This window comes from Elephas maximus, chromosome 3 (genome assembly GCF_024166365.1).
Source record: "Elephas maximus indicus isolate mEleMax1 chromosome 3, mEleMax1 primary haplotype, whole genome shotgun sequence".
NCBI classification, from domain to species: Eukaryota; Metazoa; Chordata; class Mammalia; order Proboscidea; family Elephantidae; genus Elephas; species Elephas maximus.
The window spans coordinates 61537490-61755096 of record NC_064821.1 but is presented as its reverse complement, the minus strand read 5'-3'; the positions used below and the strand labels follow the sequence as shown (position 1 = coordinate 61755096).

At 46.6% G+C, this 217607-nt stretch overlaps 1 protein-coding gene across 4 annotated transcripts; it reads left to right on the top strand.

The window, feature by feature from the left end:
- Positions 1 to 79435: 79435 nt before the first annotated feature.
- ECE1 (endothelin converting enzyme 1) lies at positions 79436 to 217177 on the top strand. Of its 4 annotated transcripts, none has more exons than XM_049878177.1 (19): positions 79436 to 79589; positions 152221 to 152307; positions 160770 to 160917; positions 167932 to 168144; positions 180849 to 180970; positions 182121 to 182267; positions 183526 to 183591; positions 184661 to 184852; positions 192942 to 193084; positions 194568 to 194682; positions 200984 to 201094; positions 205394 to 205492; positions 206012 to 206089; positions 208101 to 208204; positions 211545 to 211655; positions 212353 to 212420; positions 213234 to 213424; positions 215663 to 215758; positions 216438 to 217177. In XM_049878177.1, the coding sequence occupies exons 1-19, from the start codon at positions 79587 to 79589 to the stop codon at positions 216612 to 216614; spliced, it is 2271 nt and encodes a 756-aa protein (XP_049734134.1). In that variant the 5' UTR covers positions 79436 to 79586; the 3' UTR covers positions 216615 to 217177. The 4 variants fall into 4 exon arrangements, with proteins under 4 accessions (XP_049734134.1, XP_049734132.1, XP_049734135.1 ...); XM_049878175.1 differs by lacking the exon at positions 79436 to 79589 and adding an exon at positions 151796 to 152010; XM_049878178.1 differs by lacking the exons at positions 79436 to 79589; positions 152221 to 152307 and adding an exon at positions 160153 to 160418.
- The last annotated feature ends 430 nt before the right edge of the window (positions 217178 to 217607 follow it).

The following is a 217607-nucleotide window of genomic DNA, read 5'->3' as shown; positions in this document are numbered from 1 at the left end:
GGTTGGACTGGACGATCTCTAAATCCAGCCTGGCTTCCAGGACCATTCGGCTGCTAGAAAGTGGTTCATTACATTAGTTTATCTCCATTGACACATAAGTTGTCTCTGGGTTCCATTTCCTTGTTGAAAAAGTAAGCAAATTGGTCTGCTTGACCTCTGGGCTCCCTTTGCTCCGAGAGCTAATGATCTCATTTGAGCCTCACAAAAGTTTTGTAAGGTGGGCAGGGCAGGTATGTACAATCCTCATCAGAAATGAGGAAACTGAGAGCCAGAAAGATTGGCTACCTAAAAGTCAGAGTCAGAGCTGAGGTTGGAAGCCAGGACTTCCAGCCCAGTGCAGGGCTTTTCCTACTCAATCAGTTATTCCATATTTATTAAGCTCACTCGTGAACCCCTGCCTGGAACAAGACCTAAAGTTCATCAAGCATTACTAGCTGTTAGAGGTGAGGAGGCCAGGAGCCCAAGAGTTATTGGTTTTGTTGTTGAGAATAAACACTGCAGAACATATACCAATTCAACCATTTCTACATATACACTGATTGATTACATTGATTACATTCTTTGAGTTATGCAATCATTCTCACCCTCCTTTTCCAAGTTGTTCCTCCCTCATTAACACAACTCACTGCCCCCTTGGTTTCCTAGCCAACTTTTGAGTTGCTGCTGTCAACTTGATTCCATATAAATAGTTCTTTAAAAGAGCACGATGCTCAAGGCAGCCATTCTTCACTAGTTAAGCTAAACTGTTGTTTTGTTTCAAGAGTTCAGGGGATATTTTTGATTTGCAGTTTAACGATTATCTCCGGGCAATAGTTTCAGGGGTTTACCCAGCCTCCATAGCTCCAGAAAGTCTAGAGTCCAGGAGCATTTGAAGTTCTGTTCTTCATTTTTTCCCTTTTGATCAGGATTCTTCTATAGAGTCTTTGATCAAAATGTTCAGTAATGGCAGACCAGTTCTTCCAGACTCGTGGCAAAGGAGACAGTTGTTCATGGAGGCAATTAACCACACATTCCATTTCCCCCTCCTATTCCTGACTCTCCTTCTTCCTCTGTTGCTTCAGGCGAATAGAGTCCAATTATTGAACCTTGGATGACCACTTGTAAGCTTTTAAGACCTGAGGCACTATGCAAGGAACAAGAAGGCAGGAACCCAAGAGTTTTAATTCTCACTTCCAATGGGCCCTGGGGAGCCTCCTGCAAGAAGACACTGGAGCAGAGAGCATGGATTGGATGGGGATGGCAGGACCTCAGTAGTCAAGGATGGAGGAGAAAGGACGTAGCGAGAGGAGACAAAACTCTGAGGTCTCTTCATGGGGGGCAGTGAGGAGTCAGCTCTGGCCTGGAGCTGGGGAAAAAGACTGCCTGAAATCTAGGCAGATATTTAAAGGGGAGGGGTCTAGAAACCATTTGTCTATTTCTATCTTTGAACCTGAGGGATCATTTTATTTCAAGCTCAGACCTAGCCAAAGATTCAGCCATTTGGCCCTAGTACCACCTCCAGCCCTACCTTCAAGTCAATAAAAAACTAAATCCAAAAGGGCTCAGCCAAGGAGGCAATATTATTAAACTGATGATACGGCGGCCAACATTATTAAACAAGGACTATCCTAAGTTTTTTATCCTAAGAGCTTTGTCTGTCTTAACCCATATACTCCTCACAACAACCCTACAGAGTAGAGACTTTTATTCCCACTGGACAGATGAGGAAACTGAGGCACATATGAGCTGTCATTTGCTGGGCACTTTCTCTGTGCCTGAGAGCCTGGTGAAAAGCTCTTTACAGGTGAGATCTCATTTGCTCAGGCAGCATCATTATGGTCCTCCCTTTTCAGACAAGGAACCTCTCAGCTCAGAGTGGTTCAGTACCTTTAGCCATTTATTCAACAAACATTTACTGGGTTCCCGACGCAGGACCAGGCAACGTTTCGTTCTGTTATACATAAGGTCACTATGAATCCGAACCAACTTGACAGCAACTCACAACAAGAACTGTGCACTAGGTACTGTTCTAGAAACTAGGGACGCAAGTGAACAGAACAAACATTTCTGTCCTCATGGAGTTTTATTCTAGCGGGGGAAGACAAATAGTAAACAAAAAACATTTTGAATAAGTAAATTATATCTTCGGTTAGAAGATGATAAAGGTAGTAGACAAAGAGCAGATAAGAGGGAACAGGAGCACCTGGGGAGGGCAGATTATGGTATTAAGTAGAGTGTTCAGGGAGAACCCCACTGAGAAGGTGAGATTGGAGTGAGGACCAGAGGTGAAGGAGCCTGCTCAGGACCACCCAGAGTCAGGAAAGAGCCAGGGCTTGAACCTAGGCTGCCTGTGCCCACTGCCTAGGCTCCTGAACAGTGTGAAACACACCCTCCTGAGACCAGCCCTAACCCCCAATCCTAACCCCAGCCCTGGCCTCAGCCTCAGTTTTAGGCTTAACCCCCTAATCCCAACTGGAGCCTAGTACTTGTCCAGCCTGATCCTCTCTGTCTGAGTCCTCTCTCACAGATAGAATTTGCCCAAGGTATACCCTTAAACCTACAGGTCCACCCCCTAGCTCCCAGACCCTCCCAGCAGTCAGCCACATTCTCAGTACCCCAAGACCCAGGAAATGACTGGCCCAGAGGCTGTCCTCCAGCCCCAGCTTCCCTTAAAGGAAACCTCCTTTACAAAGACCCAGGGAGCCCGCCCTGTGAGAAAACCCCATTGTCCAGGGAACAATGTCCCTATTTTGTCCTTTCTGTCTAAAGGGAGTTATGAGTAGGCTCTAAGCTCTGAGAGGGAGCGTGTTGCTTCCTATTCCCAGCCCTGAGGAAGGCTGCAGGCCAAGAGAAAGGGTCAGGGCTGCCTCTTGGTGGATGGATTCCAGAGGCCAGGGCAGATTCAGGCAGGCCCAGCCACCCATCCCTTAGCAGCCACATGGCATTTTCCAGAATAAAGGCAGGCAAGAATCCATTCCTAATAAATAGAAAGGCCTGGCTGTGCTGTACCCAGCATGGCAGGGTCAAACCCAACAGGGCATTCATCATCTCTGATAAAATCTTCCAGAAGATTTATCCATCTTCCTGCATGGCCACTGGCTTGTCTCTCTACCTCTGCTTCTCCCATGGACACATCTGAAGTGGGCCCTGGAGAATGACTCCCCTCCCCCGGGGGCTGCACCATGTTAGCGGCCTACTTGCTGTTGGTTGCAAGTTCAAGGGCCTGAGGAAGCTTTAGGGCTTGGGCAGTGGTAGGCTAACAATGGCCAGTTTGGGGATTTCCTCAGCAATATTCTTATAGACTTAGTAGGTGTTTGTTTATTCGCTTCCAGTCAATTGCATGGACTGGTAACCCAAGCCAGAGACCCTACCAAGTCTTCATGTCAAGAACATAACCTGGAAATATCTCTCTCCTGACAACTGGCCTTGGAATCCGTGCACCCTCATAGCCCTTGGTTAAATGCATGGACTCTCCATTGGCAGGTCAAAGTCATTGGTGGGGTGAAGAGGTACCACTAACTGGCCTTTTGCCCACAGTCTGCATCCAGGTAGGAATTTGAGAACAGGAGTTGGATCTCCTTGTCAGACAACAAAATGCTTAATAGGATGTGCTTGGAAGGGACCTGAGGGGGTTCAGTATTCCTCCTGCTAAGTCTCCCACCTGCTGGCCTCTGCTCACGCTAAATATTGCTTGGGGTACAGAAGCCAGTTTTTTTGGCTGGAATCCTGGACTCACAATAGATTTGGATTGCAAGCCTCAAATATAAAGGGCCTCTCTTAGCAAAGCCACAATTCTGGCGTTTCTCCTTTCAAAAAGGCCCATTTCAAAATAAGCATGTCTCTTTCTTGTAGGAATTTAACGTAAGTCACTTTAGTCACTTCTTTAATGACTGCAAGAAGTGGCCAACCATTCCAACATCCTGAAGGTTGGCTACAAGTCTCCTAAAAGGACAACCTTTCAATGTGTGTTGAATCCCCAGATCCCACAGGCTGCAGATTACCTACCCATTTTGCTACCAGCTATTTTATTTTAGAAGTGTCAGCTTCCCAGGCAGGAGACCTGAGTCCCCCTGCCCCCCACCTGCCTCCTCAGACCAACAAGATCCACATCACAGTGTCTATTACTTGTAACATTCCACTTCTGGCCAGTGTCTTTACCAGTTAGGAGTTGTAAGTAACAGAAAATGCAACTTTGCAAACTGCTTTTGAAAAGAGAAGGGCCTTAACTGGCTCACTAAGTGGAAAGGTCTAAATTCAAGAGAGGCTTTTCCCAGTGGCTCGGTAATGTAATCTGGGACTCGTTTTTCTCTCTCTCCGTTTCTCAGCTCCTCTTCCTCCCTCTTGGTCTCATTCTCTCTCAGGTGGAAGCTCCCAGGTGACATGTCAAAAGAGTGAAAATCTATTTCCTCAGATAAACAAAAGTCTTGGAATTGAGTCTCACGGACCTAACTTCTATCATGGGATCCCTAATCCAGTCACCATGATGATTGACTTAAGCAATCAAGGCCCTCCCAAGATGGGATGGTCCCAACCCACCCAGTCTACCCTGAAGAGAGAAGAGGGTAGTGGGTGTAGGCGAGGCAATTCACAAATGTCCCCTACGCAACGGCTTTAGGACTCAGGGAAGCCTTCACACACACATATCGCCACCACCCCTTGCATTTGTGGAGGGCTCTACACTTGCCAAAGCACGCTGAAGTAAAGGATAATAAAAATGTTTGATATGTTTAAAGTCTGCTCTGTTTTCAGTACCTAAATCATCTATGTTCATCGTGGAAAGTTTAAATGCAAAAGGAGAAAGTAAATTAAAATACGCTGTAATCTTATCACACAGAGATATCCCATTTAACATCTTGGTATTTATGTTTATTTAAAAAAAAAAAATCTTAAAGGAATGGGATCCTAGGATACATATTGAGGGTCTTTTGCTTTTCACATCTTCCCAATCCCATCCAGGTTTTTAAGCCCTTTGGATACACTCTCATTCATCTCTCCTGGTAAGGTTTGTTGTGATTCCCATTCTACAGATGATGAAATGGAGGCTTGGAGAGTGAGTCAAGATCAGATACCAACCAAGTGGTCTGCAGCCCAGGCCCCCACTCATGGTGTCCCAGGGTCTCTGGAAGAGGAAGGGAAGGAAGAACTGCTACTCCAGGAAGTGCCCATGAGTGTTACTGGAGGGTGGCAATGATTGTGTTCCACACCCCCAGGGCAGTCTAGTCCCCTTGTCAGCCTTCTCCTACGTGGTCCCAGAGATCTCTGAGCACTCAGAGCAAGGCCAATGAGTTTAACGTTTACCACCCCAAAGTGCAGTGTCATGGAAAGCCAGGGACTCTGGACTCTCCCTCTACCTCCAGGGGCTGGGGGCGGACAGGGCAGAGGTGGGCAGAGGGCAAATGCTTCACCAGTTCCTCCAGCTCGAGTTTTCCATGTGGGTACAGGACTGGGCCCTTTCCCCTCTTCTCACCTTCCCAGCTGTCTCAACTGAAAAGGGTGTAATGGACAATGGCCGAGGCTCTGGAGCCAGACTGCCTGGTTTTAAATCTGGTTCTACCACTGTTGTAGGGAAAAAAGTATCACAAAGTTCAGTAAAGCAAGAAGAAAGTTTTATTCAGCATATATTCAAAAAGGCAGAAGTGGGAAGCGGACAAGCATGCTGCCAGAGCTAATGTCTGCCTGAATCTGAGGGACATTACAGAATCATCAGTATATATTAACAGCACAGATAGTAAAATCATCGAAAGCTTTGCCTTTTCACCAATTGGCTAAAAACCGCTAGATCAACGTGATTCTACATTTTGGATCATCCTTCTTACTAATCAGTGGTACAGGTTTCAGTAACCACAGTCAGGAGGGTCTTCATTGGTCCAACACATTTTCTATTCACTAAACATCAATAGAAAAAGATAAGAGTGGAAAGTCTTTTGTGTTCTGTTTGATTGGTTTATGTGAAAGTTTCTCTAAAAGATATTTTCCAAGATGTCCTAGCTATTGTCTTCATATCTCAGGGCCCAGTTGATGTGTCCTTGTGAGTCCTTGCGAGTCCAGCTCCAGCTGGGTCACACTCTCTATGCTCAAGGACAGGGAATAATGACTCCAATATTATTTCCTAAATTACCACTTGCTAGCTGTGTGACCTTGAGTATGTGAGCCTTTCTGTGCCTCAGTTTCTTCATTTGTGAAATGGAAATAATAATACTTAATGCATAGAGCTATTGAAAGGTTTAAATAAGATAATCCTTATAAATCCTCTGAAAGAGTGTATGGCACGTATTATGCATTCGGTAAATATCAGGTATTGTTGTTATCATTTGAATGGACAACTGTATTAATCTGGATTCTGGTAGCAGATAATAGAAAACCACTCCTGCTGGATTAATAAAAAGAGGAACTTATTAAAAGGGAGTTTGTCCATGGCAGCCCAGGACAGAGAGGCAGATAGGCCTCCAGAAGAGACTTGTAGCAGATATTTGATCAGTCAGCAGTCCAGATTTGAGTTTCTTCTCCCTATGTTTGCCTCATTCTCCTCTCTGTCTCTGCAGACCCACTTTCTCCTCTTCCCAGTCCTTTCTCCAGGACATGGCCTCCTTAGGGTTCCCCAGGGAGACAGGTTGGATTGGTTGCATGTCCACACCTGGGTCAATCAACTATGGACGGGGGTCGGAATCATGAGGTGCCAACATGGCAGCTCCCAAAGGAAATGAGACTGGTAGATGAATGGGATGAGACACCCCAGATGATGAAATATGGTCATCCCATTTCATTCTGTCACAAACCACTTTTCCTCCTTGGCTCTCCAACTGAAGGGATACACTTTCATCTCCACTCTACCAATCTTGCTATATACTTGGCCTGCGTACAGCTTCCCTTATCCTGGGCGAAGCCCTACCCACAGCCCCTGTTGCTCTAAGTAGCCTTTGCATGACACTCCCAACTCTCTCTGTCTGTCTCTGTCTCTGTCTCTCTCTCGCTCACTCGCTCGTTCACACACACACACGCACACACACTCCTCTGGCCATAGCTGATTGGACCAGAAGGAAGGCCAATCAGATTCACCCTTGAGAATCTAAACTAAGAAAGCCTGAGGGGAGGGCAGTTGTTGGCCATGGGAAATGGAGGGTCAAATTCTCCACATTGAGCCATGTGGAATCTGAGGACACAGAGTAGGCCAGTTTAGAGAGAGAAGAGAGCAGCTGTCCATAGAGAAACTGAGGTAAGAGACCTGCAGCCAAGATATTGAGGGCATACCTTCAGCCTCTGACTTTCCAGTTCCCACTTCAAGGACCTGAGGAGCCTGGATGGGTTTAACTCTCTTGGGCCCATGCAATTCCCAGAAATTGCCAATTACAGCTTCACAATGCCCCCCACCTACCCAAATTTTTATGTTTTGTATCACCAGAAATGTCCTGTCCAGAAAAATCCACTTCCTCACTTCTCCCTTAAATGAGCTTCAAATAATTTAACTTCCTCATTTCTCCAGAGACAGGGAACACAATCAGCCAGCATCCTTATTTCTTCTGCTTAACGTCCCACAAGCACGCACGTGGGCATGGCTTGTGTGTGCCTAGAGCGTGCACCAGAACCACATCCATTTAAGGACACCTCGGATGCCACACACCACAATACCCTCCTTGTCCCAACATCACCAGGGAGTGGACAGGAAGCAACTTGGCTGAAATGACCAGAACGAGGACACTTAGTCCCCCAAGGGCAGCAGGGGAGGGTCCCCAGAATGCAGAGGGGGGAGACCTTCTCCAGGCCTCAGAACTGGGCTGGTCATGGCATGTCCAAGCAGAGCAGCTAGGGCTTTCTGGAAAATATTAACTCCAAAGCACCAACCTTGGTGCTTCTGCACCCAGTTAGGCACAGGGTGTCTTAGTTTGCTGGAGCTGTTATAACAGAAATGCCATAAGTGGGTGGCTTTAATGAACAGAAACTTATTTTCGCATAGTTTAGGAGGCTGGAAGGCTGAATTCAGAGCACCAGATCTGTTGGCTCTGGAGGAAGGGCCTTGTCTCTTTCCAGCTTCTGTTCCTTGGTTCCTTGGAGATCTTCATGTGGTGAGGCATCTGTCCTTCCTCCATTCATGCTTGCTTTTTTCTGTGCTTAATCTGCTCTTTTTGTATCTCAGAAGTGATTGGTTTAAAACACAACCCAACTCCCATATGACATCATTAACATAACAAAGAAAGCTCAATTCAAATGGGATTACGCCACCAACTCTCCATCAAACCTGTAGCTCAACTAAGATCTGGCTTCAGCCTCATCTCTCATCTGGCAAATTATCCTGAATGTTTGTTTTCTATTTGTAAAATGGCAAGGTTGGACAAGGTGTGGTCTGGGCCTTGCCCTACTCTGACTGTCTAAGAATGAGGTGTCTCATTGCTATTGTGTGCCATGACAATGGATGATAGGTTGTTGTATTCCCTATTTTCAGGCTGTTTTCCAGATGCTGTTTTCCTAATCTCCCCACTGCCAGAGTGCAGGGCTCTGTGTGGAGTAAACTCTCATCATTGTTGGCCTGAGATCCCAGGTGCTGTAGGGAAGACTGGACAAGTTCCTGACCTCCCCCATGATGTCCCCAACTGGCTAAAGGGATATAGGATACTGACGGAATTGACCCTGGCAGGTGACAGGTCAGCATTCTGAGCCCCCAGCTGACCAGCTGATAGCTGGACTGAGCGCCAGCGTCCGGGCTGGACCATGTTACCAGCCCTCCCCTCTGTCCTTCCTTAGTAACCAGGGCACCAGGAAAGTAGGAGAACCCTCTGAAATACAGACAAAACCAAGAACAAAGTTTCACTTCAACAATCTTATCAAGAATTTTATAATAACCAAAAAAAAAAACCACTGCCGTCAAGTCAATTCCGTCTCATAGCGACCCTATAGGACAGAGTAGAACTGCTTCATAGAGTTTCCAAGGAGCGCCTGGTGGATTTGAATTGCTGACCTCTCGGTTAGCAGCCGTAGCACTTAACCACTACGCCACCAGGGTTTCCCTTTTATAATTAGTAAATTTAAAATTCTGAAACATAAACTTGTTTTAATTTTGACATATATATTAGGTATGTGTTTGTGGTTTAAGGTTATTTATATTTTGAATTACATGCTGAAGTCAAATGAGTTCCTTTATGTGACCTCTTGCCTTGGTTCTTTGGAAAAACACCTTGACCGATTTTCCCCCTAGCCCCTGAAGAGTGACCTTAACCCTAGTTTTCTAATGCAGAGGTTTTGTTACTTGTGTTGAGGTTGATTGATATTTCCTGGGTAAACTGTAAACAAGGATGGTTTGATACTTTTTGCCAGGCCCTGGGCTTCAGACTGCCCTGTGATTGGTACGTACGTTGCAGGGATTGGTCAGTAGACTATGCAAATAAGGTGAGTTGTAGCCTGCTATGCAAATGAAGTGTCTGTGGCCTACTAAGAGGGCATTGTTAGTTTGTGGCCCTGGTGTTGAGTGCCCTGCCTTGAAATTGACAAGGAGTTTGTATATTTAAATAGTCAGCCCCACAGAGGTTTTTGAGACAGAAAGAGGCGGGAAGAGAAGAAGGAAGAAGCAGAGAGAAAGAGGAAGCAAGGAACCTTCCAAAAGAGCTGTAACAAGGGCCAAAGGCTATAAGACCGAAGACAGTGACAGGCCCGGAAAGGAACATAGTGGCAGAGTTGATGGTGACAGATGACAAGCCCAAGAGGAGCCTGTCCTGAGGGGGACCAGAGGAGGCCTGCATGGCCAAGAGGAGCTGAGAGAGCTGTCCTGTACTTTGTCTACATCCTTCCTGATCCTGATCCTGAATTGTAGCATGTTGACCTGATCCTAAGTTGTACCTTGTTCCTTAATAAACCACTTAACTGTAAGTATGGTCTCTGAGTTTTGTGCGGCCATCGCAGCAAAAATTACTGAACCTAGCAGAGAAGTAGAAAGTACCGTGGGAAAGATGGCTGCTGTCAGAATTGGTAAAAAGGTTTGAGACTGAAAGTATGTTTGACCTGCACCTCATGGAAATCAGCTTTGTGCTGATGGTGATTCTCGTTACCCCCCATGAAGTTAGACAGGTTCTGAGGCTTCTCCTACTGCTGCCATTTCACACATGTCCAGCTGTCATTGTGTTGATTCCAACTCATGGCAACCCCACATGTGTCAGAGTAGAACTACATCCCATAGGGTTTTCAATGGTTGATTTTTTGAACATAGATCACCAGCCCTTTCTTCTGAGGTGCCTCTGGGTGGACTTGAATGCCAACCTTTCAGTTAGAGGCACCACAGTACTCAGGACATCTAAAGGTCTAAATTAGGCCCTGGCACTTGGAGTCAGGTGACCCCACATTACTGCTCCTCTGTCCCTTGGCAGAAGACTGAGGGACGCAGAGCCCTGTCTGTTTTCTTATCACTGTTCCCTAAGCTATCTTAAGATCTTAGTTGCAAAACAACATCCAGTTCACCCAGTGTTAACCCAGTCTGAGTGTTTTTGTTTGTATTAATTTTTTTCCCAGGGGGTGCAGTGGGAGGAAGGGAGACAGTCCCCATGGAAAACAATAGTAAGGCTGTCAATTGCTGCTTTCATTCCAAGTAAAACATTTGCCAGTTGATCCTGGGCCAAAAGGAAAGTCCTCTACTCTCTGGAGTATTTTGAAAATAGGTGGGACAGGGATTCCACAGGATAGTTGGAAATCCATGGCGCCAGGTGGCGGGCAGTGAGCTGCTTAAAGAGAGTTCTCTCAAACTCTAGATAGTTGTTTATCTCTATCTCAGTTGCTGACATGTCCGCATACCACCACCTGTACTATTTCTTGGTTGGCATGCTTTTTCAAGTGACTGCACCTTTTCTTTTTTAACTTCAATATATTTATTTTGGAAACTCTGGTGGCGTAGTAGTTAAGAGTTTGGCTGCTAACCAAAAGGTTGGCAGTTCAAATCCACCAGGCACTCCTTGGAAACCCTATGTGGTAGTTCTTCTCTGTCCTATAGGGTCACAATGAGTTGGAATTGACTCGACAGCAACAGGTTTTTGGTTTTGGAGGTTTATTTTAGAAGAAACTTTAAGTCACTGTCATAAATGGAAAACCAGTCTTGCCATAAATAGAAGGTAACCATGACGGTGGATCCCATGAAAACGAAATGTGTCACTAAATGCAAGCTTGAATCTGTTGCCTGCCAAAGGCTTTTAGCAAGTGGTAGGGAAGTGTTGAGGCTATATTGGCCCAGATAGATTGAAATAAAATTGAAAAAGGAAGAACCTTCTCAATACGTGATTCAGTGTTATTTAAGACCACGTCTGGGTACCACCCACATCATTTCCTACCCTGGGCAGGGAGGCTGTGAGTTCCCTGGGGGAGAGAGATGAGCAGATGCCCTTTGTTTCCCCCAAAGCATCTAGCAGTATGTCTTACACATATTAAGTGCTTGGTAAATATTTCCTGCATGTTGGGTGTTCCGTGACAATGGCAACCTGCCAGGCCTGTGACAGACCAAGCTGGGGACAAGCAGCCTCCCTCAGATTTCTAATAGGGAAAGGGCGTGGGGAGGGGGGAGCCTGTGGATAAGAGTGTTGGGGTGGGGAGTGGAATCTCACGGCCTAGAACTGCTGCTGGGTCCTGAGGTCTTGTAAGCAGGGGTGGAACTAGAGTGAAGTGCCTCAACCTAGGCTGACACAGAGGCCTCTGAACAGGAGGATGAGACAGACTTTTTCTCCGGGAAAATAACCCCCAATACAAGGAGTTGGCCTGTTGATACTTGCAGCTATAAAAGGACAATAATTTGTTGCCACTTCTCCCATGGCCCCAGCCAGCATTTGCTTTCTCCCTGCTTTCAGCATTCAGTGATAATTGTTCTCTGGGGCAGGTTGCCGAGTGTCTGAATGGGCTGTGATTATGTCCCCTAGCTTGGGAATTTTATCATCTCCCACCCCCAGGGAGAGGAGGAAGAGGTGCTCTGGAAATTAAAATTCCACTTTGCCAAGTATATCAGCATCAGTTTCACTTTTTAAGATTCCGGAACCATGGAATGCTTCAGAAGCAACCTTGCTCTCTTCCCCCTTATACCCAGTTTCTCCCTTGCCTATAGCAGAAAGGACTAGACCGGCCGGAACTGGAACCTCAGCTGTCCCACTTGGAAGCTGTGTGTCCTTGGGCAAAATACTTCCCTCTTTTGAAGTGATACTCAGTCTCCTTGTCTATTAATATGGAAAGTCCTTTACTTTTCAAAGCAATCTAGTCATTAAATCCTCACAATATGTGTAAAGGTATAACACAGTCCTTGCCACATGAGTCCCTGGATGGTGCAAATGGTTAGGCACTTGACTACTAACCAAAAGATTGGCGGTCTGAAGCCACCCAGAGGTGCCTTGGAAGAAAGGCCTGGCAACCTACTTCCTTAAAGATTACAGCCATGAAAACCCTAGGGAGCACAGTTCTGCTCTGACACACATGGGGTCATCATGAGTTGGACTAGATCACAACTGGTTTTTGTTTTGTTTTGTTTTACCACATAGTAGGTGCTCAAAAAATTTCCCCTTCCCTTTCCTTTTTGTCCCGGTACCTGAGCTTTCTGGGGTGGAGAAAGTGGTTATTATTCCTAATTTGACCTTAAGGCTGAGGTAGCCAAGAGGTAGGTGAGAGTGAGTGAGTGAAGCAGTCACCTCCAGGCCCCCAGGCTTCAGGTCCTGGGAGTGCCAGCCTCAACAGAGGCCTAGTGGTTACTGAGCACCTGCTGTGTGCCAGGCTTCCAGAGCTGCTTCCCAGGATATTTTTGTGCTCTCAGGAAACATTTTTCTGGCTTCGTTCTTGCTGGTGCTATCATCCATCTGGGGTGTGAAGTTGTTTCCAGAATGCCCAGGCAGGATACTCCCAGGCCTAAAGCATTGGAAGGTTTCTAACCCTCCCCCACCCACACACACCCACACACCAGTTGGCAGTTGCCTGGGGAGCAGCAGGTGTTCAGAACAGCATCACAGTCCCTCCATCTAGATGTCTGCCCTTAACCAGTCCTTTTACCTCACAGAACTTTGGCTTCTTCAACTCAGAATGAGGGTTGTTGTTGTTAGCTTCCATCAAGTCAGCCCCCAGCTCACGGTGACTCTGTGCACAATGGGATGAAAAGCTGCCTGGTACTGTGCCATCCCCGTGATTAACAGCAGATTGGAGCACTGTGATCCATAGGGTTGTCTTTGGCTGATCTTCAGATGTAGATTGCCAGGCCTTTCTTCCTAGTCTGTCTTGGTCTGGAAGCTCTGCTGAAACCTGCTCATCATCATAGAAACAACCAAGCCTCCACTGACAGATGGGTGGTGGCTGCACATAAGGTGGATTGGTTGGAAATCGAACCCATGTCTCCTGCATGGAAGGCGAGAATTCTACCAAGGAAACACTACTGCCTCATAAATGAGGATAATAGTACTCAGCCCCACCCTAACCCCTTAGTCCTGAGTCCTGGTCCCTGCTCAAAGTCCCTGTATCACTGGCATCACTGTCTATCCATGGTTCATACCAGAAACTTGAGGATTGCCTTCACCCCTCCCTTCCCATATCCAGACCATCTCCAAGTCCTGTTTTCTTTACCTGATAAATCCCTGAATACTTCCAAATTCAGATTGTTCCCTCCATCTCTACCACCACCATCCTGGTCCGAGCAGCAATCATTCCTCAACAGGATGACTGCAAAGACCATCTGATGGTCTCAACCCATCACATTACTCTCCCTCCAAAAAGAAAATCTGATCATGCCATGCCCTACCCCCTGCTGAAAAGCCACTGATGGCTCGCTCCTCCTTGTTCTTGTGCTAAAGGCTTGACTGGGCCCTGCAAGGTCTCGCCCCTGCCTCCCTCAGCCACAGGTTGCCCCTTACTCTATACTTGGGCCTTCCTTTAGTTCCCTGAATACACCATTTTGAGAAGACTCAAGTTACAAAAATCATGAATGACAGTAGGGACATTACTATAGACCTCAGAGAATTATAACAGAATACTATGAACAATTAGATGCCAACAAATTAGATAACCAAGATGAAATGGACAAATTCCTAGAAAGACACAAGCTACCAAAACTGAGTAGAGAAAAAACAGAAAATCCAAACAGACCTATAACAGGTAAAGAGATTGAATCAGTAATAACAAACAAAACAAGAATAACAACAGCAAAATTCAGCGAAGAACAGCCCAGGACCAGACAACTTCACTAATGAATTCTATCAAAATTTAAAGAATTTACACCAATCCTTTTCAAACTCTTCCAAAAAGTAGAAGAGGAAGGAACATTTCCCAGCTCATTCTATGAGGCCGGTACTATTACCCTGACGAGCCAGATAAGACATCACAAGAAAACTGTAGACCAATATCCTTCCTGCATATAGATACAAAAATCCTCAAGAAAATACAAGCAAACCTAAATAGCAGCATATTAAATGGATTTTATACCATGATCAAGGGAAATTTATCCCAGGAATGCAATGGTGGTTCAACATACAAAAATAGCCAAAGTAATACACCGAATTAATAGAATGAAGGGGAAAAACCACATGATCATCTCAACTGATGCAGGAAAAGCATTCAACAAAATCCAACACCCTGTCAACAAACTAGGAACAGAAGGGAACTTCCTCAACTGATAAAGGGTATCTACAAAAAAACCATAATTAACATCATACTTAATGGTAAAAGACTGGATGCTTTCCTCCTGAGATAAGGAACAAGATAAGGATGTCTGATCTTATTACTTCTATTTGACATTGTACTGGATGTTCTAGCCAGGGAAACTGGGCAAGAAAAAAAAAAAAAAGAAATAAACAAAAGACATCCAGAATGAAACTATCTCTATTCATAGGTAACATGATCTTTATATAGAAAATCCTAACAGATCCCACACATGCAAAAAAAACCTATTACAACAAATAAGTTCAACGAACATGCAGGATTCAAGGTCAATATACAAAAATTAATTGTAATTTCTGCACACTAGCAGTGAACAACCTGAAAGTGAGTTTAAGAAAGCAATTCCATTTAGAATAGCATCCAAAAGAATAAAATAAAAATAAATAAATAAATACTTAGGAATAATTTTAGTCAAGGAAGCGCAAGATTTTATACTGATAACTATAAAACATTGTTGAAAGTAACTAAAGAAGACCTGGATAAATGCAAAGACATCCTGTGTTCATGGCTTGGGGGATTTAGCATTGTTGTTGTTGTTAGGTGCCATCGAGTCGATTCTGACTCATAGCGACCCTATGCACAACAGAACACTGCCCGGTCCTGCTCCATCCTCACGATCACTCTTATGCTTGAGCTCATTGTTGCAGCCACTGTGTCAGCCCACCTTGTTGAGGGTCTTCCTCTTTTACGCTGATCCTGTACTCTGCCAAGCATGATGTCCTTCTCCAGGGACTCATCCCTCCTGACAACATGTCCAAAGTATGTAAGACGCAGTCTCGCCATCCTTGCCTCTAAGGAGCATTCTGGCCGCACTTCTTCTAAGACAGATTTGTTCGTTCTTTTGGCAGTCCATGGTATACTCAATATTCTTCCCCAACACCACAATTCAAAGGCGTCAGCTCTTCTTGGGTCTTCCTTATTCGTTGTCCAGCTTTCACATGCATATGATGTGATTGAAAATACCATGGCTTGGGTCAGGAGCACCTTAGTCTTCAGGGTGACACCCTTGCTCTTCAACACTTTGAAGAGGTCCTTTGCAGCAGATTTGCCCAATGCAATGCGTCTTTTGATTTCTTGACTGCTGCTTCCATGGCTGTTGATTGTGGATCCAAGTAAAATGAAATCCTTGACAACTTCAATCTTTTCTCCGTTTATCATGATGTTGCTCATTGGTCCAGTTGTGAGGATTTTTGTTTTCTTTATGTTGAGGTGTAATCCATACTGAAGGCCATGGTCTTTGATCTTCATTAGTAAGTGCTTCAAGTCCTCTTCACTTTCAGCAAGCAAGGTCATGTCATCTGCATAGCACAGGTTGTTAATGAGTCTTCCTCCAATCCTGATGCTCCGTTCTTCTTCATATAGTCCAGCTTCTCGTATTATTTGTTCAGCATACAGATTAAATAGGTATGGTGAAATGATACAACCCTGACGCGCACCTTTCCTGACTTTAAACCAAGCAGTATCCCCTTCTTCTGTCCGAACAACTGCCTCTTGGTCTATGTAAAGGTTCCTCATGAGCACAATTAAGTGTTCTGGAATTCCCATCCTTTGAAGTGTTATCCATGGCAATATTCCCCAAACTGATCTTTAGATTCAATATCTATCAAAATCCCAGTTACCTTTTTTTTTTTTCTTTTAGCACAAATTGACCAGCTGGCCCTAAAATCCATACGGAATTGTAAGGGACACAGAATAGTCAAAACAATCTCAAAAAATAAGAACAAAGATGGAGAACTCACATTTCCCAATTTCAATACTTACTACAGGGCAGTGTGATACTGGCAAAAGGATAGACATATAGATCAATGGAATAGAATTGAGAGCCCAGAAATAAACCCATAGTCTATGACTTTTACACGGGTTGTCTGGGGGGCCCACCTGGTGACTGATCAAAGCCCTGGAACACAGAGGCTCAGAGGGAGCTTCCTGATGGACAGAGCCAGGAGAGGAGGATGTCCTTGGGATACCAGGGCCCTCTGCTGTGATCCTCCCAGACCAAGTAAACCTGCTATGGTAATGAAGGCAGTGACTATGAGGGTACTAGAAGAAGCAGCGAAAATGAGCAGACCCAGGCAGTGGCAGCAAAGTAAAGACCAGACCCTGGCAGAGAGCTGAAGCTGAGAGCTGAGAGGAGCAACTGATGTCTGAGCCCGCTAAGTGACATCGTTGAGTTTCCTGTTTGAAAGTTTCCTGATGGGTGAGGATGAATATTGGTATTTGGAAAGAGTATATGGATCCTCTCTGAGATATAAATGGGTCTCCTTTCAGACTCTAAGGCCTTGTCCTGGGACCCCTCCCAAACCTTGTTCTTTGCATATCTTCATTTCTGTTTATATCCTTCTTGTTACTAAAGTTGTCATTGCAGTTGTATTGTTTCCATGTATTCTCTGTGATTGTTCCAATGAATTATCAAACTGAACAGAGAAACAGCTGTGGGGAGAACAGCTGGTATCAGAAATGGTGAAGTTGAAGAACAGGGGTATATTTGACCTTCTGCCTCATAGGAACCAGATTGATGCTGATTCTTATGGTCAGAGTTTTCCTTTCAGTTGCTGTCCAAGAGAGTTATCCTATGTATAAGTGCCAAGCCATTCAATGGGGAAAGAATAGTCTTTTCAACAAATGGTGCTGAGACATCTGATTCTCAGCATGTCAAAGAATGAAGTTGAACTCTTACCTTACACTATATAAAAAAAATAAGCCAATGGATAAAAAACAAAACCAAACCCACTGCTGTCGAATTGATTCCGACTCATAGCGACCCTATAGGACAGAGTACAACTGCCCCATAGAGTTTCCAAGGAGCGCCTGGTAGATTCAAACTGCTGTCCTCTTGGTTAGCAGCTGTAGCACTTAACCACTACGCCATCAGGGTTTCCAGTCAGTGGATAAAAGGCCTAAATTTAAGAGCTAAAACTATAAAACTCTTAGAAGAAAACATAGGGATGAGCCTTCCTGACCTGGTGTTAAGCAATGGAAAGTTGACAAATGACAACAAAAGCACAAATGACAAAAATGGATAAATTGGAAGTCATCAAAATTAAGCATTAAAGGACACTTTCAAGAAAGTGAAAAGACAATCGTAGAATGGGAGTATTTGCAATTATTTATCTGACCAGAGTTTAGTGTTCAGAATATATAAAGAACTCTTACAACTAACAACAAAAAGACAAACAACCAAACTAAAAAATGGGCAAAGGGCTTGAATAGACATCTCTCCAAAGATACACAAATGGCCAATAAGCACATAAGCCAATTTCTCGACATCTTTAGTCATTTTTGTTGCTCTTGTTATGTGCCATCGGGTTGGTTCCAAGTCACAGGGACTCCATGTACAACAGAATGAAACACTGCTCAGCCCTGTGCCATCCTCACCATTGTTGCTATGTTTGAGCTCATTGTTCAGTCACTGTGTCTTTAGTCATCAGGGAAATGCAAATCAAAACCACAATGAGATATCACTTCATACTCACTAAGGTGGCTAGAATCAAAAAGTTGGAAAATAAGTGTTGGCAAGGGTGTGGAGAGATTGGAATGCTCATACACTGTTGGTGGGGATATAAAATGGTGCAGCCACTGGGGAAAACATTTTGATGGTTCCTCAAAATGTTAAACTTATAATTATCATATGGCCCAATAATTCCACTCCTAGACATACACCCAAGAGAACTGAAAACAGGTGTTCAAACAAAAATGTTCTTAGCAGCACTATTCATAATAGCTAAGAATTGGAGACAGCCTAAATGCTCATCAGTTGATGAATGGGTAAACAAAATACTGTATACCCACACAATAGAATGTTACTCAGCCATAAAGAGGAGTGATGGACTTGATGGATAACATTGAAAACATTGTGCTAACTGAAAGAAGCCAGACACAAAAAGTAACATATTGTACGTTTCCATTTATATGAAATGCCCAGAATAGGCAAATCTGTAGAGACAGAAAGTAGATTGGTGGCTGTCAGAGTGGAGGGAGTGAAGGGCTTGGGGAATGTAGGGAGTAACTGCTAATGGGTATGGGGTTTCTTTTTAGGGTGGTGAAAACATTCTGAAATGGATTGCGATGATGGTTGTACAACCCTGTGAATATACTTAAAAACATTGACTTGTACACTTTAAATGGCTGAACTGTATGTTATGTGAATTATGTATCAAAAATTTTGTTATCAAAAAATTTCTTGGGTGTGATAATGATACTCTGATTATGCAGGAAATGTCCTTGCTCTGCAGAGATACTTAGATATTTAGAGGTGAAGTATCATGATGTTTGCAACTTATTTTCAAGTGATTCAGCAAAAGAAAAGAATGTATTTACGCATACCAATGCTGTCCAGTATGATAGCCACTACCCATAGGTAGCTATCTACATTGAAATTAATTAAAAATAAATAAAATTAAAAATTCATTTTGTCAGTCACGCTAACCACATTTTAACAGCTCAATAGCCACATGTGGTGGTTAGTGGCTACAGTATTGGACAGTGCAGGCATAGAATATTTCCATCATCATCAGTTTCTAAGCGGTCCTTGGTGGCTCAAATGGTTACGTGCTTGACTACTAGCCAAAATGTAAGCGATTCAAACCCACCCAGAGGTGAAAGACCCTATGGAACAGTTCTGCTCTGACACACATGGGGTCGCCATGAGTTGGAATTGACTTGAAAGCAACTAACAACAATGATAAAGCAAATGTGACAGATTGTTAGCAAATGGTAAATCTGAAGCATATACAGCCGTTGACAATATTACTTCCCCCATTTTTCTGTAGGCTTGAAATTTTTCAAAATAAAAAGCTGGGGGGAAATTAATGAACGTTGGACCCTCCCTATGTGCCAAGTGCTGTGTCAAGTGTTTTGTCTACTTTGTCTCATTCTACATTTCCTCATTTTACAAAAGAGGAAACCGAGGCTCAGAGAAGTGAAGCCACTTACCCAAGGTCACAAAGAAGAAGACGTAAGAACCTGCATATATCCCAGGTCTTTCTGATTCCAAAGCCAGTGTTCCTTATGGTACAGCTTCTGGGGTCACCTTCCCCACCCCCACCCCGCCCCTGCCTTTCATCATCACCAACAGGAAGGCGGTCATCGGCATCAACCTCACCTCCATTGCCTTCTCTGAATTCGTTAGCCTCAGCACATCAGAACTGAACTTTCCATGCAAATCTGAGGGACAGTAATAGAATGGCAAAGAATTCCAAATGTGCATTTCTTGGGCCTGGGCACCTTGTGAATCCAACTTCTTTGGAAACATCAGATCCTTGTCCCAACACTCTGTTCTGTTTGTTCATCACATTGATTCCGGGATCCTCTCCCTGTAGTGATGTATGTACATATGACATGAAGCTCTTTGTCCCTCTGCCTCTTCTACCTTTCTTGGAGAGGCATTGCAGGGTAGTGGTTTTGGAGCTAGCCAAACTTGAGTTTAAATACCTGGCCTGGCACTTAATTAGCTGGGTGACCTTGGTCATGTTACTTATCTCTCTGAGCCACAGGTAAAATGAGGCTGAGAATAGTGCTTGCCTTTCAGGGTTACGAAAGGCACTCAGCTCTGGTCCTAGCGCAAAGCAGGTGTTTATAACAGGAGCTAGGATTGTTCTTCATTGTACTCATGCAGAACCTGTACATGGATCAACAGGCAGTCATTTGAACAGAACAAGAGGATACTACGTGATTCAGAATTAGAAAAGGTGTGCAGCAGAGTTGTTTCCTTTCACTGTATTCAATCTTTATGCTAAACAAATAATCCAAGAAGCTGGACTATATGAAGAACACGGCATCAGGATTGGAGAAAGGCTCATCAACAACCTCGGATATGCAGATGATACAACCTTGCTCCTGAAAATGAAGACGACTTGAAACAGTGAAGAAGGTTAAAGACTACGTAGCCTCTAGTATGGATTACACCTGAACGTGGAAAAAACAAAAGGCCTTACAACTGGACCAAAAAACAACATGATGACAAATGGTGAAGAAATTAAAGTTAAGGATTTCATGCTATTTGGATCAACAATACTCATGTAAGTAGCTGTCAAGAAATCAAATGACTCTAAGATACATCTCATCTATCCATCCTATCCCATCCAGAGCAAAGGAGAATGAAGAAAACCAAAAATACAAGAAAATACTAGCCCAAAGGACTAAAAGACCACGTGAAGCACAGTCTCCACCAGCCCGAACCCAGAAGAGCTAGATGGTGTCCAGCTACCACTACCAACGGTTCTAACAGGGATCATAATAAAGTCCTGGACAGAGCTGGAGAAAAACATAGAATGAAATTCAAATTCACACACACACAAAAAAAGACCAGACTTACTGGTCTGAGAGAGACTGGAGGAACTCCCGGGACTATGGCCCCCAGATACCCTGCTAACTCAGAACTGAAGCCACTCTCAAAGCCCACTTTTCAGCCAAAGATTAGACAGTCCTATAAAACAAAATAGGGTCTCTATGAGTCAGAATCAACTCAGACGGCAACAGGCTTGTTTGTTTTTGTTGTACTTTAGATGAAGGTTTACAGATCAGACTAGCTTCTCATTAAACAGTTAGTACAGATATTGTTTTATGACATTAGTTAACAACGTCACAACACTTCTACACTCTCCCTTCTCGACCTTAAGTTACCTATTACCAGCTTTCCTGTCCCCTCCTGCCTTCTAGTCCTTGCCCCTGCGCTCATTGCTCCTTTAGTCTTTTTTCTTTTATGGGCCTGTCTAATCTTTGCATGAAGGGTGAATGAACCTTAGAAGTGACTTCATTACTGAGCTAAAAGGGTGTCTGGGGGCCATACTTTTGTGGTTTCTCCAGTCTCTGTCAGGACAGTAGGTTTATTCTTTTTTGTGTGTGAGTTAGAATTTTGTTCTACATTTTTCTGCAGCTCTGTCGGGAACCTTCTATTGTGATCCCTGTCACAGCAGTCATGGGGGTAGCTGGGCACCATCTAGTTGTACCGGACTCAGTCTGGTGGAGGCTGTGGTAGTTGGGGTCCATTACTCCTTTGGACTAATCTTTCCTTGTGTCTTCAATTTTCTTCATTCTCCCTTGCTCCTGAAGGGGTGAGACCAGTGGAGTATTTTAGATAGCTGCTCACGGGATTTTAAGACCCCAGATGCCACTCACCAAAGTAGAATGTAAAACATTTTCTTTATAAACTATGTTATGCCAGTTGAGCTAGGTGTTCCCTGAGACCATGGTCCCCACAGCCCTCAGCCCAGCAATTTGGTCCCTCAGGGAGTTTGGATATGTCTATGGAGCTACCATGACCTTACCTTGTACAAGTTGTGCTGGCTTCCCCAGAACTGTGTACTGTCTTAACCTTCACCAAAGTTACCACTTATCTATTGTCTATTTAGTGTTTTTCCATTCCCACCCCTCCTCTCCCTCATAACTGTCAAAGATTGTTTGTGTGTGTAAACCCGTTCATGAGTTTTTATAGTAGTGGTCTCATACAATATTTGTCCTTTTTTGATTCACTTATTTCACCTCAGCATAATGCCCTCCAGATTCATCCATGTTGTGAGATGCTTCACCGGTTCATTATTGTTGTGTGTATGTACCATAGTTTGTTTATCCATTCATCTGTTGATGGGCATCTAATTTGTTTCCATCTTTCTGCTATTGTGAACAATGCTGCAATGAACATGGGTGTGCATATGTCTATTCCTGTGACAGCTCTTGTTTCTCTAGGATATATCCTAGGAGTGGGATTGCTGGGTCTTATGGTATTTCTATTTCTAGCTTTCTAAGGAAGCGCCATATCGTTCTCCAAAATGGTTGTACCATTTTCCTTCCCTCCAGCAGTGCCCAATAGTTCCAGTCTCCTTGCAGCCTCACCATCATTTGTTATTTTCTCTTTTTTTTGATTCATGCCCGTATTGCCAGGGTGAGATGGTACATATCTGTGGTTTTGATTTGCATTTCTCTAATGGCTAGTGATCATGAGCATTTCCTCATGCGTCTGTTGGCTGCTTGAATGTCTTCTTTGGTAAATGTGTCTTCATTTCCTTTGCCCACTTTTTAATTGGATTATTTGTCTTTTTGTTGTAGAGGTGTTGGATTTTTCTGTAGATTTTAGAGATTAGGCCTCTGTCAGATTCGAAATAGCCAAACATTTTTTTCCAGTCTGTAGGTTCTCTTACCCTTTCGGTGAAGTCTTTTGATGAGCATTAAGTGTTTCATTTTTAGGTGATCTGGTTATCTAGCTTATCTCCTGAAGTTTATGTGTTGTTAGTTACGGTTTGTATCCTGTTAATGCCGTTATTAGGGCCTCTAGAGTTGATCCTATTTTTTCTTCTATGATCTTTACAATTTTTTATTTTATATTTAGGTCTTTGATCCATTTTGAATTAGTTTTTGTGCATGGTGTGAGGTATAGGCTCTGTTTCATTTTTTTATAGATAGACATCCAGTTTTGCCAGCATCATTTGTTAAAAAAGACTGTCTTTTCCCCATGTGATGGACTTTGGGTGGATGGATTTACATCTGGGTTCTCAATTCTGTTCCATTGGTCAATGTATCTGTCGTTGTACCTGTACCAGGCTGTTTTGACTACACAGCTGCACAGTAGGTTCTGAGGTCAGGTAGTGTGAGTCCTCCTACTTTAATCTTCTTCTTCAATAGTGCTTTACTTATCCAGGGCCTCTGCCCTTTCCATATAAAGTTAATGATTAGTTTTTCCAACTCTTTAAAGAAAGTTGTTGGTATTTGGATCAGGATTGCATTGTGTTTGTAAATCTCTTTGGGTAGAATTGTCATTTTCACAATGTTGAGCCTACCTATCCATGAGGTTGGTATGTTTTTCCATTTACATAGACCTCTTTTGGTTTCTTGGAGTAGTGTTTTGTAGTTTTCTTTGTATAGGTCATTTACATCCCTGGTTAGATTTATTCCTAAGTTTTTTTTTAGTAGCTATTATAAACGGTATTGTTTTCCTGATTTCTTTTTCATCATTCTCTTTATTGGTGTATAGGAATCCAAATGATTTTTGTATGTTTATCTTGTATCCTCCTACTCTGCTGAATCTTTCTGATAGTTCCAATAGTTTTCTTGTGGAATCTTTTGGGTTTTCTACCTATAGTATCATATCATCCACAAATAGGGACAGTTTTACTTCTTCATTACCAATTTGGTTGCCCTTATTTCTTTTTCTTGCCTTATTGCTCTAGCTAGGACTTCCAGCACAATGTTATAAAGGGCATCCTTGTCTTATTCCCATTCTCAAGGGGAATGTTTTCAGCCTCTCTCCATTAAGAATGATGTTGGCCATCGGTTTTGTATAAAAAAAATGCCCTTTATTCGTTGAGGAAGTTCCCTTCTATACCTAATTTTATTGAGAGTTTTTATCAGGAATGGGTGTTGGACTTCGTCAAATGTCTTTTCAATTGAGATGATCATGTGATTATTTTATTTATTTATTTAAAATAATTTTTATTGTGCTTTAAGTGAAAGTTTACAAATCAAGTCAGTCTGTCACATATAAACTTATATACACCTTACTACATACTCTCATTTACTCTCCCCCTAATGAGTTAGCCCACTCCCTCCTTCCAGTCTCTCGTGACCATTTTGCCAGTTTCTAACCCCCTCTACCCTCCCATCTCCCCTCCAGACAGGAGATGCCAACACAGTCTCAAGTGTCCACCTGATACAAGTAGCTCACTTTTCATCAGCATCTCTCTTATTTTATTTATTTTATATATATAGTGTATTACATTGATTGATTTTCTAATGTTGAACCATCCTTAAGTACCTGGTATGAATCCTACTTGGTCGTGGTGTATTTTTTTTTTTTTTTATTCCTACTGGCTAGAAATTTGTTGAGAATTTTTGCATCTCTATTCATGAGAGACAATGGTCTGCAATTTGCTTTTTTTGTGGTGTCTTTGCCTGGTTTTGGTATCAGGGTTATGTTGGCTTCATAGAATGAATTCGGAAGTATCCCTTCCTTTTCTACATTCTGAAATAGTTTGAGTAGTACTGGTGTAAGATCTTCTCTGAATGTTTGGTATAATTTTCCAGTGAAGCCATCTGGGCCAGGGTTTTTTGTTGTTGTTGTTGGGAAGTTTTTTTAATTACCTTTTCAGTCTCTTCTCTTGTTATGGGTCTGTTCAGATTTTCAACGTCATTTTGTGTTAATTTGGGTAGGTAGTGTGTTTCTAGAAATTTTTCCATTTCCTCCAGGTTTTCGAATTTGTTGAAGTGTAGTTTTTCATAATATTCTGTTATGATCCTTTTGATTTCAATTGGGTCTATTGTAATATCCCCCATTTCATTTCTTTTTTGGGTCACTTGCGTCCTCTTGTGTTTTTCTTTTGTCATTTTGGCCAGTGGTTTGTTGATCCTTTCAAAGAACAAACTTTTGGTTTTGTTGATTCTTCCTATTGTTTTCTAGTCTCTGTTTCATTTATTCCTGCTCTGATCTTTATTATTTCCATTCTTCCGGTGGCTGCGGACTTCTTTTGCTGTTCTCTTTCTATTTGTTTGAGTTGTGTAGCTTATGTTTTGATTTTGTGCCTTTCTTCTTTTTTGATGTGTGCAACTATTGCTATAAATTGACCTCTGAGGACTGCCTTTGCTGTGTCCCAAAGGTTTTGGTATGATGTGTTTTCATTCTCATTTGCTTCTAGGAATTTTTTTATTCCATCTTTGATTTCTTCTATTATCCAGTGGTTTTTAAGCAGGGTGCTATCCAGTTTCCATGTAATTAATTTTTTTTTCTTTACTCTTCCTGTTGTTAATTTCTACTTTGATGGCTCTGTGGTCAGAGAAGATATTTTGTATTATCTTAATGTTTTGGATTTTGTTGAGGGTTGCTTTGTGACCTCAGATATGGTCTATTCTGGAGAACATTATATGTGTGTTGGAAAAGAATGTGTACTTTGCAGCTGTTGGGTGGAGTGTTCTATATATGTCTATGAGTTTAAGTTGGCTGATTGTGTCCTTTAGATCTTCTGTATCTTCACTGAGTTTCTTTCTAGATGTTCTGTCCTTTATCGAGAGTGGTGTGTTGAAGACTCCTACTATTATTGTGGAACTGTCAATTTCTCTTTTCAGTGCAGTTAGAGTTTCTTTTATATATTTTGGAGCCCTGTCTTTGGGCACATAGATATTTATTATGGCTATGTCTTCAGGAAGGATCATCCCTTTAATCATTATATAGTGCCAGTCTTTGTCTTTTATGGTGGATTTTTTTTTTTTTTAAGTATATTTTATCTGAGATTAGTATTGCCACTCCTGCTCTTTTTTGGTAGCTGTTTGCTTGATACATTTTTCTATCCTTTAGGTTTTAATATAATTATGTCTTTGTTTCTAAGGTGTGTCTCTTGTGGACAGCATATTGATGGATCCTGTTTTTTTTTTTATCCATTCTGTCACTCTCTGTCTCTTTATGTGTGCATTTAGGCCACTTAAGTACAGTATAATTATTAATAGGTGTGAGTTTATTGGTGTCTTTTTGTAGTGCCTTTTTTTGTGTGTGTGTGGTGCTGACGTTTTCTTTGTTCCTCTTACTCTCCTGTGCTGAATTCCTTTTGTTTGTGGATTTCTTTCTTATTTATTTTGCTTTTGTAGATTTTGTTTCTACCTGAAATTTTGTTTTTCTTCTTTATTTTGATGAGAAGACTTGTTAACTTTGTGGTTACCTTGAAACCTACACTTATCTTCCTAGGTTTGAACCAGTCTATTATTACTTAGAACCACTTTGCTTTCCTCTCCTGTCCACCAATCTCCAACAGGAGTCCAAGATGGTGAATACATGCTGCGTTAGGTGATAGGGGACCTCCACTCGTATCTCTCCTCACAGTTCTCTTTCAGTTTCTTATTCCATTCGATGCTTGGTTGAGCCCTTTATCTCTTCATTTGATGCTTAGAGTTACAGGATTGAGATTTGTCTCTGTTTTACTTAGTTTTTCAGGTCTTTGCTGTGCAGAGACGGTGTGGTGCTTCTGTCTATAGTGTCCATGATGGCTCCGCCTCCTCTTTTTTTAATAATAAAACAAATGGTAACACATATGAGGTACATACTTCTTAGTCCAGTCAAGTGTACAAGACCAAATGGGCAATTCCTGCCCAAAGGAAAGACGAGAAGGCAGGAAGGGGCAGGAAAACTGGATAAATGGACACAGGGAATCCAGGGGGGCAAGGGGGAGAGTGCCAACACATTTCAGGGATTGCAACCAATGTCACAAAACAATCTGAGTATGAATTTTTGAATGAGAAACTAATTTGCGCTGTAAACTTTCACCTAAAGTGCAATTAAAAAAAAAAAGAAATCAAATGATGTGTTGCATTGGGCAAATCTGCTGCAAAAGACTTCTTTAAAGTTTTAAAAAGGGAAAACATCACTTTGATGACTAAGGTGTGCCTGACCCAAGCCACAATCTTTTCACTTGCCTCATATGCATATGAAAGCTGCACAATGAAAAGGAAGATTAAAGAATAATAGAATTGATGCAATTGAATTATGGTGTTGGTGAAGAATATTGAATATACTGTGGAATGCCAGAATAATGATAAATCACCATAGAAGAAAAACAACCAGAATGTGCCTTAGAAGTGAGGATGGCAAGACTTCATCTTGCTTACTTTGGACATGTCATCAGGAAAGACCAATTGCTAGAAAAGGACATCATTTCTGGTAAAGCAGAGGGTCAGCAAAAACAAGGGAAACCCTCCATGAGATGTATTGAGAAAACAGCCACAACAATGCGCTCAGACATACCAATGATTATGAGGATAGTGCAGGACTGGACAACATGTTATTCTGTTATACATAACGTCACCACGAGTCGGAGCCAACCCAATGGCAACTAATAGCAACACCAGGGTTGTTCTAGAATTGGGAAGAGATGGAGTAAAATGAGAACCTTGAATTGGCTGAGACTGCAGGTTAAACTGGCTGAGCTTCTGACTCCAAGGAGTTTCCAGTCTAAAATGAAGGTCAGTTACATCCTGGGGGACAAGAATAGTCATGCTGGCAATTGAGGGTTAATTTTCTCAGCAACAGAAAGAAAAATAAGAACAGTAGCATGACTCTTTAACAAAGCTATCGATGGCAGTGGGTTTAAGAGTGCACATGGGGTCGCCATGAGTTGGAATCCACTCAAGGGTAACTAACAACAACACAGCAAGTGTAATCAATGGAAAGGCTGGCCCTCCCCTGCATGCTGGTGTTAAAATACTCTTAATTTCAAAAGATAGAGATAGGTAGCTGGAAGTTGTGGTTTTTTAATGTCACAACTCTATGTCAGTCCCTGTGTCTTTTCTTTTGAAACTGCATGTTTGTGAAGCTGGAAGGCTGGGAACCACTGCACTCAGGCGACCCTGTATAAGAGGACAAAGCCAAATCCAGGAGTCAATAAATTCAGCTCACCCAGGCATTTGCATTTGCATGTGTATAAACAGCCAGTACAGGCAGTAGACTAAGCCTGTGGGAGTTCTGAGAAGAAATTTGCATCATCTTTTGCCCATTTGCCAGAGCAATTGTTTCTCTGCAGGTGGCATTTTCTTCCTGTGATTTACCTGCTCTTTGTAATCCAGGCTTGGGGCAGAGAATGGCAGGGGTGAGATGAGCCTCTGGATTGCAGGAGGGAGGCAGGATGAGGTGAGGGGGGTTGGGCTGGACCCCGGGGACACTGGGCTGCCCTCTTTCAAAGGAAGGCTTGGCTTGGGTCCTATCATGATACTTTATTTCTTTTTTATTGTGTGTTAAGTTAAAGTTTATGATTCAAGTCAGTCTCTCATACAAAAACTTAAACACACATTGTTTTGTGACCCTAGTTGTTCTCCCTATAATACGACAGCACACCCCTCTTCTCCACCCTGTATCCCCCGTGTCCACTCAACCAGCTCCTGTCCCCCTCTGCCTTCTCATCTCATCTCCGGACAGGAGCTGCCCACTTAGTCTCATGTGTCTACTTGAGCTAAGAAGCACACTCCTCACCAGTATCATTTTATGCAGTATAGTCCAGTCTAATCTTTGTCTGAAGAGTTGGCTTTGGGAATGGTTTTAGTTTTGGGCTAACAGAGAATCCAGAGGCCATGTCTTCTGGGGTCCCTCAGATCTCAGTCAGACCATTAAGTCTGGTCTTTTTACTAGAATTTGAGTTATGTACCCCACTTTTCTCCTACTCCATCAGGAACTCTCTGTTGTATCCCCTGTCAGGGCGGTCATTGGTGGTAGCTGGGCACTGTCTAGCTCTTCTAGTCTCAGGCTGATGAAGTCTCTGGTTTATGTGGTCCTTTTGTCTCTTGGACTAATATTTTCCTTGTGCCTTTGGTGTTCTTTATTCCCCTCTGGTCCAGGTGGGTTGGGACCAATTGATGCATCTTAGATGGCTGTTTGCTAGCTTTTAAGACCCCAGATGCCACTCAACAAAGTCAGATGCAGAACATTTTCTTAATAAACTTTGTTATGCCAATTGACCTAGATGTCCCCAGAAACTATGGTCTCCAGACCCTGTACCTGTTACTCTGTCCCTCAAAGTGTTTGGTTATATTCAGGAAACTTCTTGGTTTTTGGCTTAGTCCAGTCATGCTGACTTCCCTTGTATTGTGTGTTGTCCTTCCCTTTACCAAAAATAATTCTTGCCTACTATCTAGTTAGTGAATACCCTTCTCTCTCCCTCCCCACCCTCATAACCATCAAACAATGTTTTCATCTGTGTTTAAACCTTTTCTTGAGTTCTTATAATAGTGGTCTCATTTAATATTTGTCCTTTTACAACTCACTAATTTCACTCAGCATAATGCCTTCCAGATTCATCCGTGTTATGAGATGTTTCACGTAGTCATCATTGTTCTTCATTGTTGCGTAGTATTCCATTGTGTGACTATACCATAATTTGTTTACCCATGCATCCTTTGATGGGCACCTAGATTGTTTCCATCTTTTTGCTATTGTGAACAGTGCTGCAATGAACGTGGGTGTGAATACATGTATTCGTGTGAGGGATCTTATTTCTCTAGGATATATTTCAACCGGTGGGATTGCTGGATAGTATGGTAGTTCTATTTTTAGCTTTTTAAGGAAGAACCAAATAGATTTCCAAAGTGGTTGTACCATTTTACATTCCCACAAGCAGCGTATAAGTGTTCTCCTGACACTTTCTTGCTGTGTGACCCAGGGCAAGTTGTTTTATCTTCTAGTACATTAAATTAACAATTACTTCCGGGAGTCCAATAGTTTCTCTTCATCCACTCAAGTTTAAAGCTCAGTTTCCTCAACTGTAAAATGGGCATAAAAATCATATTTATGGCGTGGATATGAGGATTAGCACTTAGGACAATTCCTGGCACATAGTAAATGCTCAATAAATGGTAGCTAATATTGGCCGTGAGTTTTTATTAAAGGTCTACAATTCTTTTCTGCAATCTGAGAACTAAAAAGCTCTGAAAATTGAAAGCATTTTTGCTTTGGTGGCAAAACCTGACCTGAACTGACATCAGGCTATTTATCGTCTTAATGCGTCCACTGCTTATGAATATGTTACTGTAGTTGATTTCTGAGTGTGGTTTCAGAGTATGGACCAAATCACCTCTCTATGTATACCCATTGCCGTCAAGTCAATCCTGACTCATAAACAACCCTATAGGACAGAGTAGAACTGCCCCACAAGGTTTCCAAGGAGCAGCAGGTGGACTTGAACTGCCAACCTTTTGGTTAGCAGCTGAGCTCTTAACCACTGCACTACCAGGGCTCCAATCACCTCTCTAGAACTGGACAATTCTGAATCCTGAGTCATCTCAGAATTCAGTTTTTTGAATAGGAATAGTGGGCCTGTGTACCAGTTGCCATGGGGTCAACTCCAACTCATGGTGGCCCCATGACTGTCAGAGTAGAACTGTGCTCCCTACATAGGGTTATGAATCTATAGTAGGGGAGATATGATAGAGTCAAAGTGACATTATTGTGGTCAAAGCCAGGGCTAGCAGGGTGCCAGAGGGGTGGGGTGGGGCAGAGAGACCCTTGGTGCTGCAGGAGCTATAGAGGTAAGAGAGAAAGGAGAACTCACCAGAGTGGAGTCTTGGTTACAACAGCAACTGACTCTGGCTGATTTTAAAAATTGGGAATTTGTTGGAAATGTATTGGATTAGTTCCAAAATCCTTAGGAGGGCGGGAAACACAGGCTCAGAGGCCTCAGGGCTAAGAATTGCCAGCATGTCCCACAGAGCTGGTCAACGGAGGAATAGCTCTGCCCCAAAGCCACAGCTGCACTGCCAATCCTGACCCACAAATTGCATCAGACATGACAGGTCACTCTTCCCAGCCACTGCTACTTCCTCCAGGGCACCTTCTCTCTGTCCCTGCTTCAAATTCAGAGTTTGGAGTGGGAACATCTGATTGGCAGAACCAAGGTCTGATGACCAAGCCCTGGCCACAAAGGGAACCCAGGAAAGCAAATATCCAGAAAATTTTGCTCCTAAAGTGGGAAGTAGGAATTCCCCTAAAATACGAACAGGCTTCAGATACTGAACAGCCAAAACAAACAGCAACAGGCAAAAGTTCAGTGCCAAGGGCTTCCCAGAAGAGGAGGTGATTCCACCTGGGCCTGAAAGGATGATCAGACTTAGGCTGGAAGGGGTTATGAGAGGTGGAGGAATTCAGACCAGGGCAAGGGCCTATGCGCCTGCCTAGAAGGCACTTACTAGATGCCAGTCACTAAGCTAAGCACTTTATTCTCATTTAATCCTTACAATAACTGTAGGTGGCACCGTTGCTATTATTAGCATTTTTTGGACAAGGAACCTGAGGATCATACAGGTTAGGTAAATTTGTCCAAGGTCATATAAGTTGAAGGTGACGGAGCTAGGATCTAAACACAGGTAGTCTGACGTCTGGCCCATAATCCCTGTGCTATCCAGGAAATAGGCTCCATATTGAATACCTACTGATATCAGTTGATAGTGGCTGCATGAAGCCTGTGCTGAGAAGGATTCTGAGGTTGTCTCTGGGATGAAATATAAGAAGGGCTGTGACATGTTCCTAACAAACTTGACCTGAGAACTCACATTTTTTTGAACTGATCATGAAACGTTTATCAAAATCAACCATATGCTGTACAGAGTAGGAGAAAAATGTAGAACAAAATTCAAACTCACACACAAAAAAAAAAAACAGACTTACTGACAGAGACTAGAGAAACCCCGAGAGTATGGCCCCCGGCTACCCTTTTAAGACAGTACTGAAGCCACTCTTGGAGTTCATCCTTCAGTCAAAGATTAGACAGGCCTATAACAAACAATAACACATGCAGCTCTACCATGTGTACAAGACTAAATGGGCACACTAGGCCAAAACGCAAAAATGAGAAGGCAGGAAGGGACAGCAAAACTGGAAAAATGGAAATGGGGAACCCGAGGCTGAGAAGCAGAGAGCGACACATTGCAGGATTGGCAACCAATGTCACAAAACAATTTGTGTATTAATAGATAAGAGGAAACTTTGGCGGAAGGGTAAGACAGTACACCATACTGGGGAAGCCAGCACAACTTGTACAAGGCAAGCCCATGGTAGCTCCATAGACACATCCAAACTCCCTGAGGGACTGAATTGCTGGGCTGAGGGGACCATGGTCTTGGAGAAAATCTAACTCAACTGGCATAACATAGTTTATAAAGAATATGTTCTACGTTCTACTTTGGTGAGTAGAGCCTGGGATCTTGAAGGCCTGCGAGCAGCCATCTAGGATACTCCACTGGTCTCACCCCTTCGTGAGCAAGGAAGAATGAAGAAAACTAAAGATACAAAGGAAAGATTAGTCCAAAGGACTAATGGGCCACATCTACCACAGCCTCCACCAGACTGAGTCCAGTGCAACTAGATGGTGCCTGGCCACCACCACTGACCGCTCTGACAGGGATCACAATAGAGGGTCCTGGACAGAGCTGGAGAAAAATGTAGGACAAAATTCTAACTCAAAAAGAAAGACCAGGCTTGCTGGCCTGACAGAGACTGGAGAAACCCTGAGAGTATGGCCCCCGGACACCTTCTCAGCTCAGTAATGAGTTCGCTCCTGAGGTTCACCGTTCAGCCAAAGATTGAACAGGCCCATGGAACAAAACAAGACTAAAGGAGCACACCAGTCCTAGGGCAGGAACTGGGAGGCAAGAGGGAACAGGAAAGCTCTTAATAGGGAACCCACGGTAGAGAAAGGAGTGTTGACATGTAGTGGGGCTGTTAACCACTGTCATAGAACACTGTGTGTAGTGTCTGATGAGAAACTAGTGTGTTCTGTAAACATTCATCTAAAGTACAATAAAAAAACAATTTGTGTATTAATTGTTTAATGAGAAACTAATCTGCTCTGTAAACTTTTACGTAAGCGCACACACACACAAAATCAAACATGTGCTGGACCATTATAAAAAGGCTAAACACATTTCGAAAGATTTATGTTCTTTGACCACAAAGGAACTAAAGTAGAAATCAATAACAAAAAGATAAATGGAAAATCCCCAACTGCCTGGAAATTCAAAGTTATACTGCTAAATAGCCCAACGAAGAAATAAAAGTGGAAATTAGAACACATTTTGAGCTTAATGAAATGAAGATTAAAAAAAAACAGTTGCCATGGAGTCAATTCCAACTCATAGTCACCCCATAGGACAGAGTAGAACTGCCCCATAGGGTTTCAAGGAGCGGCTGGTGGATTCAAACTGCTGACCTTTTGGTTAGCAGCCTGAGTTCTTAACCACTGCACCACCAGGGCTCCAGCAAAATGAACATATGACATATCAAAACTTGTAATATGTACCTAATACAGTACTTAGAGTGAAATTTATGGCCTATATATATATATTAGAAGAGAAGAAAGCTTGAAAATCATGCAGTGGGAGTGTGGAGTGGGATATGAAGAAACTACGAAAAGAGCAGCAAATGAAACCCAACGAAGAAAATATCAAAGGTAAGAACAGAAATGAAGATCAACAATGTTAAAAGTTGGTTCTTTGAAAATATTGATAAAATTGCATAAGTGATATCTGCCATAGGCAAGAAATTGGGGAAATAAAAGCACATATGCCAGACGGTCCTTATTGTTGGAACCCACCACCATATGGTATTCACTCACAAAAGTATGAGTTAAATCGAGTTTAAGCAAAAGCAGAGAGACACTGCGTGTTTAATGATTGGTGGGTAATACAGTGAGGTTGGAGGAGACAATTACAGTAAGGGAGATGAATTAGTCAGGATGCTGTTGTAAGTGACGGAAGTCCAACTCAAACTGGCTTAAGCAAAAAGGGACTTTATTAGTTTGTATAACTGAAAAGTCCAGAATTCTGGCTTTAGGTGCAGTTGGCTCTAGCTATTCAAATGGTATTCCTCAAAATAATTTTCTATATTTTCTATCCTTTCTGCATTCACTTAATTCTCCAGCAGACTCTCCCCAAGTGGAGACCAAGATTCCATCAGCAGCCATGGGGGTAAAGAGCCCTTTTCCCAATAGCTCCCGGATTTGCTCTGACTGTCAGGCCTGAGTCACATCCCTGCCCTCAGCGTGCTAGAATTACACAGACTCGAAATGACGAAAAAGAAAAATTAGGATGCTGCTGCCAAAGAAGAGCCAATGGAGTCTGGACAGGCGGAAACTCCAGGTGGCCACTGCAGCTGGAGTGTGAGAGAGCGTGGCGCGTCACAGGAGGGGTCTGTATGTCAGGCTGGAGGCATGCTGTTCTCATCGCACGCTTCCTCCACGCCTCCCACTCCAACTCATTCTCCCCCACAGCCAGAAATGGCAGCTAGATGCCAACCTTAGTCCAAACGCGTGGAGAGTTGGCTCTGGGCCAGCACTGGAGATTCCACAGAATCTTGGGCTGGGTTCAGTCACCAACTTCCAAGCTACCGCCCTTCTCTGGGGCTCATTTTTCTCTTTAGCAAAATAAAAAGCTTAGGCAAAATCAGCCCTTCCTAGCCCTACAGCTAAATAACCAACCGACCAACCAGTTTTCGTGGAGTCAACCCTGACCCACAGCAACCCTGTCTTAGTCATCTAGTGCTCCTATAACAGAAATACCACAAGTGGATGGCTTCGACAGACATAAATCAAGTAAGCTAGAAGTCCAAATTCAGGGCACTGGCTCCAGAGGAAGGCTTTCTTTCTCTATCGGCTCTGGAGGGAGGTCCTTGTTATCAATCTTCCCCTGCACTAGGAGTGTCTCAGCTCAGGGACCCAGGATCCGAAGGACGCACTATTCTCCCAGCTCTTGTTTCTTTGTGTTATGATGTCCCCATATCTCTCTGTTCAATTGTCTCTCTCATATGTCAAGAGATTGGCTTAAAACACAACTTAATCTTGTAGATTGGGTCCCGCCCCATTAACATAACTGCCTCTAATCCTGCCTTATTAACATTATAGAGGTAGGATTTACAACACATAGGAAAATCATATCAAATGACAAAATGGTGGACAATCACACAATACTTGGAACCATGGCCTAGCAAGTTGACACACATTTTGGCGGGGGTGGGGGGGGCACAATTCAATCTGTAACAGACTGCACGTGTGTCAGAGTAGAACTGTGCCCCACAGGGTTTTCAATGGCTGATTTTGGGGAATAGATTATCAGGTGTTTCTTCTGAGGCACTTCTGTTTGGACCTGAAGCTCAACCTTTCGATTAGCAGCTCAGCCCTTAATTGTTGACACTACCCAGGAACTCCTACTGCTGAATAACACTCGCTTTTTCTGGTTCCCAGGGTGAGAGAGAAAGAGAAAGAAATTCAGGAAGGAATATACTCATTTGTTCAAATTTGTCTTATCCTTTTCATGTATGTATGCCTCTGTAAAAGACAATGTCCAACTGAGCACAAAATCACTGACAGTTTGAAGTTTATGAACTCAATATTCCATGATGTTTTGCTCTCAGCAAACCCTGAGTTCTGTCCTCAGATGAGTTGGAGAAGCAGCCGCGTGTTTGATATGTATCTTTGAATTGGGGCATAATCTTCCTAAAATCTGCATTACTGTTGAGTGAAACTAATTTCAATTTACATAAGTGGTATTGTGTTAGAGACCTTGTCTTGTTTTTTACTTGGTTCATTGAGCCCTATGTTTTTAATATCTATCCATGTTATCGTGTTACGTACATGTAATGTGTTGTTTCTTACTGCCATGTAGTCTTTATTCTATGTTATTTATCCATTCCTTCCAATGATTGACACCTAAATTGTTTCCAACTCTCCCACGACCACAAACAACATTGTGTTGCACCTCTTTATACCTATTTCCTCATGGACATGTGTTAGAATTTCTCTGGGATATTGTATCAGTCAGCTATCGTCACAATAAACCCAAACAAACCTGTTGTCATCAAGTCGATTCTGACGCATAGCAATCCTATAGAACAGAGTAAAACTATTTCATAGGGCTTCCAAGGAGCGGCTGGTGGATTTGAACTACTGACCTTTTGGTTAGCAGCTGTAGCTCTTAATCACTGTTAACCACTGCACCACCAGGGCTCCATTGCCACGATGGTTCATAACAAATCATCTCAAAACTTAGTGGTATACACATTACTGAATGTTTTAATCAAAGATTCTGTAGAAGAATCCTGATCAAAAGAGGGAAAATGCAGAACCAAATTCTCACAGAATCCAGACTTTCTGGAGCCATGGAGGGTGAATGAACCCCCAAAACTATCGCCCTGAGATAATATTTAAACCTTAATCCAAAAATATCCCCTGATGTCTTCCTTAAACCAAACAGAAGTTTAGCTTAACTTTTAAGAGTATCTATATGGGACCAAACTGACAACAGCAGCTCAAAAGATTAGATAGGAACCTTAGGGGGTGGTGAGTTTATGCTAACGGGGGAAGAAAAATTCAGAAAAGGAGGGTGAGAACGGCTGTGCAACTTGAAGAATATAATCAATGTCACTGAATTGTACATGTAGAAATTGTGGAACTGGCATATGTCCTGCTGTGTATATTCTCAACAACGAAAAATAAATAAATAATTTTTAAAAACAACTTAATGGCATACAGCAGTGAGCATCTGTTGCTCGCTCAGGTGTCTGTGGGTCTGCTGGGTCGGCTCCACATGTTTCAGTTTGGAACCTTGGCTGGAAGGGCAGTGGACAACTTGGGGTGTGTTCTCACGTTGATGGCAGAAGTACAAGAGAGCAAGCCCAACTGCATACGCATATTTGAGGCTTCTGCGTGTATCTCATTTGCTAACACACTATCGGCCAAAGCAAGCTACAAGCCCAAGCATAAAGTCAAGGGGCAGGGAAATCCTCTTTGCCTACCATGAGACCATGACAAGGATATAGAGTGAAAAATTGGCACCATTATTCAATTTACACAGATACTAATGCCATATTGGGCTTTCTGGCTCATGGGGTACACGCATGCTTAATTTTACTTGCTGTTGTTAGTTGCTGTTGAGTTGGCTGACTCCGGATGGCCCCATGTACAACAGAATGAAACTTGGCTTGGTCGTGCATCTTCTTCGTGATCATTGGTATGCTGAAATCCATTGTTGTAGCCACTGTGTATTTTGACCACCTTCCAACCTAGGGAAACCCTGGTAGCGTAGTTGTTAAGTGCTATGGCTGCTAACCAAAAAGTTGGCAGTTTGAATCCACCAGGCACTCCTTGGAAACTCTATGGGGCAGTTCTACTCCATCCTATAGGGTCCCTATGAGTCAGAGTTGACTCAATGGCAGTGGGTTTTTGGGTTAAACCTAGGGGGCTCATCTTCCAGCACTATATTGAACATCATTCTGTTGTGACTAATAGGGTTTTCATTGGCTGATTTTTGGAAGTAGATCTCCAGGCCTTTCTTCCTAGTCTGTCTTAGTCTGAAAGATCTGTTGAAACCTGCCACCACAGGTGAGCCTGCTGGTATTTCAAATATCAGTGGCATAGCTTCCAGCATCATAGCAACATATTAGTCATCACAGTAAGACAAACTGACAGATGGCTAGTGGTATTTTCACTACGTACTGCCAGGTTTTTCTCCTGAATGGCTGTACCCGTGTACTCTCCCACCAGCAGTTCACAAAGGTAAGCGTTTCCCTAAATCCCCACCAATGCTCAACATCGTCCAACTCTCTTACTGCTGTCAGACTGATGGATGTAAAATGGTGTCTGTCTCACACGAAAATAGAGAGTAGAGGGAAGGAGTGTGCTGTCTTATTAGAGGGAGAGCAACTAGGAGTATACAGCAAGGTGTATATAAGTTTTTGTATGAGAGAATGACTTGGTTTGTAAACTTTCACTTGGAGCACAATAAAAAACATTTTTTTTAAAAGAAAGACAATTAAAAAAAAAGGTGTCTCACTGTTGTTTTACCTGGTGTCTCTGATTACATACGCATCTGGGCATCTCCTCACATCTTGTTAGTCATTTGGATTTGCCTTCTGTGAATTGCCTGTTCATATCCGTTGCTCATTTTCCCCTCGTGTTTTCTGTTCCTTTGTCATTGATTTGCAGGAGTTCCATGTATGTTCTAGATATTAATCCTTTGCCAGCTTTAGACATTGCTAACATCTCTTATAAATCAGTTTTCCATCTATTAATTTTGTCTGCGAGTCCTTCACCCAACAAAAATTTTTGATACAGTGAAAACTTTTGAAAGCTGGAATCTGTGTAAGGCAGAAACCTGTCAGAAAAGTCAAAGATTTTCCACTAAGATAGAGCGACACATTACTATCATCTAATCTTCAGGCTCCATTCAACTTTAGTCAATTGTTCCAGTAATATTCTTTATGGAAAAAGGAATCATGTGTTCAGATCATGTACTGGATTTAGTGTTCATGTCTCTAATCTCCTTTGTGCTGGAACAGTTTCTCAGCCTTTCTTTGACTGAGATGACCTTGACACTTTTGAAGATTACAGGCTGGTTATTTTATAGAATGTCGCTCCATTTAGGTTTATCTGATGTTTCTTCCTGATTAGATTCGGGTTATGCATCTTTGGCAGGAAAACCACAGAAGTATGCTGTGTCCTTCTCATTGCATCCTGTCAAATAGCACATAACTTCAATTTGTCCCATTGCTGATGGTACTCACTCTGACCACTTGATTAAGGTGGTTTCGGGTGCCAGGTTTTGTCACCGTAGAGATACTCTTCTTTCCTTTGTAATTGACAGTGCTTTGCAGGGAGGTGCATTAAAATCATGTCAACTTTCCATTCTCAACAAACTTTCAATTTATTCATGCATTTATTTATAGCAGTATGACTCATGGCTTTCTATTTTATTTGATGGGTTATAATCTGTTACTATTATTTATTTTGCTGCCAAAATTGTCCCACATTTGTCCAGTGGGAGCATGTGTTTTAGACATGTCTCCATCATCCTTTGAGTACTTCCTTGCTTTCTGGTACAACAAGATGTTCCAGGTTCATCTTCTACTTTCCCTGCCCCAACCCTGGAATCAGCTATTTATCCAAGGAGACCTAGTTCTTTTTAGTGGAGGATAGTATTTGGAAGTCAAGATCTGAGTACTAAGGGTACTCATTGCTGTTGGAGTATCACTGCCCCCAAGCCCTCTTAGTGGACAGAGCTAGGGAATATATATCACCCTCCCACCCTACTCAAGCTCTAACACCCCACACAGACTGCCCCTCTGCTCAGATGCCCACCTTGTTGGGCCAAACTAACGGCTTGAGGACTGAATTTTTCAGGAAGGGAAGGGAAAAGAAAAAAGAGGAACGGAAGAGGAATAAGAAGCTAATTCTTAGATGGTTTAGTATTTGTTTTCCTTTGTATTTTCCAACTGGTAATTGCTGCTATGGAAAAATGCTATTAATTTTTTTATTGTGGTAAATATATACATAATATAACATTGCCATCTCAATATTCTTCATACGGAAAATTCAATGACATCAATTGTGTTCACATTGTACAACCACCACCACCATCCACCCCCAAATTCGTCCATCACCCCTAACAGAAGCCCAGGGCCCCCCAAGCAATGAGTCCCTCTTTCTTGCTCTTTCCAGTCACACCTGGTAACCACCCATCAACCTTGGTCTGGATTTATTTGCCCATTACGGCTATTTCACATGCAATTAATTTTTATAAGTAGGCCTTTTATCTGGTAATGACTCCATTGGTTTTTCTATGCAGGCAGCTGTATGTCTGCCAGTAATGACAGTTTTACCTCTTATCTTCTGATCCATACACTTCTTTTCCTTTCGTTGTTTTATAACGTCACCTAGAACCTCGGGGCTAAGCTAAATGGGAGCTGTGATAACGGGCATCCTTGAATTGTTTCTGATCTTAAAGGTACCTAAAGTTTGTCCATTAAGAGTATATTTGCTCTAAATTTCTGGCATACAATTTTAATCAAATTTTACAAGTTCCTATCTATTCCTAGTTTGCTAAGATATTTTTAAATTCATGAAAGATTGCTTAATTCTATCAAAAGCCTCTGTGTGTGTGTATGTGTGCACCCACATTGAAGTAATCATGTGATTTTTCTCTTTTAATCCTTTAACTTGGCAAATGTCATGGGTGAATTGCTGGTGGCTAATTATCCTTTCATATTGGGAATAAATACCACTTGGTCATGATTTTTAAAAACTAGGGTTCAGTTAGCCAATTTTTTTTTAGTATTTTCACCTCGAGGTCCATAGGTGAAATGAACCTGTAATTTTCTTTTCTTTTTTTCTAATTTTAAAAGTAAGGTGGCACCACCTCATAAAATGAATTGGACAACATTCCCTCTTTTTCCCTGCTTTTGAGTTGATCTCTCTCTCCTCCCAGAGAGAGGAATGAAATTAATAAAGACCACACAGAGACAAGTTAGCTACATTTTTTTCTATTTTGTTTTTATTGCAGTGAAAATATATACAACAAAACATAAACCAATTCAACAATTTCTACATGTTTAATTCAATGACATTGATTACATCCTTCAGGTGGTACAACCATTCTCACTATCCTTTTCCAGGTTATTCCACCACCATTAACATAAACTCAATGCCCTCTAAGCAAACACTCTCCTTTAGTGAGTCATTTTGCATCCTGAAAAGGACCCCTCTAGGAGACGTCACCCCCTGGGCTGGTTGGTCAGGCAGAAGTCCCCCAGCCACCCGGTAGTTCCGTCTGTGCCTAACTCTGCTGACCAGAGAAAAGAGCACTTGGGTCTTGGGCTCTGGCCCTTGCTTTGCCACAGGAATTTGCCTCTATGACTTCGTGCTTTGGTTTCCTCCTCCATAAAATAGGGGCATGGGATCAGACAGTCCTGAGAAGCACTTGAATCCTGGCAATTGAGACCTCCATGATTCCCAGACACCTTCCTGGGGGTGTTAGGCCAAGCTCAAGGGGCACAAACAGAACCAAGTGAAGAAGGGAAATACTTGGTGGAAGCATTGTCCACATAGGCCACCATGTACACAGGAGCTGTGATCCCAGGCTCAGCTGTGCTTGCAGCCTGGTATGGATCCCAATACCTGAGAGAACTGTTGCTCAGGCAACCAGCAGGGGAGTGAAGGGGCCTGGGAGAAGGAGGAGGAGGGAGAGAAGGCTGCCTTGACACCTACTGGCAGGGGAGTCAAGCCTGGTAGAGACTGGTCCCACTGCAGGGCCTCCCTGACCCTTTGCAGATCTCTTACTGGATAGAGGAGGGCTAGAGGCCAGCCCAACTTGGCTCCAGTCGCTGAGCCTGGAACTTTGCCAGAAGCCTACTCTGAAGCCCTGACCATCCCGGAGGCTTTGACTTGTCCTCCCTCTTTCTCCTTCCTCAGGCTCCCACCCTGCTCCCCAGTCCCAGCTCCCTGCTGCCAACTCTGGTCTCTTCTCCCAGCCCACAAAGCCCTACGCAGTCCACTTCACTCCCCCCATTCCCAGCCCCACAACCTAGCTTGAACTCTGTGTTTTCAATCCCAGCACACTTACCTCTCCCCTTATCTAACTAAAACCAAACAATTTGCCACGGAGTAGACTTCCACTCATGGCGACCCCATGTGGGTCAGAGAACGGAGCCCCATAGGGTTTTCAATGGCTGATTTTACGGAAGTAGATTACCAGGCCTTCCTTCTGAGGCGTCTCTGGGTGGACTCAAACTGCCAACATTTTGGTTTGCAAACAAGCATGTTAACTGTTTGCACCCCGCTCCACTTCCACGGTTACTTCTTTGGGTGCCACAGCCAGAAAGCTTCCTCCAAGTTCTTCCCTGAATGGACATCTGCTGCCCCCTGCTGGTCAATTTGTTATTAAATCTGAACAGTTTTCCAGGCCCAGGGATGCCGCTAAGCTACCATGTACTGTATTCCTCGGAGTTGTAAGCACTTACCACACTTTATCTAAACACATCTTTACAGCAACTTTTTGAGATAGGTTCTGTTATTATCCCCATATTACAGATTGGAAATTAAGACACTGAGTTGGGAAGTAAGGGGTAGAGTCAGTTTTCAACCCAATAAAATTAGTAATAAAAATGAAAGCAGCCAACATTAACCAAACTGTTTAAATGCATCATCTCCTTAAATCTTCTTTCCTTGGTTGAATTGTGTCTCCCACAAAGATACGTTGAAGTCCTAAACCCTAGTACCTGTGAATGTAACTTCATGTAGAGATAGGGTATTTGCAGATATAACGTCGTTAAAATTAGGTCTTTAGTGTGGGCCCTGGTCCAATATGATTGGTGTCCTTGTAAGAAGGGGTGAAGAGACACAGACACAAATGGAGAACACCGTGTGACAATAGAGGCAGAGATTGGGGTTATGCGCCTACAAGTCAAGGAACGCCAAAGATTGCCGGCAACGCCAGAAGCTAAGAGAAAGGAAGGGAACAGATTTTCCACTGAAGCCTTCTTCAGAGAGCATGCCCCTGCTGACACCTGATTTCGGACTTCTGGCCTCCAGAACTGTGGGAGGATACATTTCTGCTGTTTTCAACCCTCCGGTTTGTGGCACAGCAGCCCTAGAAAATGAATATACTTCCTCCCCCTTTTGCACAACCTGGAATCAAACATTCCCCATTCTTCCCATACCTCCAACACCCCTTCTACAGGCACAGCCTGCATAGCCTGCCTCCTCTCAGCTGGGGATCCTCAAGAAAAAAAGAGAGAGAGAGAGAGAGAAGCTAAGTGCCTTCTAGTTGATTCTGACTCATGGTGACACCATGTGTTGCAGAGTAGAGCTGTACTCCATAGGTTTTCAAAGGCTGTGACCTGTCAGAGGTAGATCACCGGACCTTTCTTCCAAGGTACCTCTGGGTGGATTCAAACCTCCAACCTTTCAGTGAGTAGCCAAGTGCTTAACCATTTGTGCCACTAAGGAATTCCTCAAACTGCCCAGAAAATATGCAAAACCCCTGCATCTACATCCTCAGCTTCCCTCCTACTACAGGCCAGTCTGTCCCCCAGTCCTCTGGATTCATTCCTTCCTGCCTTCAAACAAGTAGCCCTCTCCTGCACGTTCCACCCCATCCTCTCAGCCAGATCTTTCCCAGAGACACTTGAAATGCTTACGTCTTTCTCTTCTTAGAAAACAAGCACACGAAAGTCTGCCCACCCATCCACCCCTACATCTAGCTACTCATTTCCCCTGACAGCAAAGTTCTGTAACAGCTGCCTACACTCACTGTCTTCATTTCCTTGCTTCTTCCCCATTTCTCAGTCCAATCCATTTTGGCTTTTGGCTCAGTACTCCAACAAATCACCCTAAGGTCACCAATCACCCTGTGTTACCAAACCCAATGGACATTATTCAGGCTTCAGGGCACTTGATTTCTGTTGACCAGACTCTCCTTCTGGAAACACTACCTCCACTTTGTTCTCCACATACCTTTGGGTTTGTCCTCCTCAGCCTCCTTTGATGGCCCATTGTAACTTCTCTGCCCATTAAATGTTTTTGCTCCAAAATACTTGCTCCTAGATCCCCTTCTTTCATCCTATTCACTCTCCCTGGGGAATCTCATCCACACCCACAGAGATGCTGATGACTCCCAATGGTATACTTCTAGCCCAGGGTATCCTCAGCTGGGGGCAGTTTTGCCTTCCAGGGGACATTTGGCCTTGTCTGAAAATGCTTTTGGTTGTCACACCAGGAGAGGGGTGTAACTGGCATCTAGTGGGTAGAGGTCAGGGATGTTGCTAAACATCCTACAATGCACAGTACAGCCTCCACAAAAAAGGATTATTCAGCCCCAAGTGTCAACAGTGCTGTTCTTTCCTAACCTCTCAGCTGAACTATCCAACTGCTTGTACCACACCTCCACTTGGGTGACTCAAACACACCTCAGACTCAATGCATGCAAGTCGAACCCATGCTGTCCCCAATCTGATCCTCTAACAGTCTTCTCCCATCAGTTGCACGCATAGAATGAGCGATAAACCTGGGAGTCACCCTGGAAACCTCCCTGTCCCTCACCCCACATCCAGCCCATACCAAGTCCTGCTCCTTTGACCTCCTCAGCATTTCCCCCACGCCCCACTCCATCATCTCTGGCCCAGGCATTTATAATAGCCTTTTGTCTGAGAATGTAGAGATGGCAAAAGATTTGTTACATATACATTTACCACAATAAAAATAAATAATTTTTTTAAAAAGTGTCTGTCTGAACTCCTGGCATTGTCTCAGGGGACCCCCTCCAATCAGTCTACCATCCAGCAGCTAGAGTGGTCCAAGTCAAAATCCAGAACTGATGACTTCTCTCTTTGGATCAAGACCCAAATTCTTAAAGCAGCCTGTAAGGCCCACATATTCTGGCCCCTGGCAATTCTTCAGCCTTGCTTGGGGTCCTTGCCCATCCCCTCTGCATTCCAGCCTCCATGGCCCTCCTTTTCAGTTCTTCTAATCCACCAGGTTCCTGCCCACTGAAGAATATTTGCATATGCTCCTCCCACTGCCTGGACAGCTCTCCTCCCCTCCCTCACCCCATTGGCTAGTTACTCCTATTCATCTTTTAGATCTCACCTCAGAGGTCACCTCTTCAGGGAGGCCTTCCATGACTCCGGAATCTCAGTCAAATTTTACGATAAGCCTCTCGAAGAGCTATTTCTTTCCTGCAGTGCGTTTAGTTCAACTTGTAATTCCCTGATTTTTAATTCCCCGACTTGTAATTCTCTGGAGTCCCTGGGTAGTGCAAACAATTAATGCATTCGGCTGCTAATCAAAAGGTTGGAGGTTTGAGTCCCCCCAGAGTCATCTCAGAAGAAAAGTCTGGTAATCTACTTCCTAAAAATCAGTCATTGAAACCCCTGTGGAGCGCAGTTCTATTCTGACACACATGGGGTCACCATGAGTCAGAGTCAACTCTACAAAATTGGTTTTTATAACTCCCCATACAACCATGATGACTTGATTAATGTGTCTCCCCCACTTAACTCTGCCCCCAACGGGGCAAAACCACATCTGTGCTCACTCACCAGCTCCAGGGCAGACAGGGCACAGAGGGGCTCGGTACAATCAGTGAAGATTGGAGTGAGATGCAAATCAAACCAAGAAGATACATCTGAGTAATAGCCTTTATTCCCACTCCTGAAGAGCATTTCTTCCTTTCCTTCCTTGTTACAAAAGCAATCTAGGCTGGTTGTAGAGAAATCAGAAAACAGACAAGCAAAAAGGGAAAAATATAATCCTGTAGTTTTTACTATTTTGGAAACTGCTTTTTACCCCAAACAATGTAACATAGACAATAGGTGTAGATGCGTGTCAGTAACAACATTTCTGCAACATTGTTTTTCATGCATAATAACCTCACGGTATATAAAGAACATAGGTTCTCTCTTTAACCCAGGGGTTCTCAGTGGACCTGCTGCATCAGAACCAGCTGTATTTAATAAAGCATAAAATAAAGATTTTCAAGTCCTACCACCAGGAGATTCTGATTCAACGCAAGACTTGGGTGGCTCTCAGGAACTGCTTCTTCTTTAACTGTCCCTGGAGATTCTGATGGGCATGCCAGGGTTGAAAATCATAGATTTAACCAGTCCTCTACTTTTGCCCCATAGCTTGTCTGTCAGTTTGTCATACTGTGGACGCATGAGGACTGCTATAATGTTGGAAGCTACATCACTAGTATTTCAAATGACAGCAGGGTCACCCATGTTGGACGTGTTTCAGTGGAGCGACCAGACTAAGACAGACTAGGAAGAAAGGCCTGGCAATCTACTTCTGAAAATCAGCCGGTGAAAACCCTATGGATCACAACAGAACATTATCCAATAGAGTGCTGGAAGATAAGCCCCCTCGGTAGGAAAAAAAAAAAAACCCCAAAAACCCAATGGTCAAAACAATGGACTCGAGCAGACTAATCTTAGTGAAGATGACACAGGACCGCACAACGCTTCTTTCTGTTGTACATGGGATTGCCAAGAGTTGGAGCAGATTCAATGGCAGCTAACAACAAAACAACTATTTCAGCCACAAAGACGGCATCCAACATTTTGCTTTTTTCACACCGTGTAGCCTTGAGAATCGTGCCCTAGCAAACAGCCTTAATTATTTCAGAAAGAGAATCCCCAAGGATGGGCTTGTGTTTTGTCAAGGCTGACTAAGCTCTGCCTCCAAATTACTCTGAGGTTTCAATTCTCTTCCCGTCGTCGTCTCTCTTTTCCTGAGTAAATCAGTATGGACTCGACCTGGGAGAGGTGGGCAGTGGGTGGGAGAAGAATGATTCCCATATTTTTTCTTTGCACCTTTTGGATTGATTTTGTAATGACTGGCAGGCATTACTTTTACAATTAAAAAAGAAAAACGAATAGGTTTTTTTTTTTCTTTTTTAATATCCAGTGAGCTTCTGGTCCAGGACTCTTTTTCTGAGCTGCAGACCCTGTTATCCAGCTGCTTACCTGTCATTGCCACCCAGTTTTTGAACCCAACACCAAATCCACTGTCATCGAGTTGATTCTGACTCATAGCGACTCATAGCTATCTATCATAGTGACCCTATAGGACAGAGTAGAACTGCCCCATAGAGTTTCCAAGGAGCACCTGGTGGATTTGAACTGACGACCTTTTGGTTAGCAGCCGTAGCACTTAACCACTACGCCACCAGGGTTTCCAGTTTTTGAACAGACATCTCTAAACAGACATCACTAAATTAACACATATGTGAAAATTAACACAGCCAGACTCTCAATCTCCCCTGTCAAACCTGCTTCTCCTCACCTGCCCAGCTCAGTAAAAGGTGCCTCTGTTCACTCATCTGCTCAGGACCCTCTCCTCACCACTCACATCCATACCTCCCAAGCCTCCATCTGGGACCAATCCACTTCCCTCCATCCTCACCATCATTACCCTGTTCTAAGCCGCCTTCATCTCTCACCTGGACTTACCTGCACTTCCACCTTTGCCCCCAAACAAGCTGTTCTCCTTGCAGCAGCCAGGGGAGTCTTCAAAACCTAAGTTAGATTAATGCTTAACTAGCTCAGGTCACTCCAATGACTCTCTGGTATACTTAGGATGAAATCCATATCTTAAAGGTGGCCCACGAGGCCCCATGTGATCTGAGCCCTGCTCACCACTACCTCTTAGTTTGAGCCATATACTCTCTGCACTCACAGTTCTGGCCTCCATGGGATTCCCCATGAGCTGAGCTCCTTCCCACCTGAGTGCATTTACACGTCTCTGGAACATTCTTCCTATTAAGCCTAACCCTCCCTTGACTCTCAACTTGAATACCCTTCTCCCGAGAGGGATTCCTTCATCTTCTCTCAAGGTGCCTAAGCGTTCTCATAGGCCCCAGCCCCCATTTTTGATTGTATGTTTAGGTGTGTGATTGCTTGTTGTGTTTGGCCTTCTTCACAGGAATGTTAACCCCTGAAGAGTAGGGACATGATTGCTGTTTGTCACTGTGAACCCAGTACCAGAGCAGTGCCTGGCACAGGGTGGGCTCTCGACACGTTTTCACTAAATGAGTGAAGGTATTATTCTCCCCATTTTAGAGGTGAGACAACAGAGGCCTGGGAAGTAAAGGGACTTGGCAGACATCACCCAAAGAGTCAGTGGAGCTGCTGGGACCTGCCCCGGGCCTGCAGACCCAGATGTTGCACTCCTCCAGCCCCATCCCACCCTGCCCCCAAGGCCTGGGAGTTCCTAGTATGTGTGTCGTGCTCTACATGTACTAGATCATTTAACTCACCATAACTCTGAGAGGAAAGGGATATTCTCCCCACATCACACATAAATGTGGAATATGAGGCTCACTGAGGTCACGTGACTTGCCAGAGTCACAGAATTAACAGAGAGTGGAGACTAGATTCAGCTCAGGCTTCTCTCCCCTTTCTTTCTATTCTAACAAAGTACAAGTAACACGATTTTATTGAGCATCTACTAAGTGCTTGGCTGGGAACTGGGCACATGGAGTGAGCCAGTGGACTGCAACATAAGCAAAGACAAGCACAGTAATAACTATGAATTCTGATATCTTAGCCTCAGAAACTTAGCAAAGGAGAACGGGGCTCTGTCCCAGGCATCTGGAAGTTTCTTCCGGACCTCGGCAGGGACTCCCCAGCTCGTTGTTGGCCTCCCATCCCCACAGGCCCGCCCCATAGACCACATTCCCAAGTGCTCACCTCAGTTTGCCGCTAGGGGTCAGGCGTGCTCAGTGTCAAGGGCTTCCCCCCACCTGCCCGGTTTGGGCCTGAGCTTGTGTCAGAATCTGACCCTGGGAGAGGAAGAGGAAGGGGAAAGGAGTAAATAAAGGGGAGAGGAGGAGAGTAAAAGAAGACTTTGGCTTCCCAGCCTGGGTATCCTGAGGAATCAGCTCTGTCTAGACTCAGGGAAGAGTGTCTCAAAGATTCTTCCTCCCCAGTCTTCCTTCTCTTTATCTTCCCTTCTTCATTCATTTGCTCATTCATTCCTTCACTTGATAAACTTTTTAACAACTTTATTGAGATGTCCACCACTTGTCTGTCAATCTGTCATACTGTGGTGGCTTGTATGTTGCTGTGATGCTGGAAGCTATGTCACTAGTATTTCAAACACCAGCAGGGTCACCCATGGTGGACACGATTCAGCAGAGCTTCCTGACTAAAACTAGGAAGAAGGACCTGGTGACCTACTTCTAAAAAAAATGGACAGTGAGAACCTCATGGATAGCAACAGAGCACAGTCTGATATAATGCCGAAGATAAGCCCCTCAGATTGGAAGGAACTCAAAATACGACTGGGGAGCAGCTGCCTCCTCAAAATAGACTCAATCTTAATGACGTGGATAGAATGAAGCTGTCAGGACCTTCATTTGCTGATGTGGCACAACTCAAAATGAGAAGAAACAGCTGCAAACATCCACTAAAAATCAGAAAGTGGAATGTGTGAAGTATGAATCTAGGAAAATTGGAAGTCATCAAAAATGAAATTGAACACTTGAAGATATATATCCTATGCATGAGTGAGCTGAAATGGACTAATAACTGGCCATTTTGAATTGGACAATCTTTTATATGGTCTACTATGCTGGGAATGACAAACTGAAGAGGAGCAGCACAGCATTCACTGTCAAAAAGGACATTTCAAGATTTATCCTGAAGTACAACGCTGTCAGTGATAGAATAATATCCATACACCTACAATGAAGACCAGTTAATACGACTATTATTCAAATTTACGCACCAAACACTAGGGCCAAAGATGAAGAAATAGATTTTTATCAGCTGCTGCAGTCTGAAATTGATCGAACATGCAATCCAGATGCATTGATAATTATCGGCAATTGGAATGAAAAAGTTGGAAACAAAGAAGAAGGATCAGTAGTTGGAAAATATGGCCTAGGTGATAGAAACAATGCTGGAGATCAAATGATAGAATTTTGCAAGACCAACGACTTCTTCATTGCAAATACCTTCTTTCACCAACATAAACGGCGACTATACACATGGGCCTTGCCAGATGGAACACACAGAAATCAAATTGACTACATCTGTGGAAAGAGACGATGGACAAGCTCAATATCATCAGTCAGAACAAGGCCAGGGGCCAACTGTGGAACGGACCATCAACTGATAATATGCAAGTTCAAGCTGAAACTGAAGAAAATCAGAGTAAGTCCACGAGAGCCAAAATATGACCTTGAGTATATCCCACCTGAATTTAGAGACCATCTGAAGAATAGGTTTAACGCATTGAACACTAGCGACCAAAGACCAGACAAGTTGTAGAATGACATCAAGGACATCATACATGAAGAAAGCAAGAGGTCATTGAAAGCCAGGAAAGAGAGAAAAGACCAAGATGGATGTCAGAGGAGACTCTGAAACTTGCTCTCAAACGTCGAGCAGCTAAAGCAAAAGGAAGAATTGATGAAGTAAAGAAACTGAACAGAAGATTTCAAAGGGTGTCTCGGGAAGACGAAGTAAAGTATTATAAAGACATGTGGAAAGTGCTGGAGATGGAAAACCAAAAGGGAAGAACAGCTCAACATTTCTCAAGCTGAAAGAATTGAAGAAAAAATTCAACTCTGGGGTTGCAATAGTGAAGGATTCTATGGGGAAAATATTAAACCGCGCAGGAAGCATCAAAAGAAGATGGAAGGAATAAAAAGAGTCATTATACCAAAAAGAATTAGTCGATGTTCAACCATTTCAAGAGGTGGCATATGATCAGGAACCAATGGTACTGAAGGAAGAAGTCCAAGTTGCTCTGAAGGAATTGGCGAAAAACAAGGCTCCAGGAATTGATGGAATATCAATTGAGATGTTTCAACAAACAGATGCAGGCTGGAGGTGCTCACCCATCTATTCCAAGAAGTGTGGAAGACAGCTTCATGGCCAACTGACTGGAAGAGATCCATATTTATGCCTATTTCCAAGAAAGGCGGTCCAACCGAATGTGGAAATTATAGAGCGATATCGTTAATATCAAACGCAAGCAAAATTTTGCTGAAGATCATTCCAAAACGGCTGCAGCAGTATATCAACAGGGAACTGCCAGAAATTCAGGCCGGTTTCAGAAGAGGGCGTGGAACCAGGGATATCATTGCTGATGTCAGATGGATCCTGGCTGAAAGCAGAGAATACCAGAAAGATGTTTACCTGTGTTTTATTGACTATGCTAAGGAAAGGCATTCAACTGTGTGGGTCATAACAAATTATGGATAACATTGTAAAGAATGGGAATTCCAGAACACTTAATTGTGCTCATGAGGAACCTTTACATAGATCAAGAGGCAGTTGTTTGGACAGAATAAGGGGGTACTGATTGGTTTAAAGTCAGGAAAGGTGTGAGTCAGGGTTGTATCATTTCACCATACCTATTCAATCTGTATGCTGAGCAAATAATCTGAGAAGCTGGACCATATGAAGAAGAATGGGACATCAGGATTGGAGGAAGACTCATTAACAACCTGCATTATGCAGATGACACAACCGTGCTTGCTGAAAGTGAAGAGGGCTTGAAGCACTTACTAGTGAAGACCAAAGACCACAGCTTTCAGTATGGATTGCACCTCGACATAAAGAAAACAAAGATCCTCACAACTGGACCAATGAGAACATCATGATAAACGGAGAAAAGATTGAAGTTGTCAAGGATTTCATTTTACTTGGATCCACAATCAACAGCCATGGAAGCAGCAGTCAAGAAATCAAAAGACTCATTGCACTGGGTAAATCTGCTGCAAAAGGACCTCTTTAAAGTGTTGAATAGCAAAGATGTCACCTTGAAGACTAAGGTGTGCCTGACCCAACCCATGGTATTTTCAATTGCTTCATATGCATGTGAAAGCTGGACAATGAATAAGGAAGACCAATGAAGAATTGACACCTTCGAATTGTGGTGTTGATGAAGAATATTGAATATACCATGGACTGCCAAAAGAACGAACAAATCTGTCTTGGAAGAAGTACAACCAGAATGCTCCTCAGAAGCAAGGATGGCGAGACTGCACCTTATGTACTTTGGACATCTTGTCAGGAGGGATCAGTCCCTGGAGAAGGACATCATGCTTGGCAGAGTACAGGGTCAGCGTAAATGAGGAAGACCCTCAACAAGGTGGGTTGACACAGTGGCTGCAACAATGAGCTCAAGCATAACAACGATTGTAAGGGTGGCTCAGGACTGGGCTGTGTTTTGTTCTGTTGTGCATAGGGTCGCTGTGAGTCAGAACCAACTGGAGGCACCTAACAACAACAACAACATAAACATGGGCTTCTCCAGATAGAATACACAGGAATCGAATTGACTACATCTGTGGAAAAAGATGATGGAGAAGCTCAGTATCATCAGTCAGTACAAGGCCAGGGGCCAACTTGCTTATATGCAAGTTTAAGTTGAAGCTGAAGAAAGTTAAAACAAGTCCACGAGAGCCCAAGGTATGACCTTAAATATATCCCAGCTGAATTTAGAGACCATCTCAAGAATAGATTTGATACATTAAACGCTGATGATCAAAGACCAGATGAGTTCTGGGATGACATCAAGGACATCATACATGAAGAGGGCAAAAGGTAATTTAAAAGACAGAAAAAAAAAAGGCCAAAATGGATGTCAGAAGAGACTCTGAAACTTGTTCTTGAGTGTAGAGTAGCTCAAGTGAATGGAAGAAATGGAAGTAAAATAGCTGAACAGAAGCTTTCAAAGGACAGCTACGAAAGACAAGGTAAAGTATTATAATGAAATGTGCAAAGACGTGGAGTTAGAAAACCAAAAGGGAAGAACACGCTTGGCATTTCTCAAGCTGAAAAAACTGAAGAAAAAATTCAGGCCTCGTGTTGCAATATTAAAGGATTCCATGGGCAAAAATTTGAACAATGCAAGAAGTATCAAAAGAAGATGGAAGGAATCACAGAATCACTGTACCAAAAGAACTGGTTAATGTTCAAACATTTCAGGAGGTAATATATGATCAAGAAGTGATAGTACTGAAGGGAGAAGTCCAAGCTGCACTGAAGGCAAAAATGAGGCTCCAGCAGTTGACGGAATACCAGTTGAGATGTTTCAACAAACAGATGCAAGGCCGGAAGCGCTCACTTACCTATGCCAAGAAATTTGGAAGACAGCTACTTGGCCAACCGACTGGAAGAGACCCATATTTGTGCCCATTCCAAAGAAAGGCGATCCAACAGAATGTAGAAATTACCAAAGAATATCATTAATATTATACACAAGTACAATTTTGCTGAAGATAATTCAAAAACGGTTGCAACAGTACATCGACAGGGAACTGCCAGAAATTCAAGCCAAATTCAGAAGAGGATGTGGAACAAAGGATATTATTACTAATGGCAGGTGGATATTGGCTAAAAGCAGGGAATACCAGAAAGATGTTTACCTATGCTTTATTGACTATGCAAAGGCATTTGACTGTGTGGATCATAACAAATTACGGATAACATTGTGAAGAATGAGAATTTCAGAACATTTAGTCATGCTCATGTGGAACCTATACATAGACCAAGATGCAGTTGTTTGAACAAAACAGTACAAGGGGATACTGTGTGGTTCAAAATCAAGAAAGGTGTGCATCAGGGTTGTAGCCTTTCACCAATATGTATGCTGAGCAAATAATCCAAGAAAGTGGACTATATGAAGAAGAACGCGGCATCAGGATCGGAGGAAGACTCATTAACAACCTGTGATATGCAGATGATACAACCGTGCTTGCTGAAAGTGAAGAGGACTTGAAGCACTTACTGATGAAGAACAAAGTCTACAGCCTTCAGTACAGATTACACCTTAACATAAAAAAAACAATAATCCTCACAACTGGGCCAATAAGCAACATCATGATAACCAGAGAAAAGACCGAAGTTGTCAAGGATTTCATTTTATTTGGATCCACAAGCCTTGCCCATAAAAGCAGTAGTCAGGAAATCAAAATGCATTGCATTGGGCAAATCTGCTGCAAAAGGCCTCTTTTAAGTGCTAAAAAGCAAAGATATCATCTGGAGGAGTAAAGCGCACCTTACCCAAGCCATGATGTTTTCAATTGCTTCATATGTACACAAAAGCTGGACAATGAATAAGGCAACTGAAGAAAAATTAATGCATTTGCATTATGGCGTTAGCAAAGAATATTGAATTGCCCGAAGAACAAACAAATCTGTCTTGGAAGAAATACAGACAGAATGCTCCTTAGAAGCTAAGATGGCAGAACTTTGACTCACATATTTTGGAGATGTGATCAGGAGGCACCAGTCCCTGGAGAAGGATGTCATGCTCAGTAAAAGCACAGGGTTAGCAAAAAAGAGGAAGACCCTCAACAAGATAGACCGACACAGTGGCTGCAACAATGGGCTCAGACACAGCAACGATTGTGAGGGTGGCACAGGACTGGGCAGTGTTTATTTGTGTTGCACATAGGGTCCCTGAGTCAAAACTGACTGAGCGGCACCTAACAATAACAATTGAGATATAATTTACGTACCATAAAAGTTCACTCATTTGAAGTGTCCAATTCAATGGTTTCTGGTCTATTTACAGAGTTGTGCAACCATTACAATAAATTCAATTTAAGAAATTTTCGTCCTCAAAAGAAACTTGTACCCATTAGTTGTCATTTCCCAGCCCACTCCCAGCCCCCTCCCTACCACGCCCCAACCTTGGGCAACCACTAATCTGCTTTCTGTCTCTATAGATTTGCCTATTCTAGACGTGTCATATAAATGGAATCATACAGTATCCGGTCTTTTGTGACTAGCTTCTTTCACTTAATATAATCTTTTGAGATTCATTCTATTTTATTGTCAAGTGATATCCCTTTGTATGGACATACCACATTTTTTTATCCATTTATCCGTTGATGAACATTGCGTTGTTTCAACTCCTTGGTTATCGTGAATAGTGCTGCTATGATCATTCATGAACATTTTTGTGTGGATGTTTCTATTTTGATGCTATTGTAAATGGAACTTTTTTTTAATTTTACTTTTAGATTTGTTATTGCTCATAAAACTAGAGTGGAATTGCTGGGTCAAATAGAAACTCTATGTTTAATTTTTTGAGGAACTGCCAGACAATTTTCCACAGCAGCTGCACAGTTTTGTATTCCCATTAGCAGTGTATGAGGGTTCCAATTTTTCTATGTCCTCACTAATATTGTTTATGCCATTCTAGTGAGTGTTAAGTAGTATCTCATTGTGGTTTTGATTTGCATTTTCATGATGGCTAATGATGTTGAGCATCTTTTCACGTGCTTAGTGGCCATTTGTGTACCTTCTTTGGAGAACTGTCAAAGTCCTTTGTCCATATTCTAATTGAGCTGACTTTTTGTTGTTGAGTTGTAAGAGCTCTTTATATATTCTGGATACAAGTACCTTTTCAAATATATGATTTTCAAATACTTTCTCCCAATCTGTGGGTCATCTTTTCATTTTATTGATGGTGTTCTGTGAAACACAAACGTTTTTAATTTTGATGAAGTTCAATTTATCTACTTTTTTCTTTCCTCCCTTGTGCTTTTGGTGTCATATCTAAAATACTCTTATTTAAAACAAGGTCACACAGATTTACCCCTATACTTTTTTCTAAAGTTTTATTGTTTTAGCTCTTACATTTAGGTCTGTTGCAGTTCAAGTTAGTTTTTTTTTTTTATTGAGAGGTAAGCGTCCAACTTCATTCTTTTGCATGTGAATATCCACTTGTCCCAGCACAATTTGTTGAGAAGGCTTGTTTTCTCATTGAATTGGCTTGGCACCCTTGTCAAAAACCAGTTATTCATACATGTAAGGGTTTATTTCTGTACTCTCAATTCTATTTCATCAGTCTGTATATCTAGCCTCATGCCAGTACCATACTGTCTTGAATACTGTAGCTTTGGGGTAAGTTTTGAAACCAGAAAGGGTGAGTCCTCTGACTTTTTCAAGGTTGTCTTGATCTCTTACATTTCCATGTGAATTTTAGAATCAGCTTGTCAATTTCTTAGGGAAAATGGCAGCTGGGAGTTAGACAAAAAATCAAACCAAACCTACTGCTGTCTAGTCGATTCTGACTCATAACGACCGTATAGGACAGAGTAGAACTGCCTGATAAGAGTTTCCAAGGAGCACCTGTCAGATTCGAACTGCCAGCCTCTTGGTTAGCAGCTGTAGCACTTAACCACTACACCACCATGGTTTCCAGAGTTAGATAGGTATTGTATTAATCTGTAGATCAATTTGGGTGAGTACTGACAACCTAAAAATACTGTTTTCCAATCAAGAACATAGGATGTATTTTAATTTATTTGGGTCTTCTTTCTTTCACTGATGTTTTATAGTTTTCAGTGTACAAGGCTTGTACTTCTTTTGTTAAATTTATTCGTATTTTATTCTTTTCGATGCTATAGTAAACAGAATTGTTTTCTTAATTTCATTTTTATACTGTTCATCGCTAATGTGTAGAAATACAACTAATTTTTATATACTGACCTTTTATCCTGCAATGTTGCTGAACTTGTTTATTAGTTCTAGTAAAACTTTTTGTGGATTTCCTATGTACAAGATCATGCCATCTGCAAAGAGAGATAGTTTCCCTTCTTCCTTTCCAGTCTGGATCCCTTTGTTTCTTTTTTCTTGCCTGATTTCCCTGGCTAGAAGCTCCAGTACAACGTTGAATAGAAGTAGTAAAAGCAGACATCCTATCTTGTTTCTGATCGTAGGGCGAAAACATTCAGTCTTTAGCCTTGAAGCATGATGTCAGCTGTGGGTTTTTCATAGCTGCTGTTTATTCATGGTTTACTGAGTGGTATGATCATGAAACAGTGTTGGATTTTTGTCAAATGCTTCCGTGTCTATTGAGATCATCATGTGTTTTTTGTCTTTTGCTCTGCTGATACCTTTTATTCCATTGATTGATTTTCATAAGTTGAGCCAACTTTGCATTTTTGGGATAAATCCCACTTGGTCATGATGTTTAATCCTTTTTATATGTTACTAGACTCAGTTTGCTAGGCTTTTTTTTTTTTTTAAGTTTACTTATAATTTTTAATTTTTCCCTTTAAGATAGATTTTATTTTTAGAATAGTTTCAGATTTCTAGGAAAATGCAAAGATAGTACTAAGAGTTCTCATGTATGCTCTTTAGTCAGTTTCCCCTATTACTAACATCATAAAGAGTATTGACACATTATTATTAATGAAAGTCCATACTTTATTCACATTTCTTCAGTGTTTACCTAATGTCTTTTTTCTGTTCCAGGAGTTCAACCCAGATACTACATTACATTGTCATGTCTCCTTAGACACCTCTTGCTTGGGACAGTTTCTCAGACTTCCCTTGTTTTTGATGACCTTGACAGTTTTGAGGAGTACTGGCCAGGTAATTTGTAGAAAGTCCTCCTACTGGAATTTGTCTGATGTTTTTCTCATGAGTAGACTGAGGTTATGCATTTTCGGGGAGGAAAACCACAGAAGTAAAGTGCCATTTTCATCACGTCATATCAACGTGATTTATGATTGTTGATGTTGACCTCGACCAGCTGGCTGAGGTAGTTAGTTTATAGTATTGTTTAAGTCTTCTATTTCCTTCTTGATCTTCTGTCTAGTTGCTCTGTTAATTACTGAAAGTGGGGTATTGAAGAGTATACAAATTCTTGTGTGGACTTATGTTTTCATTTCTCTTGGGTAGATACTTAGGGATAGAATTGCTGGGTCATACTATAACGCTGTGTTTAACTTTTTGGGGAACTGACAAACTATTTTCCAAAATGGCTGCACCATATTACACTCTCATCATCAATGTGTAAAGGTTCTAATTTCTCTACATCCTTGCCAACCGAAACCCGTAAAACCAAGCCCATTGTCCCTGAGTCGATTCCAACTCATAGCAACCCTATAGAACAGAGTAGAACTGTCCCATAGGGTTTCCAAGGAGCAACTGGTTGATTTGAACTGCCGACCTTTTATTTAGCAGCTGAGCTCTTCACCATTGCACCACCAGGGCTTCACTTGTTGATGAATACCTGTCTTTTTTTATTGTAGACATTCTAATGGGTGTGAGGTGGTATCTCATTGTTTATTCAGTAAAATTTTACTAAGCACCTACTAGGGTCCCTAGGTAGCGCAAACGCTTTGTGCTGGACTACTAACCTAAAAATTGGTGGTTGGAACTCACCCACCAGTGCTGTGGAAGAAAGACCTGGCTGTTTCCATAAAGATTACAGCCAAGAAAACCCTATGGAGCAGTTCTACTCTGTAACACGTGGGGTTTCCATGAGTCAGAATCGACTCAATGGCAACAGGTTTGGTTTTGGTTTAAGTGCCTTCTACGTTCCAAACCGTTTTCTAAGTGCTGGAAATTCAGCAGCAACCAGGACAGATACGGGCCCTACTTTCATGGGCCTCTTTAGTCGGAATCGACTCGACAGCACTGAGTAGAGTTTTCATGGGTCTCAAGGCCTACAATAGATTTACATATTAAACAAGTAAAAAATGCATTGCCAAAACAAGTTTAAGACGTGTTAAATTCCTGAAGACTTGAAGCAGAGTAATGGATTGGGGGCCAGTGGTGGAGCTGCCTTATCCAAGGGGTTAGAATGAGTTCCTCTGGGAAGGTGACATTTGTAATGACACTTGCCTGGCAAGAAGGAGCCGCCACCATGCTCAGGCCTGGAGGAAGAGCATCCCAGGCAGAGGGAACAGCAAGGACAAAGGCCTCCTTGAAAGCTGATGAGCTTGGCGTTTTCCAGGAACACCAAGGAGAACCATGTGGCTGGAGCTCAGTGAGCAAGGTGGAGAGGGAGGAGAGGAGATGGCAGGGGTCAATCACACAGGCCTTTGAAGGAGTTTGAATTTTATTCTGAGCTTGGTGAGAAGTCATTAAAGTTTTGAGAGCATAGGGTGTTTACATTTTAAAAACCTCCCTCTTGGTATGTGTGGAGAAGCTATCGGGAGGCAAAGGTAGCCATTGACACAGCCCAGGTGAGAGATGGTGGAGGCTAGGAGTGAAGGCGCTGGGTCCAGATATACTCTGGAGGTAGAGCAAAACAATTTACTGATGGATTGGATGTAAGGGATGAAAGAAAAAGAGGAATTTCCTTTCTCCTGGCCTGTTTCATACACTAAGGCTTCAGTGTGCTGAGTTGTCCCAGTGGATCCACTGGGGATCAGAATAGACACATCTCCCTTCAGCCTGGAGACCTGGGACTCTCACCTCACAGGAAATCCCAGGGTGGTGGCTAGTCCTTGTGAAGTTCCAGCAGCAGCCTTGGTCCTACCCTTGGGTGCTAAACCAAAAACCAAACCCATTGCCATCAAGTCGATTCCCACTCATAGCGACCCTATAGGACAGAGTAGAGCTGCTCCATAGGGTTTTCAAGGCTGTAATCTTTACAGAAGCAGACTGCCACGTCTTTCTCTCGCAGAGCAGCTGGTGAGTTCAAACTTCTGACCTTTTTGGTTAGTAGCTGAGTGCTTAACCACCGCACCACCAGGGCTCTGTACCCTTGGCACTATTGGGGCCCAAAAATAAGACCTCCAACTCTGCCCTCAGGGAGTTCAAGCCTTATGCCAATCTTGCTCTGACTACTGCTGGCCATCCAGAACAATTCTTCTCCCTCAACCCATGCTCCCATCTGGCCACGCGCCACTCACAGCCCTCCAGTGGCATGTTTCCCAAACTTCAGTAACAGACACACAGGCCTTCTGAAAGGAGGAAGATTCTGCTGGGCAGGCAGTGTTGATTTATACTATTTTTAATATACAGTTCCTTAAAACATAAAGCTAGGTACAAACTCTCAGGGCCCCTAAACAGCCATAAAACCAAGTTACAAATTAAACCCAAGCACACCTATGAACTCAATAACATTCAGATTAACAACATTTAACATGCCGGATGATGTTGTTTTGCCGAATCAAAATCACTCCTTTGAACTATGAATATTTTACTGGCTGTGCCAGTGTGGTGTTGTCTGTTTTTAACTGTAGAGCTCCTACGCTGCTGATGTAATTTGCTCACCTCTTTTCTCCTTTGGTCCCTGGGTGGCGCAAACACTTAATGTGCTTGGCTGCTAACTGAGAGGTTTGTAGTTTGAGTCTCACTCTCAGGCGTACCTCAGAAGAAAGGCCTGGCAGTCTGCTTCTGAAAGGTAACAGCCCAGGAATGCAGTTCTACTCTGCAACATATGGGGTCGCCCTGAGTTGGAATAGACTTGACAGCAACTGCAACTGGTTAACTCTTTAAATTCCAGGCTTTTTCCCCCATGCATTCATTTATATTAACAAAATGTAACGAATGTCGTTTCATTCAGTCAGCCATTAAAAATTCTATGAAGCACAGTTCTACTCTGACGCACATGGGGTCGCGGTGAGTCATGATCGACTTGACAGTAACTATTTTTGTTGTTGGTGGTGTTTCTCCTTTAGGTAAGGGGAAACCTTTCATGTTGTGAGCACACAGCCTGATCACCGGCCCTCCCTCGCTGTGGGCACGTTCATCCCTCAGTGTTTTAAGCCCAGAGCAATTTTAAGGAGCTTCATAGGCTCCCAGCATTCTTACCTTTGGAGGCTCCACCTTATCCCTTGTCAAACATGTTAAAATGTACCCACATTCCACATCAAAATTTAACTTTTGGCTATAAAAAGGAATTACTTTTATAATTTTGCTATTGAAATTATCATTCAATTAACAGGGTTTCTTTTTTCCCCCTTTGCTTTTTGTTGTGTTATTTTGGTAGCTGCCGTTTTTGTTCCTTTAGCGTCATTAAAATTGTTTTTCCAGGTCTGAAACATCATCTAGGCCGTTGGAATCCTCCCAGGCCCAAAGGCTGAGCCACTGGTGCCTGAAGAATAAATTGGTCCAAGCTGAGACCTGCTTCTTTCTTTCCTCATCAGCCCAAGACAATTAAAGTGGGGCAGCGGGCGCCAACCTGACCCCGAGCACAGACCAATGTGGGCACTGAAATACAGTTGGCAGCTGTAGGCTATGAGGTCTGGGTCATTCAGAGCAATCAGAGTATATTTATGCTCATTGTTTGTTGGTTATCACTAAAATGAAAGCCCCAAATTATGAAAATCCTGGTGGAGCCAGATTCCTGGGAATACGTGAGTTTCCCCAGAGGCCATGGGCCTCATTTTAAGGCCCCATGAATCTGTAAGGTCAAGTCCCAGGTCCTTGGCCCTGTACTCAAAGCCTGCACATTGTCCTGCTAATGCCCACTTTCCAATAGTTTTTCTTCCCCTCACACCCCTGACTGGTACCCAAAGATGCTAGGAGCTTCTCCACAGCCAAGCTCTCCCTCTCTCTCCCTCTTTCTTTAGTTTTAAAACATTGCACAGGTAACATGAAGGAAAACCAAAAAATACAGATAGGCAAAAGTAGGAAAATAAAAATAAACAGTAAATAATAAAAATCATCACATAGAAATAATCATGGTTACCTTATTATTTGCTATATACTCTTTAAATTGGAGGTCGCTGGGTGGTACAAATGGCTAAGCGCTAGGCTACTAACTGAAGGGATGGTGGTTCAAATCCACCTACAGGCACCTCAAAAGAAAAGGCTGGGGATCTACTTACAGAAAGTGTTGTTGTTGGGTGCCATGGAGTTGGTTCCAACTCACAGCGACCGCATGCACAACAGAACAAAACACTGCCTGGTCCTGCACCATCCTCACAATCATTGCTATGTTTGAGCCCATCATTGTAGCCACTGTGTCAGTCCATCTCCTTGAGGGTCTTCCTCTTTTTCACTGACCCTCTAGTTTACCAAGCGTGATGTCCTTCTCCAGGAACTGTCCCCCCGATAACATGTCCAAGGTGTGTGAGAGAAGTCTCGCCATTCTTGCTTCTAAGGAACATTCTTCACCAAAACAGCCATGGGGAAAAAAAAAAAAAAAACTCATGAGTGCAGTTCTACTTTGCATCATATGGGGTCGCCATGAGTTGGAATAAACTTGAAGGCAACTGGTTTTTAACTCTTTAAATTACAATTTTTCCCCCATGTGTACATTTATATTCACAAAATGAAATGAAAGCTGTTTCTCAAATGAAGTATTACGAGTAATCAAAAACATATGCAGAATACTATAGCATACACCCATACCCCAAAACCTACTTTTGACAAATCTTAACATTTTTGCTTCATCTCCTTTTTTTAAAAAGATTTTTTTGAAATAAAAACTAGCAGATATAGTTGGAATCCTCTGGATGCCTCTTCTCATTCCCTCTCCTGCACCCCCTCAGCATCACTCTCTCTTGTAGTTTGGGGCTTGTCATTTCCATTCATCCTTTCCATGCTGTTGAACTCCAAATGAGTGGCATCATTCTGCACACATCCTTCTGCGACTTGCTTTTTAGGTTTGACGTCCTGTTCCAGACATGTGCTCGTGTTGATTTGTGTAGTTTTAATTTGTTTCTTTGTCTTGCCATACATGAGTCTGTGGAATGAATAGACCACAGTTTCTTTACCCATTCTACTGATGATGGGCACTTAGGTGGTTCTCAGTTTTTTTGCTTTTGCAAACAGTGTTACAGAACATTCTGGTACACGCCTTTTTATGTACAAGAACATGAATTTCTCCAGGATAAATTCCCAAGGTAGAATTGCTGAGTCATGGAGTACATGAAATATCATAACCTTCCTTTTACTTAATTCAACCCTACATCATGAACATTTTCCATTTCAATAAATCTACTATATCAGTATCTTTTTAAATAGCTGTCGTGATTCTGCCAAAAATTTCTCAACAAATTCCCTGGGATAGGCATAATTAATTTGTTTCTATTAAAATCTTCTCTGTGGGGGAACATCTTTGTAACTGTATTTTTGTGCAAGTCCCTAATTATTTCTGCAGGAGAATTTGCTAAAGGTGGAACTTCTGGATCAAAAGGGATTTTTTTTTTGAAACTCAGTACCCATTAAGCAATAACTCCCCATTCTTCCCCTCCCTCCAGCCCCCGGTAACCACTAATCTACTTTGTCTGTATGCATTTGCCTATTCTAGATATTTCATATAAGTGGGATCATACAATATTTGTCCTTTTGCATTTGACTTATTTTACTTAGCATACTGTTTTCAAGATTCATCCACGTCGTAGAATGTATTTGAACTTCATTTCTCTTTATGGCTGAATAATGTTCCATTGTATGTATATACTAGTGGAGCCCTGGTGATGCAGTGGCTGAATACTCAGCTACTAACCTAAACGTCAGTGGTTCAAACCCACCAGGCGCCGCGCAGGAGAAAGATGGGCAGTCTGCTTCCGTAAAGATGACAGCCTTGGAAACCCTATGGGGCAGTTCTACTCTGTTCTGCAGGGTTGCTACGAGTCAGAATCGACTCAACAGCAACGTGTTTTGTCTTTGGTATGTATAGACCACATATTGTTTATCCATTCATCTATTAATGGCCATTTGGATTGTTTCCACCCTTTGGCTATTGTGGGTAATCCTGCAATGAATATTGGTATATAAGTGTCTGTTTGAGTCCTGCTTTCAGGTATTTTGGAATTTAGAAGTGGAATTGCTGGGTCGTATGGTTATTCTACGTTTAACTTTCTGAGGAGATGTTTTCCCATAGCGCCTGTATCATTTTACATTCCCACTAGCAATGGATGAGGCTTCCAATTTCTCCACATCCTCTCCAACATTTGTTATTTTCCATTTTTTAAATAATAGCCATCCTGGTTGGTGCAAAGTGCTATCTCATGGTAGTTTTGACTTGCATTTTCCTAATGACTAGTGATGTTGAACATTTTTTCATGTGCTTGTTGACCATTTGTTATACCTTCTTTGGAACAATGTCTATGCAATTTCTTTGTTTTTTAATGTTTTTTTTTGTCTTTTTGTTGTTGAGGTGTAGGAATTCTTTAGATAGTCTGGATATTAAACCCTTATCGGATTTATGATTTCCAAATATTTTCTCCCATTCTGTAGGTTGTCTCTTCACTTTCTTGATCAGGCTCTTTGATGCACAAAAGCTATTATATATCAGTTTTTATCTCTTTGTTATTGTTACTGTTGCTTGTGCTTTTGGTTTCATTTGTTTTTTTTTTAGTTGTGCTTTAGTGAAAGTTTACAGCTCAGGTTAATTTCTCATTCAGAAATGTACACATGGACTTCTACAGTCCTTAGTAACTCGTTTATGGCATTCATCACCTTCCAATTTCCTCTATAGCCATTTTCCTGTGTGGTTTGTCTCTTCTTCCAAATGTAAACGTTTTGATGTCAGGAACTCCATTTTCTTCATTGTTATTCTCTCAGAGTTTATACATCACCAAGTAACATTTCAGCATCCACAGTAAACGATCAGTTTTAACTGTTGCCAACGAGTAGACTTAGACTCATGGCAACCCCATGTATGTCACAGTAGAGCAGTGCTTTGCAGGGTTTTCAATGACTGGTTTTTCAGAGGCAAATTGCCAGGCCTTTCTTCTGAGGTGCCTCTGGGTGGACTCAAACCTCCAAACTTTCGGTTAGCAGCTGAGCAGATTAACTCAGGGGCTCCAATTAAATACACATTTGTTGTTAGGTTGTTGTCGTTAGGTGCCATCGAGTCACTTCTGAGTCATAGGGACCCTATGTACAACAGAACGAAACACTGCCCAGTCTAGCACCACGCCCACAATCATTGTTATACTTGAGCCCTTTGTTGCAACCACTGTGTCAGTCCATCTCGTTGAGGGTCTTCCTCTTTTCACATCTAGACTGTAAAAATATACAAAGCACTGGAAATATTTTATAATAATATTCTGAGTCAATGAAGTTACTGCAATTCCATTCCATTCCATCCATGTGACATTTGACAAAAACTCTCTGAAACAGGAGCTGTGCTGGGCCCTGGGGACCAGAGTTCAGAAGGTACAGGTCTCTGCCCTCCAGGAGTTTGCAGTCAACAGAATTCTGCTCTGAGCATCCTCTCAGCCAAGGCAAAAAGGGAAACATGGTGTATTGTCTCAGACTTATGATTAAAGAATGAAGCACCCTTTCCCTGGCACTAAAGTGCAAGAAGGATTTGTTACACAGATGCTGCTACGTAGACCTATGTTCTGGACAATCTCTTTATAGCCTTTTACAGACAATTCAGAGATGCTGAATTTACAGACATTTCAGGATTAATTTCTCCATCACCTTCTTGGAGGGCCAAGGGCGTAATATTAAGATATCATTCAGTAACGATTCATCCCACCAACATAGCCTGGGTATAAAGTGTTCTGCTGGCTTAATGTCAACCTCAGAGGAAGCAGCCACTGAGCGACTCACATGGAGTCTCCCAGGTGTGAATTGTCTTGACTGAGACAGTGTGATTAGCACTGTGTCTGGCTCACAGTAGGGACTTAAGCACGTACCAGTTCAGCCAGCACTGTTTACTCATTCAACTTACTGAGTGCTTATTATGTGCCAGATGCTGGGGCTAAATTCTGAGGATATTTTGGGGAAAAAAAGACATGATGCCACCTTCGTACGTTGCTGATGAGAATGTATAATAATATAGCCACTTTGGATAACAGTCTAGTAGTTTTTTAAAAAGTGAAACATGTTGTTGTTCTTAGCTGTCCCTGACTCATGGCAACTCCATGCACGACAGAACAAAACACTGTCCTGTCCTGTGGATTGGATCACTGTGATCCATAGGGTTGTCATTGGCTGATTTTCAGAAGCAGATTGCCAGACCTTACTTCCTAGTCCTGCTTAGTCTGGAAGCTCCCCTGAAACCTGTTCAGCATCATAGCAACAGGTGAGCCTCCACTGACAGACGGTGGTAGCTGCTCCTGAGGTACCAAAACCAAATGAGTTGCTGTCAAGTTGATTCTAACTCTTGGTGATCCCATGTACTGCAGAATAGAACTGACACTCCATAGGGCTTTCAAGGCTGTGACCTTTCAGAAGCAGATCACCAGCCTTTCTTCTGAGACATTCACCATAGTACCCAGCAATTCCACTCCTGGGTATCTAGGTATCCACTCTAGAGAAATGAAAATATATGTTCACTGTAATGGACTGAATAGTGTCCCCTAAAAACATGTGTCAACTTGGTTAGGCCATGATTCCCAGTACTGTGTGGTTGTCCTCCATGTTGTGATTTTCCTATGTGTTATAAATAATAATCTCTGCCTGTGGTTAAAGGGGATTAGGGTGGGACATCAACACCCTCGCCAGGTTACATCCCTGATCCAATGTAAAGGGAGTTTCTCTGCTGGGGTGTGGCCTGCAGCACCTTTTATCTTACAAGAGATAAAAGGAAAGGGAAGCAAACAGAGAGCTGGGGGACCTCATACCACCAAGTGCTGGGAGCAGAGCACGTCCTTTGGAGCTGGAGTCCCTGAGCAAAGAAGCTCCTAGTCTGGGGGAAGATTGATGAGAAGGCCAATGGAGAACGAAAGCCTTCCGCTGGAACTGATGCCCTGAATTTGGACTTTAGCCTACTTTATTGTGAAGAAATAAATTTCTCTTTGTTAAAGCCATCCACTTGTGGCATTTCTGTCATAGCAGCACTAGATGACTAAGACACCTACACAAAGGCTTGTATGCAAATATTCATAGCAATATTGCTATATAGACAAAAACTGAAAACAATGCAAATCAAAAGGTAAATGGCTAAACAAACTGATATAATACATATGATGGAATACTACTCAGCAATAAAAAGAAATGAACTATTGATACGTGCAACAACATGAATGAAACTCGAAAGGCTTTATTGATAAGTGAAAGAACCTGGACTACATATTCTATGATTCCCTTTATATAAATTTCTAGAAAAGGCAAAATTAGAGGGACAGAAAGCAGAGCATTGGTCACCTGGGGATGAGGTCAGAGTGGGAATTGACTGCAAACAAGAATGAGGGGATCTTTTTGGGGTGGTGGACATGTTCTAAAATTGGATTGCGACAATGGCTGCACAATGGTATATGTTTACTAAAAATTCATCAAACTGTCCACTTACACTGGCTGAATTTATAATATTTAAATTATACCTCAATAAAGAGACGTGGCAAAACAAAAATGACAGAGTCCCTCCCTCTGTGAACTTTATAATCTAATTGGGGATATGGAAAATAGATAAGTAATCAATCAAATTAACATAGAATTATAAATTCTGGTAAATATAATGAAGGAAATACCGTGAGTGCAGTGATAGAGAATAAAAAGGGAACCTCCTTAGAGAGGGCATCCCTGGGTGGGGAAAAGGATTAGCATGCTCTGCTTCTAACCAAAAGGCGGTGGTTTGAGTATACCTTGGAAGGCCACTTCTGGCACCTTGGAAGGAAGGCCTGTCAATCTACTTTGAAATAATCAGCCACTGAAAACCATATGGAGCTCAGTTCTGCGCTGACGCACATGGGGTTGCCATAAGTCAGGGTCAACTCATTGGCAACTGGTTTTTGTTTTGTTGATGTTTCCTCAGAGAGAGAGGCTAGAAAAGACATTTCTGAAAAGGTGACATTTGGGCAGATACTTAAAGGAAGAGAGGTGAGGAAGGGCACGCCAGGGGAGGGAATGGTGAGGTGAAAGGCCTGTGGGGAGGGAACAGCGTGGTGCTCTTGGAGCTGACATGAAGCCCTTGAGCCATACTTCTGCACACATTACACCGAGTTTCTGAGAGGTGCAGTGCCCTGCCCAAGTCCATACAGCACGTGAGCGAGGGGGCTAGTGTTTGAAACAAGGTCTGCTGTGCCTGGAATTGGCATCAGCCTCCCTGCCACTCTGTTCTTGCAGCTGTACAGACACCCCACTCACAAACAGGCTTGTCTGCGTGTCCACACTGGCCTGCCATTGCCCAGCCTTGGGCCACAGTGCGTAGTGTAGGTGCCTGGGCTCGTGCTCAGTGAAATGGAGGCTGAGGTGTGGGTGATCTCATGCTGCACCAACACCTGCTCCCCAAACAGTATGAGTCATGGGGCAGGGATGGCTGGGGATCCCTGCGATGGGCCCCATCCAGGCCTTAGGGTGCCAGAAGAGCCACAGGCTCTGAGCAGACCAGCCAGCTCTCACCTCCTCTCCCTGTTGAGGCCCCTCTCCCAATGACCTGCAGTTCCTGAGGACAGACCTGGATTCAAACCTTATGCCACTTTCTAGCTGTGTAACCTGGGACTTCTCTGAGATTCGTTGCTGGATGAGGGTGTTGATGTATAGGAAAGTGCAGAGCTGCCATTTGAACCCATATCCACTTGACTCTGAAGCCCTCGTTTTTCCACTGTGCCTGGTTAAGTGGCTTCTTGCAACAGGCCCCCACCGAGGCGCTGGTCCAGTGTTCCTAGCCCTCCCTGTGCATCCAAATCACCTGGGGGCTTTGGGGCCCATCCTCAAAGATGTGGACTTAATTGATCTGAGATGGGCCCAGGCATCAGAACCTTTAAAAAGCTACTAGATGGGTTGCAACTAATGTCACAAAACAATACGTATATAAATTTTTGTATGAGAAATTAACTGGAACTGTGTAAACTTTCACCTAAAACACAATTTAAAAAAAAGATCCAAGTCCTTAAAAAAAAATAGCTCCCAGATGATTCAAATGGGCTGCCAGAGTTGAGAATCACAAGGAAGCTGACACCCAGAGATTCTAAGTGACTGTCCCCATCCTCAAGGCCCCTGGTCATTTGCAGCTGCAGCTGAAGTCTCTGAATTCTCCCCTCCATGGGAGAAAACTGTAGCAAGGAGGTATAAGCCACAGTTGAGAGAAGGAACTTCGAAATCAGACATATCCAGTGCCCAGTAGGCGGTTTCAAATCCTAGGTTGCTACTTCCTGGCTGTGTGGCTTGGGGCATGTCACTTTACCTCTCTGACCCTCAGACTCTTCGTCTATTAAAATAGGAGACATGTGACAACTAAATAAGATAGCGTATGCAGAGAATAAGTGGTCATTAAACTAAAAGATAGTCCTTGGGTTATACAAACAGCTAACACACTCTACTGCTAACCAAAATGTTGGAGGCTTGAGGTCACCCAAAGATGCCATGCAAGTAAGACCTGGCAATCTACTGCTGAAAAATCAGCCATTGAAGGCCCTATGGAACACACTTCTACTCTGACACACATGGGGGTGCCATGAGCCAGAACCAACTCAATGGCAACTTGTTGCTGGTTAACCCCTAATAGAGACCACCAGTACAGTCGTATAGAGATTTCTTGAGCATCATCTATGTGTAAGTCTCTGTTTCTGGGGCTGGAACTACACAGCTGGGATCAGGCAGGGGATATTAACAGAGTAAACAGACCGGCCAAGACAGTGGGAGGTTCTACATTAGCAGGAACACAGGGGACTGTGGGAACACAGGTGGGATAAATCAGGCCTGGGCGATCAGGAAAGAGTTCTTAGAAGAAGTAATGGTCTGGGCTGAGTCTTAAAGAAGGAGTTAGGATTTAGGTAGGTGAAGAGGTAAGTGAAGGGCATCCAAGGTGGAGAGGCCAGCTTAGGCAAAGGCTCTGAGGCTTAAGACAGAGGCTTGAAGATCACCTGGTCAGTCTTCCCTTCTGAAGCTTGACCGGCAGACTTGAGATGTGGCAGGGGTGTGGGGTACAGGGTTGGCTGCATCAAGGGTCTCTTTCCTAGTACCTTGGATTTGGAGAATCAGCATTTATTGAATAACTACTCTGTGCTAAATCTTTTGCATTTAACTAATCTAATTTTTGAAACAACCCTTCAGGGTGAGAAGGTTAGAGAAGTAAAGAGACTGGCCCAGGCTCACCCAGCCAAGGAGAGCAGAGCTCAGAGTCCAGGCGAAAAGCTCATCCCGAGATCCTGCTACTTCATGCACTGTGCCCAGACCTAATCAGATGGGGGTTTTTGGTGGGTCCTGGCCACCCACTGGCCTGGGGGAAGCCCAGAGCTTTCATCCTTAGCTCTGACTGGCCAGTCAGCCCCCAAGGAGGATGCTGCCATCTTCCCATACCCAAGCTGAACAGTCTCGTTCTGGGTCACAGGCACCTGGGTCGATGCTGCTCTCCTGCCATTGCCCTGGACCCCGCACCCCCTTCCCCAGCCCAAAGGTTGTAGCTGCATCCATTTAAGACACCCAGGAGTAGGAAGCATCACCCACCTTGGGACTGCCAGTCCTAGCCTTGTCCCTGAGGCCAGCTCCCCAGGGAACATGCGTATTCGGGTTTCAGGATAAAAGTCAGGCTCTTACCTAAGGGGAAAGGCTTGGGCTGGTCTACCACCCTCCAGCCCCAGCTCACCCACTGTCCTCACTGTTCTAGACATGCCAGCCACCAGGGCCTGCTTCCTGTCCTTCCCCATGTTCCCTTCCCATGTCTGGGCCTTTGTATAAGCCATTCCTTCTGCCTGCAGCACTCTTCCTGGCCCTCTTAACCTGCTTAACTCCTTCATCCTTTACAGTCACCTGCTCTCTCTTCAGGCCCCCAATCTCCCCACCACATAGGTTATCTCCTGCCAAACGCCTCTTCCCCATGTGACCTATCACCATTGCTAAGTTGGTGTTTTTTTGTTTTTTTTTTTTTAATATTTTATTGTGTTTTTGGTGAAAGTTTGCACAGCAAATTAGGTTCCTTTTTGACAATTGCTACACAAATTGTTCAGCAACGTTAGTTACATTTTTCACAATGTGTCAACATTCTCTTTAATTTTGTTCTGGTTGTCCCGTTTCTGGTACTCTAGTTTCCCTGCCCCCTTATCTTCTCATCTTTGGTTTTGAGTAATTGTTGACTTTTTTTGGCCTCATACTGATGGTTTTCTAATGGAGCACTGCACTCACAGGTAATATCCTTTGTACGCCAATCTGTTATTTTGCTAAAACGTGACCTCAGGGGATGGTTTTGATTCAACGTTTAAAGAGTATCTCAGGGTGATAGTCTCAGGGAACCCGCTAGTCTCAACTGGTCCAGTAAGTCTGGACTTTTTAAGAATTTGAGTTCTGTTCCACATTTTTCTTCCATTGTATCAGAGTCCATCTGTTGTGGCCTGATCAGAAGGGTTGATAATGGTAGCTGGGCACCATCTAGCTCTTCTGGTCTCAGGGTAGGTGAGGTTGTAGTTTGTGTAGGTTATTAGCTCTGTAGACTAGTTTCTTCTCTGAGACCTTTGTTTCTTTCTGCTAAGTTGGTCTTGACATACTCTCCTTTCTACCTGCCCCACCTTCCCCCACCTTGATCCCTGTTTTAGTCATCTAGTGCTGCTATAACAGAAATAACACGAATGGATGGCTTTAAAAAAGAGAAATTTATTTTCTCACTGTCTAGTAGGCTAGAAGTCCAAATTCAGAGCATCATTTCCAGGGGAAGGTTTTCTCTTTCTGTCAGCTCTGGAGAAAGGTCCTTGTCATCAATCTTCCCTTTGACTAGGAGCTTGTCCTCATAGGAACCCCAGGTCCAAAGCATGCGCTCTTCTCCCAGTGCTGCTTTCTTGGTGGTATGAGGTCCCCAACTCTCTGCTTGCTTCTCTTTCCTTTTATCTCTTGTAAAATAAAAGGTGGTGCAGGCCACACCCTCAGGGAAATTCCCTTTACATTGCGTCAGGGATGTGGCCTGAGCAAGGGTGTTACATCCCACCCTAATCCTCTTTAACCACAGGCAAGGATTATGATTTATAACACATAGGAAAATCACAATATGGAGGACAACCACTCAATACTGGGAATCATGGCCTAACCAAGTTAACACATATTTTGGGGGACATAATTCAGTCCATTACAGTCCCTTACCCCATTCCCCAGGATCAGGCTCTCCTCAGCTGTCAACCAACAAATTCACATTACGAGTGTTTGTTTATAATCAACATCTCCTCTACTTACAAAAGTGTTATGGGGCAGCTGCTATGTCTTTCGCAAACATTATAGAACATTATCTAAAATAGAGATTGGAAGTCATTAGAAAGAGATAGGGAGAAATCTACCAGCTACCTGGGTTGAAGTAGTTATTGAGATTGAATATGCAACATACTTAAGAGTTTCCTGGTAGCCATGGCAAAAAGGGAAATATACTGAGTATAGTAGTCTGGCTGTAGGGTGACTTGATTCCTTGAAAAAACACATCCTCACTCCCTCAGTAGGCAGGGGCTCTGTATAAAGGAGCTGCTACTGGGAACACAGGCATTTCAGGAAATGATTTTTCACTCTGTACTCCTGTCCCCTCTGGCATCCTCCTTGCACTCACCCCTGCTAATTCTCTGGCACTTTTTCGGCTTCACTGCTTCAGCCTGTCTTACTTTCTCAGCTGTGTTTCCCTGGCCTGGGCTTTGCAAAGGTAGCAGGTACCCCATCAGCAGAGGTGTTCAAACATGGACCAGGTGACCCTGAGGGGGAAACTGGAGAGGAGATTCATACACTGAAAGAGGGACTGGAATACAGAAATTTTCACATTTTGTCCAATCCAGCCTTCAGGGTCTGTGAATTTGTGCCTGGATAACTGAAATATAACCCAGCCCCCGCCCCCAACCCAGACTCCTATATGGTTCTGTAGAAAACCCCTACCAGTAACCCGTTGCATGGAGTTGAGTCCAACTTACAGTGACCCCATGTATGTCAAAGTAGAACTGTGCTCCACAGGGTTTTTAATGGATGATTTTTTCAAAGTAGATCACAAGGCCTTTCTTCCATGGAGCCTTTGGGTGGACTTGAACCTTCAGCCTTTTGGTAAGCAGCCGAGTGCTTTTACACCACCCAGCAACTCCAGAAGACACACAGTTGGGTTCAAATCTATAACAAGTTAAAAGGTGCCTTAGCCTGAATTAGTGACCATGCCCCACTCAGCTTCAAGTTCTTAGTGTAGAAAATGGTGCTAATACTTATGCAAAGAATTGTGAGATGGGCTCAATGATAGTTCAGTAACATTTATTTGTGAATATCCCTACGTGATCACAAGTAGAAAAGGATTTACAGCAGCTTACAAAAACAAACAAATTTAGCAGAGATTAAAATAATAGACAAGTTGTCTCATCCCAATTCCTCCATTTTGTAGCTGTGTGACCTTGGGCAAGTTGCTCCACCTCTCTGGGCCTCAGTTTTCCTATCTATAAAAAGGGTATAATAATAGTACCTACTCCCATTGGGGTATTGTAGAATTAAATAAATTAGGAAGAATACTTAGTATAGTGCCTGGCATATAGTAAGTAGGCAATATATTTTAGCAGTTATATTATTATTATTATATAATCTCATTTTTTGTTTACGAAAAAGTAATCTAGATAAAGCTGAGCCAATTTGAGGGCAGTCTCGGCCCCCTATTGAATTCAAAAGAAATACCAATTCCTCCTCCCAAAAAGCATTGAAAAACAATTTAAATATATATCCAATTCTTTTTGAAAATATTAAAGCATATTTCTGTCATGATTCCAATTGTTGTTGTTAGCTGCCATCGAGTCAACCCCCCACTCATGGCAACCCCATGTGTTACAGAGTAGAACTGCTCCATAGGGTTTTCTTGGCTGTAGTTCTTACGTGAAGCAGCTGGGTGGGTTCAAACAACCAATCCCTAGGTTAGCAGCCCATAGCAAACTGCTTAAACTCCCTGAAATTCCCTTTCCCTCCCTCCTTTCCTCTCTTTCTCATCCTTCTCTCTTTCCTCCTCCTCTTGTTCTTATTTCCTTTCTCAGATAGATGGATGGATGGATGGATAGATAATTACAGCATAGCAGTTGCCCCCAAGTGTTTTCTGGTTCCCTCAAACTCTCCCTCAAAGCTTAGCCTGTGCTGTCTCTAACCTCCTTTGTTTCTGCTCCAGCTTCCCTTCATCTTTACCTGCCCCAGCAACCTCTGCCGTTTCTCTGGTATCTTGTTTTTGCCTTCTCCCCTGACCCATTACCCTGATTCACACAATAAAGACCCAAGCTGAAGTAGCCTGAACTACAAAGCTTCCTTCCTCAAAGAAGCCAGGGAGGAAAGGATGCAATGAATAGCTTAATAATGTTTTCCTCTCAAAAAGATGGACACATATATGTTGATACAGCTAAATATCAAGGAGTTAGCAGTGGCTATATCTGGGAAGTAAAATTATGAGGGACTTTTTTTTTTCTTTCTATTATATTCATTCCTTTATTTAAATTTATTTTTCAGTGAACATGTATTTCATTTGAAATCATGAAAAATACAGATTTAACTTATTTTTTTTAATTAAATAAGGAAATCAGAGCAAAGGGAAAAAAAATTTTGTTTTTTTTAAAAAGAAAGGTAAGCAAACGTAAGGATAAGGTGAATATTCAAAAATATATTCCACTTGTCCTGCATTTAAATCACAAAATCACCCATTGTGATACCAGCATATAGTGTTGTTGTTATTGTTAGGTACCATTGAGGCAATTCCGACTCATAGCGACCCCACGTACAAAAGAACGAAAACACTGCCCGGTCCTGCGCCATCCTCACAATACTTGTTATGCTTGAGCCCATTGTTGCAGCCACTGTGTCAGTCCATCTCATCTACTTTACCAAGCATGATGTCCTTCTCAAGAGACTGATCGTTCCTGGTAAGATGTCCAAAGTATGTGAGATGCAGTCTCGCCATCCTTGCTTCTAAGGAGCATTCTAGTTGTACTTCTTCCAAGACAGTTTGTTCATTCTTTTGGCAGTCCATGGCATATTCAATATTCTTCTCCAACACCACGATTCAAAGGCGTCAATTCTTCTTCAGCCTTCCTTATTCATCGTCCAGCTTTCACATGCATATGAGGCAATTGAAAACACTATGGCTTGGGTCAGGCGCACTTCAGTCCTCAAGGTGAAATCTTTGCTTTTTAACACTTTAGAGAGATCTCTTGCAGCTGATTTGCCCAATGCAATGTGTCTTGTGATTCCTTGACTGCTACTTCCATTGGAAAACCTGGTGGCGTAGTGGCTAAGTGCGACAGCTGCTAACCATAGGGTCAGCAGTTCAAATCTGCCAGGCGCTCCTTGGAAAGTCTATAGGGCAGTTCTACTCTGTCCTATAGGGTCGCTATGAGTTGGAATCGACTCGACAGCACTGGGTTTGGACTTCCATGGGTATTGATTGTGGATCATAGTAAAATGAAATCCTTGACAACTTTCCGTTTATCATGATGTGGCTTATTGGTCCTGTTGTGAGGATTTTTGTTTTCTGTATGTTGAGGTGTAATCCATAGTGAAGGCCGTGGTCTTCGAGCTTCATCAGTAAGTGCTTCAAGTCCTTTCACTTTCAGCAAGCAAGGTTGTGTCATTTGCATAATGCAGTTTGTTAGTGAGTCTTCCTCCAATCCGGATGCCCGTTCTTCTTCATATAGTTCAGCTTCTTGGATTATTTGCTCAGCATACAGGTTGAAAAGGTATGGTGGAAGGGTACAACCCTGATGCACACCTTTCCTGACTTTAAACTACGCAGTATCCCCTTGTTCTGTCCGAACGATTGCCTCTTGGTCTATGTACAGGTTCCTCATGAGCACAATTAAGTTTTCTGGAATTTCTAGTCTTCACAATGTTATCCATAATTTGTTAAGATCCACACAGTCAAACACCTTTGCATAGTCAATAAAACACAGGTAAACATCTTTCTGGTATTCTTTGCTTTCAGCCAGGATTCAGCTGACATCAGCAATGATATCCCTCATTCCACATTCTCTTCTAAATCTGGCCTGAACTTCTGGCAGTTCCCTGTTAATACACTACTGCAGCTCCTTTTGAATGATCTTCAGCAAAATTGTGCTTGCATGTGATATTAATGATATCGTTCAATAATTTCCACATGCAGTTGGATCACCTTTCTTGGGAATTGGCATAAACATGGATCTCTTCCAGGCAGCTGGCCAGGGAGCTGTCTTCCAACTTTCTTGGCATAGATGAGTGAGCACTTCCAGTGCTGCATCCATTTGTTGAAACATCTCGATTGGTGTTCGGTCAGTTCCCCGGAGGCTTGTTTTTTGCCTTGTTTTCAGTGCAGCTTGGACTTCTTCCCTCAGTACCATTGGTTCCTGATCATATGTTACCTCCTGAAATGGTTGAACATTGCCCAGTTGTTTTCAGTATAGTGACTCTATGTATTCCTTCCATCTTCTTTTGATGCTTCCTGCGTCATTTAACATTTTCTCCATAGTATCCTTCAGTACTGCAACTCAAGGCCTGAATTTTCTCTTCATTCCTTTCAGCTTGAGAAATGCTGAGTGTTTCTTCCCTCTTGGTTATCTATCTCTAGGTCTTTGCACGTGTCGTTATAGTACTTTCCCTGTCTTCTCAAGTCACCCTTTGAAATAATCTGTTCAGCTTTTTTACTTCATCACTTTTTTTGCTTTAGCTACTCGACATTCAAGAGCAAGTTTCAGAGTCTCGTCTGGTCTTTTTCTTTTTTTTTTGAACATGCAATCAGGATGCATTGATAATTACTGGTGATTGGAATGGGAAAGTTGGAAGCAAAGAAGAAGGATTGGTAGTTGGAAAATATCGCGTTGGTGATAGAAACAATCGTGGAGATTACATGATAGAATTTTGCAAGACCAATGACTTCTTCATTGCAAATACCTTTTTTCATCAACATAAACGGCGACTAAACATGTAGACCTAGCCAGATGGAATACACAGGAATCAAACCGACTACATCTGTGGAAAGAGATGATGGAAAAGCTAAATATCATCGGTCAGAACAAGGCCAGGGGCCAACTGTGGAACAGACCGTCAATTGCTCATATGCAAGTTCAAGTTGAAACTGAATAAAATTAGAATAAGTCCACGAGAGCCAAGGTATGACCTTGAGTATATCCCATGTGAATTTAGAGACCATCTCAAGGATAGATTTGACACATCAATCACTAATGACCAAAGACCAGAAGAGTTGTGGAATGACATCATACATGAAGAAAGACAGTACATAGTAGGTGCTTTTAAATAGCAGCTATTTTTGGTCAAAGGTCACTGGGTGGTACAAGAATTTTGCAATCGGCTGTTTACCTGAAGGTTGATGGTTCAAACCCACCCAATGGTGCCATGGAAGAAAGGTCTGGCAATCTGCTTCCCTAAAGAGTTCAACCAAGAAAACCCTATAGAGTAGTTCTGCTCTGTAACACATGGGGTTGCTATGAGCCAGAGTTGACTGAACAGCAACGGTAGGTAGGTATTGTTGGTCAGGATTTAATGCACCTGTATTCCTCATGGAGGGGCCCTGGTGGGGCAGTGGTTAAGCATTTGGCTGCTAACCAAAAGGTCAGCAGTTCAAACCTACCAGCTGCTCCTTGGAAACCCTATGGGGCAGTTCTACTCTGTCCTGTCAGAATTTACTCCAAGGCAACGAGTTGTTGTTGTTGTTTTTCCTCATGAGTGGAGCCCTGGTGGCATAGTAGTTAAAGTGCTCAGCTGCTAACCAAAAGGTCTGCAATTCAAACCCACCAGTCCGTCCATTGGAGAAAGATGTGGCAGTCTGTGTTTGTAAAGATTTACAGCCTTATAACAAAGTTTATTAAGAAAATGTTCTGTATCCCACTTTGGTGAGTGGCGTCTGGGGTCTTAAAAGCTATCAAGAGGCCATCTAAGGTACATGAATTGGTCCCAACCCACCTGGAGCAAAGGAGAATGAAGAACATCAAATACACAAGGTAAATATGAGCCCAAGAGACAGAAAGGGCCACATAAACCGGAGACTTCATCAGCCAGAGACCAGAAGAACTAGATGGTGCCCAACTACCACCAATGACCACCCTGCCAGGTAACACAACAGAGAGTCCCTGGGGGAGCAGGAGAAAAGTGGGATACAGAACTCAAATTCTAGTAAAAGAACAGACTTAATGGTCTGACTGAGACTAGAGGAACCCAGGAAGACATGGCTCCAGGACTCTCTGTTAACCCAGAACTAAAACCATTCCTGAAGCCAAATCTTCAAAGATTAGACTGGACTGTAAGATGTAAAATGATACTCCTGAAGGGTGTGCTTCTTAGTTCAAGTAGATACATGAGACTAAATGGGCAACTCCTGTCTGGAGGTGAGATGAGAAGGCAGAAAGAGAGAGGGGCTGGTTGAATGAACATGGGGAATCCGGGGTAGAAAGGAGGAGTGTGCTGTGATGTTATAAAGAGAGCAACTAGGGTCAAGTAACAATTTATGTATAAATTTTTGTATGAGAAACTAACTTGAGCTGTAAACTTTCACTTAAAGCACAATTAAAAAAAAAAAAAGATTTACAGCCTTGGAAACCCTATGGGACGGTTCTACTCTGTCCCATAGGTTCACTATGAGTCAAAATCGACTCGGTGGCAGTGAGTTTGGTTTTTTGTTTTTATATCTCACAGAAACACTAACTGTCAAATTGAATCAGAGTAGCTGGTGGCTCAAGGAGAAGCTAGAGGGAGTTGAGCTAGGATGTCCTGTTCTCCAGCCCCACATCAGGAGCCCAGAGAAGGGTGGAGGGAAGATCCTGGCAACCTCTCTCTAGGGTCGAAGGAGGCAAGAAATAGCCTAATTGGGTCTGACAAGTTCTGCCTGCCACTCTGCTCTACAGAGCTCTGCAGGGTCTGAGCTTGGAGCTCCCCCTCTCTCCTTCCCCATCCTCCTAGTGGGTTCCTTCTGATGTCTTCTCAACTAGATCCTCTTGGACAGGCAGGTGGCATCCTCCCAAGGAGCTTTCAACTGCAGTTTCAGTTCAGTTATGGAAGATAAGACAAAATGAAAAAACTCTTATCATGAGATCCACTCTATATGCATGCCAGTGGGCTGCCAATCTGTCTAACCTCTATCAGGCCCGGCATGTGGCACCAGTATTGTCATCCAAAACAATACCAGTAAAAACCAGTTGCAGTCACACCGATTCCAACTCATGGCGACCCCTCATGTTTCAAAGTGGAAATGTACTTCAGGGTTTTCAGCGGCTGTGGTCTTTCAGAAGTAGGTTGCCAAGACTTTCTTCCGAGGCACCTCTGTATGGACTCAAACCATCAACCTTTCAGTTAGCAACTGTGCATTTTAACTGTTTGTGCCATGGAGGGACATCCCTCCGGAAAAAAAAGTTAGCCAGTGAGGATTCTTTTGGCACCTACCCTCCCCATAGGGTTTCCAAGGCTGTAAATCTTTACCAAAGCAGACTGCCACATCTTTCTCCCATGGAGAGCCCGGTAGGTTTGAACCGCTGACCTTTCAGTTGGCAGCCAAGAACTTTATGCTTCATAAGATTAGTTTCTTTCTCAACCCAACACAAAAAAATGATGATCACAAACTCACACAGACAAAGCACATACACTTTTACCACACACACAGTGTTTCTCTTTGCCATTGTACCAAATCAAAGCCACGTTCTCTATCACTCATGTGCACACACACATACTCATATCACAGCACACAACCATTTGATCTCTACATATTTACAACAGGGCACAAAGTCTGTTTCTATCACACCAATATGCATATACAGCAGGACCCAAGTGTACAGACTGCACATCACACAGACCCACATTTTTCTGTTCCTTTCTCTTTCACTTACGCATTTACATTACACAACATACACATGGAGACAGTCTCTCTCCGGGACGTTCAAAAGCACAGGCAAGAGAGCCGTCGCTCCTTCTCTGGTTTCCCTCCCATCCCGTTCTCTCCCCCGTTTCTCAGTTTTTACACACACACACCGTGCCCGAGCACGCAGCAACAAACCCCAAATATAGTCAGTCTCTGTCTTTCCTTCACACACAAACGCATAGGCACGCCCCTCCCCGCCTCCCTCTCCCCTCTCTCTAACACACACACACACACACACACACACACACACACACACAAGCAACCACGCAGCTGCAGCGCCGAATCCATCCCCCCACGCCTCCCTCCAACACACACACGCACACACACGCACACACAGAGCACGCAGCTGCAGCGCCCTGGGTCACTCTCGGGGCAGGCTCCAGGCAGGAGACAAAGGTCGCCAAGGCTCCTGGCGCCCTGCACCGGGCACCGCAGAGCCACTCTCCGAGCTGTCCCCGCCCCCGAAACCGGTCCAGGCGAGGTCTAGACCCCGAATGCCAGGCTCCCTCCCACACCCGCCCTCTGCTCCCGGCGAAGCCCAGGCCTTAGCCCCAGCGCACCAAGGGTTAAGGAGCCGGCAGTGGGAAGTCGGCCTCCGGGCCTGACTGGCTGCGCATCCCGGCCCCGGCCCCCGCGCCCTGCCATTGGTCTCCGGGCGAGCCCGCCTCCCCGGACTCGGCGCCGAAGCCGTGCACTCGCCCGCGGGAAGCCGAGCGCGCGCCGGGTCCACCAGCCGCGCCGTCCGAGAAGCGCGGGCCGGAGCCGGGAGCCGGAGCCGGGCTGCTGGGAAGGGCGCGCGGCCGGAGCAGAGCAGGGCGGAGCGCGGGCGCTATGGTGAGTGCGGCGCCCAGCCCGCTGCCCCGGCCCTTCTAGCCGCGAAGGTCCCGGGCGGCAGCGCCGCGGGCCGGACCCGGGGCCGGCCGGGCTCGCGGGAGGCTGAACGCCGGCGGCAGCGGCGGCCGCAGCCCGACCCTAGGCTGGCGAGGAGTCGGTGGGCGGCCCGGGAGGCTCGGCTCGCGAGGCGGCGGAACGCTCGGCCCGGTCGGGGGCTGCAGCGTTGAGCTTGATTCTGGGCGGCTGGAGCGGGCCCGGTGTGGAGGGCTCGGGGTAGCCGGTTCGGCTCGAGAGCAGTTACGGTCTGACTTTGGGCGTCCAGAAATCCCTGGACCCCACCCAGACCTAGCTGGTTTTGGAGACTCGGCAGACGGGCTGGGCCCAGTTCGGGGGTGGGAGGCGATTCCGAAGCGGCCGGGACGCTGAAGGAGGTCTAGGTCCGAGGCACGGTTTGGAGCATCGTGGGTGGCCGTGGGTGCCTCCTGAGCGCATTCGGAGTGCAGGGTTGGGAGTATGGAAGTACTGTGGGACTGCTGATCCCGCAGTGGCCTAGGGGGATGAGGGGGTCTGGGCAGCCAGATCGCGGCTGTCAGAGTACAGGGGACACTTGGTGTCCCGTGCCCAGCGACCCCAATCTCCCCAGTATCTCCCGATAATGGCAGGGAATCTCAGAGGAGGGAGTCGCTGAGGTCCAGCGCTGTCTGGGATGGGCAGGGGCACCAGGGAAAGGGCACTGGGGAGGGAGATTTCATGGGGATCTCTGAACCAGTGCCCAGGAGGGAAATCTATCCGGTTAGGCTGGGCTTGCTGAGGGCTGTTGTGGGGAGGGGGGCTGTCTCTGAAGCCTGAGAGCCAGGGCCCTTCTATCACCTCTGGAGGTCCTGGTAATCACCTCTCTATCTAGGGGGCTGAGGCTACTTAGTTCTTTGCTTTCCTTCCCCATGGGCAAGTCCCTCTGATTCTCCTAGTCCTATCAATGTTGCCAGCCTGGGGGCCTAGGTGGGGCCAGGATGGGACCCCCCCCCGTAGACCTGAAGAGTCCCCCAGCTCTGCCCAAAGCTGGAATCGCCTTACAACACCCCTTAATCCTTCCCTCTAGGTTCCCTCCTTCTTCTCATTCCCCCTAGTATCTACCTTCCTTGTCCACCCACCACTTACTTGCCTCTCCTGAGTCAATAGTAATGGAATTATGGCATAATTTAATACCCAGAGATACTTAGAGACCATCTTGTATCAATCCTACCTCCTCGTCAGGAATCTTCCTTGGAATGCGCTGCTTGAATAGTTCAGTGGTGAGGAGCTCACTACCTGTGGACTGGCCCTTGATTTAAGGTCTCAGTATATGGACAGTAGAAGGGGGTAAGACTTTGAGGTCATATCATCCATTCCTCCACCTCCAAGGCTGCCCTGACCTAAGTCACCCAGAAAAAAGAATTACTTTCCTCCGTAAAAACCACCAACAAAAGAGAGGTCATCACCCCACCCCGGTGACACTTTTCAGAGCCTCACAACCTGAGAAGGCTTCCAGCCTAGCGGGGAAGACCTCAGGCTTTGGCATCTGACAGGTTTGGATTAGAATTCCACCTCTGCCACTTCCCTACAGGGACTTTGGTCAGGGTTCACCATCACCTCTAAAGGTCAGCTTCCTCAACCTGCAAAATGAGATGATAGGCCTTATCTCGCAGGGGTATTGTGGGGACATGATGATATAATCTAAGTGAGAATACTCACTCAAATGCAGTCTAGTTCCCTTTCTTTTATAACCTGAAACTCAAGTTGAGAAGTTCAACCTGACCTCTAACCTATTTCCTTGTCTGAAATAAGCATTAATGTTTATCATGTTGTCCAGAGAAAAGGAGCTCTGGTGGTGCAGTGGTTAAGTGTTTGGCTGCTAATTGAAAGGTCAGTGGTTTGAACCCACCAGCTGCTCCATAGGAGAAAGTGGCGGTCGGCTGTCATAAAGATTACAGCCTTGGAAACCCTATGAGGCAGTTCTACTCTGTCCTCTAGAGTTGCTAGGAGTTGGAATTGACCCTGCGACAGGGAGTTTTTGTTTTGCTTTTTTTTTTTTTTTAGAGAGAGGAAGGGGACAGTGATACTTAGAGAACCAACCATTCATTTGTTCGTCATTCAACAGAGATTTATTGAGCATTTAATATATGCGAAGCCCTGTGCTAGGGAGGAAGAAACTGACATAAACTCTGTGTTAAGGAATCTTCCACCAGCCTGCAAGTGTCTACGCTGATTCTCAGGCGAGGTGGCATGTCCTCAAGAGGGCTGGGGATATCATATGCCAAGTGAGGGCTCTTTTCTGGCTGGAGAGATGAGAGAAAGCGTCACTGAACAGGTGGCATCTGAATTGGAAGGAATATCCCAGGTAGGGAGCAGAAGACCAGAGGTGTTAGAGCACAGGAAAGGCCAGCATGAGGCTTGCTTGGCACCTGGGCATAGGGGAGCCGGGAAAGAGGAGACAGGTCAGCAAGGGAGTTGCTGGGGCCCAATAGTCAAAGGCTGAAGACAGTGAGAGTTGAAAATTCACTGTCGTTTATTGACCCACCACATGTGGGTCGGGTGGAGGCAGAGATCAGGCCTCCCTGGCCCCTGTCATTTTGGTTTCCCCTCAACGCTAGCCCCTGTGCTGTCATTCCTGAGGCGGGGGTGAGTCAGGCCTGCGCAAGTGTTTATTCCCTGGATCTCCTGCTCTGTGGGTTTTAAACAAATCCAACATTCCCTCCCCTCCAGCGAGGACTAACTGGGCTTCTTTGGAGAACTGTTTCCTGTTGTCCTAGCTGAATCTCCCTGATGGTCCCAACTCCCCACCCAGGTCTTTAACCCCTTGGCAGTGAGTCAGCACTGTTTTGTGTATGCGTGTTTTAGGTGAAAATTTGCCAGCAGATTAGGTACCCCTTTAATAATTTTTATACAATTGTTCCATGCCCTTGGTTACAATTTTTACAATGTGTCAGCATTCTCATTTCCATTCTGTTTGTTCTCTTTACATTGATCTAGCTTCCCTTCCCCCTCTTGACTTCTCATCTTTCCTTTTGGGTAACTGTTGGATATCTGGTCTTATATAGTTAATTGTTTAAGGGAGCAGATGATATTGTTTATTTTATAAGCCAGTCTATTATTTGGCTGAAATGTGACCTGCAGAAATGGCTTCAATTCCAAGTTCAAAGGGTATCTTAGGGCTATAGTCTTGGTGGTTCTTCTAGTCTCTATCGGTCCAGTAGGTCTGGCCTTTTTAAGGAATTCGAGTTTTGTTCTACATTTTTCTCCCATCTATCCAGGACCTTCTGCTGTGTCCCTGGTCAGAATGGTCAGAAGTGGTAGCTGGGCACCATCTAGTTCTTCTGGTTTCAGGTTAGAAGAGGTTGTGGTTCATGTGGGCTATTAGTCCCATGGACTAGTTTCTTCTTTGAGCCTTTGATTTCCTTCATTCTCTTTTGCATCATATGAGTAGAGACCAATAGTTGTATCTTAGATGACTGCTTGCAGACTTTTAAGACCCCAGATGCTACTCACCAAACTAGGATATAGAACATTTTCTTTGTAAACTATGTTATGCCAGTTGACTCAGTTGTTCCCCGAGACTGTGATCCCAAGCCTTTTGACCCAGTAAACCAGTCTTGCAAGTTGTTTGGTTATGAACACTGTTCATAAAGGCCTTATGTAGGCCCCTCAACATAAGCTGTAGGATGAGGGTTCTGAGCAGGCTTTTTATATCTCCTGTGCCTGGTTATCCTCAAACCACCCAGCAGTGAGCGCAGAGAGACAGAGACAGTTGCCCATGGTCACTCAGCAACATAGTGCCAGAGCAAGAACAACCTCCTGCATGTTTGGAGGGTTAACCAGGCAGGCAATTGGGGGGAAAGGAGGCCCAAGCCGACGTTCCTAGTCTGCTGTTGTGGTGCCTTGAGAATGTTCCTTCACATTCCAAGCTAGGGGCTGAGCTTAAAGCAATGGTCAGAGGTGGGAATCATCTTTACTATACAGGACAGACAGGGTCCAGGGCCTAGATTTGAATCCTGGATGTGATTTGCTTTGTGACCTTAGGCCAGCCATCGCCCCTCTCTGCCTTCTTTCCTACCAAATGAGGCCAATTTGTCCCACTTCTCAAGACACCGTGAGGATACCATGATGCAGAGACACTCGGCAAATTATTAAGAGTGCGAAGGCAGGTGTTATCGTTTAAAGACGTGAGGCCAGCCGGGTGCCCAGAACCAGCCCAAATGGGGTCTCCAGAGCACAACCAGTACCTTTCCCTGGGTGGCCCGTGCCAGTGCTGGTAACTGGGTTACTCCTGTTCCCTTGCATTGCTATGATTTTTGGCACACAGGGATGTTGTTAACTTTTATTAAAGAATAAGTACATTGTTTCCCAGACCGAATTGGAGAGGCCAGGCCTATCAGGGAGGGATGGGATTTGATTAGCTAGGGGGCTATCTGGTAGGCATTGCAGAAAGGCATTTTTTCTTTTTTTTTTTTTTGCATCTTACTGTTTTGAATATATATGTAGCTCAGCATTTGCCCATTTAGCGTTTTTCATATGTATGATTTAGTGGCATCAATTACATTAATAGTATTGTGCAACCATCACCAATAATCATCTTGGCAGAACGTTTTGGTCATTAGCCAAGACTTAAGCAGGGAGGGTAAAGTCCACACTTCAATGTCTACAGTGAGGGAGGAAACCATCAGCAAAGGTTTACAGTTTTTTGCGTCTCTGCCTAATTTTTTCTTTCCCAGGTGATTAGGTAAGCACCCTTGCAATGGTCAGTGCTTCAATCATTCATTCACTCATTCAGTGGTTCACTGAACAAGGCTGTCTGGCCTAATGTGAGGCTGTTGGGGCTACAGCCAGTGCAGAGGATATTCATAAGCCCCTCTTCCGCAATCTGACAGGCAGGCAGATGCTGAGCAGGAAATGACAAGTGCAATTAGTGTTTCCAAGGAGACACTCAGGGTGCTGTGAGGGGAGATAGGGGAGCCTGGCCTGGGCATCAGAAAAGGCTTCCTGAAGATATGACACTGAACTGTGGTCTAAGAATGAACGATACCGGTAAGAACATTCTGGGCATAGTGAGCAGTATATGTGAGGTAGTACCGAGCATGGTAATACTGAGCATGGTTCATTCAGGAAGTATAGTTCACTAGAGGTGCAGAGGTCCATGCTTGGGAGATGGACAGGGGTAGGCACACACAGGGAAGGTCATGTTAAGGAGTTGATCCTAAGGGCAGTTGGGAGCCACTCAGGAGTTTAGAGTGAGGGAGCGACATGGTTGGATTTGCATTTGGGATGGTCACATGGGATACTTGGTGGAGAATGGGTAGGAGGGTCAAGGCTGGAGGCTGAGAAACCAGTTAAGAGGCTGCTAGCATGGCCCTGGGAGAGCTGATGGTGGTCCGGCCCTCTCTACTCTCACATCACACCCCCATCACACCGCCTAGAGTGGGTAGTGTTGAGAGGAGAAGGCTTCCACTCCTGCCCCTGTGGGATGCAGACCTGAGGCATCACCCTTCCTTCCCTCATTCTTTCAGGTAAATAACCAGGGGGCTCCTGCCTTTAAGGAACTTTGATCTAATAGAAGAGAAAGACACATTCTCAAAAGGCTCTGGAACAAGATAGAAAGTGATAAGTACCAGCCTGGGGATGCAGCTCGAGAGTCATCCTGGCTGGGGATGTGCACCAGGGAAGCCTTCCTCACTAGAAGAGGTGGCATTTGAGCTTCCTGTGGCAGCACTTAGTGAAGGCTTCCTAGGTGTCAGGTTTGGAGAGAGAAAAAATGACAGGAGACTCTCCTGTCCTTGAACAGTTCATACTCCGGGGGTGGAGAGAGGCAAAGTTTAATGAACAACCAATGTTGCCTGAACCCCGCTGTCATAGTGCCGCGAGGTGTCGAAGGCCTGGGAGTTCTACCCCTTCCGGGGCCCTGAGGCCAGGGGTGGCTGGGAAATCCACAGGCCTGTCTTCGCTCACTGACAAACTTCAGAATGGCTCCCTCCAGCATACAGGGCTCTTGGAGGTCCTGAGGGGAGTTGTAAACAGAGAAGCAAGTTTCTAGAGAACATTCAGGAAATAGACTGAGGAAGGGTTTAACTTCAGGGCCTGAAGCCAGGGAGCTGGGCATGGCTGTTGGACCCTCTTAAGAGCATAGAGTGCTGTGTGCAAAGGGAATTAGTAACCATCTAATTCAGCTTTCCTGTGTTGTTGTTAGGTGTCGTCGAGTTGCTTCTGACTCATAGGGACCCTGTGTACAACAGAACAAAACACTGCCCGGTCCTACGCCATCCTCACAATTGTTGCTATGCTTGAGCCCATTGTTGCAGCCACTGTGTCAATCCATCTCATTAACGGTTTTCCTCTTCTCCGACCCTCTGCTTTGCCAAGCGTGATGTCCTTCTCCAGGAGCTAGTCCCTTCTGATAACATGTCCAGAGTACATGAGACAAAGTCTCGCCATCCTTGCTTCTAAGAAACACTGTGGCTGTACTTCTTCCAAGATAGATCTGTTCATTCTTCTGGCAGCCCATGCTATATTCAATATTCTCTGCCAACATAATAATGTGTTACAGCAGGGAAAACTGAGGGCAAAAGGAAGCTTCTGTTCTTGAGCATTACCTCATGCCAAGCACTTAAATGTAATCTCTTTGATTCTCACGCCAACCTTAGGAAATAGGTTGTCCCCATTTTAGAGTTGAGAAAGCTGAGGCTCAAAAGTCACGTAGGGAATTAGGGACTGTAGCTAGGCAGCAGCTTCCTGACCTCCGGCCTCAGGGTCCTGGCCTCTGTCCCAAGCTGCCACTTTGATTTAGCAGAAACTCTGCCTTCCTGGGAAAGCTCCCCCGAGACGGGGTTGGGACTGTTTGGCCATGGCCGGAGGCGTTGGGAATTGCCTGGGGCTGGACCTTGGCCAGGCTGAGGTGCTGATTATCTTTCACCTTTGCGTTGCACTTGATTGTACAGCCCTTTCCTTCCCATTTGCTGACTGTTCTTGGGTCCCACTACCAGTTGGTGGCAGAGCTGGAACTTAAACCCAGGCTTTGGTAACTTCCAGCCCAGACCCCCATCTCCCTGGCTTGGGTAGCACCCCCTTCCTGCCTGGCACTGTCTGGGGCCCCCTCCCAGATCTTCAATGGCTCCCTGACTAGAGATGCCCCAGGCTTCCTGATCACATGCCCCCATGGGCGTAAGGAGCTGCCCCAGGTCCAGCAGCCTCCTCTCCCTGCTCTCCTCCCCACTTGCTCCTTTGCCTCCTTGGCTGGGAAGTTGGGAGTCTGGTGTGGGCGGCAGCCAGGAGAGTAGGGTTACAATATAAACACTGCCGTGTCAATATTTACTCCTGCCTGCAACCAGAGCCTCCCACCTCTCTGCCTGCCTCCCTCCTCAGTGTCTGTCCAGGTGCCCGTGGCCAGCTCCGTGGGTCTGGTCTGATGATTGAGAGCAAGACCCTGTGTGGAGTGTGGCTTCCAGGCCAAGCTGTGCCACTAACCTTTCCTAGGAGCCTGAACAAGACGCTCTCCCTTCCTGGGCCTCAGTTTTCCCATCTGTAAAATGCCATGGTATCTTTATGTTAATGGGGGAGGAACGATTCAGAACAGGCGGGTGAGAATGGTTGCACATCTTGAAGACAGTAATCACCGTCACTGAATTGTACGTGTAAACATTGTTGAATTGGTGTATGTTCTGCTGTTTTTTCTCCAAAGCAACCACAAAAACAAACAAAGAAATTACATGGCATCTGTAGAACGACTGGCTCCAGGGTCTTTTTCAGCAATTACTTGTAGGATAACAAGCATAATGCTATGGTTCAGAACACAATGTCAAGAGCCAGGTCAAACCTGGGTTTGAATCCCAGCTCCACCACTTCCTGGATGGGAGAATTTGGGCAAGTCACTTAACCCTTTGAGCTTTGGTTTCTTCATGTGTAAAATGGGGACCATAACAGCATGAGTGGAGGCTTGGTGGTAAGTGTTAATGAGATACCGCTTGTAGCACTCTCAGCCTAGCTCTTGCACAGCATAAGGACTTAATAAATAGTGGTGATGGTCGTTATCCCAAGTAAACGTTTTATAATTCTCTGAATCCAGCCACTGGGTTGCATCACTTGGGAACTGGAGCCAAGGGTGGGGACTCTAATTTCAAGCCCTGCTAGGACTCTGGGGCCCAAGCTGGGCCGGGGCGAGGCTGGGGATTGAGAAAGCCCCTTGATCAACACTGCACACACCCCCAGCCACCCAGCCTTTGGAGTTCCCTCTTGCTGGGCGGAGGTCCAAGGCTACAATGACCTCAGAGATATGTGGCAGTGAGAGAGGGAGAGAGGGCTGGGACGGGAGGAAGGACGCATTTCCTAAGCAGCAATTTCGCAGAAGCTCCGGGTCCCGTAAGCGCATAAGCTGTTTACTCCAGCTCTGGAGAGGAGGGGATCTGGCTGGTGACGGGCAACGTGAAGTGCCAGGCCCAAACAGGCAGTGGAAAGTGGGGAGGGTAGAGAGATGGGGGCTGCTGGCGCAGTGGAAGCTGACCTTGGAGACCACAGGGCTCAGGTTCAACCCTGCTTGTCACTTTGAACAGTTAAATCAGCCCTCTGAGATTGATTTTCCTCCTCCAACTCGACGTCAGCTGACGACACCAACAACAATACCAATATGGAGCTCTCGGGGCCTGTTTGGTGCAGTAGTTGGAAGGATTCAATCAGATGGTGTTTTGAAAGAACGCAGCTCAGAGCTGGCACTTATGGGGGGGCTTAATCAATCTCAGCTGCTGTTATTGTCACAACTGTCATTACGATGACACTGGATGCCAATCTTGGCTCTGGGGCTTCCTGAGGGTAGAGATTGTGCATTTTTTAAAAAAATTGTGGTATAATTTACTTAAGATGCACACGTCTTGTACAGTGCAGTGTTTTCAAATGCATACACCTGGGTAACCACCTTCCAGCTCAAAATACAGAACATTTCCACCTTTCCAGAAATTTCCCACGTGCCCCTTCCAGCAATCCCCCTGCCGTAGGCCACCGCTGACGTGCTTTCTGGCAGCGTAGCTGTGCCTGGGTTGGAACTTCATGTGCACGGATTTGCACAGTATGGACTCTTTCGTGTCTGGCTTCCTTCAGTCAACAGTGAGTGTTTTTGAGGTTCATCCAAGTTGCTACCTGTATCAGTATCTGCACCTTGTGAAGCTGAATAGTGTCCCATTGGATGGATGTGTCACTGATTCCAGTTCTGGGTTATGGTGAACAAAGCTGCGGTGACATTCTTGCATGTCCCTTTGAGGACCTGAGAGCTCATTTCTCTTGAGCACGTACCTAGGAGTGGAACGGCTGGGTTCAGGGTCGAGTCTTGTTTAACTTTCATAGAAGCCGCTACTCAGTTCTCTCAGGTGGTTTCATTTTCAGAATGTATTGCTCACCCTTTGGCTGAGGGGCCCAAGACTTAGCTTAGAACTGGTTCTCAGTTATGGTTTTTTTTTTTTTTTTAAAGATGGAAGGAATTAGAGTCCTTTCTTTGTCTTATCACTTCAGATCCACTCTGCCGGCCCTGCCCCTACCCATGAGGCCTGGCCACTCTAGGGTGGCTCTCTGCCTGAACCCTGGGCATATGGCTTCACCAGGTATCCTCAGAGCAGGGAACAGGTACTAGAGACCACAGGCCATAAGGCTTTACCACTCTTTGGTTGTGTGACCTCAAGCAAGTCCCTTCCCCTCCCTGGTCCTCAGTTTCCTCTTCTGCAAAACAGTGGGTGGTTAAAGATTCCCCCAGCTCCCCAGCTTCTGGTGGTCCCCTCTCTTTGGGAGCCATTTGCTCCCATTTGCCTTGTGCTGTTCCACCTCCAGGGTTGCACCTGACCCACTGATGGGACCCTGCTGCCCCATGTCTCCATGAAATAACCCTTCTGGAAGCGGGTAGTCTCTTTGTTCTTGGTACCCTCCCTAAGGACCTCACTGTGACTCAGTCTCTGGGTGACAGCCCCCTGGAATGTGCCCTGGCTTCAGGAGCCCACTGTGGAGGCTTGGCAGAGATGACCTTGGGTCAGGCCAACCTGGTTCTGTAGCCCCGTGACTCCACCTCCCTGAGCTCTAACCAGCCTCCTTACCTGCAGGTTTGTGGGGACCAAACAAGGTCCCGCCTCATTGCAAGGGCAGAAATGGATGGGGCAGCTAAACCCCTGCCCTTCCTGAGCTATGTTCTTGGGGAAGGAGACAGACTAAACAGGCCAGCAAGCCAACCAGAAGGACCATTTAAGAGAGAAAAAAGAAAATATAATAGGGTCATATGGTGGAGAGTGCTTGGGAGGTGGGGGCGGGGGCTACTCTAGCTGGGAAGCCAGGGAAGGAGATGACATCTGAGCTGAGACCTGGGATGAGGAGGGGGCAGCTGGGCAAAGATGTGGGAGAAGAGCAGAAGGAACAGCAAGTGCAAAGGTCCTGAGAACAGGGATGAGGACTTTGGCAAGTTGAGGGTGGCAAGAAGGCCTGTGTTATAGGGACGGAGGGGGCCGGGGAGGGCTGTTGGAAGAGGCCAGAGAGGTGGGCACGGAGGGGCCAGGTCACATGGGAAGTCGCTGAAGGGCTTCAAGTAGGGGGATGACTTGATGTGGTTTATGTCTAGAAAGACCCTGGCTACTGTGTGAAGGAGGGACTGGAGTAGGCAGGAGGGAGGCAGGGAGGCCAGGGCTGGGTGAGAGTAACAAAAACCCAGTGCCGTTGAGTCGATTCCGACTCATAGCGACCCTATAGGACAGAGTAGAACTGCCCCATAGAGTTTCCAAGGAGCGCCTGGCGGATTTGAGCTGCTAACCCTTTGGTTAGCAGCCATAGCACTTAACCACTACGCCACCGGTGAGAGTAAAAAAAAAAATTTTTTTTTTTTTTTTTAGGTGTCAGTATATTCACCCTGTCCTGACGGCAAGGGGACTTATGTCTCTCTAGGGCCTGGGATTTTAGGAGCTACTTCAGAGGATAGGGAGCCCTGGTGGCACAGTGGTTAGGAGCTCAGGCTGCTAACCAAAAGGTCGGCAGTTCAAATCTACCAGCCGCTCCTTGAAAATCTTATGGGGGCAGTTCTACTCTGTCCTAAAGGGTCACTATGAGTCAGAAGTGATCAGAGGACAGGGGAGAGATAAAACAAACAAACTAGTTGCTGTCAAGTCGATTCAACTCATGACAATCCCACGTGTGTAGAGTAGGACTGCTCCATAGAGTTTTCAAGGTGGTGACATTTCAGAAGCAGATCGCTAGGCCTTTCTTCTGAGGCACCGCTGGGTAAGTTCGAATTAACCTCACAGTTAATTGAGCTCTTAACTGTTGCAGCACCCTGGGAGAGCTGTTCCTGGCAGCAGCAGTGCATGGTGGGTAAAAACTCTCTTCGGAGCCACCAGACAGACCTGCCTTGCAACCTCTGCTTGAACTCAGCCGTCCAGAGTGAACTAGGAATTCTCCCAAAATGACCAAGTTCCCACCACCTGAGACCCTGGGGACCTAGGGAAACGGGGCCAGAAGGGCACCAAGACAGAGGGAGCCTCCCCTGCTTCTGCACACCCTGCCGAGGAGTGAGGGCTGAGGAAGTTGTGACCACAAGGAGATGCCCGGCCCTCTGCCCTCAGCCTGGCTCTGGGCTGCTGCTCCCACGGCCAGGCTCCAGGGGATCCTGTAGCTTTGTGGTTCCTGGGTGTCCCGGGCTGGCCTGGGCAGGAGATGACTTTGGGGAGGTGGCACTTCCTCTTTCTCTGCCCTGAGTGGTGAGTGGGTGGTTAATCTGCATCCTGCTGGGCTTTAGGGGCCTGGGGGATGGGAGAGAGGGAGGGGAGCTCACAGGGCCACAGAAGGTCTGAGTGGAGGAGGGACTTAGACATCATCTAGACCAACCCCTTTATGGGGAGACAGAGGCTCAAAAAGGGAGAGACTTCTCACAGGCTGCACAGTGAATTAGAGGCAGGATTTAGACACCCACTTCCAGCTTCCTAATCTAGCGCTGCTTCTGGTTAAAATGTGGGTTTTGGCAAATAATTGTTTAGCTCAATTAGTAAAGAATGTCTGCTTGAGCACAGTGTTCTTTAAATTTTATTTATTTTGTTGTTATTGCTGAGAATATACATGGCAGAATATATACCAATTCAACAATTTCTACATGTACAATTTAGTGACATTGATTACATTCCTTGAGTTGTATAACCATTCTCACCCTCCTTTTCTGAGTTGTGCCTCCCCATTAACATAAACTAACTGTCCCCTAAGCTTCCTATCTAATCTTTTAAGTTGCTGTTGTCACTTTGATCCCATATAGATAGTTCTTAAAAGAGCGTAATGCTCAAGGCAGACTTTTTTTAAACTAGTTAAGCTAAACTGTTGCTTGGTTTTAAGGAGACTTCAGAGGATATTTTTGGCTTAAAGTTTAAAGATTACCTCAGGGCACCAGTTTCACGGATGCATCCAACCTCCATGGCTCTAGAAAGTTTAGAGTCCATGAGAATTTGAAATTCTGTTCTGCATTTCCCCCCTTTTGATCAGGATTCTTCTATAGAATCTTTGATCAAAACATTCAGTAATGGTAGCCTGGCCGTCCAATTATTTTGGTCTCATGGCAAAGGAGGCAGTTGTTCATAGAGGCAATTAGCCACACATTCCATATCCTCCCCCTATTCCCGACTCCTTCTTCCTCTGTTGTTCCAGGTGAGTAGACACCAATTTTTGTGCCTTGGATGGCTACTTGTAAGCTTTTAAGAGCCCAGGAACTACGCAGTGAATTAGGAGGTAGAACGGAAGCACTAAACACATTATTAGGCTAATTAACTGCGATGTCCCGTGAAACCATGACCTTAAACCTCCAAACCTAGGAACCAAATCCCATGAGGTATTTGGTTGTACATAAGCAGCTTCAGCAGCTGCTCTTTTTTTTTTTTTCCCAATCATTGTTATAAATATATCTATCACACAACTTTTGCCAATTTAACTTTTTACAGGTATACAACTTATTGACAGCAATTACAATAATCAGCTATGCAACCCTACCATTAATCCATGTGCTTTTTCCATCACCGTTAATCCCCCTTTTCCCCCTCCCTCCCACCTCTGGTGACCACTGATAAACTTTGATCTCTATACATTTGCCTTTTCACATAAGGGAGGTCATACAATATTTGTCCTTTTGTGATTGGCTTATCTTGCTCAGCATAATGTCTTCAAGCTCCATCTGTACTGTACAGTATGTATCAAAACTTAATTTCTCCTACTGGCTGAGTAGTATTCCATTGTATGTGTGTATCACATTTTGTTTATCCATTCATCTGTTGATGGGCATTTTGGTTGTTTACACCTTTTGGTTATTATGAATAGTGCTGCAATGAGCATTGGTATACTAGTCTCTTTTTAAGTCTCTGCTTTCAAGCCTTTTGGGTACATACCTAGGCGTGGAATTGCTTGGTCATATTGTAGTTTTATTTTGAGTTTTTTGAGGAACCACCACACTGCTTTCCAAAGCGGCTGTGCCACTTTGCATTACCACTAGCAATGCATAAGGGTTCCAGTTTCCCCACATCCTCGCCAACATTTGTTTTTTTCTGTTGGTTTTTTTTTTTTTAACCTTAGCCATTCTATAGGAATGTAGAGCATTGTGCTCTTTTAAAGAATTATCTGTATGGGATCAAACAGGCAAGTCGAAATGTCAGATGAGAAGCTTAGTTTCTATGAGTTTATGTTAATGGCGGAGGAGCAATTCAGGAAAGGAGAGTGAGAATGTTTGCAGAACTTGAAGAATATAATCAATGTCACTGGATTGTACATGTAAAAATGATTAAATAGGCGTATGTTTTGCTGTGTACATTTTCAACAACAACAAACAAACAAAAGATGTGGGTTTTGGAATCAGACAGACCTGGGTTCCAGTCTCTGCACTGCTGCTAAGTCCCAGCTGTGCAACCTCGGGTGAAGCACTTCACTTCTCTGAGCCTCAGTTTTCCCCTCTGTGGAAAGGGATGATGGTAACACCTACCTCATAGTGTCATTATGAAGACTGGTTAAGATCATTCATGTAAAGCTCGTAGGGTGGTGCCCATAGATCCTCAATAAATGGGAGCTGTTATGATTAGCGTTATGGCTTGTGGGTCTGATATTCTAAGCCTTGTAAAGTGCTGAAAGAGTGGCTGGTCCTGGCCCCATTTATCCTGCTTCCCAGTTCTGATGAACACACTTATTAGGGGAGGTGATGAAATTCCTGTCGGCTGCCCATCTCACTGCTGCTTGTGCAATTTTCTTCCCCAGTGTAGTTGGTAGACCCTTTGATGGCCCATTAATTACCCCCTGACAAGGCTCTGCGTGGGCTGGAGCTGTGTTGTCTGCACAGCGAACGGTGGGCAGACAGGTACTATGTGAAGCCCAAGATGGAAAGCTGGGTGGCTTCCCGCCCTCTGCATCGGGTCCCCACCATGCATCCACGACACCTGTTTGTGCAGAGGTGCCTAGGGATTGGAGCAAGGGCCTTGGAGTCAGCTTGAGTTTGAATCCCGGATCTATCACTTATTTGTTGTAAAGGACCTTCGTTGTTGTTCCTGGGTGCTGTTGATTCTATTTTGACTCGTAGTGACCTCATGTGACAGAGTAGAACTGCCCCATAGAGTTTTCTTGGCTGTAATCTTTATAGGGAAACCCTGGTGACATAGTGGTTAAGTGGTACGGCTGCTGCCCAAGAGGTTGGCAGTTCAAATCCACCAGCGCTCCTCGGAAACTCTATGGGGCAGTTCTACTCTGTTCTATGGGGTCACTATGAGTCGGAATCGACGGGACGGCAACAGGTTTATGGGAATCTTTATAGAGGCAGATCGTCAGGTCTTTCTCCTGCAGAGCAGCTGGGTGGGTTAAGCAACTGAGTGCTTAACTGTTACGCCACCAGGGCTCCTAAAGGACCTTTAGCAGGTGAGTTTTCCTCTCTCAGCCTCAGGTTCTCCATTTGTGAAGTGGGGCTAACAACTCCCTCCCACGGTGGCTGCAAACCTTAAATGAGAGAAGATATGGTCAGAGCATGTGGGGTGCATGTCCGGCGCTCGACACAAAGAGGTGGGTGTCGCTATCGACAATATCAGAATATGCCCCAAGCCCATTAAGCCTATTTCTCTTCCTGTAGCTGTTCCCAGAAATTTTCTTGACGCCTCCTCCCCTACCATGTGTTGCCCCAGCTCCCCAGGCTGCCTTCTGTCAGGGCACTAGTCACCTTGGACCGAAAGTGTCTGCTGTCTCCTCCCGCACTAACACAGACCAAAGCATGGGCTCTTGGACCAGCCTGCCTACAGAAAGCACCAACTAAATGCTAGCTATTTCATCACTGACAGAGTTCTCCTGGAGCAGAGCCGTTGCCTTTTATCTCTGCATCCCTGCACCTGGCAAGGGTCCGGTGCTCTCCTAATAGGAATGGAGTTGGAACGGATTTGGGGTCTGTCAGTTTGTCATACTGTGGTGGCTTGTGTGTTGCTATGATGCTGGCAACTATGCCATAAGTATTGCAGATACCAGCAGGGTCATCCATGGTGGACTGGTTTCACTGGAGCTTCCAGACTAAGACAGACTAGGAAGAAGAGCCCGGCAATCTATTTTTGAAAATTAGCCAGTGAATACCTTATGGACAGCAACACATCATGATAAATGGTGAAGAAATTGAAGTTGTCGAAGATTTCATTCTGCTTGGGTCAACAATCAAGGCCCATGGAAGCAGAGGTCAGGAAATCAAATGATGTATTGCATTGGGAAAACTGCTACAAAAGGCCTCTTTTAAGGGTTAAGAAGCGAAGATGTCGCTTTGAGGACTAAGGTGTGCCTGATCCAAGCCATGGCATTTTCAGTTGCCTCATATGTAAGCAAAAGCTGGATAATGAAAAAGGAAGATTAAAGAAGAATAGAATCAGTGTATTCGAATTCTGGTGTTGGCTAAGAATATTGAGTTTACTGTAAACCGCCAGAAGAATGAACAAATCAGTCTTGGAGGAAGTACAACCAGAATGTTCCTTAGAAGCGAAGATTGTGAGACTTAGGCTTCTTACTTTGGACACGTCATCAGGAAAGACCGGTCACTAGAAGAGGACATCATGTTTCACAAAGTAGAGAGTCAGCAAAAATGAGGGACATCCTCCATGAGCTGAATTGACACAATAGCCACAATAATGGACTCTTCAGCACAATAACGATTGTGAGGATGGTGCAGGAATGGGCCACACTGACGACAACTCAATGGCAACTAATAACAACAACAGGGATTTGCATCATAAGCGATGAAGAGCTGCTTTACCAATGAAACAGACCTTGCCAGAAAGACTTGGTTCCTCAGCCTGTGCCCTGGAACTGAGCAGGATGTGGACCCTGGAAGGGGAATGGCTGGCCAAGTGAAGAGGGAGGTCTTTGGGGTAGACTTTGTCTATCACTTCTTGTCAGTTTCTGAAGATGGAAGTGTGATTTCCAACACAATCACAAATCAAAGGGTTGAAAAGAACCTCATAGATTATTCTAGGCCAACCTACCCATTTGTTAGGTAGGAAAACCAAGGCAGTGACCTTGGCTTGGCTTCAGGCCTCCCTGACTTCCAGCCCAGACCTTGCTGTAGCTTTGGAGCAATCTAATCAGATGGCGGGCGGGGGCTGCCCTGGAAGGGCAGGTGCCTCACATTGTTTATTAGCAGCCCTGGAGTGGCATTTTCTCTTTTCACTTGTCTATAAAAAACCTTTAGAGACCCTTCTAGAGTCCTTGGTGGCTCATTCCTGCAGGTTTCAGAGCTGGACTCAAGCTCCAAGAGGGCAGCAACCATGTCTACTTGTTTCCCACTCTATCCTTGCACCCAGCACAGTGCCAGATGTCCCCACCAGATATTGTTGATTATGAAACAACAGCCCTGAGAGTCAGACAAGCTGGATTTGAACCCCCTTGTGATGGGTTGAAAGGTGGTCTTGCAAAAAGATATGTCCACCCAGAACTTGTTTGGAAAAGCATCTTTGCAGAACATGAGAGGTTGCTGGCCCAGCAGACCATTCTTCTCACCACAACCTGGATACCTCATCCACTTTGCTTGTTGGCCTGTTTTCATGAGTAGAGGCTGATTTTAATTGGAGTGATGTTTCAGGGATTGAACACAATGCCTCAGTTGTTTGTTCTGCAAGCACCATCTTGCCATAGGGAACACAGTCTTCAGCCAATGTCAGCAGCTTCTCGTGTTCTCATGGCCACTGCTCTGTTCTTGGTCAAGGACTCAGGCCATGTTTTAAGCTACTTTATTTCGCAGACATTTCCCACAACCTGCTCTATATCATCTTGCACTGGGGGTAAGGTGAGGAGGAGGTTCAGACATAGGGCTGCCCTTAGCAAAGCTTACAGTCCGCAGGGGGAAGTAGGGCAGAATCACTCTGATACAATATGATCAGCACAAGGCTGGGCAGGTTGCTTCAGAGAAGGCTTCCTGGAGTTGGTGACACTGGATAATTCCTTGGGAGATGATATAATATTAATTTCTGGCTACACTGGGGTTTTATCCAATGTATTTATTCAATTTGTTTTTTCCTGCCAGTTGTTTTTACCACTGTTAGCTATGTTGTTGTTAGGTGCTGTCAAGTCGGTTTTGACTTATAGTGACCCCATGTGATGAAATAGAACTGCTCCATAGGGTATTCTAGGCTATAATCTTCATGAGAGCAGATCGCCAGGTCTTTCTCCCACAGAGTAACTGGATGGATCCGAACTGCCAACCTTTAGGTAAGGAGCTGAGCTCTTAACCATTGCACTACCAGGACTCTAGTCTTAGCTATAACATCACATTTATTCAGCATTTGCTGTGTGCCAGGCCCAACACTAAATGTTTTATATGGTATAAATTTACCTACCCCGCACATCAACCCTGTGAGGTGTCTATTATTATTACTTCCATCTTATAGGTGGGGAAACTGAGGCACAGAGCAGCAACATATCTTGCTCAGTGTCACTCGGCCAGTAAGTACCAGAGCAGGATTTGAACTCAGATAGTCTGCCTCCAGAGTTCGACTTCTTAACCACTATGTTATAGTGCTTCCTCGGTAACTCACCTTTCTCCACAAACCTTATGGTCAGGCAATCTTGTGAACAAAGAGCATTTCACCTTCCATGGGGGTCCATTGCAACCAGCAAAAGTGAGGAAATTAATATTAGTTTTTTCAGTACAGCCTGCCTTCAGCATCAGCTCTTAAACAGATATAGACCTTCAGGAAAGAAGGTCAGGAAGTCCAAACCCTAGAAAATGAAGGCCCTATATCAGGGAGAGGAATAGGGATTAGAATAGGAGGCATTTTGATGGGGAGAGGAAGGAAATTCAGAAGGATGAAAAAGTTGGAGTTCAAATTGTGCCAGCATTTGCTGAGTGCCTCTTCTGTGACAGATAGGGGTGTCTCTGGCCTTAAGGAACTTCCAGGCTTGTGGGACAGGTAGACAGGTCAACAGGTAAATTGCTGAATAATGTTTGAGTGTATGGCCAGGAGCCTTCAAAGACCCAGAGAAAGGGATGACTTACTTGGCCCTGGGAGGTGATGTTTAAATTGGGTCTTGAAGGATGAATAGGAGTTTGCCAGCCAGGCAGAGCCAGTAGTAATGGAGTCAGGATTTAATCTGAGCAGTCTGGCCTCAGAGGCTGTGTGCTCACCTCCCATGGTGTGCTTGGCTCTGCTGCCCTGCAAGGCCTGGCCTTGGGAGATGCAACTCTTGGGGTCCCAGGTCACTCAGTGCAAGCCATATCCCACCTAGCCCCTGCTTCTGCTCCCCACAAACCCCACTCCCTGTCCCTTCTGCCAGTGTGTTTGGTTGACCAGCCTTGCAGGAAAGTTCTCTGCCCTCTCTGTATGGCCCAAGATGTATATCCCCCAGTACACCTGTGGCAGTGGAAGAGGCACCAGGAGACAGCGAAGCATTTCCTGGTATGTTTTTTAACCGTTTTCCCTGAGCACCTGCAGTGGTCAGACCAGGTGCCAAGTGCTTTGCATAAGGCACCTCCTCATATCATTCCAACAACCCCAGCAGGTTATTGTTGTTGTTAACTGCCATCAATTCAGCCCCTCACTCATGGTGACCCCAGGCACAATGGAATGAAATGCTGCCTGCTCCTGTGCCATCCCCATAATCAGCTGCGAACTAGACCGTTGTGATCCACAGGGTTTTCATCTGCTGATTTTGGAAGTAGACCTACCCGGGCAGATAGAGGTTGTTTATCACCACTTTAAACATGAGGATGTGGGAGAAAGATGTGGCAGTCTGCTTCCATAAAGATTATAACCTTGGAAACCCTATGGGGCAGTTCTACTCTGTCCTTTAGGGTCATTATGTGTCAGATCAACTCAATGGCCATGGGGTTGGTTTCAGTTTGGGTGTCTTGAGTCAATCTCTTTTGCGATATAAAAGGGATTAAACAAGCAAGTGAGCAGAGCAGAGATGGGGTAGGATAGATCCCGAGACACATGGAGATCTGCAAGGAACTAGGAAGCAGAAGCTGAAGAGACCTTCCTCCAGAGCCAACAGAGAGAGCGCCGGTGCTGTGAATTCGGACTTCTAGCAGCAGTCAAGAAATCAAACAACATATTGTATTGGGCAAATCTGCTGCAAAAGACCTCTTTAAAGTGTTAAAAAGCAAAGATATCACTTGAGGTCTAAGGTGCGCCTGCCCCAAGCCATGGTATTTTCAGTTGCCTCATATGCATGTGAAAGCTGGACAATGAATAAGGAAGACTGAAGAAGAATTGCTGCCTTTGAATTATAGCGTTGATGAAGAATATTGAATATACCATGGACTGCTAGAAGAATGAGAAAATCTGTCTTGGAAGAAGTATACTCAGAATGCTTCTTAGAAATGAAGATGGCAAGACTTCATCTCGTGTACTTTGAACATGTTATCTGGAAGGACCGTCCCTGGAGAAGGACATCATGCTTGGTAAAGTAGAGGATCAGCAAAAGAGGGAGACCCGCAACGAGGTGGACTGACATGGTGACTGCAACAGTGGGCTCAAACAAAGCAATGATTGTGAGGATGGCACAGGACCTGGCATGTTTGATTCTGTTGTACATAGGGTTACTATGAGTCGGAACCGACTTGACGGCACCTAACAACAGCCTCCTAAACTGTAAGAAAATAAATTTTTGTTTGTTAAAGCCATCTACTTGTGGTATTTGTTATAGCAGCACTAGGTAGCTAAGACAGTTGCACAGCTAAGCTATTTAGTTAGTAGAGGAATCAGAATTTGCACCTTGACCTGCCTGACTCCAAGGCTTGTGCTCATGTTTTTAACCATGAGTGGGGACACTGGTGATGATAGACCATGTGCCTTTCTGGTGACAGATGTCTCACCCTTGTTCCGGAAAACCTCCGTGCTCATAATCAGGGCACCCGGGAAGTGGCGACACCAATGACGTTGCATTGATTGCAGCATTTCCTAAACTTTTGAGTTTAAGTCATAAGATTCACTGTGGATGCTGGTTACAGACACAGATTTCATTGCCCCTGATGCAGTAAGTTTAGGGTGGCATCCAGGAACCTATATTTCCAACAAGCTCCCTGGGTGATTCCAGTCCTGGTGGGCCACAGACCACACTTTGGAGATCCCGATTTACTGCATGTCTGCCCTAGGCCCCGCATTATCCTGGACATTTTCTTGTCGTTTTAGCTATCAGAAGGTCACCTGATAGGGGACATCAGTGCAAAGGGAGGTGGAGAGCCTTGAAGGAGATTTCTGTCAGCCATGGTGAGGACATTTGTAACCAGCGTGTCCAAAGTATTAATTTAATCTTCAAGTCAACGGGATAAGGAAACTGTGGCTCAGAGAGGCTAGGCACTTGCCCAGAGCGAAACAGCTCCTAGTGGCAGAGCTGCTGTCAGAACCCAGATCCCTCAGCTGCCAAGGCCTGTGCTCTTCCCAGTACCCCACACTGCCTCTTTAGCACCAGCTCCTATACAGAGATTCGTGGAGGTATGAGTCCAGCTCTTACAGTAACCAGGTAAATATGGGAGGATTGGTGGTGGCAATAGCTACCATTTTATGAGCACCTACTGTGTGCCAGGCACCGGGTATAGAATGGCGAGCATGCAGACATGGTCTCATGCAAATTACGCAAATCTCTTAACTATGAGGAAGGTACTATGTAACGGTTAAGTGCTTAGCTGCTCAGTTTGAACTCACCAGCCTCTCTAGGGGAGAAAGACCAGGCAATTTGCTCCCACAAAGATTACAGCCTTAGAAACCATACAAGGCAGTTCTAGTCTGTCATATAGGGTCACTATGAGTTGGAATGGACTTGACAGCACCCAGTAACAACAACTATGTGAGTTTATATCAGGAGCCTCTGCCAGGCAGGGGCTGAGCAGAGAGCGGGGGCAGAAAAAAGATCCCTGAGCAAGTAACATTTGAGTGGAGACCTGAAGGATGGGTTAATTGTGAACTAGGTAAAGAAGTAGAGAGAAAAAGATTCTAGGCTGAGGAAACAGCATGTGGAAAAGCCCTGAGGCAGGGACCTATAGCCTGTTCAGTGTAACGAGTGGAGAGCAAGGGAGAATGTGACACTCAAGGTGAGGCTGGCGGGGTGGCCAAGGCTGGACCCCACAGGGTAGTGCAGACTGGGGTGAGAGGTTTGCATTTCACCCCAAGAGCAATGGGAAGGCACAAAGGGCATGTGTGTGTGTTTTCAAATCCATAAACTGTAGACTTTATTTTCTTCTATGTAGAAAGGCTCTATTTAATAAAGCCTACAAGGAAGAAAAGGCAAAGATTTATAACCCGAAAGGGTTGTCAGCATGGAGATAATAAGACCCGACTTGCCTATTATTAAACTCTCCCTGGCTGCTGAGTGGAGATGGACTTGGGGGAGGGGGCCAGAATGGAGATAGCAGATGGTGGTGGCTCAGACCAGACCAGTGGCAGTGAGAAGGGAGAGGTGGACAGGATAGAGTTGGCAGGGCTTGGTGACTGATTGGGGTTGGGAGGGTGATCCAGCCCATTGCTTCGACAGATGAGAGCACAGGGGCTCAGAAAAGGTGTGTGAGCTGCCAGCGTCACACAGCTTGACAGCAGATGCCTAGATGCCAAGCCAGGAGCCTCCTGTCCCAGGACCTTCCACTGAAAAGTCCAACTTCTGGCAGCTGCTTTCGCAGAACCCCAGAACTTCTCTTCAGGCCTCCTGGTGGCTGTACTGCCCCTCCCTTGCCCCTGCCCCTCCCCTACACAGCCTGGGGCGCCAGGGGGTGCTTTAAGGGCAGAGAGGTTTGTCTTTGAAGCATCTGATGGGGGAGGGGCAGCTCTGTGACCTCCAGATTCTTTCCCTGTGACCTCTGCACCAAAGGTCTAGGCCCTCAGGGACCCTGCCCTCCCCAGGCTTTGATGAGTTCCACAGAAATGGGCCTGGGGGAAAGAGGGTCGGAAGTTGGAGCTCCTGACTGGGAAAGGGGGAGCCTGGGAGCGGGTGTGGGGCTTCCAAGGGCCCGGGGAGCTGCCCCCTGTCTGGGAGAGGGTTTCCCTGTGAGCAGCTCTCCGGAAGGGAGGTGCAGGGCCAGAGCCTGGTCCCCATGTCCCACAGGGTCTCTCCAGAAGTAGGGAGATGCCCCCTCATCCAAACTGCTTGAACTGGAAACTGCTCACTGGCATTTTAAGATTTCCTTTTTCTTCCCCTAATAACCCCTGTCTGGCAAATAAGGCCTCTGAGATGTTCAATAAGTGAATTTTTAGCTCTGCAGGCCTCTCCCTACCTCCCTATCCTAGTCCACACCATCCCCCTTCTGGAGGCAGGTCAGCCAGACTTTTCCCCGGTATGAACCTCAACTTCCCTGCGGCTGAGCCCTATCTTCCTTAGGGTTTGGATCTCTCTTTGGGGTGTTCTCCCCTCAGGCCCCTTCTCTCTGGGTATTGCCCCGGAGCCCTGGACCTGGGCATGATCCCTCTCTGGGAACAGTGTTCCCCTCACTCCTGGAGACCCTCCCCCATCTCTCTCTCTCTCTCTCTCTCTCTCTCACACACACTCACACACACGCACACAAAATCTTCCAGGGACTGGGCCCTTCTCACCCTGATACTTACTAGGTGCTCAAGAAATGTGTTCTCTTCCTCCTGCCACTCCTTCTCCCAGCACCCCGAACCAAGCTTTGTGGCCCCCGCACCTCCTTCTCCCTCCCCCGCGTGGGTATTTTTGCTCAGGGAGCATGCCGTGTGACAGCCCAGCCTGGGAAGCAGCTATTGTTGGCTCAGAACATCACGTGGAAGAAAGATGAGAGCTGAGAACCAAAAAGTAAACTCATTGCTGTTGAGTCTATTTTGACTCATAATGACCCTATAGGACAGAGTAGAACTGCCCCATAGGGTTTGCAAGGCTAAAATCTTTACAGAAGCAGACTGCCACATCTTTCTCCCACAGAGCAGCTGGTGGGTTCCAACTGTCGACCTTTCGGTTAGCAGCCAAGCGCTTAACCACTGCGCCACCAGGTCTCCTTTGAGGGCAGGAAAACCACTCACAGTTACAGACAGACTCAGCCACTGGTCCCATACCCCATAGGGTCAGGGCGAGGCAAGTTTAGGACCAGTCAAAGCAAGTCCCCTTCCCCTACTAGGGAGCTCAGTGGTAGAAATGGTTGCCCTGGTGGGAAATTGGGAAACAGGCTTGGAAAGAAGAGGTAGGTCTGCGAAAGAGCTTCGTAGAGAAACCAGAATCTCCTGGAGCCCCTGGCTGATGTCAAAAGGACAGTAACCAGGAGCCCTTGTGTTTGTGTAGCTCTTTATGCCCGCTGATCTCGTTGCTTCTCTTGCCCATTACCTGTCTGCTCCATGGGCAGGAGTTAGAACCACAACTTACTGAGAATTAACTTTGAGCCAAGGCCTGTGCTAAACAATATATGTGAATTGACTCATTCCATCCCCAAGCGATTCTAAAGAGATGGGTCCTATTGTGTCCCCTTTTAACAAATGAGGAAGCTGAGATTAGGCAAGGCTAGGTGACTCAGCCAAGGCCAAACAGCTGGGAAGTGGGAGAGCGAGGATTCAGGCTGACTCCAGAATCTGGCTTTCATAGGCTTTGGTGGAATGTCCAACTTCAGGGCTGAGTGTGGTGTCATGGGTTGAATTATATCCCTCCAAAAATGTGTGTATCAGTTTAGCTGGGCCATGATTCCTGGTATTGTGTGAATGTTGTAAATCCTGCCTCTACGTTGTTAATGAGGGAGGATGGACAGCAGTTGTGTTAGTGAGACAGGACTCAATCTACAAGACTGGATTGTGTCTTGAGGCAATCTCTTGAGATATAAAAGAGAGAAGGGAGTAGAGAGAAATGGGGACCTCATACCACCAAGAAATCTGGACTGGGAACAGAGCACATCCTTTGGACCCGAGGTTCCTTACTGAGATGCTCCTAGACCAAGGGAAGACTGATGACAAGGACGTTCCTCCAGAGCCAACAGAGAAAGCCTTCCCCTGGAGCTGACGCCCTGAATTTGGACTTTGTAGCCTACTAGACTTTGCGAGAATAAACTTCTCTTTGTTGACGCCATCCGCTTGTGGTATTTCTGTTATACCAGAACCAAACCAAACCCACTGCAGTCAAGTCGATTCCGACTCATAGCGACCCTATAGGACAGAGTAGAGCTGCTCCATAGAGTTTCCAAGAAGCGCCTGGCGGATTGGAACTGCAGACCTCTTGGTTAGCAGCTGTAGCACTTAACCGCTACACCACCAGGGTTTCCATTTCTGTTATAGCAGCTCTAAATGACTAAGACAGGTGAACATGCTTTTCATACTGAAGAGAGAGGCCAGCAGAGGAAGATGAGAAGGTTGCTCTAGGAGCCCCACCTGGGTGTCTCTCCGGATGGGAAGGAGGTGGTGCTCTTTGGGAGGGGCCTGGGAGGTGGAAGCAAGTTCCCAGCTGGATGAGAAGCTGGCACTGTTCCTCCAGGTGCTCACGCCTATTCCTTCAGTCCCCTGCAGGGGGAGCCCTCGAGGGCAGGGACCCTGGCTTATTTGTCTTGGCTTCCCTGCCCTTAGCAGATACCCAGTGAACAATAAGGGGAGGGAGGGAGAAACCTCACAGGGCTAAAACAGTGAAGAGGTCGAGATTGAGAATAAGCCTTTGTGTCCCAGGTTCATAATCCTAGGACCAATTTATTGTTCAGATTGTCAAAAGAAACACATCTTTAAGTATTTAATGTCAGTTAATGGAGAAATAAAGAGCCCTGATGGCGCAACAGTTAAGAGCTCAGCTGCTAAGGAAGGGTTGGTGGCTCGAACCCACCAAGCCACTCTGCAGGAGAAAGATTTGACAATCTGCTTCCGTAAAGATCAAAACTGACTGGCCAGCATCCAACAACAGCAACAGTTAAAAAAAAAAAAAAAACCAGTAGAGAAATAGAATTCAGTGTACAAAATTGCACTTTGCCGCCAATGCCGACCCCCATCTATTGTGTAATGTGTTTCTTTAGGGAACAGAACCCGGAACAGAATGTATGTGAACATTTCCACTGGCCCTCTCTGATCTTTCCACTGAGGACATTTGCCCCATGAGAGCCATTTTCCTCCTTCTTTGGTGATTTGTGAATTTTCTTGCTGTCCCCAGGTGGCAGTGAGTGAGTCAGCAGGAGAGCTCATTCAGGAAAGTCCAGAGGAATTTTTCTTCTGCATCAGGTTCCACTGAGCAGTGTGGGTGACATCTGATGACACACACTCGAGGTTGGGTAAGGAGAGGTGGGCACACTCCTTAGCTGCTTTTCTCTGCCTCCTCCACCGCCTCCATGTGTCTGCAGCCTTTCTATGGCCCAGAGCCATGTCAGCCTGAGCAGGGAGGTGGATTTGGTGACCCTTGGGCTCTTCCAGCCTGACTCAGCCCAGCCCTGGCCCTCTCTGAGGAAAATGAGTCATTTTTTTAACCCTGAAATATTTCTCTTCATGTGGGAAGAAAGGGAAAAGAGGCAAGGGTGGGGAGAGCCCCATTGGTTCCCTCCAAACTTGTTTCTCAGCTATGAGGAACACTCTAACCACAGAAGGAGGGATTCCAGGGAGATTGTTTGATGGGGCAGTGAGACCTGGTTAAATCCATAAACCACAGCTCTGACAGCGTTTGGGTCACCCTGGACAGGACTGTGCTGGGGGAGTGGGTAGCAGAGTCCTCTCAGTTCCCCACTGGTGGACGGTCTCTCCCCTCAGGATTTGTCCAGGGCCAATGCTGACCCACTGCCCTGTCCTCTGCCCACCCATCAGCCTCGGGGGCGTGCAGATTCATCCCATGCCTTATTACCTCTCTGAAACTTGATCAAGTTAAGAAGATATAAGGGGGACTGTGACAGAGTGCTCCTCAGTTCCGGAAGATACCCCGACCCAATCCTCTTCTCCTAAGTCCCCTATGGTCTTTTCAGCCATCTCCAGGGAGCTTATGCCACCCATATGGGTTGGTAGTGGCTGTTCTGAGGATTTGAAGATCTGGCTTCATCAAGGGAGAGAAGTGTGATTGATTTGTGATGTCTGACAGGGCCTGGGAAGGGGTTGTCAGGGGTGCTTAGAATTACCTTCCCTAGAGAGGAACTAATCGATGGCTTGGGTTCAGTCTTATGCCCTCCCCAACTTCCCAGTTATTTTCTGGGGGACTTGAGACAAATCATTTTACCTCTCTGAGACTCACTTTCCTTATCTGTAAAACAGGGGAAGTTATTACCACCACAGTTGTGAAAAATAAATGAAGAAAACATCCACAAAGTAGCATCATTTCCTTTGAGTCTTTTCTCAAATGTTATCTCCCCAGAGAGATCTATGGCTGCTGTATTTAATGCTGCACCCCTTTCCCATTTTCTATCCCCTTTCCCACTTGATTTTTCTCCATACTTAACCACAATCTAACATACTTCATATGTTATATGAATATTAAATACTGAATATACCATGGCCTGCCAGAAGAATGAACAAATCTGTCTTGGAAGAAGTACAGCCAGAATGCTCCTTAGAAGCAAGGATGGAGAGACTTCATCTCACATACTTTGGACGTGTTATCGGAAGGGACCAGTCCTTGAAGAAGGACATCATGCCTGGTAAAGTAGAGGGTCAGTGAAAAAGAGGAAGACCCTCAACAAGATGGGTTGACACAGTGACTCAAACAGCAGCAATTGTGGGGATGGCACAGGACCAGGCAGTGTTTCATCCTGTTGTACACAGAGTCACTATGAATTGAAAATGATTTGATGGCACCTAACAACACACTTCGTATTTTACATATGTATTTTATTTATTCTGCCTCCTTCCACTAGCACACAAATTTCATGAAGGCAAGGATTTTTGTCTGTTTTGTTCCTTGTTATAGCCACCTAGAACAGTGTTGGCATGTACGAGTGAATGGATGGATGGACGGATGGACGGATGGAGGGGTAGAAGCACCTAGCCCAGTTTCTGGCCCATTGGAGGGGCCATGTACAGTTTGGCTCCTTTCCCCTCTTCCTCCTTCTCTCCCACTACCTTACTCCTGGAAAGCTTTGTCCTTTCTTCTCCCGACTCCCTGGGTCAGCTTGTCTGCTCTTGAGGTTTTATGCTTCATTCTTGTATCTGGACTTTTCAAATCACTGTACAAATTGCCGTGGGGAAAAGAGGTGCTTTTATTGTGAAACTAAGAGGTACTACCTTGGAGAAGAATGCAGAATTGGCCTGAATGTTTAAGATTCTTTAAAAATGAGCATCAGAGAAAACTGAGCAGTGTCCTCAAACTTTCCCAGGGGTACAAGTTCACTCTCCTCTGCCCTGGAGGCGTTTTTGGAAATGAATTCCACCTCAGACCCCCAGGGTCTGCCCTTCCTCTGAAGCCCCATCAGGAATTTTCGGCAAACTCATGTGATTTTCCCCAGGGTCCAGATCCAAGCACTTCATCAACTGGGCCCAGGCTGGCTCCCTTCCCTGACCACCCTGTTTCTTTCTCTCAGAAGAGTCAGTCCCTGGGACTGAGAATCCTGCCATTGGTCTTTTTCTTTTTAAATGCAGGTCTTATTTCGGAATAAGTTCAGGATTACAGAAAAGTTGTAAAGATGATACAGTGTTCCATGTGCCCCTCACGCAGTTTCTCCTAATGTTAACATTTTACATGACCATGGTACATTTGTCTAAACTAAGAGGCCAACCTTGGTACATTACTATTAACTAAGCTGCAGACTTTACTTGGATATCACCACTTCTGGTCTGCCACAGTCCCTCCGACAGCTTGTTTTCATCAACTTGGCAGTTTGGAAAGCACTGGCCAGGAATTTTGTGGAATGTCCTTCAATTTGGGTTTTTTCTTTACCTCATTTGTGACACCTTCTCCTCTCTCAGCTGCCCATCAGAGTGGTCCCCAAGGCTGTCACCTCTTCCTTTGCCCTAGACTCCATCTGTCCTCTCTCTTTTCGCTGTTCTGCTGTACCCTGGTGGAGGCTGCCTTGATACCTGCCCCTCCTACCTCCTATACCTGCAATCTATCTACTTACCTCAGTGAATAACGGTACCATATATAGTTGTCCGAATGGAAATTGGGCTGTCACTAGACTCCTCCTCACCCCTCTGATCCTTCACCAAGTTGTATCAATTCTGCCTCCCCAAAGCGTAAATCCTTCTACTTCTTTGCACCCCTTATAGTTGCTTGGCTCAGTCAAGCCCCCTGTCTCATCAGGATTAAGGCAAAGCCTCTTCCGTGGCCTCTCTGCCTCTGGTCCTGCCATTCCAACCTTCCCTCTTCACTGTAGCCTCAGCCATCTCTCTGAGCACATGTATAGCTGTGACACTGTCCTGCTTAAAACCCTTCATGGCTCCCCATTATTCTGGGGAGTGAGGAACACTCCTCCAAAAGAATTCTAGAATGTTTCATGATCTAGTCTTTGCCTATTTCTTTAGCCTCATCTCTCTTCTTTCTGCACCCTGCCCTCCCTGCTTCAGCCAGACAGAACTATAATGCCTCCAAGGCAGCTTGCTTTTGTCTCCCACCTCCACGTCTTTGCGTCTGTTGTACCCTCTTTGTCTGTTTCCTGTCATTACAGTGTGAACCCCATGACAGTAGAGACTTTATTTGGCTTGATCTCCACCGTCTCAAATACCTTGGACAGTGCCTGGCACATACTAGGTACTTGATAAATGCCTGTTAAGAAAGCTGTTTACCAAATAATTGCAAATGAGCATGAAATTGCAGCAGTGACAAATGCCATTAAGTCAAGGGTCCTGGTGCTACACAAGCCTTTAAATGGGGGGATTTGACCTAGTCAGGGAAGTCAGAGAGGGCTTACCTGAGGATGTGCAATCTGATGGAGAGACGATATTAACTAGGTAGAAAGGGAGGAGTATTCTAGGCCCAAGAGGCAGCATGTGCAAAGGCCCTGTGGTGTAAGGCAATATGAAGGACTAAAAGAAAAGCAGAGTCACTGGAGCATAGGGTTGAGGCATGTTGTGAAATAAGGCTGGACAAAGTAGCAGAGCCAGAGCCCAAGGTCCTTGTAGGCCACGGTTGGGAGTTTTATCATTGCCCTCACAGCGCAATAGGAGGTCATTGAATGGGATTTGAGAGAGAGAAAGTGTGTGTGTATGTGTGTGTGTAGAGAGAGAGATTGAGAGAAAGGGAGGGAAGGAAGGATGAGGTGGGGGAGACGGGAAAAACCAAAGAAGGAGAGAGAGTCATGATCATTTCCTAGCTGTGTGACCTTAGACAAGTCACTTAGCCTGCCTGAGCTTCAGTCTTCTTGTCTGTAAAACAGGGACAGAAATCATCTACCTTGAGCAGTTGTCGTGTGGATAAAATGAAATAAGAAATGTAAAGCACTTTACCCTGTTGTGGGTACATAGTTGGGAGGCTGATAATGTCTAGTTGCCTCCCTTCCTTTGTCACCCCGCTTCTGCTGCTGCAAGCTGCTAACAGAGTCATTAACTCTGGGCCCTGGTTCACCACCCAGCCATCTTGTTCACCTCCTGGCTCCTGGACCTTCCCTTCCCTCCCCCACCCCCCCAGCCAGGAGCCTGGGCACTGTCCCTACTGACCACCACCGACCAGCCTCTGCCCTGGGAGGAAACGCAGTACCACTGCCTCTCCTGACCCAGACCTGCCCCCCACACCCACCTCATGTTCTAATCAGCAAGATGCTAGGATCCCAATGGCCCACTTCCCGAGTCCTGCAGGAGCCATGGAAAGCAGCCTTGGCTCCCACACCAGACTTTAATGGGTTGTGGTGTGGAAGGGCTGTTCTGATAACTCAGGAATCCACTCAGCCCCACCCACTCATCCACTGGGCCACTTGCCCTCAGAGCCATCTGTCCTGCCCAGTCACAGCAATGACCACTGTCCCAAGTATACTGCTCCAAGTGCTCTGTGATTGTTACCTCGCTTAAGCCATGCAGCAGTCATGCAAGGCACAAAGCTGTATCCCCTTTTTACAGACAAGGAAACTGAGGCCCAGGGAGGTGACATGATATTCCCAAAGTGTCACAGTTGTTGGCAAAGATAGATTGAAAGCAGGTCTGACTAACCCAGAGCCCACCACCCTATTCTACCTTCTCTTGGCCCCTGGGAATAAACGCTGGTACTCTCTAGTCATTTGACAGCCGAAAATGCTCCCAAATATGCAAAAACCCCTTAATGAAGCAGGATTGTTTCTGATTAAAACCTACTGAAAATCCAATAAAACATATATTAATGTTAATACCTGCTAATATTGTTTATGGCCCAGTCTAGGCTAAATGGAGCCCTGGAGGCATAGTAGTTAAGAGCTATGGTGCTAACTAAAAGGTCAGCCCTTCAACTCTACCAGGCGCTCCTCGGAAACCCTATAGGGCAGTTATACTCTGTCCTATCGGGTTGGCATGAGCAGAGTCGACTCCATGGCAATGGATTTTTCTATGGGCTAAATACCTAACCTACATAATCTTATTTAATTTTCAGATATACATACCATTATTAGACTCATTTTATCGATGAGGAAACTGAGGGTCAGAGAGGTTAAGTGACTTGACCAAAGTCACACAGCTAGGTAATGGCAGAGTCAGGATTCAAACTTTTGCTCCCGTTTTACAGAAGAGCAAACTGTAAGACACAGAGAAGGCAGGTGATTTCCCCAAGGTCACACAGCAAGTGAGCGTCAGGGATGGCTCTTGAACTCAAGACTCTCAGAGCACAGAGCTCTTTCCATTTGGAAGGACAGGAACAAGCCCCACTGGCAGGCAGCTGGCAAGGGAGCCACTGGCCTGCGACTGAGGGAGGATTCCTGCCTCCATAGCCAAGGGGCCCTGGGAGGCTTGAAGCCTTGATTCCACCACCGTCCCCTCCACCCAGACACCTTTGTGTTTGCCTGAATCCCCTTTCCCTCACCTTTTTTCCCTTCCTGTACCACCCCTAACTTTATACCCTTGGACTAGCCCCCCTCCTGCCCCCGCCCCAACAAGCCTCAATTTTTCTTGCTCCTGAATTAGGGATTATCCATTTCTTTTGTGGGACAGGGTAGTTTAGAGAATCGGGTGACAACATCAGTATGAAGAAAATGCTAGCTTGATGACAGGCACATACTACAGGCTCAGGAAATTTTTGCCAAACCCGAACCCCTTGTCCTTCCTGACTCTATTCTCAGACAGTCCCTGTGTCTGCACCTCTTCTTCTGATCCTTCTATTCCATCTCTAGGTTTTTCATTCCTTGTCACCTGGCTAGGTATTTAGCCCATCTTCTGACTCCTGGGGCCAAAACAGCACCAGCTTCCTGGGTCCTGTCTGCTCTACCAACAGTGGCACTGCCTTTTTGTCACAAGGCCTGGGGTGTTAGGGTGGGACGATGTGGGGAGGGGCCCTGGCACAGCCCCAGTGTGTACCCTTGGTCTGCTTTTTACACTGGCCAGGTGAGAAAGGTGGGTTGGCCTCTTGCCCTCAGAGCATCCTCTGGTGTTTCCATGGCAACTGTGCAGCCAGCTGTCTTGGCTTCTGCTAGAAGAAGGTCATTCGTGGGAAGGGAGGCATCTGTCAGGAGACCAGAGTTGGGTAGCACTGACCTGTCCCCAGTCCTTAATGAGGGTACAGTGGTGTCTCCAGGCTTTATCCACACACACCGCTGTTCCTGGCCCATCTCATTGGGAAGCTGCCCTGTGACTTCTCTCTGCTCCTTGGTTTCCTCATCTGTAAAGTGGGGTTTAACGCCAACCTTAGAGGTTGTCCTAGTTGCCCATGTGAGCCATGCAGGGGCAGTGGTCAGGGAGCCAGGGAAGCAGTCCTGTGAGCCTCAGAGAGAGGAGAGAGGCAGGACCGGAGCAGCAAGAGGTGGCCAGGGATGCAACAATGCATCAGGACTTGGGAATCAGACAAACCTGCCCCTTCCAAGCAGTACGATTTTGAGGAAGCCCCTTTCCTCTCTGAGCTTCAGTTTCCCCTTCCCTAATCCTTCTCCCAACAGGATTGCTGGAAAAATGGAATAAGATAGTATGTGTTATGCCAAAGCCTAGCCCAGCACTCCTAGTAGGTGCTCATTAAACGCTGATTTCCCATGAAGGCCTAGAGCTGGCCACATTTGCACAGGGGAGGGCATTTCCTGTGATCAGCCCTGCCTACCCAGGCCATGGTCCCCACAGGCCCTCTTCTGCGCATGGCTGCCGGGAGCCCCCAGGACTTTCTTTTCCCAACAAGGAATTCCTCTTGGTCTGATTCACGCAAAGACTTCCCGAGGAAGGCCGAGCCCTTCTTGGTAAACGTCTGCAGCCTGTTATCTGGCCTTCCCTGAAGGTCCTTATCGCTCTCTGGTTTGTGTTAAGATTGTTTATGTCCCATCTTATCTCCCCCAGGAGACAGGGCAGCCTGGTGAGCACCAGGATGGTGGCTTTCTTTCAAGTCAGAGGAAGCAGCTCTGCCACACACTGGCTGTGGGACCTTGGGCAAATGACTTTGCCTCTGGGGACTTCCACTTCCTATATAAAATGGAGGTAATAATACCTATAGCACAGAGTGTTCGTGAAGATTATGGGAGAAAATGCCCACACGGTGTCTGGCATGAGGTAGATGATCAGTCAGTGATAGCTGCTTCCCCGTTTTCCAACAAGGGACCCAGCAGCTGCAGGATCCTACAGCTCAGACCCAGAGCAAGGGAAGAGCATCACAGATGATCCAGTCACCACTCAGGCGGTGGGCAGGGGTGACTGCACAGCTGAGTCCCAGGCTGCTGGCAGTGAGCCCCAGGAGGACCTCAGGAAGACTCCCCAGAATCAAGAGAGGGTGGGAAGGGGAGGCACAGAGATGAGGCTCCTACAGGGACATGGGCAAGTGTGTAGGTTAAGACCACGGGCTCTGGATCTGGCACACACTTCCTCCACTTAGCCAAGGGCTGTGTGACCCCATATAAGTGACCTGACCTCTCTGAGCCTTAGTTCCCCACTTATGAAACGGGGGCTAATGATGCACCGTATCTCCCAGGGTTTCTGTGAGCAGTAGTTGATAGTGCATGGAAAGGTCTTAGCACAGTCTGGCCAAGAATTTTCTCTTATTTATTTTTAGGATATGCTTTCAGTGTGACTTCTTGGCTACACTCCACAATTACTCACAAAACAGTAATAAATAATTTTTTTTTTTTTTTAAGTTTATTTCTCTAGCACCTTCCATGAGCCAGGCACCACTTAGTTCCTTCATCACATTATCTCATTTAATCATCACCGGTGGGGTAGGCCCTGCTATCATCCCCATTTTATGGATGAGGCAACTGAGTCTCTGAGAAATCAAGTGACCTGCCCAAGGTCACACAGCTCTTGACTGCGGGGGGCCTGGTCCCACTCTTACTTTGCCCCTGGTCTGGAAGGTCATGGACTGGGTCAGTGTCTTGCCAGGTGTCAGCTGGAAGCGGCAAACCTCAAGCAAACCTCGAGCATAATCCATGGGAAGAACCTGAGAGGCGAGTGGTCTGTGGGAAGCTGGAGGCAGGAGCGTTGTGAACGTGTGTGTTTATTCAGCCTGTCCCCGGCAGGCAGGGGCCCCCAACCGGCCAGTGTAAACATCCGCACTGCTTGTAGGCCCAGTGGGGGGCCAAGACAAGCTGGAGGGAGCCAAGAACCAGTGCCTCTTGGTGCCTAGTGTGGTGCCAGGGGTGCCTGTTAGACAGACGGGAGGTGGCATGGAGCCAGCATTTATTGAGCTCCTAGGAGCCGTGGTGGCACGGTGGATAAGCGCTCGGCTGCTAACCAAAAGGTCAGTGGTTTGAATCCACCAGCTGCTCTGTGGGAGAAAGATGTGGCAGTGTGCTTCCATAAAGATTACAAACTAGGAATCCCTCCCTGTGGGGCAGTTCTACCCTGTCAAGTAGGGTAGCCCATCTTTACAACATCCCTACTGGTCTATTTTGTTGTTTGTACTTAGCAGATAAGGAAACTTAGCCCTGGGGATTGTACAGACCCAGCTCCACCGAAAGGCCACAAAATTTCATTTGCCGAGAGGGTGGGTTTGTGAATGCGTGACTTGGATCATATTCCTTTGCTTCTGCCCGTTGCTGATTGCATACTTTCCATCTGAACTCACCTCTGACCCTAATTCAGTTTCCCTCCCCCTGAGAGGGATCCACGGGTAGCTCTCGCCATAAGTTACCTCCCTGGTCTACTTTTTGGCACATGGCCAGGTGTGGAACTGGCCAGGCTGGGGATCAGATCTGGTGGCCTTCTTGGGGGACCAGCCTGCCCCAGCCCAGGGGTTTTGCCCCTTTCCCCCCTAGGGAAGGCGATTTTGCTGGCTCTGGTTACTTAGGTATCTGGAGTGAGCCTGAGGCAGGCTGGCTAATTTTAGGTCCTCAAAATATGGGATTTTAGGGATTGAAAACCAGGTGCCTTCAAGTCAGTTCCAACTCATGGTGACCGCATGTGTTGCAGGGTAGAATTGCACTCCATGGGGTTTTCATGGCTGTGATCTTTCAGAAGCAGAGTGCCAGGGCTTTCTTCCAAAGTACCTCTGGGTGGGTTCAAACCAACCTTTCGGTTAGTAGCAAAGCACCTAGCCGTTTGTACTACCCAGGGACTCCTTTAGGAATTGATAAGACCTTAGGTATCATCCTACCCATTTTATAGATGGAGAAACCAAAGCCCAGAAAGGGGAAATGTCTGCCCCTAAGACTCACAGTGACAGCCAAGGCAGAACTGGAGCTAGCCCTCTAGAGTGGACACCCCTAGTCCAGGCTGGTCTTTGTTAATGGGGGTGAGGCAGGGTTAGGAAAGGGCAGGGTACAGTAATATGTTCCCTACGGTGCGTTGCCACCTGAAACCAGACTTTACAGCTGCTCCCACTCTCTTTTACTGTCCTTTCTGAGCTGTCCCTTGGACTCCCGGGAATGCTGACAAGTTCTTGTGCATGTGCCAGAAGGTTGTTGTTTGATTGGGTTTGGGCAGTTGAGGGCCCATGGAGGGCTCCCCACTTACTGCTACTTTGCATCTCAGGTCTTCTGCTCTTTCCCCAAATACTTCCCTCACCCCTATTCCTCTTTGAGTCCAACAGGGTTGCTACATGGGTTGTACCAGAGCTGGGAGGAATTATTTAAATACAACGGCAGCCAGTGACTGGGCCCCGACAATGTACACCTGATGCCTTCGAGGTGGTGCAGTCCCAGGCATACTCCCTCTTCACTGCCACTTGGAGAAAGAAGTGGCTTTGGCCCCACTTTAAGGCTGAGGACCTCGGGGTCACCCCGGAGCCTGGATTTGAACCAGGAGAGTACACCTGGGCCCCACACTCTCGGCCACATCTGCTAAATCCAGGGACCTGCAAAAGTGATTCTAGAGGATTTATTTGGGTACAGTGTGGGTAAGACTGCACTTGAGAATAAGGTGCTGGGGTCTCAGGAGAGACTGAGGAGAACTGGGCAGAGGGGGAGCCCGGCCTTCCTGCTCAGCTCAGAGGAGGAGGGCGTGGCCACTGACATTGGAGGGTCTCGAGAAGGCCAGGAAAAGAAAGTCCTTGAGAAGAGAGGAGGGGCTGGTGAGGAAGTCCATCCGGCCTAGGCCCATAGCTTTATACATACTGGTCAAGGAACCAAGACTGCCCAACCCCCAGAGCCCAGATGTGTCACCAGCTAAAATGCACGAAGGCCAGCCTGGCCCTCCTCCTCGGGACAAGTAAGCTTTTTTCCCCTTAGTCTGAGGCCTGTGGCCTGGGCCTTTCCCCTCCATCCATCTCCTCAAAGCAGCAATCACCATAGCAGGTGTGTGTTGAGCACCTACTGGGCACCAGGCCCTTTCCAAACAGGATATTAATTCTCAGAAGAGACCTGGGAACTGGAGAAATGGGCACTATGATCCCCACTTCACAGAGGAAAAACTGAGAGCGCACAGCAGCAGAGAAGGGCCCTGACTTTGAATCCGAGTCTGTCTGACTTCAAAGCCCATGCCTTTTTGGATATACAACAAAGTATTTCAGACATTTAAAAAGCAGGTTTTGAATTGGCTCCTAACTCATGGTCACCCCATGCACAACGGGATCTTCGTTGGGTTTTCATTGGCTGATCTTTGGAACTACATCACCAGACCCCTCTCCTAGTCTGTCTTAGTCTGGACGCTCCTCTGAAACCTGTTCAGCAACATAGCAACGTGCGAGCCTCCACTGGGAGACAGGTGATGGCTGTGCATGAGACGCGTTCTGCAGGAATCGCACCCAGGTCTCCCACATGGAAAGTGAGAATTCTACCACTGCGCCACCATTGCCTCCCCCAATAAAAAGCATAGAGCTTAGTAAGGACAGACCTGGTGAGCCAACCATCCAGCTTAAGAAATACAGCATTTCAAGTAGAGTTGAAGACCCTCATGTGTCCCTCCGTCATCCATGCCCTACCATCCCCTCTCAGAAGAAACCAGTTTCTTGAATGACTGTCTTGATACTTTTACTACCCTGTTGCTACCTCACCAAATGATACACAGTATTGTTCATGTGTTTTTAAACTTTAAATAATTGGTAAGATGTTACATGTTTGTTTCTGCAGCTTGCTTTTCCCTCTTCACATTGTGTTTGAGATGTATCAAGTTCATTTTCAGTGCTATATAGTATTTCATTGTGTGAATGTACCACGGTTTATCCATGCTGCTATACACGGGAGTTCAGGTTGTTTCTTCTTATTTGCTATTATAAATGATACTGTGAGGGCTTCACTGTCTATGTCTCCTGGTGACCATGGAGTTTCCAAGGTTCTATGTTATGTATGTTAAGGGGCAGAATTGGGCAGACCCACTGTGTCACAACCAATCGATACCCCCTTGTTCTGTCCGAACAACTGCCTCTTGTTCCACGCGAAGGTTCCTCATGAGCACAATTAAGTGTTCGGACAGAACAAGGGAATACTGATTGGTTTAAAGTCAGGAAAGGTGTGCGTCACGGTTGTATTCTTTCACCATACCTATTTAATCTGTATGCTGAACAAATAATACGAGAAGCTGGACTATATGAAGAAGAACGGAGCATCAGGATTGGAGGAAGACTCATTAACAACCTGTGTTATGCAGATGACACAACCTTGCTTGCTGAAAGTGAAGAGGACTTGAAGCACTTACTAATGAAGATCAAAGACCACAGGCTTCAGTATGGATTACACCTCAACATAAAGAAAACAAAAATCCTCACAACTGGACCAATGAGCAACATCATGATAAACGGAGAAAAGATTGAAGTTGTCAAGGATTTCATTTTACTTGGATCCTCAATCAGCAGCCATGGAAGCAGCAGTCAAGAAATCAAAAGATGCATTGCATTGGGCAAATCTGCTGCAAAGGACCTCTTCAAAGTGTTGAAGAGCAAGGATGTCACCCCGAAGACTAAGGTGCGCCTGACCCAAGCCATGGTATTTTCAATCGCATCATATGCATGTGAAAGCTGGACAATGAATAAGGAAGACTGAAGAAGAGTTGACACCTTTGAATTGTGGTGTTGGCGAAGAATATTGAATATACCATGGACCGCCAAAAGGACGAACAAATCTGTCTTGGAAGAAGTACAACCAGAATGCTCCTTAGAGGCAAGGATGGCGAGACTGCGTCTTACATACTTTGGACATGCTGTCAGGAGGGATGAGTCCCTGGGGAAGGACATCATGCTTGGCAGAGTACAGGGTCAGCGGAAAAGAGGAAGACCCTCAATGAGGTGGATTGACACAGTGGCTGCAACAACGAGCTCAAGCATAACAACAATTGTAAGGATGGCGCAGGACCGGGCAGTGTTTCATTCTGTTGTGCATAGGGTCGCTATGAATTGGTATCGACTCGACGGCACCTAACAACAATGACAACAACTGTGTCACGGGACTACAGGCTGAGAGAATTGGCTAGCAAATTGGGGGATTCCTACTCTGAGGATTAAAACTCCCTCCCCCAAGAACAGGAATGTTAGTCTGCTTTGTCTGCCACTGTGAAGAATGCCAAGAACATGTCTGGCACATCATAGGTGCTCGGTTAATATCTCAGTTGATTGAATGAGTGGACGTGTGCTAGGTACTGTGTAAGGCACCCGACATTCACAATCTCACTCAGTCCACAGTGAGGAAGGATTGTTCCCATTTCACAGATGAGCCAACTAAGCTTCGGAGACATTAAGTCCTGTTCCCAAGGTCCCATAGCCAGTACCCAAGTCAGCTGACCCAAGTCGACCATGGGTCAAGTAACTTCTGTGCATCCTATGCTTTTTTACAAGCCCTGTCCTGCCCATTGTGGGCAAAGGGCGTGGATCCACAGACACCTGGAATATGAGGAAAACAGGAGCTGCTTCTCATAACTAGTTGCCTAGATACAAGTCCCTGGGGCTCTTGAGGTTGTCCTGTTACAGCAAGGCAGGTTCAGCTGGATGGTCACCTTTGGCCTGGGATGTCACCATAGGTGGCTCCAGGTAGATTGGGGGTGAGTAACATCTCATCTCTGGGGCTAATCCTTGGGAAACTTTCAAATGCAGTCAGATGGCAGAGACAGATCATGGAGGAGGCAGCCTGATCCAACAATTATAGGCTTAGGAGATGAGCAGAGCTGGGTTCAAATTCTAGCCCTGCTGCTTACTGTGTGACTTTAGGTAAGTCTCTCAACCTCTCTGAGCCTAATCATCACATCTGTTAAATGGGAGTATTGACTCTACCTTGTAAGGTTATTGGAAGATTTAGAATTAATGAGTGGGTGCCTGACACACAGTAGTCATTGCAGATGTTGCTGTTATTGTTAGCTGCCGTTGAGTTTGCCTGTGATCCCATGCACAACAAAATAAAACACTGCCTGGTCCTGTGCCATCCGCATGACTGGTTGCAGATTAGACTGTTGTGATCCATAGGGTTTCCACTGGCTGATTTTTGGAAGTAGATGGCCAGGCCTTTCTTCCTAGTCCACTTTAGTCTAGAAACTCTGCTGAAACCTGTTCAACATCACAGCAGCATGCAAGCCGCCACTGATGCATGAGTGATGGCTGCGTTTGAAGTGCATCGGCTGGAAATTGAACCCAGGTCTCTCTCATGGAAGGCAGGAATTCTGCCACTGAAACACCAGTGCACAGGAGTTATTAATTACAGCATAGGGGGAGAAGGTTCTATTACAGATGTATCCAAATTATTATAGGTGCACATAGATGGGGGTGGCTTAGGACACAGATGAGGACTTCATGGAGGAGATGATGTTTGAGTTGGATTCTGAAGGGTGAATAGGAGTTCATCAAGCTGAGGAGGAAACCATGGGTCAAGCAACTTCTGTGTATCCTGTATAAGACTTGGTGCTGAGAAGGGTGTTATAGATTGAATTGTGTCCCCCCAAAATATGTGTCAACTTGGCTGGGCCATGATTCCCATTGTTATATAGTTGTCCTCCATTTTGTGATCAGATATAATTTTCCTATGTGTTGTAACTCCTAATCTCATGGTTAATGAGGCAAGGTTATGTTATGTTAGAGGATTAGAGTGGAATGCAACACTCTTACTCAGGTCACATCCATGATCCTGATGTAAGGGGAGTTTCCCTGGCATGTAGCCTGCACCACCTTTATCTTACAAGAGATAAAGGAGAGAGAAAGTAAGCAGAGAGATAGGGACCTCCTACCACCTAGAAAGAAGAGCTGGAAGTGAGCCCATCCTTTGGATCTGGGGTCCCTGTGCAGAGAAGCTCCTAGACCAGGGGTTGGGGGACCAGAGAGAGGGTTTGGGAATGCCACTGTGTGAGAGCCCAGGCAGGGACACCCGCCTGGCCTGGCTCCCTGCCCATAACTCCCACTCCATTCTGCAGGATCCTGTTGTCCCTATTAGTCAGGTAGACCTGGGTTTAAAACTTAGCTCATCTTTGCACCAGCTGAGCAAACTTGGACTGGTTACTTAACCTCTCTGTGCCTCCACATCTCTCACATGGGGTTGAAGTGATGGTTAAATTAGAAAATGTAATAATTGTTCAAGAAATGGTTGTTGCTATGATTTTTGTTTATCATCATCTCCATTGCCACGACCTCCATAACCCAGGCCACACTATTACTCAGGTTGAACCCCAGGGTCGCTGCAGCTGCCCTCGCTGTCTTTCCTGAGCTGGCACCTTCCTGTGCTACCACATTAGCATGCAGCCTAGCAGCCAGTATCTGGCCAGTATCTCGGCAGCACCTCTTGCAGGAGGAGGAAGAGCTAGAATTCCCTGCGTGCTTTTTTGAGGATTACCTTCTTAAGTCTCACCACAGCCTGGTGAAGTAGGTTCACACATCCCTGTTTTATAGATGAGGAAGTATGTTCAGAGAGGTGAGGCCACTTGCCCAGGGTCACACATCAGTAAATCACAGGATTCAAGACCAGGCCTGTCTGCTCTGCTCTAAATCTTTGCTCTTCCCACTCCAGGATGGAGGGAGTGGCTTGTTCCCATGGAATTTGAGCCTGGCTCTCTCCTTCTCTTCAGTCGCCCTTTCACCCACCTGCCTTCCTTCCCCACCCCTCCCCCCACATCTCTGCTTCTCCGCCCCCTCAGATCTGCTCTGTGCCTGGGGACTACTCTGGTGAGGGCTGGGGGCCAAGTCTGCAGATGGGGCGGCTTGGTACCTTCTCAAGCCACTACAGCCATTGCTCCCCCACCGTCAGCAGGAACCGGGTCACATCTCCCACCAGGCATTTCCTCCTGGCTCCCCCACCCAGGCAAGCACGACACATGTTTGGGGGAAGGTAATGGGGACCAGATGGGAAGCCAAGCCTGGGGTGAGCTTCGTTAGGCAGACATTCCTGGTCACTGGGGCAGCATCAGCTCAGTAGCATCTGCTTTGGCCAGGGGTCCACCCTGATTGGCTGGGACCTTGGCAGGTAGGGACTAGCACTTGGTGCTGAGATGCGATTTCAGAGTCCAGGGAGGGATTAATGGGGGCAGAGGGCAGAGTGAAAACAGCAGGGAGTTTGGAGTCAGACAGATCTGGTTCCCAGTCCTGGCTCTGTCACTTTCCTGCTGTGTAACCCTGTCAAGTCACTGCCCCTCTCTGAGTTGAAGTTTTCTCATCTGCAAAATGGGAGATGATGACAATAATTACCCCACAGATGCATGAGAGGATCAAATAGCTAACAGTGCCAATGTTCAAAATGCTTTACCTCCTTTAACTCATTTAATTCTTGTAACCACCTGTGAGAGTGGTATCATTACAGTCTCCATTCTCCTGACGAAGAAACTGAGGCACAGAGAGGTCATGTTACTTGCCCCAGAAGAGACAGGTAGTAGGAGGCAGAGCTGGCATTTGAACCCAGGCTGTCTGGGTCCAGCGTCCACATTCCTGCCAGCTGCTGTCCTGCCTCTCGGTGACATGTGTGACGATACCTGAGAAAAGCACTGTGTGAACAGGGGATGTTGAACATGCTTTTTCTTGTCTGACTCAGAAGACCACACTGTTGGTGGTGTGTGGGATGGGCATGTTGGGTTTATAAATGGATGGACAGAGAAGTGAATGGACGTTGTGAACATTCCTGCATGTTGGGTGAGGGGAGGCATGGGGTTGTGACCCTCTGGACCCTGCCGTCTGGGCAGCCAGTTAGACCTGGCCGTTGGTTGGTCTGAGAGGACCAGGGAGCCTAACTCTGAAAACAATTGCCACCACTCACCAACTGCCTACTGTGTGCTACGCACCCTGCGACATGCACTTGTTTCATCTTCATGACCATCCCAGTTGCCCAAAATCATAAAGCATGTCATTGGAAAAAGCTGGTTTTGAGCCTAAATCCAATGACTCCAAAGCTAGTGCTCTTGCTCCATGGAGCACTGGTCTGGTCCATCTCCTGCTTCCTACAGGTTGGAATCCAGTCTTTTTGTCAAAAGTGCTTTTAGGAGGAGGCCGCAGAGTGGGGTCAGAAGAGACTAGACTAAGATTTTTATCCTGGTTGGCCCGTTGGTGACCCCTCTACTTCTTGAACTATCAGTTTCCTCATTTGTTTACTATCAGGGGGTTAGAGCTGAGAGAGCCAAGATGACTGGGGCCTTGGCCCTGTAAGACTTCAAAGTCTGATGGGAGAGACAGTCACATACCCAAGTAGTACCTGGCAGCAGTATGGGGTCTGGGAGAGGGGTATACAGTGTGCCATGGAAGCACAAGGAGAGCTCACAGGTCTGGGTGTTTTGGGGGAGGTGGCGTGGACACAGGTTGTTTCCAACTCAAGCCATGCTCCCCTCTTCCTCTGCTAACAGCAGCCCCCTTTCTTCGAGGAACTATTTCTACCCCTTTCCATGTGGTATTGGTTGGGCTACTAATCACAGTATCTGCCCCACCTCCACCACTTCACAGGGGCAGGCCCATGAACCAGGCCTGGCCAATCAGAGTTCTTCCCCAGGACTTTATAATTTAACACAGAAAGAGAGAAGATTTCTTTTCTCTGGGGTTCTCAGCTGCCATGAGGTAAGCCTGGCCTAGTTCTCTTTCCATGAAGGTTATCTACTCTCAGGAGATGAGAATGAGGGTAATGCACAGAGGCAAGGTGAGGAATAAGGTCAAGGGGAGAGAGAGAAACCCAGTAGCATCATCTAAACAACTGTCTGATGCCTGGTCCTCCCTCCCCTTCTCAGACAGTGCAATCCTAGACATTTATTTTGTTACAAAACCCAGTTAGAGCTGGATTTCTGTCCCTTACAACTCTGAAGGTCCTGACTGAGGAGACTTCATGGAGCAGGTGGCATTTTAGCCATGTGTTGAGGGAGTTTCTGAAATATACTGCAATGGCGAGGCTGCAGCAGGCAAAGGGAGTTGGTGGGGAGAATATGACCATGACCTGCATAGGAGGAATGGTAGGTGGTGATGTCTGGGTGCTTGGAGACAGATCCTGAAGGACATATGTGCCGCAGAACAGAGCTTGGATGCATTGGCCCATCCATTCATCTATTCATTCAGTGAACCAACCCAGCACTCACTATGTACCAAGCACTCTTCTAAACACTTTATGAGGAATTGATAATATCTTCCTAACAACCCAGTACCCCCATGTGTCTGTCAGTTTGTTGTACTGTGGAGACCGAAGAAGAATTGACGCCTTTGAATTGTGGTGTTGGCAAGGAACATCGAATATACCATGGACTGCCAAAAGAACGAACAAATCTGTCTTGGAAGAAGTACAATCAGAATGCTCCTTAGAAGCAAGGATGGCGAGAGTACGTTTTACATACTTTGGACATGTTGTCAGGAGCGATCAGTCCCTGGAGAAGGACATCTTGCTTGGCAGAGTACAGGGTCAGTGGAAAAGAGGAAGACCCTCAACGAGGTGGATTGACACAGTGGCTGCAACAATGAGCTCAAGCATAACAACAATTTTAAGGATGGCTCAGGACCAGGAAGGTTTCATTCTGTTGTGCATAGGGTCGCTATGAGTCAGAACCAACTCGACGGCATCTAACAACAACCCAGTAAGGTGCCCTGGTGGCTCAGTGGTTAAAGTCCTCAGCTGTTAACCAAAAGGTCCCCACACCATCTGCTCCACAGGAGAAAGATGTGACAGTCCGCTTCTATAAAAATTACAGCTTTGGAAACCCTGTGGGGCAGTTCTTCACTGTCCTATAGGGTTGCTATGAGTCAGAATCAACTCAATGGCAATGGTTTTTTTTCTGTTTTTTGTGGGTTTTTTTTTGTTTGTTTCAGTTTTAACAACCCAATGGGAGTCCTTGACTGGTGCAAATGGTTAGCACACTCAGCTGCTAACTAAAAGGTTGACAGTTTGAATCCACCCTGAGGCACCTCAGAAGAAAAGTCCTGGCATTCTACGTCCAAAAGATCACAACCATTAAAAACTCTATGGAGCACAGTTTTACTCTGAAACACATAGTGTTGCCGTGAATTGGAATCAACTCAATGGCAAAGAGTTTTGTTTTGTTTTTTAAGAACCCAGTGAGGTAGGTACTATTGTTTCACTGTGTTACAGGTGAGAAAATCAAGATACAGAGAGATTAAGCATTAACTTGCTCAAGGCCACACAGCTGGTAAATACTCTTAACCACAGAGAGAGAATGACTGTCCCCTAACTCTAGCCCAGAGCTCTTTCTGTGGAACTCCATATCTCATGGCCTGGTGGGAACAACACTGTAGTGCCCAGGCCTGGGATGTGGCCCCAGAACTTCACAGTCTCAGCTGAGCCTGGGATGATGGGGGAAGGGAAGGAAGGCCCTGTGGATTCTCTCAAAGGAAGTGGGGTGCAGTCCTGTCCCAGTTCCAACCTGAGTGAGTGAGCAAGTGCCAGGTTCCTGCAAGGCACCCTGCCGTTCCTTCCAGCTGTGATAATCTCCAGAAGCAGGGGATGATGGGCTCTGGCTAGTCCCACTAAACCCTCGGCAGGAGGCCAGTAACTTTAAGAAGCTCTGGCCTGGAGCCCAGGCACTGGAGAGTTTTAAAACCTTACCCCGCAGGGGAGGCCTGGGACAGGAAGGAGGGGAGAGGAGCTCTGAGCTGCAGTGTTTGAGAACGGAGGCCTGGTGATTGCAGCATCGTCCACAGCTCCCGCTTGCCTTCAATGCCCAGGGCTAAAGCACCTTTGTGTGCCAAAGACTTTCACCTTCTTATTTAAAGGCAGGGATTATTAGCCCTGTTTTACCAGTGAGAAGTTGAGGCTTAGTGACGGTAAGTGACTTGCCTGAGGTCACACAGCCAGTTAGCCTGCACCACGTCCCAGGCTCTGGATGACCTCACCCCTGCCTCTTTGACCTTGTCATTGATCTGAGGATGGTGGAGGGGGCACAGGGCAGGGGCTCTGGAGTACATACCAGAGCTCCCTCAGCCCTCCTGGCCTCTCCCACAGGGCCCTCTTCCCCTCCTTACCCCTATTCCAGAGGAGAATTTTTTTCCCCAATGAAAGATCATCTCTTCATTTATGGGGAGGGCCCCCATGGGCCCCTGGAGTCCCACAGCAGTGCTCTGAGGCAGAGGCTAGGGACGGAGACCTCGATTGTCCCCTGTGGCCAGACCCTAGTGGGCTATGTGAGAGAGGAAACCAGTCTTGAGAGCCTCAATAAATGCTGATTGAACTAAAATACTGAGCAACTAGTGATTAACCCAGTTTAACCTGGGGCGAGGGAGCAGGGATTAAGAAAGACTTTGCAAAGGAAGGAAACCCTGGTGGAGTAATGGTTAAGTGCTAAAGCTGCTAACCAAAGGGTTGGCAGTTCAAATCTGCCAGGCGCTCCTTGGAAACTCTACGGGGCCGTTCTACCCTGTCCTATAGGGTCGCTATGAGTTGGAATCAACTCGACGGCACTGGGTTTGGTTTTGGGTTTTTTGCAAAGGAAAGGCTGTTCGGGTTTAGCCTCAAAAGGTTGGCCCTTTTCTGTGAGGGGCAAGGCATTCTTTTTTTGTTGTTTTTTTATTGTGCGGAGGAAACAGCATAAGCAGAGGTCTGGAGGTACAGAAGTACAAGGTGTACTCCACGTGGGTGGGAGAAGTTATAGTTCCATGCCAAGAGCAGGACAGGCAGGTTTCTAAACCTTCTGGGGTCACCCAGAGGTATGTGACCCATTGGGGTGTTAGGAAAACAGTGAGCCAGATTTCCCCTACCCCTTCATCCCTTCCGTCCTGCCCCAGATCTGCTCTGCCCACCCCACCCAATTACAGGTATCCCCCGCTTTTCGAAAGTCTGCTTTACCCCACTTTGCTTTTACGAAAGACCTACATTAGTACCTGTTATCGCTAACCGAAAGAGACCCGAAGAGAATTTTACGAAGAAAGGCAAAAAGCAGAAATAGCGTTCGGCATTTGTTTTGCAGCAAGCTGTTAAAGTGGCAGCAGGCACCCTGAGCAGTGAGAGTGGCGTTGCCAAGCTCCTTCCCTGGGAACTGCACTCAGCATCTCAGTATCAAGCAGCCATAGCTTTGAACTGTGTCTGTGTGCACCTATTAGCAAGATATGTCCTAAGGTATCAGAAAAGCCTAAGAGAGCTTGCAACGGTTTTTATGTGTTATTTGATGTGATTTGGTAGGTTATCTTTTGGGCCTGGGAACACTCAAAAATTTTTCCCATATAAATTAATGGTAATTGCTTTTTCGCTTCACACTATTTCAGTTTATGGGTGGTGTCATAGGAACGCTATACTTTCGGATAGCAGGGGAAACCTGTACCTCCCTACCTTCTTGTACCCCCCAGGGATACTCAAGGGCGAACCAGACTCCAAAGTGGTTGGGGCCTCTCCTCTTGCCTGGCTGCCTCCTACAAAGGCTTATCTGTCTCTTCCCACTTCTTATCTTGAGCCCAACGCCCAGGAGCAGCAGCCCCTTGCACAAGTGCCACTGGGCAATGACAGCAGGTCTGGTCTGTCGGCCAGTGAGGCAGAGCTGCCCCTTCCAACCCAAGCCCTTTGCACTAGAACCTGGTGCCCCAGGCCTCAGGGGGAACAGTTGACCAGAATGGCCCCAGAGTACAAGAACTGTCTCCAGAGTACTCCCATGCTCCTGATGTCCTCTCACCAATAACTGCAATAATAATGTTTAAAGGCTGCCTTTTATGGAATGCTTACTGTATGCCAGGCACCAAGCTTGGCACTTCATGCACAGTGTCTCATTTAACACTCAGTGCAATCCTGCAGGAGACCACTACTGTCCTCATTGTGGAGTGGGAGGAAACTGAGGCTCAGAGAGGTGATGTGACTTGATCACGGTCGCACAGCTACTAAGCAGCTAAGCCACATGTGTCTTAACTACAAAATTTGTCTTCCCATCCATGATGTGGAGATTTCAACTCCAGTCCCTCAGAATTGCTAACAGCAAATTAAAGGAGTGGAAATGAGAAAGCCAGTGGCCAGTGTCAAGTGGCTGTGGCTAGGTTACATGGGCAGGAGTTCAGAGCAGGGAGCAGTCTGGAAGCTGGGCACACACTGAGCCCAGGGGAAGGGGAGGTTCTGGGCGCAGGGAGGAAAGGGGCCACTCGGCTGACCTCAGTCATCCTAAGCCCAAGAGTTGGCTCAGTCCCAGCTACCAAACCTGTAGCCTTCAAGGTCCAGGGTGTAGGAATCCAGAAGGAGCACTGGGCTGGAAGTCCAGAGGCCTGGCTTCTTGTCCTGGCTGTGTCCTTGATTCTACTTCTGCAGGGTCTTCCATTCTCAAGGCCTCAGTTCATCTGTAGGAAGGGGTAGAGTGGGGCGGTGGGGTGGTGGTTCAGAGAGAGCTCCCTCCCCTTTAACCATACCAGCCTTCCTCCTACTCGTTAAAACACTACACTTGATCCTGCCTCCAGGGCTTTGTGCTTGCTGTTCCCTCTGCCTAGAATGCCCTTCTCATGACTGATGCCTGGTCATTTCTGGTCTCAGTTCACATGTTACCTCACAGAGGCCTTCCATGACTCCTTTCTAGGCACTTCCTATCACACTGCCTTGCTGTATTTTATACCACTAATCACTCTCTGCGTGAGATGATTAGTGTATTGGTTAGGGGCACAGACTCCAGAGTCAAATTGCCTGGGTTTGAATTCCCATTTCTGCCACTTACAGTTGAATGATCTTGACCTTAACTTCTCTGTGCCTATTTCCTCACCTATAAAATAGGGTCAATAGTAATATGTATTATTATTTGTGTAAGCACTAAATGAGCTAATATCTTAAAAAGCACTTAGTGTATACATGAACCATGGCCTCAACTACTCTGAGACCAGAAGAACTAGATGGTACCCAGCTATCACTACCAACCATTCTAATCAGGGCCACAGTAGATGGACCCCGGTAGAATGGGAGAAAAATGTGCAATAAAATCTCAAATTCCTATTAAAAAAATCAGACCTACAGGACTGATTGAGACTGGAGGACTCACTGCCGAGACTATTGCTCTGAGATACTCTTCAGACCTTGAACTGAAACTAGCACCTGAGGTCACCTTGTAGCTAAATAACAGGTTGGTTCAAAAAATAATGACTATCACCTGTAAGTACTGTGTGCCTTTAAAACAAACAAACAAAAAAAACAGTATAGTGCTTAAAAGCAATAGCAAAAAACCAAAAACCCAAAAGCCCTCAATAAATGTTAGCTATTTTTGTTGTCACTATTAGGAATATTGTTTTCCTCCCCTATTAAAATTCTAACTCCCTGAGAGCAAGGACTTTGTCTTGTTCAGTGATGTACCCCCAGTACCAACCTCATGTCCTGGCACATAAAACAAAAAGCCAAACCAGTTGCCTTCAAGTTGATTCTGATTCATGGCCACCCCTGTGTAGAACTGTATAGCCCCAGAGTAGAACTGTGCTCTGTAGGGTTTTCAAGGCTGTAACCTTTTGGAAGGAGATCACCAGGCCTTTCTTGTGAGGTGCCTCTGGGTGGGTTCAAACCACCAACCTTTCAGCTAGTAGTTGAGTGTTTAACCGTTTGTGCCACGCAGGGACTCCTTCCTGGCGTATAGTAGGTACCTAATGTTTGTTGAATGAGTGGTTAAGCGAATAAACAGATGAGTGCTGACATCTCTGGTTTCTACGAGGCTTTGTATAGCTGGATATAGAGAAGAACAGATGCTGGAAGACAGACCTGGGCCAGCTCCTTGCCCAGGGCCCAGCCAACCCTCTCTGCTCCCAGCAGCACCCATAATTGGCCCCATCCCACCCTGCCTTTGTTGGGGGGTCCATCCTCCATAGGGCAGAGGGGCCTCTCTGAGATCAAGGGGGCCCTGTGTTCCCCCTGCCGCCCACTGTGGCAGGTGGGCTTGGCACTCTTTCCTACCACAGATTCCAGTCGCCAAGCATGGGGGCCAACGTAGTTTTTTCCCTGTGCTCAGCAGCCCTCCCTTCTGAACCCGCAGAGCTGGGCCCAGCCTGCTTTATCTCTAACTGCCTCCCATTTTCAAAGGTTGCTTTCACGAACAGAAACGCCCCAACTGCCCCTCAGACCCCTCCCTGTGCCTCCCTCCTGTTCTAGAATTTCAGGGTGGGACTGCTGATGCATCAATTCTCCTGCAGGTTTTTTTTTTTTTTTTTTTGGCCCCTGGTGCTATAGGGTCCCTGTGAGTCAGAATTGAGTTGGTGGCAATGGGTTTGGTTTGATTCTGGTGCTCTGAGTGCCCCTGAAGGCATTGGTTTTATGTGCCCAGTCCTGAGAAGACAGGAGAGGTTGTCACACCATCTCGTATGTAGGACACCAAGGCTCTGTTTGCTGAAGGCCCCACAGTTGGTGAGGGCCACAGTCAGGATTCAAACCCAGGTCTCACTGTTTGCCTCTTCTACTTTCATTCATTCATTTGTTCAGCTCATGTTTACTGAGCACCTACTCTGTCAGGCACAGCACAGCAGTGATCATGGTGCCTGCCCTGGCTGGGGACCCAGACATTAATCAGACCAGAAGCTAGCCCAGCTTTGTAGCTGGCATGTATACTAGCATTGCCCAATCGAACTTTCTGTGATGATGGAAATATTCTGTCTCTGCTGTCCGTTAACCAGCTGTGACCACTGAGCACTCAAAATGTGGCTAGTGCCAACGAGTAATTGAAGTTTTATCTGCGTTTAACTTTAATTAAAATAGCCATACGTGGCCAGTGGCTCCTGTGTTGGGAACATGGGTCTCTACAGTTCTTGGAAGAGTGACATTCTGAGCCTTAGACAAATGTGAGCAGGGGCCAAGCAGAGGGAGTGGGTTGATTTCCCAGGGGCACCTTTAATTGTGTCTTCTTTCACAATTGTCAGTGTATTAAACCCACAGGCATTCTCTTCACATCCACAAAGGAATCAGGCCCTGTTTTCCTTGAAACATGAAACCTCCTGATCTGTTTTTCATTTCTCCTTCCCCACTTTTTTTAAATTGAGATATAACTTTACATACCGAAAAACCCAAGCCCCTTGCCATCAAGTTGATTCACACTCATGGCAGCCCCATGTTTTACACAGTAGAACTGCTCCACAGGATTTTCTTGGCTCTGATCATTATAGAAGCAGATCGCCCTGCCTTTCTTCCGTGGCGCCACTCGGCAGGTTCAAACCGACAACCTTGGTTAGTAGTCGTTCACCCACCGAGGGACCTATAACTTACGTTAAAAAAAAAAAAAAAAGAACTCATTGCCATCAAGTCGATTCCAACTCATAGCAACCTTATAGGACAGAGTAGAACTGCCCCATAGGGTTTCCAAGGAGTGGCTGGTGGATTTGAGCTGCTGACTTTTGGGTTAACAGCTGAGCTCTTAACCATGGCGCCACCAGGGCTCCACATAACTTACACAGACCAGAAGTGAACAGTTCCATGCATTTTGACAAACGTAGACATCCGTGTAACCACACCGGAATTAAGATACAGAACATTCCCAGTCCCCAGGAAGTTTCTTCATGCTCCTTTCCAGTAAGTCCCAGCCCCCGAGGCAATCACTCTTTTGAGGTCTGTCACCACAGATTAGTTTTGCCTGATTTTAAGCTTCACATAAATCATTTTCCCACTTTTGACGGCAACAAGGGTGCAAGAAGTATTTTGCTTTTCTCTTTACTATGAGAAACAGAGCCCAGCATGATGAAAGGTGGCAGCTGGAGCCAAGAGGGAGTTGGGGAGGGGGCTGTGGTGCGCAAAGGACGGCCGTTCATTAGCTCCAGCTGGCTGGTGCCACGCGAGAATGTGGATGAGCACTGCCAAGGCTTTTCCTTTTCTTTTCCTTATGAAAAGCTGAAAATACTGATTCCTGCGCAAAATCTCCTGTTTTCGAAATGTTGTCATTTCGTTCAATTTTACAGTACTGCAGGCCAAATAATTCACATCTGTGGGCCATATTTAAGGAGCCCGGATGGCACAGTGGTTAAACACTTGGCTGCTAACCAGAAGGTTGGCAGTTCGAACTCGCCAGTCACTCCATGGGAGAAAGATGGGGCAGTCTGCTTCCGTAAAAATTGTTGTTGTTAGATGCCACGGAGTCAATTCTGACTCATAGTGACCCTACGTACAACAGAATGGAACACTGCCTGGTACTGTGCCATCTTCACAGTGGTTGTTATGCTTGAGCCCATCGTTTCAGCCACCGTGTCAGTCCATCTCATTGAGGGCCTTCCCCTTTTTTGTTAACGCTTCGCTCTGCCAAGCATGATGTCCTTTTCTAGGAACTGGTCCCTTCTGATAACACGTTCAAAGTGTGTGAGATGTAGTCTCGCCATCCTTGCCTCTAAGGAGCATTCTGGTTGTACTTCTTCCAAGACAGATTTGTTCGTTCTTCTGACAGTCCATGGTATACTCAATAATCTTCGCCAACACCATAGTTCAAAGGCATTGATTCTTCTTTGGTCTTCCTTATTCATTGTCCAGCTTTCACATGCATACGAGGCAATCGAAAACACCATGGCTTGGGTCAGGTGCACCTTAGTCTTGAAAGCGACATCTTTGCTTTTTAGCACATTGAAGAAGTCTTTTACAGCATATTTGCCAAGTGCAATGTGTCATTTGATTTCTTGACTGCTGCTTCTCTGGGTGTTGATTGTGGATCCAAGTAAAATGAAACCCTGACAACTTCAGTCTTTTCTCTGTATATCATGATGTTGCTTATTGGTCCATTTGTGAGGATTTTTGTTTTCTTTATGTTGAGGTATGTCTTGGTTATCTAGTGCTCCTATAACAGAAATACCACAAGCAGATGGCTTTCACAAAGAGAAATTTATTCTCTCACAGTCTAGGAGGCTAGAAGTCCGAATTCAGGGTGCCAGCTCCAGGGGAAGGCTTTCTCTCTCTGCTGGCTCTGGGGGAAGGTCCTTGTCATCAGTCTTCCCCTGGTTGAGGAGCTTCTCAACTCAGAGACCCAGGGTCCAAAAGACGTGCTCTGCTCCTGGTGCTTCTTTCTCGGTGGTATGAGGTCCTCTGCTAACTTCTCTCTTTTATATCTCAAAAGAGATTGGCTGAAGATACAATCCAATCTTGTAGATTGAGTCCTGCCTCATTCACATAACTGCCACTAATCCCACCTCATCAACATCATAAAGAGATGATTTACAACACATAGGAAAATCACATCAGATGACAAAATGGTGGACAACCACATGATACTAGGAATCATGGCCTAACCAAGTTGATATACATATTTCAGGGGGACAGAGTTCAATCCATGACAAGGTACAATCCATACTAAAGTCTTTGATCTTCATCAGTAAGTGCTTCAAGTCCTCTTCACTTTCAGCAAGCAGCCTTGGAAACGCTGTGGGGAAGTTTTACTCTGTCCTGCAGGGTCTCTATGAGTCAGAACCAACTCGTTGGCAAGGGTTTTTGGTTGGACCAGACTTGATCCGTGGACTGCCAGTTTCTGAGTTCCGCCTCAGGCTAGTGAGAGTGTGGATAAGAATAGTAGCTGGTGTTTGTGGAGTGGTTCCTTTGTTCCAGGTCCTGTCCTAAGTGCTCTCTGTTATTAAGTCATTTAATCCTTGTAATGATGCATTAATAAATCCATTTTACAGATGAATAAACTGAACCTGAGAGAGGGATAAAGTGCCTTGCCCAAGGTTATAGAGTGAGGACTTGGCAGAGCTGGGATTTGAACCCTGTCTGGTTCCAGAGTCTCTGTTCCCAACCACTATACATACTCCCCCTGAGGCTGGGGGGTGCGGCTGCTGGAGTGGTTATACTACTTGGGGTGCAGCTTTGCCAGCCACCAAGGGTGCTACCCCCCTGAAGGAGCAATGAGAGAGCAGTCCCACCCTGCTGGCATTGCCCGAACGGAGGCCTGGTTGATGCTGCAGGAGGAGCCATCAGAGGACTTGAGGAGCAGCTGGGCAAGTGGGGGCAGAGGTAGCAGGAAGCTGGCAGGGGAGAGCCTAGGCCCCAGAAGGTGGCAGGGGAGAGGGGTTGATGACGACAGAAAAATCAGCCAGCCCGGGCCCAGGGCCAGGACAGGCTGCTGCTGCCAGGGGAGCTGGTGGCGGGGGCATCCCCCCCCCACCACCAGAGCTTCGTCCATACAAGCCCATCACCTGGGGCAGGTTGGAAAGAAAAAGATAAGGATCACCTGGCAAAATAATGCTGCACTTCCATCACTCCCTCCCACCTCTGCAGGGGATGGGGGAGAAACTGAGGCCCAGGGAGCAAAAACTTGTTAGAAGCACGGCCAGGACTCAAATCTGCTCTGAGCTCTTTCTGTTCCACGTGGCTGCCTGCATTCTTCAGAACTGGGAGTTGGTCACTGGCAGGGAGTAGGTCCAGGAGCTTGAGGGGTATGGCAGGGAGGACCCAGCAGATGGGCCCAGACCCTCCCCTATGCCCCTTATCAAATCTGCAAGTCACTGAGCTGGGCCTGACACAAAAAGTCAGTGCTAAATACATCTTTGCCGTTATTACTGTTATTTTTCAATTTGATCCTCCTGCCCACATGTAAGATGTGTGTTATTATTGTCACCCATTTTACCAATGAGAAAGCTGAGGCTCAGGGTCACGTGGCCAGAAAAATTGTGGCCAGGATCGACTGAGATCATGTATATAGAGTGCTTAGCACTGCCCTTGCCCACAGCAAAGTGCTAGGGGTTAGGGCAGGGATAGAGGAGGGATGAGGCAGTAGGACTGGTCAAGGAGGGCTTCCTGGAGGATGCGGCATAGGACTGGGCTTGGGGGGGGGGGCTCAGCCTCTCAGGCTGCTAATTCCCATGGGTCCAAGGCTGCTTTCTGGGTAAGACCTAATGCTAGTTGGATCTCTCCCCTCTGAAGATGCCAGCACCTGTGAGGATGCCAAGCAACTTGGGCTAGTACCCAGGGCCGTCACACACCTTACAGCAGCCTCTATGCCAGGGTAGCCCTCCAGGCCTGATTTCAGATCCTGTACAGTGGAGAGGGATAGCCTGGACTTGGGCAGTCATGTCACCTCTTTGAGCCTCAGTTTCTTCTTCTTTCAAATGGGAACATGCTATCTACCATGTAGGGTTGCAATGAGGGCCTGGTCTATGAGAGATGCTCTCAGTAAACGGGCATCATAGAACTTCCTGGAAATAGTTACTCAATTGAATAGGCCTTGCAAGGGTAGACATGTCCCAGATCCAGCTCAGGAAAACTTGATCCACAAGTATGTTGTCGTTAGGGGCCATCAAGTCAGTTCTGATTCACAGTGACCCTGTGTACAACAGAACGAAACACTGTCCAGTCCTGCACCATCCTCACAGTCCTTGCTGTGTTTGAGCCCATTGTTGTAGCCACTGTGTCATTCCATCTCCTTGAGGGTCTTCCTCTTTTTCACTAGCCCTCTACTTTACCAAGCATGATGTCCTTTTCCAGGGACTGGTCTTTCCTGATAACACGTCCAAAGTATGTAAGCCAAAGTTTTGCCATCCTTCCTTCTAAGAAGTATTCTGGTTGTACTTCTTCCAAGACAGATTTGTTGATTCTTCTGGCAGTCCATGCATATTCAATATTCTTCACCAATACCATAATTCGAATGCATCTATTTGTCTTCAGTCTTCCTTATTTATTGTCCAGCTTTCATATGCATATGAGGCAATTGAAAATACCATGGCTTGGGTTAGGTGCACCTTAGTACTCAAGACGACGTCTTTGCTTTTTAACACTTTAAAGAGGTCTTTTGCAGCAGATTTGCCCAATGCAATAATACATTGTTTGATTTCTTGACTGCTGTTTCCATGGGCGTTGATTGCGGATCCAAGTAAAATGAAATGACAACATCAATCTTTTCTCTGTTAATCATGATGTTGCTTATCCAGTTGTGAGGATTTTTGTTTTCTTTATGTTGAGGTGTAATCCATACTGAAAAAAAAATAGTTTTTTATTTTCCTCAGGGATTGCTTCCAGTCTTCTTCACTTTCAGCAAGCAAGGTTGTGTCATCTGCCTATCAGAGGTAGTTAATGAGTCTTCCACCAATCCTGATGCCATACTCTTCTTCATGTAGTCCACCTTCTCACATTATTAGCTCATTATGCAGACTGAATACATGTGGTGAACGGATACAACCCTGATGCACACCATTCCTGATTTTAAACCACACAGTATCCCCTTGTTCTGTTCAAATGACTGCTTCTTGGTCTATGTACAGGTTCCACAGGAGCACAAGTAAGTGTTCTGCAATTCCTGTTCTTTGCAATGTTATGCATAATTTCTTATGACCCACGCAATTTTGCTGAATTATCTGGTGTGATATTAATGATATTGTTTGATAATTTCCACATTCTATTGGATCGCCTTTCTTTGGTGATCTTTCTATGGATCTCTTCAAGTCTGTCGGCCAGGTAACTGTCTTCCAAATGTCTTGGCATAGATGTGCGAGCACTTCAACATTGCATCTGTTTATTGAAACATCTCAGTTGGTGTTCTGTCAATTCCTGGAGCCTTGTTTTTTGCTAAGGCCTTTAGTGCACCTTCCTTCAATACCATCAGTTCTTGATTGTATGTTGCCTCCTGAAATGGTTGAATGTTGACCAATTCTTTTTGGTATAGTAACTCTGTGTAGTCCTTCCATCTTATTTTATTTTTTATTGTGCTTTAGGTGAAGGTTTACAGCTCAAGTTAATTTCTCATTCAAAAATTTATCCACTTATTGTTTTGTGACATTGGTTGCAATCTCCACAATGTGACAGAACACTCCCCCTTTCTACCCCAAGTTCCCTGTGTCCATTCAGCCAGTTCCTGTCCCTTCCTGCCTTCTCATCCTGCTTTTGGACAGGAGCTGCCCATTTGGTCTCGTACATTTGTTTGAACTAAGAAGCATGTTCCTCACATGTATTATTTTTTGTTTTATAGTCCTGTGTAATCTTTGTCTGAAGAGTGGGCTTCGGGAATGTTTTCAGTTCTAGGTTAACAGGGCGTCTGGGAGGCATGGCTTCAGGAGTTCTTCCAGTCTCTGTCAGATTGTTAAGTCTGGTCTTTTTACATGAATTTGAATTCTGTTCCGTATTTTTCTCCTGTTCTATTTGGGACTCTCTGTTGTGTTCTCTGTTAGGGCAGCCATTGGTGGTAGCCCCTTCCATTTTCTTTTGACACTTCTTATGTCGTTCAATATTTTGCTGATAGAATCCTCCAATATTGCAACTCGAGGCTTGAATTTTTTCTTCAGCTCTTTCAGCTTGAGAAATGCTGAATGTATTCTTCCCTTTTGATTTTCCAACTCCAGGTCTTTATACATTTCATTATAATACTTTGTCTTCTCGAGCCACCCTTTGAAATCTTCTGTTCAGCTCTTTTACTTCCTCATTTTTCCTTTCTTTTAGCTACTGTATATTCAAGAGCAAGTTTCAGAGTCTCTTCTGACATCTGTTTTGTTCTTTCCTTTCTTTTAAATGACCTTTTGCATTCTTCATGTATAATGTTCTTGATGTCATCCCACAACTCATCCGGTCTTCAGTCATCAGTGTTTAATGCATCAAATCTCTTCTTAAGATGGCCTCTAAATTCAGGTGAGATACCCTCAAGGTTGTACTTTGGCTCTCATGGACTTGTTCTAATTTTCTTCAACTTCAACTTGCATATGAGCAATTGATGGTTTGTTCCAGTCAGCCCCTGGCCTTGTTCCGATTGATGATACTGAGTTTCTTCATCATCTCTTTACCCAGATGCAGTCAATTTAATTCCTGTGTATTCCATCTGGTGAGGTCCACGTGTATAGTCACCATTTATATTGTTGAAAAAAGTCACTTTCAATGAATAGGTTGTTGGTCTGGCAAAATTTCATCATGCCATCTCTGGTGTTGTTTCTGTCTCCAAGGCCTTATTTTCCAAATACTGATCCTTATTCTTTGTTTTCAACTTTTGCATTCCAATCATTAGTAATCTTCAATGCATTTTGATTGCATGTTTGGTCAATTTCAGACTACAGAAGGTAAAAATCTTTAATTTCTTCATCTTTGGCATTAGCGGCTGGTGTGTAAATTTGAATACTAGTCATATTAACTAATCTTCCTTGTTGGCTTATGGATATTATTCTATCACTGACAGCACTGTACTTCAGGATTGATCTTAAATGTTCTCTTTATTGATGAATGAGACACCATTCCTCTTCAGTCTGTCATTCCCGGCATAGCAGACTATATGTTGTCTGATTCACGATGGCCAATACCAGTCCATTTCAGCTCACTAATGCCTAGGATATCTATCTTCAAGTGTTCCATTTCATTTTTGACAACTTCTAATTTTCCTAAATTCATACTTCATTCATTCCACATTCTGATTACAGTCATGCGTTGCTTAATGTCCACAGTACGTTTTGTGAAATAGGTTATGTGGTGTGGACACTGTCCAAACACTATATTACAGATGAAGATTCTTTCAGGCATTCACTTCCTTATAAAAATTTGCTGGGGCAAATAACCTCCCTCTACAATTAGTTCATCTAGGGTTTTAAGAAATTCTTCTCCTGCCTTCACATCAGCACTCACAGATTCACCACTCACTTTCACATTATGCAGCAAAAAATGTTGTTTGAAGTGCTGGAACCACCCAGAGCTAGCACTAACTCAGTATCGTAGTCCTGTCCTGCTTTTTCTTTAAGTATCTCAAATAAGCTTTGTGCCTTAGTGATCGTCATCATGCCAAGAAGGATTCGCTTTTGTGTTTGGTCCTCAGTCCACGTCGGTTAGCAGTTTCTTCAGATCTGACATAGGCCTTTCTTGCATTTTCGTTAGCCTTGCAGGGAAGCAGATCCCTTAACAGCTTGGAGAATTTTTTCTTTGTTTTTGAGGATTGTGTGATTGTCGAGTGCAGCATGCCTAAATCTGCTACATGCCCTTCTCCAATCAGGATTTCTGCATTCTATTATAACCTTAAGGGACCACGGATGTATATGCAGTCAGACGTTGCCCAAACAGACGTTATGCAGCGCGTGACCGTACCGATGGATGTTTGCAGCTGCTTCTTTTCATTTTGAGTTGTGCCACGTCAGCAAATGGATGGCCCAAAAGCTTTATTCCATCCACGTCATTAACGTCGACGCTACTTCAAGGAGGCAGCTCTTCCCCAGTAGTATTTTGAGTGCCTTCCAACCTGAGGGCCTCATTTTCCGGCACTGTGTCAGATAATGTTCCGCTGCTATCCATAAGGTTTTCACTGGCCAATTTTTTCAGTAGATTGCCAGGTCCTTTTTCCTAGTCTGTCTTAGTCTGGTAGCTCCAGTGAAGCCTGTCCACCATGTGTGGACAGACACTATTGTTATCTCCATTTTACAGATGAGGAAATTGAGGCTTAGATGGTAGAGTGTCTGGTCCAAGGGTTAGAATCCAAGGAGCCTTGGCTTAACCAAGGGTTAGAATCCAAGGAGCACAGCTTCCAAGCCTACATTCTCTGTTACTGGCAACCTGGCGGACACACCTTCTCTTTGTATTCCAGAGAGAAATCACTTGCGGAGGACCAGGGTAAGGCAGTGTCAGAACTAAGACCAAAATTTGGATCTCTTGCCTCCCAGGCCCAGCCCTAATCACCTCCTGCCTCCAGCCCCAGCCCTAATCACCTCCTGCTGTCCTGAGCATCACCTGTGCTGGAGAGGAAGATGAGCAAGACTGTGAGCCCTGCCACTGTCATCTACCCTGTGACCTTGGACAAGTGAATGAACTTCTCTGAGTCTGTTTCCTCACCTGCAGTGGCCTCATCTTGGGGTTATCATGAACATTAAATGAGATCATTCATATGAGTTGGTTGGCACAGGGCCTCGCACTAACAGTGAAGACCCTGGGCACCCTAAGTTCATGGGTCCAAGGATTCCCAATAGCTTCCTGCCCCATCTACTTCCTGCTCTCTCTTCCCAGCCCCCACCCATCCATCTGGGTAACACAAATACTAATCACAGCTATTTCCATGAGCTGCTTCTTGGTTGAGCCTAATTATAGCTCAGTCAGGCAGCTCAGTCATCATCATGATGAATATCATCAAAGGAGACAGATTGACTTTGTCCTAAGTTTTGTGTGATGAGATCAGCAGATTGTTTGGGCACACTTGGTCTCCCCAGCTTGGGTTGTGCCCATCCTGGTTGTCCTGCATAGCTTAAGAAATCACCCCAGGAGTGCTGGAGCACGAGAAGGTATGGGACATCTAGAGGTGGCCTCAGAGTCGAGGCCAGCTATAGGCTTCTGGTCTGTCTCAAAACTCAGTCCTCTGAGAAGAGCAGAGTGGACAACTTGGCCCCTTTACTCCATCTGGGAGGTGACAGCTGAAGTGGTAAGGATGGAGTAGGTGAGTGCAGGGAAGGAGGTGGTGGCCACCATCTTATTTGTTATAGTGGCAAAACCACAAGCTTTGGGGTTAGATATACCTGGATTCAAATCCAGGCCTTGTTACTTATAGATGTATGACTTCGGGCAAGTTACTAACCCTCCCTTAATCATAGCGCCAACAGGAGGGTCCAGGCATATAATAGACCCTCTCTAATCATTCCTTTCCTTCCCTATCCCCATCATTCTCAGGATGATTTGAAGAGCCAGTCATTTCAGAATTCTCCACCACATGTGCTAACATTTACTGGGTGATGCTTCTCTGCTAGGTCCTGGGCTGGGGACTTTACATGTCTTATCTTGTTTAATACACACAAAGAACCTACAGGGTAGGTACCATTTTATCTCCATCTGGCAGATGAGAAAACCAAAGCACAGAAAGCAAGTGAAGTGCCTTTGCCAATGCCACACAGCTGCACTTTGCTGCTGGTCACTTTGCCGGGATGAGATGCTGGAAGGTAGGTAGGTATTGCTGGGGAGCATAGCAGAAGGGCCATAGGGCAATCAGAGAAGGCTGCCTGGAGGAAGATGCACCTGAGCTGAGCAGAGAGCTGGGGAAAGGAGGAGAGGAAAGGCGTTAGGAACAGAGGGCAGTGGATACACAGAGGCCTGGAAGCAGGAAGCAGGGTGTGTTTAGGGGCACTAATTCAACATACTTTATTATGGTTCGATCATATGAGGGAGGAGCACTGAGAGATGAGGCTGGAGAGGAGCCAGCTCCCAGAGGTGGGGGAGGAAGAGAGAGCTTGAAAACTAGGCCAAGGTTTGTGGTCTTTATTCTGCCAGCTCCAAGGAGTTGCCATGCAAAGTAGAGGAGTTTAGGTCATGCAGTTAGTTTAAATCATACATTCAGTTCATACGATTAGTTTAGAAAGCTCTGCTTGGACCCACCAGGAGATGAGAGACTAGTTGTTGTTATTAGGTGCCATAGGATCAGTTCCGACTCATAGAGACCCTGTGCACGACAGAGCAAAGCAATGCCCAGTCATGTGCCATCCTCTCAATCATTGCTTTGCTTGAGCCCATTGTTGCAGCCACATGAGGGACTAGAGGGAGCTATAACTGGAGGTCAAAGGGGGCAGAGGGCTAACCAGGGAAGGCTTCCTGGGGCAGGGGAAAAACCAAGAGGGCTTGGACAGAGGGGCTGAGTGACCAATGGTGGCTGTCAGGCTGGCAGGGAGAGGCATGGTAGGAGCCATGCATGCAGGGAACAGGCAAGTCAGCAGGGTGGTGAGCAGCCTAGGCCAGGGAGTGATGGAAAGGTTGCTGGCCAGGTTTGAGGATTGGGGTAGAGCGGCCTCCACAGTGGGCCCTGAGGCAGTGAGTTGGCAGTACTAGGCAAGGCTGTCAGCACCTTCTGGGGCCCCCAGGCAGGTGAGTAGCACTAGGCTGGTGGGTGACTGTGTGCCAGCTCCCAGCATGTGTGGGTGGCTTGCCCACGGCCTGCACTCAGGGGAAGCCCAGCCCTGTGACTCTGGTCTATACCAGGGTGATCTACTCACCCAGCTGGCAGAGCTACCCTCTTCTCAGAGAAGGCTATTAACAGCCTTGACCTCCCACATGTGCTCTGTGCCCTTGGTCTTTGAAGATCTCCCTGAGTCTTACCCTTAGGCCACCCCTGCCTCCCACTCCTGCCCACTTTCCCCCTTTCTGTGCACAGGCCTTTAGCTCCATTTGTCTCCTTGGCTGCATGAACCCAATCTCCAGGGCTGATCCAGGGCCTCTGGGAGGTGGAGTCTCCCTTCCTATCCAGTTATAACCTGTTGGTGTGAAGTTGATTCCGACTCCTGGTGACTTTAGGTATTACAGAGTAGAACTGCTTCATAGGGTTTTCTTGGGTGTAATCTTTAGGGAAGCAGACCAGCAGGCCTTTTTTCCGTGGTGCTGCTGGGTGGGTTCGAAATGCCAACCATTAGGTTAGTAACTAATTGCAATCTGCTTGTGCCACCAGTGACCCAGTTAGTTATATCCCTCCCTATTTCCCACTTCCCAGGATGGGGCAGCCTATAACCTCCAAAGGAGTCAGCCTGGAGAGCTAGACCTCAGGGACGTGGTACAAGAAAAGGGAAGGAACCTGGACCCTGGGTTAGGAAGATGTGGGTTCAAATGCCAGCTCAGCCACTAACTGGCAAACTACGTTCTTTCTCTGAGCCTTAGCCTCTGCATGTGTAAAATGGGGATCCAAGGCTTATTTGACAGGGTGATCGTAACACACAAGTGAGCTAATGGTATAAAAGAGCCTTGGGAACTGGGCGGTGCTGTGCCGGTGTCAGGGGTCGGTGATCTATGTCCTGTTTGAGAGCACAGCCAGTTTTTCTTCTTTATAATAACCTTTTTGTGTTAGACAAGTTTTTGATTTGCAGAATTATTGTGAAGATACTACAGAGAGCTCCTTATGACCCGCACCCACTTTCCCCTATCATTAACATCTTACGTTGTATGGTACCTTTGTCACAATTACTGCACCAGTATTGATACGTTATTGAAAGTCCTTTATCCAGATTTCCTTAATTGTTCCAGGATCCCATCCAGGATACCACATTACATTTAGTTGTCATGTCTCCTTAGGCTCCGCTTGGTGGGACAGTCAGATGCCTGTTTCCTTGTTTTTGATGACCTTGACAATTTTGAAGAGTACTGGTCAGGTGTTTTATAGAATGTTTCCGCATTTGGAATTTGTCTGATGTTTTTCTTATGATTAGACTGGGAAAATGTGCTTTTGGGAGGAAGACCACAGAGGTCAAGGGCCATTTTCATCACATCCTCTCAAGGATACCTATTATCAATATGACATCACTGTTGATGTTAACCTTGGCTACTTAGACAGCCAGTTGTTTTGCCCTGAATACAGCAGCAGGGCTAGGTCATTGCTCAAGAGCTGCTGAACTAAGGCCAAAGGCAGAAAAATATGCATTAGAGCAGAAGCAAGTGGGAGGGGCGGGGAAAGAGAATGAAGAGAAGCAGGTATGGGGTGGTGGTGCAGCATGTCCCTCACATGCCAGCTCACTTGGGGATGAGCTGCTATATGGCAGGAAGTGTGTGTTTCAGCTCATTTAACCTTCATGACAATCCTTTTTACAGATGAGAAAACTGAGACCCTGAGAGGGATAATGACATACCCAAGGTCACATGAGCTAGGGGACTTAGGATGGGGTCTCAGTCTGTCTTTACTGCTTCAGTCTTCCCACTGTTGAGTGAATACCTTGAATCTGCATTCCCAGGAGAGTGAGTTAGGGAAGGTGTGTTCCTGATACTGGGCTGTTCCTAGCTCACTTTATTCACAAAGATTCGTGATGGACTATGACTAAAACACAGTCAGTAAGACAATTTGAGGTAGAAATGGAACATCGGGATTGGGGAACATACAGTGGAAAATGTGGGCCAGGAAAAAGCTGACCACAAAGGCCAGTGAAGTTCTCACTGATGAGTTTCTAACTGCTGTGAGCTTCCTACCAGCCAAGGAAAAAAGGGATACAGGGCAACGCCTATGATTCTTACTATCAAAAAGCAAAGAAGCCATTCACTTCTTTAGGAAATTTGTGGTAAATTAAAAAAGAAACTGGTCACATGGAAATTTCTCATGTAAAAGACACTGAGAAATGTAATAGCAGTAATAGTTGTTACCTGATGTCATCTTCAGGAGTAATGGCACCGCGTACTCTCTCTCCCCTCGTCCAAAGCTGTCCTTTTTGAATTTTACTTCATTGTTATCAAACAATTGGGGCCCTGGTGGTGCAGTGGTTAAGGGATCAACTGCTAACCCAAAGGTCGGCAGTTCAAATCTACCAGCCCCTCCTTGGAAACCCTATGGGGCAGTTCTGCTCTGTCCTATAGGGTTGCTGTGAGTGGGAGTCAATTCGACGGCAACAGGTTTGGTTTTTTTCTTTTGGCGTCAAACAGCTAAACTCTGCTATTTCTTATTTGCTGAAGTCACAGGTACCCATGCCCTAGGGAAAATTTGGGATACAAATTAACCAGTTATCTAGGTACCAGGTTCTGTGCCGGGCACTGGGGATGGAGAGTAATGATTGTTGCCCATCTCCCCAGGTGCTGTCCACCCCAGGGAGACAAGTGTCTGAATGTAATGCAGGTGCTATGCCTGAGGCACATCAGAGGGAAGGGGGTGATTCTCTTTGACTGGGAAGGAGGGGAGGGCTTCGTGGAGGAGGAGACAGGCCTGACATGGAGAGCAGTAGTTGAGGTGGAAGGGGTGCACTCTTGGGACAGGGTGTATCAGCCTGCAAGCCCCTCGAGAGAGGGGACCTTGTCCTTATCAGGGCTGCCCCTCAGCTTGCAGCACAGGGCCTGACAAGCATCAAAGACTCAGTGAATTCCTGTTAGGTGAGGAGTCAAGGTGATGGCCACACACCTGTGGAAGACGGCATATAGAGGTTGAACTGGAGAGGTAGGTTTTGGCCAGACCAGGGAGTCCTTGAATACCAAGCTAAGAGTTTGGACTTTGTTCTTTAGGTGGAGTGGCCCCAGTAAAGGCTTTTGAGCCTTGTGTCTTATAAGCAATCAAAATACAAATGATAACAACACCAAATGGGTACCTGCTGTGTGCCCAGTACTGTTCTAAGTGCCTTAACCTTACCTATATTAACTCATTTAGGTGTTACAACAGCCCAATGATTGTCATCCCCATTTTACAGACGAGACCGCTGAGGCACAGAGAGGCTGAGTCAGTTGCCCAAGATCACACAGCTGGAAACTGACAGAGTGGGAATCTGAACTAAGGTTTGGAACCACTATATTATTATGCCTGTTAAATATAAGTATGTGGCTAATATAACATGGGTGCATATTCGGTAACATGTAAGAAGTTAACTGATCCCAGCCAATTACCAGCACAAGAGGCAGGAACTGATGGATGGCGTGAACTTGGTAACTAACTGAAAGTTTGGCAGTTTGAGCTCACCCAGAGGCACCTCAGAAGAAAGGCCTGGTGATATGCTTCTGAAAGGTCACAGCCTTGAAAACACTACAGAGCACAGCTCTAGTTTGGCAGCAAATGGGGTCGTCATGAGTTCGACTTGACTCGATGGCAACTAAGTGTTATTTATTTATTTATGGGCCACAAAGGACAACGTCCCTAAGGAGCTGAGGCTTAGAAAGACAATGTGAAAACAGCTCAGAGGGTGTGGCTACTGAGGCCCAGGCCTCCAAATTTCACTCTGGGGGCTGTTCCTTCCTGCCTCTGACATGCTCCAAGATTCCTTGAAGATCCCCGCCTTCAGCGAACCACCCACAGGAGCCATCTGAGTGACTAATGTGGCCAGGACAGATGAGATCATGCCCGGTGCCACTGGGCCACAAGGGCCAGCCTTTGACATCAGAAACACACAAGTGTTTATAGCATCTCCCGTTTCTGTTCACCCCAGGCCTATGCTGTCCGCAGAGTGGGGTTTCCAGGGCTGGGCGCCCCTAGCATCTCATCTGGCTTCCATCACTTTCTCTGTGGAGCTGGCAGCCTGGGGGAGTGGGGACAGGCAGTCCAGTCTGCAGGGAGCCATGTTCCCAATCCTTTGTTCTTGGTCTCCGCCAAGCCCTTCTCATGAGCACCGTACCCAGATTCAAGCAGACTTCCCCTCCACAGGGTTCAGAAAGGAACTGAGCAAACCAAGGTGGAGTCTACCCACAAAGCAGCAGTTGTTCCTCTTTCCCTGAAGCTCGTGGGGCCAGGTGTGGCACCCACAACCGCAAATGAGGCAATTAGGGAGAACAAACACTGGCCGCCCTGCCAGCGCAGCACTTCTGTCTGCCCAGGCTGCTCGCAGTCCACGAGGTCCCTGCCTGAAGAAGTAGCCCCTCAATGAGCGCTGAACCAGGAGTCTGGGATCCAGGTTCTAGGCTCAGCACTGCCACTTGGTATCTGTGTGGCCTTGGGTTCTCTGGAGACAGTGCAATAAAGTCAAGAGTGTGCGGTTTGGAGTCAGGTAGGCAAGGATCCACATCCCGGGTCCCTCACTCTAGCCAGGTGACCTGGGGCAAGCCAACACCTCTTCCTCACTAGCCCTTTGTCTTCTCATGTGTGAAGCATAAAGTGGCAGTGATGATTCTCACCTCACACTCATGTTATGTGTTAGCTGAGTACTTATATGTAACAAGCATGATAATATAGTGAATCTAAGCCTCAGTTTAGATTCCCACTCTGTCACATTTCAGCTGTGTGATCTTGGACAAATGACTCTGTCTCTCTGTGCCTCAGTTGTCTCATCTGTAAAATGGGGATGACAATGATAGCACCCCCCTCATAGGGCTGCTGTAATACTTAGATGAATTAATATAGGTAAAGCACTTAGAAGAGTACCGGGCACACAACAGGTACCCCCTCAGTGTTAGTTGTTACCATTTGTGTTATGATTGCTTGTAAGACACAAGGCTCAAACGCCTTTAATGGATTCCCCACCTCCTAAAGGTTTTGCCAAGTAGCATGTAGTAGATGTTCAGTCTGTCCAACCCGCTCCCCACACCCCCTCCTACTTATCCTATAAAATGGGAGTGACACCTGCCAAGCCTGAGGCTAAGGCTCTGGGTGGGTGCAGGGATCCAAGGAGACAGTGAATGGCAGGCCCTGGGCCTCTGGAGATAGGGCTGCCCCTGTTGGCGGCATGTCACTCGCTGACTATGGCCTGTGGTACACCCACTGAACAGAGCCCTTTAAGCCATTCCCACGTCTGAGGTGGGTGTAGTTTCACTTTATGGCCCAGAGGCAGGTGTTTCAGGAAGGGACTCTCAACCTCTGTGAGCTGAAAAATAAACTGCTCCATCTTGACCAAGTTCTGCTTGGGAGATATGTGAGCATCTCATGTCTTTCATCCATGGGCTGCAGTGGAGTGGGGCAGCCTGGCCATGGCCACCACCACCGGCGGGGGGGGAGATACAGGATCTGACGAGATCCAGCCTTGCCTTCAAGGTTCTGACGTCCAGAGTGCTGTGTGCTCCATAGAAGAAAGAGAGTGGGCCAGGGCTGTGCAGGAACAAAAAGCAGGGGGCCGAACCCTGCCTACAGGTAGGGACGGTAGTCAGGAGAGATTCCAAGAAGGATGGTCTCAGAACTGAGAGAGAAGCAGGAGGAGCCATTGCTTAACTACACCTGGGGAAGGTACTCACCTGAGCCTCAGTTTCGTTGTCTATAAAAGGGGGCCAAATAATACCTACTTCAGAGGGAAGTGTTGTTGTTGTTAGGTGCTGTCGAGTCGGTTCCGACTCATAGCGACCCTATGCACAACAGAACAGAACACTGCCCGGTCCTGCGCCATCCTCACAATCTTTGTTATGCTTGAGCCCATCGTTGCAGCCACTGTGTCAATCCACCTCGTTGAGGGTCTTCCTCTTTTCCGCTGACCCTGTACTCTGCCAAGCATGATGTCCTTCTCCAGGGACTCAACCCTCCTGACAACATGTCCAAAGTATGTAAGATGCAGTCTCGCCATCCTTGCTTCTGAGGAGCATTCTGGTTGTACTTCTTCCAAGACAGATTTGTTCATTCTTTTGGCAGTCCATGGTATATTCAATATTCTTCGCCAACACCACGATTCAAAGGCGTCAACTCTTCTTCGGTCTTCCTTATTCATTGTCCAGCTTTCGCATGCATATGATGCGAGGGAAGTACAAGAGGCTTAAGTGAGGCGATGGGTGTAAACCAGTTGCCATTAGGTTGACTCCAACTCATGGCAATCCCATGTGTGTCAGAGTAGACCTGTGCTCCTCTGTAGGGTTTTCAATGGCTGGTTTTCCAGAAGTAGATTGCCAGGCTTTTCTTCAGAGGTGCCTCTAGGTGGACTTGAGCCACCAAACTTTCAGTTAGCAGCCAAGCACATAACTACTTTTTATCACCCATGGATTCCTGATGGGTGTAAAGGAACCAACAAATACCTTATACCAACTAGGTGCCCAAGAAATAGTAGCTGCTATGCCTGGCTAAAGGAGCCCTGGTGGCGCAGTGGTTAAGTGCTTAACTGCTAACAGAAAGGTCAGCAGTTCGAACCCACCAGCTACTCCACACGAGAAAGATGTGGCAGTCTGCTTCCATAGAGATTACAGCTTTGGACACCCTATGGGGAAGTTCTTCTCTGTCTCCCAGAGTCACTATTAGTCGGAATCAACTTGACGGTAATGGGTTTATGCCTGGCTGGGGAGCTGTTTGGTGAATGGAATTTCTTTTTCAAGGATCTTTTCTCTTGAAAAGCAATTCACACCTGTTACTTAGAGTAATTTCCCCACTGAGGGATGTGGAAACCAGGGCTCAGAGAGATTTGTTCTCTGCCCAGGGCACACAGCACTTCAGCTGGGCGCTGGAATTGGAACTCAGGCCTGCCCGCCTCCTAAGCCCATACTCATCTCAGGCCGCCTCAGACAGTGAGGGACACCTGAAGTCCATACCTTCTCAACCAGATTCCATGCCCCAGCATTGAGGAGCCCTGGGTTTCTACAGTCTGTACCCCCCATCCTGGGCCTTTAAACTACCCCCAGCCCTGGGCTTGGTTCCTCTCTGTTTCCCCCTTTTCCCAGGAGGATGCTCAAACTCCCTTCATTCCAGACTGAGGCCCTAGGTATCACCTTTGCCCTCTGTCAGCAAGAAGGCTGGTCTGGCCCTTCTCAAACCAGGCATAGGGAGGCCTATGGGATGGAGCTTCCCCCAAGCCCTGCCATCTTAAAACCAGAGAGGCACTTTAGAGATCCTCAGGAATTCGGGGAGGAGCCCAATGGCCAGGTCTAGGCAGGGATGTAGCAGGGAGCAGTGGTGATGGGGAGGATTGTCTGGTGAGTTGACACTGTGTTTGCAACTCAAGACCATGGGCGGGCCTTTTGCCATGAGACCAGAAGAACTGGATGGTGCCCGGCTACCACTACTGAACATTTTGATCAAAGATTCTATAGATGAATCCTGATCAAAAGGTGGAAATTGCAGAACAGAATTTTAAATTCTCATGGAATCCAGATTTTCTGGAGCTATGGAGGTTGGATGAACCCCTGAAACTAGTGCCATGAGATAATCTTTAAACCTTAAACCAAAAATATCCCGTAAAGCCTTCTTAAAACTAAACAGAGGTTTAGATTAACTAGTAAAGAATGTCTGCCTTGAGCATTGTGCTGTTTTAAGATCTATCCATATGGGGTCAAACTGACAACAGCAACTCAAAAGATTAGATAGGAAACTTAGGGGCCAGTGAGTTTATGTTAATGAGGGAGGGACAACTTGGAAAAGGAGGGTGAGAATGTTTGTGCAATTCGAAGAAAGATCAATATCACTAAATTGTACATATAGAAACTGTTGAATTGGTATATATTCTGCTGTATATATTCTCAACAACAACAAAATAAGTTATTTAAATGAAAAAAAAAGATGGTAGGCAGGCATTGTGCAGAAGTCTTCACACCATTTTGGTTTTAGCGAAAGAACTCTTGCCACCCCCCCACACACACACCCAGAGAAGCCTAGAAAAATGCAAAACTACTCCATGGTATCTCTGCTGACATCTAGGGTTACACAGAACACAGTCTGAAACCATTAGCACTGTGGGAAGAATGGTGGGCTGGAACTGGGAGAACAGACTGAGTTCTGGCTCTGCTACTAACTTGCTGTGACCTTGGATACATCCCTATCCCTCTCTGAGCCTTAGCTAACCCCTCTTCACCCTACGTGAAAAGAGGACGTTGGATTGCTTGATGGGAGCATCCCAACTAGATATATTCTAAGACTCTAATCCCAGGTAGATTTTTTTTCCTCATCAGAATGATCCAGGCTGGCTGTGTGCAAAGAGATGCTTTATTTGACAGGCTAGACAGAATGTCTTGACTTTAGGTAGTGAGCTCCTTGTCACTGGGGGTATACAAACACAATTGAGGGGGCCATTAAGCAATGATGCCACAGGGAACTGTCATTTGTTGAGTGCCTACTATGTCCCAGGCCCTGGGTTACATGCTTTACATATATTAACTCACCTAATCCTCCTAGTAGCCTTGTCACCCGTAAAAACCTGTAAAAGAAAAAAACGCTGTCGAGTCAATTCTGACTCATAGAGACCCTATAAGATAGGGTAGAACTGCTGCATAGGGTTTCTAAGGAGCGCCTGGTGGATTTGAACTGCCTACCTTTTGGTTAGCAGCTGTAGCTCTTAACCACTACGCCACCAGGGTTTCCAGCAGCCTTGTCAGTTCAGTTTTATTATAGCCCCATTTTACAGATGAGGACACTAAGAATCAGAGGCCAAGGGACTTGCCCAAGTTTGCATAGCATGAAAAGAGCAGTGCTGGGATTCAAATTTAGGTCTGCCTGGCTTGAAAGCTTGCTCCTTCCATTGTAAAAAGCAAGCCCCCCGCTTCCAGGTCCAGGTTGAATATCTTAGGGGTAAGATCATGTCCCCAAATTGTCTGTGCCCTAGGCCAAGCATCATGATTTTAGAAAAATTTCATCTGTAACTAGAGCCTTGTGTGGCGCAATGGTAAAACACATGGCTGCTAATCAAAAGGTCAGGGGTTTGAACCCACTAGCTGCTCTGCAGGAGAAAAGACCTGGCGATCTACTTCCGTAAAGATTACAGCCTATGAAAACCCTATGGGGCAGTTCTACTCTGCCCTGTAGAGTCACTTTGAGTCAAAATTGACTCAATGGCACACAACAACAAAAATCAGAGTTAAATGAAGAAGACTCGGAATCCTTTCTCTTTCTGGAATGGGTAATAGGAACTCCTCCACCCAGTGGGAGTGAGGCAGAAGGCTCTAGAATCAAAATTCTTCCTAGGCATCCTGCCCTCCCCCCCCCATCTGTGCCATGCCCCTAGACAGATTTCCTTTGTCCTTAGACATTACAAAGTTAACGGCAAAAAAATGTAAAGATACTGCCCCAGAATAATTTTCACCTCCCGTCCTTGTTACACCATTAGTTTTAGCGACTGTTTATTGAGCACCTACTGTGTGCCAGATGATGGAATTCTCTGTTGGTCATGCCAGACCAGGTCCCATCCCTGATAAAGCTCACAATCCTGGGAAGGGGGAAGGAAATAGACAATAAAGAAAATTAACAAACTGCAATAAATACTATATACTAACTATGGAGCCCTGTTGGTGCAATGATTAAGAGTTCAGCTGCTAACCAAAAGGTCAGCAGTTCGAATCCACTAGCTGCTCCTTAGAAACCCTATGGGGCAGTTCTACTCTGCCCTATAGGTTCACTGTGAGTTGGAATCAGTTCAACAGCAACAGGTTTGGGGTAAGGATATACAAAATACCGTAAAGGAGAAAACACAGTGTTGGAATAGAGAACAGTGGTCAAGTGCTTGGCTGCCAACCTAAAGGTCTACGGTTTGAACTCGCCATCTGCTCCTTGGGAGAAAGATGTGGCAGTCTGCTTCTGTAAAAATGTAGAGCCTTGGAAACTCTATGAGGCAGTTCTGCTCTGTCCTGTAGGGTTGCTATGAGTCGGAATTGACTCGATGGCACACAACAACAACTTAGAGAGGGTGGTTAGCACATTTAAAGAGGTGGCATTTAAGCTGAGATCTGAAACAGGAACCAGCCATGGGAAGAGTAGAGACGAGGAAAGAATGTTCCACACACAGGCCATGGCAGGTCAAAATGTCTTGGGGGAAGGGGAAGCTTGGAGAATTGGAAGAATCTGAAGGCCACAGAAGCTGGGGCCTGAGTGAGTGAGGTGGGGTAGCACAAGATGAGGTGGCAGAGCTGGGCAGGGGCTATGGGGACCTGGTAAAGGATTCAGATGTTCTTCTAGGGATGGCAAGATGAGTCTTATTTTTAAAGGCTCATTGGCTGCTCAGTGGGTTGTAGAAGACAGGCATAGAAGCCGAGAGACCAGTCGGGAGCTATCGCTGTCACTCTCCTCGTGCCCACAGGCAGTCTCCTTCTAAACCTGTTTCCTCACACATTTGTGATTATGAAAACCCAATATGGGAATAAATGGAAATGCACTTTAGAAAGCTGAAAAATATGTGTAAAACCTCAGGGGATTTCACCTCTCATTAGAAGTGGAGGGCCTTTTGGGAAACTGCTGGGTAGATTTTTCAGGGTTCATGAGTGAAAGGGAGAATGTGGGGTACCCGGAGTCCCTATCTAAGTAGCCCACATGCAGCAGAACCCACTTTTCCAGGCTAGGGTCACAGAGGTCCCTGAGAGGCCTCAGGGGCTGGGGAGGGGGCACCTGCTTGAGGCTCTTGACTCCTGAGAGAGAGGATGGGAGGGAAGGTCACCTTCCTGGTTTTTTACTTGCCCCAAAACAATGGTTGTTCATGTTTTGGTTGGAAGGTCACTCCTTTGAGCATGGAGGCAAGCCCTAGATTTACACCCCACACCCCCAAAGTACACACACAGCATTTTTCATTCTGTGTCAAGGGAGTTCTCTGGAACTCCCTGAAACTCATTCATGAACTCTGGCTTGGAGACCCCTGAACTAGAGGAAGGGGGAAATGATTGGAGAGACCCCTGCCTTTTTTATTTCACCTTTTTTCCTCCTTTCTAGCTCTGATGGGTAAGACCCCCTTACCCCAACCTAAGGGCTGATGGAGGGGGACCTCTCACTTACCTGCTCTGAGTCAAGTGGGGGCATCTTCCTAATTCTTGACTCTGTGGATCTGCCATTGGGAACCCCCTTATTAAAGCAGGACTTATTAGAAGGGTGGGGTCGCAGCGAGGCTCCTTCCTGCCAACTAGGGTCTTGTCGTGGAGAGCACCCTCTCTGGACCTCAGGGAAAAGGAGTGCCCTGTCTCATTCCCCCGGGTCTCTCTCGGACCGCAGGGGTCTACCCAGCGGGAGAGGGAAGTAGGGCGGGAAGGGGAGCCTGTCTCAGAGCAGGCCCCGCCCGCCCAGGCCGGGCTGCTGCTGCCGGGCTCTCCGGCCGGCCAGGCGCACGGTAGTGGCGGCAGGGACCCGGTGTCACCGGACGCAGCATGTGGAGCGTGTGGCTGCCGCACCCAGTGGCCACCGCGCTGACGGCGCTGGGGGTGAGACACGGAGTTGCATAAGCGCGGAGGGTGCCCGGGGGGCGGGGACCCCCTCCCGCGCGCTGGCTGGTCCACGGGCCAGTCTTGGGTGTCCTGGCCGGGGCGGGGCGCGGCGGCTGTGGCAGCGCAGCGGCGCCCAAGGCGCTTCCCCATTAGCGTGCGAGAGCCATGGAGGCGCTGAGGGAGTCCGTGCTGCATTTGGCCTTGCAGATGTCGACCTACAAGCGAGCCACGCTGGACGAGGAGGACCTGGTGGACTCACTCTCCGAGGGCGACGTGTACCCCAATGGCCTGCAGGTAAGAGCCCGCCTGCCCCTCTCCTCCCCGCGCAGTGGCGCCCCGGGATCAAGCCCAGACCCGGCATGCGCGCAAGTGTCCTCCCTGCCAGCCCTGGAGCGGGCCGTGCCAACTCCGCAGGCAGACACCTCAGGGGAAACACGCGTCCTGGGCTCGTGGGGAAGAATCCAGAATCCTTCTTGGAGCAGGCGTGCCCACGAGGCTCTGGGTTCCCTCCACCACCCTCCCCTGACCAGCTCTGCCTGTCACCAAATTCTCCAGGCCGCCTGCTTCTGGGGCAACAGCTGAGTGGGCAGAGTTGAAACACCCCCAAACCTGACTTGGTCTTTTTCACTGAAGAGGTGGTTCCAGAGTGGCAAAAGGTCTTGCCCAGGGTCACAAAGCCAGTTACTGGCAAGTCTAAAACTTTCCTCGTTTTAGGATGGAGAGCCCTGTGTCCCTGGAAGCCCCTCAGTCCCGAGCAAGTGGGATAGTTAATCACCCTATCTGGTGGCCATTACCGTTTCTTCTCTTTTCCTCCAAATACCTGAATTTCCTGAGGGGGAGGAACCCGTTCTCTACCCTCTCCCCCTGCCCCTTTTCAGCCTACTCAGGAACCCCAGTCCCTCCCCTCCCCAGGGTCTGCCCCTCTTTGCCTATCCAGTGGGGAGGGAGGCCTCACCATCTCCCTGCCTGGGACAGAGCAATGGGTGAGCCTACTTTCTGCTGTCTTCTCCTCTCCCTGTGGGGCTGGGTGGAAGGGAGTTGGAAATGTCAAGGACACTCAAGGGGGCCCTGAGACAGGGTTCCTGAGAAACCATCATAGAGGGAGGAGTGAGCACCTTGGTCCAGGAGGACTTCTGCCAGATTGGCCAAGGGAAGTATCAGGGAGAGTATTAGGGCCACCCATTGAACTCACATTAAATCACAACTCATCCAGAGGGCAAGCTTTGGGTAAGTGGAAACAGGCTCCCAGGCCTAACCCAACTCAGACGCACCTCTTAGAAGCTGAAATAGTAATACTTATAAAAGGAAACAGCATTGGTTTGAGTCCCTCCTCCAGGATAGTTAAATGCACCCAGGGAGACCAAAACTCAGAACCACCACTGCTCTCCCCACTGAAACATGGCACGCTTTACCTATGTCATCAGGAGTTCTGCTGGTGCAATGGTTAAGTGCTCTGCCGCTAGCTGAAAGGTTGGCTGTTTAAATCTACCAGCAGCTCTGCGGAAGAAAAGACCTGGCAATCTGCTCCCGTAAAGATTACAGCCTAGGAAATCCTATGCGGCAGTTCTACTCTGTCATATCAATGGGGCCGAACGAGTTAGAATCGACCCTATGCCACACGACAACCTACATCATCTTGCTTAACTGTCAGGACCACCCTCCTGAGCTGTGGGATTGCCTTCCCCATTTACAGATGAGGAGACTGAGGCTCTCAGAGGGGAAATGACTTGCCTTAGGTCCTAGAGGAATGAGAGCTCAAACCCAGGTCTGCTTGGGACCTCTTCCCTGTGGGCCCATCTCAAGAACAGGACATTGGATTTCTGTGGCAGCCACTTACGCTTCACAAATCAAAACAGAATCTAATCAGCAATCTTTCTGAGTCTCATCTTTCACAGAAGGTTCTAAATATATCATCAGCACAGAAGCATTTGGAATTCACAACAAAAATAGTATGCCGTGTTGTTATCATCATCCTAACAGCAGCCCACATGTTATAGCCTTTTGCGCATCACAAAGTATGTTCATCCACGTGAGGCCGCCTGGGGGAGAGGAAGGAGCCCTGTCTCTGAAGCTGGGGACCTGGGTTTGAATTCTGACTCTACTCATGACCTTGGGGAGCCGATTAATCTCTTGAGCCATAATTTCCTCACCTGTGAAATGGGGATTGGAGAAAGTGAGTGCAAAACACACAGCATGGGGCCTGCTAGAATTATGGCTGTTATTTTTATGACCTATTTTTTTATGAGGTAAGGGTTGCTGTTCCCACGTTACAGATGATGAAGCCGAGTTTCAGAGAGAGGGACATTCCTGTGGTCACACAGCTATCATGTGGGTTGGAGTTCAATGTTGCTTGCCCTACACCAAGCTGCAGAACTGGGCACATCTTCAGCTTTTCATGAAGGAAAGCCAAAAAGGTTGTCCCAAGAATTTGGGCCGTTTCTGTGGGTACCCAGCCTGGCTTGCCCTGACCCTTCACAACTTCCCCAAAACAAACTTGAACTAGCTCTTAGCTTGAACTAGCTAAGAATCAAGAACCCATGAACCTCAATTTACAAAGCAGTGGTCTATTAATTTTATGCTTTTAATATATTTTTTCCTCAACGAATTTCCTCAACAATGCTCATTTGTGAAAGAAAAAAAATAGAGTAAAATATAAAAAAGGATTAAAAATAAGAACAGTAATCCCACCATCCGGAGCTAACCACTTAGCATTTTTGGCATGTTTACTTCTAGTGTTTTATATGTGTGTGAATGTTTTTAAACATAATTGAGCTCACTGTAAATACACGATGTTGTACCCTGCTTTTTTCACTTAATGCGACTTCATAAGAATTTTTCTATGGGGTTGAAAACTTTTGAAACATGCTGCTATTAAAGATCATAACACCTTATGGTACCAATATAAAAAATGTGTTTATTTAGTCTGCTGTAGTTGGACAAATTGGCCAACTGTACCTGAATTTCCTAAAGGGGAGGACCCTGTCCTTTGCCCTCTCTCTTCCTGCCCCTTTTCAGCCTACTCAGGAAGCCAAGTTTTCCCTTCCCCAGGGTCTGCCCCTGTAGAAATGCAGCATGCCCCACCACTTCCCCAGAGCCGTGAGTGAGGCTGCTTTCTGCTCTCCTCTCCTTGCAGGTCTGGGCTGGGACAGTCCTGAGCAGGACCTCAGCCCTGGTGGGCTTCAAACCCAGGCAGGTGGGTGGGAGGGAGTTGGCAGTCATGGACATCCAAGGGGGCCCTGTGTTGGGGCTCCTGAGAAATACTATGGGTGACCGTGTGTGTTACCTTTTCAGGTCATTTCCTGTGTACTGGTTGCTAGAAACACAATTGTTTCCTCGATTTTAGACTTTTTAAAATTGGCAATGCCCCCCAAATCGCTCTCCCTTCACAGGAAACTATAAAAATAACCCATTTGCTTTTTAAGGCTTGGAAGCCCATGGGTTCTAGAAACTCCAAAGTTACCACTACCAATAACCCATCAAATAACAACATATAATTTTCATTCAAACTTGCCACTTTTATTATCGAAGGTGCTAGCAAACTACGTCAAATTTAGCTAGTGAAAAAAAAATTTAGAGCAAAGTTCCTCCTATGTCTCACCTGAAAAGGTTTTTCTTCTTTCCCTTTATCTCATATTTTAGGCACAAATTACTTGCCATCCACTAAAATTAGTCACTTGCGGACCAAGCACAGAATTCAAAGCCAGACAACAGCCCTAACTTGAAGCCCTGGCTCTGTCTCCTGTGAACTGTGAGACCTGAAAGCAACTCAAGCAGTTTTCTTTGTAAAATGGGGTTAATACTATTAACCCACCTCTCAGAGCTGTTACACAGATGAAACAGTATAAGTGAAAGCATTTTGTATAGCGTTCAGAAAGTAGATGTGCTTGTTACCAGGCTTAGTATTGAAACCCACCATGCGTGATATCTCAGTCATGCCCTAAATAATAGCTTTTGCCTCCAAAGCTCCTGCTCTGCTAAACCTGGCTGCCTGACCCCCCTAGCCCCCAGTACACACCATTTCAGCAGCTTGAAGGGAAATAACCGAAGTTGTTATGCTCCCATCCTAAACTGGGGAACAGATGGCCACAACTATTTACTGAAACCTTTGACACTCATCCAGTTACTTCTAAAAAAAAAAAATTTTTTTTTAAGAAAAAGGAAAGCTGAGATATTAATTCATTCTTAGTAGTATTTTTCTCATTTTTCTCTATGCACAGGGCTGTTTCTTGAGGAGGATTTAAGGGACAGTTCCACCCTGTACTTAAAAAAGACCTCTCTCTCTGCTTACCAGGAGGTACTTCCAACTCCATTCAACTCCATCCACCTGTTAGAGCATTATACTCCTGGCTGAAAGTTGTTCTACAATGGGAGATGGTCAAACCTAGGGCCTCATCCAGTTTCCTCATTTTAGAGACCGGAGACTGATGCCCATAGGGGCAATGCAACAGGTAATGCTGTAAGCTGTTACCAGTAGTTGGAAGAGAGTCAACTGTGGGGGCAGGGGGCAGGTAGGGCTCAGGCAGGAGCATGGGAAAATGAGAGGACATTATAGTTTTGCCCTCAACTGGCCCCAGTGACCTCAGCTGGAAGTCTACTTCATGGAAACTTAACTGGACGGAACTTCCCCAAATGGACACCCTCGATAGGCAGGGTGCCTCATTGAGCAAGCTGTCACGGTCTGCCTGCTGTGAAAGGCTGACTCCAAGCCTGGTCCCCCTGCCAGCTCTCACAGAGGCCAGCCAGGCTCCTGGACTGCAGGGGGTCGGATCCCTGCCAAGCCCTTGGCCAAACTACTCCTGTTTGCTGCTCCGTGCAACCTAGGTCTTAGGGTAGGGGGAGTTCTGGCCACGGCTCAAGAGAAGCAGCCTCAGGGAATGCCTCTGCCTTCCCTCCTGACTCCCTGCTTCCTCTGAAAATTGGGCTCTGCCCAGCCCCCACCCTTCTGTTGCTGGCTTGTCTCCTGGACCCCAGGCTGTGCCCTGTCCTGGCCTGCAAAACTCGTTCTTGCTCTAAGCCTAGGTGAGCCGAACACTCACTTCTGTAACCAAATATTTATCCCTCATTAGAGCTTTGTTTCCTTGGCTGTGAAAACCCTGGGAACTCCCGGGCTGCACAGCCCGACTCTCTTTCTCTCTCTCAGTTTTTCTTTCCTTCTGTCTCTCTCTTCTGAGGGCACCCCTTTCTCTGCCTCACACGACAATACGGAGGAAATTAAACCTGCCAGTGAGCTGAGTGTCTTCTGTGATTCTCAACTCCATCCTTCAAGCATCAGTTCTGCTCCTTGGCTGATGGCCACTTCCCAGTTACCTCGCCTGAGAGGGATTAGGCTGCTTGCCACTAATCTTCCTACTCTCCAAGTCACAGAAGACCAGTTTCTCATGATTGACATGCCTTCATTTCCAAAAAGAGTGAAAAAGCACCAGCATCCTCCCCACCTGGGACCTCATCTCCCAGGCTCCTCCGCACCATCCTATGAAAGAGGCCGGGCAGGTGTGCCTGGGGCTCAGGGAGGCAGCCTTTAGGAAGCAGTGCTCTGACTTGCACCCTGGCCCCTTCATTGCTCCCAGGAATGTGTGGACAGCCTCTTCCAAAGAGCCGTTGTTCCCAGCACAGCACCTCTAGCTGACTCCCTTCCCATCCTCCCCAGGAGGATGCTTCTGGATTCATTCTGCCCTCAGAAACAAGGGCTTATCTAGAAACCACGAGGCCCTCCGCCTGGCAGCACAAGTTGAATGAAGCACATTGCAAAGGCTAAAAACCCTGTTTTCAAATTCCGCTTGCTCTTCCTGCCTGGAACTATGAATCTTTAATTTAATTCTGACTTAATTCTAATTTAATTTCACAGCAAACACCATCTGTTTAGATTCAGCACTTAGCTTGACATCAGACAGAGAGGCTCAGCTCCAGGCTCTGTGCCTCAGGGGTAGCACTGCCGAAAGAGGACAAGGCTGTCAGTTCTGGAGAGCTGGGCTGTCCCACTGTCCTCCCTCCTCTCCCCACCCCTGCCCCACCCACACTTCCTGTATTTCTTCTAGAGCTAAGACTCATACTTACCCCTAGGGATGTTGTGAGTATGAAATAGCATACTCGAGCAACAAAATAGAATTAACACAATGCCACAGACACTTAGTATGCAGTCAAATGTTAATCATTTGCCATTGAGTCAATTCCGGCTCACAGTGACCCTAAAGAACGGAGTAGAACTGCCCGATAGAGTTTCCAAAGCTGTACCCTTGATGGAAGCAGACTGCCACATCTTTCTCCTGCGGAGCGGCTGGTGGGTTCAAACTGCTGACCTTTCAGTTTGCAGCCAAGCACTTAACCACTGCGCCACCAGGGCTCCTAACTCCCTTTATTTCTTCTTTCTTTCTTCCCCTTTCACCTTCTCAGTTAGCTCCTTTCTTTGTCCTCCTCCTGGCCATCTCTATGCTCTCCATACCATAGTATTTCTCTGTCTAAATAAGGTGGAGTTTTCCGGTTTTCCAGCTCTGACTCGCTGTGCTGCCCAGAACCTCTCAGGCTTCCTAGAGCCGGCACCAGGCAGAGGGGTGCCTCTTAAACCAAGGTCCCACTGCCTCTTCACCTTGTGCGCATGCACACACACACACCTCCCAGTAGCTGAGCTGTGATAATGGGGGGACTGAGAGGCCTCAAGGAGGAGGAGGGGTGAGACAGGTGACAAGTCTAGGAACAGACTGACAGCAAGAAGAGTGAAATAAATGTCGGTACCACCAGGTGAGATAGCACGGGCTTCATATCCTCTGGGGCCCCTCTGATCTCTGGTCCCCAGGGTAGATTGTATGAGATAATTGATGTCTCTGGAAAGCACTTTGTAAACTTGTGAACTTTTGAGTGTGGTGAACACATTAGCACCCTCCCAGGCTGTGTGTCTCTGCACCAGGCCCTCGCAGCCCAGAGTAGAGTAGCATGGTCAGAAGGTTTCATTTCTCACACTTTAAAAAAGGTTTTCAAGGAGTTTCAGAAGGCTGCGTCCCTCCCTTGACCTGACACTGCTGCTTTAGCATCAGAGCCTCCTGGGCCGCGGAAGGGCTGGGAACAGGGGTCAGTCAGACTGGACCTCTTCAGAAATAAGACCAGACCTCAAATTCCTTTTCTCGGTTTCCGGGGATCCAGCCAGGCTGGACTGTTTTAGAAATGACACCAAGCCTCAAGTTCCTTTTCTCGGCTTTATATTTAGAACCCACTGTTTCTTCCACAGAGAGTACATGTGTTCTCCTTTCTCTGGTCATCAATTCCTACTCGCTTCCTGCCCTGAGAACACCCAGTGATGACTACATGGTACCCTTCCCTAAGGTGACCTGCCTCAGACCCCCAGGTGCCAGACTCCCACAGGACTGAGACTTGGCTCCTGGGAGCAGGCACCACTTCAGCTGTTTGTAGAGCCCTTTGCAGCTCAGAATCTGGGTCTCCTTTTCTTCCCAGTGGCTGCCCCCTCTCCCTGCTCTTTGACAGGCTGGGACAGCCTCCTTAGGAGTCTCCCTGCCTCCATACTCACTCCCGTCCAAGCCTTGCTCCTTCACCTTAACCTTTTCCAAAAGGATAATCTAATCATGCCACTCCGGCCCTCAGGAAAAAGTGCAAACTTGTTAACCTGGCTTACAGTACCCCTTAGGATCTAGGCTTTGCCTTCCTCACCCTTCCCGCATTCACCTCTCTAGCTCCTATGTACTGTTGAAGATCTAGTCAAGGCATCACCCCTTCCAGAAAGCCTTCCCTGACTGAACCTTGCCCACCCCTGTCTGTTTCTTTATCTGTCTCCCTGCTGTACTCTAAGCAGCTGAAATCGAGGCAGCCTGTCTTCCCCTCTGTATGTTCAGTGTGACCCTGAGTCAGTGCCACATGTTCACTGAACGAAGCCTCACCTTCAGGAGACCCTTTCTGTCCTGGGACCCTGGGTTTTGCAGGAAGCACCCCTAGGAACCCTGAACTGGCCTCAGGTGTGAAGGGCCTGGGCTGAGGGCTCTGAGTGCTGGTGGCTGGTGTGTCCCGTCCTCGAGCCTGGGAGGGCCCTGCCACACTTCCTCTCATTGTGCCTCCCTTCCTGTTTAGCTAGACTGTTAGGCTGGGGGCATTTTCCTCCCATTAAGGACCTGTCTGGAGCTATTTCTCCTTGCATCTCCCCCAACATCTCCTAAGACCCAAATCTCTGACCCACTTGTGGCCTCTAGAGCTGATGGGGACACAGCTCTCTGGACCTCAGTTTCCTCATCTGTAAAAAGAGAGATAAGAATGCAGCCCTTATGGGACTGTGAGGGGTTAATGTGCTAGGGACATCTGTGCTCCTGGATAGTGCCATCAGTGTGAGCATGGTTGTGGCATCCATGTCCCCAGCCTGGTGGTGTGGGGTTCCAAGGAGAGCCCAGCTGGACACTCCCTGGATGCCTGTGAGTCCAAACATCCTGTTCTTTTTTGAACTTCTTACAGGAAAAACAGAGAAAAGCTGGGTTTTTTTCCCCCTTTTCCTTCCGCCCGTATCCGATGACACTTAAATACACGGGCCTGGCTGGATTGAGCTACGGACTCTCTGATGCTTGGAAGCAAATCCAAGCTGCTGAGCAGGGTGGCGGATCCTTTCCTAGATTAGGGCTGAGTCCGTGGGAACCAGACCACCCCTGAGACCCAGGGTGGCCCTGATGTCTCCCCAGGGCCTGGGCCTGCAGCGGAGCCCCATCTTTCTGGGGAAGGGGAGCACTGGGCTTATATTCTCCCCACCCCTCTCACCTCCTTCCCTGCAGGTGAACTTCCACAGCCCCCGGAAGGGGAACAGCCAGAGGTGCTGGGCTGCCCGGACCCAGGTGGAGAAGCGGTTGGTGGTGCTGGTGGTGCTTCTGGCGGTGGGGCTGGTGGCCTGCTTGGCAGCACTGGGCGTCCAGTACCAGACAAGTAGGTGCCTGCGTGTCATATCGTGGACGTGGCTCACTTCTGTCCCTGGCTCTGTCCACTTGTCCAAGGTCAGGGGAGGTCTTCCCTGCTCATGCCAGGAGTGGCCTCCAAGCCCAAGAAGGGGATGTAGCCTGGAGGGCTCAGGTTGCTGAGATAGACCAAGACCTGGGAGGCGGGTGGTGTAAAGGTTTTGGAGACAGAAGGATCTGATTTAAAACCCTGGCCCAGCAACTTATTGGCTGTGTGATCTTGGACAAGTCACTTGACCTGACCTGCCAGAGCCTGTCTGTGTCTTCTCTACTTTAAGGGGGGGAAACAGTGGTCAGTTTGGGGATGGCTTTGAGGGTTCAAGATAATATGACATTCCTGGTGCCTAGTAGGGCTTCTTTAACCTCAGCTCTAAGTACTGTTGTTGATAGGAGGTGGGCTGATTAGATACACAGGTGGTACTGTCTGCCATTCTTAGATCCAGTAAAATGGTAATCAAAAAAAAAACACCCAGTGCCGTCCATTTTCTGGATACTTCCCATGGTCCAAACACTACCTTACAGATGTGATCTCATTTCCTCCTCACAGCAACTGTGTGCAGTGTGGTTACCTTGGGCCCCATTTTACATCTGAGGAAGCCGAGGCTCTGAAATTAAGTGACTTGCCCGAGGTTAGAGGGCTGGGGAGAGAAGGAGAGGGGAGGCTGGAATTCAGCCACAGGCCCCGCCTCCCTGGGTAATCCCAGTGTGTCTGAGTGTACATGCTGCTCCCAGAAATGGCCTTTCAGCTCTGAAAAAGCCCTGTCCTTAGAAAGCTGCCCTCCGTGACCCAGTTGCCCTTTGTGTACGTCTGTAATGGATGGATCTCTTTGACCTTGTGTATGGTGACATGGAGAGCTTGGCTTTGACCACACTGTCAGGACTCTAAAGCTGGCTCTCTGGGCCTCTAGCAAGTGCCTCATATAGGCTTAATGCTCAATAGGCATTTATGGGGCTGGAAAGAGTGGGTTCCAGTTACAAACAAGGATGGGGAGTCCAGCCAACTCCAGAGTCTCTCCCCCTCCCCTGTGCCCCAGCATTTAGCTTTCTGATTGCAGATGGCCCACCTGGTTAAGGGGCATCTGGGAGCTTTCCTTAGGGTCCCACCCTACCAACTTGGTCACTCGCCCCTTCAAAGAGACCATGAGCTTCACAGGATTGGGAAACCTTCCCCCAGATTTGGTTGAGCCCATCCCCACTGTGAAGTTGTTGGCCTGCATAGGTGGCCCTGCTGGACTGGGATGGGGAAGAGCCTAGGGACTTCATTTGAGTCATCCTTGCCTCCGTCCTGGCTCAAGTACATATCCATTCATTCATTCATTCCATAAACATTGAGTGCTTACTCTGCCAGGCACTGGGCTAAGTATGTAAAAAAAAAAAAAAAAAAGTATGTAGATGGTGCTTAAAAAAAAAAAAATAATAAGTAACTAATTATTTAAGTTTGTAGATTTTTTTGTTGTTTTTGTTTTGTGTTTTACCAAATGTGCCTCGTATTGTGCCTAGCCCAGCAGGTCCTGAATGCATACTTGATTTATTGATTCATGGTTTCCAGCCCTTAGCCATATGTGCTTGACCTAATGCCTGCATGCCATAGGTATGCCAAGAATTTGCAAAGCAAATGATTAGAGGAACTAGGAGGAGGATTCGACCTGGGGCAACCTTTTTCTGCTGATCATGCTCACCCTAAATCAGCTTCAGTTCAGAACACTCTGTCGGTCCAGTCTGGACCCTGGCCAGCCTTGTCTGCCCAGCTCTTGGCCCTGCGTGTGGGAGCAGACCAGACTCCAGCAGCGAATGTTGCCTCTAGGTGTTCCCAAGGTATTTCTTCACCAGAAACTAACAGGGTGCCCCTGTGGGCCACCTCCTGGTGATCAGGCCCAAAACACGTCTGCTGTTATTCCCAGATGGTGCCCACAAAGGTGAAGTCCTGTTCCATCTCTATCCCAGCTCAGGGATAAGGAAGGGCTTTCCCTAGGCCCAGAATTGGGTGAGAGGGACATCCCTTCTTACCAGATGGAGCCAGGCAGGGGATCAGGTGACCCCTGAGTCAACCCACATGATCTCGTGGGCTGCAGTGGCCTGGGAAAGCAGTGGCCACCCCAGATATCAACACCCACCTCGTTACCCAGCAGCAGGTGCTGGCATCAGCCACATCTGACCAAACACCAGTCCTGTCAAGGCAAATCCTGTGATGATTCTGAAGGACCTACCTGTATATTACGTCCGGACACTTGAGTACATATTTATCCCCGTTCCTGCTGCACCCTCCTCTCCAGACACTGCAGGTGCTTTTCAAACAGCAGCAGGAAAACAACCAACAAATTCTCCCAGAAAATCCTCTAGAGTGTCTTTCAGAGTGTTAAGGCCAGGTGCATCCAGACGAGTGTCTGTGAGTTAAACCTGGGACCTGCCCCTGCCTTCTTGACTGACCATACCTGGCCTGAAGGAAAGAAATATTTTCTGCCTCCATGTTTGGTGACCAAGTGTTGGACAAGCTCTTTCATTCATTCATCATTCGATCATGTATTCATTCAACAAACATGTGTTGAACAACTGCTAGGTGCCAAGTACAATGCTGGACAAAGGAAATATAAAAGCAAATAAAACACTAGCCCTACTTTCAAGGTAACAGTCTAGTAGGGGAGGTAGACAGGTGGATGGCCATCAAGCACTGCATAGTCTGTGCTGGGACAGCGGATATCAGGCAGCCAATAGGCCCAGAAGAAGGGGGACTAGCCCAGCTGGAAGTCTGGGAAGGTTTCCCTAAGAAGATGGAACGTGAGCCAAATTTTGAAGGTGTTGACTTTGATGTTAGTTGAGGAGGACCTGGAAACCATTAATCAAATATGCAGTAGCACCAGCTGAGCCAGGCATATTTGGTAAGGAATCTACAAACCATTAAATAGACAATTAAATAAACAGTTTCATTTCTAAGCTTCACCTGTGCACCTAGCCAAGCGTTCCTGGCTGGTGCAAACGGTTAATGAGCTTGACTGCTAACCAAAAGTTTGAAAGTTGGAGTCCACCCAGGGGTGCTTCAGGAGAAAGACCTGGCCAACTACTTCTGAAAAATCAGCCATTGAAAACCCTATGGAGTACAGTTCTACTCTGACACACATCAGGTTGCCATGAGTTGAAGTCAACTTGGCAGCAACTGATATTTTTAGGTGCCTAGCCCAGTGCCTGGCAGAGTAGGTCCTCAGTGAAGAATTCAAACCTCTGAGATGGACTCCTTGGGACTGACTTCTTATTTTGTTTTTAAACCCAAGTTCCCTTATGATAACCACAAAAACCTTATTCTCTCTCTCATGTGCACACACACACACACACAGAGATTCTGATGTGCCCCTGAAAACCACTCTTTTCTAGTCTCTCTTCTAGATAGTCCCATCAACCGAAATTTTGTCAAGCTTTACTTCCTATATTTGTTGTATAACAGTAGGAATTCTTTTTCCTTTCCAAATATGAAATTATATCCTAATAGTCAATAGGCTTTTTCAAACTTACGCAGACATCCTCTTCTCCCCCAGCCCCATAAAGATTCTGATACATCCCCTAGTCGGGGAGGGGGAAACACAACTCCAATTAAGATGATCTGATCTGGAGACATTTAAAATGGAGTCATATTCCCCACCGTTTCCTCTCTATATTGTCTTACCTTAACCAAAACCAAGCCCATTCCCTTCGAGTCAATTCCAACCAATAGCAACCCTGTAGGACAGAGTAGAAGAACTGCCCCATAGCATTTCCAAGGAGCAGCTGGTGAATTCAAACCTCTGATCTTTTGGGTAGGCAGCCATAGCTCGCCATAGCTCTTAACCACTGTGCCACCAGAGCTCCATTATCATACTTTATAGCTCAATATTTTTTTACAATAATATTTTATTGAGTTTTTGGTGAAAGTGTACATAGCAAGTTAGATTCCCATTTGATAATTTCTACACAAATTGCTCAGTGACATTAGTTATATTTATCTAAATGTGTCAAAATTCTCTTTGTGTTCTGTTTGTTCCCTTTCCAGTACTCTAGTTTCCCTGTCCCCTTATCTTCTCATTTTTCCTTTTGAGTAATTGTTGGCCTTTTGGTCTAATACTGATGGTTTTTAAGTAGGGCACCAATCTTATAGATAATGTCCTTTATTCTGTGTGCCACTCTGCTGTTTCATCAAAAGGTAATCTCAAGGGCTAGGATCAGTTCTAGGTTTAGAGAGTATCTCAGGGTGATAGTCTCAGGGAGTCCTCTATTCTCTACTGTTCAAGTTTGTCTAATTTTTTTTTTTAAATAAGAATTTGACTTCTGCTCCACGTTTTTCTCCCGTTCTACATGGGAGTGTCTATTGTGACCCCAGTCAGAATGGTCAGTGGTGATGGCTGGGCACCATCTAGTTCTTTTGGTCTCAGGGTAGATAAGGTTATGGCTCATGTAGACTTGCTTCTTCTCTGAGCTTTCAGTTGCCTTCTTACTGCTTTGCTTCTGGTGACTAGAGACCCATAGTTATAAATAATTTTTTAATTGTACAGTTATCTCAAAGCAAATGTTTACCTCAAAATCCAGAAACTCTAATTTTTCAGCTGTTGTGTAGCTCCTCTGAGCCCTAAGTCAGTCTGAAGGACTTTGTGTTTGTCATCAGATATTAATAAGCCCACAAATTAACCACACAAGATTGGCTGGATTATGTTTTCTGAGTAAGGTGAAGACTGCCCCTGCCAGTCCTTGCATTCTGTTCTGCTCTCTAAAGATTGGCCTGGGAATACCTATTTTTTCAATACAAAAAATTATAGGAAGTAAAACTTGACTAAATTTCAGCTGCTGGGACTATCCAAAAGAAAGACTAGAAGAGAATTATTTTCAGGGAGGGGGCACCTTAGAATCTGATTGCGTGTGCATGTGCGGGTGTGTGTGCACGTACACGAGAAAAAGAGAGAAAGAAAAAGAATTAGGTTTTTGTTGTTATCATCAAGCGCATTGAGGCCCCATCCCCAACCATTCAGCCCCTCCAGACCAGAGGACATGGGTGGGCACACAGGAAGGCAAAGACAGTAAAGGGAGAGGGGTCAAGCACACTGACCCCAAACTTCTAGCGTTTCTCCAGTCACTTCTGCCTGGATCTCTGTCCAATGGGACATGAAGAGCCAGAGGGGAGGTCGTGTGTTAGGAACATCAGCCCCCATTCACTGAGTCTCAGGTCTGATCTCTCAGACATGAAATTAGTTCATCCTCACAGCAGCCCTGTGAATTTGGTCCTGCTCTTTCTTCTTCCTGTTTTCTAGATAGAGAAACCGAGGCTTAGAGAGATGATGTCACTCAAGTAAGGCTCACAGCAGGAAGCAGAAAGCTGGGATTTGAACCCAGGTCTAACAGCCTCCCTGCACAGTGGGGAAATCAAACTCGCCATCACCAGTCAGGCCACCCACCAGCCCCTTTGTGACTGGGAAAGCAGAAGACCACAGCGCTGGAATTGACACCCCTGGGTTCAGACCTTAACTCTCCCATTCAACTTTGTGACCTTATTTGGTTCACTCTCTCAGAGCCTCCATTTCCTCATCTATAAATGGGGCTATCACCCCTGTATCTGCTGCCCATTGTGACGCTTAAATGAGATCATGACTGCGTGTGAAGTATCTGGCACGCTTGGTGTTCAGTAAACAGTCCCTATTGTCTGCAGCCCGGCTTGTGTCAACAGATGATTAGGCTGTGTCTGTGTTCTTAGCTCAAGCCCGGGTCTTCGTCCCAGTCTCTTGCAGTCAGATTTGCCTTGCCCCTCTGATCGGACCACTCCTGAGGCTGCCCATGGTCTGATTTAGTTTCTTTGCTAGAGCCCACCACTATGGGTCCTCACGTGCCTCGAGGCAGAGGTCTGTCCTCTTCCTCTCCTCTGGCCTTTGGACAGCCCTCACCACCGCTGCCCTGAGTCCTCTAAGAACCTGCTCAGAAGCTGCTTTCTCTGCTCATTTGTGTTTTGGGGGCATGTGTAGCATTTGGCAGCCCTCTCCACTGACCAGCTGTACCAACTGCTGTCCCTGCTTACTCTGGCATCTGGGAGGCAGGGCTGCCCTGCCACCTGACAATGTGGGGCAGTTATCACGGGAGAACGTAGTCGGTGCCCAAAAAGTACTCTCGCCCGGCCCATAGTGGGAAGAATGTGGTATAGTAGAGGAACAGCACGGCTCACCTCCCAGATTGGCCATTAAGCAAGATTCTTAGCCTCTCTGTGCCTTAATTACCTCATGTATAAAAATGGCTGTAAGTAAACCAGTCTGTTAGGATTGTTCTGGTTTTGTTTTTTGAGGATTCAGTGAGGTAACTCTCCTGCCTCTGAGTGATTTTTCATAGCTCCTGTCTCCTATTCCTAATTGTTTTTTCTTCTCCCTAAGTCCTGGCACCATCTTGTCTGCACGTAGTAAATACTTTATGTTTGCAAAATGTTGTCTTTTGACTTTTCTTACATGTTTGTATCCCTAACTAAATCATTAGCTCTTAGAAGGAAAGGGCTATGCCTTTTATAGCCTCACACCACACCACACACACATACGCACACACACACACACACCCCATACCCAGCAAAGAACCTGGAAGATACTCAGTAATTATTTTGTTGAATAAATGAATGCATGAATGAGTGAATAAATTTGTTGAATGCCAGGGGCAGAATTTAAAAACTCAATGAATATTTGTGGAAGTAAGAGAGGGAGGGAGGAAGGACTAAGAGAAACACTTTGGTTCTTGGTACTTTTTAAAGCCATAGAAAGGATTGTAGGCAACTACAATCCAGGGTAAATAAATCAGAAATAAAACAAGTGTCTGATTTTATAAGCCAGGAGATCGTAAATCTGTTGAAATCATTTTTCTGTAAGGGCCTAGAGATCATCCAGTTGCAAATCTTTGGTCAGGGCCGGATGGGACGTGTCATCCCTGGGCCCAGGCCAATTGCACTATGCTCCCCCAGACTCCTCCCTGCCCGCCCTTCACTGGCCTCTTGTCCTGACAGGAGCCCCCTCAGTATGCCTAAGTGAGGCCTGCGTCTCGGTGACCAGCTCCATCTTGAGCTCCATGGACCCCACGGTGAACCCCTGCCAAGACTTTTTCACCTATGCCTGTGGTGGCTGGATCAAAGCCAATCCCGTGCCAGATGGCCACTCGCGCTGGGGGACCTTCAGCAACCTCTGGGAACACAACCAAGCCATCATCAAGCACCTTCTTGGTAAGCACTCAGCAGGGGGAAGGGTGAATGGGCCTCAGAGGGGACCGTCAGCCGGGCCCACCCAGCCAAAATTAGTGAAAGAAGGAGTTTGGCAGAATGGGAAGGCCATAGGCTTTGGAGTAGGTGGAAAATGGGAAGGCCATAGGCTTTGGAGTAGGTGGAACCGGGTCAAAATGTCTGCCTCGTCACTTACTGTGTGATCCTGGGTAAGCTGTTATCTCCAAGCTTCGGTTTCTTCACCTGTAATACCCAAACTGCAGAGTTTTGTGAGGTATCTAAAAAACAAAACAAAACCCACTGCCGTCGAGTTGAATTCTGATTCATAGTGACCCTATAGGACAGAGCAGAACTGCCATATAGGGTTTGCAAGTCTGTAATCTTTATGGAAGAAACCTTTCTCCCACAGAGCAGTTCATGGGTTCGAACTACGTACCTTTCAATTAGCAGCCAAGTGCTTAACCACTGTGCCACCGGGGCTCCCTTGAGAAGTACAGAGTGCATATATAAAGCATTAACATGGTCTGTGGTGCATAGTAGGTGCACAGAACTGGTAGCTGTGGTTGTTACTTTTGTGGCTTCAGCCTGGAGCTCAATGTTTTAATTTTTGTACGAGATTTTTATTGAGATATAATTCATGTATCCTAAAATTCACCTTTATAAAGTATACTATTTAGTGGTTTTTAGTATATTCACAGAATTGTGCAACCATCGCCACTGTTTAATTCCAGAACAGTTTCATTATTCCCAAAAGAAACCCTGTGCCCATTGGCAGTCACTCTCATTCCTCCTTCTCCCAGCCCCAGAGACCGCTAATCCACCTTCCGTCTCTACAGATTTGCCTATTCGGGACATTTGATATAAAAGGAATTGTACAGCACATGGGCTGTTGTGACTGGCTTATTTCATTCAGTAAGGTGTTTTCAAGTTCATCACGTTGTAGCATGTATCACTACTTTATTCCTTTTTATTGCTGAATTCCCTTATATGGATATAAAACATGTTACTTATCCATTCATTGGTTGATGGACATTTGGGGTTGTTCCCACCTTTTGGCTGTTACGAAGAATGCTGCTACAAGCGTTTGTGTACAAATTTTTGTGTGGACATATGTTTTCAATTCTCTTGGGTATCCGCCTAGGAGTGGAATTGCTGGGTCATTTGCTAACTCTATGTTTAATATTTGGAGGACCTGCCAAACTCTTTTCCAAAGCAGCGGCACCATTTTACATTCTGACCAGCAATATGTAAAGGTTCAGTTATTCCACAACACTTGTTATTATCTGACTTTTTGATGATAGTCATTTGGGTGGGTGTGAAGTGATATCTCATTGAGTTTTTGTTTTGCTTCGTTTCATTTTTCTTTTTAGAAGACAAATTCACATTTATTGAACAATTGCTATATGCCAGGTATAAAACCAAAAACCAAACCTGTGGCAGTTGAGTCGATTCTGACTCATAGCAACCCTATAGCACACAGTAGAACTGCCCCATAGGGTTTCTAAGGAGCACCTGGTGGATTCGAACTGCTGACTTTTTGGTTAACAGCCGTAGCTCTTAACCACTGCACCACCAGGGTTTCCATGCCAAGTATAGCACGGAGTTTTCTCAACAATGACAGGTAGTAAAGCTTTAACCTGAAAATTGGCTGTCTTTGGATTTGATTCATAAAGCTATAGTGATGTAGCTACTCCTAGTCTGCAGCTTAGTTTTTTGTTCTTTTTTTTAAATTTTTGGTGAAAATATATACAACAAAACATACACCCATTCAACAATTTTTACCCGTACAGTTCACTGACAGTGGTTACATACTTCCTGTTGTGTCACTGTTCTCCCTCTCTCTGCCCGTATTGTTTCACCTCCATTAACTTAAACTCTCTGCCCCTTAAAGTTCTCGTCTGTGTTTTAGAGTTACTGTTGACCATTTAACCTTATATAGATAATTCTTTTAAAAAGCACAATTCTCAAGGCAAATCTTCTTTATTAAATGAGTTAAATTGTTGTTTAGTTTAAAGATGACTTCATGAGTGCAGCTTAGTTTTGCCTAGTATTGGCTGTGGTTTTTAGAAAGTTGTAAGCAAAAAGAATCGAGGCTGAGCATTCTTGATCCAATTTTAAGGTTTCGATCCAACAAAAGTTGTAACAGTTCCTTGGAGAGCTGGTTCCTAAGGCAGAAATCTTTGGCCTCCTGGTGATAAGGCTTGTATGATAAGCCATCTAACCAAAGTGTTTCTCTTTGCATCTTGTTAGGCCTCCGGCACTTCTAGTTGATATCGGCGTTGGCGGTTTTATCCCTAATCAGAATCCCAGGTCTCCTTGTTTGCAGCTCTGCCCCTGGTTAATGTTTGCTGCATTACCAGCTGCCCAGTTGGGTCCTCTCTGGCATGTCATCACAATGCCTCACGCTGTAACATGCAGAGGTCCTCACTTGAGCTCCTTGGTACTGAGACCTTCATCAGCTCCCTTGCCTGCTGGCCCCTGCCCCATCCTGGGACCCTAAAAGCTGGGAGAGGCCAGATCATGAAAAGCCAGTCAATTAATCTACCCATAGCATAACATAGATTTGACAACTACTTATTGCACTGAGTTTTTTTAAAGCCCTCGAGATACTCAAAAGTGGATAAAAAATAGGAGACCCCTAAAAGGGGATATGTTTTCTCAAAGGACAGAAACCTTCCTATGAGACAGGAAAAGATGAGAATTTGACAAGTGTGAATGTAAGGCAATTGTGTCTTTTAGATCAAAGTGGCAAAAAGCAAGCCTGGTTAAGGAGACTTTTCCTTTCTTTCCCACCCCAGCCCCAGGGGCTGTGGCTGCTGCTGGGTGACAGCCACCCGGGCAGGAGCCCTTAGCAGCAGCCGAAGCAGCAATAGTCTCCTGCTCGTCCCCTGGAGGATCAAAGCAGGGTGGTATATGGGGGTGAGTTGAAGGAACTCTATGTCAGAAACAGGACAGCCCAGCTTGAGCTCTCTTCCTGCCTGCTTTGGGCTACCGAAGGTATCTTTGAAAGAGATCACAGCCTTCATTTTAGAACTAGAAACTTAAAAAGCAAGTATGTCTGTCATAACCCAGTGCCGTCAAGTCAATTCTGACTCATAGTGACCCTATAGGACAGAGTAGAACTACCCCATAGAGTTTCCAAGGAGCGCCTGGCGGATTCGAACTGCCGACCCTTTGGTTAGCAGCCGTAGCACTTAACCACTACACCATCAGGGTTTCCTGTTTGTCTGTCGTAGTGAGACCAAAACTCAGAGATGGCCCTTCCGCAGTGCCCAGAGACCCAGCTGAGGGCTTGGTGGGGACCATCAACAGAAGCAGGGGAACAGTTCAGGTAGCATAACAAGATGGGCTAGAACCCCTGCTCCAGAGTCACAAGGACCTGAATCAAATCCTGGCTCAGCCACTTACTGGCTGTGTGATCTTGGATCAGTTACATAACCTCTCTGGGCTTTTTTCCTCATCAGTAAAATGGGAACCATACCACCTCCTTAGGGTTATGAGAATTAAATGGGCAAGTACATTTAAAATGCTTTGCATAGGCCTGGCATGTCATGGTGGCTGCTGTTTATGTTGATGTTACTGTTATTCACCTCTGAGCTTTGCGTGGCATTTTACAGTTTACAGAACTCTTTTGTAGATGTCATCCCACATGATCCTGTAGGGTGGAAGCTGGGAAAGTGTTGTTCATGCCATTTGATAGATGGAGAAACTGAGGTCCAGAGAAGTTAGATGTCCTGCCCAAGACAAGCTAGTAGGAGGCAGAGCTGAGACTTGCCTGCCTGGCTTATGGGCCTGATCCTTTCCCCTATTCCATACCACCTCCTTCAGCTACAGGACTGATAGGACTGTATTCTCACGAGAGCACAGAGCACTAAAGGCCTAGCAGAAAGAGGACCCAGGTTTAAATCCTGGTTAAGCCACTTACTGGCTGCATGATCTTCGGTCAACTACATCACCTCTCTGGGCTTGTTTTCTCATCAATAAAATAAGATCCATGCTTCCTCCTTAGGGCTGTGAGAATTAAATGGGCAAGTATATTAAAGTGCTCTGCATAGGCCTGGCATGTTATGGTGGCTGCTGCTTATGTTGATGTTTGTTGAGTGCCTGCTGTGTGCCCACTGTACCAGGCTCTTTGTATCCATTGCCTCCTTCATCTTCACCACAACCCTGGGACTTAGGAATCGTTGCCCCATTTTATAGATGAAGAAACTGAGGCTCAGAAAAGTTAAGTAACTTTGCTGAGGACACATTGCCAGTTCAGAATGGAGAGGCGCTCAAGCTCTGAAGGGAAGTCACCACCAAGAGAGAACAGGACAAGAAAGGCAGCTGAGCCCTCTAGTTTCTCAGTTAGGCCCAGAACTGACCCTTGTGTATTGGGAGCTGCCCGTATATCTGCCCATGGGTTCTGATCCTGCTGGTTCTGGGGCTGGTTCTTATCAGGAGGACCTTGGGCTTGTCTGGGCTGAGTCCACACCCCCTAGCCCCCTCCCCAGGTGGCAGGGCTCATGAGGAGTGGATACTAGTCTCCTGGGCCATGTTGTGAATGGCGATCTGCACTGAGCTGGGCACAGAACAGCCAGAACCATGCATTCAAGCCCCTGACTCCAGGACCAGGGTCTGGTGGTATCCAGAGGCCAGATTATAGCATTTTGAAGTCTAGAGGCTGTAACTGCTAGTTCTGCTGCTTATCAGGCGTGCAGCCTTGGGCAAGTGACCTGGCTTCTCTCCAGTAGTGTCCTTATCTGTAAAATGGGATAGTGCATAATGCAGGAAGTTACTGTCAGTACTGAATCACGTGGGGTGGGTGGAAGTGCATAGTACAGAGACTGGCACACAGGGAGTGCAGAAAGTCAGCGCCCCCTGGGTGATGGTATATAAGCTTCAGCCTGGACTTCTCCAACAGGGTTCTGACTGCAGAGAGGCACCTGCCTGTAATGTGGGAACTCAGGGCATCAGAAGAATGTTCTAAGGATTCATCGAGGGGTCAATGAAAAGAGCATATATTGCTTTTTGTGAATATTTTATTTCTTATAGAAACACTGATATGGGCCCAGTTACCAGGGAAGAGGGTACAAGGCATTTCTATGACATGCTGGGTTGTTTACTTACATTATTTCATTCAATTCTCATGGTAAACCCATGGAATAGGTTGCATATGCCCATTTTACAGATGAGACTCACAAATATAAAGCTACTTGCCTGAGATCACTAAGCTAGGAAGTGGTGGAGCTAGGATTCAAACCCACGGCTGCCTCTTTTCACCTGACTCTGCTAAGTCAGGTTCACCAAGTAGAGACCACAATCAACACTGCTTAGGAGGAGACTGGCTGAGAAGCATAGGTCACCAACCTCCTTTCCCCAGTGGCCACTTGGCTGAGCTGCCCAGGCCCAGTGACTACAATAGCTGGAGTCACCCCAGGAGTTTCCCCAGAAGGCACGCTTCGGGGTCCCCTAGCCCCAAGCTCACTCCTGGGCACTAACCTGGAAATGGCCCCTCCTGTGTACCTGGAAACCCGTAAGGGTCAGGGGACAGGTGAATGGGTGACAAATCCAGCACATTCTTAGGCTTAAGGCCAGACTGGTTTCAGCTTCCCTGAGAAAAAGGGGGGAGCTGCAGGCCTCAGAAGGGAGCTACAGCTGATGGGGACAGCCAAGGGGGCGCATGGGCTGCTCTAAGCTAGCCTGGGGTGGGCTTCTCAAGGTGGAGGAAGGAGAGAGGACACTCCATATGCTGGTTAGGCTGTCGGCTGGCCAGGCAGCCACTTGCTGGGTGACCTTGGACAAGCCTGTCCTTTCTCTGGGCATGAATCTTTGTCCCTCTAGCCCCCTCAGAGGAAATCTAGGCAGATCTGGAGCAGGTGGGCTGAACTAGACCAGGTGCCACTGTGGCATATCCTTGCAGCCAGCTGGCCAGAGGGAGATGACCTCAGCTACGTGAGACACAGCCACCTCGCACTCAGACTTTGCCGCTCCCCCAAGTAGCCAGCTTTGGCTGTTCTTGTGGGAGACAAGAGTGTGGCCTCCCTGCATCAGGGGAAGGGGCCCTGGAACTGCAGCCAGACCACGGCCCTGTACACTTGACCTTGCCTTAGGCTTTCCAGCCTCTGTGCTTTTAGAGTGCCTACCCCACCCTCCTGAGGCATTGGTGGTTCAGTGGCAGAATTCTCGCCTTCCAGGCAGGAGACCTGCATTTGATTCCCAGCCAGTGCACCTCACGCCCATCCACCACCCATTTGTCGGTGGAAGCCTGTGTGTTGCTATGATGTTGAACAGGTTTAAACAGAGCATCCAGACTGAGACAGACTAGGAAGAAAGGCCTGGCAATCTACTTCCAAAAATGAGCCAGTGAAAACCCTATGGGTCACAATGGTCCAATCCACAGCCAATCATGGGGATGACACAGGACTGGGCAGCATTCTGTTCTGCTGTGCATGAGGTCACCATGAGTTAGGGGCCGCTCGAAGGCAACTAACAACTCTACCCTCTTCCAGTCCTTCAAGGCTTAGCTCAAAACCCACTTCCACTATTAGTGCCTTCCCTGACTCCCAAAGGGCCTTTCAGGGCTTGAGCCTCAATTACATTTTGTGTGCCTATCAAATTTACTTTACTATATTTTACACTGTAAGATTAGTGCAGGCTTCTTGTAACAATCCAAGCAACACAGATTCTATAAAGAAAAAAGGTAATGTTCTCCATTCTTTCTACCCCCAAACCAATCTCCTGGGAACAAGACAAAATCATTCAAAAGCGTTAAATCTGTCTGTGTCAATGATGTGGTAATTAATAGTGTCGCCTTGGGGCATCTCTTGTATTTTTGTTTTGATCTGTTTTTCAGCCTTTTCTATCTAATTGTGTTAGTTTCCTCCCCCAGCGCGTTTCAGGAACCCTCTGTGGGCAGGATCTGCATCTTAAATGCTTTCTATCCAGTCTAGGGTATGCCAGCCATGGGCTCTCCTTCCTTGTGTGTGGAGTGATTTGATTAACTCAAGGAGGGAGTGGTGTCCAGGGCTTCTTAGGGAGCAGCTGGACTGTTTCCACTCCAGTTGTGGCTTTCTGAGCCAACCTGGCAGAAGGAGCTTGGGCTCCAGTCCTGGCCTCTGCCGCTTACTCTTGTGGCCTTGGATGCGTTGCCCAACTTCTTGTATATAAATTGGGTGTGCTAATCATAACGCCCACTTGTTGAAATTATTATGACAAGATACAGACACACAGCCATACCCACACACAGAGGAAGCAGTCCATTCTCTCTGGAAGGCATAAGCATGCCCGCCTGAGTCCAGAGTCCAGCCAATGCTGTTTCTTAGCTCTGCCTTCCTAGGCAGCTGCCTTCACCCCCTGGGCCTTGTTTTCCATCTCTGTGAAATGAGATGATAGTATCCTCCTCAGGGGTATCAGTGTGATGAGTAGCGGTACCTTTGTGAAGATCTCAGCACGGAGCCTGGCCTGCAGTAGCCACTAGTAAATGGCAGTGGTGTTATCATTATTTTTGTTCTTCTGAAGGAAAAGGCGCCTCCCTTATCGGCTCCCCCTTTCCCCCTCACAGAATGGGGCTCCAGAGACCTGTGATGGTCTGAACTGAGTCTGTGTTTTATCTAAAACAAACACTGGCCCTGCCCTGATGTGGAGTTCAGAGCTTCATGATGCTCCTGTCCAGCTGATCCTGTTGCAGCAAGGGAGGCCACAGAAATCCCAGTCACCCCTATCCCTGCAGCTGCCCTCAGTCACGGCTCTGCCTGCTGGGATGTTTGTTTCCTCCCTGAGGAGTGATGTGGGAGAGGGTTGTCCCCTGAAGACTTCCAGAGGAAGAAGCAGGCCGATTAAATAGTGTGTTGTCTTTTCTTCTCTCTGGGGCATTAGTGAAGCTGAGGAGGTTTCTGGAACTTGGGGCCACTGGAAGTAAGTACCTAGGCAGTTGAGAGCCTTGTGGTCTGGCGTTGAGCTACCAAACTATTTCCATGTCACTGGTGCCCTGGAGATGCCCATCTCCAAAATGTGTGCGCTGGCTCAGTCCTAGAAGCCACCCTGTTGGCTGTTGGTTTCCTCCTTGCCTTCTCCCTTGGAACCTTGTTGTTGGGTGCCATTAAATTTATTTCTGGCTCATAATGACCCTGTGTGATAGAGTACAACTGCCCCATAGGATTTCTTGGCTGTAATCTTTACAGGAATCTTTTTCACCCATGGAGGTGGAGCCGCTGGGTGGGATCGAACAGCCAACCTTATGGTTAGCTGCCAAGTTCTTAACCATTGCACCACCAAGTAGAGGTGTCTTAAAGAAGCCTTTCCTAACAACAACAACAAAAAACTGCTTTTGACTTATTTTACTTTGAAATCAAGTCTCATCCCTCAGGCCAAAGTGGCACCTTCCTCTGTGTGGCTCCTAGAACACTCCTTCATTTATTCATCATTCATTTATTCACTCAACATTTCAATATCGTGCACTGTGTACCAGACAGACTGTGTGCCACCTGGTTCGAGAATCGTGTAAGAAATAACACAATCTTTCCTTATGCAGCTTATAGTCCAGCACCGGAGACAGACAACAAGCAAGTAAATGAGTAAATAATATAGTAGTAGACAGTAAGAGAAATCCCTGAATGGTGCAAACAATTAATGCCCGGCTGCTAACCAAAAGATTGGGGGCACCCAGAGGTACCTTGGAAGAAAGGTCTGATGGTCTACTTCCAAAAAATCAGCCACTGAAAACCCTGTGGAGCACAGTGGTACTGACACACCTGAGGATGCTTTGGGTCGTAATCAACTCCATGGCAACTGGTTTCTTAGAGAGTGTCTTAGTCACCCAGTGCTGCTGCAACAGAAATACCAGAAGTGGGTGGCAATTTTAAGGAGCCCTGATGGTGCAACGGTTAAGCGCTCAGCTGCCAACTGAAAGGTTGGTAGTTTGAACCCACCTAGTAGCTCCATGGGAGTAATAGCTGGTGATCTGCTTCCGTAAAGATTACAGCCTAGAAAGCGCTATGGGGTACTTCTACTCTGTCACATGGGGTTGCTATGAGTCAAAAATTGACTAGATGGCACCTAATAACAACAAGGCAATTTTAAGGAATTCATAGGCTCCAGTGCCTGTATGAACTGAAAACAGTTCAAGACAACAACTCTATAAAGTCCCAGGCCTGGGAGTCTAAAAGACATCTCACACTTCGAACGTCAGACTGAGCTGCTCCCCTGACTTCCCTAACCTGGCCCCACCCCCAGCCTTCCACTCTCATTCATGGCAACCCCTTACTCAGGCCAAGGAAACTTGGCATCATTCTCAACACCTCTCTCTCCCACTCATGCTCTAATCACTTCTCACCTCCTCTGCTGTCATCCTGGCCCAAGCCCCATTTCAGTCCCCTGGCCTACTGCAGTAGCTTCCCACCTGGCCATCTTGTATCTACTCTTGTCCTCCTGAGCCTGCAGCGTAGCAGGTGCCCCATGGTGGACGGAGGTGAGAGCATGCTATGGGTTGTTCCTGAGGGGTCTATGAACAGTGGACGAGGGTAGGACATTGGGAGAGGTGCTTGAACCTCTACCAGGGCTCCTGTGCAGCCAGCATCAGCAGTGGGAATACAGGTGAGATACATGAGGGGGTATGTGAACACTAACTCCTGGTAAGAACAGACATCCTGTCCACGCCTGACCCTTCTTGCCCCACTGGCCTCGTTTCCTTCCCTGTGCAAGTCACTGGTAGGCACACAGCCTCATTACCCTTTCACCTACCAGATGCAGTGTCCTTCTTCATACAGAATGGACACCAGGCTCTGTTCTTTCAGCAAATGTTGCTGAGGGCCTAGTGTGTGAGATAGAGGGATGACTAAGGCGTGGGATGGGGGTGAGGCAGCACAGCCCCCACTTCCTGTTCACGTTGAACTCGGTTCCAGCCCAGAGCTCAGACATGGCTTCTCTGGGCAGTTTTCCCTGCCCCCCGCCCCATGCCCCCAACATCGATGAAGCTCCTGTCATCCCTCTCAGGGCTTCTTGGACCTTCTCTTTATTGCCCCAGCCCAGCGTGTAATTAGATACCCCTGTGATGTCTTCCTGCTGGCTGTCTCCCCGCTAGGCTGGAAGCCTCCTGAGGGTAGGGCCTGTGTGTGTCTTGCCCACTGCGTCCTCCACATCCAGCCCAGCAGCCACCACAGAGTTGTCGTTGTGTGCCAGGGCGTGAATTCTAACTCATAGCATCCCCCTGTGACAGAGTAGAACTTCCCCATAGGGTTTTCTTGTCTGTAACCTTTACGGGAACAGATTGCCACGTCTTTCAAATCAAAAAAAAAAAAATTTTTTTTTTTTTTTCAAAGCAGCAGAATACAGTTCTGCCTTGTTGGGTTTGAACTGCCAAAGTTAGCAGCCAAATGCTTAACCATTGTACCACCAGGGCTCCTTCACCACAGAGTAGGGACTTTATAAATATTTGTTGGCAAACAAGTAGAGCTGACACCTAGGTTGTGAGAGCTCGGAGGAAGGAAGTTTGCACTTTGGAGGCAGCCTGTCTGAGGAAGAGAGAAGGAGGCTGTGCTGAAGGACAAGTTCTCTCTCCCTTTTGGTGATGGAACAGGTGTCAGGGAAAGAGGGCATGGCCGTGCCTCAGAAGGTGCTGTAGCTGGCTCAGCCAAGCTCTTCCTTCAGAGGCCTTTTTTTGGATCTCTTATCTCACTGGCCTTGGGGCACTGGAGGAGGGAATGTCAGGCATCTCAAGGCCTAGAGCACAGAGTGGCCTCCCCCAGCACTGGTGCTAGCGTTTCAGGGTCACGGCCAGAGCCAGATGTGAATGGAGAGATGCTGCTTCCAGGCCTAAGGAACACTGATTCTCGTGCTTTCCCTCCCAAGAAAGGCATTGCCATAGAAACAAAGCCTGTGTGCCCAGTTTACAAGAAAACCAGCTGCCCTGGGATTGTCCATTCTCCCATCCTGAGCAGGGAACTCCCACTTTTCTTTCTCTGAAGCTCCAGTTCACAAGGAGCAGGGAGAAGCTCCAGCTCCCTCCACTTCCGCCCTACCTCCTGTCCTCCCTGTGGGGGGGCCATGGAGTCACACAAGGGCTTCCAAGGCTCGGTCAGCACTGTGCTTGCACGGTGCCTGGTCCAGAGTGAGCATCTGGTATCAGCTTAGTGAGCGGATGAATACAGTTCTACCCAAAAAGTCTTCATGAGAGAGGTAGGATTTGGGTTTTTTTTTTTTTTTTTGAAGGTAGCAAAGGAAAGGGTTTCAGACTTGGGAGACATGAAGGTGAGGTGAGGTGAGGAAGAGTGGCCAAGACAGCGAGGAGTTCCCCGGGGAGGGAGCAAGCAGAACAGACGGAACTGAGGGACTCAGAGAACGTGGTATGGTCTGGAGCAGGGCTTGGAAACAAAGGCCCAGGCGCAGGAGCCCAGCACGTAGTAGGTCTTTTATGGGCCTGTGTCCCTGGATCGCACAAACAGTTAATGCACTAGGCTGCTAACTGAAAGGTTGGAGGTTCGAATTCACCCAGACGCACCTCAGAAGAAAGACCTGGCCATCTACTTCCAAAAAATCGGCCATCAAAAACCTAATGGAGCACAGTTCTACCATGACATACATGGGGTCACCATGAGTTGGAGTCAACTTGATGGCAACTGGTGTGGTTTTTTTTTTCCACGGGCCTGAACAGGAGGACATGGTCGCCTTCACTGGGTGCAGATCGGGGGCTCCCCGTGCTGTGAGCATACAGGAGCACTGTCTCTAGCAGGTGGCATCTGGACCAGGGAGAAGGCGAACAGAGTCTGCTGGGGTCTAAGTGTAAGGTCTGAGAATCCACACTGAGGATTGGGACGCTGTTTGCCGGGCAGGAAAGGGACTGGAGAACGGGCCTCGGAGTCACGAAAATCTGATGAACGTGCCCAGCCCCTCTGAGGAGGATACAGCAAGTAAATTCATAACGGATGAGGCCTTTAAAGCTTCCATCCGACTCCAGTCTTCGTGACAGAGGGAAGGTAATCTGGGTCGTGAAAACCAAGAGAGGTCTCTATTCCATGCACCAGGCGGGGTGTTTGTGTCAAGTGTTGTCCATCGGGGGGAGCAGACAGTCCTACTGCTGGGTGGGCCCATGCTGCCAACTGAGGGACACACCTGTGAACCTGACCGATGGTTAGAAAAGTAGTAGACTCTTCTTATTTGCAGTCAGCTAAGATTAGGGAGAGGGCAGTGGTGGTTCAGTGGTAGAATTCTTGTCTTCCATACAGGAGACACAGGTTCGATTCCCAGCCAATAGACCTAATGCTTAGCCATCACATGTCTGTCAGTGGAGGCTTGTGCATTACTGTGATGCTAAACAGGTTTCAGCAGAACTTCCAGACTGAGATGGACAAGGAAGAAAGGCCTGGTGATCTGCTTTTGAAAATCAGTCAAGGAAAACTGTATGATCATAACAGTCTGATCCACAACTGATCATGAGATTGGCACAGGACCCAGCAGTGTTTTGTTTCATTGTACGTGGAGTCACCATGAGTTGGAGGCCAACTTAAGGGCAGCTAGCAACAAAACAGCAATAAAATTAGGAAGTACCTCCAGTTTGCCAAGCTCTGCCCAGGGGCATTCAGTTACACACCGTGACCGAGTTCTTGACAGGCAGGAGCCGTACTCTGTTTTACAGCCGAATACAATGAGGCTCTGAGAAGAAGACCTCACCCAAGGCCATCCTGCGGGCAAATGAGGAAGACTGGCAAACTTGCTGTTTCTTCTTGTTCCAGAGAACTCCACAGCCAGCGTGAGTGAGGCAGAGAGGAAGGCCCAAGTATACTACCGTGCGTGTATGAACGAAACCAGGATCGAGGAGCTCAAGGCCAAGCCCCTGATGGAACTGATTGAAAAGGTGAGTCCCCAGTCTCCTCTTGCCCAGCCACTTGCCGGCCCTTCTTACTTCCGCCCCAGCTGTCAGGTACTACCGGGGCCCAGCCAACTCACACCCAGCTGGACTGTAGCTGGGGGGCCTATCTGCTGATGTGTTGGGGTTGTGTGTGTGTGTTTGTGTATTTCTGTGTAGGTGAGAATGTCTGTATGTGTATTTGGGTGGGGATGTGTGTCAGCGTCTGTTGCGGCTGTCTGTCCTATGTATGTGTCTCTCTGTGCATCTGTGTGTGGGACAGGGGCCATATTTACAAAGGAAATGTTCCTTTGAGCTGCTGCTTCCCTTTCCTCTAGGGTGCGTTTATGTGTGTTGGAGGGATGTGTGTGGGTGTTCCAGAAAGACAGGCAGAGTCTTGGACCAGGCAGAGAGCCCTCCCTGGAGGAGTGACCCACTGACCTGGAGGCCTCTCCTTCCTCCTGAGCAGGGGAAGAAGTCTTTCTCCTGGGCACCTCCCAGCTAGCTGTGAGCAGATTCCAAGGGGGTGCTGCAGGAGGCTGCCAGGCGTCCTGGCACAGGCAGGAATCCAGCTGCCCAGTGCTGTCTCGAGGGCCTGCTTCCTAGCTCAACTCAAAGCACGTATTGTACAGGGGTTGGTAGCTGCAGGCCCTGGGGCTGTACCCATCCCTCTTTTCTGGCACAGGCTCCCACGTGCCAGTATGCCAGTGAGAGACTGGTGGCATGACGGAGGGCTGAGGGGAACTAGAGCACACTAAAGCTGGTCAACCTTTTTGAAAATATGGAGTCTTTTTTTTTTCTATAGGCAGAATTTTGTATCTATGTTTTAATAGGTACTATTGCAGTTCAGTATTCAAAACGTGAACAGTTTACAGGGGAAGTCTCCTTTCCATCCATGTCCCCAGCCCCGCACCCATGGGGAGCAGCCACCACATAGATTCATGGTTCACTTGTCTAGGGTAAGTCTTTGCTCCCCACCCAGGGATCCCTGGCTCTCTGGTTAGAAACCCGTAATGAAGATTATCCCTCTTGTTACTCCTGAGGCTCCTGAAACCCTGAGAGGTCAGATGGCAAGTCAGCTCCAGAGCCAGAATTCGCACTTGAGTCTCTGAGGCCTCCCCCACCTCATTGCCTCCCCATTCCCTCCCCTTCCCCACAGCTTGGGGGCTGGAACATCACAGGTCCCTGGGACAAGGACAACTTCCAGGACACTCTGCAGGTGGTCACTGCCCACTACCGCACCTCTCCCTTCTTCTCTGTCTATGTCAGTGCTGACTCCAAGAACTCCAACAGCAACGTGATCCAGGTGAGCTGGCCTGGGAACGGAGGGTATGACCCCATGGCCCATCTGGAGTTTAGCAAGCACTAGGGCTGGAGAAACCCTGGTGGTATAGTGGTTAAGTGCTACGGCTGCTAACCAAAAGGTCAGCAGTTCAAATCTACCAGATGCTCCTTAGAAACTCTATGAGGCAGTTCTTTCTACTCTGTCCTATGGGGTTGCTATGAGTCAAAATTGACTTGATGGCAATGGGCTTGGTTTTGAGTTTGGGGAAGGCTTGTTCTGGGTGGCAGGCTTCTGGGTTTCTGAGCCTGGGCTGTTTCTGAAAGCTCCCAGCCATGAGATTTTTATAACTAAGAAGTTATGAAAGGAAGCCACAGGTGTCTTCAGGGTTCTGATGGATCACTGTGGATCCCAGGAATGATGCCAGCTCCTGGACATGGTTAGAGACACCTCATGATCCCCTCACCTCAGCCCTCTGGCCTTTGTTGCTATGCTTGGCATGGTTTTGAGTCCATCTCTTCCTACCAAGCCTGCCCCAGAGGACCAGCACTCCCAGGGGAGCCCAGCACTGGTCTGCCCCACCCCAAATGCAGAAGTGAGAAACTCAGGCTGGGGGTCATGAATGCTGAGCTCTCAGCCCATCTGTGCCACTCATTCACTGTGTGGCCTTGGCAAATGCCTCAACCTCTCTGAGCTGCACTTTCCATGTCGTCAAAAGAGCTGTAATAACACCTACCCCAGGGGCCCCCTAGCGCTCAAATACACGCTACTGGGAATTGACTCACTTACCACCTGGTACAAGCCTTTTACCAGCAGTATCTCCTTGGCTCCTCATTCCAGCTCTGAGGGTTAGGTATTATTCCCCTATTCTCCAGATAAGGAACCCAAGGATCAGAAAGGCTAAGTAACTTGACCGAGATTACAGAGCTTGAGTGGCTCTTAACCAGTGCACCATCTTTGGGAGGTGTTTGGTGAGATGGAGGTGCTGTGCCAAGGCTAGAAGGCATTTAAGGAGGAGGGTGGCTCTGTCCAGTGGTTCAGAAGGGCCCAGGATCCCTGCAGCTGACCAAATGTATGGGCAGGAATACAGCTCCAAGTATGCCTGTCCCATCCCCAGGAGGCCCGCCCCACACGTGACCCCAGCTACCAGCTTGCGCTCTTGCTGGATTCCAGGCCGGTTCTCTGACACTGCACGCCTGCCATTACCCGGTGTGGGTGGAGGCTTTGCAGAATGTGTGCGTGTGCTCCCGGGATTCCCTCTCATTCCAGCCTTTCTCTCCAGGTGGACCAGTCAGGCCTGGGCTTACCCTCAAGAGACTATTACCTGAACAAAACCGAAAACGAGAAGGTGGGTGTGCCTCCTCAGAGAGCAGCTCCCGAGCCCAGCCCACCCCCCTCAGTGCCCACCCCCACGATACCTTCCGAGGTCTTTGAAGGAGGAGCACAGAGGTGTCCCCTGATGGGCAACAGGCAGTACCTGGGAGGGTAGGGATCCTCCCAGGCTGGCTGTGTCACATTCAGGCAGCATGGGCACAAAAGGCCAGGGACAGATAACATTTTTCCCCAATATAAAGAGGCTGCAAAAACAGCCACCACCATGCGTGGGTGCTAGACCTTTTATATATGTCACCTCTAACCCTCCCAGTTACCCTGCAGAAGTTTCACTTCTCTGAGCTTCATTAGCCTTTTCTGTCAAATGGTTATGATTTTGACCTTGTCTTTTACAGAGGAAGGAATAAGGCTCAGAGACACCAAGGTCACATAGCCAGAAAGTGGTGGGGCTGAGATTCTCTTCCACACCCACTCCCTCCAAAGCCCACACCTTTCCCTCCCCCAGTCTGCATCTCATGATGCCCCCGGGGGACCTTGCCTAAGGTTGATCATCCATCCATTCATTTATTCGACCCACTAGTGTTGAGCAAGCCTACTAAGTGCTGACATAGTGATGAACAAGGTCCACATGGTCCCTGCCCCACGGAGCAGAAAGTCTAGTAGGCGAGACAGACATTAGCTAACTAACCACGCAGTTAAAGGTGTGATTACAAATTGTGCTAAGTGAAAGGTGAGCTGAGAGAGTTTAACACAGGGCTGAATTCAGATCTGGGGCACAGTGGCAGAGGACAGTTCAGAAAAGGCTTGTTGTGTTCCAGGAACTGAGAGATGGCCCGCCCTGTTGCTGGCTTTCCTGGGATCTGTGACAGGGAGGCCATGTGAGCTGGCACCACAGAGACCAACCTGCGTGGGACCTGGGGGCTGCGAGAAGGAAGGCCTTTAGGTTTATCCCGTGGGTTAGGGAGTCAGTGAGAAGGTGAAGTGCCAAAAGCATTTTTTCCCAAGCAGGTTTCCTGGGCTCCCTCCCTGTGCTGGGCAGCAGCAGGTGGCAGCTACTGATGGTTTGGGGGTGCTGGGTCCCACAGGTGCTGACCGGATACCTGAACTACATGGTCCAGCTGGGGAAGCTGCTGGGCGGGGGGGATGAGGACAGAATCCGGCCGCAGATGCAGCAGATCCTGGCCTTTGAGACAGCACTGGCCAACATCACCATCCCCCAGGAGAAGCGCCGGGACGAGGAACTCATCTACCACAAAGTAACGGCCGCCCAGCTACAGGTACCTTGAGCACGGCTGCCACAGAGGCTGGGACTGCCGCTGGGCTTCAGGACATAGGGCGCTGGGCTGGGGGCTGTCACACCCAGTTGTTCATCAAGTCAGGTCCTTGCGTGGTACAGTTTGTTCTTGGCTACTGGTTGGCGGTTCAAATTTACCCAGTGGTACACCACGGAAGAAAGGCCTGGAAATCCCCTTCTGAAAGATTATAGCCATTGAAAAGCCATGGAGTGCAGTTCTACTCTGACATACTTGGGGTCGCCATGAGTCAGAATTGACTTGATGGCAATGGGTTTTGGTTTATCAAATCCTTGAAACAACTCTGGGAAGTAGGGATGGTTGCTATCCCCGATTCACAGATAGAAAAACTAAGGTAAAGTTATCTAAGTTATCTGCCAAAGGTTACACAGCTAGTAAGTGACCCTGGAGCTAGTCTCTTCCCCTAGGCCAGCCTGCTTTCCCGTCACATGGCATTTCCCCGGGCAGACTCTGTGACCATTTCCCATCTCTCAAGCACCAAGCTCATCAAGCCTGGTGTACAGTAAACCAAAACCAAACCAAACCAAACCGATTGCCATCAACTCAATTCTGACTCATAGCGACCCTATAGGACAGAGTAGAACCTCTCCACAGGGTTTCCAAGGAGTGCCTGGTGGAGTCGAACTGCCAACCTTTTGGTTAACAGCCATAGCACTTAACCATTATGCCACCAGCGTGTACAGTGTTTAATAAATGTGAGGTGCGGATTCTGTCATCTCTCTTTTCCAGGCTAGGAGGTTAAGTGAAGTGCTCAAGGCCTCAAGGCTCCTAAGTTGGGAATTGAACTCAGACTTGGTTCTCTGAAATGCTGCTCTTAACCACCTCCCCTGGAATTGTCCTGGAGGTATAATGGGGAGTCTGTGTCAGGCTCTCTCTGGGCTCACTGAGCATCTGCCAAAGGCTGCCCCCTGGTGGCTGCTGGGGGCTTGAGGTCCGTGAGTTGATTGCCTTCCAGTTCCTTCTTTCCAGTTCTTCAGATGTTGGCATCCAGCCTTGTCCTGGGCTGGTCCCAGGATCACAGGGGAATCAGCAGGCATGCCTCTACTCTCTGGCTTTGGGGTCTTCCTGCCATCACCCAAGATGCAAGCTAAGCCTTGCTCCTTCCCCTGAGGCAGCTGTCTAGGTCACTTGTGTGCTGGGCCTCTACCACCAATGTCTTCTCTCTTCTTTCCGACCAGCTGAATTCTGCCCATGTGTTAGAGTTTGGCTTATGTGCTGCCCCTTTCAGGAAGAACTAGACCCCTACTCTTTTTTCTTCCTCTATTCCTCCATCAGATGACTGTGTAGGGGCCCTGTTGGGAGATACAAGCGCAAGACTCAGCTTCTGTGTTTCCAGGCTGTTGGGAGACAGCATCTAGGAAACAGCAGTCTCACTGCTTAGGTGTGTTGAGAAAAAGAAGCAGGGCATGGGGAGCTGGGGGTCAGGAGAAGTTAGGGAAGGAGAGTCCAATGGTGGGTGGGCATCCCAGGCAGAGGAAGAGCCTGGGGATAAGGGCAAGAGAACCGGGCTTCCTGCTGGTTGCCAGCTGCCCTTTGGGTCCCCAGGGAAGTTGGCATCAGGGTGAGTGGTGCTGAGTGGGTTGCTATGGAGATCAGCAGCCTGTGTTGGCACCATCTGCACTGTTTTTCTGCTCTGAGGCCAGAGGGTCGAGGGAGATACTGTTTGTGCAGCAGTAATTTGGTTCACTTCAGCTACCCAGTTCTCAGCCCAAGAGGGGCCCCAGCAGCCCCTCAACAGCCCCAGCAGTGACCATGATGCTGTCTGTCTGTCCCAAGAGTGGCGAACAAGACACTGTAGCCCTGAGCATATGGATCCCAGAGAGCCTACTGGATTGTACCCCCAGGCATCTCATCACCTTTGCTTTGGCTGTGTTCTTCAAAGAAAGAAGGAAAGAACTTCCCTGCTTCCCAGCTGCACAACTCCCAGGGTAGGGAGGACTTTGGTAGAGGCAGCAGCCTGGGGTGATGGGAGCACTGGGCTTGGAGTCAGAAGACAACTCTGCTGCTAGCCGCATGGCCTTGGGCAAAACACATTACCCACCTCTTGGAGCCTTGGAGAAACCCTGGTGGTGTATTGGTTAAGAGCTATGGGTGCTACCCACAAGGTCAGCAGTTCGAATCCACAAGGTGCTCCTCAAAAACCCTATGGGGCAGTTCTACTCTGTCCTATAGGGTCACTATAAGTCGGAATCCACTCGACAGTAACAGGTTTGGTTTTTCTTGGTCTGAGCCTTGGTTTCCTTCCTTGTAAAATGGGGCTTTACTCATCCAGGCACTTAAACACCTGCCGTGTGCCAGGACACAGATAAATGAGATGCAGCCCTTGCCTCAAAAGGATTAGTGATTCTTAACGTTTGTTAAATCCGAGTCCTTTGAGAACAGGTAGAAATCCATGGAATGTCTCTCATAAGAAATAGGCATATGTACTTTGGACATGTTATCAGGAGGGACCAGTCTCTGGAGAAGGACATCATGCTTGGTAACGCAGAAGGTCAGCGAAAAAGAGGAAGACCCTCAAAAAGATGAATTGACACAGTGGCTGCAACAATGGGCTCACACATAGCAATAATTGTGAGGATGACGCAGGACCAGGCAGTGTCTCATTCTGTTGTACATAGGGTCACTATGAGTCAGAACCAACTCGATGGCATCTAACACAACAACAGCAACAAACATATAAAACAACATGTCTAACATTTAAAGAAGTCCATGGACCCTGGAGGAGCCCTGGTGGTGCAGTGGTTAAGTGCTCGACTGCTAACCAAAAGGCTAGAGGTTCAAACCCACCAGCCACTCCACAGAAAGATGTGGCAGTCTGTCTCCGTAAAGATTTACAGCCTTGGAAACCCTATGGGGCAGCTCTACTCTGCCCTAGAGGGTTGCTATGAGTCGGAATGAACTCAGCCACAATGGGCATGAACCCCTGGAAGCCTGGTGTCCTGGGTAAGACTCTCTTTGCCTGGCCTGCCCATGGCATTGCAAGGGGATGAAACGAGGCAAAGGAGATTTCATCTTGTAAACTGACATGCAACATACAAACCTAACATATTAGTGTAGCCATTGTGGCTATTCCTTGGTTATTGGTGATGCCAGTCCAGCTCCCCAGCACTAAACCAATTTGATTCATCCCACCATGGAACAGAGAATGCCTTGTTGATCTCTGATACCTAGAAATTTAGTTTTCTTTCCAAAAGGCACTCCAACCTTCAAGATGAGGTTCCAGGCTAACCCTGCCAGAGTACAGAGCAGTTCCAGACTACCCCCCAGCAAAGACTGAATTCAGAGCCATGGACCAGACATCCTTCCATTGCCTCTCTCTAGGGGCCTGAGAACTTTCCATTCTCCTCTGAAAACCTTCCACACCAAAGGCTCTTTGGGAATGAGCCCCATCCTCTGACTTCTTTTCTCCAGCTGAGATGAAACCCAAAGCATTCTCCTTGTCTCTCCCCCTTCGAGTGTGAGCCTTTCCAGCCTACTTCAGTCGCCGGTCTGCAAGCAGCGGGAGCCGGCTCTTCGGACATGGAAAATAGAGCTCATCAGTGTGCCTCTGAGGGTTTGAGTCACAGTGGAACATTTGAGTCAATTAAAACAACAGTCTCTCCAGTGTCCACAGAGAAGGACTTAGGCACAAGTGTTTAGAGTTGGCCAAAGCAGTGAGGATTGAAAACGTGAAAAATCCTAATGTTCAGCATACATCTCCGTATCTCAGAGTGGTGGGAATTTACCAGCACAGAACACCCGCTCTCCCTAAAGGCAAAGGCCAATATTAAGTATATAGGGGTTTATCAGCATCTGTTATCTGAACTTTCATCAAAGAATTCCAGTTGCCTGCAGTGTATGAGGCTCCTGTGAAGAGTGTAATCAATGACATTCTGTAAACATAGCGATTTTCCCAGGGGCCTCGCCAGCGGCTCCAATTGCTCAACCCTATTTGAAGACCTCACAGGTACACGTCTGAGTTTTAGAGCCACAGAAAATGTTAAGGAGTCCCCTAGAGATGGCCTGCCTGAGGGTCTCCTTCCAGGAAGAGAAAGCTGAAAGGACAAGGGAGAAAGGAAACTCAAGTTTACCGCACAGCCATCCCCAAGTGAGGCATAGAGAATAGCCAACTCTGGGCGGGAGGATTGCTGTCCTCACTTTTGAGAGAAGGTAGAAAATGGCTCCAGGTCCCAGAGCTGGTTCAAGGAGAGAACTCTGCTCCAGGTCCTCTTTTCAAGTCCGGGGCGCTTCCTAGCCATCTCGCTGCCGTGTGGACAGGCATGTGCTGGGGCCCACCGGCTTGGAGCTGACTGTGCATCTCTCTTCCCAACTCTGCGTTAGTGACATTTCATGGCTAGTTTGCAATGGGTCGTGTATTCACCTTAGAGAGAGAATGCTGCAAATCCTGTATTCCCCTTGGAGAGCCAGTTGCTAAGCATATACCAGCACACCACACCACTGCCCTCGGCACTGCCCCCTTCAGTCTCACCCTGTCCTTGGAAGTTCTTGTTTCCTTACTGCTAAGCTGCCCAAAAGCCCAGAGAGCCAAGTGAGCCTCCGTTTTAGGCCTGCACAGTCACCGTTTAACTGCATGGTCTCCAGAAAGTCCTCTGAGCTCATTTGCATGTCAGTGGCTATTAAGTTGAGGGGTTTATGGCTGCCTGTCTCACTAAGGGTGATTATTGATTGGGCCGAGGCTACTGATTGAGCTTGCCAGGTGAAGGCCATTTGTAATGCATCTGTCACTTTCTTAATCTGTCTTGCATTTTTCCCATTTTTCAAGGGAACAAGAATAGAGTTTGGAATTGAATAGGACCAAGGCCACTTGCAGGAGACCTTGCACAATAATTGCAACAGCTGACATTGATTGAGTGCTTGCTGAATGACACATAGCATTCCAAGAGATTGGCACGTACAGGCACTTTTACTGTAACACAGTATATGGAGCCCAAAAAACCCTTGCACATGAAAAATAACAGGGCATATGGGGGACATATAGGTCCCTGGATGGCACAAATGGTTAAACACTTGACTACTAGCCAAAAGATTGGCGATTCAAACCCACCCAGAGGTGCCTGGGGAGACAGGCCTGGTGATCAGCTTCTGAAAGGCCATAACCTTGAAAACCCTATAGAGCAGTTCTAATCTGCACATGTGGGGTCGCCATGAGTCGGAATCAACTCACCAGGAACTAATAACATCAACGATAGGGAGAATACGGGTAGAGCAGACCATTCCAAAGCTACGTAGTTTTATAATCACAGTAGCAGAGCTTTGAACAGTTTTGTTTCAGTTCATTCGGTTCGAACCACAGCTGGAAATTTGCCTTTCCACTTGATATACTGAATCAGAATCTACATTTTAACGAGATCCCCAAGTGATTCTTATGTATAATGGATTTCGAGAACCACTGCTCTACTAGTAGGAGCCCTGGTGGCACAGTGGGTAAAGCACTAGGCTGCTAAACGAAAGGTGGGTGTTTCAAAACCAGCAGTGGCTCTGTGGGAGAAAGATGTGGCAGTTTGCTTCGGTAAAGGTTTACAGCCTTGGAAACCCTGTGGGGGTCCGAGTCTGAATGGTTTGGGCTGTACTAATGGGTCTTGGAATTAGCCCCTAACCAGCATCATTAGCATCTCCTGGGAACTTGTTAGAAATGCAGATTCTCAGCAAGGGTTCAGATCAGCCCTGCACAATACCGACAAAACAATTGGAACCTTGGGGAATAGCTCAGAGTAGCTGGAGGCGCCCTTGGGAAATGGATATGCTGGCTCGTGGAGGCTGAGACCCTGCAGCTAGAGGTGGAGCTCGGAGCAGTGGGGCTGCCGTGGAGGTGGGCTGAGGAGGAAGTGCAGCCTGCTCCAAGCTGAGAGTTATGCAAAGCTGGGCGTGTGTCTCTGGGGAGGGCCCCCCAGGCGCAGGTGCTCAGTGTTAGTTTTCTTAAAATAGAGCTGACAGAGTGCTTGTGTGTGCATTAGCTGAAATGAGGGCTCTTCCCTTCAGAGGTTATCGTTCTACTCCTGCTATTCCAGATGCCTCTACCTGGGAAGAACCACCTTCTTGAATTTACCAATCACAAATGAGCTAGTTGATATTACAGAATGATGTTGAGCAGAGCAGACAGTATTAACCGGCTTAATACTGGCTTCTGTGATGATGAATAATTTCTTTCATAAGGATCAGCACAAAGCTGGTTCCTATAAGGCAGAGGTTAAAGATGTCCCAAATGTCCAACTTTGTCAAACTGCTGTCCCACTCCATCATCTCTAACATCAACTACTCCTCCTCCCCTCAGTACTCTTCCTCCTGTCCTTGGGTTCCGTAGTTCACTTCAATGTCTTGTAGAGTTCACAGACCAGATCTCAAGGAAATGGCTCATGCAATTGTGGAGGCTGGCAAGTCCCAAATCCATGGATCAGGAGTTAGGCTGGAGGCTTCTCCTGACCCATTTGGCTGCAGGGGCTGATGAACCCAAATCGGCAGACCAGATGACAGGCTGCTGGCTCACAAGGCTGTGGAAGCTGGCAAATCAAATCAGGCGATAGGCTGATCCACAGACAGGGCTGCAGAAGCTGGCAAATCCCAGAATTGTCAGATCAGGTGGTAGGCCACTGGCTCAAGTCCCAAGAATCAGAGGTCAGACAGTGGCGCACTGGACGCAGGATCCAGATGCCAAGAAAATATTGAAATTGTCAAGGATTTCGTTTTACTTGGATCCACAAACCACGCCCATGGAAGCAGCAGCCAAGAAATCAAACAACTTATTGTGCTGGGCTAATCTGCTGCAAAAGACCTCTTTAAAGTGTTAAAAAGCAAAGATGTCCCTTTAAGGACTAAGGTGCACCTGACCCAAGCCATGGTATTTTCAGTCGCCTCACATGCATGCGACAGCTGGACAGTGAATAAGGAAGACTGAAGAAGAATTGATGCCTTTGAATTGTAGTGTTGATGAGGAGTATTGAATATACCATGGACTGCCAGAAGAATGAACAAATCTGTCTTGGAAGAAGTACAGCAAGAATGCTCCTTAGAGGCAAGGATGCCAAGACTTCGTCTCACGCTTTGGACGTTATCAGGAGGGACCAGTCCCTAGAGAAGGACTTCATGCTTGGTAAAGTAGAGAGTCCATGAAAAAGAGGAAGACCCTCAACGAGATGGGTTGGCACAGTGGCTGCAACAATGAGCTCAAGCATAGCAATGACTGTGGGGAGGTGCAGGACCAGCAGTGTTTTGTTCTGTGGTACATAGGGTCGCTATGAGTCGGAATCAACTTGATGACACCTAACAACAACAACATGATGACGATAATGATGGTGATCCCCATTTTACAGATGAGACACCAAGGCCACAGTGGTTAACTGTTCATGAACTAGCCAGTTCCATAAACTTGCTCAGGGCTACACAGCTGGTAGATGAGAGAGCTGGAACGTGAGCCTGCGCGCTTTGGCTCCAGATTCTACACACTTGACCATTACAGACAGGGGTTCAAACTGGAACGAACGTTTCCCCCCCAGATACACTGAATCAGAATCTACATTTTAACAAGATTCCCAAGTGATTCTTATGCATAATGAATTTTGAGAACCACTGATCTACTAGTAAAGAGACCTGGTGGTACAGTGGTTAAAGCACTGGGCTGCTAACCAATAGTTTGGCGGTTTGAACCCACCAGCTGCTCTGTGGGAGAAAGATGTGGCAGTCTGCTTCTGTAAAAATTTATAGCCTTGGAAACCCTATGCAGGCAGTTCTACTCTTCCTATAGGGTTGCTGTGAGTCAGAATCGACTCAACAGCAGTGGGTTTGGTTTTTTGGATCCCATCCTAGTTCCATTCCAGGTTAAATTTTGGTTTTTGGTTCTTGTAGAAGTCTGTCTACAGCATCTCTGACAAAAGTCAGCCAGCCTCGGTTTGACTATCTGTCTCAGCAAAGAGCCCAACCCACTGTCAGACAGCTCCAAGCTTTTTCCTTTGTGAAAGGGTGGAAAGTAGCAATAATGCCTTTCTTCCAAATGTCCTGGAGACCTGAACCATGAGGAGAAAACACAGCCAGATTCACACTGTTTTCCCTTTCCTTCCAGTCCTTAGCACCCGCCATCAATTGGCTGCCCTTTCTCAACACCATCTTCTACCCTGTGGAGATCAATGAATCCGAGCCTATTGTGGTCTATGACAAAGAGTACCTTGAGCAGGTCTCCACCCTCATCAACAACACAGACAAATGGTAAGGGGGCTCTCAGCTGCCTGAGACGGGCTTCTAGCAGGCAGCTGCTGCAGGCTTCTCTCTCAGGCAGGACAGGTTGGGGCGAGGGGAGTGAAAAACTGATTCAGGAAATGGGCCCTCAGGTTGACTTTTATGAGAGGCATCAGGGCTTCTTGGTTATGAGCACCAGTTGAAATCCCAGCTTCTCTACCTACCAGCTCCATAGCCTTGGGCAAGTTTCTTCCCCTTTCTCAGGTTTATTTTCCTCGTCTAGAAGATGAGGATACAAATAGTACCAACCGTGTAGAGTGGTTGTAAGGACAAGTTAAATAATCCCTGAGAAGTGTCTTACATAGTACCTGATACACAACCGGACTCAATAAATGTTAGCTAGTATTTTTAATTAGTAATACTGACACTATTTTTAAATTTTAAGGGCTTGTAGACATTTTGAAAACTACATGCAGAAAAAAATTAAAATTACCCAAAACTTTGTGTTGATCTTTGGGGATGTGTGTGTTTCTGTGTGTACGTACGAGAGAGTATGTATGAGAGAGAGACAGATTTGTTTACTCTTGGTTCTATTTTTTTTTCCATCATTGTAATTCAGTGTATAGTCCACTTTTTTCCGTTGACCTTTATCACAAGGATTTTTCCCCATGTCATCCCAAATATCACTTTTCATGGCTACACAGTATTTCATTGAGTGTAAATAGGATTATTTACTCACCCCTTCTCCTATTGTCGGAAACCCTGGTGGCGTAGTGGTTAAGTGCTACGGCTGCTAACCAAAGGGTTGGCAGTTCAAATCCTCCAGGCGCTCCTTGGAAACTCTACAGGGCAGTTCTACTCTGTCTTATAGGGTTGCTATGAGTCGGAATCGACGGGACGGCACTGGGTTTGGTTTTTTTTGTTTGGTTTTCTCCTATTGTCAGACATTTAGGTAGTTTCCAACTTGAAGGTAGATAATCACTGTAGTGGATATCTTTGTGCTATGTAAAGGTGACAACAGCCACAGATAGTTTGCTGAGTCCTGGGGGTAGGGACAGGGAGAGGTCTCATTCAGGGAAAACTTGGCCTGGCTGGCTGGAGCTTCCTGTCCTGCCCCTACTACTCATAAGCCCCTCTTCCCCCTCTCTGGCCTCCGGCTGAGACATCTCCATGACGGGGAAATGGCAGCCTCCTCCCAGCTCCAGCCCTGTAGCCCCTGCCACTGGGGTGAGTGTCCATGCTGCTTCACAGCTTCAGAAAAAAACCAGCTAAGCAACAAGCATTTAGTGAGCACCTGTAGCATGCAGGCCACTGCACTGAATACTGAGGAGCTTCCCACAGTAGAAGACCCAGGCTCTGCCCGTACAGGGGAGCAACCAGCTAACCTGGAGTGGGGAGAGGCCTAAGCCTGGGACCAGAAGGTCAGGTTCGGGTGCCCCCAGGGGTCAGCGTGGGAGGTGCTGTGACCTTTCCAACTGTGTTTCTGAGCCATTTTGGTCTCCTCGTGCCCCAGCCTGCTGAACAACTACATGGTCTGGAACCTGGTGAGGAAAACAAGCTCCTTCCTTGACCAGCGCTTTCAAGATGCTGATGAGAAGTTCATGGAAGTCATGTATGGAACCAAGAAGGTGAGCCTGTTACTGTGCATCCTGTGCACATGCTGAGCACCTACTGTGTGCCAGGCCCTCGGCTGGGGGCTGACCCTACCGCTACCATGGTGTCATCCCGAGGCAGTGGAACTCATGAGGGAGACAGACCTGTGATAGGAAGACAGTGACAGGACCACTGAATAGCCAGCCCCAGGGCACAGAGGCTGCTGGGAGGAGGTAATTATGCTGAGTCTCAAAGGGTGAAGAGGAAGTGTTAGCAACTTAGTTCCTTTACAGTAAAAGATAAGTCTCTTCTCTCCATTCCAACTCTCTCTAGATGGCAATGGTGATAAACATTTTCCTTGTTGTCTTAGTTATTTAGGGCTGCTGTAATAGAAATGGAAACTCTGGTGGCGTAGTGGTTAAGTTTTATGGCTGCTAACCAAAAGGTCAGCAGTTCAAATCCACCAGGCTCTCCTTGGAAAATCTGTGGGGCAGTTCAACTCTGTCCTATAGGGTCTCTATGAGCTGTGAGTCAGAATCGGCTCAATAGCAATGGGTTTGGTTTGGTTTTTATAACAGAAATACCACAGGTGGGTGGCTTAAAGAACAGAAATTTATTTTCTCACAGTTTGGTAGGATGGAAGTCTGAATTCAGAGCCCTGGCTCTAGGGGAAGGCTCTCTCTGTCTGTTCTGGGGGAAATGCTTGTCTCTTTCAGCTTCTCTTCCTGGGTTCCTTGGTGATTTCCACATGGCATCTGTCTTTCCCCATTTGTGCTTCCTGCTTCTGTGCCTAATCCGCTCCTTTTATAGCTCAGAAGCAATTGGCTTAAGACACACTGTACACTGATATGACCTCATCTATGTAACAAAGAAAACCCTATTTCCAAATGAGATCACATCCACAGATATAAGGGTTAGGATTTACAACATATGTTTTTGGGAACATGATTTAATCCATAACTCTGTATAACCCGTGTAATTCTCACTACCCTTTGAGGTAGGTAGTATTATTACCTCCATTTTACAAAGGACACCCCAACAGTATTGCTTCTTTCCCATAAACATAAAGTGCTTAGGGCCAGTAAGTGCTACATAAGTGTTCACTGTCGTTATTATTCTCCTAATCCAGCCCTGATCTTTCTGGGGTAAACGTCTCAAATCCCAGACCAGGTGGTCTCTACCCACCCTTAAATGCCCCCACCAGGACCCTGAGGGTCTGTCTGTTCTTTCCCAGGCCCTAGGGAACCCACCCCCATGGAAAGCTCCCCAGCCACCTCTACCTTCTCCACACAGGAGTGGCAGTCACCTCCCTGTTCGCACAGCCAGTGAGAGGCTATTCACTGAATCAAACCCTTGTTGCCCGCCAGGCTCAGAGCTCAGTGGGAATACTGAGATGAGGGAGATGGGATCAGTGTCCCCGGGAGCTCACATCTGCAGAGAGACGGGGGGAACTGATCAACCCTCACGTGCGCTGATGGAAATCACCACAACAGGGGCCCCAGAGGGCAGCTAATGGGGTGCCCAGCCACAGAGCAGTGGAGGCCGAAGTGCCAGAGCTGCCCAGCACATTCCACCCTCACCCAGGACAGTTGCCTCTGGGCTCCTGACAGCAGCTAGTGAGACCCCCATAAGGCCTCCTGGAAGGGCCAGAGTAGGCCCCACTGCACCCCACCCAGTAGCCCCTCCCCTAGTGCAGTAGAGCAAAAGGAGCCAGATCAAGACTCCCAGGAAGGATATGGGCTTCTGCCTCCACACTGGGGCTCATCCTATCTCATTCTCATGTACACCCACTTCTGGCAGGAAGGAGTCCCTGAGTGGCGCAGCCAGTTAGGCGCTCGATTACTAGCCAAAAGATTGGTGGTTCAAACCCACCCAGAAGCGCCTGGGAAGACAGACCTGGAGATTTGTTTCTGAAAGTTTACGGCTTTGAAAAGCCTATGGAGCAGTTCTACTCTACACATATGGGGAGGCCAAGAGTCAGAATCAACTCCGGCAACCAACAACAACTGGTGGGAAGAGGACTGAGGGAAAAGGTGGCTGGAGAAAATCCTACTCCTGAGAAGTGGGGCTTCCGAAGGCTTGGTGCCATGAGTCACCCTAGCCCTACAGAGAAGGACAAGGGGAAGTGGCAGAGTCACTGTCCTGCCTGGCTGACCCACCTTCCTGCTCCACCTACATTTACTTGGATCAGCCCTGGGTCACAGACATAACCAAGGCATAGATTCTATCCCCTGGAGCACACAGGGGTCTTTATACAGAAAAGGTCTGGCCAGGACCCGGGATGATAGTTATAGACACACTCTGCATGTGGCAGTTCACTGTGGGCCCGGGGTTCACCTGCATCGTCATTAACCCTCCTGGGTTATAGACCAGGAAACGGAGGCTCAGAGAGGTAAAGGCATTTTCCTAAGTCACCCAGCAAGGAAGCAGCCAGGCTAGAACTCAAGCCCAGGTCTGTATAGTTACAACTCTTATGCACATTCAGTTACTAATAATAACGACAATAGTAATAATAAAAGATAGCGTTATAGGATGTTTACCTTTTATAGGCAGTCTATCACCAAATTCCAACGATAGCTCTATATGTTAGAAACGATGATCATCAGCCCATTTTACAGATGAGGAAACAGAGGCTTAATGAGGTGAAGGGACTGTTCAAAGTCACACAACTTATAAGTGGAGAGCGGCCTCTCAGACCCTGGCACGTCTGAATCCACAGTACACTCCCCTAAGCATTAAACCTCTCAGCCCCTGCCCTGTAAGAACCGAAAAGTAGAAACGAGCTTCTCAGATTCAAAGTGTGGGGTGCCACTCTACCTAATATGGTGCTGGGAGTGGGTGAGGCACAGGAGGCCTTAGCAGGGGCTGTGGCAGGTAGGAGACCCCAAAAGCTAAAGGCTCTGAACCAGGGGTTACTGGATGCCCCAGGGCTGAGGCGCAGAGGCTGCTGCTCCGGTTTATTATTCTCCACCCGCCTCCAACTGCCACCATGGCTGCTTCTGGGCCCAGGCCAGGTCCATCCTGCCTGTGTCCTGCATAGAACTCAAAGTCACGTCCTAAATGTGTGACCTTGGGCTAGTCCTTGAACCTCTCTGAGCCTAATTTTCCTCATATGTAATTTGGGATAATTCCTGACCGCCTCACTTCACAAGAGCCTTATAAATAACCACTCTTTGGGAAAACACTTGTATTTGTAAAGCAGTATAGAGCATACAGTTGTTCACCCTTGTGGTGTGGGAAAATAGTACAGAACTTTGGGTTAGAACATGCAACTTTGAAATGCCCTTTTCTAACCACATAGTCTTGGGTGAGTCACTTAATTGGGTTGGGGGAGGAGCTTCAATCTTCTCATTTGTAAAAAGGAGTAAATAATTTGCCCCGCTTCCCTGAAACATGAGGATCGAATAAGGGGGGGATCCTTATAAAGCTTGTCATGAAACTGAAGCACTCCACACCAGCTGTTTATCATTTGTTATTATCCATTTATGATTTGAGAGTTCTGGCAGAGAGGAAGATACTCCCCCCTCCCCAGCCCCCATAAGCGCCTCTCCCCCTCTTGCCTAGTGCTCCTCGTACTACAATGAAGAAAAGGGGGAAAATGCAGCCAATTCAGGGCAGAGGAGGCAGGCTGGCTGCCACCTCCTTATCTTTCCAGGCTCAGTCACCATCTCCTCTGAGGCGAATGCTTCCAGACCCTGTCAGGTCGACCTGACCCTTCACGCCTTGTCACAGGTTTTGCTCATCATCCTGGAGCCCTTCTGGGCATTTTATGACCTGTAGGCAGTCAGTGGAGCCATTTTAAGGGATGACATTGGAGCCACACTGCCTGGGTTCAGGTTCTACCTCAACCACTTAATCGCTGCATGACCCCTTTGGGCAGGTGACTCAACCTCTCTGTGCCTCAGTTTCTTCATCTGTAAAAAGAGGTTTAGAGAGTACCTGCCCTGTGGGATTATGGCATAATGCATGTCAAACACTCTGAATAGGGGCTGGCACCGAGTCAACACTCAATAATGTTTACTACAATTGCTGCAGAGTCCCTCAGTGGTGCAAATAGTTAACATGCTTGGCTGCTAACCAGAAGGTTGATGGTTGGAACCTACCCAGCGGCTGTATAGGAGAAAGACCTAGTCCATAAATATTATAGCCAAGAAAACCCTATGCGGCAGTTCTGCTCTGTCACATGGGGTCAGTATGAGTCAAAATGACTCGACAGCACCCAATAAGAACAACAAGTACTGTAGAGTCCCTGGGTGGTGCCGGCAGTTAACACACTTGGCTGCTAACCAAAAGGTTGGTTGTTCAAGTCTACCCAGAGGTACCTTGGAAGAAAGGCCTGGTGATCTACTTCCAAAAGATCAGCCATTGAAAACCCTATGGAACACTGTTCTCTGACACACATGGGGTCATCATGAGTCGGAATCAATAGCAGCTGAGGTGTTTGTTTGTTTGTTCTTCTTTTTTAATGATTACTGCTGTGGTTATATTATAAATGTTTTGGGCATTTCAGTCATGAGCCCTTTGAGGGCAAGGCTTATGGAATCTCTAGATTCCAAAGACCTAGCACAGCCAGGATGCAGAGGAATTGTTCAGAGAATGCTGGATGAGTGAATTAATGAGTGCATGCAGCAATGAATGGCTTTATCCAAAGAACCTCCTGAGAAGACAACAAATAAGAATCTGTCCATGATTCTGCCGTCACAGCCTGGAGCCTCCATGGAGCCAAGAGTATTCTAGAATACCCCTAGTCCTGACCTCCTGTGTGGTCAGCCTTGGTCAGATCCAGGTGTAGCCTGTGTGTCCAGCTGTGGACTTCCAAGCTGAGGAAAGGGGGGGTCTGGGGGATGGAACAGAAGGCAGGCATCCAGGTGGACACATGGCAGGAAAAGCTTGAAAGAATTTGGACAACTAAATTTAGAGAGGACCCAGAGTGCATTTTTTCACCTCTTGCTGTCCTTCATTCCTTTCTTTCTTCCTTCCTGCCTGCCTGCCTGGAAGAAAATTTTTAACTAAAGTATACGTTACATACAATAAAATGTACTGTATACATAAAGTATTCAGTTCAATGAGTTTTGACAAAAGAACTCACCACTGTAACCACCACCCCAGCCAAGATCGAGAACATTCCCATCACCCATTTATCCAGTGTTCTCTAAGCAGAAAGTTCCCTCATGCCCCTTTCCAGGCAATCCCACCCCCATCCCCCAGAGGCAGCCCGGTTCTGATTACTATTCCCATAACTTAGTTTTGCCTGTTCTAGAACTTTATATAGAGCCATTCACTCTGTACCCTTTTGTGTCTGGCTTTTGTCGGCATAATGCCTGTGAAATTCACTCATGTTGCTGCATACATCAGTAGTTTGTTCCTTTTTGTTGCCAAGGAGTAGTATGGTGTTGTATGAAAATACCACATTTTGCTTATTCATCTGTCTGTTGCTGGGCATTTGGGTTGCTTTCAGTTTGGGGCTGTTATGAGGCAGGCTACCCTGAGCCAGGGTGTGTTCTTCAGGGGTGAGCACATGGGCTCCCCAGCAGCACTAGGGTTTGTGTGAGCAGGGCCACCACATGTGGTCCTACAGACTGTGTCCCACGGAGGGATGCCTGGCCTGGCCAAGGGAGCAGCTGGGGCTGAAACAGGTCTCCCATTTTCCACCGAGCCATGCTCCATGAGGCCAAAGCCCCACAGGGACGCCTGCGTCCCATTCGCACAGAGGCATCCCATGAGCTAAAGGGGCTGAGACCCAAGGAAAACTGCACCTAGTGAAATCCTACAGCATTGCTGGGGCTAGTCTTTCTCTAGGAGGCTTTAAGATGGGGCTAGGGTCCTGGTCTTCTGGGAAGGATTTCCTGGATCCTTCCTGGGAAGGGCAAACAAGATAATTTCCCAACATTCTTCACTCCCAGGACTCCTAGGCTCCTCTAGGAAAGAGGACAACACGGGGTGAAAGCACGGGGTGTAGAGTCAGGGATTTCTGAGTTCACGTCCCAGAAATACCCCTCACTCAGTGGGGGACCCTGGACCAGTGATTTCATCTTTCTGAGTTTCTCATTTGCCGAGCACCCATGATCCCTGGCTCCTGGGGTCATCTTGCTGGTTCTGTGACATGTTTGTGGCTTTCTGAGTACAGAGCATGGCATGTGGACATGGTTTATGGTGATGAAGGATATCCCATGGTCTCTTGGTCGAATACATAAAATGACTTCCACCGGGTCATAAAAGGGCTCTCTGACATTCTGGAAGGAAGCATGGGCGCAAGATGGTGCTACCTCTTGGACAGAAAGGGGTTGGAGGGAAGGAGGACTGGGGCTGAGTAACTCTCTCCTTTGTGCTTTCCAGACCTGTCTTCCTCGCTGGAAGTTTTGCGTGAGTGACACAGAAAACAACCTGGGCTTTGCACTGGGCCCCATGTTTGTCAAAGCGACCTTCGCCGAGGACAGCAAAAACATAGTAAGTGTCTCCCCGTGGACATAGACAGGTATATCACGCCTGCAGTGGCATTTCGTGGTCTTGACAGCCCATCTCTGGTTTGTTCTGGATCCTTCCAACTCCAGGCCAGAGAGCCCCCAGGCTCCAGCCTGAACTCAAAGGTTCTATTTTCTCAAGCCCTAAATAATGTGAGTTACTCATAATAGCTATCATTACTGAGTGCCAGGTGCTTTATCACAGTATCTCAATTGACCCACACAGCAACCCTACGTGGTTATAATAGCCGTCTCTGCCTCCAGGGGGCATTGTGAGAACCCAGTGAGGTGTTGGCAGAGCAACGCTGGCCCAGGGGATGACATTTTTCTTACTCTGCGGTGATAGGCTTGTTCTAAAAGAGACAGAGAGTAGCTCAAAATTCATCAAAGACCTAAATATAACACCTAAAACTATAAAGATCACGGAAGAAAAAATAGGGACAACACTAGGTACCCTAATACGTGACTTAAATTCAATTCGAAACATAACTAAGAATGTGTGAACTGCAGAAAATGAACTAGACAATCTCTAGTTCTCTAGGGATGGGAGGGAGAGGGAGAGGGAATCACTTTCTAGATAGTAGACACTTGTTATCTTTGGTGATGGGAAAGACAAGACCAAATATGGGTGAAGTCTGCACAACTTGACCAGGGTAAATGAAGTCACTAAGAAGTACATGGAAAAAAAGTCTAATCTCTAAAATTTATAGAAAACTTTAACCCCTCAACAACAAGAAGACAAACAATCCAATTAAAAAATGGGCAAAAGATATGAACAGACATTTCACCAAAGGGGACATCCAGAACACTAACAAACACATGAGGAAATGCTCACAATCATTAGCCATTCCAAAAACCAAACCAAACCTGTTGCTGTCAAGTTGATCCCAACCAACAGTGACCCCACAGGACAGGGTAGAACTGCCCCATAGGGTTTCCAAAGAGCAGCTGGTAGATTCGAACTGCCAACATTTTGGTTGGCAGCCAAGCTCTTAACCACTGTGCCACCAGGGCTCCCATTAGCCACTAAAAAAACCCAAAAAAACCAAACCCAGTGCCATCGAGTCAATTCTGACTCATAGCAACCCTAGAGAGATATAAATCAAAACTACAATGAGACACCACTTCACACCAGTGTTACTGCCACCGATCAAAAAAAAAAAAAACAGAAAATAACAAATGTTGGAGAGGTTGCAGGGATATTGGAACTCTTAAATGCTGCTGGTGGGAATGTAAAATTGTACAACCACTTAGAAAACAGTATGGCGCTTCCTTAAAAAGCTAGAAATAGAAATGCTGTATGACCCAGCAATCCCATTCCTAGGGATATACCCTAAAGAAATAAGAGCTGTGACACGAATAGACATATGCATACCTATGTTCATTGTAGCATTATTCACAATAGCAAAAAGATAGAAACAACCTAAGCTCCCATCAACAGATGAATGGATTAATAAGCTGTGGTATGTACATACAACGGAATAACCACACAACGATAAAGATAATGACGAATCTGAGAAACATCTCACAACATGCATGAATTTGGAGGATATTATGTTCAGTGAAATAAGTCAATCGTAGAAGGAAAAATATTGTATGAAACCACTATTATAAAGAAACAAGAAAAGGTTTACACACAGAAAAAAAAATTATTTGATGGTTACCAGGGATGGGAGGGGGGGAGGTAGGGGAAATTATCAAATAGTTAGATGACACATATTAATATTGATGAAGAGAAAAGCAATACATAATATGGGAGAAGTCAGCAAAACATGACCAAAGCATGGGAGGACACTGAAAGGAACGCAAGAACAAAGGGCAACAACAGTATTTACTATAGCATAAACAATCCTGCAATAGTACTATCATGGATTGAATTATGTCCCCCCAAAAATGTGTGTATTAACTTGGTTAGGCCATTATTCCCAGTATTCTGTGGTTGTCCTCCATTTTGTGATAGTAATTTTATGTTAAAGAGGATTAGGGTGGGATTGTAACACCCTTACCAGGTCACATCCCTGATCCAATATAAAGAGAATTTCCCTGGGGTGTGGCCTGCACCACCTTTTATCTCTTAAGAGATAAAAGGAAAGGAAAGTAAGCAGAGAGGGGGACCTCATACCACCAAGAAAGCAGTGCCAGGATCAGAGAGCATCCTTTCGACCTGAGGTTCCTGCACTGAGATACTCCTAGACCAAGGGAAGACTGATGCATCACAAGGACCTTCCTCCAGAGCTGACAGAGAAAGAAAGCCTTCCCCTGGAGCTGATGCCCTGAATTTGGACTTCTAGCTTACTGGACTGTGGGAGAATACACTTCTCTTTGTTAAAGGCATCCACTTGTATTTCTGTTATAGCAGCACTAGATGACTAAGACAAGTATTAACAAACACTAATTTATGAATGGATACATAGGTAGATGGGTATGCCAAGAGGTGTGGGAGGGTGTAAAGGAACACACCCACCTGCAGATAGGGGTTTGGTGGTGGCTCTTTCTACATACATAACTGTAGGCGCTGCTTACGTGCTAACATAGATAACAGAGCACACAAGGGCTACAGTCAGGGCAACTTCTTAGACATAACCAAACACTTCGTGAGACAAAGTTCCTAGGCTCGAAGGCAAACAACCATAGACTCGGGGACATCTATGTCAATTGATACAACATAGTTCATAAAGACAAAGTTCTGCATCCTACTTTGGTGAGTAGCATCTGGAGTCTTCAAAGCTTGCAAGTGGCCATCTAAGCTACATCAGTTGGTCTTTTACTGTCCAGAGCAAAGGAGAATGAAGAAAATAAAAAACTCGAGGGAGCAATTAGTCCAAAGGACTAATGTACCACGTGAACCACAGGCTACATAACCCTGAGACCAGAAGAACTAGATGGTGTCCAGCTACCAGTACCAGCCACTCTGACTGGGATCACAACAGAGGGTCCTGGACAGAGTGGAAGAAAAATTGTAGAACAAAAAATCAAATTTACAAAAAAGGCAAAACTTACTGGTCTGACAGAGACTGAAGGAACCCCCAAGACTATGGCCCTAAGACATTCTTCTGAACCGGAACTGAAGCCATTCCTGGAGACCAACTTTCAGCCAAACCATAGACAGGTATAAAATGAGCAATAATGCCTGAGAGAAGGTGTTCCTTAGAACAATCAATTATATGAAACTGAAAGGGCAACATTTGCCCAAAAGCAAAGAAGGCAGGAAGGGATGGAAAATCAGAAAGAAAGGAAATGGGGAACCTAGGATGGAAATGGGGAGAGTGCTGACACATTGTGGGGAATGAAACCAACATCCTGGGACACTTTATGTACAAACTATTGAATGGAAAACTAATTTGCTCTATAAACTTTCATCTGATGCACAATAAAAATTTTTGAAAAGAGAGAGACAGAGGGACATTGTGGCTAAGTACCACGGAGATAACCAGATCCAAGCTCAGATCCTGGCTCCACCCCTTCCTGGCTGGGTGACTTGAGATAATATTCTCACCTCATCTATAACATGGAGGTGGTGACCCCCATCTGCAGAGGGAGGTTAAATGAGATACTACATGTAAGGGGCTTAGCAGAGCACCTGGCACAAAAGAAGAGCTTAATGAATAGTAGCCATTATATTATTGTTGTAGCTTTTATCACTAATATTATTGATTACATAGCTATCATGTACAGTCGAAGGTCGGCAAGCCAGGACTCAGATACAGTAAGTGGCTTATGAGCAAGCAGCTGAGGCAGAATCAGAGTCGACGTCATTGGACATCAGCCCCTCTGCTCCTTCTCCTGCATGACCCTGAATTCCCGTTCTAGAATCTTGTGCCTCCAGATCTGCTTATGACATTATTGTCCTCAAGAGCAGTCATTCATCTCTAGGTTTTGAAGCCCATTCCATCACAGAGGAGTTCTGTGATCCAATAACTTTGGGAAAGACTATTTATTCTCTTTCCAAAAGAATCACAGTGCCTATGATCACACTAAAGGCTCTGAAAAGTCTTCCAGCAAAGACTTTTCTGATTTTCCCACATCTTGTTCCAAGCTTATTAGACCATGGAACCCTGTTTGTGGAGACTCAGGATGGTCTTACAGGATGTTAGTGTTCTGAGGGACACACTGTGGAAAACATGGCTGTGGCTCTCCTTCTTAGCCCAGAACCTGGGAGCCTAAAACTTTCAGCCAAGACCTGAGTTCAGTCTCTGTCCCCACGTAATCTCTCTACACGGGGTGCCTGCTGTGTTTAGGTGAGCAGAGTGCCCAGGCCTCACTGGTGTAGCGTCTGTCTCCTCAGGCCAGCGAGATCATCTTGGAGATCAAGAAGGCATTTGAGGAAAGCCTGAGCACGCTGAAGTGGATGGATGAAGACACTCGGAAGTCAGCCAAGGAAAAGGTGAGGCTCGCCAGGTGCTTGAAAGGGTCGCGGAGGCCTCCAGCACGTGGGGCAGCAGCCACAGCTGGAGGAAGGTAGATGAAGGAGGGACTAGTTTTATGGAGTGAGCACAGTGCGGACATGGCCTCTGCCTTCAAGGGGTGAGTCATCTGGCAGGATGGAGGACAGCCTTAGACACACTATTGCACTAATGACTGTATAAAAACAAACTGTGCCAAGTGTGCAAGAGAAAAGTGCAGGGAACAATGGCATGTGTAATGGGCAGTGAGGACTCAGACTCAGTCCAGTGCGGTGGTAGTCAGGGCAGGCTTCCCTCTGGAAATGACATTTAAGCAGAGAATAGTAGAAGTTAGCCAAAGGGGGAATCGCTCCAGAAAGAGATTTCAAGTCCGTAAGGTGGGAGGAGACTGGCCCCTGTGTCCTCTTGGCCCAGACCCCAAACCCCATGCCCCTAGAGCAAGGGGCCAGCCTGGCCCACGTGGCTCACCTCTCATTGCCCTGTCTGTCTCTTCTGCCCAGGCGGATGCAATCTACAACATGATAGGCTACCCCAACTTCATCATGGACCCCAAGGAGCTGGACAAAGTGTTCAATGATGTGAGTGGCTTCCACGGTCCCCTTGATCCCCATATGTCCTTGGGGATCCCCACTTGGAAAAGGGCAGAGGCAGGGCTGGGTCCAGATGGCTGCTGGAGGCATCGTGGCTGTTGCAATATTACAAGATGATTGCAGTGGGGGCTTGGGGATGGCTCTGATAGGAGGAAGCCTTTCCTTCCTTCTTCCTTTCCTGGAAGGAAAGCCGAGGTCCCTGCCTCCCTGGAGCCACCATCGGGGATGTATAAACTACCCTTTTTGCCTAAATTAAGCTTTAAAATGCATTTGGGATTTAACAGTTACTACACATATTGTTCAGAGATATTGGTTACTTTTTCACGAAGTGTCAACGTTCTCATTAGTTCCTTTCTGGGTGTTTCATTTCCAGTAATCTGATTTCTCAGTCCCCTTACCCTTTCATCTTTGCTTTAGAGTAATTGTTGACCATTTGGTCTCGTGTAGGTGATTATTTAAAGGTGCACAGTACTCACTGGTAATACTTTTTATTTTGTGAGCCATTCTGTTACTTAGCTAAAAGATGCCCTCAGGTGGTAGTTTCGGTTCAAGGTTTATGGAGTATCTCAGGGTGATAGTCTTGGGGAGTCCTCTAGTCTCAACCAATCCAGTATATCTGGACTTTTTAAGAATTTGAGTTCTGTTCCACATTTTTCTCCCCATCTATTGTGGCCCTGATGAGAATGGTCAGTAGTGGTAGCCAGGTATCATCTAGTTCTTCTGATCTCAGGGTAAATGAGGACATGGTTCATGTAGACTGTTAGTCCTGTAGACCATATAATTTCTTCTCTAAGCCTTTGGTTTCATTCTTTCTCTTTTGCTCCAGAGGAGATGAGACCAATAGTTGCAGTAGCCTTTTCTCTTGAGAATAATTGAGGATGCCCCAGGATGTCATGATACAAGTTCCAGGGGCTCCTGGAGTCAGCCCAGGCTGAGTCCTACCCCAGAGAGCCAAACATTTTACCCAAGACCTGATGTAAAGCCAGAAAGATCTGGAGTGGATCTATGGGGGGAATGTTGCAGCTGTCAAGAACTAAAAGACTGGGCTGAGTGGTGAAGAGGGTATGGGAAAAGGCCTGTCCTTGGACATTTCAGAGAAAGAGATAGATCCTGGCTTGATTTATTAGATCTGTGCTGTCCAGTATGGTAGCCATTACCCATACATAGATATTTGATTCATTCAAATTGAAAGTAATTAAAATTAAATAAATGAAAAATCCATTTCGTCAGTCGTATTGCACACATTTGAAATGCTCAGTAGGTACACGTGGCTTATTGTTGTTGTTAGGTGCCATCGAGCTGGTTCCGACTCATACTGACCCTGTGTATGACAGAACAAAATACTGCCCAGTCCTGTGCCATCCTCACAATCTTTGCTATGTTTGAGCCCATTGTTGCAGCCACTGTGTCAGTCCATCTCCTTGAGGGTCTTCCTCTTTTTCACTGACCCTGTACTTTACCAAGCGTGATGTCTTTCTCCAAGGACGGGTCCCTCCTGATCATATGTCCAAAGTACGTGAGATGAAGTCTCTCCGTCCTCGCTTCTAAGGAGCATTCTGTCTGTATTTCTTCTAAGGCAGATTTGTTTGCTCTTCTGACAGTCCATGTTATATTCAATATTCTTTGCCAACTGTGCCTACCATATTGGACAGTGCAGATACAGAGCGTTTCCATTTTCACAGAAGGTTCTATTGGGTAGCCCTGGAGATATTTCTTGCCTAAGGCCCAGGCATCCTGATATTGTCAGGAGCTGCCTGGCCGAAGATTTTAGTGTGTTCTTGAAGTGGAGAGCTAGTGCCAGGCCCCATCAGGGCCAAGGGAAGAGCCAAGGCATACAGCCCAGGGTACCCACTCCACCTAGTCTCTGACCTGCAACCAATTCCTGAGCCTTTCGGGGTCTCAGTTTCCTCAGTTTTAGAAGGAAGGTTTTGAAGGAGCGGATCTGCAGTGCCTCCTAGCTCAGACACCCTCTGATCCTGTGACTGTTTTCTCCTTCCAGTACACTGCAGTCCCGGACCTCTACTTTGAGAATGCCATGCGGTTTTTCAACTTCTCATGGAGGGTTACTGCCGACCAGCTCAGGAAAGCTCCCAACCGAGATCAGTGAGTCCTCCTGGTCTTCTCTGGAAAGAGCTGGCTCCTGGCACATTGGGGTGCCCTGGGCTGGGCTCGCATTTATTGAGCACTTATCTTGTGCCAGATATAACTGTCATCAGAGCCCCCTGGAGGGTGGATATTTTTGCTATCCCTACTTTTCAAATGAAGGATCCAAGGAACAAAGAAGTGTTGCCTAGCTAGCAAGCAGTGGAGCTGGGATCCACCGCTGGAAGCTAGCACTCAGGCTATTGGAGTAAGCCTGGCATCTGAAGTTGAACAGGTCTGGCACCAAATCCCATCTCCACCACTCCAGCATCCTGAGCCTTTGTTTCATTATCTGCAAAATAGGGTGGGAGTAGCTGATTCTTCATTCTTTGCAAGAACTTGGTGGCCCTCAGCAAGGGCTAAAAAAAACTAAACCCAGGCCCATCGAGTCAATTCCGACTTACAGCGACCCTATAGGACAGAGTAGAACTGCCCCATAGAGTTTCCAAGGAGCGCCTGGTGGATTTGAACTTCTGACCCTTTAGTTAGCAGCTGTAGCACTTAACCACTACGCCACCAGGGTTTCCCAGCAAGGGCTAGTTTCCTATAATTCCTCATTAACAGGAGCAGTGCTTTCTCAGGGACAGTTCCCCACAGTAGCCTGGGGAAGTTTCAGGATGGGTCCCTGAAAGCTCTGGTTCCCACAGTCACTGTACTCAGAATCTTCTGGAAAATTTTAAAAATATAGCTTCCTGTTCCCTCCATCTAGTCCCTGCCCCAGACCTTAAATCAGAATAACATAGAGTAAGGCCTGGAGTTTTTGTTTTTTTTTTTTTAAGAGTTTCCTCAGAAAAGTCAGATGTAGTCAGCCCAGCCCTGCTCCTTAGACTATGTTTCCTCCATTCCTAAAACATTTTGCAGAGAAATCTTACCAAAAGGCCAAAGCAACTTCTCTTTGTATATGGCGCCCCCTCATGGACAGTAGAGGTTTGAACATCTCTGTTTCCCTTAAGTTTCCCACCTTCAACTGGAAAATAACTTCAACTAGGGTGCCCCCTAAACCTCCAGAGTACAGCACAAGTACTGCCACAAGGTTGAGTTTTATTTGGAATCTTAATTTAGCTTAAAAAGTTCATGTAAACTTTGTCTCCTAATGCAAGGAGCCCTAGTGGAGCAACGGGTAAGCATGCGGCTGCGAACAAAAAGGTTGGCTGTTTGAATCCACGTAGCAGCTCTGCAGTCCAAAGACCTGATGATCTGCTTCCATAAAGATTACAGCCTAGAAAACCCTATGGAGCAGCTCTACTCTGTCACATGGGGTCGCTATGAGTGAAATCTACTCAACAACAACAACCCATTAATGCATCCATGGTTATTTGAATAGAAATATGAGGCCTTAAATTTCTCAATATCTTTCTGTGGCTTTATGCACCCCTTAACCCATCTCTGTGGTGCTCACCTAGAGGAGGCAGAGCCACTGCCTGGGCTCTTGGGGAGAGTACCCTTTCTGTCTTGCTTCACTCCTCGATGGCCCTTCCCCTACCTCTATCCCCCACCCCCATTCCAGAAAGGCCTTGAGAAGCCGGATATTGTATTACACTATACAATCGGTTTCAAATTTTTGGTCTCAGGATCCTTCTGTACTCTTAAAAATTGTTGGGCCCAAAAGATCTTTTGTTTATGTAAGTTATACCAGTTTTTATAAAAATTTTATTTTACGAAAAATCACTCTTTTCCAAAACAAAACAGAAATTGTGGAAAAAGGTGTTGTTTTACTGTTACAGTATGCTGTTTTGAAATACGTCAAGAAAATCTAACTTCACACAGATAAGGTAGTTAAAAGAGAAAGAGATATTATGATAGTCTTTCCTGATACCAGTGTATATGCTTCTTTGATACTACACCAAAGCTTGGCAAGTAGGAGTTTCTTAAAGGTTAGTTGCTATGCGAAACCATATCCATGACCTTTTCATACTGTTACGTCAAAATCCATCGGCCTGTCTGACACTTTAAGTGAATCTTGTGCCCCGGCATGATTTTGTAACATCATGCATTGCATCATTTGGGAAATGCTATATGAGATCAAAAAATACTATATTTTTAATATCAACACTGATCTTATGAGAAAAGCCTTTAAGTTTTGGGAAACTGTCAAGGTTATGGTGGTGAATAAAAGTTTTTCCATTTTAATTTTTGCTTGAAACCTTGAATTTTTATCATTGGCAACAAATAATGCCAGTTGTCAGCCTTGAAGTGACAAGCTCACTTTTTTCATTTTCAAGAAAATGTTGGCAAATACTCACGTCTGAATTTCCATAGTCTTCTCTCAGTGGTTTTCTCAAGTAAAAGTCATGTTTCATGAAGAAAGCAGAAGTGCTTTACGTGTACTTCCGTTTGGTCACACGGATTAGTAAAAAGACTTAGGCTCCAGAGTCTAGATTTAATGAAATTAATAATTATGCTACTTGATCAAAGACATTCTTAAGTGAAAATGGCTTTTTTCTCCTTTGAGTGCATCCTGGTGACAATATGATGACTACTGGAACAGTTTGGTACCTTGATGTGTTCTAAGCCAGCGGTTTTACCCACCGTTGCTTTTGCAACCACCAATGCAAATGCCAACACAGTGGAAAAGGCAAATAATGTTTTTAAATTATTATGAAAATAGTTGTGGCCTCACAGACCCCTAAAAGGATCTTGGGTACCCTCCCTGCTGAGGTGTCCACAGACCACACTTCTGAGAACTGCTAGTAGATCCATTTGGAACCTAGACAGCGATGACTTGCTGAGCAGTGTAGAATGGTCCACGTTGCCCCTTCTAAAAGCCTTAGTATCCCACTGTGTGGGTGTGACATCATTTATTTCACCAGTCTCTTATTTATAGACAGTAAGGTTTTTTCCATTTTTCCCCTTCAGAAACAGTGCTGCTATGGATATCCTTATACTGTGTGCACCTGGGCACAGGTATCAAAGGGAATCACATTTTTTTAAAATAATTTATTGTTATTGTTGAAAATGTACACACCAAAACATACACCAATCCAACAATTTCTACAGGTACAATTCAGCGACTTTGACTACATTCTTCAAGCTGTGTAACCTTCTCACCCTCCTTTACCAAATTGTTCCTCCCCTACTAACAAACTCACTGCCCCCTAAGCTTTCTGTCTGGCTTTTTGAGTTGCTTTTGTCAGACTGATCCCAGGTAGACAGCTGTTTAAAAGAGCACAATGCTCAAGGCAAATGGGAATCACATTTTTAAGGCTTTTGTACTGATTACCAAGCTGCCTTCCGGATGGACCGCCCCCACCTGCCCTCCCCACCAGCTGTGCTTGAGTGCTCACGCCTGTGTCCCTTGCAGGTGGAGCATGACCCCACCCATGGTGAATGCTTACTACTCGCCCACCAAGAATGAGATCGTGTTTCCGGCTGGTATCCTACAGGCACCCTTCTACACCCGCTCCTCACCCAAGTAGGTTACTTCTGGTGCTCCCGCCCATCCTCCTTACCCCACTACTTGGAGAACCCCCAGCCCAGCCCAGCCCAGCCCAGCGCACCCTGTGGTCCCCAGCGGAGCACGTGACCACGCCGTTCTCAATGAGCGATCTTTGTGCCAGTGGCCCGTGTAGCATATGCACTTTCAGAGAAGCAAAATTAATATCCTCACTCCTTTCCTTTCCCTCCAAGGGTCTCTTGGATTTGGGAGCCCCTGCACAGTGGAATCTTGGGGTTTGTCATGGAGTTAGAAGCCCTAGATTGGGGAAATGCCCCTCTAGTAATTTTTTAAAGAGTCTTAGCTGGTGAGTTGGGAAGGGTGAGGGCACTATCTGAGAAATGAAATCCACATGTCATGGGTTTGAACCCCAGGTCTGCTGTTTACTGACTGTGTGGCCCTTGGGCAAAGCGATTGAACTGTTCCAAGCCTTAGCTGAGTCACTTACAGCATCAGTTAGTAACGCCTAACTCTTTTGAGATGACTGATGAGAACAGCACAGTTCTGTGGTGCATCTACCGCAGTGCCAATTCCACCCAGGCTAGTCATGTCCTGACAGAGCCCTGTGGGACTCAACTGTGTCTCCAGGCCTGACAAGCGAGGGTCACGTACCTAAACAAGAGCAAGGGGCCCTCCCCTATGGCGTCACCCTCACCTTTGTGTCCCTCCGCTCCAGAGCCTTGAACTTTGGTGGCATCGGTGTCGTCGTGGGCCACGAGCTGACTCATGCGTTCGACGATCAAGGTACAGCCTCCTTGGTCCCCTTTAGACAGGACCCATCCCAGCCCCACTGCGTTTGCTTTCTGCTCCCTCACCTCTAAGGGGATTAGCTTTGGAAACAGATGGATCTGGATTCCAATCCTGGCCCTGCCATCTGCTAATTGTATGAACTTTCGCAAGCCCCACCATTTCTCCAGGCCTCCATATCCTTGTCTATAAAGTGGGAGTGCTGGGCCCAATCTCACTGAGAGTGTGAGGACTGAATGAAATGTGTGGCAAAGCAGCATGTACCTGGGAGTGCTCCGTACATGGTGGTGGGTATTAGCCATCAGCGGGAACACACAGTTCCACTGATCTAGAGACTTCCCTTGTCCCACCGCAATCAGCACAGCTGAAGTCAGTCCCCTTCTCAGCAGCTAACATCCAGAACTTTCTCCCATTGCCTCCTGCCTTGGGAAGCCCCAAAAGCCAGGAAGGAAGAGTCAGAGATGTCGGAGGCTGGGGCCCTTCTTGTGACCCAAGTGCTGCCGGCTGCAGTGGCCACTCCCTGGGCATCAGTTACACAGGGTCAGGGGCTCTGAGCCCATCTTGAAAATAAATCCTACCCCAAAGGTTCATGTCTGAACATGCTGGCCCTCTGCCTGGCTCACTGTCCTCCATCATCTCCCCCTGCCAGTTAGCTAATTCACCCACTTTAGCGCTCAGACAGGCATCCTTGCTCCAGTTAATAGATGGTGGATAAACAGGTGAAGCCACTTCTCACTGGGAGGAGAGATGGGGAGCAGCAGGCCCATGCTCTGCCACCCTCTCCTTGACCTGAGCTTCCCTGGCCCACAGGACGGGAATATGACAAGGACGGGAACCTCCGGCCCTGGTGGAAGAACTCGTCAGTGGAGGCGTTCAAGCAGCAGACGGAGTGCATGGTGGGGCAGTACAGCAACTACAGTGTGAATGGGGAGCCGGTGAATGGCCGGCACACCCTCGGCGAGAACATCGCCGACAACGGGGGCCTCAAGGCCGCCTACCGGGTAAGAGCCCCACCACCACACATGCCGGCCCCAGGTCTGGGTCTGTCCAGATACCTCATCAGTGAAGGGGCATGGCAGGCACCCCTGGGCAAGCTGTAGCAGCAATTTGAGCCTCCGTTTCCTCATCTGTGAAATGGGTGGTGATGGGACTGATGGAAGTAATGTCTATGACGGTGCCGAACGCAGAGCTTGGCACACAGAGGCTTTGGACTCTTGAGTCTGGCCTGGACTCAGAGACACAGGAAAGGGCTTGGGATGGGTCTGCATGAAGAGCCTGCTTGTTCTTACCATTGCAGGGAGGCTACCACTAAGTCAGTCAGCAGTGCGCCTGGGAGGCTCCCGTGGGCCAAGGGGGAAGGGGCATTAGACATGGAGCTGGTTCTGGCTCTGGAGTAAGTCGCTCATGCTCCTTGAGCCTCAGTTTGCTGGGCTGTGAATCTCTAACACCTGCCTCATTGGGTCGTAAAGAAGAAGATGAGACAAGATAACTCAGGCACAGGGCCTGGCCCGGAGTGGCACTCAGAATGTTAGCTGAGTCAGATGGGAGAGTGAAAAGGCATGAGAGAGAAGGAGGAGGTGTCTGTCAGTGAAGACAGTAGAGAGTCCCCCCAACCACAACAGGAAAGAGCAGCAATACCAAGAGGTGCCATTTACTGAGATCTGATGACATACCAGGCTCTGTGCTCTGTATCCGCCAACGACTTCACAATTAGATATTATAACCCCCATTTTACAGATGAGGAAACTGAGCCCAGAAACATTCCATAACTTGCCTAAAGTCCATTAGTCAATGAAAATGTATGGTGGACCTTCGACGCACCATGTACTGTTTTAGGCACTAGCGATTCTGTGGCAAGACAGACAGCAGTCCTGCTTTCATAAGGCTTACAATTTTAGTGGGGGGTGGGATAGTCATAAATACCTAAACAAATAAATAAGATAATGTGAGGTATTGATAAGATAAAGAATATAAAATAGGGTAAATTAAGAAAGAATAATGGTGGGCTGGAAGGGGAAGGAAGTGGTCATTGTAGGCCTTCCGGAGAGGATGACATTTGAACTGAGACCTAAGTGGTGAGGGAGAGGCAGGGAAAAGTGGGAAAAGAATAGTCTCAGCAAAAAGAGCAGCAAGGTCAAGGGCCTTGAGCTGGGCACAAACCTGGCATGTTGAAGGACAGGAAGCAGGGTAGGGCAGGGGGTGGGAGTGGAGGGAATGTAGGGTCCAGCCGGAGAAGGTGAGGTTGAATAGTGTGAGGACCAGATCAGCCGGACCTCTGTAGGCTGAGTAGGGAGCTTGGTTTTATTCTAGATGCAATGGGGAGCCACTGCAGGGTTTTGTTTTTTATTCGAAGAATGGCATGATCTGATTTATCCTTTTAAACAAAGTTTAGCAAACCTATAGTCCATGGGCCAAATCCAGCCTCTTTTTGTAAGTATTTTTTTGCTTGCAGCCACGCCCATTTGTTTCCGTATTGTGTGTGGCTTCTACGGTGCTATAGGGGCAGAGCTAAGTGGCTGCAACAGAGACCCTATGGCCTGTGAGGCCAAAAATATTTACTATCTGGCCAACCCCTGCTTTATAAGATCACTTAAGTTGCTATGTGGAGAGAGAATTAGAATTGAACCCATTTGAGTTTGGGATCCTAGTAAGAAAGCTGTTGAGGTTGTCCAGGCAAGAGAAGGGATATACCAACGGAAAGGGTGAGAAGTGGTCAGATTTGGGATGTTTGGGTTGACTGAAAGAGAAGAACCAAAGAAGAATTCTGGGGTTTTGGCCTGAGCACAGGGTGGCTGGTGGTGACATTTACTATGATGGGGAAAGCATGCATGTGTGTATGTGTGTGCACACAGGCATGTGTGTGTGTTTGTGAAAATCTGTCATTCTATTTGGGCCATGTTGAGTTTGAGATCCCTTTTGGATGTCCAGCTAGGATAGTTGAATATACATGTCAGGGAAGAGGCCAAAGCTGAAGGTATAAATTTGAGAGCCATCCCTGAATGCAGATGGTACTTGAAGCCGTAAGGTTGAGTGCAATCTTCTTCGGCATAAGTGCATATCACAAAGAGGGCTCTTCTTGTCTGAGCTGGGCCATCAGAGCTGAGACTCAGACCCCCAGGAACCAGGCCCTGCCCCAACAGGGTGGAGCTGCCTGAGACCTCCCACTTGAGCCCCTCAATCCCAGCCCTGCCTACTTCTGCTTCATGGCACACCTGAGCCTGGATTTTCTCTCCTCCCAGGCTTACCAGAACTGGGTGAAGAAGAATGGGGCTGAGCAGACCTTACCCACTCTGGGGCTCACCAATAACCAGCTCTTCTTCCTGGGGTTTGCGCAGGTGAGTTCATTAGGAAGAAATATTAAACTTGGGCAAATTCCACCATCTTGACATTCTGGAACCTCTTGAGAGCCAAAAGGCAAGTGTCTACTCAAATGGTGAACTTCCTAACTCATTGGACTGTCCACGGGACATCCTCCCTGTAAGGAAGCGAGCTTCCTGTCATTAGAGAGATTCAAGGAAGGGCCAGGAATGCTATTCAAAGAATTCCTGCATTAGGTAGATGATGGGAGGACGAGTTGGTCGCTAAGGTCCTTTCTGGTTCTGGGGTTCTGGAAGTTTCTTAAACTCAAGATGCCCCCAGTTGTCCCTTGAGTTGGGCATTCAGCGTATATATAGTGTTCTGTTGGCCCCCAGAGCTATCAGGCTGTTAGATAGTTTATTCTGCTCAGGAGAGGAGGCATCTGGACTCAAGCCAAGGTTTTCCAAATGCCTAAGATGGACAGAGATGCTTCTCTGGCTGGAGGAACTTTCTGGAAATGACTGGGCTAAAGGATGCTGTGATTGGGGGAGGGGGCCCACTGTCTCTTCCTCACCCACTTGGCAGGCCCTCCTGACTCCCTAGGATCTCAGAACCAGGAGGGGAGTGGGTTTTTTCCTCTGCTGTCATGGAGGGGGACAGTCTGGCAGCCTCAGTACCCTGCCGTGACCCAGCTTCTCCGTGTTGCCCCTCATGAAGGTCTGGTGCTCTGTCCGTACACCTGAGAGCTCCCACGAAGGCCTCATCACGGACCCCCACAGCCCCTCCCGCTTCCGGGTCATCGGCTCCGTCTCCAACTCCAAGGAGTTCTCAGAACACTTCCACTGCCCACCTGGCTCACCCATGAACCCTCACCACAAATGTGAAGTCTGGTAAGGGGCGAAGTGCAGAGCGCCAAGAAGGAGGAGCGGGAGGGGCTGAGGACAAGCCCCAGGGTGGAGCCAGCACATCTACAAGCCTGCCCCCTCCATCGTGGTTTAGGACACCGCCAGGCCCCCTCGGCCACTCCAGTGCCTTCCCGACTGGAGGGTTTTCAGCTGGAACCAAGCCTGTGATGTGGTTCTCAACCTAATCTGAGATTTGATCCCCTGTGAAAGCCCTGTCACCCCAGGCATACCTGCACCAACTCCAATGGGCATTTGGGGAGTCAGGCTGGTTGCTCCCCAGGCCTGGGCCCCAAGCCAACAAGGGCAGTGGGACACAGTCCCCAGCCCCCAGCCAGTACCAGATATACCACAAACACCACTGTGTTAAATGCTTTAAAGATATATTTTTGGGGAAACTATTTTTTAATCATTGTGGAATACACTGGAAACCTTCAGGGAAAAAAGAAAAGCGTTTAAAACTTTTTTTTTTTAAAGAAAGGATTGGTCTATTTATTATGTTCAGTTTTTCTAAATAGCCTATGGATGGGAGAAGCACCACTGATTCCGCCCCCCTTCCTCACTCACTGCGAGTGAGGCAGTGATCCCTAGGCCCCTGAACAGGTTGCCAAAGCAGAGAGCTGCCTCAGCCCTCGGGGTTTGCAATTTTGGCTGCAGTCACCTGGGGCAGGTCACCTGGGGCAGGGCAGAGAGAGGAGAGGAAAGGCCCCACAGAGGGGAGGAACCATCTCTGGGAGGTGGGAGGCCCAGCTCCTTGGCATCGCCCCCACAGCTTGCCTGCTCCTGTCCCCAGAGTCTAACAGTGGGCACCCCAGCAAGGCAGGTCTGAGCCCCGACTTGGCAGCAGGGATGGCTAAGGCAGAACGAGGCCATGTCAGGGCCCTCCAGCCAAGCCTGGGGTACCCCAGCAGCCTGGATCCGGACTCCAGGAGCCCTTGAGGCTGAATCCCCATCAGATGTACACTGCTGGGCCATAGATACCTTC

Excerpts from the sequence above, each read along its gene's own strand:
- ECE1 (XM_049878175.1), top strand. The coding sequence starts at position 151,957 with ATGTGGAGCGTGTGGCTGCCGCACCCAGTGGCCACCGCGCTGACGGCG. Across the intron at positions 152,308-160,769 it reads TGTACCCCAATGGCCTGCAG|GTGAACTTCCACAGCCCCCG; the intron begins GTAAGAGCCCGC and ends CCTTCCCTGCAG. Across the intron at positions 180,971-182,120 it reads TGATGGAACTGATTGAAAAG|CTTGGGGGCTGGAACATCAC; the intron begins GTGAGTCCCCAG and ends CCTTCCCCACAG.